This window comes from Argopecten irradians, chromosome 11 (assembly GCF_041381155.1).
Source record: "Argopecten irradians isolate NY chromosome 11, Ai_NY, whole genome shotgun sequence".
NCBI lineage: Eukaryota > Metazoa > Mollusca > Bivalvia > Pectinida > Pectinidae > Argopecten > Argopecten irradians.
Window position 1 is genome coordinate 27667706 of NC_091144.1, and position 288358 is coordinate 27956063.

General features: G+C 35.1%; 7 protein-coding genes across 12 annotated transcripts; 4 read left to right on the forward strand and 3 right to left on the reverse strand.

Annotated features, from left to right (window-relative positions):
* Positions 1-588: 588 nt before the first annotated feature.
* LOC138335180 (RRP12-like protein) lies at positions 589-38912 on the forward strand. The gene is made up of 32 exons (XM_069284153.1): positions 589-605; positions 1054-1130; positions 3809-3914; positions 4722-4838; positions 5423-5561; positions 6114-6241; positions 15647-15745; positions 16162-16253; positions 18977-19088; positions 19490-19669; positions 20030-20065; positions 20340-20482; positions 20924-21045; positions 22048-22163; positions 23857-23968; positions 24428-24579; positions 24792-24859; positions 25483-25576; positions 26009-26167; positions 26861-26941; positions 28096-28213; positions 28359-28466; positions 28757-28914; positions 32561-32652; positions 33013-33171; positions 34009-34184; positions 34619-34723; positions 35235-35314; positions 36339-36411; positions 36822-36910; positions 37504-37586; positions 38436-38912. Exons 2-32 carry the CDS (start codon positions 1054-1056, stop codon positions 38536-38538), a joined length of 3477 nt encoding a protein of 1158 aa, XP_069140254.1. The 5' UTR covers positions 589-605; the 3' UTR covers positions 38539-38912.
* A 4692-nt stretch (positions 38913-43604) lies between these two features.
* On the reverse strand, positions 43605-65391 carry LOC138335181 (GPI transamidase component PIG-S-like). Its single transcript, XM_069284154.1, has 16 exons — positions 65249-65391; positions 63417-63556; positions 62293-62389; positions 61450-61548; positions 60719-60862; positions 60081-60190; positions 58379-58499; positions 57420-57481; positions 56655-56769; positions 55264-55353; positions 52226-52401; positions 51602-51655; positions 50945-51073; positions 48903-49005; positions 47206-47263; positions 43605-46312 (listed from the first exon to the last, which is right to left on the reverse strand). Exons 1-16 carry the CDS (start codon positions 65265-65267, stop codon positions 46204-46206), a joined length of 1626 nt encoding a protein of 541 aa, XP_069140255.1. The 5' UTR covers positions 65268-65391; the 3' UTR covers positions 43605-46203.
* A 591-nt stretch (positions 65392-65982) lies between these two features.
* LOC138335182 (stabilizer of axonemal microtubules 2-like) lies at positions 65983-77682 on the forward strand. Of its 2 annotated transcripts, XM_069284155.1 has the most exons (9): positions 65983-66141; positions 68941-69031; positions 73058-73189; positions 73466-73561; positions 73866-74072; positions 74450-74591; positions 75395-75789; positions 76007-76241; positions 77297-77682. In XM_069284155.1, exons 1-9 carry the CDS (start codon positions 66092-66094, stop codon positions 77503-77505), a joined length of 1557 nt encoding a protein of 518 aa, XP_069140256.1. In that variant the 5' UTR covers positions 65983-66091; the 3' UTR covers positions 77506-77682. The 2 variants fall into 2 exon arrangements, with proteins under 2 accessions (XP_069140256.1, XP_069140257.1); XM_069284156.1 differs by lacking the exons at positions 65983-66141; positions 68941-69031 and adding an exon at positions 69730-69771.
* A 9829-nt stretch (positions 77683-87511) lies between these two features.
* Positions 87512-132360, reverse strand: LOC138335183 (protein phosphatase 1 regulatory subunit 3B-like). Of its 5 annotated transcripts, none has more exons than XM_069284157.1 (2): positions 132183-132360; positions 87512-91098 (listed from the first exon to the last, which is right to left on the reverse strand). In XM_069284157.1, the coding sequence occupies exons 1-2, from the start codon at positions 132343-132345 to the stop codon at positions 90059-90061; spliced, it is 1203 nt and encodes a 400-aa protein (XP_069140258.1). In that variant the 5' UTR covers positions 132346-132360; the 3' UTR covers positions 87512-90058. The 5 variants fall into 5 exon arrangements, with proteins under 5 accessions (XP_069140258.1, XP_069140261.1, XP_069140260.1 ...); XM_069284160.1 differs by lacking the exon at positions 132183-132360 and adding an exon at positions 125609-125756; XM_069284159.1 differs by lacking the exon at positions 132183-132360 and adding an exon at positions 99668-99780.
* A 17030-nt stretch (positions 132361-149390) lies between these two features.
* LOC138335185 (DNA replication complex GINS protein SLD5-like) lies at positions 149391-192249 on the reverse strand. Its single transcript, XM_069284162.1, has 7 exons — positions 191603-192249; positions 190218-190364; positions 189459-189512; positions 188909-189006; positions 188402-188490; positions 177783-177873; positions 149391-150039 (listed from the first exon to the last, which is right to left on the reverse strand). Exons 1-7 carry the CDS (start codon positions 191687-191689, stop codon positions 149943-149945), a joined length of 663 nt encoding a protein of 220 aa, XP_069140263.1. The 5' UTR covers positions 191690-192249; the 3' UTR covers positions 149391-149942.
* A 2182-nt stretch (positions 192250-194431) lies between these two features.
* Positions 194432-203439, forward strand: LOC138335186 (uncharacterized). Its single transcript, XM_069284163.1, has 2 exons — positions 194432-195696; positions 198380-203439. Exon 2 carries the CDS (start codon positions 198400-198402, stop codon positions 200065-200067), a length of 1668 nt encoding a protein of 555 aa, XP_069140264.1. The 5' UTR covers positions 194432-195696; positions 198380-198399; the 3' UTR covers positions 200068-203439.
* Positions 203440-279821: 76382 nt separating this feature from the next.
* Positions 279822-283302, forward strand: LOC138334520 (uncharacterized). Its single transcript, XM_069283178.1, has 5 exons — positions 279822-279838; positions 280251-280365; positions 281022-281172; positions 281939-282122; positions 282662-283302. The coding sequence occupies exons 1-5, from the start codon at positions 279822-279824 to the stop codon at positions 282963-282965; spliced, it is 771 nt and encodes a 256-aa protein (XP_069139279.1). The 3' UTR covers positions 282966-283302.
* Positions 283303-288358: the final 5056 nt, after the last annotated feature.

The following is a 288358-nucleotide window of genomic DNA, read 5'->3' on the forward strand; positions in this document are numbered from 1 at the left end:
TACATGGGCAACAAATTGGACAGAATGTACAAACGTAACTTTCAACAAAGTCCATCGGTACTGGGCATCAAACTCAGCCTTACACAGAGAGGTACATTATTGTATGATTAATGTTTCAGTGAATGTTTTAAAAGAATAAGACTCATTAAGTTCTGTAACAGTAAATCTGACGATCTGACAGATTATGATTATAAAACTGCGATGACAATATGGGATTACCCAACTATATCATAATGCAGCCACGGTGGATATGGTGTATTTCAGGAAGGGTCTCAGTGTGTTTGTTGAAGGGTGAAGACAGTGTTTGTAGAAAGAATGGGAGCATGTGCCCACTCGGGATTGGACTGCCTTGGTTCGGGTCCCGGCCTTGGCATCATTACCATGGTGGTAGCGGGCCTGGCATCCTGTAGGGTGCCTTAGAATGCACAGGAAGCACAATGGCTAGTACTGGTTGGGACTAGTGGGGTTCCCATGACGCAGCACCACTATAACGAATCAGCAGGAACGGTATGAGGATGCCAGGTCTGAAATCATTTTGGACATACAAGGAGGAACAGAAACAGTTTATATTATAATCTCAAAAAACCGAATATTTTGCAGCTCTGGTAAGATAATAGTAAAGCATCAAAAGATTTCATCGTGTATGTTTTAGGGCTGCATGGCTCCATCTTGGCAATCTCTATTCCTCTCAATTGTTTTAAAATTTAAACTTTAATTTTGCTGTTCCTTATTACTTTTTTCCAAAGTGCAAAAATGCCTTGAATCAGTTTGGAATGAAATAATTTTTTTTTGAAAAAGTGTCAATTTTATGTTTATTTAAAAAATCAAATAATTAAGACCAATCAAATAAGAAAATGCATTTTATAATCTCTATATCTTTATTCATATCTATTCATGCATCTGTAATATTACAACCATTTACGTTATATCATTCTTAGTCTTTTGCAATATGGAAAATATAGGTAAACATTTAAGTGCTGTCTTCAAATCTAGGGCCAGGTAATACAACAATTTGAATTATGAAAAGTATTATATGATATATTTATTTTGCAGATGACTGCCATGGAGACCACAGAAGCTCTGGACTCACTGACCGCAATAACTTACCTCCTCAGTCTTGTTCTTAAACGGTCAGTTAATCCTCCATGCTTTGTCACATATGTCTTGTTACAAGTACAGATAAATACAAATGTAGCAGACCTACACGGTATTCTCCACTTGACAGGGCCTGGGCCTTTTGCATTGAGAATTTGAAGTCATTAATAGTGAAATTCATATTTAATAGGGAGGCAATCAGATAAGCATACTACAATTCCATTATTTCTCAAAACAAAATCTTAAATGTATATGTATTTAATTCTTTTATCATATTGAATCTATTGAATCTGCACATATATGGTAATTCTTAAGTTTTAATTGGGAAATTCAGCTACCAACTGGGTCATTTTTAGTAGGGCTGAAACGATTAGTAATTTTGTATTCGATTATTCGGTCACATGTAATCGATTACTAATCGATTAATCGTTTGAATTGAAGGCAAACTATATTGTTTTCACTTCTGACTACTGAAAACGTCCGCCATGTTTTGTTATCAACTAATAATAACACCTACTGTATAATAACAAAATATTGTCATTTATTGACAAAAACAAACGTATTTTTATCCCAAATTAAGCTCTGAATTCCGTTCCTGTATCGTTTTCCGTAACATCGTTTAAATCAAGTCTGCTAACCCGCTATTTTGACGTGACCTTCACACGTACGACTAATCAACCAAATCTGGATCGCCACGGAGCGACATGACCAAATTTTCGTCAATGAATTTTTTTATTTCCGTGATCAAAAAAATAAAATAAAGTCAACAACTCGTATCTTCTTCAATTAGATTATGAACAAAAACATTCTTTTTATATGATAAACACATGCATTAGTAAAATTTAAATGTTTAAGATTACTGCTCCTTCCGCTCCCTAGCGTCCCGGCGGCGATTAGGCCTCCGTGACGTAACAACATGGAGTCGATCGCTAGTGAAAATTGGCGCGAACAGCGTGTTGCAAGCTTTCTCATGACATCCACTTTTTAATTGATTAATGACTTTAACTTCCACAGAGACGTAATTTAACAAGTATTTCTCACATCATATATGCTTTGTTGAGTTCAAAACATGTACATAAAGAGATGAAACTCCAGTCGGAATGGCTTACTCAGAAATCCATGATCTGTCAACGTCTTTAGTCAGCTTACAATGCACTTGCTATGCATGTTACGATTAACGATTAATAAAATCTTTAATCGATTATCAGCGATTAGCTTCATTAATCTAATCGCCTCCGATTATTCGACTAATCGTTTCAGCCCTAAATTTTTAGCTCACCTGGCCCGAAGGGCCGGTGAGCTTATGTCATGGCGCGGCGTCCGTCGTCCGTCGTCCCGTCCCCGTCAACATTTCCTTTAAATCGCTACTTGTCATAGAGTTCTGGATGGATTGTAACCAAATTTGGCCAGAAACATCCTTGGGGGAAGAGGAACAGAACCTGTATAAATTTTGGCTCTGACCCCCTGGGGGCATTTGAGGGGCGGGGCCCAATAGGGGAAATAGAGGTAAATTCTATAAATCGCTACTTGTCCTAGAGTTCTGCATGGATTGTCAAACCAAATTTGGCCAGACACATCCTTGGGGGAAGGGGAACAGAAACTTGTATAAATTTTGGCTTTTGACCCCAAGGGGGCAGGAGGGGCAGGGCCCAATAGGGAAAAATAGAGGTAAATTCTATAAATCGCTACTTGTCCTAGAGTTGCATTGCATGGATTGTAACCCAAATTTGGCCAGACACAATCCTTGGGGAAGGGAACAGAACTTGTATAAATTTTGGCTCTTTGACCCCCCTTGGGGCAGGAGGGGGCGGGGCCCTATAGGGGAAATAGAGGTAAATCCTATAAATCGCTACTTGTACCTAAAGTTCTGCATGGATTATAACCAAATTTCCGCCAGAAAAAATCCTTGGGGGAAGGGGAAACAGAACTTGTATAAATTTTGTCTTTGCCCCCCCGGGGGCAGGAGGGGCGGGGCCCTATAGGGGAAAATAGAGGTAAATCCTATAAATCGCTACTAGTCCTTGAGTTCTGCATGGATTGTAACCAAATTTGGCCAGAAAACATCCTTGGGGGAAGGGGAACAGAACTTGTTTGAATTTAAGCTCTGACTCCCCCTGGGGCAGGAGGGGTGGGGCCCAATATGGGAAATAGAGGTCAATCTGATAAATCGCTACTTGTCCTAGAGTTCTGCATGGATTGAAAACCAAATGTATCCATGGGGAAAGGGGAATAGAGTTTGTATAAATTTTGTCTCTGACACCCGGGGGGAGGAGGGGGCAAGGCCCATTATGGGGAAATAGCGGTAAATCCTAAATCGCTACTAGTCATAAGTTCTGCTTTTGGATTTTAACCAAATTTGAAACATCCTTGAGTGTTAACAGAATTTTGTGTAAATTTGGCTTTGACCCCCTGGAGCAAGAGTGGGGCCAACATGGCAATTAGAGGTAAATATTCAAATTCCTTCAGAAAAGAAACAATGAACCTGTATTCAGAAACATTACTAGGCATTACACCAACCAGGGTGAGCGATACAGGCCCTCTGGGCCTCTTCTGTCTTTTGGAAATGGGCCTGAATGATTGACCCCAAGATGCACAACAGGAAAGGAATTACTGTGTAATTGTGTGACTTGTCTAATGCACACATCAGTGGGACTATTATAGTTCATAGTTTAAAAAAAAGTAAGCTCTATTTTCTTGTTCTTTTTGGTTTCAGAGTACCACCAACTGTATTAAGAAGCAGATTTTCTGAAGTTGCACGTCAGCTTCTGGATTTGATGGCTACTCATACTGACGGAGACTCAACTTCACTTCTAAAATCTGTATGTTTATAACAAACATCTGGGAATCAAAGAATTCGCTTCGTTACAAGCATAGTCTGTTATTCATACATTATAGACATCTTACAGTATATGAATCTTGATTGGTAATTAAAGAATGTTCGTCATAAACATGTTTTACTGTATCATGATATATTGTCTCTGATCATGATGCATGTATATTTCACCTCTAAATCTATCCACTTAGTGTTTCTTCTCTTGTCACAAAGGGAACATAAGTGAAATGTTAAGAAATATTTTAGATATCTCAATTAACAAACATCCTGTTATGAAAGATAAATATTTATATTAAAAAATAAATACATTATTGTAGCTTCAAATGCCACACGATCCTAGCATACCCTGGCATTCAAATGAAGTGGGCAAATACAAATATCGCTACCCATGTTTGTCCAGTCACGTCATAAAATATCCCAACTCATTTAATACCAATTTATATTTCACAAGGAGACATGTTTAACAAACATTTCTATTTCCTGTCAAGCACGTGAAAAGGTCAGGGGTCACCTGCCCAACTGTAGACAGTCTGATTACCTCCCATTATAAGATCCCTTGCATGTATATGTTATGGCTATCAAAAGTGATTTATATCGCTTGTGTCACAATGTTTGTAAAATGAATTAAGAAATATTATTTACTAGATTATCTCCCCTTGATTAAAACTTTGAATCTAACTAAGAGACTAAAATTAACTCGATTTTAAAACACTCATTCTACAGAGAATTAGGTAAACATTTAGCAGTAGACAGTGTGAATACTAAGTAAACTCAATGTTGTGTGTTTTTGCAGCTGATCATGTCACTAGCCGCCCTCCTGCGTGTCCAGGAGCCAGCCGTGTGGTCAAACTCATCCACTCACAGGATTTATTCTGGACTCCTAACATTCACCACCCACAAAAAACCTAAAGTAAGTTCATCATGTATCTGTAGGCTACCATATTCTGGTAATTCTGAAATAATGAAAATTAATAAGTGAGAGGATTCCTGAGTCAAAATCATCACTAAAGACAGAGCAAATTTGGGGAAATTCAACTTGATGAATTATTGCATGTAGTTGCCCAATTATCATTTAATTATAATTTGCAGAGGTTTTAATTTTACTAAATTTGCATCATCATCGAAATTCTTGAAATTTTTGTCTCACAATATGTATCAAAATCATAGTTTAATATAATTGTACAGCCTGTCATATGAATGACACTTTCAGTGGATACTTAAATAATTTTGGAAAATAAACCTATGAATAAGTTATAAACATTAAATCTAAAAGTCAGAACTATACAGTACTGTAAGATTTACTTATGCATTCTCTTATTGCTTTTTATGTAGAATAATCTATTTATGGAAACTTCATTAAACAGTGGTCGGATAACAATTGAAATATAAAATATTCTTCAGTTCCTTTACTATTGGACAGTTGTATCTTCAATTCAAGAAATAATGTATCAGTAAAAGAATTCTTTCTGAGCCTGAGACTGTACTATTGAACAGGTTCGGAAGGCTGCTCACAAGGCTGTCTGTATTGTTTTGAGAGGAAGTGTGTTTATGACACAAGGCGACCCTCCCCCACACCATCCAGCGGCCTCAATCACCGCCAAATTCTGTATCCAGAAAATCGAAGAGTGCGGAGGTAAAATATAACTTTTAAACACTAACATAGATCTAATTGACACACAAAATCCTTTTGTGAATTTTGTCAATTTTCTTTGGGAGCGTCAAGACCTCCAGTTGGCAATACTAGGTAACTGTTGTTAGCTTGCCCCTTGAACAAAGAGAAAGGGAAGATGAAAGCGCTCACTTTGTCGTTGTTGGTAAATGATTTAACACATGTGTTGAAATGTGTTTTTCTGAACAAATGCCATTGTTGTTTTCTGCATTGATGTTGTATTAAAAATGTTTGCTTTGATATATATATGGACAACCATTTATAGAGAGAAAACGCTGGGTTTTGAGAATGTCGCGTGGCCCTATGGGAAACTGTTCTTGGTTCTGTAATTAATTATGTTCTATCGAGTTTTTTTGTTTTTTTAATGGACAATCTGAAAGGTCACTAAAACATGTGTGATATATTGAAACGATGATGTGGATATTCTTAAAGTTAATGTTAAAGTTTGATGTGACATGGTTTCTTGTTAAGAACATGGTGTGAGTTCGTCTAAATCCCAGATTTTGTTCTTGACAGGGACTGGAAATGCTACAGATACACTTCACACACTGGCCCTCCTGAAGGACGTGGTGGGACTCCTCCATCAGCACAGCACCAAGTCTGTGTGTGAGACCATTCTCAGGCTCATGACATTAAGTAATCCTGTAAGTATGTAGTAGGTCCACAGATATTTTCTCCCTTTTTACCTAAATGCGAGGCAGCCTGCCATCATGTAATCACTCTGGTTTTCAATTATCACCGGAACACTATACCTTGGTAATCCTATCGACAGTTTCCGGAACTACGGGAGATAACTTTACACTGTGTATTGCAACGTACGTTGTGTATTATACAGCAGTCAGAGGTTCTCCGTTTATTACATGTTTCAGTCACATTATAATTTCCCACTTAATTACTTAGACTTATTTTCAATGTTACAATTAGTTATTAGTTATTCTCACCGAAAGTGTGTCTCAATATCGGTACTTATACTAGTGAGTGCGCTGCATCTAGATCTGTTAGCCTTACTAACCTACGGCAGACTAACTTGCAAACCGCGAATCTAACAGTAATTGCATATTAACTTGTTTGTAAGTAAAAATAATTCAACTGACAATAAATGCCTTTTCAACTACGTGTATTTAATCGAATATTGATAGGCCTATCCACTAATATTTTATAAAAAATGAACTAGAATTCCCCAAACTAACGAACATGTCAACAAGAACAGTCCATACAAAGGGAGACAACTGTTACAAACTCTGCTGACGCACTCCAATGCAGAGTGTAAAATCACACATGTGTTCACTGCTTCACTCATGTTACCGGGGACGCCATCATGGCTTCAGCTGTTGATATTACGGTATATATTTGTAATTATAAGTACGATGTCATGATATTTAAATATCACAGGCCTAAAAGGATATAATCTGACAATGATTTTGACGATTTTTTTATTCAATTTGACCGAACGAAAATCTGACGTACATGAAAAACGGCGAGGTCCCGTACTATCGCCATTACCTGACGCCGTGTTGGTCCTGGAATGGCTGGCGAGTTTTACAGCCGTGAGCACTGTAGTGCAACTAGTACGGCAACGATGCTTTGATCCGTTTCCGGTATCGCTTCGGCGACATGAAGACCACGGTACTGTGCTTTGTATCACTAATTTGCTGGTGTTACGGATGATACCATGATTCATGGTATGTAGTGATTGCTGAAGAGTATGATAAGTTTCAACCAAACCAAAACAATGTATTATTATCTGTTTTCTTATATTTCAAAAATGCATTTGAATATCACACATGACAGAAAACACAGCAAAATTTTTCGTTCAGCTTCGATTTGCCGACTTATATTGAGGTATAGTTTTTACTGTGATTCAATATTGGAAATCTGTAGACTTTCCCGTTTCCATTGGTATATAATTTGTTTACAATAATGTTGAATATACTATGAAATTCAACAATTTGTGTTCGATATCAGACTAGTGTCGCAACGGGTTTTGAATTTCAATAGTGTACGGTTGAGACACAAGTTAAAAACAAAAGTAAGTGTACGGTTTGGATTTCTTTCTTTCAGATAATGACATGAAAATAGACCAATTTGTGTACTATTATTAGATTTAAATTCATCAGACATGATATTTAACGTGTACGCGGTTAGACGACTTAGGAAAGCTTCAAGTAAAGTAAGTAATGTTTTCTTAATTTTTGTAGTAGACTAGAAATGGGTATGCTAGTTTATCCCGTAATGCGCTTGATATACAGTAACCTTGTTCATGTCATATTTTTGCATACATTGGCTATTGTAATTAAAAAAACCCATATCAAATAGCACGCACAAGGACTCAAATATACTTATTAATACTTGGTGCGATAATAGAAATATATATATCATATGACTGTTTTAACATATATCCGCACCATGATAGATATGCAAAAACAACCAGTTTATGTCACACACCAATGCATGTCAAAATATGACAACGAATGCTTAATTATACTAATGATACATGCAAAAATATTACACGGGCAAAATCACTAGCCGTTCCAGTAATATAGAAAAAAAAGCTAAAGTTAAATTATAAAACGCGTTCGTATACGTCTGCATAGAATAAGAATATCATTTGATAAACAGTTGATGATTTTTGGGGGTAACTTGGTTCGATTTCTTCTGGTGTGTTGTCATGAACAACCGATTAAACAATGACAGTATCTGACTACCGATAAACCAAATATACAAAGATATATATACTTCAATTTTAAGAATACTTTAACGTTATTCAACGAATTGTCACATTGACTTGAACTCAGTGTTTTTGTGACCTCTTGAACTCTGAAGAAATTATTAGCACACCAAAATCTACATGTAACTGCCAATGTTGAAATAGCCATTAGCCAGACATAGGTACTGTACATGTGTACAGTGACAATATAAATATTAGTTATTAACGGGCACGAAATTAAATCTGACGTAATTTCAATAACGATGAAGGGACATCAAGAAACCAAGATGTTACGCCCACAAGAGTCTGATTATTAGATAAAGTTGTATCAATGTACACCCAACACATTGCCCATGGACCATTTTATACGATTTTAAAAGGAAAAGGTATCGCTATTTCCAACGTTAGTAATCTGTTTCTTGGCCGCTAAAGCGCAGGTGTGGTAGATTTTTTTTTTTTTTTTTTTTTTTTTTTTTTTTTTTGTGTGTGTGTCGGGGAGCTTTCCACCTTTCGCAATATATACGTATATACTTAGTAGAATGTGATTTAACCGATTTTTTATCTAGACCCCTTAAACGTGTAAACATGGTCTATGGGTTCTTTGGTTGGTCCATATTGAAATGAATTGTATCTTTTTCAATTATCCTTGTGGTTACGCTAGGAATTGAGGACGGCGGTACAAGATGTCCGACTCTATGGCATATTTACAGCAAATTTTGCCGTTAAAATTCTCCCAAAATAGTTTTTGTTGGTATGCAATAAAAAATTCATAAATTCAAAAGTTTTCAAGAGTAAAAACTCTTTAATTCCACATCAAAGGATTGGAGAGACCTATAGGCATTGTAATTATGGGCATAAAAACATTATACGAAATCATGTACATATCAGATGCAGGTACACACATCTCATTCGTAATAATAAAAATGTACCTAATTAGTATAATAGTATATATGCATTGGTCAGTGTGACCGAGTGGACAGCGGCAAACTATTGTTTTAAAGGTGAACTGGACAAATGTAATTAATGCCACAGCTAGGGATCTGATAATTATTTACTGTTTATAGATTTATGCACATTAATTATGATGTAATCGTGGACCCACAAGAGTACCCAAAGACCATTTTAGACGTTTTAGGGGTCTATATCCTATTCTACATTGTACTCTGTGTGTTCAATGTAGAATAGGATTTTTTACTGATTTTTTTTATTTACGTCCCTAAAACATCTAAAAATAGTCTATGGGCATTCTGGTGGGGCCATAATTATAGAAACTGTAACTAATACTCAGATCCCTGTGCTTAATACGTTACGGTTGGATTCTATTACGCATGGAGATGCCATCATATAAATACCAAACCGTTGCAATCTCAAACTCCAAACCGTACACTTTTTCGCAATTTCATCGATCAAAACCGTTGCGCAAAGACTGACACAACGATGTAAACAATGGGTCAATCACTCTTTATTCTTCATCAAATATAGCAAAGCGCATATCAGATTGATACATATGAACCTAATAATTTGTTTCTCAGTCAAATCTTGTGAATATCTTGAATAATAAGCAAGATATAGATGAAAACTTGAAGTTTTTGCTAGGAACTCGCACCAAGCTGTATGTAAGTGTCACAATTGTATGATAAATAGGAGTACTTTGCGTGAAATCACGATCTTAATACAAGGTAGGATATCTAATTAACACTTGAGCTAAATATCGGTCTGCAACACCATGCGCAATGTATTTAAACTCTTCAAGTTGGAACCTACCTGCTCGGTACTCGTATATCGAAGCGATACCGGAAACGGATCAAAACATCGTTGCCGTACTAGTTGCACTACAGTGGTGAGTGTTGATAATTTTGTTTAAAAACTTGCTGTCAAAACTTCAATAATCCTATTATATGTTTCATTTACAGTTGATCAGATCATTTTCGTGCATTTTTCAAAGGCAAATAATGTACTAACATCCTACAATAAAAACACATTACTCGGAACGATAGAAAGTGAAAGAAGCGGTGAACGGACGGTGAATCGGCACGGACAAAGCAGCAATAACAGTGTTTTACAGAGCAAATATATTGATGGAGCCACGATACAAATATTGATTAGTTTGTTTACGATATTTCAGGTAATTTGCGCATATATTGTTTTATAAGTTATAAAAAATCGGCAATATTTTGAGTATTTCCGACAGAGAAAATCGACCATTTTCTGACATGTATACGTTTTAATTAATTTTTGAAGTCCTCATGTCGAATAATATTTGGAAATGATAGCATCACTGTGTAATTTGATTCATTCTGAAGCAACATTATTAACAAAACATTTCTCAAAAATAAACATAAAAGTACAGCGGCACAGAAGTGACACGAAAAATATTTTTTTTAATGTAGGACCCCCCCAAAAAAAAAAATTTATATAGGGTGAAAAATATTTTTTCTTTTACGTGCTCACGTAAAACTTATTACGTGAGCACGTAAAACGTTTACGTGCTCAAGTAAAACAGTTTGTGTAAGACAAGAAATATTTTTTATGTATGGTGAAAAATATTTTTTTTTTATGTGGGACGAAAAATGTTTTTTTTTTATGTAAGACAAAAATATTTTTTTATGTAAGGTGAAATATATTTTTTTCTTGTTTTAACAATATCTTGTTTATTTGCAGATGTTGTATATTCTTTACAAAGGGATATTCCGTTAAGATATTAAAGGATTTGTGCAGCCAAAATATTGTTTTGATAATACGTCAGGATATTGCTTTGGATGAATGAAAAATTAAGTCCCACCCAACGAATCGCCTAGCTTTTAGCGCTATCGGTTGGTTTTGGTCGTGATTTACGGGTAGTGTCGACTACGGTTCAGAGATAATGAGATACTGATGTAGATATTTTCAGTTTCAAAACATTCCATTTACACCATTTCAAACATTCAAACAAGCATATATCTAACTTTAGATTAGATAATCTGTCCAATTTGATAGCGATATCAAAATGATGTTCGGATCAGTCTGGACTGAGATTTAGATAGCATATTATATAAATTTCTGTGTAATAAAAAAACCCAGTATAATGTAACACTATCTTATTACTTATTATTGTTTTTTATTTCAAATTTCTACCATAACGATACAAATACGTCACAGTTTTTGAGTAAAAGTAAAATGTGGACGGTTATTAGTTATGTGATATTGGAGTGACAATACCGAACTTATACCGAAAATAATATGTATATCTATATTGTTGCCTTTGAAACTTTATCCATAACGTTTACTAAAAAGTAGAAATACATCAATGATATTTCTGATATGTGTTTCTAAATTACAGTATAAGTGTAGATTTAAATTCATAATTTCAAAATTATACTAAATCCTTAAAATAGTATATCTATTGTCGATCCTTTTGTATATCATACCGAGATTTAATAGTATGATATATGAACATTTATCGTATAATCCAAAAAGTAACCACACATTGTGTTCAAATGAAAAAATAAAATTACTTGTATACAGGCATCATAAATAGATATGAAATGTTGTACCTTTTCAAAATTATACTTGGTGATATTTATATAAGTATATTTAGTGTGGTAATGCTGTAACCCTTCTTGTATGACTATACATGTAGATTCGAAACAGTGAAAATACTAGAACGAATATACGTACCCGGCCTACTATACCTTTCTAAAGACGACACCATTTTCTGTCAAAAAGTCTTTTGAGCTACAATATTGCAGCTATGAAAATACATGCTTAGAATTTTTCCTAAAACCTTAGAAATTACGGGTGATTGCTATATTCCACGATTCCGTAATTACAGTACTAGACTGGAATAATTTTTAAGGTTAAATCTTTAGTTGAAATAGTTCTTAGAACCATTTTTGTTTCTGAATAAGTCAACTTCCATTATTGTTTTACCTGTGTACGACATATATATATGTAATATATATTCCTAGGTACATGTATGACCAGGGATATTTTATTTCCATTTGCTTTTACATCTTCATTTTAAAAATGGAGGTGACAATAAAAAAACCTAGAGCATAGATGTACGGGATTTCCATAATTCAAGTCACAATCCAATTAACGGATGTCCTAACCTGATTGACAGTAAGACAATAGCAAATACCCGACATAGTCCACCGAATAGCAAATTGCCCGCGGCCAGGTACTTACAGGTGAGTTCGATGAATGGCGTTTGGTACAGGTAAACAACATCCTGGCCCAGGTATTACATAACCATCAAACCAAAGACATGGCTAATTATATATCTATATAGGGGTATCTACTCGTATATCGATTAAAAATTGAAAGCGACCGCACAGTCTGAAAAAATAGTTTGTTTTGCTAATATCTCAATATTTAGATCTTTTATAATATCAAAAATAAATTCTTTCTACCACATGTTGAAACGTTTTACGGTATTGTAATAAATGTATCTCAATTTATTCGGTTAGCAACACACAACACAATGTTGGTAATGATCAATCATCGGTGTGTATGTACAGAAACATATACACCGTTATACATATATGTATATATGTTTCTGGTATGTACGTCAATACTTTAATAAAGGATTTCTGAAATTGTTTCATAAAATTTCATTTTACAGTCACAAACTTTGTAATTCACAAATGTATCAAAGCAAGGACGTATATGAGAAGGATAAGTCACACTGGGTTTTGGGGGAGTACAAGGCAGGAGCTTTTGTGTTTGTGCACTGACCGTGACGTTGGGCGACGGCTGATTTCCCTTTGATATCCGCCGGTGCAGCCTTTGATGTAGCTTGCGGGTGCGAGGGTTACCGTCTTACTTTCTGAAGCGGGCCGTCATTTCATGAGCTGTCATATTTTTTTAACGAAAATTTAAGACATATCCTCTAAATCTTCTGTCCTTAAATCAAGTTATAAACGTTGTGATATTTAATAAACTTTACATTGGTGTTTCGTTTGACTCGATAAGACAAGTATTTGTTGAGAAAAAACGGTTTTCATTCCCGGTTCATCGGCGTCTCGCGTGGTGTTTAGTAATGTAAAGAGACAGTCACGAATCCTTCTCACTTATAAATCCTTGATCAAAGATACAGACTACAGGAAAATATTATGTAATTAAAGCTTATTCGTTGTTGAACTCCTCGACAAAAAAAAATCGAAACTTTTATTTCTGTGTGGATTTTCTTTCATAATTACACGAAGATACCTGTTATTAGAGCATAAATTAGAGTATTTGAAACATCGAATTTCACTCTTTTAGTTATTTACATTCGAGCCAAAGTTATTGTATGATTAACTTCACTCAAAAGTAATCATAAAAAAATCGTTGATCGGCTTTTCCTGTGACCGTCGATGTAAGTGATAGCACATCAGTTATAGTACAGCTATAAGCCACGGACTATTATGATGTCACACGGTTTAGAGCTAGAACATATGCATAATCGGGCGGTCAGGAGTTTGGACCTCGATATCGACGGTTTACAGGTTATTCCGGTCGCGCGCGCGGCACGGAGAGGTTTCTACACGTGCTAATAAAGCCATTTTCAGCATAAACTGAAATTATAATTTTTGACTGCACAATTCCTTTAACTAGTACTTTCATTGCAAACAAAATGTAATATTCCAATCCAGTATTAACTTCTGAAATTGAAATCAGGGGTATCAATGTTTATAATATCCTGAGTTGGGTTAGATGTTTTAATGGAATATCCCTTGAGAGGAAATTGGACATTGATTTCAACTTCACCTTACACTGTTGCTAACATTGACAGATTGACACTGGATTTGGCAATATTTGATTGTTGGGTTCATTAATGGCATGGACGGCCTCCAATGTATGTTGTGTGTAGCATGCACAGACTGCGCTGTATTTGTTGGGTCTTCTTGTATAGTGGAACTCTTGTCCTTTCATTGTGCTACATGTATTATGATATCACTGGAACATGCCGCTGAAGACACCCAAGCATCCCAACACACCTGGTCACATTAAACTGACAATGGGTCAGCCAGTCGTTCTACTGCCAGTATATGCTGAGCTCAGCAGGAGCATAACTACCACTTTCATACACTTTGCCCAGATGGTAGAAAGTTCAAACCATGATTGAAATTTCAAAACATGTAAAAACCAACACAAACTTTCAAAAGGAATATATATTAGTCTTGCATCATTTTTATTCTATATATCATTATTCATTGTTCATATTTATTTCGCATACAATATTTTCAAGATCTTTGGAGCATTTGTTTTTAACAACTTTATAAGATTTAACATTTCCATGATTTAACCAATTTGCAAATATTTGATCCACATTATTCTATAATAAACAACAGTCATTCTGCGAAAGCACAGAATTTTCAATCTGTTATTCCAATCCATATTGATTGAAAATAACCTGAACATGTACTATTACCTCTTTTATGATATATCTTTAATATTTCAATATATCATTACCCTGTCTAGAATCTGAGCTACGCCTCCTTCAGTACTTTCAGTACTTTGATTACCTAAATGCGCCTACAATTTACCTGGCCTGCCACCTCTTACGGCTTTGTAACACTTTACACAGATAATGTCTCCTTCATGTTCTGACATTCCACTGCCAATTTTACTCTCTGCTGAAAATTCCCAAGGGAAATAATCAGCTAGCCAGTTTTTCCCCGGGAAAAGAAAAGGCTAGCTGATTCTTTCCTTGGAGAAAAAAATAATTTTGGGGAGCGGGAGGAAGAATCAGCTATCCTAATTATTTCCCAGAGTGGGTGGGGGATCAGCTTGCAAGTTTTCTCCCTTGGGAAACTATCAGAGGGAGAACGAAATGGCTTCAATGTTGGTTTTAATTTTTTTCTACCACTTTTCATGGTCTTATAAAGCTTTTTCAAGCAATATGAGTTTGCCAAGCCCTTTGGTATAACCATTCAACAAATCAAAAGGTTCTTACAACACATTAAAAACACCTTGTCTTGAGAATTCAGTTTGTGATATCAACAGTTCAATCACACTAACATTACACTTCTATCATTCAATATGTCTAATTTTCTTTCTTTTGTTGGACTCCATATTATGAAGTGAATCATGATTTTAGATACTGGAAATACCTAAGAACATTCATGTACAGTCCACCTATTCCGTCTTTGCATATTACAGAGTTAGCTCCCTTGCGGGTAGGTATTGATTGTTACGTCATTATTTTGTGAGCGCAATTCATGTCGTTTTCACCGAAACGTATGACGTTACGCTCGCAAACACATGACGTCACAATCTATACCTACCCGTAAGTGCAGATAACTCTGTAATATTCAAATTCGGAATACAGAAATTTCTAATATTGTGATTGACATATCATCTTTGACTTAATTTTCAGATGGTAACAGCTAGCAGTATGCAGACTCTACATAGCCTGTTTGCTTCCAACCCTAAAACCACAAGCTTTTCCTCTGAGCTGAATGGACAGATAATTACAGTGAGTAGTCATTTTTCTGGGATATCAACCATTTATACATATCTCATACAATTTCACACTCTTACTTGAAAATCATTCAGAAATTTTGTGTGAACTTCGATGGTTAAGGCTTTTGAAATTATTCGTGTGTGTTTGCTTCAGAAAAAACTACTTAACTACAACATAATTATTCCTTATTCATTATGCTTTATTTGACATTTAATTTAAAATATTTTCCTCAAATGCTCGGGGTGGTCTCACAAATTGAAATCCGTGGGACACATTTCCAAAGAATTGAAAAAAGCTCTGCTAACACAAATTAGAAAAAATGGACAGGTACTGGCTATACTTTGTATATCGTATTAACTAGTAGAATTTAATAAAGATTCAAACGAGCAGAAGTCAGGATGAATAAGTGATATGTTTTGGCCATATAGGCGCTGTATGATTACCAGCCGTCAGAGAATGATGTACAGCCGATGCAAGCCTGGATGACTGTCATGGAGAAAGCACACAACAATCTTGTCAGGTAAGTTCTATAAAATAATAAAATACAGGAGAATTATTTATCAGCTATTTTCAGGGATGATGAAATAATCTGATTGAAAACAACACCTTGTTACAGGGTGCAGGATTTACAATAAATTTTAATACCTGCCTCTGCTAGGGATCAAACTGGGGACTTCTGGATTACTAGTGTGACGCTCAACCAGTGGAGCTAAAGCAAAGTTCTCTCTAGCCGAGCGATATATTGCGGCTAGTATTGACCAGGGTTACATGATTAATATATCATAATCAGTTGATAGGTATTCTGTTTTATTCATGTGACTACATTGATGTCTGGTATTTCACACATTACATTGTTTAATAATGGTTACTACGGAAACAGAACAAGGGCTTCTGAGGTACTGTAAACCAACTTTCTTTCGCATCTGCTAATTTTTAGCTCACCTGGTCCGAAGGACCAAGGTGAGCTTATGCCATACCGTGGCGTCCGGCGTCCGGCGTCCGTCGTCTGTCGTCCGTCGTCCGTCGTCCGTCCGTCCGTCCGTCCGTCAACAATTGACTTCTTCTCCATAACCGCTGGTCGGATTTCAACAAAATTTGACTGGTAGCATCCTTATGGGCTACTAACTGAAAATTGTACAAATGATGGGGCTGACCCCTCAGGGGCCTGAGGGGCTGGGCCAAAAGGGGTCAATTTGGCTATTTCCATATAAACGACTTCTTCTCTGAAACCAAGCATGGGATAGCACCCATAATGCAATGGTAGCATCCTTATAGGGTGGGGATTCAAAATTGTACAAATGATGGGGCTGACCCCCCGGGGGCCTGAGGGGCGGGGTCAAATGGGGTCAATTTGGCTATTTCCATATAAACGACTTCTTCTCTGAAACTAAGCATGAGATAGCACTCATAATGCAATGGTAGCATCTTTATAGGGTGGGGATTCAAAATTGTACAAATGATGTGGCTGACCCCCGGGGGGCCTGAGGGGCGGGGTCAAAAGGGGTCAATTTGGCTATTTTCATATAAACGGCTTCTTCTCTGAAACCAAGCATGGTATAGCACCCATAATGCAATGGTAGCATCCTTATAGGGTGGGGATTCAAAATTGTACAAATGATGGGGCTGACCCCCCGGGGGCCTGAGGGGCGGGGTCAAATGGGGTCAATTTGGCTATTTCCATATAAACGACTTCTTCTCTGAAACTAAGCATGAGATAGCACTCATAATGCAATGGTAGTATCTTTATAGGGTGGGGATTCAAAATTGTACAAATGATGTGGCTGACCCCCGGGGGGCCTGAGGGGAGGGGTCAAAAGGGGTCAATTTGGCTATTTCCATATAAACGACTTCTTCTCTGAAACCAAGCATGGGATAGCACCCATAATGCAATGGTAGCATCCTTACAGGGTGGGGATTCAAAATTGTACAAATGATGGGGCTGACCCCCCGGGGGCCTGAGGGGCGGGGTCAAAAGGGGCCAATTTGGCTATTTCCATATAAACGACTTCTTCTCTGAAACTAAGCATGGTATAGCACCCATAATGCAATGGTAGCATCTTTATAGGGTGGGGATTCAAAATTGTGCAAATGATGGGGCTGACCCCCAGGGGGCCTGAGGGGCGGGGTCAAAAGTGGCCAATTTGGCTATTTCCATATAAACGACTTCTTCTCTGAAACTAAGCACGGTATAGCACCCATAATACAATGGTAGTATCCTTACAGGGTGGGGATTCAAAATTGTGCAAATGATAGGGCTGACCCCCCGGGGGCCTGAGGGGCGGGGTCAAAAGTGGTCAATTTCCATATAAATGACTTTTTCTCGCTCATAATGCAATGGTTACATCCTTATAGGGTTTGGATTCAAAATTTTGCAAATGATGGGGCTGACTCCCTGGGGGCCTGAAGGGTGGGGTCAAAAGGGGTCAATTTAGCTATTTCCATATAAACGACTTCTTCTCTGCAACTAAGAATGGAAGAGCACTTATAATGCAATGGTAGCATCCTTATAGGGTTGGGATTTGAAATTGTACAAATGATAGGGCTGACCCCCGGGGCCTTAGACGGCAATAGATGCGAGGTCAAAAGGTCAATTAGGCTACTATTTTCATATAAATTACTTTGTCTCTGAACCTATGTATTGGATAGCATATTTGTATGGTATCAATAGCATCATTGTATGGTTGTGATTCAAAATTAAACTTTGGGAGTCAATTTTGCTTATTTTTCTAATTGTCAGAGTCTTGTGATAATTACTAACAAAAAACCAGGTGAGCGATACAGGCCCTCTGGGCCTCTTGTTGTGGTTTCTGTTCCAAAACAAGTTAGCAAATATAAATATTCACAGAATTAAAATTGAATGGAGATTCTTATTCACATAAAGGAGGTAAACTTTCGCAAAAATATTTGGATTGTGAAATTTATGAAAGTTTATCGCATACAAAAAAACAGTTAACATTATTGTCAGATTAAGCTGAAAATTACTTTATGGGAGTTTTAAGGATGACAAATACAATGGTTATAGTTTTGAAGACATTGGATGCCATCTGATTGTCATGGTTAGTTACTGAAACGTCAAAATGAACATGAAGGAAATTTGTGTATGGATAATTATTTGGTCCTTATAATTAAAAAAAATACGCTGTCATTTGGTTGCCACGTCTTGAATATTAAAAGGGGTAGCAAGGGTATTAGTTAGCCATTTCTTTACAGTCCTCGTAATTTATTTGGGAAAACTGTTTGTAGACTTGACGAGAAGCTTGGTATCAGTCATCTCCCTCGTCTGTTCTCCACGGCGATGGCCAGTTTGTTGTCAGATAAAGAGGAAGTGCAAGCGTCTGCTGCTAAAACAATGAAGGTAGGAATCCAAATGTAATGTATTGTCTGATATTTTTAGTTCTGAAGAATAAATATTGATTAGACCAAGAGTTTGAAGATATGATGTTATAAAAGAGAAATATGTACAGAAAAAAAGATGTCATATCAACCTTTTCTGTATCATTAAATACCACCTTTTTAATAAGGTCTCTTTCTTTGGGTGCAAAAGGTTAATTTCAACACAATTTGACCTCTGTGTGTAAAGATCACTTGGTTATTGGACCATTTTTCTTTGTCACTTATGTAGAGTGTTTAAGACAGGCTTGGCTGAATTTTCAAAACTGAATCCTATTATAATAACAGGTTTGGCCATATATATATATATACATTGAAAACTTAATAAAAAATGTCTTGTTATCAAAAATGTCTTGTATTAAACAGAATCTTTTGAAGACATGCCTGGGTACAGTATCTGAAGGACTGGTTGGGGTTGTGAGATCAGCTCCCGAGGGATCCCCTACCCCTGTCCATAAGCTGGTGCGAGCTGTTGATAGTGGTCTCAGTTACCAGTTCCACGCATCATGGGGACATGTTCTGAATATCTTCTCCATATTTTTTGAGGTTCGAAGAAATCTTTTCCGAAAAATTCGGTGAATCATTCCAGGTTTTGGGATTTTATTGAACTCATTCACCCCTGAAATGTCATAATGGACTGATCCAATGTTTGAATAAGAAGAGTCCAAATGTGCCTTTAGGGATTTGATCATTATATGATTTAATATCAAGCAGAAAGCTGATGTTATTTGATTGCAACCTGGTATTTAAACTATGTAAATTACCTCAGGATAGAATTAAAGTTATTTAATTGTTTAAATATTTTTCATAGACATTTATTTAAACTTAATAAGAAAATTCATCTTTTTAATTATTGTTTCAAAAATTATACATCTTGTATAGATTTTACTAAATTTTGTGTTTAAGGTTTTTGGAAAGCAGTGTCCCCAACTTTTTAAAAAGGTAAGCTACCTTAGAACAAAAACAAATCTACATTTATAAGCTTGCAAATATTGTCTTTAATCAGTCCCATGAACTTCATACAGCTATTCTTTATTATATTAAATTTCTAATTACAGTTTTAAAGATGATGGCATTTGTAATTGTCATGTTATCAATTTAATAATTTATAGCAGGCAAAGCTTTTAATAGTTTTGAAAGTTTGAATGACATATTATTTAAGATTATTATTTATGTTTTAAAAATCAATTAATTTTTTAATAAAATATTTTTGTAGAGTATGTCGTCCATAGCTAGTCTACGAGACAGTCCACGATTTGCCTACAAGGCTGAGCTGGACCACGCTTTTGGTTGTGCTGTTAAATACATGGGCCCTCGACAGGTACTGCAGGCAGTGCCCCTCAACATTACTGGGGAAAAGTTAGTATTTAATCTGATAACAATGTCTGTAAACTTCAAATTGATATTAGAATTTAGAGTTGTAGTCAAGTTATAGTTGAGAGGGTGAAGGAGAGGGCGTGTATGGGCATATTGCCTGTTGCCCAATTCCCATTGTCATTATCATCTGACAATAAAATATTCTGGAAAAAATAGTTATAATTGAAAACGTTCCTGGAAAAATACTTATTTATTTGTATAAACCAAAAACTAAACATTATATTTTATTAAAAAATTATTTTTAAGAATGATTTAATTTTATATTACAGACTTATGTTTTTTTTTCATGTTCTCATGAATTGATGACTAATGTTTATCTGTACTCGTATAGTGATGACTAATGTTTTTCTGTACCTGTATAGTGATGACTAATGTTTTTTGTTCTCGTATAGTGATGACTAATGGTTTTTTGTACCCGTATAGTGATGACTACAGTTTCCCCACCAGTTGGATGATCCCAGTGATCAGAGATAACATATATAATACAGAGTTAGGATTTTTTACGTCCTACTTTCTCCCGCTGGCTGCTAAATTTAGACAGAGAGGTAAGATTTTTCCATATCTTTAATACTTAAAGATTTTTGATACTGTCTGTGCATATTACCGAGTTAGCTCCCTTGCGGGTAGATATCCATTGTGACGTCATTATTTCGTTGCACAATTCACTTTGTTTTCTCTGAAAAGTAAGACGCTATGCTTGCAAATACTTGACATCAAAATCAATACCTATCCACAAGGGCAGATAAATCTGTAATATGAAATACAGAATTTTCACCTGTCAAAATTTCTGGGATTTTGACCTAACATGAGATTGTTATATAAATCAATCATTTCTTAATATTTCACAGCTCACCAGTGAACCACAAAATTGCAAAAAATAACAACTAGTATTGACTTTATAGCCAAAACTATTTATGTAACTTCTCTCCCATAATGGTACGATCATGATATACCAGGCCTGAGTATCTTCAGATGAAACAGCTGTATGGGTGCAGCCTTCAATTTGATGTATTGTTGTGTAATGTGCTTTTTGTACTTTATTTAAGTCACTTGAGACGTAGTCTTACTCTTCATTGATTAAAATGTCAAATTGATAAAATCACTGACTGATAAAAGAGCCTGATAGGTGCAATAGGCCATTGAATAGTATTTATAAATGTTTGTTTCATTTGTATTAGAACTCATGATCAGGTAACTGTTAAGGCCCATTGGCCTCTTGGATGACCGTGAAGGCTCATTGGTCTCTTGGATGACCGTGAAGGCTCATTGGTCTCTTGGATGACCGTGAAGGCCCATTGGTCTCTTGGATGACCGTGAAGGCCCATTGGCCTCTTGGATGACCGTGAAGGCCCATTGGCCTCTTGGATGACCGTGAAGGCTCATTGGTCTCTTGTTCATATTAAAGGATATATCTTAGTTTTCATTGCAAAAGAAAACAAATTCTTAAATGGTTAAATTAAGAAAATTACGTTAATATACCTTTAATAAAGACTGATACCTATATAAGAATTGTAGATTTTCACCGTTTTATAACTTGATTTGAACAGCTCTAGAAGACAATGCTGGAGACAGTGTGGTGGTGAAGAAATCGTACGAGGCTCTACACCGACAGATCTGGTCCATGTTACCGGGTTTCTGTACCAAACCTACAGATCTGTCACAGGTAAACATCACCCATTTTATATGGTAATCATTGATTGACTGAATGGGGCCGAGTGGTTAAGATGTACCGACATATTACCATATGCCCTCCACCTCTGGGTCGCGAGTTCGAATCCCATGTGGGGCAGTTGCCAGGTACTGACCGCTGGTCGGTGGTTTTTCTCCGGGTACTCCGACTTCCCTCCACCAACAAACCTGGCGCATCCTTAAATGACCCTGGCTGTTAAAAGGACATTAAACTAATCAAACCAAAAAGATTGACTGAATCCTCTTGTGTTCTGTATAGCATATAAAGAGTTGTCTGGTTGTACGGGTAGGTTTGTGAGCTTTAAGTCATACTTCTCAGAAAGATTGACACTAGTTTTGCTGATCTGGAGTTTTCTGCCCTTGCAATTGTGACTTATAGCAGTAATACTCATTAGTTAAACAATAGCAGATTCCTTTGTAATATGCCACTATAGAATAGATAAGCTTTCAGACATTATTCTGTATGACATGAAATATTTCTGTCAACTTTCTTTTCTTGTTTGGCACTTTCAGAGTACTCCGTGGGTAGAAAATTTCTGGTTGGCCTATGAGACAGTAGTTCCAATAATGTAGGAAGCAAATCATTGTTTTATGTTTTTGATTCAACAGAAACCATGAAAACAACAACAAAATTTACCCTACAAATATTTTGTATTATACAATATTTTGGAAATCCATCTGTTTTTATAGATACAACAAAACCTTATTTGATATCTTTAGGGCTGTTCCAGCAAAACATATATGGCACCCAGGGAAGGCACTTTAAAAAATAGTATGTGCCATGGTGGGTTCAAAATAAAATCCCTTCTGTGCCAGGGTGGCGTTTCAATAAAATTACTTCTGAGGGTGGGTCTATCTGAAGCATTTTTGAAATAAAATGCAAAATTTGTGTTTTATAATGCTGTCAGTCATCCTGACTACAAAAATAACTGTTGAGAAAAATGTTTATTTCTGACAATATTTAATGTGTTGTTCATCTTCAATAAAAAACAATTATTTTATTTTCTAAGTGTTTTGATATAATAATGACAGAATATTTATCTAAAACATATTGTATTCATTCAAACTTGACAATGATACAGAGAAACAATGGATTAGTTTTGGCAAAATAACAGATCTTTATTTAAATTCACTGGTATTAAGTTGAGGAAAAAGTGACAGTTCATAAGCTGAAGTGTGAATGTCCAGATGACTATTCTTGCAGTGCGTTTGAGAAATACTTTTGTATCTTTAGTAACTAGATTTTCCGCTGGTTCTACGAGGATTATACCTTATACAAATTTAGTAATAGATGTAGCACATTCAACAATTGCACCATATACTTCAGTGATGCTAGAAATCAAAGTATGTAAATCCAAAAAGATGACGCAGCAAAATAAAAAATTAAATGGCTTCTATGCCATGGTCTTGTTCACAAAAAATTAGATATGTGTGGGGGTCAACAAAATTGAAAATCCCTTCTATTGGTGGGTCTCCCAATTTCAAAGTGCCTTCCCCCCCCCTACCATATATGTTTTGCTGGAACAGCCCTTAATGGAAAGTCCTGGAATGGGTTGAATATTAATTTTGAAATAAGCATTGTCTAACTCAGCAGAATCTAATTAAAGTAAAAAATGGCAATGTATATCTGCATGTTCATGTCTTGTGATGTTTTTGTTCTTTTCCAGTCATTTAAAACCATCGCCAAGGTCCTAGGTACAGCCATTAGTGATTGGCCTGAACTGAGAATGGAGGTGATGTCATCGCTACGTAAACTTATAAATCAGAGTAAAGAGGATGGTAAGCTTTCCTGTTTTCATTGCCTTTAAATACATTTTAATCACAGTCATCCATGAATATTCATATTGAACTGGAATTAGAAAAATATTTACTGGTGTGATTTATATATTTAAGGACTGCTATGGCTATTTCATCTCATGAGAGTAAGTTCAAGGTCATTGGGTAGCAATTTGCCAGATACTGACAGTAGGTCAATGATTTTATCTCTGGGAACTCCATGCTTTATCTACCACAACCATTTGCACATTCTGTAATGGCAGTATATATAGATGTCGCTAAGATGCATGGCATAACCAAATTTCACCCTTCTCTATAAAAACATCTTTGTGTGATATTGGGCATGGTATTGAATATTTAAGTTTTGCCAAGCATGCTTATAAAAGTTAGCTTGGAGACTTTAAAAATTCATCATTAGATCTTTGAAAAACTAAAAGATAAGAATGCCATTTTGTCTTTCAGAGCTGTGTAAAGCTGCTGTGTCAAAATTTGCCAAGAACTTCCTTCCTATCTTATTTAACCTGTTTACTGTCGATCCGGAGAAAGAAAAAGATCCGACGAGATTGGCGGTCTTAGAAACTACAAAGTGTTACCTACAAATAGCTGATTCTCAGGTAAGGAATGTTACTATAAATAGCTAATTCTCTGGTAAGAAATGTTGCTATCAATAGTTGATTACCAGGTAAGGAATATTTCTTCAAAAAGCTGATACACCTTTTGTTATGAAAGGAGTGTTATTAAAGTTAGATGATTAGAACCCTGCTTCTTTGCCATAAGTTATAATTTAGAGACCAGGTGTAATATTTTAAAATCATGTTTTTTTCAGCTTGTGCATTCTTTCTGTGATAAATGTCTGGAAAAGCTCATTGAAGAAAACATCACCTCCTTTAGAAGGTATTGTTACTGTTGGTATATTGTTAGCTTAGTCATATAAAGTATTGGATATATAATTAGTGGAAAATCTGTACGTTGAGCTAGAGGACAACCTCCTCAAGTATGTTGATCATAGAACTAGCTATCAGCTATTACATCAGCAATTTTTCAGGGTATTTTGGGGAAAAAGGTTTTTGACACAAATTGGGAATTTTTAATAGCAAAAAGAGAAGTTTTAGGAAAGTTACCCATCACTAAAAATGGTATTATATAAGGAGAAAAATCACTGTACATATACCAGATGTTCCATCTCCAAATGACCCTGTCAATCCATAGATGATACATCAGGTATACCAACATTAATGATCTTTAAATGTTACAAGTATGAATACAGTCAAGTCTGTCTAGGTGCAATGAAAAAATTGTTTTTATAGCCAAGTACCATTTTTACCATTGAGAAATTGGCCATTTTGGACCTCTAGAAAGTGCTCCTCTTAACACTTAGACAGTTGTTATACATGTTATGCAGAGGTGGCTGCTAAGACAGTCTTCAGTGGTACAGTAATTGTATAATTCTGGTACCTTGGACTCTAACCTTAACACATTAGGCCCTAAACATGCTCCTTTGCCTCCTTACATTACAGACAAGCCTTGCTGGACCTGATGATAGGGATGGTGTCTTACCTGGACCAGACCAGACTACGGTTGTTACTGGACTACTGTAAACCAAACCTACAGGTAGGTTTGAGGATATAGTTTGTTGACCTCTGACGATCGACATCTGTTAAGTTTGTTTGACCCCTGTCATTATTTGACCTCTGTCATTGTTTGACCCTTGCTATCATTTGTTGACCTTTATTGACCTCTGATTATGTTTTTAACTTTTGTAAACATTTATACTGTAAACATTTATAGTGCTTTTTCTGTTAGGATGTAATTATGGTAATTAAAAAGATTATCAAATTTACTACTAATATCAGATCCAAAGTTTGTGTATCAAAGTGAGAAAGTAGTCTACCAACGTTTAGAATCAACCCAAATTGTTTTTGATTAATTTGGCTTCAGTCATTTATTAGCTTCAAAACACATTGCATCAGGACAGCTTGATCGGTCAGAAATTAAGAGTTATCTCCCATGCGACATTTTTATAAAAAAATTTCTGTACTTTAGAACACAGACCGGTCCCTCCAGAAGAAGTGTTATCGGTACTTGGAGGAACTGTGTGCCTGTCGATGTGACACGAGTCGACAGTTTATCCAGGAGAACCTGTCCGAGATACAGGAGGTGTTATTGTCCTCCCTGTCAACATCTAGTCCTTCATCTAAAGCGGTAAGTCCTATATACAGGGATTTTATGGCAGAGGAAATCAACAAGAAATTTACAGAAAAATTTGTCTTTGAAAGTAGTTCTGGTACATTTCAAATGCAGCACTCATAATACCAAAAGCTTAAACAAAGAAACCTGCATGTAAAATTTACATACATGTACATTAAAAAAAATGTCTAAGAATTTATTTCTCAAGCACTTTTGTGGTATTTTGCATAGTATACATGTGGAGAAAATGGAAAAAAAGAAAGAAGAAAAAAAAAATCTGCTTGCATAGATTATACATGTAGCTTATATAGTAATTCAGGAAATTTGCAAACTGAAATTTACATGAAACAATGGTTATAATAGTCTTTAGGGAAATTTTGTTGTTGTTTCAATGTTAAATCCTAGCTACAGAAATCATTTAAATAATAATGAATAGTGGGCGAGAGTAGTGTGCCATCAGCTGGGCTGAACCCGCGACCCCAGACTTACTGGTCCATTATCTCTTGACTGAGTTAAAGGGAAGTTCCCCTTACTGGAAGGCGAGTGTATCACTATGTACAATTGAAACGTGCTGCAATAGAAAGATTTTGTATTTGGATATTTTATCATTTTTAATGGTTTAATTGATTTACTCTTGCCAATATTCCCAGTACTTATAATATCGTCATTTCAAATTAAGATAACAATCTGTCTGGTGTTATTTTTCAGCCTCGATTACGCTGCCTCATCAACATATTCCAACAGTTAAGAGATTCTGAACAGGACTTTGTGCTGGCTGTGGTACCAGAGGTAAAACTATTTTGATATACCATTTCTGTAATTTTAGTAAAGAATGGTCTTTAGCCTAGAGCAGAACTGTTTTGTGTGAATGTGTGTTTGATTTCTGGAACTTGTAATCATGGCTACATGATTGCTGTTACTTATGTCAGATATCAGTACCTATTTTTATGTTGTTGGTCAAAACTTTATTATGGTAATAAATGGCTGATCAGCAAGGAAACTTTTTGATATTAAAACTAAAATAATTGTCTCCGAATTTTAGCGATGAAAAAAAATAAAAATATGACCAAGCTGAAAAACAAAAAGAAAAAAAATAAAGTTTTGTGAATGGCTTACTGACATAATTCTAGCTTGCACCATATGTACAGTCTAAAATCGTTATCTCAAAATCACTTGACTCAAAATTCCAGTTGAGTCGAATAAATTTTGAAGTCCTGTTTTTTCCCTTCTTTGTATATGTATTTTAATATCGGATGACTCGAATTTCGATGACTCGAAACTCCGGTTGACTCAAAGTAAATTCCTGGTCCCTAGAACGGATATTCAGCGAAAAAAGTAGTCACTAACTCAAATTTAATTTCAGTCAAAAATTTCAAATTAAAAATTTCATTTTCGTACATATAAAATGTATACAAACAACTGAAATTCACCTGTGGTTTGTCGTGAGGCATAATTGGTTTACCTGTACATATCACGATCGGTATATGCAGGCCTTTAACATACAAGTTTTTTGTAATAAGATAATATGCTGATCACGGTAATAGGCATGTACCCGACTGTAATAGTCATAAGCTATTGACCGTTAAAAACTACGTTCTGATCAAACCTAATGACATTACGTTTGAGTCGAACTCCGGATAAGTCGAATTATTTTTGTGGGTCTGTTGAATTTCAAGATAACGAGTTTCGACTGTATAAATATATCAAGCTTAAAGATGCTCCATCGCCGACAAATGGCATATGGAATGAAGTATTGCTTGTGCATGCATCAAAATAGATTATTTCATAACAGTTTTTCTGTTAATTAGACATATATATATATACATTTAAACACCAATTATTGTTTAATTGATGAGTATTGTTTATGCTCTGTTGGCAGTGGAGTATCTTTAATATGTTTTTGATAAAGAGGTAAGTATTGACGTTTTCCATGAATTTTTCAGGCAATATTGTGTACAAAGGAGCTAGCTGAGCGAGCAAGGATAGCGGCCTATGGTTTATTGGTAGAGATGGGGAAGGCACAGATCAGATGGGCAGATAACTCTAACACAACTACTCAAGGTCAGAATTAAAGTCTTTGTATGGTTCTATATATCATATAAAATTTCAAAATGCCTTTATCCATGAATGAATTTACTGTTTATCAGAGTTAATGTGTTAATTTTACTGAAATAATTAAAATTTGTCTTTGTATGTCTCCATCCAGTGGCTGTCCATAACTACTTTAGGACCTTGATGGCCGGACTGGCTGGATCCCCACAGATGGTTAGTGCTACCCTACTAGCCTTGACACGTGTCCTGTATGAGTTTAAAGGTGAGAGTACAGTCTTACAATTGTAGTGGCTTAAAATCAGGTCTATAGACAGATGAGTTTAATTCCTCCCCCCCCCCCAAAAAAAAAAAAAAAAAAAAAATCTAGTTTCATTTTTAGAATAAGTGGAGGTAGTGTAAAAATTGATGTAAATACACTGAGTTGAAACACAAAAGTAAAGAAAGAAAAAAAATGGGTCCGCAAAATTTCATGCTAATAACTCAATTATTTGAATGATCATTATGAGAATAGCTGGCGTCCTTTGTACCAATATTAACCTCTTTCTTTTTCAGACCATATTGACGGGCTACTACTGGAGTCTATAATAGACAATGCGTGTCTGCTGTTGATGTCTCGGGCTCGTGAAGTTGTTAAATCCACCCTCAGCTTTATCAAAGTACTACTATCAGCCTACAAAGACACAACCCTGGCTCCACATCTAAAAAAACTTGTAAGTACAACCCTGGCTCCATATCTAAAAAAAACTCGTAAGTACAACCCTGGCTCCACATCTAAACAAACTCGTAAGTACAACCCTGGCTCCACATCTAAAAAAACTTGTAAGTACAACCCTGGCTCCACATCTAAAAAAACTTGTAAGTACAACCCTGGCTCCACATCTAAAAAAAACTTGTAAGTACAACCCTGGCTCCACATCTAAACAAACTCGTAAGTACAACCCTGGCTCCACATCTAAAAAAACTTGTAAGTACAACCCTGGCTCCACATCTAAAAAAAACTTGTAAGTACAACCCTGGCTCCACATCTAAACAAACTCGTAAGTACAACCCTGGCTCCACATCTAAAAAAACTTGTAAGTACAACCCTGGCTCCACATCTAAAAAAAACTTGTAAGTACAACCCTGGCTCCACATCTAAACAAACTCGTAAGTACAACCCTGGCTCCACATCTAAAAAAACTTGTAAGTACAACCCTGGCTCCACATCTAAAAAAACTTGTAAGTACAACCCTGGCTCCACATCTAAAAAAAACTTGTAAGTACAACCCTGGCTCCACATCTAAACAAACTCGTAAGTACAACCCTGGCTCCACATCTAAACAAACTCGCAAGTACAACCCTGGCTCCACATCTAAAAAAACTCATAAGTACAACCCTGGCTCCACATCTAAAAAAACTCGTAAGTACAACCCTGGCTCCACATCTAAACAAACTCGTAAGTACAACCCTGGCTCCACATCTAAACAAACTCGTAAGTACAACCCTGGCTCCACATCTAAAAAAATTGGCATATTAAAGGTCTTTTTATAGAGCAGAAAATACTGAATAGTGGGTGATATTTGCAGGATTTTTGATTCCACCAAATTCGCTAAATTTAGTATGACACAAATTTTCTGAAATCATGGATCTATATAACACACAAGCTGTCACAACACTTGAATAACACTTTCAAAGGCTACAGAGAGATTCGTGAAGATTATTTCCAAACAGTAAATTTGCGAAAGGAGTAGATATGATAGGACCAGTATTTGGCCTTAATTTTTCAGGCCGAAAAATATTAACTCTGATCCACATCAATTTCACATCAATAAATAATCTCGTACTTGCCATTCATCAAAACATAACTTTTTATAATCATGGACAAGATGTGCTCCACCTATGACGTCATCAAATTGATGGTTTTCCTCTTCTCGCCAAATTTTCCTAGAAATTCATCATCTTTAGGTTAAAAAAGGCTTGAAATGGATTTGGCTGCCACCTTGGAGCAACTTTATATTTTGCATGGACATGCGTAAATACACGATACACAACGTGTGAAAATCTCTTTCTGCTCCACGAAGGCAGCCACATTCATTTTTAGAGAAAACCACTCAAAAAGTATGATTTTTCAAGGATTTTTGTGAAAAATGGGTGAAACTGCATGTTGATGACGTCATAGTGAACATAATTGGCACATGCAGGATGTTTTCGGGATGTTAAGTGTTAGCAAATGTATTCAACTGTTATATGGCAAAATATGTTGTTCTTTACTGGAGAATTAATTTTGGGGCCATATTCGAGTCTTAACGTACCTTCTCCTTTTACACTCGCAAAATTGAAAAACTATAAACTACTTTATATCCTTCAACTTCCAAGTTTACCTCAAATTTTTCTTCAAAGTTAACCTCAAATTTTTCCATAAAGTTTACCTCAAAATTTTCTTCAAAGTTTATCTCAAAATATTTCTTGAAATCTGTATCTGTAAATTTTTACCTCTCCGCAAAGCTGTGAGGCTGCTATCATCTATTTACTGTCTGAAATCTGCATATGTACAGGGTAATTGATGAAATCCGACATTGTATAAAAGAGGTTAGATAATATACATGTATAGGTTTGCTGTGTTATGTGAGTTCATTATGCTGATGGCCGTTTAAAGACGCTCCACCGCTGACAGATGGTATTTGTTCTCTATCAAAAACAAAGACAGACAAATTAATATATTTTTTTCAGTCAAAAAAGTTACTTTTGCTTTAAAGCATTGTTGCATTCCGAAAAAATTCCGTGGCACTATGCAGGGTTGCCACCTCTCACGTCCTCAGTGGGAAACTCACGATATTGAACAATTTCTCCCAGGAAGACTTATCTCATGCGACGTGTGACGAAAACTCACGTTCTACGATAATTCCTCCCACCAACCAAAAATATCAGCAAATCCAGATTTTTCAAGCACTGGCTTGATAGATAAGTAAACAAAAGAGGTGTGAACACTCCTTGGCTACATGTAACACCCCAACGGCCCTAATTAGCAGCCTGCTTGGCTTGGTGTCGCATTCACTCGTGACAGTCGTGTTACGTAGGAAGCCGACCAGTGGCTTGGAAAACAATCATCTGGCCTTTCAAGGAATGTTGTGTATTGTAGATAATTAGTATTACAAAAACAAACACTGCTATAACTGTAAATGATTTACTCACATTTTGAATGTTTAATAGGCCTAGGCTAACTATCCAATGCAAACAAACTTTGCAATCGTGATGGTCGCCACTTTGGGTAATTGTAAAAGCTGGATCCGGATATTGGTATAAATTTCCAGAATTTTAATAATAAACACGTTTAAAAAAAAATAGGAAGGAGATTATTTTTCCAGGAATTTGGTATAAATTTTAGACAAAATATTGATAATAGTAAATTTTAAATTCAAATAAGTCAAATTTCAATGAAATTTTACTTTTTTAGCTCACCTGGTCCGAAGGACCAAGGTGAGCTTATGCCATACCGTGGCGTCCGGCGTCGTCGTCGTCGTCCGTCGTCCGTCGTCGTCGTCCGTCGTCCGTCCGTCCGTCCGTCCGTTCCGTCAACAATCGACTTCTTCTCCATAACCGCTGGTCGGATTTCAACAAAATTTGACTGGTAGCATCCTTATGGGCTACTAACTGAAAATTGTACAAATGATGGGGCTGACCCCCCAGGGGCCTGAGAGGCGGGGCCAAAAGGGGTCAAATTTCAATGAAATTTTACTTTTTTTTCCCTCTCACTCTCAGATTAGATTTTTATGTTACATCTATTATTGTAACAGGTCTGAAACTATTTTTTGAAATTAGTATTTATGTTGTTATGAAAATTGCTTCATTATCCATAATTGTAAAACATGTTTACTTGATTTAATTAAGCGGAGATTTTTTTAAAGAATTTGTTCAATACGCTGAAATACTTACAAAACCAGCTTGGAAGATAAATAAACAGAAGACAACTAGTGATGTTTTGTTATATTTTAATTGTTGTGCAAACATGTAAATGTCGATAAAATGACGCCACGCAAAATCTCCCACTTTGGACAATGCTTTGGTGGGGGATCTCCCACTTTGACATCTCTGGAGGGTGGCAACCCTGACTATGCCATATATTGAATGAAGTACTGATTGCAAATGCACCAAAAATAAAAAAAATTATTTTATATTATTTTTTGTTAATTAGACATATATATATATATACATGTACATGAGTAAACACCAATTATTGTTCAAAGGATGAGTATCGTTTATGATCTGTTGGTCATGGAGCATCTTTAAAAGGTGATTAATTAGGGCAAACATTATAGAGAAAATGTTAAGATACTAAGTACTCCTTTAAACCACTAACCAGTATTTGTATACTTACAGATGTCTAACCTTGTGAGTATGAAGGAGGACGCTCGCCACCATTTTAGATTTAAAGCCAAAGAAATCTACTCCAAGCTCATCAGAAAGTTCGGGTAAGATCTATAGTTAAAATATTCATTAAACCTTGTGATTGAGAAATATATTTGTGGAGACTAGTTTTGTTGACCATGCTGCTGATTTAAAGTGATGTCCATGTCTAAACTAGCCCATTAGACGATCTCTGTGCATGGCCAAGTGGTTACGGTGTTGGACATTTGGCCACTTTGTCCATCTCTAGATCATGTGTTGGGGTCAGTGGGAATGAAGGCAAGCATTAGCTAGGTCAATGATACTTTGGTTGGTGTGTCTAGCACACGTACATGTCTAGTCTCTAATCTATTATCCTGTGTGTACAGGTACGAGACTATATAACACACATGTGTTGTTTCTAATCTATTATCATGTGTGTACAGGTACGAGACTATATATGGAATGGCACCACCAAGCATCCACAAAATTTTGGTGAACATCCGGAAAACTCAGGAAAGAGCAAAGAAATCTAAGAAGGCTGACAAGGGTCATGAGGATTCTGACAGTGATATGGAGGAGCACTTGAGGACACAACCGGAGACGTAAGTAACGTTAAGATAGAAATATACGCGAGAGGGCTGCTTGAGTGTAAAGATTTCTCCAGCGTGTAATATTTTGTATTTGTATAAATTTTGCTGTTACAAGTATGAATTTTTATCTATCGCGAAAATAACAACACAGTGAAAGTTTTCTGTGTGAAATTCGCGAAATTAAGTACATGTACTCGCAAAAATGCACTATATATATCGTCTGGTATCAGTAAAACTACAACAGAAGACACATGTTCTGTGAAGTATTAATGTAAAACTAAAGCATCAGACGTGATTACTATCCGGTAATGTTAGTGATTTAGAGATTCACTCAGAAGGGATCATCCAGTATATTGTGTGATTGCCATCTAGTATTGGTAGAGATTTAGAGATTCAGCCAGAGACGCGTTTACCATTCCGTATTGGTATAGATATTTAGAGAATCTGTAAAAACAAATGTGATTACCATTTGCTATTGGGAGAGATTTAGAGATTCAGTCAGAGACAAGATTACCATCGAGTATTGGGAAATAGAGATTCAGTCAGAGGTGTGATATAATATCCACAATTGATAGATATTTAGAGATTTGGTCAGAAATTCAATTATTGTTCGCTATTGTTAGAGATTTAAGGATTTGGTCAAAGATGCGAGTACTATCTAGTATTGGTAGAGGGTAATTTAGCATATAGAATCGTAGAGATTAAGAGATTCAGCCAAAGGCATGATTACTATCTTGTATATGTAGAGATTTAGAGAATCAGTCAGAAAGTATTATCCAGTATTGGTGTAACTTTTCAGTATCTTACTGGTACCAACCAGTTCAGGTTACAAATGAATTTCCATTTCAGAGTTGAGGAGATGTTACAGGATACTGACTCAGAGATGGAGGAAGACAGAGAAAATAAGAAGAAAAAGAAGGGAGAGAAGAAGCCATCCAAGGGAGATAAGGGGGCATGGTTACAGGAAGGCAATGAGGATGAGATCATGGACTTCCTGGATACCGCTGCCTCCAAGAAAGTCATGGGTATGTATAACATACTGTTCTTACATAGGTCTTCTTTTTAACTGGCTTGAACCAAGGGCACCGGGTCCAGTGCCGCTATGGTCAAGTGGTTAATTAATATGTTTCAACACTTTCCCATTTGCCCTTCGCCTAAGGGTTTTAATTTTGAATCCCACATGGGGTAGTTTTCAGGTACTGCCCATAGGTCAAGAGTTTTTCTAAATGCACTGTTTAACTCAACCACCTAAACCTGACCATGGTGAATCCATAAATGACCATGGCTGTTACAGTAACAGGTAGTTAAACAAAATACACCCAAATCCACAAAGGGCATTTGTATTTTACTGAAACATCCCCGGTATCTATGATTAAATCTCTGAACTGCATGTGACTAGGTTATCATGTTAGATGCCTTATTATTTGTAAATGACAAAGAAAAAATTTTGACCTTGCAGCAACCAAGCCACTTGCAAAGAAGCAGACGACAAAACCCAAAGATGGTGGATTTAAGAAGGCAGCAGACGGTCGACTCATTATTACACAGGAGAGTGATGACGAAGGTAAAATCAGAATGCTGGGTTTCACTCATTAACAACTTTTATATAACAAATACAATTCTGAGTACACGCATTTAGCAAAGCATCGTGAGTATTAAAATCTACACTTCTGCAAGGATCCATTCTTTGACATGTGGGTTCAGTTTGGTGACAGTAAATTCAAAGCAGTTTTCAAAGCATAAAAGTCTTAATTTCTGTAAAGTTAATGTTTTTTTTATGGAAAATTAAAGTTAAGGAGTTTCTTAAAGTTTATGTATGTTGATAAAATTGGTGCCTGGTTTACGAGGCCGAAAAGCATAGAGGATAAGTTTGGAAGCAATTTATTGATTTGGCTACAGGGTTTGAAGTACATAGAACTATTTATTGTCAAGAACAGCAATAATGTTATAGATATCCACAATAAATTTATTTAACCAGAAAACTTTGGCAGGTGAAATTTTCACACCAACACCCACCCACCACATGTTAAATTGTTGACACATTGAAATGGTTAACAATTAATTTTGATCTGTAGGAGCTGGAGGTAAAATTTCTGATGAAGATGACCTTGACGAGTTGTTGGAGGCAATGGAGAAAGGTTCTGGTGCTACTAAGGTAACAGTGTTCCGGTGTTACCAAGGTAACAATGTTCTGGTGCTACTAAGGTGGCAGTGTTCTGATGTGACAAAGGTAACAGTGTTCTGGTGTTACCAAGGTAACAATATTCTCTTGCTACTAAGGTAATAGTGTTCTGATGTTACCAAGGTAAAAATGTTCTCTTGCTACTAAGGTAAAAGTGATCTGATGTTACAAAGGTAACAGTGTTCTGATGTTACAAAGGTAACAGTGTTCTGGTGTTACCAAGGTACGATGTTCTCTTGCTACTAAGGTAATAGTGTTCTGATGTTACCAAGGTAACAATGTTCTCTTGCTACTAAGGTAATAGTGTTCTGATGTTACCAAGGTAACAATGTTCTCCTGCTACTAAGGTAACAGTTATCTGATGTTACAAAGGTAACAGTGTTCTGATGTTACAAAGGTAACAGTGTTCTGGTGTTACCAAGGTAACAATGTTCTCTTGCTACTAAGGTAATAGTGTTCTGATGTTACCAAGGTAAAAATGTTCTCTTGCTACTAAGGTAAAAGTGATCTGATGTTACAAAGGTAACAGTGATCTGAGGTTACAAAGGTAACAGTGTTCTGGTGTTACCAAGGTAACAATGTTTTGGTGTTACAAAGGTAACAATGTTCTGTTGCTACTAACGTAACAGTGATCTGATGTTACCAAGGTAATATTGTTCTGTTGCTAATAATGTAACAGTGTTCTGATGTTACCAATGTAACAATGTTAGTTACTTACATCACTAATTTTGTTATTGCTATCAACCAAGTGAAATATGTATTTCTATTTTTATTTTTCTGTTGAAATATTGTCCTTCAAGGTACAAAAAATTTGTGATTAACCCATTTACCCCTGAAGACACATTTGAACTCTTCTTAATTAAAATACTGGAAGAGTTCATTTGTGGATTTTCAGGGGTAGATGTCAACAACATAAATTTTAATATTGCAATATTTATGATATGTCACTGTAGTCGTAATTTTAAATGTTCACCTTTAAATTTATGTGTGTTAACAGCGTGCGAAGAAAAGGAAAATCGAGGATATTGGATCAGAGGCCGGCGGTAGTGTGATGTCCTCTCGATACAAAGGTAAGACCAGTGGAGACTCCCCTCACAATAATAATAGTATTTCCATAAATTATAGACATTCCATTACATGAGAGGTTATAATATGGTGCAATTCTCAAAGAGGATGGCCCTGTCTCAAAGATTGTTAGGGGGCAAATTTTCCTCCTATTATCCAGTGAAAAGCTTGAGTGTACTGCACTCAAAGCCCTCACAGAAAAAAAGATTAATGAGTATTTTGATGTAGGTCTGAGGATACTTTGTTAAGGACCAATCTTTCAGTACACAACAAAAGGGAGATGGCATCAATTATCAGACAGAATTAACATGAAAAAAAATAGAGATTATACATGGAGCCTTTCCTGTTTGTTTTTACATTAGATTCATGTATAGTGTAAGTTGTGGGGTTTTTGATTTGTGTATTTTCATTGTAGCTGGCGGTCGTGGTATCCATCGAAATCTGACGGATGAAGACAAAAAAATGAAGACAGATAAGCCAATAGGAGGAGAATATAAATCAAAGGTAGGTGTTTCTTAGAACTCTAAGTGTATGTATTATACTACAATGTCATCTTACAAACTGACAATCATCTCTCATAGACTAATATGGAGGAAATTTAAACTTAATGAACATTTTGAGAAGATATTTTACATGTTAATTTTGGTCACTTGAGAACAACTACTTTGAATGATGTGTCAGGTGAAATTTGGTGGTTATCAACTCAGTAGTTATTGATAAGAAGAATTTAAATTTAAAACAAAATTTACTTTCTTTGAATTACATGTACCTGTAAGTACCGGTATGTGCAACACATGGACAACTTTTGCAATACAACAGTTTTGAGATCCAAAAATAATGTGGGTAAAGTACAATTTACTTTTTATTTGTCCCACCTTCGTTGATTGTGACGTCACAAAATTCACATGAAAAGATGAAGTCACAATCATGGGAAGGTGAGACTAATCGATGGTAAATTGTACATTAACCATGTCGTTTTTTAGGTTCTCAAAACATTTTTATTCTTACGAAAACATTTCTATCATATTATGCTAAATGTTTATGTATCACCATGGTATTAAGTTCAAAACATCCATAAACTCTATTTATGATAACAGAAAGCCGGAGGAGATATGAAGAAGAAGGGGAAACCAGATCCTTACGCTTACGTGCCATTGGACTTCCAGTCACTCAACAAAAGGTACAGCTTCTTCCTCTCTTCAAGCTTCTTATAGGCATACTGTCAAATGTACTTTTTGGTATGATTAGGAAATGTTTTAGCTCGGGTAATGCTACATGATATCAGGCCATCTTTGATCAAGTTTTCACTTTTAAACCTTCTTAAAACAAAAAGCCAACAGACCTGATATCTCACCTATAGCGAACTAAAGTTGTTCTAAAGTTTGTTCAAATGAATGACCTTGACCTTCTTTATCCATCACAACAAAATCTTTTAATATATTGATAAGTAAAAGGCTTAGAAATTTATATCATACTCAGGTGATTTTGTATCAAACCAACTACCTTGCAATCTTTTCAAGGTCACTCGGATCAAATACATGTAGGCCCAAAAGCCTGTGGTAGGCCTATACCTATTTGATCCGCACTTTACTTATCACTTTAAATCAATGGATGACAGACAGCTTAAAGTGAATAGTCGGGCAAAGAAAACCAGTCTAAATGCTTTCATTGGCCTTCCAAAAGTTCTCACATATTAATACGACGGTCAAGTTCTGCTTAGTTTCCCAGTTCTGACCATTAAAGTAAAGAAAAGTTGAAAGCATTGAAAGCGAGGCTGCGTGGAAATGTAACCACGGACATAGTGAGCCGGAAGGACGTTGTAGAATTCCCAAACTTTAAATCAATTTCTTCGTACGCAGACAGATTTTGACGAGAGATTTTATTTTTCCATTTCATAAGAAATTATACTGGATACATTCACACCATTTTTACCGACTTTAGCCATCCTTGCCCGACTGTTCACTTTAAACCTTGCTATTTTCAAGATTTTTATTAGATAATTGAAATTAATTATTTGTCTTTTTTTTAGGAAAAAGGCAAAGATGCAAGGAAGATTTAATAACTTGGTGAAAGGAGCTAGAAAAGGGGCAATGAAGGGGTCAAAGGGCAAAGGTTCAAAGGGCAAGAAATGAGGATATTGGAACAAAGAAAAAATGGAAGAAATCAAATTAAAGTATTGAAAACATTAAAGTTTTGTAAACATAGAAGCTAAAAGAAGTAATAATGATGTGATGATTGTGGTGATGATGATGATGAAAATTTCTTTACTATTTCTTCTTTCAAAATTAGACATAAAAAGATGTTTCTTTCAAATTAACCATTATTCAAAGACCTGAGAAGGGAAGTAACTAAGCACAATTTGCTTAATGATATATTTTGTAAGGAGAAAAACCTTCCTTAAATGTTTATATTGTTATGTACAGCTGTTAATAGACAATTAATGAATTTAAAAAAATGTGTTCAAAATTTTAATTGTACAGAATGATTGCAAATAAATATTTAAGTCCATGGATTTTGTAAATGGTTATAATTTTTGTTACTAACTTGTGCATTAAGTTAGTTCACATGTATTAACACTTACAACGAGGCCAACTACCTGTGAATTAGCTGCAATATTGTAGCTCAAAAGACTTTTAGACAGAAAATGGTGTCGTCTTTAGTTCTACAATTGGTGCCTATTACTGCTAATGGAGCAAAGTAATGATTATGCAAACCATTATAAAATGTTTGTTGGCATGTTATCGTACTTGTTTGATATCGCCAACCTACTAGGCAATAAAACTGAACCACATAAAATATCAAATTCTCATCGAGGCATTATTTTTTTTACATAATACATATGGAGGTCTTTCTGAAGGGTATTTATGCGGCAAGTCCACAAATTGTGAATTTGATGTCTTGTGAGCGGTACGGTAGATATTAAGAATGGTAGTTATGTTTGTTTTGGACAAAAGTAATATGTAAAGGCATGTATATGCATAAAATAATTGGAAACCTACAAAAAAAGTATAGAAAACTATGCCCGAGTGATTTTCGGAAGCAGTGCTCCACTACGACACATAGGGACCAATTCGTACCCGGCCGGTTACGTATATTCGTTCTACCTGTTAATTACCTGTGAATGTATGCATGAAATTTCAAACATAATCTTGTTTGCTCTTAGTAATTTGAACATCATTACTAGCCCAAAGAAGGTTCACTGAAATGACACATTTATTGCCAATAGGTCACTACACATTGGTCTTTGATATTAAACACTCATCAATAGAACTTCATATTGAGCTCATTCATAGTTTCGGCCAGACAAACCATACATCATGTATATATCACAGTCTCATCAAAGCTTGTATGGTCTCTTTCTTCATTTCTCCTTGGAACTTTCAAAAGTTCACCAAGGCAAGTCATTTACAATACTACATTTTCACTGCAGTCCCACTATGTAACCTTACCAAGTGCAGTTGGCTGTCATGTAGACTGTGAACTTCAATCGCTTATTATGACATCATTATCATTGTGACATCACAATATGCATCAGAAAGTACTGAAGAGATCATTCTCAAATTACATATGTAGGTTCCCTTTGGGCCCTAGTTGTGCATATTACATTTTGGGACAGATTTGTCAACAAGATGGCCACCAGGCAGCCATCTTGGATTTTGATGGTTAAAGTTTGTTATCGCAATATCTCAGAAATTACTGAAGGAACCATTCTCAAATTACATTAGTAGGGTCACATTGGGCCCTAGTTGTGCATACTACATTTTGGGACCAATCAGTCAACAAGATGGCCACCAGGCAGCCATCTTGGATTTTGAATTTTAAAGTTTGAAAAGTAGAGAAAAGATCCATCTGTCAATTGTCAGACATAGATTAGTCTTTGGTGGGCGCCAAGATCCCTCTGGGTCTCTAGTTAGAGGATTTCTCTTTATGAGAAACAAATCATGTGAGTTGTGATCAGAAAGTCGTATAATGATCCTTTAACACAAGGGGGAGGGTTTCCTCTTATTGGTTGAGAGATTCCTTCCTTTTGCTGATAGGATCAGTCACATGATGTGACATCCATAGTTTAATTGGTCATAAAGAAAAAAGAAAAGGAAAAAAAATCTCATAAGTGGAGTTTTTGTGCTAAATTTAGAGCTTGTGAACCAAGCATGATGAATTTGGAGTTTCAGAGCCTCACTAAATATAGTGCAACACCAACCTTTCCATTTCAACAGTATTTGAACCACAATGCACTATCTTTCCAGACTTTCTGTGACCTGAAATGAAGCATAATCCAACGATTTTGAGGCTTGTTTGTTGACCGCAGGTCAATAAATATATCCAATCCATTAACGATGTACATGTATAACAATATTCCAAAAACTATTTGAAGGCAGTATGACGAATGGCTCACAAGACCAATATTAAATAAGCTGATATAACATCCGAATAGTTCAGACTAATTTCCATGGAACAGCATCTGTTTCAACTGGAATAAGTATACAGGAATGTATCAGAGTTATCTCCCCTGTTAAAAACCTTGACTTCAGGTAACTTTAAATAATTTCTCTCAATATGCAAATGAGTTATTACCAATACTTGACGTGGAAATGTTCTGATAAGTACTTTACTCCAGCATTAAGTCACAGCAGTCAGAATATGCAGGTATCTCAACATACCTGGTACAATGGACGTTGTCATCAACAAGACAGTCCTACCATTGCACACAGGTGGGTTCAAGGGTAGCTTGTAAAATGTGGCAATTAATTGATAATTGAAAGGAAGATTGGACTATCCATGGGATCTGAGTCACAAGGGTGCTATATATGTAACATTTCAAATATTTCACACATATGTGTTGAAATATCTAATTCACATTGGTAATGTTTTGACTAAGTAAGGAAATATTTCTTGGTATTTTCCTTGAGTGAGGTCATGCATGAGGTATCCCACCCTACCACTAACCCTGCAAAGTTCAGATTTGATTTATAATATTTTGTCAATATCAATAAGTGGTAAAACGTAATTTGCATATGAAGTCATGTTTGAAAAAGGGGAGGTAACTTCAAATATTTACTCTGGTATAGATTATACATGATGTAAAGTGAAGAATGATAATGCCTATTTATATTTTTGCCATGTTTAGGTAATGGGTATCGGATATAAATCTACATAAATACTTATTTCTAAAATGGTATTGAATTTATTAACATTACAATTTACTAAAAGTGTACTTTTGAAAGATGATAATAATAAAAACACCACTAAACATCAAATTTACAAAGGGGAGATAACTAAGATTCAATTTCCATATGCAAGTCAAAAATATGGTGTTGTCTGGTCTGTCATGTAGTTTTGCTTACGAGATTTAAACTTTCACACTTCATAACAACAACATAAAGATTGTTTTCCTGATATGCTGTTTTATTCGACTTTACCCATATTAACATCTAGGCACCATGGTCCCTAACAATAAATTACCGTAAATGTGCTTAACCTTGACAACCTTTCTATCATGTCTTGTTATGAATACCAGGTACTTTTGAATTTCATCATTTCACTTTTCATCCTTACTAATGACCACAAACAGGTGTAGACTACAGAGCCCAAAGCGCTTTATAACCTTTTCTGCGCCTAAAACTTTGTCACTTGAATGATAGCTTTTTTCATTTACGAGCTGGAAGATCTTCTGGACAGACTCTTTCTGAAAAGAGCACAAATTGAGATGGCCTCCAAAGTCTGTAAACCATCTATTAAACCATTACAAATTATTCAATTGGGCTGGCGTTGAATATGGAAACCTGTATCATTAGTGGATTCTTCCATTTTCCTATCAACAGAATTCAAGAGGCCCAAAGGGTATGTATCGCTCACCTGGTTTATTTAGTAATCATTATAAAAAAACTTTTACAATTTAAAATAGCAAAATTGAAAAATGGCCGCACTATTTGTACAATTTTGATTCTGCACTCCGTAAGGATGCTTACCAATGCAAAATGAGTGCTAAAAACACTTAGGTTTTGAGAAGAAGACAATTTTATGGAATTAGCCAAATTGACACTTTTGGCCCACCCCCTCAGGCTCCTGGGTGTCAGCCCCACACTTTGTACAATTTTAAATCCCTGCCCCATCAGGATGTTAACAATGCATTACAGGTGCAATCTAATGTTTACTTAAAGAGGAGAGGTAATTTATTATAATATAGAAATAGCCAAATTGACACTTTTGGCCACGCTCCCCGGGGGGTCTGCCCCTCAATATGCAAAATGCTGAATCCCTACCCAATAAAGATGCTACCATTGCAATATGAGTGCTATCACATGCTTAGATTCAGAGAAGTCATTTATATGGAAATATCCTAATTGACGCTTTTGGCCCCACCCCTCAGGCCCCCATGGGGTTAGCCCCACAATTCATACAATGGTTAATATTCACCCCATAAGGATGCTACCATTGAATGCGAGTGCTATTGAATGCTTAGATTCAGAGAAGTCGTTTATATGGAAATATCCTACCACTAATTGACACTTTTAGCCCAGCCCCTCAGGCTCCCAGGGGGACAGTCCCACAATTTGTACAATGGTGAATCCACAATCCATAAGGATGTTACCAATGCAATATGAGTGCTATCCAATGTCTAATTTCAGAGAAGAAGTCATTTATATGGAAATAGCCAAATTGACTCTTTGGCCCTGCCTCTCAGGTCCTCGTGGGATCAGCCCCACCATTTGTACAATTTTTAGTAAGTGCCCCAGAAGGATACTTCAAGTCAAATTAAGTTAAATTCCCACCAGTGGTTATGAAGAAGAAGTCGATTGTTGGCGGACAAGACGCTGGGGTATGGTATAAGCTCACCTTGGACCAGGTAAGCTAAAAATGGTCAGTACAACCTACTTTTTGAGTTCCGACCTACATCATAGAATGTTAACATCTGTCAAAAATAATCTTGTCAAGTTTCATCTTGAAGGGACAATGTGCTCTTAGTATTTGTATATTAGAGTTATCTACTCTTGTAGATATGCGCTGATTGTGACGTCATTTGTTTGCAAGCATAATGTCATACCTTTTCATAGAAAATGACGTAAGTTACACTCACAAGAAAATGACGTCACCATGGATACCTACCGGTAAGGGAGATAACTCCGATATATGCAAAGATAGAATTAAAGAACTAAACATACCAGCCCGTACAAAATGGACGATCTTGTTGTAAATGAAGAAGTACCAGGTAACAATAGTTAGTTTTTGTTCACATTTTAATACAAATATTTAATAAAACATAAAAAACACACATTAACTTATTGTTTCTTCTGATATGGAAATAAACCATTTAAAGAAATGCTGCAATACTCACAACAAAATAGTACTATCAAAGTGTGTGTGTTCTAATCCAAATACTTACTCAGTGATATCTAAACTAACTAAATATACATACTTATCCATACTTATTCAACAAAGTTAATCTCCGGTTCATATTTCTAAATAAAAAGATTCTTAATGAAGGACATGAAGTCTTTATTTTTGCCATGAATAAATTGTATACAGATATATCATAAAATTAAAAAAGTCCACGTGAAAAACAATCTCTCCAACAACATTACAAACCTCAGGCACACTGAAAGTAAGCAGTATATCAAACAAAATATAAGTGAAATTTATCCCATAACTATGTATGTTTCACAATTGAAAACACATGTGATAAATTCCTTAGCAGTTGGTTACCTAAAGCGGCTCTGATTGGTCAAATCTAAGATCACTTGATTCTGATTGGCTCTCAACTTCAGGCTACTGCATAGCGCATTTTCTTTTAAGTAGCATTGTATTTACTGTTATAACAGGTAGTTGCTTATTCAAAGTATTAAACAATAAAATATTGGCCCTCTATTTAGGCACTATATTTTGTGGCGGAAAGATATCACTACATAATGTATTGTGGTAAGTTTCCCTGAATGAAGACGAGAAAATGGTTATCGTGGTATAAAAATAGAGTTAAAGTTATGGGATAAATAAGTTCCCAAACTCCTGACAGTTGTTTATCAAGTTTATCTAAACTCTCGTTCGTTAATTTTCAAATTTTTAAAAGACACTCGCTAAAGCTGCTGTCTTTTCAAATTTGAAAAATAACTTATTTGAGTTTGATAAACATGATAAACAACAGTCACTTGTTGGGGAGCCTCTATTTGTATTATGGGATAGGAATGTGTTAAAAGATACACGGTCACACTCAATATTTTCAAAGCAATTCCTCTTCAAATTACTTTTCACTTCACCTCACACTTTGTCTAAATGCAAATTTAATCTACTGTTTTCTATAAAACATTTACTCTGTCGATTTAAAAAGTACCATTACTGTATCATTTCTCCTTTCTACAATACATACATCCTAGATACTCTAGGGATACAATAGTGCACACGGTGACCGAGTGGTTAAATGTCCTGATATATTACCATAAGCCCTTTACATATGTACCTCTGGGTCGCGAGGTTGAACCCCATGATGTGGGGCAGTTGCTAACAACTGACCGCTGGCTGGTGGTTTTCTCTGGGTACTCCGGCTTTCCTTCATCATCAAACTTGGCACGTCCTTATAAATGACCCTAGTTGTTGATAGAATGTAAAACCACAACAAACAATAGTGCACATGGTCACCACAGGGACCTGGCACGAATACTATAATATATATTTATATTCTGTTGGATGGAAATTTGTGCCAGGTCCCTGTGGTCAACACACACTCAGATGGTAGTATCTATAGGCAACAAAAATGTAGATTTACAAGACCTTTGTATTTACAATTTTCGTGTATATAAAATATGATTAAACAATTAATATTACAACATTATTCATGGTTAAATACCCAATATAGTCTTGGATATACATGTATTTGTAATTTAAAATACTGTATACTGTAGTTGTTAAATTTCGGGGTTGGAAAATTTCTGGTTTGATCTGATTTGCAGGGGTTTATTGTTGCAAATCGCCTTTGAAGTATATGAAAGTGTCATTTATGTGAAAGAGAATGATATATAAAATCATGCCTTTTGAAAAAAAAAATATATATATTGTGAGGCATCATTTCACAATTAACTAACTCCTATTTCTAGACAAAATGATAAGCCTGCTTCTCACATCACAAACACACACAAAATCTGTTGCACCAAATTTGAACTATAGATTCTATCATTTTAATGCACATATCCCTGGTACAGGAAATTGTTTGATCAAAGTGCACAGCACATATATTGTCAATTAGTACAATATCATAATATAACATCTCTGACTAGGTTTACAGCACTAGCTTTTGTAGCATTAAATGTACTTTTAATCAGTTATCTATATATAGTCACTTTATTGAATTTGCACTACTTATATGTGACCAAAATGCTGATTATGTGTACTTCAGTAATAAATTTTGTAATTCAATTCACAAGCAGGTAAATAAAGGTTACCCCAGTATATTTAGCTTTAAAATTGTTTTTAATAATGGATATTTTCGTAATTGTAAATTAAATTTGCTTTAAAATTGTATCATTTGCAATCAAAATATATAATATCTAAATTTTTATCAATATTTTCAGATCCTTATGACGTGTATATATTACATACATATTCTGCTTATTTAAGGTATTTATTTGCCTGACTGTGTTTTCGTTGTTTTCCATTTATTAAGTATATGTAATTCTAATTCACTGTTCTTTAAATACTTGTATCTTCCAGTCATGGATTTCATTTGCATTTGTGAAATTTCCACAAAATAAGGAAAATGGCATCCCTACTTAAATTAAATGTGACAGTGTAGAAAATGGTGAATATTTTCAGTCTGACTTCTGTTTTGTGCTCTCTCTCATCCATTTAAAGGCTTTCCATAGTGAGGCTAAAACTGGTAGGCTTATGGGTAAGAATAATGGAATGTAGATTGCAAATCTGAAATTCAAAAACAAAATTCTGTATATACCACATACATCATAAGAATACAATTATATATTAAAAACAGTTAAACTTCGTGTGTTTATCCAAATTTTATTATACCATGAGTTGTCACAATTCCCTGATGTGAAGAGATAAAAACACAGCATCAAAACTTTATATTATCATTATTTGCTGAAAATTCCTAATTCTGAAAAGAGCACATTTATCATAAGAATATAACTATTCAAAACATTTAATCTACATGTGTAGGTCCAAACTTTAATATAGGCAATCATGTGATGTCATGTCCTTATACCAAAAAGATAAAACACAACAATGAAATATAATATAATTATTAATATTTGCTGAATATTCCTTCTTCTTAAAGGCTTTTCCGGAGCAAAACATGAAGGTTTCTTAAAAACATTAATAACATCAGAAACTATATACCGATGACCTAAGATGAGGTTACAATACCAAACATACGCAAGATTTCCTGCGTAATATATGATAACAGAGGAGAGTCATTTAGCTGTTTTGCCGTCTGACGCAATGATAGTCAAATATCACGCAGTATTTAGGAAACATAGGACGACCCGCCTTATGAAAATTAACATTTTATTTATTTAATCAAACTGATCAGAAGGTGGAGATACATGTAGTATTAACAGTAAGTTAATAACTTTTATGAACTTTAAGACTACACAAATATTTGAGAGATATTACAACAGTAAATATGGAAATCTATTGTCTTTCAAGAAGGAGGATAAGACCACAACATACCGTAATATGACATGGAAAATATTTTACTATGATTTCAAAGGTGAAAAAAAATTTCAGTCTGTTTATTACATGTAAATAGAATGTGAAACTGAAAAGCTGATTGAAAATCCTGTTGTTACACTTACTTTTGGTCTTCTGGAAAGTACAGCAATGCCAGTAATGATGGATCAAAAAAGGCTTTTTCTATAAGGATAAAAATACAGAATTTTTTTTTTATAATAAGCAACATGCAATGTGATGAATGCAATAGAGTCAACAATATAAAATTATATTGGAGCTTCTTTCTCGCTGTTACCCTCAATATTCCAGGGGTTACTATCACTATCTTAAATATCCCCTGTGCTATATCATTACAAAAGTGAAGGTTCTGTCTGCAACAATGGGAAAGCAGATAATTTGGTCTTTGATGTACATGAACATCAACAGAATGGAATAACGAGGTCATCGTTTTTTACTTAGTGAATTTGGAATAGTGGGCTTCTGTCTCTCTAATCCGCAATGGAAGTATTTGTAGGCCTGTGATTGGTCAGTTTTTCTCCTGATTGCCTTCAGTTTTATTATGATCAAGCCCAGAGTGGATATATAACGACAGTGAAATTAACTCCTGGAATATTGAAGATGTCTCTCTGTATGAAATCTGATGAATGTAACATGTAGTTGGTGATAGGAATTAAAATTAGATAGCAATAGATCATGACTTTGACCTAGATTTATGTCAAACAATGTCACAAGAAGAAAGTGTTTGTTGTGTCTTTTGACCCAGATTAATATAAAACTATGGCACAAGAAGAAAATGATTATTGTGTCTCCTTGTGATAGCAGACTTTTCTCTTTATGGTACAACTTCAGTTCCACACTTTACAGTGTCATGTTGATCTAACAACAGGCGTAGTGGTTGTTCCACATTTGCTGAACACTGATTTGATTACAGAGACTCGTGTTCTGATGGTTTAAACCATTGGACAAAACCATGATGGTCTAAACCATGATGGTCAAAATCATAAAGGACAAAACCATGATGGACAAAACCATGATATTCAAAACCATGATGGTCTAAACCATGATGGACAAAATCATGATGGTCAAAACCATGATGGACAAAATCATGATGGTCAAAACCATGATGGACAAAATCATGATGGTCAAAATCATGATGGACAAAATCATGATGGACAAAACCATTATAGTTAAGACAATGATGGACAAAATCATGATGGTCAAAACCATGATGGACAAAATCATGATGGACAAAACCATTATAGTTAAGACAATGATGGACAAAATCATGATGGTCAAAACCATGATGGACAAAATCATGATGGACAAAACCATTATAGTTAAAACAATGATGGACAAAATCATGATGGCCAAAACCATGATGGACAAAATCATGATGGACAGAACCATGATGGTCAAAACCATGACGGACAAAATCATGATGGTCAAAATCATAATGGACAAAACCATAATGGTCAAAACCATGATGGACAAAATCATGATGGTCAAAACCATGATGGACATAATCATGATGGTCAAAACCAGAGACTTTTTCAGTGAGAATATGCTAAGCTTAAGGTCAAGTGTATGACTAGTGTCAATAGAGATGTATAGAAAAGTCAGTCTGACAGAACGTAGAGACATGATAAGATATAAAACATTGTTGCCTTTTTTCAAGGATGCAGTGATAATTCTTATGTTTAGTTACAGGACAAATATTGGTACAAACATTGGTCATCTATAAAAATAATTGGTATCAAATATTTGAGGTACTGTTAGTTTCAAGGGAATTAATTCTATTCTTAAATACCGACTTCTTTCTTACCTGAACACACGATAGCATTTCGAGATTCAAGGAATGCTTTTTCCAGCCTGCCTTCCACTAAGTGGCGCTGACTCTCACGGATACTGTTGACAGCATCTTGTACCTGATTGAATGGCAGTAAGGTTGAAAGAAACATTATGAGTTACAATTTTTACATCCAGTATAATTGATTCTTTGTACGTGTACAAAGAAACAAGAAACGTCCACCAGGTACCATCAACTGCTACTAAGAACTTTACAAAGAAAATTCACAAGAATCATTATATCGGTATCCTCCATAACAATACAATGTGATTGGTAGAATCAAATCATATCACAATTAATTTATAGTAAATGTATGAGTTGATTTTAAAACCTACAATAAGTCAGGGGAACACACTGATGGATGTATCAACTTGGTTCATTTTGTAACAAGAGGCCCAATGGGCCTTAACGATCATCTGACTATTAATTAGACAAAACATCATATAGAAGAACTGAAGAACACAGAAAATCATTTAAAGATGCTAGCCTATTTGATCCCTGTGACCTTGAATGAAGGTCAAGATAATTCATACTGATGAAGGCAGCCTTTCATCCCAGCATGTTACAGTCCAATTATCAGGTCCCTAGGCCTCCTAACTATTCACAAGAAGTTGTTTTAAATTTGTAACATATTTGACCCCTGTGACCTGGAATGGAGGTCAAGGTAATTCATTTGAACAAATTTGATAGCTCTTCATGCCAGCATGTCATAAGCTCAATATCAGGTCTCTAGGCCTCTTAGTTTTTCACAAGAAGTTGTTTAAAGATTTTAGCCTATTTGACCCTGTGACCTTGAATGAAGGTCAAGGTTATTCATTTGAACAAACTGGGTAGCCATTTACCCCAACATGTCACAGGCTCAATACCAGGTCTATAGACCTCTTAGTTATACACAAGAAGTTGTTTATAGATTTGAGCCTATTTGACCCCTGTGATCTTGAGTAAAGATCAATGTCATTCATTTTAACAAACTTGGTAGCCCTTCATCCCAGCATGCTACAGGCCCAATATGATTACCCTGGGCTTTTTGGTTCTTGAGAAGAAATCGATTAAATATTTTAGCCTATTTGACCCCTGTGACCTTGAATGAAAGTCAGGGTCATTCACTTGAACAATCTAAGTAGCCAATCATCCCAGCATATCACAGGCCCAATATCAGGTCTCTAGGCCTCTTAGTTATTCGAAAGAAGTTGTTTAAAGATTTTAGCCTATTTGACCCCTGTGACCTTCAATGAAGGTAAAGGTCATTTATTTGAACAAATTTGGTAGCCCTTCATCCAAACATGCTGCAGGCCCAATATGAGTGCCCTGGGCTTTCGGTTTTTGAGAAGAAGGCATTAAAAGATTTTAGCCTTTTTGACAACTGTGACCTTGAATTTAGGCCAAGGTCATTCATTTGAACAGAAATGGTAGCCAATCATCATAGCATGCTACATGCCAAATATCAGTACCCTGAGCCTTTCGGTTAATGAGAAGAAATCATATGAATGAAAAGTTTATGCACAGCGGATGGCACACAGCGCACTGCGCACAACGACAGGCATTGCATGATGACAATAGGTCACCCTGACCCTTCGGGTCAGATGACCTAATGATAAATTAGACAGTAAGTGTAACATTTCATACATTATGCCATATCACATACACAAATTCACGGCCAAATTTACCTTTCTAAAGCCTTAATATCTATTTCTTTATAAGTTTTTTTTCCCTGCAAGTGGAATTCCACCAGAAAATTCAACTTTGTTATTCCGGTTCTATAAACATTAAGTTTCTTCTGCAGCCACTAAGTATTACGATCTATATTTAAAAACAGGTTCAAGAAGATAAACGTTTGCAAATTTAAAAATTAAATTGGAATTCCTATCAATATTAATGATGAAGATATTAATTCCCGGAGATATATATTTCCTGATATTAATTGAATTGCGAAATTCACAAAAGTAAATCCAGTGTAAAAAAAAATTGGTTTGCATTATAGTACAAATGTTGTACATTTACACCACAAAGCACTCTACCTGTTGGCCGATGTCATCCTGTATGACGATGTTACTAATCTCTTCCAATAGCTGAGACAGGGACTGTAGAGTTGCTATGGATGTCCCCACGTTTTCTAGACAGCGACTTCTCATCCAGCCATCTAGTTCCTGTTAATACAATACAACAGAATAATTACACTGGGTGACAACAGAATAATCAATCTCAGTAATTTTCAAAAGGTAATTTTCAAAAGGATGTCTCCTTAGGTTTGTGATTTATCAATTATTTATTCTTCCACTTTTTCTTTGAGTCATGACATATTCAAGGAGTGGATATCACAACAGTTATAGAAAACGCCTACAATATTGTATTGAGGATGTTTGCAGTTTCATGTAATGCAAGTATACTGCATGTTTTGAATGATCCTGAGAAATATCAAGATTAAAATCAGAATCTGTAGAATCGAAAGAATTTAAATTAAAAGAACAGATACATAAGTTCAAAAGTTTCATTAATTCTGGTGTACCGTATTCTATGGGTAAAAAGCGCTTCCTCATTTTGATCGACTGTTAATATACTTGTTACATTGCGTAATACCAATCCTAAGATGGGGAGCTTATTGCTGGGAGAAAATTGTAATCATTCTAGAATCATAAACTGATAACTTTACATAATGTGACAGTATTTTGACTTACCCACTTTGAAATCACTTGGCTTCTTACTTCTGCAACATCAATGTCTCCATGTTTCTGAAATATCGTGCCACACACATGAAAAGACAGCTAAAATTTTATCAGTTTTACTAGAAATACCAACACACCAGTCATTGTCATCTTTAACAACAAGTTGATAAATTGAATAGATTGTAGAAAAAAGTTGTTTTCTAAGCAATTTTCTTGGCAAAGTCATCTCTTATTCAATGAAAAAGTGTATCACATATTTTGATAAGATATTAAGGATACAAAGCATTTTAGGCCTTCTACAGTTGGTTGATAAGACCTTATTGCTTATACATCCCCAATGGGAATCAATCAATTTATTGGTAGGGCTATATTGGCTTGATAAACAGGCAGAGTCACTTATTAAAGAAATATATGAATGTGTCAGGTTAAGTTATAGGTGAAGAAAAGCCGACCCCCCCCCCCCAAAAAAAAAAAAACAACCCACAGACCAGCAGTCAGTGCCTGGCAACTGTCCTACAGATTATTCGAACACGGGACCCAGAAGTGGAGAGTATTTTATAACATGTGTCTAAATAACCACTTAGATACTGTGGTTGAGATGTCTCTGTCCACAAAACAGGTAATTCGGTCACTTACAAGTGAATGAAAATTGAGTAGAAGACGAAGTTGAGAGACAAAGACTTCCATGACTCGCCTCATGTCTAGCTCCACAGGGACAGGCAGCGTGTCATTTTCTGAGGGACCTGGGACATTCTGAATGTAGATACCTCCCCATTGGGGACTCAGGAACGAGTTGGACTCAATCTCTACACCTGCCACCAGAGGAAAAAGGAATTATTTTCAATACACCTGCTACCAAAGAAAAAGGAATTACATATCATTACCACTTTCTGTATATAGTTGACAAGATTTTACCCTCCCTCTTCCTCATTGTCGAATATAGTTGACATTCGACATTGACATTCTTCACAATAAATCTAATATCTATCAATATACATTGTATATCGATTTTCAATGCAGTGATATATGAAAAGTAGTTGAAGTTAAAAACAAACTTTCTGGATGCTAAATGAATATTTAGTATATATATATTTTTTTTTTTTTATTTTCATTTGGATGTACCAGCTTTTGAAGTTAAGGAAAGTTTGAAAACCAGCAACTGGCAGTGTTAGAAGAGATAATGGATTATAACAAGTGTTAGAATGTTTGTCATCCTAATTACCCACAAACAGAAGTATAATTGTGACCGCAATATTGGTATTTGGTTCTAAAAATAATTAACTTCATTTCCTTCTTTGTACATTACAGAGTTACTTCCCTTGCAGTTAAGTATTTCATGTGACATCATTGTTTTGTGAGCAAAACTCACATAATTTTCTCAGAAAGTCGTACATATTACTCTTGAAAACGCACAATGATATGTCATTATCGTATCATTTCAAAACACTTATCTACAAGGGCAAATAACTCTGTATACCGTATTTTCCGGAGTATAAGCTGTGACTTTTTCCCCTGAAAATCGGTAGTGCAGCTTAAACACCAGTGCGGCTTATCCGTGGACGAAAACCAAAATCTGACGATGTTTTTGCATTATCATGTCGTGATTCACATGTGAAAATCGTAAGTTTTACCCGCCAGTTTTGTAAAGTTTTAGACAGAAAAATCGCTGTAAAGGTGTTTAAAAGGTATAATATGTCATGAAAATATAATCAAGATGAGAATAATTACGTACCGAATGCATGTTTAATCATAAAATTGTTTGATTGTTAACAATCACAACACGAATGGCAGACTGAATGAGCAACGAACTTGTAATCAAATTTATTGAATGAAACGATCTGTTTTGGCGATTGATTATTACTTGGAATATGTCAACTTAAAATAAATCGTACCTTCATTCATTGTTAACGTATTATTCTGATCTCCTTCATAACTGAACTTTCATGAACTGTTCTGTAACAACACCACGCGGCCATATCCGGAAGTTTATAAAATAATGCTTCGGTAATGCATCTTGGAAAGTCTAGGTTCTTAAGGGGTTCCCCACGGGGTAAATATTAAACAACAAAGTAAAATAAGCGATACTACTGAGAACGATATTTGAATAGATAATTAGATGAATAGATGCATATATTTTCGAGAGTACAGAGGATACTTTTTGTGAGGTATGAGTGGTCCTGAAAAGGACCGTTTTGATTAAATAGCGTATATTTTCGAGGGTGCATAGGAGGCTGGGAATGGCCCTAAAAAGGGCCGTTTTAATAGCGTATATTTTCACTACTATACTTCAGTAGAGATCAATCTATCGATACGTAGACGATGATATAAACGTATATAAACGTAAGATCATTGTTGATGATTTTCATGTACGGTAGCTTTTGGGTGCGGCTTATATAACATTGCGGCTTATACGTGTACAAAACCTGGAAAAAAAACGTAAAAAAGGCCTATGCGGCTTATACACAGGTGCGGTTTATTGTCCGGAAAATATGGTAATTAATACTTACCCACAAGGGCAGATAACTCTGTAATATAACAAGAGGCCCAGAGGGCCTGTATCGCTCACCTGGTTTGTAATGCCAAGTAATATTCTGGATACAAGTTCATTGTTTATTTTCTAAAGAAATTTGAATATTTACCTTTATTTCCCCTATTGGGCCCCGCCCCTCCTGCCCCCGGGGGGTCAGAGCCAAAATTTATACAAGTTCTGTTCCCCTTCTCCAAAGAATGTTTGTGGCCAAATTTGGTCACAATCCATGCAGAACTCTAGGACAAGTAGCGATTTATAGGATTTACCTTTATTTCCCCTATTGGGCCCCACCCCTCCTGCCCCCGGGGGGTCAGAGTCAAAATTTATACAGGTTCTGTTCCCCTTCCCCAAAGAATGTTTGTGGCTAAATTTGGTTACAATCCATGCAGAACTCTATGACTAGTAGCGATTTATAGGATTTACCTTTATTTCCCCTATTGGGCCCCGCCCCTCCTGCCCCCGGGGGGTCAGAGCCAAAATTTATACAAGTTCTGTTCCCCTTCTCCAAAGAATGTTTGTGGCCAAATTTGGTCACAATCCATGCAGAACTCTAGGACAAGTAGCGATTTATAGGATTTACCTTTATTTCCCCTATTGGGCCCCGCCCCTCCTGCCCCCGGGGGCTCAGAGCCAAAATTTATACAAGTTCTGTTTCCCTTCCCCAAGGATGCTTGTGGCCAAATTTGGTTACAATCCATGCAGAACTCTAGGACAAGTAGCGATTTATATTTATTTCCCCTATTGGGCCCCGCCCCTCCTGCCCCCGGGGGCTCAGAGCCAAAATTTATACAAGTTCTGTTCCCCTTCCCCCAAGGATTCTTGTGGCCAAATTTGGTTACAATCCATGCAGAACTCTAGGACAAGTAGCGATTTATATTTATTTCCCCTATTGGGCCCCGCCCCTCCTGCCCCCGGGGGCTCAGAGCCAAAATTTATACAAGTTCTGTTCCCCTTCCCCCAAGGATTCTTGTGGCCAAATTTGGTTACAATCCATGCAGAACTCTATGACTAGTAGCGATTTAAAGGAAATGTTGACGGACAGACAGACGGAGACGGACGGACGGACGACGGACGACGGACGCCGCGCCATGGCATCCGGTGAGCTAAAAATACAGAATACCAATAGGACAACATCAGAACCTACCTTTACTGTCGACTATATAGATAGGATGCTGGTCCCGACTCGGAACATAAACCAGGAAATTTAGGGCTGGGTTGTTGGAGGTGTGTGATCCTAAAAAGTACCAACAATAATGATATGATTTGATAGATAAGATATAGACATTATAGTTTGAAGTAAACATGTTCACACTTCAAATGACATTAACTACATCAAAACTTTTACAAACTACAGTTGGTTGGTTGACATTCAATTAACAGCCAGGGACATTTAAAGATGTGGCAGGTTAAGGAGGTGGAGAGAATCCAGAGTACATGCAAAAAAACACAGACTGACAGACTTAATTTGTTGATAAATCATGATTTACATTTTTCTGTAATTGTATTGAAATTTGACTGCATTTGAATAAGCACATTGTCAGAAACCAATGAGTCACAGCTCTACGTTTGTGGTCACACAAACGTAGAGCGGTTAGTTGTGGATTTCCACCGACGGTTAACAGCAATCTTTTCAGATCATTGTCGGTGTATTAACACCAAACATCCCTTACCGAGTTTAGATATAATCTACTACCGGTAAGATAATTGGCTAAGACATCAAAGCTGCCTGACCTAGTTTAGATATTAATCTACTACCGGTAAGATAATTGTCTATGACATCAAAGCTGCCTGACCTAGTTTAGATATTAATCTACTACCGGTAAGATAATTGTCTATGACATCAAAGCTGCCTGACCTAGTTTAGATATTAATCTACGACCGATAAGATAATTGTTCAAGACATCAAAGCTGCCTGACCTAGTTTAGATATTAATCTACGACCGGTAAGATAATTGTTCAAGACATCAAAGCTGCCTGACCTAGTTCAGATATTAATCTACTACCAGTAAGATAATTGTCTCAGACATCAAAGCTGCCTGACCTAGTTTAGATATTAATCTACGACCGGTAAGATAATTGTCTAAGACATCAAAGCTGCCTGACCTAGTTTAGATATTAATCTACTACCGGTAAGATAATTGTCTATGACATCAAAGCTGCCTGACCTAGTTAAGATAATAATCTACTACCGGTAAGACATCAAAGCTGTCTGGCCTAGTTAAGATATTAATCTACGACCGGTAAGATAATTGTCTAAGACATCAAAGCTGCCTGACCTAGTTAAGATAATAATCTACTACCGGTAAGACATCAAAGCTGTCTGACCTAGTTTAGATATTAATCTACTACCAGTAAGATAATTGTTCAAGACATCAAAGCTGCCTGACCTAGTTTAGATATTAATCTACTACCAGTAAGATAATTGTCTATGACATCAAAGCTGCCTGACCTAGTTTAGATATTAATCTACTACCAGTAAGACATCAAAGCTGTCTGACCTAGTTAAGATATTGATCTACATCAAAGCTGCCTGACCTAGTTTGGCCTCCAGGGGGTTGATGACATGGGGTAGGTCCTGGTCTGTGTAGAGAAATGCTTCTTTCTTATTGTCCCTCTTCATCCGTTTTAGAAACCCCGTGAAATATAAAACCTGTAAAGGCGAGATTTCTATAGTAATGTATAGATCTAGGAAACTATAAAATAATGCAAATGAAAATGTAGATACTTAGTCTTCAACCTACAGTCAATCCTGCCTAAGTGAACACCTCTGTATAAAGACAACCTGCTTAACAAGACTAATGTTTTAAAGTCCTAAATGCTCAATTTCAATACAATTTGACCTGTGTATAAAGAACTCTGATCTATAAAGACCATTTTTTCAGTGTCCCTTGGGTTGTTATCGTAAACAATTTAATTGAATTTGATCTATTTTGCGACTTTGAATTATGGCAAGTATTTGAACAAATCATTGTAGCCCTTTAAACATGCACACTACAAAGGCATAGAGTTCATATGAACTGTACTTCTGTAGTATGATTTGTTCAAATACTTGCCATCATTCAAAGTCGTAAAATTATTCAAAGAAAAAAAATACATGCAATGCCAAATACATATATATGTAGAAGCAAAACGCCACTACGTGGCATAAGCACATTTGACCTATCAACTGTTATAGCAAAATAATTCTCAGTAATATTTTTCAGAAATCATTTGTATGAAGTCTATCAATCATTTCAACAAAGGTGAAAATAAAATTGTAAAACATCACAAAGATAAAACAAAAGAATGTCAATGTCATACCTGTGATTTGACATTAACTTTGGCGTACTTCTCCAACTGTTGTAGAAATGGATCTAGGTAGACTGTAATATATAGACAATGAATTACAACCTGATAGTATAATAATGAAGATAGCATGGGAATGGATGATACAATAATAACACATTTGCCTTACACCTAAAGAACCGGAGTTAGATACCCTTCAATGCAACACAATTGGTCATTTTCTACTTCTAGAACATAACTTCTGGACACTCGATTAGTAGCTTTACTGCTTCTGGAAAGTCTTTTACCTACTACATGTACATCTATAAATGAGCTGGAAGATCTGCCAGGAAGAATTCCTTCTGAGAAGATCACAAATCTAGTCGGCCTGTGAAGTGTTCAAAGCAAAAAATAAGTTGCTTTTGATGCCATAAAACATATACTTTTGATGCCTTAAGACACAAACTTTTGATGGTATAAGACACATACTTTTGATGGTATAAGACACATACTTTTAATGCCATAAGATACATACTTTTGATGTCATAGGACACATACCTTTGATGGCATAAGACACATAACTTTGGTGACAAAAGACACATACTTTTGATGACATAAGACACATACTTTTGATGACATAAGACACATACTTTTGAAGGTATAGGACACATACCTTTGATGACATAAGACACATACTTCTGATGTTATAAGACACACACCTTTTATGACATAAGACACATACTTTTGATGGTATAAGACACATACCATTGACGGTATATGACACATACCTTTGATGACATAAGACATATACCTTTGATGACATAAGACACATACCTTTGATGACATAAGACACATACCTTTAATGACATAAGACATATACCTTTGATGACATAAGACACATACCTTTGATGACATAAGACACATACCTTTGATGACATAAGACACATACCTTTGGTGACATAAGACACATACTTTTGATGGCATAAGACACATACTTTTGACAGCCTGTTCTATGTCCCACTGGACATCAAGTATATCTGGCTGTGGATTGACCAGTGTAAATGTGACATCATATCCCGGGTTTGACCGCACTGACCTCATACTGGACTTTTCAGGCTAAAAAACAAAACATGAGATGTTTACAGAATAACTGTTTTTTTAATGTAAACAAATCTACTTTTACTGATATATCATATAATGGGTGTTAAAAATGTAAGTCACAAAATAAATTGCAAGTGTACTGAAACTGTACACTCCAGACCTATAAACTAGTTTATTTTGAAGAGTACATACTTGCCTCTAGTAGTTCCATAAACTTGCTTTAGCATTTACCCCTAGAGTCATTTACCCTTTTTGATATATTTCGCATGTTAATTATACTATTGTGTAAAGGATTACTGTATTATCAAGGCTTGTATCATAAACCTAAATTTGACTTCATTTAGAGTATTCTTTGTCAGCTAGCCATCCCATGATGCAATTTACCCAAGCCTTATTTTTTGTAAACCTCTGGATTATGACCTGGTGATGTTTGACGCTGCAGAGATTGAATCAATTATGTTTTATATGACTGTTTGATGCTTATAACATCGCTATAGTGTTCTATATTACATGTAATTTACGTGTATAAACTTGATTGCTGATTATTTCATTGAGATCACTGCGACAAGAATCAGGATTCCGGGAAATACATATGTTGACAGTGTGTAACTGTGTAACACGTGTGCAAGTTAGCATTGGCATTCAGAAGATCATTTTTTTGCTGACATTTCTTGCACTCACATAAAATTTAAATAATAGAATTAACTTATTGTTTGATATTTGATGATTTTTGACGTTTTAGTTATTATTTTCTTGGTAACTATCCTGCAGTTAATTGATAGCAAAATCTGTCAGCCATTGTGTTGTGACTGTAAACAACCACGCTTCAGGCAGTCAATTTTTCCAGTAATTAAACAATTCAACGATTGAACGTGTATCTGGTACGTAATTATTTTTATCTTTAGCATATTTTCATCACATATAATATTGTTTAAACACTTTTACAATGATTATTTTCGATGTATAATTTTACTAAACCGCCATTGTGTTGTGATTGTAAACAAACTCTTTTCAGTTGGCCGATTTTCCTTGAATTAAACAATTTTACGATTGAAAATGCATCTGATGCGTAATAATTTTCATCTTTTATATATTTTTATTGCATATTTTATCTTTTCAACACTTTTACAGTGATTTTTTAGATGTATAACTTTACAAAACTGGCAAGTAAAACTTTCGATTTTCACATGCGAATCACAACCTTATATTGCAAAATCATCGTCAGATTTTGGATTTCGTCCACGGATAAGTTGCACTGGTGTTTAGGTCGCACACCCAATTTTCAGGGAAAAAAGTCGTGACTTATACTCCGGAAAATATGGTACATAACTAGTGTTCTGCCCCCTTTATTCACCCTAGATTTACTTCCCCTTGTCCTTACCTTAGGTTTCAGAACCTTTTTAATTGCCCCTAGAGTTATTTCCACTTTTACTTACCTAATGGACTCTGTTTCCTTTTAATTACCCCTAGCTATTTCCCATGTGCCTGCATTGAGAATTTTGTCTACTGTAAATACCTTTAAAGTTATGTCCCTTTGCCAACCTTAGAAACCTGTTACCTGTAAAAACCCCTGGATTTGTTTCGCCTTGAACCTACCTTAAGGGACCTGTCCCCTTTACTGGCGTGGAAAACTTTATTCAGAGATTCCTCCTTTATCAAGCTATCCTTAAATACTGTTGATACTGTGTTTGCCAGACTGGACACATCTGTTCAGACAGACACAAAGGAAACAATTTAAAATGATGGGAGCAAGAAGAATAAATGGAAACAGTTAACATACCACATAATAGCCAATAGCGTTTGTGTGGGACTATTGTTTCTATTGGTGATGGAATGATGTCTTAAGATGATACCACCACTAACATAATTTCTACGGAAAGATTACAAATAGTTATGTTATATCACCACTAGAGATACTAGTCCCGCACAAATGTCATTGGATATCACGTGGTATATGAATAAGTCCCGTTAATGCAAAACATATCAGAACAAAAGTCACATGCTTAAAAACAAAAAATATTCAAAAGCCAAATTTTCAAAAAAACATTAATAATGGTTTTCCCTTTTTTTCCTACTATCAAATCCTGACTATCATAATTTTTTGCATTACCACAGATCTAGGTGTACACACCAAAAGAGACTGATGTATATATTTAAATGTGCACTACTGCCAATGAAGTTTCAACATCCAGTTGGAAACAACGTGAAATGGTATACGTATATACTGTAATTACCTGTGGAGCCGGCCGATTGTACGAGTATTGTTCTACCGAGACTAAGGAACGGTTTCCGTAGAGACAAGGGAGATAACTTTGGTATGATCACTACCTGGTACCTATTGATGTCCTCCTCCCCAGACAATAACAGCCCATCAATATCTGTAACAAAGGCACATCAAAAATAATTTAATATTATTAAATTTGACACTTTTTGATATGACATTACATCAATTTCGAGATCCCAAAATATTGTGGCTAAAGTACAATTTACGGTTGTCTAGTCCCACCTTTTGGTGATTGTGACTTCATCATTTGATGTGAATTTTGAGACAAAATATTCACTGAAAGGTGACATAATTCAACAGCTTTCATATTTTACTCACATCAATTTGCAATCACAATGACACTGATGATGTTTTATCATAAGGAAAGATTTTTTCCGTCATAAAAAACTTTTTACAGTTTCTTTTCTTCTTTATTGATGCAATGATATTTCAATAAATATTAACAATTAACAAATTGATTTTAATATCTTTCATGACTACTGTAATGAAAAACAAAGATGGAATAAAATACTTAAAAGACCACTGAAATATTTTATTTTTCATTAATTGCATTTTTAATGTGTTATGAGTGACAATCAAGATGTTATTTTCACCATCAAAGATTTAAGAACTCTGAACATTTAAACACTATTTATTTGCTTAAATGTACCACACAGTGGTAATGTTACATTTCTATCTTACCTGATTTAGAACTCATAGACTTGACCTTTGCCCTTTCTTTCTCTGTAGCATCTCTGACATTTAGACGATAATAGGGAATTACATCTGCTTCACCTGACTCTGTAATAAATTCATATGATAGTGTACAGGTAACGTCAAAAGGAGCTGTAAAGTGGCCAAGTGTTAACTCAGTACCCCTAAAACACATTTGAACTCTTCTAATTCAAAGCCTAGAAGAATCCATTATGAATTTTCAGGGGCAATGATCGAGTTAATATTGTCTAGCATTCTACCACTGTAGTCATTTATATGGATCAATTGCCAGCTAATGTTTGATGTTTTTTTCTCCAGGAACTTTGGCTTTTCTTTATCACAAAAATGAGGCACATCCTAAGAGACATCAGCTTTAACTATAAACAAGCTTTCTTTCACATGCAATTTACGTTCGCAATTTTTTGCAATCCAAATGTTTTCGGGCAAATCTATCTCTGCGAATAAATAATTACAAAATATATTTCAAACGTAAATTCTAATATATTTTCATTCTGCCAAAAAACTGTCTTGGCGAATCTGTTTTGAAACTGACATTGCAAAATTTAATGCCAGTAGCCGTGAAAGAAATTAAGTTGGTTTACAGTTTATTACAGTATATAATGTTTCAAAAAAAACCTCATTTTCTGGTCATAAGTACATTGTATAGAAACATACAAATGTATGATTTTCACAAAAGTAGATATGTGGCCTATACATATTTGTTTTAAAATTCTAATAACAATGACTTTTAAGTCCTGAATCACCGATTTATTATAATAAAAGTTATTATGGTTGATAAGTGAAACGTTCATTCCTTTTTTTGTGACTTACCTAGTTTATCAGACACCAGACGAGAGAGTTGTGTGATGTGATTCTCTGTCAGGGATTCATCTGCATTGATGATGTCAACATCTACTGTATACTTAAACTGTAATGATTGAATCAGACAAAAATAAAATTACTGCAAAGGGCACTAATTACAGTGAATATGATAACAGATATATCAATTACTATAAATATACAGTCAAATCTGTCTATAAAGACCACCTAAGAAACCAAGAGAAAATGGCCTTTATAGACAAGTGATCTTTATACACAAGGCAAATGATGTTAAAATTGGCCATTTGGGACATTGAAAAGTGACCTTATTAATTATATAAGATTTCAACCGGACTGGATAGATACTACATGTATTTGGTTGTTGGAGTTTCATCTGACGTTGTTACCAGACTTTGACATTATATATTCTGACAAGGCAGAATATAATGTTAAAACAATGCAAAGCGGAATCAAGATATCTGCTACTAGTATTTGTCAACAGTTAAAGGCAGTAGACAATTTAATATATGAAGACTATGGACTAATTTAAATGTGTTCAGGGATGTTCTGTGGTCTATTTAATCTTGTTCTCTCCTGACTCAAATATATCCAATTTGCAGAAGTCAAATTGAAGAAAATCTTATAATTGTAAAACTTACTGTAAGAAAAGTAGAAATAGAGGATGTTACATGTGTGACTATGTGATATGAAATTTATCAAAGGAGTTCAATAATTTGATATGCCACGAGCCTTTAAGCGAGTGGCTATATCTAATTATTGAACTCGTTAGAATTCCATATCACATAGTCACCAGTGTAAGATTCTATTTATCACATAACTTTAATTAATAGAAATATTAGCAAAACTTTTAATTTTGTCTCTATATCAAACATAAGAAATCTGGCGTGGATGTTACGTTTCCCTCTACTGATCGAGACAATCATGCGACGTCATATATAGATTATGACGTCAAAACTACTTGTGACGTCACAATAGTGTTATAACACATGTGTCTTAATTACGACACTTATGACATGGCCATATGACATGCCTGGGCGGGTCAGTTATGTGATAAATTGATATCTAACAGAAACTTTGGAGACTTGCACTTAAGAGAATTTGTATAGTTATCTCACCTTTGTAACAGAAAGATCTGAGATTTCTGCATAAGGCAGACTGACACGATAGACTTCTGTTGTTTTCCACCACAGCGGTATTCCAATCACAATACACACAAACCCTATACCGAGGGCTGCATACATCTGGGTCGCTCGCTCTGTACCAACAAAATAAATCTATTGTTCATGTGCTTTACAAGAATAAGAAATAACACTATATTCAAGTGTCTTTTATGAAATAAGAAAGAATATTTAACTGTTCACAAAAGAAATCAGAATGATATGCAAAGAAATAATGAAATTAATTTAAGTTTAAATTTTATTTTACATTATTAATTTACAACAATTATGACATATTTTTATCACATTTTCTTTGTTTGTTTGTTTAAATGTTAAAAATTTTGTTTAATCAAATACATATATATTGTATGCATCAGTACTTAGTAATATGTTTTTAAAACAGTCATAAATTAACAAACAAGAGATCCCATAGGGATCTTGGCGCCCACCAAAGAAGGATCTATGTCTGACAATGGAAAGAGGGATCTTTTCTCTTCTTTTCAAACTTTTTAAAACATACCAAATATAAAATTTGAGACAGATCGCTTCAGTACTTTCTGAGAAATAGCAGTAACAAACTTCAATTATCAAAATCCAAGATTTTTTTAGGGCTATTTTTGTGATTTAACAATTTAGGGTGATATTAAAGATGCTATACCACTGACGGTTGGTATTTTTTCTCAATCACAAGAGATCTCAGAGGGATCTTTGCGCCCACTAAAGAATGATCTATGTCTAACAATGGAAAGAGAGATCTTTTTTCTGCTTTTTAAACTTTTTCAAACACACTACATAAATTTGAGACACTGATCACTTCAGTACTTTCTAAGACATCGTGGTAACAACTTCAATAACGAAATCAAAGATGGCTGCCTGGCGGCCATCTTGTTGATCGATCAGTCCCAAATCGCAATATGCACAACAAGGGCCGTAGGGGAACCTACATATGAAATTTGAGAAAGATCCCTTCAGTACTATCTGAGAAATAGCGATAACAAATTTTAGCTATCAAAATCCAAGATGGCTGTCTGGTGGCCATCTTGTTAATGGATTGGTCCAAAAAAACGCAATTTGCACAACTAGAGCGCTAGGATCCTACATATGAAATTTGAGACAGAACCCTTCAGTACTTTCTGAGAAATAGCAATAACAAACTTAAACTATCAAAATCCAAGGTGGCTGCCTGGCGGCCATCTTGTTGACCATTTGGTCCCAAAATGCATATATGCACAACTACATTGTAGGGCCCTAGGGGAACCTTCATATGAAATTTAAGACAGATCGATTCCTTCGGTACTTTCTTAGAAATAGCAGTAACAAATTGTTAACGGACAGATGGAAGGACGGACCACAGACGAAAGGCGATGTGAATAGCCCACCATCTGATGATGGTGTGCTAAAAAATACCATGAGTCAATCAAGAATAGCAAACCAGTTTAAATGCATGAATATCACTCCAAATATCCATTAGCTATTTATAAATTAACTTACTCCAAATTTATAAGTGTTTGACATGTTTATTAACAAACCAGTTATTTTCAATGTAAAATATTTACTCTGTACTGCATCCGTACGTCTGCAGAATCAATATATGTCACTAACTGTCTAACTTGTATTTAGCTAATTTCTGCATGCTGAGTGTCAGTGACATGTAGATATACTGTTATGGCTGAAGGAATTCGAGCCGAAGAAAAACTTCTATAGATTTAATGGTCATTAAAGTTATTAATTTTGACATTAATCGTGCCTAATGAATACGTTAGCATGTCTTTGTAATAAAAACTTGTTACCTTCCTGTTTGTTCGGCATATTTCAGCGGCACCGGTCAAAAGTAAACAGTGATTGTTTTCTAACTCAGAACACTGAAGAACTCCTATGTCGTGGAGCGGTAGTTACCTCCCTTAGACCATACAATGATCTAATGATTGCTTGGAGTGCACTGGAACGAAAATACAAATCATATGCTTAAAAATTTGGCTATGCATTGTTCATACCTGCAAGCGTTTATAGAAGTAATATTATCTATATAATATAAAGACATTGAATTTATTGTGATCTGAACACATATAGTATAATTTTCTTGTATTCATAAATTAAATTATATGTATCAGCTGCAGGTTGATGAAAATTTGTTAAAGCTGTGTAGCGCCTTTAAAAGCAAATGATACATACTAAGATTATTTTTTGTTCTATGTGGTTTTATTTTAATCAAAATTATACATATGTATGACAGATGACCATAATAAAAAAATACATATTTCAACGTTACTTTTGTTTTAATGCTATTTTAATGTTTCGTCGTTTGCCATGTTTTAATCCTTAAATGTTTTTAATGTAAGGAACTTCTTCTTCTCATTTTTGTTATAGACGATTTATCATAAGATGTCTGGTCATAATTAAGAGGAGGGTCAAGGTTACTTAAAGGCACCAGCTTATAACGTTGTAAACATTGTACATGTGCTTTCTGTTTCTGATATCAAAAACCACGTGTTATGATCTCTTACGTTATCACATGACATTATTATGACGTCATGGTGCTATGACGTCGTCATATAACATCGCTAATAGTTACAAAGTCAACAATGGCCGCTGGATAAGCCGGGTTTTTACATTTCCATTATTGATTAAGTGATATGTCCGTCGCTGCGGCTGTAACATCGGCTAAGAAGCCGCACAAAGCAAGGTATGTATATCATAGAACTTAATAAAGATTATTTCGGAGCCTCTGGTAATCGAATGTCTGGTATCCGTCGGAATTAATATCGCAACATTTGCTACGTACAATTTTCAGTAATTACGTCGATGCGTTTCGGCAGCTACCCTAAATACATGAATATGGAAAGCAGAAACAACTTAGACACGTGTAAAATTTATAACATTCTGATGATGATATTATGTAATATTATCATCAGAACGTTATAGATTTTACACACGCCGATAACATTTATAATCAAATAAATATGTGTTTAAACTATTGTTGTTGATGATGATTTTTTTTAATTTCGTTTTAACCACAGGAGCTTGACGACATCAAGCACTTATAAATATTTTAACCCAGACACGACGCAAAGTAAAATATAAAGCATTGAACGTGAAAGGCTAACATAGCAATACAGGGACAGGATCTAGTTTCAGCAACATTCACTGACTTAATTTCAAGATTATATATCGGAACATACAGACAAGCCAAGCTACTTTTTATTCAGAATTTCCGATATCGGAAATTTTGTTTACAATTTCAGAATTAGAATTTCTGAGCCCAGTTTCATAAACATTCCTTCACTTTAAGGAATCCCTTCACTTAAATGTCTCCATATAAAAGTATTACAAAAGTTAAGGAAAAAAACTTAAGGTAAGGAGTCTCCCTTAAATTCTGTAATGCTTTCCTATGGAGAATTTTAGGTAAGGGATTCCTTCAAATTAAGGAATGTTCATGAAACTGGACCCAAATGTGGAAATGTATTATCACAATTGAAATTTCCGTTATCGAAATAGAGCCCCGTTATGGTAATCGTCATTTCCGATATCAGAAAATTATAACTCGCGATATTGGAATTATAATTTCCAATATCAGATTTATAATAATTTCCTATATTACAATTTTAGAATCCCCGATATCATTACACAAAATCCCGATATTGGAATAAAAAATTCCGATGTTAGAATTAGAATTCCAGAATCCAGATTTCAGAATGTAAAATTCCCTTTAACAGAAATATAATTTCCGATATTAGAACATTACAATTTCCGATATTGGAAACAAAATTTCCCGATATCAAAAGTAGAATTACCGATATCAGATTAAAGAAATATAATTTACTATATCAGACTTATAATTCCCGATTTTAGAATTTTAGAATCCCCGATATCAGTCTTATAATTCCCGATATTAGAATTTTCGCATCCCCGACATCAGAAATAGAATTTACGATATTAGAATTTTAAAATCACGATTTCAGAGTTATAAATTCCCGATTTCAGAATTTTAGAATCCCGATATCAGTCATATAATTCCCGATATTAGGATTTTCGAATCCCCGATATCGGAAATAAAATTCACAATATTAGAATTTTAGAATACCGATATCAGACTTATAAATTCCCGATTTTAGAATTTTCGAATCCCCGTTATCAGAATTAGAATTCACGATATAGGAATACGAATTCCTGATATAAAAAATAGAATTTCCGATGTCACACTTAAATATCAGATAACAGAATTGTAATTCCCGATATTGGGAAAAAATCCGATATAGTAATAACGATTCTCGATATCAAAATTAGAATTTCCGTAAATAACGTGGTTTACAGTTTTAGAGAAATTGAAAGTTTATAAATGAATATTACGATTTAAATAATGAATATTGAATATCATATGTAAATACTTTTTGTACCCATTTAAAATCTCTTCAAAAATAAAAATAAAACAATTAAAAAAAAAAGAATAAGAATTTCCGATATTGGAAAAAGAAATATTCAGTATCGATATCAGACATTTTAATTCCGATATCTGAATAAATAGAATAAAACAAATAACTTGACTTGCCATAGATAAGTATCTGACACCGTTCGAAACTCGTGAAAAATTGTTGATATCAGAATAGCTAGAATTTCCGATATCAGAAATTAACAACTATTCCCGTTAACGGAACTACAATTCCAATATAGGAAATTCGAAATAAAATCAATATTTCTATCTTTGAAGATGGGAGTATTGTTAAATGAGTAATTTAAAAGGCTGTGAATTATATTATAAGATTACGCGATAACTTAGTATATCTTTGCTCGAATCCCTTATGGAGAAATTGGGGTTTTGACATAGGTCGGCGGTTTTTCTCAAAGCAAGCTTTCTCTGGCTTTCCTTAACATCCAGAACATGGCACGCACTTAAAGGGACAATTCAGTGAGGCTAACTTTGTTACATAACCACGAAGCAAAATATGACATGAATGTATTGATCTATCCTTATGAAACATTTAACAAGAAATATTGACAAATTTCACGACCTTGTTTAGTGTTTTGATTGATACCGTTGTAATTACAAATCGTTGATCAATACGATGAAGCAGATACGAAGTACCTATATACCCGAGCAAAAGTCAGGCACGTTAAACAAATGCAATAAATAACCACTGAGGAATTGGTGAAATTATTTTAAGAAAGAAGGCTTGACTACACTGGCAAGGGCCAGGGTTCGGCATGCATTATAACACATATGTGTAATGGCAGACAGTAAGTGAGCTTAAACATTATACATACGGTACATTTCGTTACAGTGGGCTTTTCTGGCATATCACAGTAAAACCAACTAATCTAATTTCTGGTTTTGTTTTCCGAAATATGTGCCAATTTTAATGTACCCTTAGACTGAATTGTCCCTTTAACAGTCCATGGTTGAATGAGGTAAATAATAGCAAACAGATAAAAAAAATCTAATATATCATCTGAATTGGTAATTCCCAAACCATTTCATGTTTTCCAGAAATCGAAACCAAATCCCCGCCTGGGATGCCCGGCGTTTAGGTTTGAGATTAACGCAAACCCAGAGTGATGGGAGGTCCGAGTACCAAACTGTGAGTATGGATTTATCTTAGGTCCGAGTACCAAACAGTGAGTATGGATTTATCTTAGGTCCGAGTACCAGACTGTGAGTATGGATTTATCTTAGGTCCGAGTACCAGACTGTGAGTATGGATTTATCTTAGGTCCGAGTACCAAACTGTGAGTATGGATTTATCTTAGGTCCGAGTACCAGACTGTGAGTATGGATTTATCTTAGGTCCCAGTACCAAACTGTGAGTATGGATTTATCTTAGGTCCGAGTACCAAACAGTGAGTATGGATTTATCTTAGATCCGAGTACCAAACAGTGAGTATGGATTTATCTTAGGTCCGAGTACCAAACTGTGAGTATGGATTTATCTTAGGTCCGAGTACCAGACTGTGAGTATGGATTTATCTTAGGTCCGAGTACCAAACTGTGAGTATGGATTTATCTTAGGTCCGAGTACCAAACAGTGAGTTTGGATTTATCTTAGATCCGAGTACCAAACAGTGAGTATGGATTTATCTTAGGTCCGAGTACCAAACAGTGAGTATGGATTTATCTTAGGTCCGAGTACCAAACAGTGAGTATGGATTTATCTTAGGTCCGAGTACCAAACTGTGAGTATGGATTTATCTTAGGTCCGAGTACCAAACTGTGAGTATGGATTTATCTTAGATCCGAGTACCAAACTGTGAGTATGGATTAATCTTAGGTCCGAGTACCAAACTGTAAATATGAATGTATCTTAGGTCCGAGTACCAAACTGTAAGTATGGATTTATCTTAGGTCATGTTTACATATACACTGACCACGCCCATATTTGTATCGGTCACGGCTACATTGCTGCTGATACCGTTATATATGCATTGACCACGCCCATATTTGTATCGGTCACGGCTACATTGCTGCTGATACCGTTTATATATGCATTGACCACGCCCATATGTCTGTCGGTCACGCCTACATTGCTGCTGATACCGTTTACATAGGCATTGACCACGCCCATATTTGTATCGGTCATACCTACATTGCTGCTGATACCGTTTACATATGCATTGACCACGCCCATATTTGTATCAGTCATACCTACATTGCTGCTGGTACCGTTTACATATGCATTGACCACGTCTATATTTGTATCGGTCACGGCTACATTGTTGCTGGTACCGTTTATATATACATTGACCACGCCCATATTTGTATCGGTCATACCTACATTGCTGCTGATACCGTTTACATATGCATTGACCACGCCCATATTTGTATCGGTCATACCTACATTGCTGCTGATACCGTTTATATATGCATTGACCACGCCCATATTTGTATCGGTCACGCCTACGTTGCTGCTGATACCGTTTAAATATGCATTGACCACGCCCATATATCTGTCGGTCACGCCTACATTGCTGCTGATACCGTTTATATATGCATTGACCACGCCCATATTTGTTGCCTGTTACCTGTTACCTCTTCTTAGACACCGTTGTTAGCTGGTTCCAGCTAGTTGTGGCGCGTTTTGTTCATTTACTAAATGGTTGTCCGGTCGTGCCATATAAAAACTGGGGTAAAACTTGCATGGTACTGAATTCCAGTGAGTGTTCAGTCGGTTTTTAAACGAGTTCAGAGTAGGGGCTTCTACTACGAAGTTGGGAAGGGAGTTCCACGAATCTACCACTCGCCGACTAAATATACTTTGTGTGACTTTAGTCCTGCTCTGTTTCTTAAAGAGTAACTATTACCTCTAGTATTAGCTGAAGACATTGTAAATAGCTTATCTTGATCTAGTTTATCTATACCATTCAGAATTTTATAGACTTCGATCACATCGTTCCTTTTACGTCTATATTCTAAGGTGGGAAGTCCCAACTTTTTAAGTCTTGAATGGTATGGTAAATTTTCAATAGAGTGAACTCTTTTATTGGCTCTACGTTGGACGTTTTCAAGAGCGATATGATCTTTTTTAGCAGTGGAGACCATACCTGGGTTGCATAGTCTAAGTTAGGTCTAATTAGGCTTTTGTACAGGGTTAAGAACATAGTTATATCTATATAGACAAATGTCCTGAATATACGACCCAGTATGCGATTTCCTTTGTTAACTGCTTGACTAACATGCTGACTAAATTTAAGTTTGTTGTCGAAAAGTACACCTAAATCTTTCTCACACTGTACCTTCTCTATTTGTTCACTTTGTGGGAAGGAATAATGCGTGTCTTGTTCTAGATTGCCTATATTGAGGTGTTTGCATTTTTTAGTGTTCAAGGCCATTTTCCAGTCTCTAGTCCAAGTGACTACACTGTCTATGTCTGCTTGAAGTTCTTGAGACTCGGTGGGGTTGTTATTGTTTCTAAAAATTTTAGAGTCGTCAGCAAATAATTTTATGGTGCTATGTTGGACTACTTCGGGCAGGTCATTGATATATATCAGAAATAGAACAGGACCTAAGACACTACCTTGTGGTACACCACTAGTCACATCTACTAGTCCAGAAGTTTCACCATGAATAACAACTTGTTGCTGTAGAATGGATAAGAAGTCTTCTATCCACTTCAGTACTTTTCCAGTGATACCGTAACCCTATAGTTTTTTAAGTAGATGTTTGTGAGGGACTTTATCGACTTGTATCGGCCATACCTACATTGCTGCTGATACCGTTTATATATGCATTGACCACGCCCATATTTGTATCAGTCATACCTACATTGCTGCTGGTACCGTTTACATATGCATTGACCACGTCTATATTTGTATCGGTCACGGCTACATTGTTGCTGGTACCGTTTATATATACATTGACCACGCCCATATTTGTATCAGTCATACCTACATTGCTGCTAATACAGTTTAAATATGCATTGACCACGCCCATATTTGTATCGGTCATACCTACATTGCTGCTGATACCGTTTACATATGCATTGACCACGCCCATATTTGTATCAGTCATACCTACATTGCTGCTAATACCGTTTACATATGCATTGACCACGTCTATATTTGTATCGGCCATACCTACATTGCTGCTGATACCGTTTATATATGCATTGACCACGCCCATATTTGTATCAGTCATACCTACATTGCTGCTAATACAGTTTAAATATGCATTGACCACGCCCATATTTGTATCAGTCATACCTACATTGCTGCTAATACAGTTTATATATGCATTGACCACGCCCATATTTGTATCGGTCATACCTACATTGCTGCTGATACCGTTTACATATGCATTGACCACGCCCATATTTGTATCAGTCATACCTACATTGCTGCTGATACCGTTTATATATACATTGACCACGCCCATATTTGTATCGGTCACGGCTACATTGCTGCTGATACCGTTTATATATGCATTGACCACGCCCATATTTGTATCGGTTACGCCTACATCGCTGCTGATACCGTTTATATATGCATTGACCACGCCCATATTTGTATCAGTCATACCTACATTGTTGCTGGTACCGTTTATATATACATTGACCACGCCCATATTTGTATCGGTCTTACCTACATTGCTGCTGATACCGTTTATATATGCATTGACCACGCCCATATTTGTATCGGTCACGCCTACGTTGCTGCTGATACCGTTTATATATGCATTGACCACGCCCATATTTGTATTGGTCATACCTACATTGCTGCTGATACCGTTTACATATGCATTGACCACGCCCATATTTGTATCGGTCACGGCTACATTGCTGCTGATACCGTTTATATATGCATTGACCACGCCCATATTTGTATTGGTCATACCTACATTGCTGCTGATACCGTTTACATATGCATTGACCACGCCCATATTTGTATCGGTCACGGCTACATTGCTGCTGATACCGTTTATATATACATTGACCACGCCCATATTTGTATCGGTCATACCCACATTGCTGCTGATACCGTTTACATATGCATTGACCACGCCCATATATCTGTCGGTCACGCCTACGTTGCTGCTGATAGCGTTCACATATCCATTGGCCACGCTCATATTCCAATGTTTCTGTTGACCACGCCATTCTTTCTGTTGATTACAGTCGTACACGAAATGGCCATTCCAGCGGCCACGGACCAACATCAAACCCGAGAGCAACCACCTCGAGATTCCAGCCTCTATTTGCGATATGCAAATGGATACCACATACAGAACGGATTATGTAGCACACGAGGTTTGTCGTGAGAACCAGTGTTTCAGCTTTAAACCTTTAAACATACAAGTTTAATATAAAAATCATAATTTTGCGGAGTTTTGATAATAATCAAACCGTTTTGGAATAGTTTACATCATGCGCTAACTGCATATTGTTTTGAATTATGGGAACAAAATCATAGATTTAATTCTTCTGGTTTTTTTTTGATAAATTTAATCTTAAAACATTTTTTAACCGAGAAATAAAATATATATCAATAACTGTTATTTTGTCAAATCATACTTGTAATTGAAGGCAACGAAGAGAGAGAAGAAGAAAGACTTTATGTACCGGACGGCAGGAGGTGAATTCGTGAAAGATACTACCTACAAAGTGGATTTCGCCCCAAAGGTAAGGGAGGTAACAACTTTGGTATTGCAATCAAGGCCCCTAGTTTTTACAGCTGTGAGTAGAGCCATTTTCGTTAAGGAACTATGATTGTGTCCGTTGTCTAGGTTAGATGTTAGACATGTTACCACCATCTCCAACTCAATTTACTAAGTATGTGCTGCGAGTTCGATGCCTAAACAAAAACAAAAATCAAAAACAAAAAACTACACACACACGCACACGCAAACCAATAACCGAAAACAAGTATTGCCTTTAGGGAAATATTTTTGCAGTAATTTTTTAACCCAAATGGTTTGTGCTATAGATGGCGCTTCGAACGGAGCCGTTTAAGACGTATAAAGAGTACAGCGCCCCTGTGACTAAGTTCAAGGGGAAGTCGATTTATCAGATGTCATACCAACACTTTGAACCAGACCTTGCCAAACAATGCCGTCCTTCACCCATTCGTCCAGCAGAGGCCATCAAGAGCGCCAGGGAGCATAAATCGTCGACACCAGATTCAACATTCAGGGTATGGTACTTAGTACTGAGTTTAGGTATAACCCAAACGTGCTATTATTTGATTTTTTTTTGTAGGAAATGGCGGAATCAAGAGCGATAAACTTTTCATAAGTAAAACAATTGTTCTTATTGCTATACAATTTGAAATGACATTTTTCAATCGGCTGACACATTAGAAGGCTTCAATGCAGGAAAACATATTAATCACATGATAAATCTACACTGTCCTATTCAATGGCACATAGATTCACATTTTTATCGATGTATCCAATTAGAAAAAACCCAAACGTTGTAAGTATAAGCGTTTATGGTATTTGAAATGAAAGCATGCAAACTTTTTGGTACAAATGATTGCTGGAAGCAATACGTTGATGTTTCCCTTGTCAGAACGACTACCAGAAGCACGAGAACACAGAGAAGAGGAAGCCTATCAAACCGGAGGAGAGCAGCCAGTTATCCTCGGATCCCATGGATACAACCACAAGTTATAAGGAGTTCTACACCAAGAAGGAGCTACCAACCTACGCAAGTAAGTTATCGAATCCATCTTCAGAAATCTCTTCAAATCCCATGTTCATACTCTCGTAGTTGTTCATCAGTATAAAACGTAACAAAGCTTCTAGTCTTCCTAAAATCATCCTGTGCTTTCGTGCTTCTACAACAACCTCCGCAGATAATCAGGTCCAGTTCAGCATTCAGTCACAAAATCAGAAAAGAACGATTGTGATGAACAGCGGAACTACGAAGTCGACCTGATTAAAATCATCTGTACATAGTTCTGCTTCGAAGAAACGGATCCATAAACATATGATCTGAAACATTTTTTTAAACATTTTTAAGTATATAGGCCTACCGTCACACATACGAAATAATCGCATTCACATCTACCGCAAACAAGAGTATATCTTACGACAGTCCACTTTATCCTACTTCTTTCTGTGCATCATAAAGCTATTTACGACCAGTAATTTCTTTTACGTTGCATACAATTCTTGTATAACTATAATCAATTTTTAATTTATGAAGTCGGCCCTTCCTTTCGTTCTTGCATAATGGCAACCCTTCCTGACACGATCATTATTATTAATAACTTTGTGTGCTGGACTTTTCTTGATGACTCTTGAAGTTGAATGTTAAGTCAATGTTAAGCATTTTCCATTAATGTGCACTACAGTGTTTCCATATCGAAAGCGTTTTGATGCAACGATGACAGTAATGCTAAATGGTTTTCCATGGTATGCTTTTAAAACTAAGATATCATCTTGTCACGTTCCCAAAATGTGTATTTATACACAAGATTCCATTGATATGCCACTCGTCTTATATCTATAGAGAAAGTGCTAAACACAAATTGTGTAGTTACCAAGATGATGCTCCCAGAAGCGCTGCAGCCATCTAAAGAATCCAAGGGCGACGGTGGAGACCAAACGCCCGAGCCGGCCTCAGAGGAACCGAATCCAAAAGAACCAAGCCCGACGCCGTCCCAAAAAGGATTGATGACAACTTTCACTGCCGACTTCCGTCCTCATTATAACGTGCGCAGGCGCACACTTTGCAAGCCTCCTGAGTCCGCGTATCACTTTATAGATGCCCCGTTCGACGGCAATACAACTGCCGGGATGGCGTACAAGATGTGGCCTGTGGCCTTTCCCGAGAAGCCACTGTGGGCAGTGAAGCCAGCCTACCAACGGCCACAGACGTGGATGCAAACGGATAGCACATACGCGGTAAGAATTGCTTTTCTGTATGTTAATGAATAACATTAGGGTTCTAGTCTCTGTGTTGTTTTATCTTACTTTCATTGCATAGGAGTGAATTGCCAAAACATCTTTTGGGGAAAAAAGAAGATATTTTGTACCTAGTTCTATTTAGAAAGTATCTTATTGCAAACTGTATGAAAGCATGGTATGATGAATTCAAGGAGGAATTTCTTTAATTTTCTAGGTCGATTTCAAACATCCTGGCAATAGTATGCCGCCATCTTTGATCAAGAAAAAACATAACCAGGATATAATTCGCCACGTGGCGTCCGGAGATGCAGGTGCGGAAACTACTTATCAGAATAACTTCAAAGGCATGCCACTGGACGAGGCCACCAAGTCCTTCCTGATGAAACAGGAGTATGAACCTCCTAAGGAGAGGATGATCTGTCAGTCAACACAGCGCGCTCACTATACAGGTGGGGTAAAAGTCACGTGAAAACGGACATGGCCCAGTTTCACGAACATTCCGTAACTTCAATGAATTTCTGAACTTAAAACCTCTCTATAGGAAAACATTACATATTTTAAGGGAGGCTCTTAAACTGCATTCTTCTTGCTTACAATCTGTAATGCTTTCCTAAGGGCAATTTTAAGTTCAGGGATACTTTAAAGTTAAGGAACGTTCGTGAAGTCCCCAGGTCCAGACATTAAAGTAACAGGTTCGAAGAACAGTTGAAAAAAAGATTTGTCAGCTTGAATGGGGATGCATCCAATTACACATGGACATTAGAAGTTAGTAAGGACACGTGGTAATGTCATGTCAATGTCAAGCTGTGATTATAAGGGAGCGTTTGGTATCTAAGAGGTGACCTCTTTTCAAATAATTTTACACGTTCTTTTGATGTAATTCAAGTTTCCTTCTTCACGCGCTTGGTACCTCCTACTAAAGAGAATTAGAATCTACTGAATTGAACTCTTCTTTCTTTCGGTTTGCCGTCATCATAACATTTCAAAGGAATCCGATTGTGCAGGGATTAAAGTGGCATGATTCAGTGTGAATATTGTAACTAAGATTCATAATCAACATGTTTACAAGAACACTTATGTTGCAGTGATGTTTTCAGCATGTATTGTTTGTAATCTGTAATATGTATTTTCGGTCATACGGGTCTGTTAACACAATACACGTTCTCATTGATGTTGGAGTTGTTTATAAGTCAATTATAGACAACATTAAGCACCATACATGCGTTTTGTCTTTTAGAGACTTGTCAACTTTGCTAAGAGCAATGTTGTTGGTACCATCTGATCGCAAATCAGTGTGTCGACTCAAGTTTCAATTTGGTTGCCTCCAGCGAACAGCATTTTAAACGTAGACCATCAATTTATGATGTTGTCTAAATAGACGAACTCCACGGCTATCAACTGTTTAAGTATTTTCCTCAAACTTGGTTTACTTTTACCAAAGCAACTGTGGTATTTTTATGATAATTTCCGTGTATTTAAAACGTACACATTTGTTATTATTCAGGTCATCACACGGAGCGATCCAAGCTTTGCCGACAAATCTCCGAGCATCGCGATCTGTTCAAAAACCAGACGATGCAGTTCGCCACAACATACCGAGATACATATAAGGATGAAAGGCCCAAAAGCTGTCCTGCTAACACGAAACTTCAGCGAGGAATCGTGGAGTCGGAAGGCGAAGAGACCAAGGAGGAAACCAAACGGGAAGAATGAAAGGAGAAAGATTATAAAATTTCCAATCTATTATGATATTTGATAAAATTTTACTTTTGGCAAATATTTGTACTACACATTTTTAAAAGCTTTTTGGTAGGTGAAATGAATTTTTTTACCCATTTTATAACTTATCTATATATTTTACACTGGAAAATAAAATAAAGCTGAGCTTAATTTTGTGTTTTATTTCGTTATTAGAACCAGAATTCATGATGAAATGTAAACGTTTCCATGTGTCGTAAAGCAGACGCGTCCATAAAAAGAACACAAGCAATGAGGTAAAAGAGGCAGTAATGACATGAGACGAAAAAACATACATATATGTGTTCAAGATGGAAAACAATACAAAAAGGGGGCAAATAATAGAAGCAAAAAGCATAGCAGAGCAATTAATAAAAATGACAAAAACAATAAAATATATAAGAGGATAATCTATCAAAGGCAACAAAACAATGAATAAGAGTGAAAACGATTAATTTTGCGAATAGGCTGAGCTTTTGTTCCAAGGCAGTCAACGTCATGTAAATATACTATATACTTTAATATGTAACTACTGTTCAGCATGTTTTGGGTTTTCTTTACGTGATCCTGATCAAGGTGCCTTTAAATGAAAAACCAATGAAATATGCATTATCACAGTTAATACACGACGAATTTTAAATGACATGAAACAAACAAAACTTGACATATCTACTACAGCCTCTCAAAAACATACAGACATTTACACGTACAACACATAACATACAGGAGTGGCCTCCCAAAACATACATACATTTATACGCACAACGCATAACATACAGCATTTACACGCACAACACATTACATACAGGAGTGGCCTCCCAAAACATACAAACATTTACACGCACAACACATTACATACAGGAGTGGCCTCCCAAAACATACAGACATTTACACGCACAACACATAACATACAGGAGTGGCCTCCCGAACCATACAGATATTTACACGCACAACACATAACATACAGGAGTGGCCTCCCAAAACATACAAACATTTACACGTACAACACATAACATACAGGAGTGGCCTCCCAAAACATACATACATTTATACGCACAACACATAACATACAGCATTTACACGCACAACACATTACATACAGGAGTGGCCTCCCAAAACATACAAACATTTACACGCACAACACATTACATACAGGAGTGGCCTCCCAAAACATACAGACATTTACACGCACAACACATAATATACAGGAGTGGCCTCCCGAACCATACAGATATTTACACGCACAACACATAACATACAGGAGTGGCCTCCCGAACCATACAGATATTTACACGCACAACACATAACATACAGGAGTGGCCTCCCAAAACATACAAACATTTACACGTACAACACATAACATACAGGAGTGGCCTCCCAAAACATACAAACATTTACACGTACAACACATAACATACAGGAGTGGCCTCCCAAAACATACATACATTAATACGCACAACACATAACATACAGCATTTACACGCACAACACATTACATACAGGAGTGGCCTCCCAAAACATACAAACATTTACACGCACAACACATTACATACAGGAGTGGCCTCCCAAAACATACAGACATTTACACGCACAACACATAACATACAGGAGTGGCCTCCCGAACCATACAGATATTTACACGCACAACACATAACATACAGGAGTGGCCTCCCGAACCATACAGACATTTACACGCACAACACATAACATACAGGAGTGGCCTCCCAAAACATACAAACATTTACACGTACAACACATAACATACAGGAGTGGCCTCCCAAAACATACAAACATTTACACGTACAACACATAACATACAGGAGTGGCCTCCCAAAACATACATACATTTATACGCACAACACATAACATACAGCATTTACACGCACAACACATTACATACAGGAGTGGCCTCCCAAAACATACAAACATTTACACGCACAACACATTACATACAGGAGTGGCCTCCCAAAACATACAGACATTTACACGCACAACACATAACATACAGGAGTGGCCTCCCGAACCATACAGATATTTACACGCACAACACATAACATACAGGAGTGGCCTCCCGAACCATACAGATATTTACACGCACAACACATAACATACAGGAGTGGCCTCCCAAAACATACAAACATTTACACGTACAACACATAACATACAGGAGTGGCCTCCCAAAACATACAAACATTTACACGTACAACACATAACATACAGGAGTGGCCTCCCGAACCATACAGATATTTACACGTACAACACATAACATACTGGAGTGGCCTCCCAAAACATACATACATTTATACGCACAACACATAACATACAGGAGTGGCCTCCCAAAACATACAGACATTTACACGTACAACACATAACATACAGGAGTGGCCTCCCAAAACATACAGACATTTACACGCACAACACATAACATACAGAGGTGGCCTCCCAAAACATACAGACATTTACACGCACAACACATAACATACAGGAGTGGCCTCCCGAACCATACAGATATTTACACGTACAACACATAACATACAGGAGTGGCCTCCCGAACCATACAGATATTTACACGCACAACACATTACATACAGGAGTGGCCTCCCAAAACATACAGACATTTACACGCACAACACATAACATACAGGAGTGGCCTCCCAAAACATACATACATTTATACGCACAACACATAACATACAGCATTTACACGCACAACACATTACATACAGGAGTGGCCTCCCAAAACATACAAACATTTACACGCACAACACATTACATACAGGAGTGGCCTCCCAAAACATACAGACATTTACACGCACAACACATAATATACAGGAGTGGCCTCCCGAACCATACAGATATTTACACGCACAACACATAACATACAGGAGTGGCCTCCCAAAACATACAGACATTTACACGCACAACACATAATATACAGGAGTGGCCTCCCGAACCATACAGATATTTACACGCACAACACATAACATACAGGAGTGGCCTCCCAAAACATACAGACATTTACACGCACAACACATAATATACAGGAGTGGCCTCCCGAACCATACAGATATTTACACGCACAACACATAACATACAGGAGTGGCCTCCCAAAACATACAGACATTTACACGCACAACACATAACATACAGGAGTGGCCTCCCGAACCATACAGATATTTACACGCACAACACATAATATACAGGAGTGGCCTCCCGAACCATACAGATATTTACACGCACAACAGTAGCTAAGAGGACAAACAACGAAATAAAAAGTAGCGCAAGAGAAACGGTACGCACATAAGCAACATACGAGACAATACAAGATGACAGGTAGTGCATAAAATAGAAAGTTAAGATTAACTTTCTATCTTATAATTTTCTGTGCATATTTGATCTTGCAAGAACGATGACCATGGTGATCACGACTCGACTGAAAGCTATAAAATAAAAGGACAAGCGATATAACAATCGGTATGAAGGAACACGAAACTAATGAACGTATCGTGTAAATGAAACAAGAGAACGAGCAATTAAGGCGGGGCACAAGTGATTTAGAGTACGCTTTACATGTAATGTGATGAAAAACGAGGCTATGCAATAGATAGAAGGTACTGCGCTACACTTTTATCACAATATCATAAGGAAAATGACAAACCAATGGTTGATGAAAAGTGTATTAAGGTTGAATATGAGTATGCTATTTGATTATTACATGTACATATTATTAAGGTAATCGATGGGTTTATTTTTACTCTAAATTTCACAAAGATGCATTGCTACAATACAGAAAACTTTTAAGTCATTCTGACAAATCCAAACTCGTAAAATCAGCCCACTATATTTGTTTTTATTTTATCGCGTAACAGATACAATAGGACTACATTGTATCGTGCAATACTGTCTAAAAATGGTAAATCACAATCCTATCGTGGTGCGTTAACTTGTGCATTTCTTTCCTGTCGACGCGGAATCATATCAACGTATCCTATACAAATCAACAGCGTATTATGTCAGCATTATGCATGCAGAACGATCAGCTTTCCTCTCATTGTCAATGAATAACGCTTCGATATATGTCTAATAGAAGTCTAGCATAATCTACTCAATAAATCGAAAGACTGTAGTATGCCATAAAATGCTAAAATGTTCCCTTGTATTTTTGTGTTGAATATACAACTGAGAAGGTCACAGTTGTGTTGTTGAGTATAAAATTGAGAAGATCATAGTTGTGTTTTCGCATCCTTTTGATTTTTCTGAAATCATCCAGCCAGCAAGAAAGAAAATATACACAAGAAAAATAAACGTAAACTTTGCAAGAAGAACTTCAGAATTTTAGGACTTTCAAATTGGTACAGAAATACTTATTCTCCAAAAATGAATTATTTTATTGCAGATAATGTTTTAAAAGAAAAGTTTTTACAGGTCTTACATCTTTGAAGATAGTAGGAAGCATCGTCCCTCTGTTTTCATTGCTCAATGTCTAAAATAAAAATGTTTGTGTTTGTTTGCATTGATGGGGCATGAAACATATACCAGCATGTGGACGCAAAATCAGAAAAAAAAACCACCATAATTATGGCCTTAGTACATGTAACACAAAAAGTAATTTTACAATTTTGTAGCTGGCTTTGTTGATATCTTTGACTTGTTGTACCATTTTGAGATCCTTGGGAGTCTATTGTTTTTTTCTCTCTCAAAAAAATCCAATCTAAATTCAATTAACAAGATAAGGAAATTGAGAGAATTGAATTAAGACAAAACTACGTTTTTCGTTACATACAATGTGTATCATCCTCCGCCTCACCGATTTTTACAAGAGTTATTCCTCCTGGTCCCCTGTACACTTAGAACTGTTCCAGACGACGGGATCTATAACGCCGTGCTACACATGTGTCAGCGCTGTTATTTTCCTTATTTAAACAATATTTTATTCAATAACGATACAGTACAACATACATATCATAAAAAGGTTGAATTCAGAAACGAGTACAATGCACTTATCTTAATCCGTCTCCATACATGTAACACATAATTAGTTTTACACAAATATCTTCCCGAGATTAACATATTTTTAATGTCGACCCGACTAATAATCTGTAAAAATGTTCGTGAGAATGATCAGGATAATTCGCGATCCGATTACAGTTCAATAGAGACATCTCTGGCAAGTCATCTCCATCTATAGTTCCCAAGGATTTCTCCTCGCGGGCAAAACCAAACATCCCATCGACACGACAAGACGGCAAGCAAGTAATAAAGTTAAGGTAGGGCTTCTTGAGAAGGTGATGGATGTTTTATTCTTTCACGGCTCTTGTTCTCGTGGTATAAGTATTTCCGCGCTGTCATCAACTGCGAATTCGCTAGCCAAGGGTACTCGGTATGATACTCTCTCTTAAACAGTATCGTACTGAATATCATTTGCTAGCGAAGTTTCACTGTCATATAAATTCAAAGACATTTTTCATTGAACTTTCCTGACCCCCCCCCCCCTCTATAATAATTAAATACGGGAACAATCTTTCAGCTCATAATTTTAATTTAATTTTCGTTGTGTTATTTTTTATAAACCCGTTTCTTATTAGAAGGCAACATTTTTTTTATTAACTTATTGGTTAGAACACAGAACGGAAGTTTCATAAAAGTTAAACGGTCACATAATAAACAACGATGTTTTGGAAATGAAACGGAAATATTTTATGAGCTGGAACAGCAGACAATTTTCTAACTTTGTGTCAAATGTAGTTCAAATCCGTCAATAAAACTAGTCGGGTAAATTCAATGAATTGATCGCTATGATAATTTTTTTTTTTTCAAAATAAACTGAAATTAATTGCGTCATAATTACTACGTCAAAAGTACCACATTATGGAACGCCATAGCTGTCTCGAATCACAGGGACCTGGCACGAAAATTTTTAACCATTAGTATACATAATATACTATAATATATATGTATGTATACTGTTAGTTAAAAAAAATCGTGCCAGGTCCCTGTGTCTCGAATGGTTCAAATATACTATATGAATTTGTGTTTTCGTGATATAAGGTTTTATCATTTTTTTTATTTGATCTTATCAATATATGGTATCATCTTATCATCAATTCATCAAGATACAACAGTCGAGTGACATAATTGAGATTATATAATATTTGAATGCATATGGTCAACATTTTGTTGAATTATCCCTTTTCACTCACGGGGAGATTTCAAACTACTTTTGTACATTGAAAAAGTAATATTCAAAGTTTTTTTTCAAACAATATACTGTCACTTAATTATAAAAATATTGCATCTTCTAGATACACTGTAAATTAATTTATATGTGATGAACAGCAACCAAAAATATTACACTGTAAATTAATTTATAAGTGATGAACAGCAACCAAAAATATTGCGACGTTTTGAAATTCTTACGCGTAGCATTATGGCGTCGGCAAAAATATATTTTGTTATTTTGGTTTATTTATTTACAAATTCAGGAAGAGCTATTGGAAAAAATGAAAATGGCAATATTATTATATATATCATTATCATATTGTAAAATTAACTTTTGTAAGCTCAATTATGTCACAACTGTACATTTTTCGGGAGAACTCCAGTGCACAACTGTATTTTTTTCGGGATAACTCCGGCGCTCGATATCCACTGACTTGCTGATCATCTTACTTTTAAAATGTCTTCAGATAGTCCAGTAAGAAAAAATAAAACACAATATTTTTAAAGTTATATTTTTAATGAACACTCTCTGATAATACACACGTGTAACAATGATGAGATATGATCTAGATCTCTACTCATTAAATCATTCTCACACCATTAAAAATTCAAAATTTCTATATGTTATCTAACTCACTGGTAGTAACTATGTCCATTGATTGTAATTTTTACCATACATATAAACCGCCACAATATATAGATAACGTTATTAAATTTACCAAAAAATGCCACATGGACCCACTTACTTACTGCAGTCGGACACTTTCCTGAGATAGACAGATTCGAAATATACCGCATGCACATTTGTGTCTTGTGTTTAGTTACCAAACATTGGCTGGTCAAAGTAAATATAAATCGCCAAAGCCGAGAAAAACACGGGGCCCAGTGTTAAAGTTATTCGGAACATAAGATACTCTATAATGTCTTTCCGTAGTGTTCAGTTAAAGGTCGGACTTCCTATATTACGACTTGATTTGTTACATTTTTATAGTGGGCAAATGCAGAACTTTGAATGGAATATTATAGATTGATACCACCGACAAGGATATTGTATTCCACCACGCCAAACTGAGCATATATGATATTCATCATTTGAACAATAATTGGTGTTTAATCGTGTATATATATGCCTAATTAACACAAAAAATAACATAAAATAATTTATTTTACCTTTGGTGCATGCGCAATCATTACTTCATTCTATATAAGATATAGTGCAACGGAATTTTTTCGGGATGCAATAAATTATTTTTCATATTTTTAACTTGAAGTAAAATTAGAAGCTCAAACTTTTCAATGGTGGTAATTGTGTAAAGAAAGTAACTTTTTTAAACTGAAGAAAAATACAAAATCGTCTGCTTCTGTTTTTGATAGTGAAAAAATACCATTTGTCAGCGGTGGAGCATCTTTAACCTAATAATGAATAGCGGGTTTACATTTTTGAGAAATCTATGATATTATAATTAAAAAAACCCAAGGATATATAATTTATGTATATATATATTATATATATATATATATATATATATATTAGAGATTAAGATCGTGTATTGATAAGAAACTACATCTGTTCTCGCGATATCATGTGCATGTACACCGTCTATTATAGCATACTGATATAACTGTTATGGCAGCACTAAAGCTTATCCTAGTGCAATATCTTCATGTAGCAAGCATCCTTTCAACTTGACTTTTTTAATGAACTTTACCACTTGTCTTCATATTACACAATATTATGGCGATTCTTTCATTTGTTTCAATCAGAGGTGTAACCGTAGCCCAGAAAGAAAACTAACACACAAAAATATCAAATGTACGAATGTTTTATGTAAGAAACCATTTCATAGCATATTTTGATTTCAATCTTCAGATGTTTGATATTCTTTCATCCTGTAAAAAACTGTTGTCCAAGTAAAAAAGTTTTTTTTTGAATTGGCAACATTAATTACAGACAAGATATCATATTTTGCTCCGTTTTGATAATTAGTGTACCCTATAATCATACACTACTCATTTCTTTTGCTTGTTTTGCAAGTTTCTCTTTCTTAATTTTCTCGATCTTTCAGATTTTCTTTTCCTCCTTCAGTTCCACGTTTTCTTGATAGCTTCTCTTTTCTCGTTCAATTATTGCCTGTGCCCGTAAAGCAGATCGTTGGACAGTTTTAGATTTTTGGTTACTCCTGTGTATAATTTCATTCTTTGTTACTGGCAAAAATATGCTATCGATTTCAGTGTTCCAGATTGAGGTTTCCGTTGTGCTTGTCGAGACCGTATCAGGAATGGCGAAATTTGCAACACCATAACTATCGGCACATGCAACCTGTATATCGTTGCTTGCGATCAATGACAAAATAGTCTCGGGCTCCTCGATGGACAGAGGGTTCACACTTAACATTGAAATACCATTGGATGGAGACGGAATAGGTACTGATGCATCTGGAGATGCGCTTAAATGAGAAGATGGACCTTCAAGACCCGTAAATGATGAGACAGACGAAACAGTGGAGGCGGAGGAGGCAAACGGACCAATAAGACTAACCGGGGCTGAAGGAAACGGCGCAGTCGTGGTAGAAACTCGAGTGTTTGAATCAGATGTGTGGATACCACATGGTCCAGTAGGAGGCTAACATAAATATGACGTAGCTGTGGTCAGCTATAGGAATACGAACCAAGGCCGCCTTGGTACGCCGTCCTGTGGATGCAACTGGCACACAATTAGTCCAGCAAGCCTTATAGCCACTACATGTGTGTTTGGCGAGACTCCAACTGTGTGTCCCATGCTTTTTTGAAAAAAGCCTTGATTTGTATAAGCACACTGTTAAAAGGGGCCGTACGAAGACCCACTATATAGTTTCTTCTGTCCAATGGCTGAAATCAAAAATTGAGTGAAATATTTTGGGGGGCCTATTCTGTATATGTTGAGATTATGTGAATTATTTCTGATTAAGGTCATTGAAATTTCTTTCTACCACAAACGGGATAAATTTCTGTGTGCTCGCTCGAGATCCCTTAGTTCTTATACTGGTTTTTCTTATCGGTGTAATGTCAGAGGTGACGCCCGTTTTTACAGACCTTCCTCACCAGTCACTGCTGATTGGGAGGCGCAATTCTTGAAACGGTGTTGGCTTTTCATTTTTCGGCCAGAGAATGGCGGGTTAGCAGGGCAAATAACTGACGGGCGCTCGCGGTAATACCCATGCACCCGTTTTGCACGCCTTCAAGAACGTTCTCCACAATGTCTTGTTCCCTCTACAGAATCAGGGATAGGTGGCCTTCCATCTTTGACTATACAATTTTGCACAAATGATTCTAGCGGCGTGTGTCGCCGCGACTTGGACCCTATTTTTCTTCACTGGCGGTTACAGCTGTTTGACGAGATCATTTTCGATCCACGGACCTCTTTTTTTGTCAGCCCATATTTTATCTGAGAAGAAAATTTTTATATTGTCTATAAATTATTTAACTTGTTATTAAGTTATATAATTTATTAAATGAGGTGGTTTAAATCCAATTTCAAGGTTTAATTTAACTACATACCAAATTCAACCATAAACAAATGAGTCAAAAAACTCACCATTTATAGTATAATTGTTAGGAAAAACTATATCACAGAAACTGTGAAAATAAATTGTAACCAAGAAATGAAATGAATCCAATTTCAAGGTTTAATTTAACTACATACCATTCAACATTAGTATGCATTTAGCATATTCCTCCCCAGTATATATATATCACAATATCTTTAATACACTCTAAGAAGATCTAAAGGAGAAGTTCAAGCCGAGTGTCTTGAACAGCTTTAATATATATATTATATCACATACGGAAATATAGATAAGGTATATTTAATACTATTTATATAAGGTTTTTTTTAAAGTGTACAATCCAGTATATAAAATTCAACAAGCACGATACAGGAAAAAATATTTTTGCTTGTCATCATCTTTTAAAATATGATTTATACATTACAATAAACTGATAAAGAAATTAAAGCCAAATTTTTACCAAAGAAATAAATCATTATGATCAAAAAGGTGCAATGAACATGCGTATACAGATATAATATTCATATTTATTTTTTACAAAATACAATTTTCTATGTACATGTATAAAGAACACATGCAAATTTAAAGCATTTAAACACATCACTTTAATCAGATTGGAACGAGATTCCAGAATCATGTAATTAATGATTAAAATAACCAATTATATATTACTTGTTAAGATCAGAGCGCTTTTGGATTTAAGACTCAATAGTTGGTTGTTGGGTGCCATAGACGGTAAACCCAGTAATCCCTTGTGGAGTGTATCTGACTTCGTTGTACAACACAAGCTAGCAGAAAAACCACATATATATCACATTTATATACTTTGAAATATCATTTTTACTGCTTAGAATATAAAAAAAAAAAAATAAATAAAGTTATGAGCATCAAAATAAAAGGAGACAAAAGATGTTGCACAAAGGCGACTAATAAAAAACATTCCAAATGTTTTAATCAAGCTGTATGTATACTATTAACACCAAGCACACATCATTATAACAGACAGGATTAATTTGTGCGTCTTTTCCAGTAATAAAATACTATTATCACTTATTGTTTCTATAATGAAATTTTCTTACCTTTCAAGCAAAATCAACTGGCCAATTGCTTTGGATGTGTGTGTTATAGTTCAAATAATTTGTTTCTGTTTAATACTGAAAATTATGATTATTTATATACACATGTACATATGTATGTAAGTAGATATTTACATGTATATATGAATATAGAGTATTTTGACAGGAAAATAACATATTACCATTATCAAAGTAAACAGAGGATATAAGATGCATCATTTCAAACTTATGCATGTAATTGGATGCATACAAGTTAAAGTTAAATTAGTTAATATAGGGTTTTTCTTCAGAAATAATCATGTTTTTATTTAAAGAGCTCATTAATTACTTCATATACATTTTGTATGTGATCATTTGAGAATCTTTGCAGCTTTATTTCTTTCCTTGAAAATTGGACAAAATCTGTACCATTTAATTATTAGCTATAGACCAGACCCACAAAATTTATACCCAAATAAATATTTTCATTTTTGCATGCATGTACAGAAATAATATATAGCTATAGTTAATTAATATACTTGATAGTTAATATTAATTATTAATTAATGGCACAAAATCAATTATTTGGTGTAGTACAATACCTACACATATCACAACCTTATGTACAGACCTTGTAAAAATGTCAAAGCTAGCAACAGAAAAAACTATATATACCCAATGCAAGGATAACAAACTTTCAATTAACCTTTTGCTAGTATTAATTGATCTTGCTTATAGTATGAAATTGTATTTGCAAATTACAAGAACATTTCATAATTACACAACACAATTTTACTGACCTGAGTAAAAGACTGTGGTAATGTTATATTTTACCTTAAACATATGACAGGTATATTCAATGTTATTTGAAATACAATTTTTCTGGTTATGAAATTGGATATATATTGTACACATTTATTTTCCAAGAGTTATCTCCCTTCAACAAGGCCTGTGCCATACTGTCAATTAATCATAAAAAATACAGCTGTCTACCAGTTCGAATTCCCAAAGGGAAAATAACAAGGTATATATTGCAATTATTTGTATCAGTTAATATTTACACATTTGGCACTTTACAATTCCACATTTATACAACATCTATGCTATATAACATGTTATACAAACTCACAATTTCAAGCCACCAATTTTCAACAGGAAACAAATTCTGTGTATAGTAGTATAGGTGCACGATGTACAGGGAATACTCATTACTGTACGATCATTTGGTAGAGATTAAAGTATGCAGTGTTGCACATGTTCTGATGGGAATACGTAGATATATTATCTGAAGTTCTGAACAGTACATATTTACCACTCAATTAAAATTATGTTAATTTATAATTAATACAATTAAACAACATTGTTCAAAGGATGCTACAAACTAGCAACAACCATTATGCATGGGCTTTCCCTATTCAGATGGCTATATTGTTCATGTACATCACACAATTTTTTTTCCAAATTTAAGACGAATACTTAATATGGCATACCGTACATGAGTGAAATCAAAGTTCTTTTGACCATTTCATGTATATATTGTTCATGACTTTAACCATCACCTCTCCGTTCACCTATATATCATGCTTTAAAACAAACAACCATGTACAGCATGTGAAAATGAATGTTTCCTTCAATATATCTGCTCTATTCTTATCACTGAAAAAAGCTTTACACTTTGCAGTTAAACCATTCAGATGCATTTGATACCTTTCACCAATAGGGCACATTTGTGTCCACTCTGTTCCAACAGGCAAACTTTGTCCAAGAGTCCACATTTTGTAAGATATCACCATTTTTGCCGTGCAGATGTCCTTGAGGATGAGTGTGAGAGCTATCTATGGAGTCTAAACTCTCAAAGGTCGCAGATACAATTCCGTAATTCTTTCCATTGTTACTATCCCAATATTGCTGATTTTTGGCATCATAGCAAACAGCAAACTGAATGCTTTTGCTCTTATCGAAATTTGTAGGTACTTCAATTTCAAAAGAGAAAGTATCGAAAAGATTTCCACTCTGTTTAGAAGAATTTGCCACATAAGTTGCCACAATATCTTCGGAGGTCTCCCAGGAGTCAAATGTGCACCTCACAAACACATTCTTTTCAAACGAAATGTTTTTCACTTTCACTGTCCCAAGAACATTGTAATCACGGAGGATCACATTTTCAAGGGACAAATTGTTGTGTTCCAAGCGATCTCTGAATGCAAGGTAGTCAGAAGCTGGCTGCTGAAACTGTAAGACAAGAGGAGGTTGTTCTGTGACACCTGCTGTAGCCCCTTGTGTGAGGGACGAGATAATATCTGGTCGCAAACGTGGCGGCATGTGAGATGGCTCGGTCATAATTTTCACTGTTGCTAAAGCTAGTCCTCTGTGGTCTGCAAACGAGACCTTTTTCTTAGTCTTTGGAGATGGAGACTCCGACCTTGAAGAACTGCAAGAGTCACAAATGTCTAATTCATCTTCCTTGTCACTAGAGCCATTACATTGGTTTATGATGGGTTTCAGAGGCTCATTACTTTCATTTGGATCATCATTCTGAGGATCCTCAAGTTTTGTCAAGTCCTGAGTTTTAGATTCAAAACCACATCCTCGATTCCAAGAATCTCCTCTCAGAGCAAACGCTGAGTTAAAGAACTCAAAGCTCGAGGCTGGTGGACTAGAAGACAGGAGATATGCTGATAAATCAACCGGCATGGTTTTCAGCAGGTAGTTAGTACCAGCAGGGAGTACTGACTTCAGCATTAGTGTATCTGAAAAAGATAAAAGTTAACACAAGCGTCAATTCCAGTTCGTTACAACACAACAGATCAAGCTTGCAGATAACATATATTAAATCTCCACTTAAGTTTCATCAACCAAAATAGTATAGACAAAGTATGATTGTCTTTGATGTAATTTAATGTTAAAATTCTATGTTTATGTCTTTTTCGAGATACGAATCGAGGTGGGTAAAGTATATTTACATAAAAATATGACATCACAATTAAATTAAAATCCTCGAAACGTAGGAATAATCAACAGTGAATTGTATTTTTCTCACATGGATTTGGTACCTTGAAATGACCTAATTAATTTGTATCCTATTGACTTTCTCAATCTGAATCATATAAAAGCATAATCTGATAATTTAGAAAAGTTTTTTCCACACTCTTTACTCTAATATACATGATGATGCAGTCATGTGTTATACTTTAAAAATTATATTTGATATTTATCATCAATAATAACAAGTAATATTCCGAAGTCATTACTTTCTTATTGTTCTAGATATGATCAGAAGTACTGCTGAATATTGAGACATACGATTAGGCCTATATATGAAATTCAAATAAAATAGAAATCTACATACAAAATACAACTCTTGTGTAATGCAGCTCTACTGTAAATCTCTGCTATCATATAACTAATTAGATATATATGAGGAGTGAGGACATTTGGAGAACTTTATGCCTAGGCCCTAAAAAAGGGGTGATGCAATATATAAGCCTAGGCAGAAACCTTACGATTCAGGCCACCGGTATTGTACTGATCAGCTGGTAACTGGTATGCCTACTTCACCTGTTGATGTCGGTAGATTAAACTCATCCGCAATACCATGCAATCCACGAATATAGGTAACTCAAAATTAAATATAAACTCAATGATTCCTTTTGTTATATCACATATCGACACACAGTGGAGTTATAGTCATAAAATAGATAGAGTTATCTCACGACAACAACTCACTACAGATATCGACAGGTCTAGCAAGGAGTGTACTGAATCGTGTAACTGTCAACTGAAAAATCAAATTAAAACAGCAATCCGGAATAACTTTAAAACTCACCGTGGTGTAATCCTTTAGAACAAGACAAAATCTGACCACCTTCCATTCACATATATCTTGGAAAACAACTTCTCTCAGCATTACTCCCCACTATAAGAGACCTCTCCTGATATGTACGAGTACAAAAACACACCGGTCCATACCCGTGTCAAGGTCGTTCATAATTTTCAGGCCAGCCAAGGGTTACCCAATCAGAGAAGGGCTTCCACAAGTTTTAGACCAATCAAAACGGATCGTTCTTGTGATCATGTGATCGACTGCTCGACAAGTGGAAATCCCCTCGTGAAGGTCGAGCCATCACACATGTGTACAAATAGGCTTTGTGCAACTGACAGAGGCATGTCGGGCGGAACATGTCCATCTAGGCCTATTGTTTGTTGTGCCATGGACGTTGTGGCTTTGTCAATCAATTCTTATAGAAAGAGAATATAGTTCATGACTTGTATTGAAGTAAATATGACTATAACGCGTACGGGCTTCGGCTGCTTGGAAAATATATATTTAACAGTAGGTCTATTTGACAAACTTGAAAATTTCCAATTAACATGGAGTTATAAATATAATGGGCCTATTTAATTTTTTTTATCAAATCTATGATTACATAAATGTAGATGACAGCAGTAATTATCTAATAATACTAGAAAAATGCATGATATTTGTTATATTTACGGGTCGGGTCGAAATGTCAATATTTGAGATAACTAGGACCCAGGTTCATCAACAGTAATTAACTTTAGGAAATCCGATTTATAGTCTTAACTTAATAATATAAGAAAGCATTCGAAAAATTAACATCTTTATTTGTTTTTAAATCTCCTTAATTTCTCTGATACTTTCTTATGAAAAATATTTCCCCTAAATTGAGGAATGCTGATGAAACTGGGCCCAGAAACGCGAAACATACATTTTATTTGTGTTAATTCAAGTAAAGGGCATATTAATTAGCATATATAAATAATTCGTATATATAACTGAATTTTTAATTACCATTTAAAGAGCAAATTATACAATTTAAATGACTAAGGTTGTCGAAATAATACTACATGTGAAAAACATATTTTCCCCGATAACAGTACATAAATTGTAAATATTACATATATGCACTAATGCATCAAAAGTTGTTTTTCAGTCTAAATGTCCTCAACATGAATTCATATATCGTACCTGGGAAAACATCGCGAAAAATCAAGAGTTTCTTGTAATGCCCATTTCCGCTACACATTTCGGTGTAATGATTCTTGAAATATCTGGCATTAAATACAGTGTACAATTAACACATAGGTAATTTAGATTTAGAAGTCGCTTATACATCATTGTTTCTAGTATTTTCCAAAGAATTATATATCTGAATCAGGGATATTTATATATCTCCGATTACTGTTTATTGGATAGTAATTAATTAAAGCATTTTGTTTATCAAGTAATTTTAGAGAAAATTAAGAGAATAATGATATAAAGGTCACATGCATTTTGTTTTAACAGAAATATATGTAATGTGTTATTTTTTCTGGTTTTTTAAAAAAAAATCATGGCAGATCCCTGGTCACATATAGTATATACATGTATATAGTATTATCAAGATGGCTGTCAGATTTTCTTTTTATCCTGCAAGTGGCCGTTCATGTACAATTAGCTAGACATATAAATTATATTACAGTATATAAGTACATGTATATAAAATTATATATATTATATACATACATTTATGATGTGATAATAATCAAGGACGTAGATGACTTGTAATAATTATACAAAGTGTATTCCCCGCTCGTGTATCACCTTTGTAACTGTACATGTTTAGTAAGTAATGTTTTGTAAGAACATCAATTTTAGCACTGGTGACAAGTCTAAATGACACGGTGTTATTTTGTCTCGAAATTAACATAATCAGCAGAACTGAAGTAACTGAGGACGCTCGATTAACCAGGACACGTGAAACCAGAACATGTGTTCACCGATCATAAGCGTTTCGTCACTATTTCATGTGTATATATACCACTGCGCACCTATTTGTATAACATACACATACACCAATCGTACTAGTCAGCTGTTATATATAGGTCTCAGCTGACATATTTTTAAAAAAAAAGACGCTGCTGATGGAAATCTTACATTATATTTAGAGAAATTTTAAAATAGGAGGAAGAATTTTCCATGTTTGTCTATAGTTTGTTAATTAATGACAACTTCTTTAAATTTTCGCATATATTTGATCTAGTAATCTTGTGTTAAGTGTGCAAGAGAATAAAAAATATGCTGCTATTTTCAGGACAATTAAAAATAAAAGTTAAGATGGAAACATAAAACTCAACCCCAACAACGCGCGAAGCACATACTTAGTATGATTAGATAATATTCCTTTAGCTCTCAAACGTCAGTATTTTTCGATATTTGACATGTTACATTTATGTACATGTATGAATTCATACTTTGTGGCCAAGGTCGAGTTCAAGTGTAACCCGTAGCCATCGATTGTTAAATTGGATTGGTAATATGAAAAAAGACGCTAAATCGCGCCGACGAATTGAAATTTTCATCAATTAAACAGTCGCAAATGAATTCGTATCTTTCTTCAGTAACAAAGTTACTTACTTTACACATTTGAAAAGTTTAAACTTCTTATTTTAGTTCAATATAATGCAAAAAGGAAATATTTAAGGATATATTTATTATGTTATAGTAAATACAACACAAAAATCTAAGTGTACTCTTAATAAATCGAGATACAAGTATAACACAAAAATCTGAATTCACTCTAGTCTAAATAAATGAAGCGGTTTATGATGAAAGTACACTATATCTCCATAGCATGAAATATAATTTTCAAATTAATCCTTATAATTACAGCTTATCTTTTCCAATTTTGAATTTAATTTGGAACACCATTAGATTCGCCCAAGATTCGCTCAAATCACATCGTTGAAAATGAAGTGTCACTTGTTGGGATGTATTGATTATTCATTCGTCTTTGCTAATGTATAATGTACAACTCTTGTTATATTATCTCAGTCTATTGGAAGCGAAGAATTACAAACGGCGACTCATATATCGACTGAAAAAAGTAAAATTTTCAGCCATTGATACATGCAAAATTAAATATATTTTAACATGCAAAAACAATAAAAGACGTTGTCAGTCGAAACGATGAAATACTAAAGCCGACGATAACGTCAATGACGTCATTAAGAAAGGGAAACATCTCCACCTTGCCAACCTCCACCAACAACGATTTAATTATTATTAGTCATTCCTGCCATACTATTTTGTAGGTTTCGTACATTTACAATTTAAATTTGGCATGACTGTTTTTAACAGTTTGACTGACTTTATTTTTTTATAATGATATGAAATACGATATACAGAAACAATAAAGATGTAAATGTATTTCGTTTATTTCAGAAAAAAACATGAATGATAATAAAGTTTTATGACATAATCAGCCCTCGTGTCCTGATATCAGCCCTGGGTTATTTCTGGCTGATCTTGACCTTCTGTCTGATAAGGGGTGTGATATCAAAATGGTCATGTACTAATTTCTATAAATCGAATTGATAGGATAAAACATTATACCATAGTGATAAAGATCCAACAGATACACACAGAAAAGATAGTAACGAATAAAGAAATCAACAGAATCCAGACTCCACTGGGCACTGGTCATCTCCTCGGACCACGCGCAAATGATTCCAAGATATTTCCTTCATCCCGTGGAAATCTGATAAACGTTTCCCGGGCGATGTTCTTATATTGTGATATTTGTATTTATATTGAATCTGTAAATCCAGCTACAAAAGCCAACAGAGGACCTTATCAGGAGGCAACATGGCGGAGAATAAGGCGGATACTAAATATATTAGCTCTGCTATCGATCCCTAACGGAGTCATTGTGTTGGAAGAGAAATCATATTGAAACTCCTAAAGGTTTGGAGAACGTTGCGGAAAACTGGATGGCGAGTTCATTTTTTTTCCACTTTACGGGAACATTTGGGATACAATTTTTTATGGAATTACCTTCCTTGCAGATAGGTTTTCCTTGTGACGTAATTATTTTTTGAGTTTTGAGTAAAAATCACGTCGTTTTCTCTGAAAAGTATGACGTTACACTCGTTAACAGATGACGTCACAATCAATACCTACCCGCAAGGCAGATAACTCTGTAATGTGCAAATATAGATGCGTTTACGTGTGTTTCACCCCCAAATAACGCCTCATGTCCTTTTTTACAGAAGCAACGGAATTTGATACCTATAAATTTATTTCTAGTAAAAGTGAACTTTCATATTTTCAAAGATGAGGGTTCTGGTGATTTTCAACAGATTTACCTTATTTTTACGGATAAACGAATAGGCTGACTATGTACTGACATAACGGGTATTTGCAATAAACGTTGTGATCATAAAATTATATTTGATAAATTTATTGTCCCAAAATTATCTGTTTACATATTACAAACTACTGAACAATCCTTAAGGAGTGTCAAGACACCTTATATAGGCGGAAACCGTCACTTCCGCATCACCCACTTCCGGTATCACCACTTCGAAACCGCATCCGATTTGAGCGGCGGGATCAACGCTAGCGTCATTGTGATTGATATATTTAACAAATTTTATCCAACATCATGCTACCCAGCTGATATAATGTTATTCATGATGACTGAAGATATACTTGGGGGATATTCTATGACTAACATCCTGTTAGCAAAGTGTAATAGATCAATATAGATTTACAATAGCTGCGTGGAACGTTCAGAAAATAATAATGATAAAAAAACAACACATGTAGTAAAATAAATATACCAAAGAATGACTTTTTTCATCGGTAGGATTTGGTTGAATTATGGCGATACAAGTTACAATAACCTCGACCCCAACATAGTAAATATACTTAAAAGGTGAAGTATCGGTATAGTACGCTTTAATATCAATTTGAAGTCCTTACAAGCTATATACCATGTAAGTTATTCACTGCAAGTTTCTCCCGAGCATTGGAAACAAAAACTTTGATGGACTGCGTTTTCTCCCTATTTAGGAGACTTTTGCATTGAGCATACATTAGAGGCAAGAGAATTGTACAAAAACATGTTGCATAATACATTTATTAAATGAGTTTTAAAGCAAGAACTACACTGAACATAAATAAGAATTCTTTCCATCATTTCTGAATGCCAGTGCGCTCAAAGGTATGGTTGAGTCCCAAGGTTAGAAATTGACATGCTTTGATTCATTTCACGAATACCAAAATTGCTCAGCAGCAAGCTGGAACATCATTTCAATAACGATAAAGGTAGCCAGATGCAATATTGTATCTCTAAAGACTTTTAAACAGAATATGATGTCGTTTTTAGACCGACAAACAAAGTAGGCTGGGTACCTATATTTATCATGGATGATTACTATAAACTCAAAAATAAAAGAATTTTATTTAAAGATGCTTAAATGATATTCATCATTTGAACAATAATTGGTGTTTAATTGTGTATATATATGTTTAATCAACACAAAAAACATTATAAGATAATTTATTTTGCCTTTGTTGCATACGTAATCAGTACTTTAATCCATATAGGATATAGTGCCACGGATTTTTTTCGGGATGCAATTAATTATTTTTCATATCTTTAACTTTAGATAAAAGCAGAAGCTTAAACTTTTCAATGGTGGTAATGGTGTAAATTAAGTAACTTTTGTAACTGAAGAAAAACGCTAAATCGTCCATTCCTGTTTTTGAAAGTGAAAAAATACCATTTGTCAGCGGTGAAGCATCTTTAATAAATCAGCCCATCAATTAAAACATTTAAGTAGTCCTTTGTGTGCTAGAAGGCTACCTTATTTGAGTCTTTGGCTGAACAACTAACGTCCATGTATAAACCTTACAAGGACAGTTTTAGGTCCAAAAATTGATAACCTCTCAAAATGTTTTTCGTTTTTTACTTGTTCGCATATTTAGCATACATTACTTAACACTTTACATGTATTGACTGAAGGCCAGTTACAAGTAAATCGGTAAGTCAAAGGCTTAATTTCGCTTAATTTGCCTATATGCTGCATGTACATATAACATCAATGGTTACAGTCAAGGTCAACGGAGAAATGAATTCAAAGTCATAATATCTGTGATTTACTATAACTCATTGATTGCTTTGGACAATACCCTCTGATGACAACAACAACGGCAATGGCACAAGAAGAGACGATTAATTGGGAGAATTAAACATTTTGATATCTGCTGCATTTTCTTTTAACTTTATCTAATATTATTTGTGTTAAGTTAAAGTAATTGTGATATATGTATTGATGCACCGATGATCGGCTTAGTGACATTCCGCTGTATATACATATTTCTACCGGTACGTGATAAAACTTTACCAATACATACCATGCCAAAATTGTATTGTCCATCAGCACAAGATCGTTCATGTGGATAAAGAATTTCATCAGTTCTAAATATCTGATTTAAATTTAAGTCAACTTGCACATGTCCAAAGATGCTTTGAATGATTCTCAAAAGTAACATAAAATCACAAAAGTTTTATCCGTCATTACTTCCAAATCGAACAATTCTTGCTTATCCAATGTCTTCTATCACTTCTATCACTGTTTGTAGTACCCGCTTCCGGTTTAAGGAAAACTACGAAGAGTGTAGTTGTACAATAAATTGGGCGAAGCAGCCATTTTGAATGTCTCCAATGGCTCAAGTCAACGACGGTTCTCACAGAAACATGACAGGAATTGTGCACCGGAATCTCTTGCACTCTGTGAGATTTTGATTTGTGCGGCGAGAAATTGGCCCAGTGCCATTTTACCTGCATAGCATCACACTACTGAGACAGAATTACGTCATTTGTTTGATCACACGAAACACGATATTGCGCCAAAGTACATGTATTGATGTAGGAGAAGCGGAAGTGGATGATGTGCACGAAGTGTCGCCGAGGACAGATAAAAAGTCATTAATTCTAAAAGTTTTACTGCTCAAAATGTCAAGACAAACGTATTCAAGGTACACCGAACCAGGTATCTTTTCGCAATTCCAAGACCTTTTACCACTTCCGGTTAACGAAACACCTTAGTACTGATGCTAAGTACCTTACCATCCAATTCTATCTAAGCGCAGTTATTAATACGCGTTTCCGAAGTAAAAGTTAAACGCATTCTAGATCTATTGTTTTTCACACTTTTGAAAACAAATATTGAGATTTCTGAAAAATTAAGACCTGTGATTACTAAATAAAGGGTATCTATAGACATGTCATCCTCGACATACCAGTGGTTGCTATCACTGTTGTTATATCCACTATAGCAACCCATGGAATAAAGAGGATGTAGACATGTGTACAAATACAGTACCCTAAAAGGAAATACACAAGACATTCATTTGTCATTAAGTCAGACTAAACAAATGACAGAACGTTGTAATTCTTTTAAATCCACAGGTTTTCCCCCTAACAGTTTTACATGATCAATTCTCCAATCAAGTTATCGCAGACGTACCTGTTACTAGGTGCATCTCCCAACAAAACCAGCTGGGTTTGCGAATTCGTTTCACTCAATAACAGTCACGTAATCATACGAGGTTTTGCATATTGACAAAAGGCCTTCCAATACACAGTGAACGCTCATTTGGAGCGGACACAGTAGGGAGAGATGAGTCAGCGCATTTCCCTATATACATCATTAGCTGCTGACAAAATAAAATCGAACACGTATATATATATATATATATAAGTTGTGCGACGGAATACATCACCCGACCACATATCGATATTCATAAAAGCATGTACTCGGTTACGTCTCTATCGATTGACCGTCACCTAACGTGGACCAGAGAACCAACATGAGCTGAAGGGTCGTATGCAGGACACGACCTCCTGGGAGTATTGCGTGATACCAAAGCAGTTATTTTGATAAAGACCTACACGAACACATCAACTGTAAGATGTAATAGACCCGTTCTGTTACCAGTACAATAAAGAAAGTGCCCGGTCCCACAGGTGCATACAGAAGGAGAATGTTGATTATCGTTCAAAGTGTGTCATAAAGGTGATGAAATACAAGCATGCCTAGGGGAACATGTGCCTAATTACGATTCGTCAAACTCGAAGGGTTGGGCACTTCGTTGAAACAAGGGATTATAATTATCATTATTAAACTCATCGCTGACATTTCTCTTCCTGTTGAAAATTCCGTACGGTTGCATGAGTTGAGAGTATCTAATTTAAGCTAGAAGCTAATTACCGAACGCAGATTTTTGGTTTTTTGATTATGGAGTAGTGGTTTTTTTCATGCAATGGAACAATAAAAACGATTCAGATTGAAATAAGTCAATGGAAAAATTGTCATTTACACACACACAAAGAAATAAGATTGTAAACGATAATACGAATTGGAGTAAAATAATTGAATTGATGTAGCTTTATAATCAAATTATAACAAACCTTTTTGCACAAGAAAATGAAGTCTAAGCATTGAAAATAGCAACGGTATTCAATGGAATGCAATAGAGAAATATGCAGGTTCATTGGTAGATCATGATAACAGAACAAAAAACGTTTTAATGTTAAACTAATCAAGAAAGGTAGTGTGGTATTCTTCGGAAGCTCATATCAATGCAATAGTTACAAATAAAAATGGGGAAGGCCAGACCGGAATGTTTGGTGTCATCGTTTATTTTGAATATTTAAAATGTAATAGGTCTTTTCGCCAATGAGTTTTTATTAAGTTAGTTTATTACCCGACAAACTAATACTGAAGCCAATCGTCGACAAAGTCCGTCCTGCGGGTCGTGTCGAAGTTATAATCCACATATTGATAGTTTGGGGACCTTTCAAAGGCCGTTTTCATCGCTTTTGAGGAGCAATTCAAACAAAAACACAAACATCTTTCACAACAATTAGTTCTGTTGAAGATTAACACAACATTCGTTGTTGATGCTGTACATAAATTGCGCATGGTCCTACCAGTGTCCTAACTTGGTTGTTATAGTGAAAGTGATGGGCAGTAAATCGCCCATTGTGTTGCTGTCATTCTCGCGTCATTGATGTTCGCATTATTCGTCTTTTATTTCAAGGTTGCACTGAACGTGGGTCAATATTGACATCTCAATTCTCTCTTTATTTATTCCCTAAAATTGTAGCCTTATGATTTTACTAGTGTTGTAAAATAAAGAAATTTTTGGTACGACTTACTGTAATAATTATATATGTGAAACGTTTTCCTGGATATATTTCGCTTTATATTTTGGTTGTTTGGGTTTACAGTAACGTGCTGTCAACAGCCAGGGTCATGTAAGGATGGACCTCCCATGTTTGTCGGTGTGGCATGCGATGTGAGATATTTGGTTAATTCAGAACAACATTTTGTAAAATCATAAACGGAAACGCATAATGGAAATAATAATTCTTACTTCGACGCGCTTCTTTTGCGTGTCCACGTTCAGAATAAGTCCCTAAATACCATATAAACCTTAAATTCCTATTACATATTAAGTAAAACGGTGCTAAACAAAGGTTTTTATAAATAATAATAAAATGACATTATATCATTGCTTCTTGGGCAGTAATTATGGCATAAAATTTCGTTGATTATGTTGTATTTATCACAATCTGAATTTAAAATTGATCATTTGTGGAACCTGCAAAGGAAATCAATCGGCTGTGCACATCCTACAAAGTTCAAATCAGAAGTGAATCGTTGTGTTAAACCCTAACTATAGTTGGGAGTAGGGTTAATCATATTTCAGTATAGTACTTAACAAATATTTTTTTATCGCTTTTTTCACAACTTCTCAAACATGTTCCAAAGCCGTTACTGATGGTGTATCTCGATAATAGTCTCGTTACGTATATAAATCGTTTGTTTTGAACTGACAGGGAGACTGTGTGTATGTGTCTAACAATTAGGAGTAAACATCGCCAACCTTTTTTTAATATCACAGAACTTAGAGGGACCGGAACAAACAAGTTGGATGATATTTTATGATCTTGTTCACAGTAGTGTTGCATTTTTATTTTTAATTACTATTTTTTAAAATTTTGTTTAATACTTAAATCAGTTTAGCTTCAATCATGCATGAGTAAGAATTCATTTATTTTATGTTGTCATTCATGTCATCAAAACCTTATTTATTGTTTCTCTGCATGTGCTTCAGTAACAAAGATTAACTATAATAAGACACTTTTTCTAAATGAACAATGTATACCTAGACATGATTGAAAAGCCTACGGTACCGACTGCAGCGAGCTCTTCGAATTTGTTTATATAATTTTAACAACTCAACGATAAGACTGGTGCATTTCAGAGAAATGAATAGCACTTTATCCCATATCCATTCAGTAAAAGAAATCTAGATTAATAGATGCTGAATTCTTCTCGCACTAAAAGACGATTTATTTAACCTCACATTTGTAAAAAGTCCCCAAGCTGGGTATCTATTACGATCATAGCTTTAACTGAAGAAACAGAAAGTAAAAATTAAACGCACATACAGATTGCTTCATGAAATAAACTAGCGAAATTTTTTGCTCTTCAAGAAAAGGTATTTTCTTCGACTATTTTGTACTGTGAAATGCCCTTTAGAAGGAGGCGTAATTTAAATTCCGAGCTCATAAAACAATGAATAATTTCTCGCTCATTAAAGTACAGAAGTTAGGGATAATGTTGTTAGTGGCGATAAAAGGGTATATATGAAATGGTTGTTGATAGGTGTCTAATGCTGGCGGCATGTACTCCAAGCCACTGTTCTGGGTTAAACTTAACGGATTATTAAAATTCAGCTATGGCAATATAAAACCCCCAATTAACGTATCATCGTTAAACCGTCGTAAAGTATTTGATCGCTTAAAGGCCAAACAGCTATGTTATTTATTCTTAATTTTCGTTAGAATAATTGGTTATTTTTTTCTACAGATGAAAAAACCTTTGAAAATGGCAATTTTTTTTATTTGTACATGAATTGAACTACAAGAAAAAAAAAAATGTAAAGTTATTGGTTTTGTTTTTCCCAATTTTAAAATTGAAGTTTGCAAACGTTTAAGCAAGATGTAACTGAGCAGTATAGCTTTTTATAGGTCTTAGATTCACATTTTTTTCAATTATTAAGTCCCTTGTAAAAGTGTGGCTTCACGTTTTTGTAAGTTCGATGTAAATCATGGTCTGGATTCTAGATGACATTAAAAACCTTAGCTAACAGACAACAATCTGGTCTAACCATTTATATGTCGTTGCTGCCATGAGATCGAAGCAGTGAGTATCATTCATAAGTCTCTAAAAATATTAGTACCCTATGCTGCTTTGCACACAAAGCACAAAGGGGTGGGGTCGAACTGGTTTGCCCTTGACCATTGTCCAGTGTAATAGTGGACCCGGTGGGGTATCCATTTTGTTATACTTTAAATTGCGTCAGTGAGATAGCACTATGAAAAGAGGTAGGAGCCGCCAATGCAAACTTTTTTTCGCTGACCAAGTCATTTTTCTGCTTGTAGTCCCATTTTGCTGGTAAGACATAACCCTCCCGTGTGAATATAATTTCCACTCACATTTTTTTTTTTAACTATTTATGGTGTGCCCGTTAGTAAACATTAAAGACATAAAAAAAAATTCATCAGTTGGGCATTATTGCACGCATAGCTTTGCAGGGTACATAATCCTTTTGGAAATTCATAAACCAGATGGCACTGGCCGTACACTTAAATGGACCGTAATTTTATTGGTTGAATATTGTCAACTATTTTCTTTATTGCCGAAACGTGATATTGAATGCGTAATAGATGTAGTACTTTTCCGTTTTTTATCCGAATTCCTCCCAGAATCCAACGGTTCACAGAAAAATGGTCTGGAATTCCGGATTCAGGGTAACGTAAACTTGAAATACATGGAAAGGGAATGCCCAGTGCTGTCGTCAATACAATAGTGGCAAAGTGTAGTGAGTAGGTACTTAAAGTAATAAAACTTCGGACACTCCACCTCGACCATTTACCACACTTAAAGGGTCATACTTCTTCTATTCATGTCTAACGCGAGGTTATACATAATACCATACCTGTATATGTCCATCTGTGCAGGTTTACAATACAAACAAATAGTATTTCTACCGTAAGTTGGTAAATGTCGTCCCTACTTCGTAATATTGTTTCTAGGGTCTTTTATCTTGCAATTGGTAATTTACGAATTGTGTGAAGATGGCTGAATGTTTATGAATTTCTTACTTTGGTATTATTTATACAATAACTGCCTCTAACAATAAGCTGTTATTAGTCAGTTAAAATTGGGACTATATACAGATGATTTCAGGCGCCGACATAGCATACAACACTATTTATCATCAGTACTTCACCCTATATATGGCAGAGTGATCATGATTGTTTCCAAATGCCCATTAATTATTAGAAGTACTTTTTATATTTATCGGCAGCGTATTGGTGACACCTATATATTTTTATTTATCTTTTACGTACATGTTATTATCATTGATTTATGGCACAAAGGGTGGTATTACCGATACATTTGAAGTGGTAGATAGTTTTAATTTCTATTTTCCTTATTCTTCATATCCGACATCATATCTTAAAGAAATGCATCCGATTATCTTGAGATATGCTCTTATTTTCACGCATTGTTCTCATTTTTTTTTTACGGAATCACGATCCAGTTTACGTGTTTGATACACAAAAAGGAGGATTTATTCTCATATTCACATACAATTGTTGGACGTAATAATTTTTAAAGCTTTCTCTGTTATAATCTTGATAGGTAGCATATAACAAATGGAATAATTAATCGAGTTTTTAAAGCGATTAAGCATGTACCCCTTTCTTTTCTTTGGGTTCGATTTTTCGCAGGAGGAAGATACCAATCAAAGGGGGCGGATCTCGTTACCATACAGCGAATACAACTGTACCCGTATCTATTGAAGTAAAATAAGGAATTAAAAACTTATTCAATGGTTGACATAAGTGTAAAGACAGCTAACTTTTGTTTACAGATAAAAATATACTTTTACATCTGCTCCTTATTTTAAATGTAAACTTTAACCAAATCTTTGACGGTGTTAGTTAACAGTTAAGGTTTCATCTTTTCTCCTATTCCTAACGTTATCCCTTAAGCTTGATACGCCTTTCGATTGGGGCGAGGAGTTGAGCATATGCTTTGAGGAAAGATGTTTGGTTATGTTACCTGCTTGGTTCAATGGCAATAGTTAAATAATTCTTCCTAGCATCCACGTTGTCAGTTTTTAAATATGGGCCGTGTAGCGTATGCTCGTGTTACTTTTATGCTGTCAATGGACATCTTTCCAGTGAGTATTAGCACATTAAAATCGTATAACTGTTCCACTATTACAAGGGCGAATATTCCCAAAGCCTCCCAATTTATACAGATATTCCTCACACCTTAACACATACTTTCGAATGGCTTTTATTTTATTGACACAGTCTGTCTATAGAGGACATTTAAACTTAATAAAAAATCAATTAAAAGCTCCAGAGACACAAAATAAAAGAAAGTTGAATAGTACATTTTCCTGGGGGGAGACAAGGTGAAGAATTTAATGTCTTCACAACCTTATTACAAATTCTGATTAAAACTTCTAAGATTGTATTTTTAATTCATGTTTGAAAATTGGATACTATTTTTCTAGTATAAGAAGTGCATTTCACTAATATATGAAGACTGTTAGAAGTTGAATTTTCATCAAAAGAGCATGACCTTAAAATTGCTTTTTGCCGTTAACAGTATGCACGGGGATTTCATTATAATACGTTCTGCTAGCTAAAATAGGGTCCAATCGAATGTACAAAATGCAGGACCCATGTTCATCCTTGATAATTGAATGTATTTGTAAACATTGATATTATTATTAAAATTGTCTTAAAAACATAGACGGCCCTGTAAAATTCAGTCCTAGAAAATGAAGAATACCCTATACATTTTAACATTAAACGCTAGTAATTGGTCGTCTCATGTATGTAACATTAGCCCTTAAAAACATCGGCACTAGGAGTATCTGTTCTGTTTGCCTTAAGACCAGAAGTGTTGTTATAACAAAAATACACTCCGATTGGACAGTCGTGGATTGGTACAACAACATTTGGCTTAACATGTATGTATATAATATTCCTCGAAAAAAGCGTTTTGATAAACCGTATGGAATGCTTTTTTCGAGGTAACCAAAATTTTCGCATATTTGATCTTAAAAAGAGAAAATCCCTTTATAGCGATTTTAGGATGAACTCTATACAATTCATTCATTTATTTATTCCTCCAATGTTGAAGAGTTAACTTATAATATATTATGTGAACATAAAATAGTGAGGAGTATATAGAAGAAACAAAACACATAGTAAATGCGAAGGTTTAATTTACAAGAAAAAAAGAAAGAAATTAAGACTAAGAAATATATATACAATGTGTAAGCATTATGTTCACAGTCAGAGAAAAGTGGAATTGTCAATATAACTGCTGTAACGTAACAATATGTAGAATTAGTTATGGCACAAAATAAAACCCCCCCCCCCCCTTCCCCACAACTCCTAAGTGATAAAATATAACGTAATCCTTACAGAAAATTGACACCAAGGTTCGAAAAGAGAAGGGGTGGGAAGAGGACTGCAAACGCTAGAAAACTATTGCATTAAATTTCACTAATAATAGTCAAGCTTCAGTTGTATTAAAACAAAAGAATCTATGAAATGTTAAATGAGGCCTTGTCAGCAAAAAACAGACAGCATATAACGCGAGAGCAATGTTGTTGAAGGACACCTAGTAGGTTAAATTAGATATGATACACTCTAGACAAAAACTGTACTCTAAGTGATAAAAAATAACGTAAACCTTACAGACTGCTTTAGTAAAAAATTGACCCAAGGTTCGTTTGGCAACTGAACTGAGAGCCCTGCTACTCTGGTAGAATTTTGAGACAATAACATTAGCCGATATAAAGCCTAGTTTGATGCCGTACAGGTGTGCTGATTCGAAAAGACCTTTGAAACCACGATATACGACACAAGACAAACAGATATAACATGATTCTTATTGATAGGTTAAAGCTGAGGCCTGAGTCAGCAAAACACAGACAGTCAAGTATATAAGACAGAATTAATGTTGGTTATCACAAAGAGCGAGAGCTAATGTCGTGTCTGAAGGGACGACCAAGTATGGTGGTAATTTTTGGATCTTCTGCTTTTCTGCTTAGTCTCTATAAACAGGATGAGATGATATATCCAATGATACACTCTGAAAGACACGTCGTGAATAAGAAAAAACAAGATAGTTTTACACTTGTATGTATATATATCTTAGCGAAATAGACGCTTTGACTATACCCCGTATTTGAAGGCTATTTTCTCGGACCAAAATTTCCGCAATTTGATCTAGAAAACGAAAAAAAAATCCTATAATACCGTTTTTTAAATGCTACTCATAATTGTATTAAGTGTAGATTTCATTACAATATTTTTTTTCAATATTTCGCAGTGAGTCAATTTTTTGTGATTCCTAACAATTTTACCACGCGAAAATCGCGAAAATACGGATATACTATACGGTATATGTCAAAACTATCTATAAGGACTACTTAGGATACAGAGTAAAATGGTCTTTATTGCCAGGTGGTTTTTACACACAGGTGGGATAGTGTTAAAAGTGGTATTTTCTGCTCTAGGAAGTGGTCTTATTTGTTACCATTGGTTTTCAGTGGTGGCCGCTAATACATAATATGTAATCACTAAATTTGGTCAGTGAAATGATACAACTATTAGGTAATAAAATTACATTTACTTTTTTAACAAAAATGTGTTATTATCAATTCGTGATTCTTAATCAAAACACACAAACTATTTGATAGGCAAAAATAATCAAATATACTGCAAATGATTTTCAGATTAACCTTGAACCTAGTCTATTACCGCATGTGTTGCCAATTTTGAAAACTATAATATGATTGTTATAAAAAGTAGGTTGTTCTACAATATTTCAATAAAATCCTCACGATTTGTTTTACTTGACTCTCATTTAACTTTTGATTTATATTTTGACTAGTATCGTTCATTAATTGAATAACGCTTGGTTTTCTGGTGTTTCAAGGCTCCATCATCCTTTTTGTATTGTGTTCATAATTGTCACTTTACAAATCTTCTTTAAATTTGATGAATCGCAGTATGTTTTATTGGTGAATGCTGTATTTGTGATGTTTTGCAACAAACATGTTGCCGTTAATTTAGCTATAGCAAATGATATAGATATGAAAAGAGGGAGTTAATTAAGAATAATCACCACAATAATCTGAAACATCATTGCCACGTTAAACCACTAAAGCCTACATTACTGTAGATTTGAAAACATAAGACTCAATCTTCTATTGTTTCATGGCAATTTTCTTAACACATTAAATAGATAAACCCATATGTCATTTTCTAAATACCGTTCTTCGTCCTGCAGAATTAATAGTTGATGATATCTGTTTCTTATCCATTACATTGCATAGGATGCAGTAGAATGTTAATGGACTTTGATCGGTTAAGCTTTAACAAGAAAACAAATTTATTTATTTCCAATGGTCTGGACAGATGGCTCCACATTACGCCAATATTTACATTTTTATCGTGAAAAATTATAGAGCATTTTACACACAAAGAGGATAATATAAAGTTTGCACAATTTGATCATTTGTTACAGTTATTAGATTTGTTCATATTGGACGGTTTTAAACTTTTGGCATTAAGATTTAGAAAGATTTGTAGGATGTTGACCATGAATAACAAAAAACTCAATTACGGTGTTTGCTTCAGCAATTTTGTCAATGATAATTTCGCCATTCTTTCAATTTCCACAGCAGATAAAGGCAGTAATCGTTTTTTTACTAGACCATCCATAAATCTATTTTGTCAATGTGAACAGTAATCCCCGAAGGAAACAAGACATAAATGGACTTTCTTAAACAAAACTCAGTGAAAAACTTCATTTGTGTGACCTATATATTAAAAATATTGACAAAATTGATTTTTTTCTCTTCTAAAAATTCTTAAGACATGGTGGCACCAGATTTATTTCAAGATGTAACATGTTTTGTCTTGCTATGTGAATAGGAGTCTTAGTAATATGGAGAAAAATACTTGCTTTTTCATCAATGATCTAGCGCTTCTTCGCTATCGTAGTAAAACTGTTCACACGAGCAAGTCGAGTTTGTGAAATTTTCAGAATTGAGTTTGTGATTTTTGATGTTTTGTAATCTTTTACATGTATTTTAATGGGCAATTACACAGTTGGCCATCGCCTTAAAGAGATTTGTATTTTTTTTAAATGTGGCTTTTCGCAAATAATTTAAAAATGTGCAATCATCCGATGGACATTGAACAAGATTGTTGGTTGAATGGATTGTACGGCGAGGATTCAAAAGAAAAAAAAATCGATAAAAATTGCGGATATACAATTAATAATTGCCCCTATTCCTTCCTTGTTACACATAAATGCACTTTGTTTTTAGATCTAATAGGCTTTTGTGAACCAGTAGTATATTTTTGGGCTTATACTACGAATATAAGGATTTTCACTTGTACCTAACATTAGAACACAGCAAGGACAAAGATATATTTGTGACTCAGGCCGGAATCAAACTTATAAACCTTATCAATTATAAATTTCCCCGCGGTGGCCGAAGTGGTTAAGATGTACCGACAATATTACCACATGCCCACACCTCTGAGTTCGAATCCCATGTGGGGCAGTTGCCAGGGTACTGACCGCTGGTCTGTGTTTTTTCTCCGGTACTCCGGCATTTCCTCAACCAACAAACCTGGCACGTACACTTAAATGACCATGGCTGTTAATAGGACGTTAAACTAATTAAACCAAAGATTAAACAACATTATATTCTATCTGGTCTGAATGGACAGGTGGCTAGTACACGGATATCAAAAACACGAATAACTTGCAACGACTCGACGGTCAAAAGGGTGTATTGTTTTATAACATATTATTGGGCCGAATTGGTGGTTAAGGTTTGAAGGTCAATAAACTTTACTACCATTAATAATATCTAGTATTAAATTGGATTTAACACAGCTCGTTATGCATTATTTATCTGTTTGTTGTCATACTATTCTGTACGTTTTTGTGTTATAATTGTGTGTGTTGTTACAGCTGCCTGCCGATCTTAGGTAATTATATTCCTTTCTGTAGAAGAAAACAGCTATGATTAAAATGATTCATTCTTGGAAGTTTTTTGACTTGCAGGTGCATCCGGTTGGTGTTTTGGTAGAAGTTATCCATAATACTTATGGTTCACATAACAAACATTATCACAGATGCTCTGCTGGATTCATAACAATTATATTTCAGTATAAGCACTGATTTTCGAAAAAATGTTGTATTCCATTTAACAAAATCGTTATTGTAACTTGATTTTATTATTATTAGTGTTATAACTTTACTTATTGTCTAATTACAAGTACATTTTATTAATATGTTTCTCATTTTAGTCGTCCAACGTGTTACCTAAAATTTTAATGAGTACTTATTATTTGTTTCTCTCAAAGAGAGAGGGGCTTATGCTGTAACTCCGGCGTCAGAGTCGTCGTAGGCGTGAGGAATCCCAGGTTAAGGTTTTGGTGCATGTGTTGAAAAACTGTTATCTGTAAAACTGATATTGATTTCTACAATCAATTTTGGATTATGATTGTTTGTAATTTGATGTGGATAATTTCCATTTAAAGGAGCCAAATGCTGGATGTTGAGAATTTTAAAGAGGCCTAAATGGGCCGAAATAACCAGGCTAAGGTTTTGGTTTAAGCGTTGAAAAAATAATTGTTTGCTTTGGGCATGGCTGTGGCCAATAATTTAAAAGGTAGCCAAATCACTGTTATCCGTCACAAGCGGCATTGATTTCTACAATTATTTAGGACTATATCTCACAGCCATATATTCCCTAACCTGAATTATAGGTCAAGAAATTTTGACCTGAAATTCCACCTGAAATTGTCCAGAATTTCAACATGAATTTTACCAGAAATTGACCTGAATTTGACCTCAGCGAATTTTAATGTGAAATTCAGGGTTCAATTTCTGGGGAAAAATTCAGGTTAGATTGTTAACCTGAAATGGACTTTTCTGCTCCTTACAGGTCATTTTCAGGTCAGGAATTTTAACCTAGAAATTCAGGACATTTTGCAGGTCAATTTTCAGGTTAGGAAATATTGGCTGTGTAAATTGGGTATTGACGAATTTATTGGAAGGGGTAAACTGCTTAATTTTTGAGAATTTTTATGAGGCCCAATGGACTGAAACAGTTTATGTAAGGACATTATTATTTCATAATACTGGTGAATTACGATGAATCGGATTTAAATTAACAAAATTCCAGAGACGGAGTTTGCTGTTCTCAAACAGCCTCTTGTAGTGAATTTTGATCAACAGATGATATGGATCACGTGACAAATGTTCAACATTGCATGAAACAAAAAAAAAAATTACGCTTTACTTTTATACAAGGATGAAAACTTTACAAGCAAATGTGTCCTGATGATTCTCAGGGAAGACGAACATGGTTTTCAGGCAAACCGATCCTTCATCGTCTAGTGGGGTAAAAAGGTTCGTATGACTATCACACCATGTCTGCGAGATAAATCAGTGGTCAATAGACTGAACAGATGGCCATTACGATCGACTGACCAATACAGATGTGGACGTTTGTCGGTGAATAACCTATACAGAGAGTTTGACAGATGACAGGTTGTAATTACAAGCGTTAGGAAATCAGCCTATCATGACTTTTTAACAGTCTATAATTCCGTACTTTAGTGCTCTCCTTGTCTGTATATGTGAGACGTCATCGTCTGGTTTATCGCGAGAGATTAATGGCACAATACCGTACATTAGTCGTTGCCGTGTTGATTTCAATCCTGTCGTCTGAGTGTTTGAGCGTGAAAGTGACCCAAAATGGTACCTTAATTTGCAGACTAATTGTTAAAGCCACTGTACGGGGGATTCGGATTAGTTTTTATTGTTGCTATAAAAGAGGTATAAAGATTAAAAAACAACAAACAACGCTATAAAACTTCTAATTAATACCTTATACGGATAAGGAAATCTAGACTGTGTAGATAAATACAGACCGCAAACCCAGACGTACCAAAGTACAAGATATTGTACTCAAGATTACAGGCATATTCCTATATATCAGGTTTGGAGTATAAAATTTTACTCAAGTACTAAAAATGATCTACTGGGGGAATTTGTTATTAGTATTCCTATGTCAATTTATTCTTCTTTAATTGCACATCGCATAGCTGAATATGCGATACAAAACGTGTTTAATATGTAGTAAATAACGTAAAACACAATAAATTACTTCGGTATCCAGTGCACTTTTGGCTTTCCTTGTTTTGAGGGCACTGAATAACATCCTGTATTAAAAATTGAAGCAGATATTTTTAACATGGTTTGTTGGATTATTATCTCCTTTAAATGTCCGTGATATTTGACCTTATAATTACACATACATAACAAGTGACCTGTTGATTTGGTATTTCCCATTAATGTCCAATCATTTACGGACGAATTCCCGTGTAATGTTTATCTGTGTGTGTGACTTGGGAGACTGCAGAATGCCGAGCCTACTATTTGAAAACTAATACTTTTTGAATAGTGTTATTTTCACTGAAGAATTCGCCAGAGCCACAGAAAAAACACATTCCACACTGTCAAATTTCTGACCATGGGACAAACCAGCCGTCCCACTTCATTTTATACTGAGTGCTTAGCTGACACTACCAATTTTTGATGGTATTGCTCCATCAATGGACAACAATCAGTGCCTTCCCCACATGGACAAGAGATCAATAGCTGGATATTTTATTTTTGTGGAATTAAAAAAGAATGGGAGAGTGATAAAATTAAAAAGGCCGGCTATAAAACCGGCAACCGTCGTTGTGAAGACAATAATTTAATGACCGAAACGTAGAAGGGAATTTAGATTTTTTTTTTTTTTCACTTAATTTGGTTCAAGTTTGCAGGTCTCCTGGTATGCCGTAATATCCTTACCATGGATGTTAATATTTTATAGACGATTTAATATTATTAATCTAATACACAAAACAAAACCATTAATTCTTTCATTTTGTTTGGAAACATACAGATATTTTATAAGATTCATCACGTTAATGAGCATATGTTATTCTTACACTCAGCCTGTCTGGCCCGCATATCGATATATTAAAAAACAAAACCCTAAACATTCATGTCGCAGGACTTGATATTTGAACCTATATTATGATACAAGGTCGTAAGGGTGATAGATTTTATGTAGCTTATTTCAAAGTTTGATGCATCACACTTTAATATGTGCATGCCATGACCTTCACGAAAATATACGATCGTTATGATTTCGCATGTAAATTCATATTTGTCTATGTCATAAGGTGGATTTGATTTTCCTTGTCTGGTTGGAATATTTTATCATACCTCTTTCTTGCAACGACGTTCGGGGCAACTGGATCAGATTGTCTGACCTGTCTGTCTGGGCCTTTTGCTATAATTGTAACTTCAATCTCTATTTGCGCACCTGCTGTCCCTATTGCATGATCGTAAAAGGCGGAGCTAAATTTTAAGATATTATTTATTCTCTTCTTCCTCACTAACTTTCTTTTTCCTTGTTCTTTTCTCCTATGGCCGAGACACATCATGAGTCTATAATAATGCTTAGCGTTCACCTAGGGAGTGGGGTGGGACGACTGGTTCGCCCGTTGTCAGTATTATGTGACTGTGTGGGGTGTGCTTATGTTATAGTGTCTGGCTTGGGTGAGATAGATTTATGGAAAATGGCAAGAAATTCCAGTGAAGTGGCACCATTATTACTTGCAGTCCCTTCCTAAAACACGCACGCACGTACCTTCATACACGCATCACATCGCACACGTGGAAGGTCGTCCTTAAATTACCCTGTCTTCTATTGATAGTGGCGTTAATCTTACAACTAACCAAATTGTCTGTCGTAAAAACACTTTGTCCGGACAAATTTCAATGGACCATGTGCAGATGTTACCCGAAATATATTGGTTGGCGTGTAACTTGATTACTATATACAGGTTTTGTAAAATTAACTAATTACGTTTTGATAATTTGTGGTCCATTGTAATAATATACATATCAATATTTTGACACACTAAATCGACGGCGCGGTAGTCAAGTGGTTAAAATGTCACTGCATGTGACCACAAGCCCTCCACTTCTTGATCGAATTCCCAAGTGAATCAGTTTTCCATGTACTGACTTCCAGTTGCCTCGGCTCCACCATCTAGACCTGGCACTTCCCTAAAATGACCGATGTGATAGGACGATTAACATAATAGTCCAAACCAAAGCCATGCCACATCCGGCAATAACTGTTACATGAAAACGTAAAACGGAACATTTGATTGCCATGTCCTCTTATAATGCGATCAGGTGTATTAGCTATTTGTGTATTTATTATAGTATTCCTGTAGCTAGAAAAAAAAAAAAAAAAATAAAAAAAATAAATAAATAAAACACAAAAAAAGAAGAATACACCCCCTTTAGTCCGCCCCCCCTGCCAAAAAAAGGCAAATATATAGATGTTTATTCCCCAATTTATTTCGTTCCGAAAGTTTTAATCACATTTCATATTTTTGCCCAAACCCCTTACTGAGGTATGATTGCTTAATATTGAAATTTTATCACCAAATTGTGAAATAATATATTCTGATAAATCCGATAACAGCTCCACCTGGTGGATAAGTGTCATGTTGTAATACAGATCATGCCTTTTGGTACTTAAACCCAAACATATCCGATCCGAGTCATGATTTCTATCTGTTCTCTGTTTGCCAATTAAAGTCCATTCGTGTTTGCGTGTTTTGTTACCATTCGGATAAAATTAAGGAACATTCTGCCTAAAGCTTTTCGTGAACTCGTTCTTTCTTTGTTGATATACCTGAATATTGAAATCTAATGTATTCAAAGTGTGAATTATGACAGAAATCAGCGAGAAATTATGTCGAAAGACTGCCGTTTTCAAAAATAGGTTATATGAAAGCTGGTAAAAGCTCACAAATAGTTTTATAAAGTATTTTGTTATAGGTAAAAATCAAGACAAAAATGTTTGAGTTGCTGAATGGTTTTTTCCACATCTTTTAAGTGTTGTATATCAACAGTGACTACTACAACAATATAGGATACGATTCGGTATACACACAGTTTTTGTAAATATTTTAAGAAAAGGTAACGTTATTCAAAGATGGACAAAATAGTAATATATTACGTAGGTTAAAACGTCCAATTAACTACCAGGGTCATTGGAAGATGGATCCCGATAGTGGTGCAATATTTGAATGTCTGTATCATTTTAGATGGGGCTGCAGTTGTATTATGTCGGTGTGCAGTATTAATACCAAAACTGTTGTTACTTTGGTAAAGTACATGCTGCCAAAGACAACATCCAAGCACACCACACCTTCGATCTCAACATAAAACACTCCATGAGTTTTGATCTTGAAGTATTTTATATAGAAAAATAACAACATCGTCCCGAATACTAGTTCAGTCACGACCCTCAAGTACTTGTATTTTTACTGTTTGGCGTTTGGTATCTAAAATTTCATTTCATCAAAAAATTGTTATATATCTTGATAATTCTCATTGATTACAGGTCTTATTTCGCTGTTGAATCACTGCTAGTTTGGAATACGAGAATGCGCTGTAATATAATATTTCTCTCTATTACTTATGCGATTCCTACATCTTACCTTTCTCAGTTTTACCCATCAAACAATCACTGCGTGTTTTGTTTACCGTGTTAGGATAAAGCCGGGGGACAATCTGCCTGAACTTACCCTGAACTTCTTTTTCCCCGTAATTGCTCATCAGCATTTTATTTTTTTTAAATCGAAAAATATAAACTTCCATAAAAGTTTTGTTGCGGAGAGGTCGATTTTATAATATTATTGCAAAAACATTTTTCAGAGAAAGCCGAAACGAGTGCATGTAATACTTCCTATAATTATTTTGCCACTCACCTTTTAATGATTAACCGATAAAGACTATTTAAACTGTTTTGGATATCTGGTGAAAACGCCTCGGGGTTTGATTTAATTTAGCATCCTTCCGTGCTGTTTGGTAAATAGTTGTATTCGTGTTACAATCTATTTTCCCCAACGTAGTTCGTTCCGAATTTACATTTGATTAAACTATTCCTTTAAATAAAAAAGGCGGCATGCAATGGGAAAAACGATTGGATAATAATTCCTCAATATTTTCCAGTGTGGTTTTCGAAAGCAATGAAGCATATCTCTCTGAGACACGAATGAAGTATCCTTACTCTCGGTTCACTATATAAAATGACAGTCGGTATCTGCTCCCCCCCCAAACAAAAACTGTTTGTCAAAGTTTATCAAACGTATGCAACGCCTAGATTTTAATGCACGGAATATTGTCATCCAATGGCTATAAAAGCTTGATCAGGATATCGAGGACCAAAATAAAACCAAACTACATTTTTATACTCGTAATAAAAATTATGGTTATATTATGAGGTCGAACACATCAATACTGCTCGGTATCGAGTACAAACATTGTTGTTTGTATACCAATCGACTATCGAGTACAAAGAATTGGGCAAGTATCAATTGTTGTTTTTAGTCCATACGCTGTCGAGTACAAAGAATGGGGTTGTAATAATTGTTTGTTTTTTTTTTTTTGACAATCCAACGCTATCGTGGTCTTAGGACTTAGGTTTGTATTCAATTTGTTGTATTTTAGTCCTACGCAATCGAGTACAAATAATTGGGTTGAATTAATTGTTGTTTTAGGTCCTACGCTAATCGAGTACAAAGGAATTGGGTGTTGTATTAATTGTTGTATTTTATGTCCAACGCTATCGAGGTGTACAAAGAATTGGGTTGTATTTTATTGTTGTTTTAGTCCAACGCTATCGAGTACAAAAGAATTTGGGTAGTAATCAATTGTTTAATTTTTAGTCCATCGCTGTCGTGTACAATTTATAGGAAGTAACAATTGTTTATTTTTAGTCCAACGCTAGTCGAGTACAACAGAGTAATGGGTAAGTATCAATTGTTTTATTTTAGTCCCATCGCTGTCGAGTACAAAGAAATTGGGTAGTATCATTGTTTATTTCAGTCATCGCTTGTCGAGTTACAAAGAATTGGGTTGTATTAATTGTTGTTTTAGTCAACGCTATCGAGTACTAAGATTGAGTAGTATCAGTTTTTTTTTTTTAAAAACAACGGGGTATCTAGTACGATGATATGGGTTAGTATCAATTGGATTGTTTTTAGGTCCAACTTCATATTTTGTAACTAAGAATTGGGTATATTCATTCTGTCTGTTTTTGTCCATCGTTACCTTAGAACAAAAGAATTGGATGGTATTCCAATGTTGTTTTGTCCCATAGCTTATCGATTACAAAGAATCTAGGTAGTATCAATTGTTTGTTATTTTATGTTTTCCGTTATGCTTCTATATTAACTGTAGTCATCTTTATTAGCTAAAACAGGTCTAAATATTTTGACCTTTTTATGTGGACACATACGGGTTTTTTTATTATGTTTTTCATTTAATACTAATGTCATGCAAATTTTATATTTCTTTTATTTGAGCGGGCAACACTACCATGTCGACACAGTTCATTATGTTATACATACATTGTCAATTAAATCTCACCCTGGAATAGCCATTAAGATCCGGGAAAGTCACTTTGTGGTGTTCGGAGCTTTAATGAAATACTTTCCCTAAAGCTTGTCCCATTCGCATTTTTCATACGCGGTGAGCAGACATCTATATATTTGGTGTTAGCCGTAGGCAATTTCGTTTCAACAGTACGCGACTTGTTTCCAAAATGTCAAGGTTATAAGAGTGACGTGGGGGTTTTCCTCTTTTATTTTGAACACTAGATAGCGATGCGGTTTTTCAGCTTTATGTTGAAAATTATGGAGTTTGCGTTGGTGGTTTTTTAGGGCGAATGTATTGGCCATTCTTGCAATATTAAGATTTAGCAGAAGATATTGTGTGATATCTACATATTTGATATTGTGAGAATTTATTGCCCAAATATGGTTGGAAAATGTGTTAGTCCTCATTGAAATATCGATGAATGATTATTAACAGTAAAATTTTATGATTGCTATCCTGATGATCTGGCTTCCATCAGTCAATTCACAGATCACAATCAAGGGTCACAATGCAATTTCAATTTATACCTTGCGTAATTCATTAATACTCAGTACCGCCTTACATGTTCGAGTATTTTTTGCAGGAATATATTCATACAATGTCAGAATCTTCACCCATATGTGGCTTTCAGTGAGTGACACATCGACTTAATTGCTTACGAATTCTAAAATGAATAGCAGAAAAAGTGGTTGTCGGGATTTTGTCATTATTTGCATCACTGCGTGGACATCCAAGTATTTTTACCGCGTGGATCCGCCATATATCCTTCGCACGATATCACATATTTTCGCTTTTGTCACTAGTGTATTGTGCCATTGGGAGCGATTTTTAATGGCTGTAAAATCATTGTGATCGTCACTGACAGAAAAACAATTAAAACGACGTCAGGAATAAATGGATCGTGACGTAGAATTTCGAGGACTGCAAAACAAAATGGCTGTTATTCGAGAATTTTTGCAAAACTATTTGACGTAAATTTTTTTATTCAATATGTTGGTTAAATGGTAGTTGCAGGTTGTATTATAAAAAGTATTCTTTAATATCCTGGTGTTCATTACAGGTGACAAATCTACAAGTGTCAATATATATAGTTTGTTTTAACATACTCGTCAAGTGTAACCCATTAACGCAAATTATAACGATAGACCTCAGGAGTATGAGTTTTAAATCTGTATTTTTCATACCTGTTTAAAATGTAACACTTAGCCGATTTACCATACAATGTGGTGTATGTAACATGGAGACTGGTAAAACCAACGTCCTCACATGCCGAGAGTCTGGCTATTGTAATTCTTTTAATATTCGATTGGAAAATAAGAAAAAATCTTTTTCCTAACAAATTTAAGCAATTAATACAGTCATAACGTAATAACTACCAACATACAAAGATGATAAACTGCAAAAAAAGTAATACGTTAAATGGTTCATTCGGAACTCACAAAAACACACATTTTTATATTTATCTTTTTAGATAATGAACAGATTGTGTGGTATATTAAAGTCGACGATGTGTGACAGTCGTGGTACAGAATCACAGATATGTGTTTTTCCGACGTTCGTCGTGATTTTACGGTTATTTCTAGTTGATAGTCTTACATACTCGATCTCTTTTGTTGGCACGATTAGAGCGTTAATACTCTTATTTGCAAGATTTAGTATGTTACCATTTACCATCGACAGTTATATAATCTGAAACAAATAGGAACATCTCGGGGAGAGATTTTGTCAGGGGATGTAGGGATTTGGGATTAAATCAAAGAATGGTTTATTCCGTGAGCCGTGGCCTAGTTTCTCTCCTTACTTGTCATTTCGAATGCTGTACCAACTCCCTCGTTAGCAATATATATTTTCCTGGGGTTGCGACCATAACCTAGTGTTTGAATCACATGAGAATTAATAGATATGTCTCATATTTGCTATGTACAAAATGTATGTTGACTTATACTTTTATACGCTATTTGGGAAAAATGAAAATATAGACTTCAGTAATAAGAAGCAGTATTGATTTTTTAATCGTCCGAAGGCTGGCACATTTTCTTTTTAAATATATGGGTAAATAATATCTAAGTTTTGTTGCATTAAAACTACAAATGTGGCCAAGTTTCACTATTAAAATGTGGCCCCAAGGACTAACCTTCCGCCGCCTCCCAGACAACCACAGGCAATCATACAACCGCGGCGCCTTGCACATCATGCGAGGCGGTTCATTCCAGGATCCTGACTGTTTATGGGGACGCTAATGCAAATTAAACAAAACAAAAAGACCTCTTTTAAATATCGAGAAAAATTTATTTTCATAAAATTTCTAAAAATAGGATTGGCTAAATATAAATATGGAAATTCATGTTGCTTTTGTAAACTAGGTCATATACCTTCCATTATATTTTCCGAATAATACATGGATTTTCATTATTCTGTCTTCAAGTGAAAATTATACAATGTCATCATGTATTGGATTTAGGACAAAGCGATCAAATAAAGCATTTTTGTATTGGATGCTAACACAATCTACATGACAATTTGTCAATTCATTCTCACGAAAATGCTATCCGCGTCATGATAGTAAACAATGAAAATACATTGATTGTAAATTATGCACTAAATAGATAATAATTGTATTTCTGCATAGATTCCAACATGCAATAATTAATATTTTCTGTATTGGCGGAATTGATTAGTGTGGTAAATTACCTTCATTACCAAAGCTGTCTTAGAGTCATTGTGTCTTTGGGTGCTATCATCTAATTTTCCTGTTGTAATGTTACAAATGTATACATACGACTTCAATTTAGCGGGTGGGTGGGAGGTAGGGGGGCTTGAGCGGGAAAGTAATATGTATGAACCTCATCAAAAATATGAAAGGTTTTAGTTTTTTAATATTTTTTTTTCTGCATTTAGTATGCTATTCGCCTGTATACTAGGTTTACTAACTTTCTCATTTCTAATTCGTTTGACATTGTATATTTGCGTTAAATCGATAGGGACAAAAATTATAACTAAAACATCTAACATTTATTGACTAACCCCTTTAACTAGTTTGGTGGTATACATGACACGAAACTTATAGAAGTCATGCAACTTTCGTGACCGCCGGAATTTTGTTTGCCATAGCAATGTACAATTCCGTTTTGGTTTTAGCATTATTTTCCATGCCGATGATATTTCCATTGACGCTCTTAAGTATCCATTTAATAATTCATCTAATTCTTTTTTAACATTACTTGGATAGTTGTATATGTTTAATTGTTAATTCTAATTTATTACTGTGTTCCACAGATTTAAACATATAATGTTGTATAGTAACGTACAACTTAGTTTTTTTTCATTTCAGCAAAAAGGCTTATCAAACATCTATTTACACCACGTGTGACAGCCAGTCTATTATTAAGGCGAATGCTTATGAAATTGATAGTGTACAATTGAAGTGGCTAGCGATTATCAAGGTTAATACAGAATCATGGTCAGTTTTCAGCTGTGATAAAATGACGAATGTTACGTTGCATTAACATCAGTCGTTCCGGTTAGGTTTTTTGAACTGTATTTACAAGTACATTAATAACTGTTCTAGACTGTTGGCATCATTTACGTGTACTTAAAGACCATCGCTAGGTAATTCATAGATTAAAAATACCATTCGTGCATAATCCGTTATAACCTGCATAGGCAACGTACTCAAAGTCCGAAGCATGCTAATGCTTCGATAAAATATAATAAGTTAAAACTGAAGACAGACTTGTTAAATTGAAATAAGCAGATAAACAACTAAATTTTGGTTGCATTTTCGTAATTAATGATATCATGACATCACAAAAAATTTATAATCTTGGTAACGTTGTCACTGTGAATCTTATTTCTGAAACAACGGTTTTTTAATATTAAGAAATATGATAGTACAGAAGCCATAATGCCTAAGGATAGTCTACTTAGTGTATACCGAAAAAAGATTCCTCTGTCGGCACGAAACAAATTACACAATTGCCGAGCAAAGTAGAAACGTAAAAGCGAAAAGCGAACAATCGAAATAATTATATGAATTATATATAGCATAATAAAAATTATTAAACTTTTCTACGAGCTTTTCGTACGGACAGCTCTATTAACAATCTCAGATATCGTTTTTGAGGGTTAGAGAGAAGTTCCAGTGGCAAATTGATAACAAGCACGTAATTATCTTAATCAATGATCGGTTTTAATTGGTATCTATAGATGACTGTTCTTTGAAAAGGAAACAGCGCGCGTGTGCATGTCACGTTATCGTACAATACAGTCAAGGTCAAGGTGACGCTGAATCTCAACCATACGACCAAGTGTCCCTTGAGTTGTAGTGCACAGACAAATCTTATCGTGAACAAGATTCACGTTCACAAATCCAAGACGCTTTATGAATATATGTCTTGCTATTTTATTTAATGTTCATGTGGATATAAAGAATTTCATCAGTTCTAAATATCTGATTTAAATTTAAGTCAACTTGCACATGTCCAAAGATGCTTTGAATGATCCTCAAAAGTAACATAAAATCACAAAGGTTTTATCCGTCATTACTTCCAAATCGAACAGTTCTTGCTATAACCCAATGTCTTCTATCACTGTTTGTAGTACCCCGCTTCCGGTTTAAGGAAAAAACTACGAAGAGTGTAGTTGTACAATGAACTGGGCGAAGCAGCCATTTTTGAATGTCTCCCAATGGCTCAAGTCAACGACGGTTCTCACAGAAACATGACAGGAATTGTGCACCGGAATCTCTTGCACTCTGTGAGATTTTGATTTTGTGGCGGCGAGAAATTGGCCCAGTGCCATTTTACCTGCATAGCATCACACTACTGAGACAGAATTACGTCATTTGTTTGATCACACGAAACACACGATATTGCGCCAAAGTACATGTATTGATGTAGGAGAAGCGGAAGTGGATGATGTGCACGAAGTGTCGCCGAGGACAGATAAAAAGTCATTAATTTCTAAAAGTTTTACTGCTCAAAATGTCAAGACAAACGTATTCAAGGTACACCGAAACCAGGTATCTTTTCGCAATTCCAAGACCTTTTACCACTTCCGGTTAACGAAACACCTTAGTACTGATGCTAAGAGTACCTTACCATCCAATTCTATCTAAGCGCAGTTATTAATTACGCGTTTCCGAAGTAAAAGTTAAACGCATTCTAGATCTATTGTTTTTCGCTCTTTTGAAAACAAATATTGAGATTTCTGAAAAATTAAGACCTGTGATTACTAAATAAAGGGTATCTATAGACATGTCATCCTCGACATACCAGTGGTTGCTATCACTGTTGTTATATCCACTATAGCAACCCATGGAATAAAGAGGATGTAGACATGTGTACAAATACAGTACCCTAAAAGGAAATACACAAGACATTCATTTGTCATTAAGTCAGACTAAACAAATGACAGAACGCTGTAATTCTTTTAAATCCACAGGTTTTCCCCCTAACAGTTTTACATGATCAATTCTCCAATGAAGTTATCGCAGACGTACCTGTTACTAGGTGCATCTCCCAACAAAACCAAGCTGGGTTTGCGAATTCGTTTTCACTCAATAACAGTCACGTAATCATACGAGGTTTTGCATATTGACAAAAGGCCTCCCAATACACAGCGAACGCTCATTTGGAGCGGACACAGTAGGGAGAGATGAGTCAGCGCATTTCCCTATATACATCATTAGCTGCTGACAAAATAAAATCGAACACGTATATATATATATATAAGTTGTGCGACGGAATACATCACCCGACCACATATCGATATTCATAAAAGCATGTACTCGGTTACGTCTCTATCGATTGACCGTCACCTAACGTGGGACCAGAGAACCAACATGAGCTGAAGGGTCGTATGCAGGACACGACCTCCTGTGAGTATTGCGTGATACCAAAGCAGTTATTTTGATAAAGACCTACACGAACACATCAACTGTAAGATGTAATAGACCCGTTCTGTGTTAGTTGTCAATCACAGCAACTCAGCATCATTCATGAAGAGACCAAGTATCAAAGAGTGCACAATGGAACCGGATCGTTGGTTTACTTGTGTATCGCCTACGTGAGTCTACCTACTGCCAGGCTTTGTCTCTGGTCGGCGATGGCTTAGTTGTTAAGGTGTGCGATATCATCAACTCAATCTCAAGATTAAGAACTCGGGCTTTGAGGGACCTCAGAGGAACACTTTTATCTAAAGACCCTGAACAGAAATATCCGCAATTTTGCCGATGTGAGATTTTCTATATCATGTACATATCTATTATGTAAAGACATACTACAAGAGATATTTGTAAGTGAAACATATATAAAGTGGTTCACATGGTAAGACAGAAAAACAAGAGTCATTCATCCTCTCAAAGGCAAAGCCTCGTGTTTGCCAAATGAAGAACCTTGGCCTTCTTGCTGATATTCTCCTGTCTCGCCTCAAAAAAGAGGAAATATTATATTATTCATTCTTCTACGACCAAGACAGGGTACAACCCTTATTTATCCAGACAGGTGATTTGAGATTGAATGCATAAACCCACAAACTGACCAGAATACGGAACAAGAAATATCAGTGTTTATTGCAAAAAACAAAAACAAATAGAACACCAATTTTACGGAGGAAATGACTTGGAAGTTATAACTGAAGGTATCGATTGCCTTGCATAGAACGCCGTGAATAACTTTTTAACCGTTTGTTATATAAAATGATATCTTGTGCATTATCATGTTTTCATTTAAATAGTTTGATATCAAACATTCACTGTTAAATGTATCAGACGGAAACTTTATATTTTACTCTATTATGTGATGTAAGTTAATAAAAAATCTATATATTCAATGCAACGTATTGCAAAAAGACAATGCTGGTTACAATCGAAACTGAACCAATTTTAAATATCCGATGAGACAATGATAAATAACTACACGGAGTACAGACGACGAAACTAAACATACATGCCATATCAATTAAATCTAATATGGACATTTCCCAGGGTGTTGATGACAAATACTGGATTGGTTTCCCAGGGTGTTGATGACAAATACTGGATTGGTTTCAGGGAGCAATTCAAAACTTTGTGATGCTTGCTGGCAACAACTAAATGTTTGAACAATAATCGAATTAGAATAACAACAGCGCAATTCTGGTTGTGTATCGCGTTTGTCAATATGTAACAAACACTTAATTCAACGGTTCTACCGAGATTTATACAATACTGAGCAGATGCTTGGCGACATAATACCAAATAACCATGGTAACAGAATATCACGTCATACTGTCTAAATACATGTATGTTGCAATCAACATCGCAATCCCATAAGACTCACCTCTTACATAATACGGGATCAAAACATGCAATGTAAAAGCTATTAATTCGGTTCATTCTACATGAAGAGACCTATTTTATGTACCTATTGATTTTATTAAGTTTTAAGTGCGTTTAAACAGAAAATACGGATGAGACCGATCTACGCTCGGGCATACACACGTACAAGACAACTTTCCTTTCGCTTTAAAGGAGTACTATTTCCGGTGTACGGTGATGCCCTATAGGATGGACCAGAGTAAATTGTTATATGGTAACCCGATGGCTTAAAATTTCCCTGAAAGTTAAAATCTGACAAATTCTATAAAATCATCAAACATTGACTAAAATTTATAAAGGGTCTGCTAAGTGAGGCGTCATATCGCCATAATAAATCTTTACATGTTATTTTTTCTAGATTTTTTTGTGAAATATAAACTCACCTATGCCGAGCAGTTTAAATCCAGTTCTTTATAGTGTCAATGTCGATGATATAATTGTCTGTGTTAGTTAGATATCCCATGTAAATAGCATAAATGAACAATCGTTGGTTCGCCACACTTGAACACCTGCCATGAAGAGTTCGTCGAACTTCACAGTATACGGCCAATGGTGAACAGTTCTCGGACGGGAATATGATCAGAAACAATCGGGTCGCGCGCCTCATTGGTCTCTCGATTGATTGACAGGTTTTCAGTCGATGGTTGTAATAATCGTAATAAGATAACGCATATTAAATCATATGTAATGATACACATGCCATGTCGATCGAAAAAATCTTGATCAACTATCAGCATATTACACTGTCCAGACTAAAAGACTAAGTATTTTAAGTGATAGAAGCAGACGACACATTGCATTATACACAATACTTCCTTATCCCAAATTCGCGTACCTTTGAACATGTCTCATGTGTATGTAGTATTGAAAAGACATAAATACATACAATTACGAAATATGAACATATAATTTCAACCTGCTATTTAAGTCTCTATTTCAACAAAGGCCCGGAAATCAGTACATTGTAGTTCAGTAATCAACAAGATCCAGTCGAACGACAGTGCAAAATAACCCCTGGATAATTGAGGATGGTGGTATAACGACAGCGAAAGTAACCCATGGAGTATCGAGGATGTCTTCAACCCTGTTTTCTATATGATATTTTCGAAGTTTATGATAGCTAGTAGTCTGTTAAAGGTAAAGGGTATATTATAACGGCTATTCTGCATTGAGATGCAATTATAACTAGGAATTGTTGTCTACGTCATGAGTTTGCAAGCGTAAAACGCCGTGCACACATGAACTGATGGCGTAACAATAACTGCTAAGCACATGTTTTAGTTGTAAGATATTATAAGTATAATATTGGTGCCTGGAGTCCCGACCCATCCTATTCACAACGCCTCTCTCAGTTTTTTTTCAATAACCAAGCATACAATCGATATATCCATTAAAACTTCATAAAATTCTATCCCCCCCCCCCAGCATTTTCAATGGAAAGCAAGCAAACTTGGCTATACATAGAATCTATATGTAAATATGTTTGCACAAATAAATAATTAAAAAAAAAAAAAAAAACAACAACAACATTTTTGGACAAAAAACGTTTGTCTTGTCATGGATGTTTTTGTGACACAACGACATGTATACACGTAGTTCGACAAGTTCCACTGATTATAAACCAATATCAATGACGTCAGCCATCCGGACAGTTCAAGGTCATACCCCTGTGACGTACAACACCCCGACTGCAAAAAACACTGCCAAAAAACAAAGAGATATGCACATGTTGAAGTCTTATAACACAAAAAAAGAGTCAGGGTCGAGGTTAGATTGTAAACAGATATGGTTTCACAGCAGACGACTGGAGATCTCCATGAAGAGATGGTACCATCTAGTACTAGTCTAGTCGACCAGTCAAAGCATTGCCGGGGTACGGGGTACTCCGACTTGAGGACATGATTATAATGTAATGACATAAACTATTTATCAAAGATATATCAATATCTGGAAGTTTGTCAAATGTTATGACAAAACATGATTCAACAATACCATGCACTATAGATTGTTTTTCGTCCCTCGTTTCGAACCCTTATTCGATCTTTAAGACTTTGCCATTCCAATTACATTGAGCCTGTGATAATCCCGCTCATGCGATTAGGATAGCATGCGGTAGGAACTCATATCTTGGGATAAGAGCTGGAGTTCAAATTGGCCCCTAACCTTAAGGCTTACACATACTGATATTATATCGACGGCACCCTCCCTTAACCATCCAATCTTGATTTTGTTTGCGTATTTCGAGGGTACTATAGTACTATATGCCTGTAAGTAGATGTTTGAGATATAATCATAAGCGCTTGCCTTTATTCCTTATAATAATCAGTCACTGGCAAATGGGGCAAACGAACCAGTACTAACTAGGTCTATTAGCCAATTTTTGTAGCAGGATGTTAATTTACGTACGTTTTATTTTTGACTGAACAAGTGAATGTGATCAGGAAAATCACAAAAGTTAAGGAAATTGTTAAGTTGAGGAGGTAGTTAAGTTGGGAAATGGTTTGACAAGTCATTTTGAGGAATATCAAGCAATTTGAGGAAATTTTCAGATTTGAGAATATCTCAGGACATGAGGTGGTTTATACAAGTAAGGCTAGAAACCCTGATAACGATATGTAACCATAGTAGGGATGACATAGCTATGATGAAATATTACCAAATGGCATTCTCTAGATCTCCTGTCGTGTCGGTAGTCGAAAGCTGCTCAAATTCTTCCATCCAATATTTAAAGACAAAGACCCTATCTCAGCTATAACTGCAATGTAATACGCCAATGTCTTGCTATTACGATAGCCCACGAAAATTAGACCTCTTCTCTCAACTTATATGTATCGACAACAAATACAGGAAAGATGTTTTCTATTTTGTCTTAAGGCCTGCTATACCCGAAGTCATCTCCCTTTCCGAGTCACAGGGACCTGGCACGAAATTTTTTTACCAATAGTATACATATATATATATATGTTATAGTATCAAGGGTATGAACTCGGCAGGTACGCAGGAGCAAACGGAACGCACTATTTTTTTAAAACCGTGTGATTATTTTTTAAATGACATTGGGATATCTTATATCATTTCTCTTTCCATTGAGTGCTTCATGAACAAAATTGGCCAAGTTATTGACGCAGTTATCGGAAATCTTACCTCCGGTCGAAAAAGATGGGCACCTACAAAAACCAACATCACAAAAACTACTTGTGTTTACCCATCGTTTCCTGCCGTGTCGGGTAGTCGTAAAGCTGCCCTGTTCCTCCAATTCCTCACACAGAGACCCTATGGCTCAATGTAATACGCCCAATGTCCTTGCAATACGAAAACTAGACATCTTCTAGTCAACGTAGTATGGCTTGGTTTGAGGTGCCCATTAGAGCCCGAGTATCGACTACAAATACAGGAAAGCAATATGTTTTCTATTTTGTCTTAAGGCCTGCTATACCCAAAGTTATCTCCCTTTCCTAGTTTCTATTGTTGAATGTCTCCTTGTGTCGCATTATCGTGTGCTTTCATGGGCATTAATGTATCCTAGTTATTTCCAGAACGGAGAAGACATGTACCAAATAATAAGGGAAAACACCCGGAAGTATTTCTAAACCACAATACAAACACACATACTGAATATAAAGTTATCCGTATATTTATAGAACCGAAACCCTGTGTTATGCACAAGCACATGTTTTCGTTTAATATAACAATGGGTCAGTATACGAAACAGAATCCAATACAGAGCTATGTACCCCGGAGTCCTATCCGGTCACTACCACTACCAGGGCGACTGATGTATATACCAGACAGGCCTCTGACAAAAGGCGGACATTTAATTTATGATAAAATTATGGCTAAGCCGACAAGAAACAAATGTGTTTTGACATGAGAGCGTGATGGCGAGACTTATGGGTATTAAACCGGCTACAGGGAATGTCGGATGACATGAGACGAACACGTGTTTTACGGCCAGTGTACCACGCAACGGACACTGGTCAGATGTGTATTAAAGTCACTGTGATACAGCAGACTGATCCTGACCTGACCAGTCGACATCGTCCCTACTGACCATTCATTTCAAGCCTCTTCACTGGACATCTCACAGCGTCCTTGACCATTCGCTGTTAATAGCACGAGTCCAGTATCATATGAACTCTGAGATGTGTAATTGTGTAATACCGTGTCCGTATATTTATAGAGCCAAAATCCTGTGATATAGAGCTAAAAGCCTGTGGTATAGAGGTGCCGTTACGTATACCTATAGAGCCAAAAGCCTCTGGTCCTAGCACCTTAGGTTACATGAATATAAGCACAGGGAACTGACACGAAAATGTTTAACCAACAGTATACATATATATATTATAGTATCAAGGATACTATAATATCTTTTGTTTGTTTGTTTGTTTGATTTATTAACGTCCTATTAACAGCTATGGTCATGTAAGGACGGTCTCCCATGTATGCGGTGTGTTGCGTGTATGTTGTGCGAGGTGAGTGACTATAATATATATATATGTATACTGTTGGTTAAAATTTCGTGCCAGGTTCCTGTGATTATAAGTATAACTTTGTCTTCAAAATTTGATCAATAATTTCGTACATTGCTATAAAGTGTTGACGATTAGCGATTACAGAAAACATCTTAGGCAAAGGCAATGTTGTTTTCTTCAGAAGACCACGAATCGGACACATGAACCACTGATTATTTAACAAGAGAGACGGTCACGTATACAGGGGTCAAAAGGGCACGGAAAGTTAGACATATTATACGAACTATGACGTTATGTATGTTACCTTGTCAAAGAAAAAAGGGCACGATGTTTCAGTTATACTCTGGGCCCAATCTATCTAATATGCATTAGGTTCAAGGAGAACACAGCCCCGCAGGTAATACCATTGTATGATGATATAAGGCGACTGAAATTGGGATGTCATCTTTTCTTCCGTTTCTTCTTCCCCATCTCACTGCACACATCCACTTTTGGCATGGCGTTGTGTGATCGCCACTATCGGTCGAGATTCATCGTAATCTTTACAAAATATATCGTTTCTACTACTGCTTAAAGGAGGCGGAGACAATTGGTGTGCTATCCTCGATATTGCAGGGGTTACTACCACTATCGACTCGTTATATCCACAATGCACATGAATATTAATGTTTGTGATATGAACTCTTGTGAAGATATAGGATGGTAGTTTGCCCGTTGTCAGTACAATGTGATGGAGGTGTGCTGCTCTATGTCTTCGGTCTACATGTAAGCTTCAATGAAATAACGCTAGAAAATAAACAACAACTGCACTATTACATGGACACACAGCACTAACATATCACAGCCTTCAAAAAGAAACACATTCGTCACACGATACACTTCGTATGCAGAAGGAGTTGTTCTTATCAATAATGTACTGATCACTGATCTGGTCTTTGATTTGTCTCCGGGAACTCCGGCTTTCCTCTAACAAAAAATCTGGCACGTCCTTAAATGACTGGATGTAATAGGACATTAAACTTATAAAACCAACCCAAACCTTATTGATAAAAGACTTTAAGAACATTCAACCCGTTGCACTTTCATTATAGCGTAAGAACATTCAACCCCCGTTGCACTTTCATTATAGCGTAAGCGTATTGAAGAGCTGGTTTTAATCAGATTGGCACAAAACAAACCCCAATTGGAAAGAAGTTACTGCCATTAACGAGATTTACAAGCAATAAACAAAGAAATCTTAAATTAGGAAACAACGTAATATGATGAGGATAGTTCTGTTCAGAATCACGAAAACGAAATAGTCTAGATTGCTCAATCTAAGAAACTGGCAATATCCATAGTAAAACTGCTCTGGGAAAGATAACCAATTGTAAATTTCCCGCGAAACACAAGTAGGACAAATAGACTTACAATGGTTTGACAACAAGGTTAGCGACTCGACGTAGATAACATACTTTAATACTACCATGTTTAGGGACAGCAACAACAGTTTTCAAACCTATACTGTATATCAATCAGTACCTCCTACATATTTCCATACATCATCCCTATTGTGATCCACAGTTCCCTTGCAATAGAATGTGAGCACCCCAATAAAGAATAGCAGAAGCACAGGTGTTTTACTCTATATTTTTATCTCTCTATATATGTAAAGCTGTGTCAGTATTACATATATCCAGAAAAAAATTATAGAGCTAGTTAAGCTAAACGTCTGTGGCCGAAGTTTCCCCCAGCCCTGACACCACATTCTGGCTAATGCATATGCTTTTGTCAAACTGCCAAACACTGGTGTTATGGTTAGAGGATACTCGGACGGAATGATTGAATGTAGCTTTAGCAGGCTTTAGCAGGATACACGTGCACGTAAGATTTGTAATTGAAATCAAGTTCATAAAGAGAGGTTTTGGGTGAAATAAAAAAAGAAAAGTTTCGAAAATAAATCTCTTAATTAGAAACAAATTGTAATGGCCGATTAATCTGTTACTCGGTTTGCGATAACCTTTATGTATTACCCATATCATACAACGAATGGTGACAGTTGGTGAGACCACAGGAGTTTGACGTTCTGTCAATATTTTTTTGCATAAACATTCTTAAAGAAACCAAACAAAAACCAAGAATGAAACATAGCTTGCCAAATTCTTTTCCGGCTTCGTTAAAGATCTGTAAATGTCCTGAGCGATGCCTGCGCACAATAAATCATCGCCTGTACATAGACATAATACGTATATAAAATACCCCGTATACTGTAACATGTTTTTTACAGAGTATTATAGATATCTGATATTAAGTGATATGATACTGACAGACGTCAAGCTCATGTGGTGAAATGAAAGCTATATATGTAGCTATTGAAAACTTTGCATATAACAATGAAATTCAATGATCAAATCTAAAACAGAAGGTTGATAACAATGCATATCAACCTTGTCAATATCATGTGCGTTGTCTGCTGTAAAAAACGATGGAAATTACATAACTGTACCTTGTGTTTCAGCAAACCGCCCCTTTAAGATCCAATGCAGACGAATAACAGAAGATGCTGGAGCTAGGACGGAATCAAATGGTCTTGTATAGCCAGGAAATGAACACTTATTGATTGTTGCGCACGCGCCACAAAATTGATATATATCGACGTTAAGTGGCATATGCGACTGTATATCGAATGGCGAAGAAATTGTGCTGTATATCTTTATATATGTGTGTGATTGCAATAAAAACTGGGGACAATTGATACTCTGCGAATATAATGATGGTATAAATAATTCGCTGGATTAGTAATCACGTATTCAGCTATTTATGATATACAGCACGCACGACCAATTGTCTTGTACATCTATAGCGGAGCGGTCGTGAACAATTTGTGTTAAATAATTTATTGTGACTTGTCTTGAGGACATCTGGAATACTAAAAATAAACGATAAGTTTCTTTTTCGGTAAACAAAATACTAATAATAAAATGCATTTTAATATATAGATTAATCGATGTACGATTAACGGTTGTGACGTAATGATAAAAATAATTTGGATATTTATTTCGATTTATGTGCAGACACTGAGACTTCAAATACATTCAAGTTTTTATAACTGCTGACATAATCAAAGGTGAACCAAGTGGGGGCCGTTCGGACAACTGGCAAATCAACAATTAAATCCATTAATAAGAAATATGATATTATCTTATTTACATACATGAGTACTCGTCCTTTACTGTAAAACCTGCATTAGCGACCACCTTTTCGCAAGATCGATCCTAAACAGCCAATTTCAACACATTTTGAGCTTCCCATTAATATGCAAAGACGACGTTCTTAAAAGTTTTAATTCGCTATCAAAAGAGCAAACCTTTGATGAGACCATTCCTCTAGAAGGAATCGTTGGCCAGCGGACATTGAAGTTACCAGCATGAAGTCTTTTGGTAGCAATTGCAAAGCCACGACTTTTAAAAGTTGGTGTTTTTTGCTTCCACATATGAACGAAACCTGATATGTCATTTAATGACATGGTTCTTGCTAGAGCAAGCAATCCAACCTCGCCAGCTTCAAGTCACAATGAACAGTTTAAAAGTCACTCAAACATCGGGAATATGAGTAATTATGCTTAAGTTGTGATTGAATGAAGTATATTTATGATTTCCGAAATATGTTGTTCTTAATTATGAATATCCACGGAGGAGGCAAACATGCATTGTATTGACATTGCAAACGGTGTGAGGCAACTATCTAACGGAGCTCCCAAATGTTAAATAGGGGTTTCTTTCAGTGTACAAATTACTTTAAACTAAAATGATCATGGTGGAAAAGTGGTGCAGAAGTCCTGAAGTCACAAAACGTTTGGTTCAACCACTAATATTCAGCAAAATCACTCATAACAAATGGGTAGAAAATCATATTGCTATTGACAACGGTATATGCGCAATAGAAGATTCTGGATTATGAAGTAATTTTCAAATCGATGCAATGGTGGATGTTCATGGGAAAAAAACCCCGATGACCTCGACACAAATCATCGGTACACACTGTTACCTACTAGGCCCAACATAATCGTGATATTTCGGAATACTACTTCATGCATATATATATATCACGTTTTAGGTATAATTTAATGATACGTAAGATAAACGTATGCACTGGTATGCATCAGGACTAACATTTAGGTATTACTGTTGAGTTGTAGATTTTAGGTTGCCTGTAAATTTTGGTAAAATTAGCAAAAAATTGTACATTTGAGTTCCGTATGCCCACAGGATTCGGTATGCCCACAGGATTCGGTACATACATCCAAATAACTGTGCTATTATGTTTACTCAAGTCTGTAGCATGTACAAGGAGCGCCTGTTTGACCGAAAAAGTCTTCACAAAAGTATACACATCGAGTCCTATTTGACCTTGTCATGCAAATGGCGGTTGTATAGATTACATATATAGTTACAAGATTCTTTAGTGGTTGCTGTTTTCCCTCCCAGATCTACTGTCCTGAAATGATCCTGACGTAACAAACAACCCCACGTGCCATTCCGTATATATTGCATGTACTTTTCATATTCAGGGGATACTATATATATAGACGAAAATAAGTTTACCACTTCAGAAAATGTACTAGCGTACCAGTCAAGGCCAGTGCGAGAAATAATATACATCGAGATTGTATATATAATAAAGATGCAAAAGATGCAAAGTGTCAATGGCATTGTGCAAATAAAATCTTTGATGACAGACCACAACAATTACCTATATATGTGATGTATTTTTCTATTCATTGTATAAAATTTCAATTTAAATAAAAATGGGTCAAAATTATGTTTTAATTGTCCTGAAATGTACCGTAGCTTAATTCTATGTCCATTTAGTATGCTTGTCAGTTTCAAGTCACGGAAGGTCAACGCAACAAATGGGTAAGTGATTCGATTGAAGTTTACAATGTACTCTTTATGATTCAAATGTGACAGAATACACAAAAGGTTAGATCTTCCATTTAATGCACGGAAGTTCCTATCTAAAGTTAGAATTCTCCCTAGGCATGGGAGTAGTTTTGTATAACAGCTTGGCTTGTTTTTCTCCGCAACAGCACATAACCCATTATAGATTTGAGTTAGCCTTGGCCTACGAGGTCGTTTACCCGGGGAAGGGTCACGTAAAGTTCACAACCGCTGGCGCAGTGTACTGGTAGTCGGCGACCAGACATTTTTTTATATTTAGTAAATGGATTATACCAATGTTGTTTTTGTTTATATAAAACCATCAATCACACCGAAAAGAAAATCACGCGGCGAAGTGATGTGAAGTTAAAAGTTACAGACCAGAAATAACTTATGCGAGCAAAGTATATGCCTTAAAATACACCCCAAATATGAAGAAAAAAAACTAGTTTTGTACAAAATAGTGTTCAATATTATGGTAAGATTAATGATAACGTTTACCTTTGATATTGACAAAACTTTAATCAATTCATTATGCAAATTACTTTTACATGTGATTGCAATCTACCTGCTGTTCAAGCTGCCAGACGTTGATTAGTAGGCACTGAAGCGGAACATGGCAATATATAGATTATTTACATAACAATAGGTAAATAACGATATATACCTCACACACAGAGGGACATTATGTACACATTCATTGGGTACAGAGGCTGAGGACGCCGGTCAATAGTACAGTACTGATACCGATAAAAGTGCATGCTCCATTTCTCGGATGTCGTTTATAATTGAAGTTACGTCTGTATGAACTCTAAAAGCAAACCCAAGTTGGCTATCGACCAATCTCCATCATTGCAGCAATATCAATAAAATGGAAAAGCTATGCAATATTAATCTATCTGATATAGTCTCAAACAATACGAATAATCAGGCGTATTTTAAATGTTTGGTTTGATAATTAAGTCTAACGTCCTATTAACAGGAATGGCCAGTGAAGGACGTAGCAGGTTAAAATGGTGAAAGAAAGCCCGAGTACCCGGAGAAAAATCATTGACCAGCAGTGAGTACCCAGCAACTGCCCAACACGGGATTCGAACCCACGGCCCCTGTATTGATAATTCGAGAAATTCTCAAAACTAACAAACAACATTGTATAAGGGGTAATTTGTAGAATGCGTTGTTTCATGGAATATACGGGTTTTTCTTACAAGCGCATCTCGCATCTTGGTCCCGATCCGATTTCGTGAAACTCAAAAAAATAAAGATTAAAGATTTTAATAAGTCACTTCATTAATATATGTTAATTGATTATATTTTTTCTAGAAATTCGTATCTGGTTACCAATCTACATTAACCAACTCTTTTTTGCAAATAATGTTGAACAATCCTGAAAATTGCATTTTGGTAATTGTTTATAATTTGAATATTGGATCTTTATTTACTTACTAGTACATGTACACTGTAGTTGTACACAGTATTAGTGTTAAGATAGTATGTAAAGTGTATATGTGAAACGAGCAAAACAGATATAAAGGTTACACGGTCAAAGCTCTCGCTTCCGAAGAGTCAATATCCGGCTGGGTTATCCATAGCTTCAGTATAGAGACAACTTGTCCGCTATCACCATCATTAGCATCCCCATGTATCAAATACACCGCGTACGACTATCAAACGGGATGCTTTGCATGTTTCACTCTCCGGAGATCACGTTCAGCACCAGGGCGGTACGTACTATAGAGGAGTTTGAAGGGCAGGCTGAGGATAACTTAAAATAGGCACAAGGTGGTATCAGCTATCGAATATAAAAATAGTGAATAAAGAATTTTCGCGATTTTGATCAAAAATAAGGAAAATTCGAGTTTATCGATTTTAAAATTTCGAGATCAGACCCGATTTCTCCATCTCGAAAAAAAATATGCTAAAAATGGATTTATATCAAAATTTTTCATATAAGTTACATAAGGGAAAACTTTCTTTTTTGATATTTAAGTGTGAAGGGTTTTTGCGTGCACTGATGTCAGCTATTGTTGTAGATTTGAACACCGAATCGGCCGCTGTATTGGATTTCAATAACGGAACAATCTTTTCCGGGGTTCATTTCGTTCCCTCAGAGATTGAACAAATCATTGCTTCTATATGGCATAGTGCAGCGATTTTTGCCATATCATGCTATTTTCAAATTCTTGGTACATTTATTTGAAACAACTGACAAATCTTATGGTCGGCATGAGTAAACATAGTCTATGAATGTGTCAAAGGCGCCTAAAATTGGGGAAACAACATCTGGCTGAGACAAAGGTACCTTAAATTAAGAAAACGACGGCAACTAGTTATGGAAAAAGAAAGCCAGAGCGAGTTGAAGGCGTCTAAAATTGAGAAAACAAACTTAGACCGAAGGAAGGCGCCTAATATTGGGAAAACAAAATCTGGCTCAAACAAAGGCAACTAAAATTGAGAAAACAAAATCAAAGCGAGTCAAAGGAGTCTTAAATTGGGCAAACAAAATCTGGCTGACGCGAAGGCGCTTAATGACAATAACAAAATCTGGCTGAAACAAAGGCGCCTAAAATTGAGAAAACAAAATTAGACCGAAGCAAAGGCGCCTAATATTGAGAAAACAATTTTGGCTGAGACAAAGGCAACTAAAATTGAGAAAACAAAATCAAACGAATTAAAGGCGTCTAAAATTGAGAAAACAAAATTAGACCGAAGCAAAGGCGCCTAACATTTGGAAAACACAATCTAGCTGAGGCAATGGCGTCTGAAATTGAGAAAACAAAATCAGACAGAGCCAAATTTGTATTAGATTGATTAACTTACGTCCTATTAACAGCCAAGTGTAACTTGTGTGAAGTGCGTGGTGTGTGGTTTGGAGAGACTGGTGTATTCGTGTTATGTCTTCTTGTATAGTGGAACTCTTGCCCTTTTTATAGTGTTATATCACTGAAGCATGCCACCGAAGACACCAAGCAACATACCCCACCCGGTCACATTATACTGGCAACGGACGAACAATTCGTCCTACTCCCTGTATGCTGAACGCTAAGCAGGAACAGAAACTACCACTTTTATAGACTTTGGTGTGTCTTGACCAGGGGAAAGATCCCAGAGCCTATCTCACAGGTGCTAGCGCTCAACAGAAGCTCAAAAGTGAGGCGGCGTCAAGAGAGATGTTAGGAAGAAAAAAGTTTGTTCGGAAGAAAGAAAAATAGAAGATCCTAAATATAGTCGCCTTTAACGCTCATGCAATAGGGGCAGCAGGTACAATTCAAACGCCCTACCTGCAGGGCAAAAAAGTATTGTGAAATATAGAGTAAATACCTTAGAAATACTGTTATTGGTCTTTGGAACTCACTGCAAATCAAACCAGTTCCCCAATTAGTGAGTTGCTTAATTTTCATCAAAACATCACTAAAGCTCGTGTCTTTTCAAAATTAATGAAGTAGAGTTTAAATTACTACGGTAAGTATCAAACCCTCGTCGAGGTACTAGTTTATTACATCACTCTATCTCTATCATGAACCTTGATGATCAGTTGTTTCTCGTCTACATCAAGTAAGCTAACCGTCACACATTTCGTACGTCATACATATCTTTTCACTATAAAATATAGTACATAGAGTCTACATTCTGTTCTTTATACTTTAGATAAACAACTTCCTTTTACATGGGAAATTTAAAAGAAAATGCGCCATGAAAAGAAATCCAACGTCAAAAACCATATGCAACTTATCAGGATCAAGAGATGTTGGAGATGGCCAATACGAGGCTCTGTAGATACTTGCACACGGCATATTGGAACATCACATGATTTTGCCATTGTAAACCATGCATCTCTGTGGGATAAATTATGTTAATCGTCATATTAACTGCTAGGATTATTTGAGGACGGCCTTCCAAGTGTGCATTGTGTTGGATGCTGCGTGTGAATGTCTATGATTTTGGGACTGTGTTGCCTTGTAATGGTGGAGCCCTTTTTGTAGCGTTATCTCACTGTAGCATGCCACAAAATGCAATAAACATGAATATTCCACCCGGTCACATTATACTCAAGACAACGGGCATACAAGATATCTGACTTATTTTATGCTGAGCAGAAACCACCACTATGGTGTGTCTAACCAGAGCCTGCCTCACAGAGACAAGCGCTCAAATAAAGGCCAAAAATGAGGCGGTGTCGAGGAGGATGGTAGGAAGAAGAAAGTCAATTAGGAAGAAGAGAAATAATAATATCCTAAATTTAGCCGCCTTTTATGGTCATGCAATATGGGCAAAATTCAAACACACAGGGCCACAAATCAAATAACATTCTGTAAATTATAAACTGCTGAATAAAAATGCATCCACTGCTTCATATATCTACTTATATTACAGTAGTATTGTTCTGTTATTTAATGCAATGTGTATGACGCTGTTACTACAGTCTCCCATAACACTGAAGCACTCACAGCATTGCTTCCTGTCGCATGAAAGGGAGGCGTTCTAAGACGTATTTAACGATAAGTTGAATGACAACAGTTAATGAGATTTTACCGTAACGGAAAACATTTTTAAAGTAATCACCTAGGTAATTTCTTCACACATACTGTAAACCAACTAATGTTCGAGTACAATTAAATTTTGAGGTCGATCAGAAATCGCGAAATTCAATCGCCGCGAGGAAGTCTTCTTACTTTAAAACGCGAAATTAGGTCGCCACGGGAATACGTTGGTTTAAAGTATTCTAAGTACATACGGAATCTTCAGAGTACCTTGTCAGTTAAGTATTAAACTGTCTTCTTGTGGGATTTATGGTCTTAAAATACTCTCAGGATTGCAGAGTTTATTAATCATGTTTTTAAAGCCAACCTGTAATGTACACTGCAAGCGCTACTCCCCGCTGCCACTACCCCTCCCATGGAGCCTCTTATTGTGTCGTCGTAATAACTCTCGACGTCATTGAAGGTAAAAAAAAGGTCCATGGAAATAAACATAAAATCATCAGTATCCTTCCATTTTAAAGTTTAAAACTGGACAGAGGCAAATTCCATAAAGCGCGCCAGCGCTTCATGTTGGGTTTGCCTCTGTACAGTCGGCATTCATATTGGCTATGAATGCCAACTGAAAGACGTTCAAAGCTTATATTTACATTTGGAAACAATTTTATGATGAAATTACAAGGGATTTTGCATCTACGATGAGTTAATCATTCGTTATCGTCAAAGATGGCACAGCCATTTGAACAGCCGTTTTTCGTGATCGCTGGCGCGACAATTGTGACGTCCGTCACAATGATAACATTTGACGTCATAAGAAGCGATTAATGTTCATAGTCTCTATGACTGCCAACTGCGCTTAGTAAGGTTACATAGTGGAGCTGCAGTGCAAATTTAAATATTACGTCATGTCGTCGTTCAGAAAGACGTCAAAATACATGTTATACATATCACTACACCAACAGGAAGTATATGTGAATTATCACTCAAATATTCCCTATTTGGTTGGTAAGGTTATATAGTGTCAGTCCGGAGCAAATGGAAATATTGCTAATTAAATGTGTACGGACAAATCATTGCCCAAATATCAACGGGGCATGTCATAACCCTGTGAAGCGTGGCGTCAGGAGGATTTTTTTCTTCATTAAAGTACTCTGTCTGCAAAAGTATTTATACGCATGATATGGTCGAATCGTATCTGTATGCTCGCTTGGAGGCCAATGCCACAACAATACTTGCATATGCAAATTAAACTCAAGGTCAAGGTCACAGAGCATAACATCTTATACAACATCGTAAAAAAAGTTTGCTCTGTATATTGGACAACGCCATAGTTGTAATATGTAGGCAGACATTCGGAGAGCCAGATTGGTATAGCCTACGTGCTATTCCTAGGTTTATTTTGGGGAGATACACGTTTCAAAACATGTTTTATATAGGTTGCTTCTGTACTGAAAAGCTTGCCATTTAATCGATATCAGAGTTTTAATTGTTGTCGCCTATTAGAATACCAAGCCGTTACGTCGGGGATGTTATGTTTTGTGTTTAGGACTTGGGGCGAAAGCAAACTTTAAGTGTGAGTTAAGTCCACTTTGTCTTCTCTTACTGATGAAGTAGTCATATCTTTAATGTGATTTTAACTGTTTCCAATTACTCTTGTACCGTTACTTTTAAATGTTAAATTAACGTTATTTGATCACATGTTTATGAACGTGTTCCCGTTGGAGGACAAGTCACATGCTACTAAACGTGTCATAATACACAAATTAAGGTGCCTGACCTCGGGACTGTCAAAGCCAAGATCGATCTACGCAGCCACAACCGGCAACTCTTCACCGTAATTTGGCTAATTCTGCAGATTCCGTTCCATTGCACAGATCATAAATTGTTATTTTTTGTTTTGGATCTGAAGGAAATTATTCATTTGGTAATGGGTATTGGAGTGCGATCATTACGAGTATTGTGACATCTAATGAGTGTTATATGAATAATGATGGTAAACATTATGCGGAAGGCGATAACTTATGAATATTAAATAAAAATCAGGTATTTCTTGCCTCCCAAGAAAATACCATTTGAATGAACAACTTATCAACTTATCCTGAACAAAAATCCTACCATTTAGGACTAAGTTTCTTTAAAGTGCTATATTCATTATTTCCACGACTGATTTGCATGGTGCAAATGATACACTAACTACTAGTAAATAACTATTTTGTATAATATAATTTCATTATAAACAAAGAAAGTACTGTTCATTGTTTCATTAATTAAAATTTCACTTGAATTTTTTTTTAAAATTTCTCACTAATGCCAAAATGCTTGTAAGTGTTTGGACTTTGAATACTAGGCGATTTAGTTTTGTGTAAATATTACTATATATCATTACAAGCCAATTGAGGGGGCTTCGTAATAGCTGATTTTTTTTATTGATGTTGGAATGACGTCATGAGACACATGTTTGCTCGAAGAGGGACTTCAATACGCTGTTTCCCCCTTTATATTCTATGTGTTTCTACTTTTTATCTTTGAATTTTCCTGATCTCATTTGATGATGGTTTTGGACCAAATTTGTCGTGCTTATAGAAAATTTCACTCTTAGAGTTTCTATAATATTTGTATAATTTTCCGATGTTTCATATTATTTTTTGTGCACCGCTTAAACGTTATGACGTAGTTTCTGTATTTATTCTTTCCAAAATGGGGTTGAAAAATTTTGCTTGCTAAAAGTAAACAACGGAAAATCATGGGAATATTATGAGATGAAAGTGCAGACAATTTTCAACAATTATGCAAAATTTTGTTGAAACTCATCTGTAGATGAAATCATGAAAATTCAAAGAAATAAAAAGAGTTTTAAAGAATGTTTAGGGGAAAAATTGGTTGAAATCCTTTAATATATGAAATCATATATATGTGCCATATCTTTTGACATGCTATTTTTTCTTTAGTAAGCCACTTATATCAATATTTGTATTAAATGTACTGGAAACCATATGTTTTGATGTATTAAGCTTTGAAATCATTCAAAGCAAGGACAAACATTGACAGTACTACCAAAAAATTATTTCCAACTCTTAACCGATTTATAGAATTGAAATATGTATGCCTTGTAAAAAAGTCAAAATGTTGGTAATTTGTGGTGGTAAATGAGTTCAAATAACATATTAAAAGCTCTTCCTTATTCGTGAGTATGAAAATTACGGCACATATAATTAAAAAGTCAAAATACATAGAATGTATAGGAAACTGACACATCAATAAATGAAATCAGGAATATTGAAGAAAAAATGTGTAAAATATACATAATTAATAAGGGTAGAGATACGGCTGGTGACTACAGCTCGTAACAGCATGGTCTATTATAACTTCAATTATTATTTCTTTATTTCCACCAATATGAAGATGGCATAGAATAATTACATCAGAATACACAAATAATAAAGCAGCCATATAACGTACATGTAAGAAAATTATGATAGAAAAAGTAGAAAAATAGGACATCAACATACGTATAAATCTTGAGTTATGAGAAATTAAATGGTGAATAAATTAATATAGCAATGTTGATCAATGAATTGGAATACCAAACTAATCTTTCTGATCATTTCCAATAATATAATAATACGACCTGTTGTATAGATGAAGCATTTGTTCCATAAAACATGCAGAGTGACTACAACAAATCCATAGGTGCATATATCTTATTTGTAGTGAAAATTTCCTCCAAATAAAACAATAAAAATCTGAAAGTGAATAAATATACATATGTATGAACTCTTTATCAAACATGAGAATACAAATACAAATCATTTATTGTATTAATTTTTTTAAACTTATTTGCATAAACATTAAAATATCATACAAATATAAATGACATACATACAGGACACTGTAATTAGGCAGTAATGTATGGACAACACATTAATGATTTTCTCGGATTAGTTGCATTATACACACAATTACTCATCAACTTCAACTTCTTATCATTTCTAGTAATGAAAATTTTAAAAAATACGAATTTTTCTCCCAAAAAATCTCTTTCAGATGAACAGACAACCATGCTTTGTTCATTGGTACCATTGCTGGACTCCTATAAATCTTTGCATCTTGATCGACATTCTAAGTCGTATCCTCCAAAATTGATCAATCAGTCCCCCCTTAACTTGTTTCACTCCGTTGATATATGATAAAAGCGATAGCTTAACAGATAATGGAGACCGAGATTGTGATATTGAGGTCGGCGTCGGTGACTGAATTGTCCGACAGATCAAACATTGTATTACCCAAGTTTGTGTCTCTTAGAACTACTAGACAACAAAAAGAAAGGCAGACATTACCTTCTTCACGTAGGCATACGGGAGGTGTATAGTGTCACCTGTGTAACGTCAAAATGCATTTAAACTGCACGGGGGTGAGCACGAAATGATGTTGTTTGCTCGAACAGAATGTAGATTTCAAGGTAATACATGGAACAACGCCAGGTACACTAAGTTATTACACAATGAACACATTAAAATATCCAGTTCCCCATGGTCTTCAACGGGAACAAATATCTATCCAGGAGAGTTTGTATCTGAATTTCTGCCAGACCGTTTACGCTAAATATGCTAATTTTTATTTTCCATGGCGGTGGTAAGCAATAAAGAATAGAATAAAAACAGAATTGCAGGTGTTAAAAATGAATAACATATCCCTTTATGCGAATTTTTGCGGTTGATCGATTTACAACTTAATTTCTTTAAAGTATATTTAAGTACATTTAATCATTACTTGCACGACTAGAAGATGTTTTTTTTTAATAATATCAGTTCCGTACATTTGTGTAGCGGTAATGATATCTATCTTGACGTGGAAACTAATATACGGGATATTGACCGCATCCAAGAAATCTGACCATCAGGTCGGCGGCCATCTTGAATTCCAATATCGTTAGTTTTTAAAGACATGATGCGATGATATTTGACAAATAAGTTTAGGATGATTTATGCGATAAAGATAAAAGGTGTTGATTTCTAATATCTGACAAATCTCATAATCGCCATTAGGATTTCCAACGTGGCCGCAATGGCTAAACAGCGAAAGTCTGTATTGTGGCACTGAGTTCTAAATGACGGATGGTGCCAAATTTGGTGTGCAATGGGACTTAAAGATGCTGGGCTGAAAAATAAATAAATTTGGAACAATTTTCATCAAGTGAAATGGCCTACATTATACAGAACGTCTTCTGCTCATCTCGATAACATTATCCTGATAATAGTTCTACATTTTGTACAGATGCTGCGCACCACTTGCTATTTCCAATCCAACACAGAAGGTTTTGATATCCGTTGCATGAATGATAATACTTCAGTACCCCTGCTGATATGGATGTAGTACCACTCACGAATCAGATTCTTCTTGTGTGCATATTTGACATATTTGGGAAATATCAACAGGATAATTATATCTAACCTATTCCTCATTAGTTGTAAGAGGTATTCTCCCCCTTTGATAACACCATGGCTTTCAACACAATTCTCTATGGATTTTTCTAATTTTAGCTGCATTTTTATCTCGCTCTGAATTTGTTTAACCGCTGCCTCTATTGCATGATCAGAAAAGGCGACTAAATTTAGGATTATATTTTCTCTTCTTCCGAACTAACTTTCTTCGTCCTAACGTCTCCCTTGACACCGCCTCACTTTTGGCCTTCTGTTGAGCGCTCGCCCTTGTGAGGTAGACTCTAGATTCTGTCACCTGGGGACACACTTAGAAAGTCTATAAAATGATGGTTTCTACTCCTGCTTAGCGCCTTAAAGGAGTGGGACGACTGGTTCGCAAGTAATTATTATAATGTGACCAGATGGGGTGTGTTGATGGAGTCTTCGGCGGCATGCTTCAGTGATATAGCACAATAAAAAAGGGCAACTGTTCCACAATACAAGAAGACACAACATGAATATACCGCAGTCTCCCAAAACACACACCACACACTTCATATATACACACTACACAGCGTATATATGGGAGGCCGTCATTCCATAACCCTGGCTGTTAATAGGACGTAAATACAATACACCAGACCAAATCAAACCAAACATACATTTTGATAATTTAAAGTCAATTTGCATGGTTTTTTCTTTCTATCCGAATTATCCTTAAAGTTTGTGTGTTCATGTTATATTTTATAAATTTCATAAATGGAGTTTTGAACAAAAGCATGAATAAAATAAATGAAATGACGTCAAAATCGTCTATTTCGCAAAAACGAAACACAAGAGATTTATGTAAAATGTATCCGAAAAAAGAACAACTAATTTATAATTATCTACATGCTATTGTAATTTCAAGAAAACTTTCTACAAGCAAAATTATGATAGTAAATTGAAAAATTCGTCAAAATGTTATACACGTAATATATATCGTAAAACATGAATTGACCGAATACTTTAGCCACGGTGTTGTTTACATGTATGAAGGGGCATTTTAGTGTTATGGAACATTGTCAGAGATTCATGGTTAATGGCGCTATACACTACGCTTATCACGTGCTTTAGCGAAGCGTGTAATGCATTCACTAAATAAATTCACGTATATCATAGCGTATACGTAGGGCAATGGAAAGAAAAAAAAAACCCGAAAATTGTATAGATACTTGTTCGATGTTCCTACAACGAGCGAAACTCCTACAATAAGAATAGTATAATACACTATCCATGATACTATAAATAGAATGGTAATATTCCTGCATCTATCGTATACAGGAATGTCAATTGGTCTGAAGTGTTACCACATAGCATCAATACCATCCTATTTACAATGCTATGAACCTGTACGTGTAATGTACGTGTACTGCTAGAGTTCAATGTCCTCATGACCGTCTACGTGCACGTGAGCAAGGTCACTGATTCCGGATCATCAGACAGACGGAAGACTCACAATAAAGAGGTTCTCGGCATTGCTAATAACTACCATGTGCCATAGTTTTTTTCAAAGTAGATTTAACAAAGGAAACTCTTCCAGTGGTTTATCATGCAACATTTTACACCTCTTTCGATCAGCTTAAAAGTGTAGATGAAAGAGCATTCCTTGAAACAAATTATGTAACTCCTATGCTATCAGTATCTGTTACAAAGTACTTCTCTGTCACCAACATCTAACTTAAACGCCAAGGGTTTGGCTATAGCACAGTAGAAATAGTCAAACGGCATTGCGTATTTCCTTTTTGTCCCATTAGAACTAACAGCCATACTTATTTAATTGTATTCCAGGTTTAGGAGACGAAGGAGAGCTGGAGTACCAAAGATCTAGAAGACAAGCTGTAAAATTTCAGAAATTTTAACAATTGGCGGAAACGGCAATGACTTGGTGGACATCAGGCGACTTAAGTAACTATGAAATTTTACACGTGTGTATATAGTGCCAACAACACACCATATAACATTCATTATGAACTACATGTATACACATGTAATTAGCAAGGACTTAATTTAGTATCATATATATATTGATACGTTATGTAGTTTCACCTACTTCATATGTAAATATTGTTTTAATGCAAAAATAAACGGGAAGATGACATTAGCATAGTTACTAAATACATTTTGTAAATTTTACTTTAAGAGGAGTCAAATGTTTTCCGCATGATAAACAAATGGAAATACATCACTGATACTATACTTAAACTTGTATGTTTTCTTTCCTAAACTATATCTTTAAAATAAGTGATGTAAAACTATATAAAGAAATTAATATTAAGAATTAAGACTGATATTACATAATAAATAGTTTTAGTAGGCCTACTAATCGTTTATCTTAATAAAATTCTCTGGTAACTCCTTTAAGAGTTAGAACACACTAGGATGATGTCTCAGGATTTATAAATAGTCACTCTGAATATAGTTTATAGTGTATTTCTAAGTCCTCAGTCTGCAGTTCAAGGCACAGAACATTTTTGCCAATTTCTGGCCATTAATCTGTGTTTTTCCCCCACCAGTAATTTCATATTTCTTGACTTTGTCAAAACATTGAAGTCATACATCACCATAGAACTGTTAATATTATAAGACCTGAATTTTTTGAAGTAAGGTCAACGTTCAGATGAGGGTATTTCCCAAATATTCTGTTTTTAAACCATGGAAATTGTTTATCTCAAGCCATCAAAGTTGATGAAATTCTCAAATAAGATTGTTTTGATATCTAATGGAGGTCAAAGGTGAAATGACTGTAAGTTTGGGTCACAAGTTTCAAAATTTTGAGACAAATTATGCATTCATCATGTTTAATTAAATGTTGTTAATTGTCATTGACTTGATGTGACCTTGACCTTAAAAATTCAATTGATGTGACCTTGACCTTAAAAAGCCACAGTTCAGTTCAATGCCCTTTGTTATCAAAATAAAGTATTTATTCTTTTTATCTGGATATCATGTACATGAAGATCAATGCCTTAAATATGGATCCATGCTACCATTTAAAAAGAATGTCTTTGCACTTTGCCTAATATCAACAATTCATTATTTACATGAAGTTGTTTTAAGATCAAACCATATTCCAGACATCGACCAGACTTATATTTGAACAACGTTGACAACAAACAAGATATGAGATTTCCAATTTTCTCTTTACTCAACCTTTTACCAATAAAGGTACAACTAATAAGGTCAAGATAAGTTCAGGTACAAGTGTGCTAATTGAGCATTTTAGTACATACATTAACAGAACACATAGGAATCAAAATTTTGCTTCAAAACAATTGTCACCTAAACAATGGCCACTTTTGACTATTTCAAGCTTACTGACCTTGCAAAATGTTCCTATAATAACCATTTGTAATGTGTTAGCATGGAGCTACGCAGAGAGAACGCTGACCTTAGTTGGTGAGACAAAACGTAGGTAATCAACCAGTAATTAACATCTTGAAACCCCTATTGGGCTGTAGCCAGGTATTGACTACAAAAATTATAGTATTGTTTTTAGGGACGCTGGCTTATTAACTGAACGTTTATCATTCAACCCAATCAATGGGATAGACTATCCGATAGGTGTCAAATAAAGCTCCACGTCAGTCTCACATTGCAGCAGGACGAAAGGATAGGTCAATAGTCAAATAACACATACATGGATATGCAATTCAGTTTGTTTTTGCATTATTCTTACCGGTTTTTTTTTATCAATAGTCCATACAAGCCGCAATATTCCTTGGCTTTAAAGAAAAGGACAAAAGGGCAGCTCAAAAGTAAAAAAGTACAGTGACTATGTATGTACATGTATTATATGTGCAATATGTAAAAGTGTTTAGTTTGCATCACTTTTGGACCTCTTCTTGAACAATGGTTACTGATTTTTTATATCAATGTAACAATGAAGGAATACTACTTGAAATATACCGCTTAGCTAAAGAAAGCATAAGACTAGTAAACCAAAGATCTGAGCTTAGTCCCTAGTTAAAACACCAAGGTCCGTACATATACCGGTATGCACACTAAACTACATTTTACCTGTGTCCTCACCACACAGATATAGCTTATAATCACACATTTGTTGATAAAAGGTCCAAGGTCATTAATTACATGCATGGCTAACTGGTTTGTAATTGAAACTGAACAGAACTCCTAATAAGAAATATGTTTGACCTTATACGAACTTCCCATACCACAACTATGATGTGATAATGAATGGAGGACAATATAAGGTCAAGATAAAGTTACATGTGAAAACGGAAATGATATTGATGAATAAGGACAATTTTTTCATTTTAACATGAGGTCCATGGGTCATAATTGTCATCTTTGGTACAATACAAAAGAAACAAATGGACTGAAAATGTTCATAGTTTTTCTTTTCATGGATATAATCAAGATATTGTACACTAAGAACAATAACCATTTGACCACTGAGACCTTGAAAGAAATTAACCAGTATCATGTATCTAGGACCCTTAGTTATTGACAATTAGCCATTTAGATTTCAGCCTTTTTGACTCATGACTTTGGATGAAGGTCAAGGTCATTCATATGAACAAACTTGGTTATCCTCGATCCCAGTATGCTACAGGATCAATATAAGATTATAAGTGTCATGAGCCTTTCAATTATTGAAAAGTCATTTGAATGAAAAAAAAAATGTATGGTGAATGGCAACGAATGAAGCATAATGGCTATAGATTATCCTGACCTTTGTTGTGTCATATGACCTAAAAAGACATGCATTTAAAGCTGAATAAATATAGTACTCCATCTTGAATATATCTACAGATACATGTCAATTTATACCTAAGATAGGACCTAAGATGTCCAGTCCTTGATCCTATCTTTAATATGTCCTTGATCCTATCTTATAGCCAAGTCCTCGGACCCACTGTTACTATCCTTGGCCCCTCCATTAGATCAATGGCCATGGTTTTAGACCAGTCCTTGGCCTTTTCTTTAAGCTACAGATCAATGTTCATTGTTTAGACCAGTCCTTGGCCTTTTCTTTAAGCTACAGATCTATGTTCAATGTTTAGACCAGTCCTTGGCCTTTTCTTTAAGCTACAGATCAATGTTCATTGTTTAGACCAGTCCTTGGCCTTTTCTTTAAGCTACAGATCAATGTTCATTGTTTAGACCAGTCCTTGGCCTTTTCTTTAAGCTACAGATCAATGTTCAATGTTTAGACCAGTCCTTGGCCTTTTCTTTAAGCTACAGATCAATGTTCAATGTTTAGACCAGTCCTTGGCCTTTTCTTTAAGCTACAGATCTATGTTCATTGTTTTAGACCAGTCCTTGGCCTTTTCTTTAAGCTACAGATCAGTTTTCATTGCTTAGACCAGTCTTTGGTCCTATCTTTAGATCAATGTTTCTCATTTGAACAGCCCACATCCAGTCGTCAGATGAGCGTCACAGCCCCAGAAGCCACCAGTGGTGCGATAGGTTTATATTGCATTATATGTTGGTCGCCCTTCTGTAGGTCCACTATCTCCTCCCTGTAACAATGAAACATTGATCAATAAATGACCATCCCTGACCAATGGGAACAATATAAAATAACAATAAGGTCTAGTCTGAAGTTTCAAGCAAAAACTGTTATATTGGTAATCTTACTTTAGCGGTTTTTGCGGGAGAAATAATGAACAAGTGTGTTCAAAGTACCTGCTTCTTTCTCAATGAATCTGGCTGTTAAAAACAAAATAATGGTAACTGCTTGAGATGAAAACTGTGCCAATCTATGGTATATAGAAATGATAGCAAAATCAAAATGTGTTCATGATTCCCTAAAAAGAAGATAAAAGCTCTGTACATGATGAAATGCTATCAAAACTGAAATCTTCAATTATCACATCAGAGAGGATTAGTGATCGGAACGTAAAATCGGCTTTAACATCATCACACTGTCGACAATCAATAACGTCAGGTAATACATACATAGAATGGCCGACTAATTAATGGCCACTGATAAGGATGGCATTAAATCAATACACATGGCAAAGTGATAATGTTTCTACAGGTAAAACATGACAAAGGTGGCTGATATTGTCTATCTATTATGTAACAGCACAGACAAGACAAAGCATTTGAAGTATAAGAGGTCTAAGTGGCCTCTATCTATTTTGTAATACTTGCCGAATGGTAAATTGCACTTTATTGTGCTGTATAGTTTTATATTTGTCTACTTCGTCCCGCATTACTGTTCGTATCCTATCATGTAATTGTATTCCTTTTGTATGTCTTGATAAAGGGGCAGATCGCCTCGAAAATTTGACAATTTTGTTTTGTCCACACAGTTGGAATTACTTCCTTGTCCCATATTTACCATTTGAAGTAATTCGTATCCAACAGACTTACATTTGATTGGATCTCATGTCATCTGGAAAATCCTCTTGATTTTACTTCTTTGACCCATAATAGTGTAGACAAACATTTCAGGTAAAAACAGGCCCACATGACCTGTATTGACTTTTATTGTCTATCTATTATGTAATATACACAGACCAGACAAAACATTTCATGTATAACAGGTCCAAATGGCCTGTATTGTCAATCCAAATAATTTTAGGTATAACAGGCACAAATGGCCTGTATTGTCAATCAATTATGTAATAGTGTGGACAAATGTTTCAGGTAAAAACAGGCCCACATGACCTGTATTGACCTTTATTGTCTATCTATTATGCAATATACACAGACCAGACAAAACATTTCATTACAACAGGTCCAAATGACCTGTATTGTCAATCCGAATGATTTCAAGTATAACAGGCACAAATGGCCTGTATTGTCAATCAATTATGTAATAGTGTATGTAAACAAACATTCCAGAAATAAACAGGCCCACATGACCTGTATTTGCCTGTATTGTCTATCAATTATGTAATATGCACAGGCCATTTCATGTAAAACAGGTCCAAATGGCCTGTATTGTCCATCTGCAATGTAGTAGGTAGTTTTGGCTAGACCAATCATAACATAGCAGCTTTATATACAACAGGCCCAAGTGGCCTGTTTGTTTATATATTACAGTAGAGATAAAACAATGAAGTAATGTCAGATTACAACAGGCCCAAGAGGCCTGTATTGTCTTATTACAGTGTTTACCATACACAAGAAAGTGACAATTATATCGCTAGTACAAAAAGCCCAGATGTACAGTTTTTACTCCAAATTGATAGTACAACAGGTTGGAGTGGCCTGTATAATGCTGACAAGATGTAACAGGGTCATGACGCTATTCTAGGCATAAGATGCCCAAAAGGCCTGTATTGACTTCTACTATATGTAGCAGCGATGACTACGCATAACAAAGTGATGACATTACATAACAAACTGATGATGCTATTCCTGCATGGTGTGTATTGTCTGACTGTGATACAACAATACAGACAATACCTACACTGTAGTGTTACAATTATGATTTTCCAGGCCGAAGAGGCCAACAGAGCATGAATTATCAACCTACCTGCTATATCTACCTACCCAAGCCAACATTTATACAATACAATATACAATCCTATGGCTATATTGTGACTATAGGAAAGCAGTGAATACTGTGAATCACTAGTATCTATCTCAGTGTTTCTATCTACAGTGATTAATGCCTTTTCATGTACATTTGGGGCCAAATTAATGCCTGTTCCCCTAGAGAAATTTTGTTATATTACCCAAATATCATGTAAATATTTTCCAAATATCATGTAAATATTTTCCCAAATAAAGAAAAGCTCTCTAAAATACACATTTCTTGAAAAATATGAAATTTAGTGTTTTTCCAATTTAAAATGTACAAGCCCCTGAAATTATCTAGTAAGAAAATTACTGTATCTGAAAGCATTTTAAAAGTAAAATAGCATAGTCACCTTATCATGGAGGAATTTTTTTATGAGTTCTCTACACATGTACTAAGCCAACAGAGTCAGACAATCATTTGCTACGGATGGGATCACTTGTATTCAGTGATATATTCAGAAGTACCCTATACTATAACACAGGTTTGACATGATTGATCACCCCATTAGTCTAGGTCTGTTAATGCTCCTCACAAATACCCGTCCTTTTGGGGCCAGATACAGCTAAATTATTGATGTTGTTGACATCCTGTGCAAGAATGTGTCATTATACCTAAAGTCAACCTGAAGTGCCAGTCATGCAAACTATAAAGAAATATTAATATATTACACAAAATTACAATCATAACCTTTGGAAGTTGACATTGCAAACTGACCTTGACTTTGGATTACATTGAATATTTAACTAGCTATCGTCATTATCATTATTGTTATAATTTTATTCAACTAAATCTAGCACTGTAATGGATCATGTAACACTCTTTTACTCTCATGGCTACCATGTTGCAACATGTTTTTTTTTGAAAAATAGGACAAAATATGAGCACAAAGGATCCCTACACAAATTTCAGTTATGTTCATTCTGACCTTTTCATTTCGTAACCATGGCATCCAAATGACGCTTGGGTACCTTAAGTTTTGAGCTTAACTAGTTTAACGTCTTAATAACAGGTAGGGTCATGTAAGGACAAGCTAGGTTTAATGGTGGGGGAATTTAGCTGGAGTACCCGGATAAAAAACACAAACCAGCAGTCAGTACCTGCCTCACATGGAATTTGAACTCATATGTGGAGGGCTTGTGGTAATATTTCCAGACATCTTAACCACTTGGCCACAAAAACATATACCTATCTAAAATGTCTTAATAGGACAACTGTTTGAAAAGCGATGGCATGAGTCATTCGTATCAAGAATTTACACTTGAATAGACTTCTTTTGTTGAAAACAGCTGTCATTCGTAGATGGAATTTTTACTTGACTAAACTTATTTTTGTTGAAAACAGCATTTATCATTCGCCATTCGTATCTAGAATTTACACTTGAATAAATATATTCTTGTTGAGAACAGCTGTCATTCATATCTCTACCTCTGGGTCTCGAGTTTGAATCCCATGTGGGAAAGTTGCCAGGTACTGAACAATAGTCAGTGTTTTTCTCCTTGTACTCTGGCTTTCCTCCTCCAACAAACTTTGCACGTCTTTACATGACCCTGGCTGTTAATTAATAAGATAATAAATTAATGAAACAAATTGTATCTAGAATTTACATTTGACTTAATATTTGTTTTTGTTGCAGTCATTCAATTGTCTACGATAGTGATTGAAACTCAAACTTTCATATTGTATGCATACTGGCAAATGCTCTGAAGTACAATCTAATGACTTGGCATTACACACAAATGAATCTAAAGAGAAATCTTTGTATTTCTTTCAAAGTTATGTTTTGTGATTGAACCTGGTTCAAGCAGCCTACTGTCCTATAACCAGTTAATTTTGATTGGTTCTTTGATTTTGTCGGAATCAATGTCTTTGGATAAAACTGGTATTCCAGTCATTTTACATACTATAAGTTTTTCTAATTTATTTCAGCTGGTATTCAAAATCAATTTGTTTACAATTTGTTACGCCTGTACTAGTACAATAACTGAGGAGTTATTATTCACATAGGTATCTATATGTAATGCCCCTGACCTCAATATCATGCTTATAAAACCTTTATTATACTAAGTAAGACAGCTACAAACAACACGCCTACAAACATGTGGCAAAAGATTATGACACATCACTTTGTATAAGAAAGGAGTCAACTTGTGTAACATGATTATAAGACGCTTTCATAAGTAAAGATCAAAATGGGTAAGAACAATGTTATATAGCTTATTTGACATCTATAAAATTGAATTAAGGTCAAGGTCACCCAAATGAACAAACTCTTCATTAAATTAGCAAACTTGCTACAAACTCAATATCAGGACTCTAAGACTTTTGGTAATGAAGAAAGTCATTTAAAAGAATAGCATATTTAACCCCTTTGACCGTGAAGGTCAAGGTCATTCATATCATTTGAACAAACCATTGCCTTTCATCCCTGAGCATGCTACACTAAGTTTAAGTATCAAGTCCACCTATTGCATGACTGATGAGAAAAATATGACAAGAGATCCCAGAGGGATCTTGGCGCCCACCAAAGAATGATCTATATCTGACAAAGGAAAGATGAATCTTTTCTCTACTTTTTAAACTTTTTCAAACATACTACATATAAAATTTGAGACAGATCGCTTCAGTACCTTTTGAGAAATAGCGGTAACAAACTTCAACTATCAAAATCCAAGATGACTCCTTGGCGGCCATCTTGTTGATCAATCGGTCCCAAATCACAATATGCACAACTAGGGCCCTAGGGGAACCTACATGTGAAATTTGAGAAAGATCCATTCGATACTTTCTGAGAAATAGCGATAACAAACTTTGAATATAAAAATCCAAGATGGCTACCTGGCAGCAATCTTGTGGACCGATCGGTCCCAAATCACAATATGCACAACTAGGGCCCTAGGGGAACCTACATATGAATTTTGAGACAGATCCCTTCAGTACTTTCTGAGAAATAGTGATAACAAACTTTGAATAACAAAATCCAAGATGGCTGTCTGGCGGCCATCTTATTGACCGATCGGTCCCAAAATGCAATATGCACAACTAGGTCCCTAGGGGAACCTACATATGAAATTTGAGACAGATCCCTTCAGTACTATCTGAGAAATAGCCATAACAAACTTTAACTATCAAAATCCAAGATGGCGGCCTTGCGGCCATCTTGTTCATCGATTGGTCCAAAAATGCAATATGCACAACAAGGGCCCTAGGGGAACCTACATATTAAATTTGAGAAAGATCCCTTCAGCACTTTTTGAGAAATAGGGATATCAAACCTTAACTATCAAAATCCAAGATGGCCGCCGTTTTTCCGATCAGCCTCAAAATCTGTATGGCACAAAAAGGGACCAAGGGTAACCTCCATGTGAAGTTTGAACAAAATTACTTCAGTAGTTCTCAAGAAATATCGATAACAAACTTCAGCTGCCAAAATCAAAGATGGCTGCCTGGCGGACCAAGGGTACCCTCCATGTGAAGTTTGAACAAAATCCCTGCAGCAGTTTTTAAGAAATAGTGATAACAAGCATTGTTCAGGATGGACGATGGACGGCGGAGACGGCGGACCACGGACGCAGGGCGATTTGAATAGCCCACCATCTGATGATGGTGGGCTAAAAATCTAGTGTGTTGGTTGGTTGGTTAATACAAGAGGCCCAAGGGCCTTAACGGTCATCTGACTATCTTGGCAATAGCTTTATAGGAAAATAATTAGATATGGTGTCATGGTAGCCATCTTCAATCTGGGATCAACCAGAGATATAACAACACTTTGACAAGATCATATCAGCCACATTTCATGTTTCAAGTTTCAGTTAAATTGCACTGGTAGAACTTGAGAAGAAGTTCAAAATGTGTTTTCAAGCCATCTTGGATCATCTGTGGCAGCCATCTTGGATTTTGGATTGACATAAAATATAACAACACTTGGTCGGGACCATGTCAGGATCATTTCATGCAGGTTTCAGCTTAATCACACTGGTAGAACTTCAGAAGAAGTTCAAAATTCAAGATTTTGGAATATTTGACTCTCGACTTTGAAAGTAGGTCAAGGTCATTCATTTCCACAACTTTGATAGCCCTTTATCTCAGCATGCTACTGACTAAATATGAATACCCTGGACCTTTCGGCTAATTAAAAGGTGTAGTTAAAAGATTTTAGCTTAATTGACCCGTGACGTTGAAAGAAGGTCAAAGTCATTCATTTTAATAACTATGGTAACCCTGCATCCCAGCTTGCCACCAGCAAAATATGAGTATCCTGGATTTTGGGTTAGTTAACAAAAATCGTTCAAAGAATTAAGCCTATTTGACCCCTGTAACCTTGAAAGAACGTCAAGGTCATTAATTTTCACAACTTTGGTAGCCCTTCATCCCAGCATGCTACAGGCCAAATATGAGTACCCTGGACCTTTTGGTTAGTTAGAAGAAGTCGTTCAAAGATTTTAGCCTATTTGACCCCTGTGACATTGTAAGTAGCGCTAGGTCAAGGTAATTTATTTTCACAACTTTGGAAGCCCTTTTTCCCAGCATGCTACAGGCCAAATATGAGTACCCTGGACCTTTTGGTTAGTTAGAAGAAGTCGTTCAAAGATTTTAGCCTATTTGACCCCTGTGACCTTGAAAGTAGATCAAGGTCATTTATTTTCACAACTTTGGTAGCCCTTCATCCCAGCATGCTACAGGCCAAATATGAGTACCCTGGACCTTTCGGTTAGTTAGAAGAAGTCGTTCAAAGATTTTAGCCTATTTGACCCCCGGTGACCTTGACAGTACGTCAAGGTCATTATTTTTCACAATTTTTATAGCCCTTCATCCCAGCATGCTACAGGCCAAATATGAGTACCCTGGACCTTTTGGTTAGAAGAAGTCGTTCAAAGATTTTAGCCTATTTGACCCCTGTGACATTGAAAGTAGCGCTAGGTCATTTATTTTCACAACTTTGATAGCCCTTCATCCAAGTATGCTACAGGCCAAATATAAGTACTTTGGGCCTTACGGTTATTAAGAAGAAGTTGTTTGAATGAAAAGTTTACGCACGGCGGACGACGACGGACGGTGCATGATGACTATAGGTCATTCTGACCCTTTGGGTCAGATGACCTAAAAATAAGGTATATATAATGTCATATTAAGGTGATTTAAGGACGGCCTTGATCCCCTGCATACCATATATTACATGTAAGAATGTTTGTGCTCTGGGAAGCTGCAGTACATTCTCGTTGTTTTGCCTTGCAATAATGGAACTCAGTTGTCCCTTCTATAGTGCTATCTCACTGAAGCATGCTAACAAAGACACTGAAACACTGACATCTAGCAAACCAGTTGTTCCACTTCCTTTACGCTGAGCGTCAAGCATGAGCGGAAACTACCACTTATATATACAACAAAGACTATAATATGTCACGGCCTAGGAACAGCACCCAGAGCATTCATGACAAGTATGAGCCCTCAACTCCAGCTAGGCCAGAAGTGAGATATTGTCAAGACACTGGCCACTTTTTATGATCATGCAATCGGGACAACAGTTTTTATTCTTATGCCCTACCTGTAAGCCTGAATATGGTGTATTTGAGTTAACCAGTCGATCAAAAGGGCGTCACAATAGTTCGAATTTAAGACTCAATCTCAGCTAGCTAGGTGACCTATTTCTATACAAACCTTTCAGAGTTGTAATCAGATAATGTCACTGTACAAATACAATTATGTAATGCCAGTAGAGTTAAATGTCAGAGAAAGCCATATTTTAATGCCCAAGCTGAACTCTGATCAAACCCAGGGTATCAATTAAATTATATTGTTTTGGTGAGAAAAAAATGACATTTCATTCTGAAAATGTAATGTAGAAGGTACGTTCTTTAATTCAGAAAATATATGTCAGGAAATTGCAAAATAAAAAAATGTGTATAATACCATGCCACCAAAACATCTGAAAAACAAGAATACTGAAATCAACCAAAAAAACTGGACTCTATACAGGTTTACGATTGTTTAAGTTTCAATCTTTTATGTACAGCAGTTATTCCAGCTGGAAAAAATATTATCAAAACATTATCACAATCTAATAAATTATTGGAGTACAGTACAAAAATATGAGGAATATTTTGTTTAAGTAAGTAAAGTGAATCCATCATATGAGTTTATAAAGATGTGATAATTTCAAATACGATTTAATAATCCATTGCCCCCTTTAAAATATCTCTTGTGAAAATTACACAATTATCCACTGAAGCAGGTTTATACAATCTTAAACAGCTGATGAACTATTTTTAGCTTGAACTTGATACAGCTAGACTGAACTTGACCTGAATAACCCTGTTGGTACACTTGTGTGTGTATATATAGTTTTAAAAATCTGGAACACATGCCCAGGTACAGTGGGTCAAACTCGTGTTGTCTGCATGGCAGGGAAATTGGCCTTAACATTCATCCCTGAAAATCCATAATGAACTCTTCCAGCTTCTGATTTGGAAGAGTCCACAGGTGTCTTCAGGAGTGGATGAGTTATTAATTTTAGGGGTTCATGCAGTGGCCTACATTTTACTTTATTGGATTGTCTGGACTCTACCAGGACACATGTCCTTGAAAACTAGGAACTTAAACCTTGTAAGCCGAGTTAGGTATCATCAATCACTAACAGTTCTCCAAGTGTCTTATATTAAACGTCTTTCAACCTTTCATGTATTGTACCCATACTACCTGAAGATTTTGCCAGGCTAAGCAAACATTCTCTAGGTGTATTATGTAATTATTTGACAAAAGGGTTATTGTGGAGGCATTGTAGCTGATTTACATTTGAAAGGTATAATCTTTCAAGTTATTCTGTTATCAAATGCCATATGTATGTAAATCAAACTTGTTTCTCCAATCTTTTCACAATCAGGTCCATAATTTCACTTTTTAGAGAAGTAGAAAGATAGACATGACTTCAAATTGTATAAATGCTGGTTATATTTACAATGACTTCAACCTAACATGAACCAAAGCAAAATATTCAAAATAATATGTTAAGGATGCTCCGCCGTTGACAAATGGTATTTTTTCTCTATCAAAAACAGGAGCAGACAAATTAGTATTTATCTTCATTTACAAAAGTAACTTACTTTTACACCATTACGATCATTGAAAAGTTTGAGCTTTTTCTTTTACTTTAAGATTAAAAAATTACAGATTATTATTGTGTCCGATCCCGATAATACATAATCCATTGTACTCTATGCCCTACATGGAATGAAGTATTGATTGTGCATGCGCCAAAAGCAAAACAAATTACTTTCTATGTATTTTTGATGCTGTGAAACAGCATTCTTAGGTATGCTCGGAGAGCCTGTGCACATCAAAACAATGAAACCACTCCGCGATGAAAATTAAAAGTTGTTTTGTTCATTTGACGTAATACTTGATGGTATGAAAAAATAAAACCCCAATATTCAAAACTACAAACATAGAATTTGTACATACGTATACACCATGGATGGAGCGTTTTAAGTGTTCAGTTGGGACTCTATGATATTTGTATTACTCCGAGAACACTGGTCTCCCGAAAATCACAAAAACTGACAGCGACAGACTTTCGGTGGATTTTGGATTGTGTATGTTATTTAAGTTCATAATATTATTGTAATCAAATGTTAGGAAGGTAACTGCAAAAGAAAGTTCTTATAACGCTTATAAAGTTTTTTGTGTTGGTTGTATTGACGAACTATATCTGAGATATTATTGCGCAGTAAAAGTTAATAGTTTTGAGTACGTGCCTCCTCCCTTGATCTGTCACTGGGAGTTCTGTCTTTTGTTTATCGACAACTGCGGTATATTGAAAGGGAAAAAGTACCAAATCTATAAACATAAACTTACAAAATATAATGATAATATAGATCTATTTATGTACGAGCAACTTAAAGTGACAAATGCACTTATATTGCCGTGTAATGTACGGTAGCCTTATGACGACTTGCTAAAGTCCGATGTATTGCAGGAAGTTTTCTTGATGATAGCGTTATTATGAATTCAAAAGAAATTTGACTGTTATAAGTAACCAAATAATGTACCCTTTACTTGACAAACGTATATGGCCATGTTTTATTATAAGTCAAAAGTCAAAGTCGGCAAAGCAAAACTCACGATAAATGTTCTGCACGATAATATCTCGCCAACCAGTTACTGTCAGGCTTACGAAGGCTTGCTAAAGTCCGATACATTACATGAAGTTTTCTTGATGTTAACGGCTAGCGTTCTTGTGAATTTAAAAGAAATCTGAGTGATATACGTAATGAAATAATGTACCTTTTATTTGGCAAAAGAATCTGGCCATGATTTATTTGTCAAAAGTCGTCAAAGCAACCTATCTTAGTTTTCTAAAAAGGAAACCAAAACATATCCGGAAATGGTAATATTTCTAATGTTATATTTTTCCGAAAATATTCTTCAATGTTAAGTGGATATTAAGATAAGAAAATGTTTACTTATTATTTTTTGTCTATGAAGAGACATTGATGAAATTGATAATTTAGCAATTAATAAAGAATTATAAAAAAACGATACTCAGATTCTGAACAGTTTCATTGGTGTTGAAATTGTTTTTTCAAAAATAATTTAGAAATAAAATTTATTACAGTTATTTCATAATAATAAGTTATTCAACTTATTGTTCTTGAAAAACTTCAAATATCATAAAATAAATATGGTATATCGTAAATATTTTTTTATCAATCTCCGAAATTCAACACTGCATACTTATGTATAGTTTACTAAATTCTATATTTAAATGAAAAACCAATTTCTTTATTCCTTTGTTTGAGTCCTTCATTCACAGCATCTATGAGTGGCCTTGGCACTTTGATTATGTTAGTAAGACACATATTTACATGATTGAATTTCAGTTATTGTTCAATTGGTAGGTATTGTTTATGCTCCGTTGGCAGTGGAGCATCTTTAATGCGCTGAATTCCTACAGAATCCTTAGTTTGACATATCTCATACATGTGACAATGCAGGAAGCATCTACGCATTAAGATCTATCAAATTACCAATCAGTTGATTTTGTTAACTGAATCAAATATCAGGTTATTTAAATTGGCACTTTAGTGTTTGAGAAGAATTTGTTTTCAGGGAAATGTCAGATGATGCAATGGACTATTGTTGGCAGACAATATGCAGTCACCCTGCCAGAACAGAATCAGACTATTGCCCTTTGAACAGTATGGGAGCTTAAACAGCATCAGCAGCTATATATCTGCAACAAGGATGCTTCATAGCTGGTAATTTTTTTGCAAAAATTATGCAGGAAGTTATCTGAATTACGCAAAACACACCAACTGAGCATGCCAAAATGCATTCTACTATCAGCTGATGGGTAAACTAATGTCAAGTTCAAGGTCACATATCTCCATAATACACACACACATATGAATCACAGATAAGGTCTGAATGTCAAGGCCATCTATCCAACTATATATACACACTCATTTGTCTGGTTGTGACTGGATTGGCCCCGGGCCAGCCATAACTTCACGAAAATTCTACAGATTATTTATAGTGAAAGTTGTTACAGTTGGATATTAAATATAGATATTAAATATATCAAATCAACTGTTTAGAAAAACAAACATCATTATAATAGCTTATTGTGTAATGCTATATGTGTCTTAATTTAATATATGTAATCCTAAATTGTTTGTTTAATTAAGAATTTTCTTCAATTTTAACTTAAGTTTGCTATATTATTAGAACAATGATTTGTCTGCATAAACAGAATGAAATATCCTTCTTTGGCATTTAAATGGCTATAACTTTGAAGGATTTTTTTAATGTAACAATTCTAAGGGAGCACTTACTGAACTCATAATTACTGGGTTATATATTTAAGGTTGAATCTAATTTTTGGCACACATTTCATCAAGTCAATATGTTTTTTGAATCCATTTATTTCGAAAAGGGATAAAATTATGAATATCACTCAAATGTGTTTTAAATGAAAGAAAGAGATGAAAATATCTGAAAGAAATTTATAAAAGCCATCTACCAGGTAAACCATATAGTCAAATGTATTACACGGACCAATGCAGATTTATACTTCAGCCGGTTAACTGAACAGACTTTTCATTTTAAATGCAGTTATCAATTCTCGATCATGAACATAAGAGTTTTTGATAAAATAATGAGATGACGTTCAGAAAACCAAGATCCTGAGCCACCCAACAGAGATTTATATTTCGTCAATTATATTCTATGATGAAATTAACTTCTAAACATATGATAAGTACAGTCTTTGGACTTTAAAAGTGCGGACAATATAGTACTTTGATAATTTGAATAGATTTGTAAATGATCCAGTATTTACAAAAGTAAATTTATCTATTTAAATCCTAACTTGTATACAAACATTTGTATGAATCTGTTTATCTATCTATTGTGTTGTGTAAATAAAATCACGCTATCTATAAGTTTATCCTTTTATTTAAAGTTCCTGGTTATTTAAATACGTTAAATGTCCCAACATCTACAAAGGTCTACGACCTTGACAGTTATGATCAGCTGATCTTTACCAAACACAATACTTTGGGTTCAACACCTGTGTGAATTCATGGGGTGACTATGTCTACGGACAGGTAGATTTCATGGTCAAAACTTGTTAGCTTAACTAACCAAAAAAAATAATAAATAAAAAATTCTTAAAACTTTTCAAGCTTACAAATTCAATTGACATATACATTTTATTTTTCATTCTGTAGCTTCGAAACTTTTATTATTGTTTTTAATTTTCATAATCAATTATCATAATATTGTAATAAATATTGTAAAAGTGTATGTGTTGTGTTAAGCTACCAAGATGAATAATGATATTTTTGACAGAGTTCTATTACTAACAGCCAAGTTCACGGCGAGGTCAGTATCAAGTTATATATACTGTGTCATTATTAAGAGATGCTGGGCAATAACCATACAGAGACTAATTAATCAAAAACTTTAACGACTGAAAGTTTAAGCATGAGTCAAGAGATATAACAATAGTCTTGTTCCCTGAGAAAAGTCTATTATGTGCTTGATGTATAGGTCATTTAAGGACATGCTACATTTTACAACCTGTTAACCCCTGAAGACACATTTAAACTTTGCTAAATCAAAGAATAGAACTGTTCATTATGAGATTTCAGGGGTGAAATAGTTTAAACACAAAAGATGAGTTCTTGCATATTTGCCTCAATTTTTTTCACTTCATTATTCCAGTTTTGTATAATTGAGACACAAGATTTAAACGTAATCTACAGGTGATACAATTAACAACTACTGCACTATCAAAGCTTGAAACAATTCTGAGAAAGAAATATCAATCTTTATTGATTTAATTTAAGCAACAATCCAGAAAACTGCACAAATTTTATTCAAGGTCATTTAATTAATTTTCTGTCTAGGTACGCTTTCCCTGATTTTTATTTTGTAAATTGGTACATTTTTTGACACATATGTCAAATTTTTAATCATATTTACATGAAATGTTAAAAATTAATTAGATACTTTCAAGTAATATGCTATGAACTGAATAAGTTTGCACTGTAATAGCTACAGATCTTATGAAACTAACACGTGTCATAGATATCTTACATTTTACAGAAATGTCCTGATAATGATACATAGTGCAAACCAATCCGTAACATTGGTATATGACCTTCAGCAAAGGGGGACAACTCTAAAAGAATTAATGTTACAGTTTCACTGCTACATGCAAACTTCAGGTAATGTGTATGTTAACACTATGGTTTATAATTTAGAGTAAAACGACTGAAACAGGACATTAATTTTATCAAAATCTTGTGCAAAATTAAGAAATTATTTAATTACGAGCGTGTTGCACTTCAATTGCAATTGATGCACTCAACATCAAAAATCAATATATATTCACTTTTTACAATTGCTCGATTGTTTTATTCCAAATGAAACCGGGTAAAAGTGAGCTACCAAATTCCCCCGTAATTAGTGCCTCTACGAGCAAAAGTTTTATAAATACCCCTCCTCCCTGTATATGATTAAACAATTTTTTTTCCCAACTGTATAGTGCTTACATGTATAGCATTGGATTTTATCCCATATATTCTGAATGGAATAGATAAACTAGATAAAGATAAGCTATTTACAATGTCTTCAGCTAATACTAGAGGTAATAGTTTAAAACTCTTTAAGAAACAGAGCAGGACTAAAGTCACACAAAGTATATTTAGTCGGCGAGTGGTAGATTCGTGGAACTCCCTTCCAAACTTCGTAGTAGAAGCCCCTACTCTGAACTCGTTTAAAAACCGACTGAACACTCACTGGAATTCAGTACCATGTAAATTTTACCCCAGTTTTTATATGGCACAACCGGACAATAACTTAGTAAATGAACAAAACGCGCCACAACTAGCTGGAACCAGCTTACTACGGTGTCTAAGAAGAGGTAACAGGTAAGGTATTTACATGAAACTCAAGCTATTGCATGTGTATAAACACGAGTCTTTCACATGTAATAATGACATAATAATGCGTCTCAAAGGAAATAAGGCCTATATCATATTGTTTACTCTGACAGATTAATGTACCGTGAGTACAGAAAGGTTAAAATATATTGGCTGATGTTTTTAAGAGTTTTTCGTCCACATCTTAGTTCCCTTATGTAATAAGCTGACCTTCACTGGTTACTTTTTTACACATCCTTGGCCAAGATAGTCGAGAATGGTAGATGACAGAATAGGAGATATTAGAGAAGCAACGCCCAAACATCTGAAATCTTACATGTAGTCAAAATAGATAAGTAAATTAATAAACTCTGTAACATGCATTTTTAGTTTAAATGCATTTTTCAATGCACAATAAAATCAACAAAAACATGTGTATATGAACCACATATAAAAGCTTAAGGCACAATAAACTCTTGAGGTATATCAAAAAACATTTTTCAAGTGCTTCTTAAAGATGCTCCACCGCTGACAAATAGTATTTTTTCACTATCAAAAACTGGAGCAAATGATTTAGTATTTTTCTTCAATAAAAAATGTTGCTGAAGTTACTTTACACCATTACCACTGGTCATTGAAAAGTTTGATCTTCTAATTTTACTTAAAGTTAAAAATATAAAAAAATAATTTATTGTATCACGAATTTTTTTTGTGTCATTATATCCTATATGGAATGAAGTTCTGATTGCGCATGCACCAAAGGCAAAATAAATTATTTTATTACATTTTTTTGTGTTAATCAGACATAGACATACACGATTAAACACCAATTATTGTTCAAATGATGAATATCATTCATGCTCTGTCAGCGGTGGAGCATCTTTAAGAAAACAAGCAAATACTGTTTTATTTTTGGTAGAATAATTAGATATATATAATAAAGTGAAAAAAAACAAACAACAATGAAAATTAATCCGATTTATACATTTGAATCCAATATCCTTCCCCTTGTGACCTTGAAAGTTGGTCAAGGTCATCCATCTGAGAAACATAATGTGTACTTTATTGCTATTGTCAGAATATCAATTAACTCATTCACCCCTGAAATTTCATAATGGACTGGTCTATTCTGTGTTTCAGAAGAACCTAAATGTGTCTTCAGGGGTGAATGAGTTAATGTGACCTTGGAAAAGGTCAATTTCATTTACATGATCAAGTGAAAGAGCAATTTGGTTCCTACCCTGTTTAACTTATTTACCCCCCAAAATATAATAATGAAATGTTTCAGCGTTTGATAGGAAAAGTTCAAATATGCCATTGGGGGTGAATTTTTCACAAGGCAAACTTCAGTTGATAAGCAAGTAAAAGGGAAAGGGAGATTAAGCTCATGAAAGGTGTTAACAGACTGGAAAATAATCAGTATAAATGACTTGATAAGGACCTTTTTGGATAAGGGGAGGTAATCTTTTCTGTGATGGTAAACATGCTATATTTATTTACCGACAGCACTGAGATAAGAATATGACCTTGTAGATAGGTATAATAGGGTGTGTTCAGTCTAGTTGATGTTGTAAATGGCAGATAAGATCTGTCTCTAGAACACAAGAGATGACAGAATCTTTGTCCCAGGTAGACAAGTATGTTTGCTCAAACACCTTTACACACCAGGCTTGATGGATTAATATACTCTACAGCAGGGCCAAACAAAACCCAAGGCTAAGCTGTTATATATCATGAATCAATCTTATAAACTGGTATGACCTTGAACCGGTATTAATAGGTCAGCAATCAATACACTTAGCTAGCTGATTACCAGCTGATTGCTGTAAGGTTGGGCCAGGTAATGTGTACTGTAAATAGGTCTTGAAGTTCATACAGGTAAGGACTACTCACAGTCTGGGAGTCATGTAGGTGTGTAGTATGAAGCCATTTTGTATTAAACTCATTTACCACCCCTCCTCCATCTCAATATGTCCCAGTATAAACCCCAGTTCTAACTCAATAAGTCGTAGCCTCATCTCAATAAGTCCTAGCCTCATCCCAATAAGCCTCAGCTTTATCCCAACAAGTCCCAGTCCATCCCAATAAGTCCAAGTCTCTTCCCAAAAAGTCCTTATAGCCTCATCCCAATAAGCCTCAGCTTTATCCTGACAAGTCCCAGTCCATCCCAATAAGTCCCATCCATATCAGAATAAGTTCCAGCCACGTCCCTATAAGTCCCATTCTCAATAAAGTCCCAGTCCCATGCCAATATATCCAAGTTCCATTCCTGTAAGCCCTAGCCACATCTCAATAAGTTCTGGCTTCATCAAAATAAGTCATAGTCACATCCCAATAAGTCTCAGCCTAATCCCACACAGTCCTAGCCTTATCTCAATAAGTCCTGGCTTCATTCCAATAAGTCCTAGTCACATCCCAATAAGTCCCAGCCTAATCCCAAACAGTACTTGCCTCATCCCAATAAATCCAAACCATATCCCAATAAGTCACAACTCCATCCAAATAAGTCCCAGTCTCATCCCAAACAGTCCTAGCCTCATCTCAATAAGTTCTTAAGACCGATCCCAGTAAATCCCATCCCCATCCCAATAAGTTCTCGTCCCATCCCAACAAGTCCCAGCCATATCCAATAAGTCCAAGTCAAAATATTTGCTATTTATAATTCAAAACGAGAAAATCAAATTAAACAAATTGAAATTTAAAATTTTAAAAAGATCCAGCAAAATCAAAATAACAAATTATAAAACTACAGATGTAATGGGTGATTAGTGGTTAAGCCATTTGATCAATCAGTTTGTTCTCTGGGCACTCCAGTTTCCTCCTTCATTAACAATGTTGAGCCATCCAAAGTGATTCTATAACCCATTTATCATTTATATTGTTTGTTTCATAATCGACATAGAATGAATACAGATTATTAGTTTGTACATACAATAACTCTCCAAGACAATGACTTGATTCATGCACACCTTAATTCACGAGTTGGTGTAACAGGTATCAATGGTTCTTTACACAGGGGGGTTAATATATGCGCTGACCTTGGACACAATTCAGCTAAAGAGAAAAAAGCTTTCTGGTGTAGTAAACAGCTGCCATATGTGTGACCTTGAGAGACATGGTTTTATCAACAAGGTGCTTAAAAATAGTTCCTCTGCTTCCTTGACACTAAAAATAGAACATGTCACATGACCGAATAAATGTTAATGCTGCAGGAATATATAGGGCTGCTGGCAAATTGGCAGGTTTTTTTTTGTGTTTTTTAAAAATTATTTCTTTTCTGAGCTTTATTTGTACAAAATGTGTTTTATGTATTTAACAAGAGGCCCAAGGGCCTTAAAGGCCCTCTGACTACCTTGGCAATAGTCATATAGGAAATTAATTAGAAATGGTGTCATGAAAGCCATCTTCAATTAGGGATCAACCAGAGATGTAACAACACTTTGTCAAGATCATATAAGAATCATTTCAGGCAAATTTCAGCCAAATTGCAGTGTTCGAATTCGAAGTTTTTCAAGATGGCGGCTGTTTCACAGCCCCTGAATCCCACATCCTGAAATGAATCCTGCAACAATTAGGTGTGTTGATGTGATAATGATGGTCTTTAGCTAATTATTCCAAGATTGTTTAGGATTGGACTTATACTTTTGAGAAAAAGAGCTAAGTATAGTTTAGCATCCCTAAGTTTCACAGCCCCTGAATCCCATATACCCTGAAATGAATCCTGCAACAATTAGGTGTGTTGAGGTGATGTCCCTTAGCTATATGTTTAATACTTGTTGATACAAAAATTGTAAAAGTACAAATTAGACTATATAAGGAAACTGAAATTGACACCAATACTGTATAGCTAGCACTTGCTTGTACTTCCTGTTACGGGTACAAAAAGTTTGATTAATGAAAAAGACTGAAAAATACAATACTCTGGTAAAATCTTGTACAGGCAAACTAAAGCTATATTGTCCGATTACCTGTCGGCTTAAACCAAAAAATCTATTTGTATCTGGTATCTCCATCTAGTTCTGTCTGAAAATGGCCATATTTTTTTTTGTTCGACATTCGTAAATGAAGACATACCGGTATGTACTAAAGTATAAGCATATCTTGTATGAAAGAAAGGAAAAAACCAGTTTCTTTCTTAATTGTATTGACTGTCATGTACATTTATATGTATGTATGCACGTACACCATTCAGACAAAGGCAAGCTTCAAAAGAAATGTTTGGCCAATAAAAAGCCAGGAAATATATGTGGGCAAGCTCATTGTTATTATAGTCATGTATAATGTATTTTGTAATATGTATGAGGTTTAAAATAAACGTTGGACCTGAACTATATCTACACGTAATTGTTTACTAGTCTCGATGCCATAAACAAGAAAACTAATACACATGTATTATCAAGCACATGAATCACTTGATGTATGAATCAAGCAGTCTTATCTGCCATTCAGCAAAAACTGAAGTTTTCCCCCCTAAAATATAGTTGGTTTGATTTGATTAATGTCCTATTAACAGCCAGGGTCATTGAAGGATTTGCCCAGGTTAGAAGGTCAAGAAAAGCCAGAGGACCAGAAAAAAGTCACCAGAAGGCAACTGCAGGCCCACATTTTATGGGGTCATGGTGGCCATCTAGGATTTTTAAAAAGAGAGAGAAAAAAACCTCAAACCACAACTTCACATGTACATACTATCAGCTATTGGCATATTTAAAATAAGCTTTTGAGGAAATCTTCGAAAACTGATTGTGGATGGACAGACAGAAGAAATACAGTGATTAGTGTAATTCGACTCCCGGGTTTGGCTTCCCATATGGTACATATAGCCTACAAGCACTTAGCTAAAGTGCTGCCGAGTGACCTTGACTGTTCAGGCTTTAACTCACCTCCAAGCTACCATATTTAATTTGTTTACAGAATATGAAAGCGTTCCATTATCGCTGGCAAGGTAAGGTGACATATAACTGCCATACAGTCTGCCACACAAATCCCATTTACACAGATACTGGATCGAGGGGCCATGCAGTCTCCACGAGGTGATCACAGGAGTGTTCACCGACTTAGGGTAGGACTACTCTTCAAAATCATGATCTTTTTGCTTACTTGCAATTTTATTGAGTCGGCAGAATGATCAATTGTCAGTCTGTCATGAGTCACCGTACAATTCACAGTGGCAATGACAGACGATTTCATTTTATTTCAGGAAGTTTAAAAACTGACAGTTTCACAACTGCACAAAAACAACTTTGAACTGTACCTTTATTGTTTTTTATGGCAAGTAATTTTTTTAAATAGGCAATTACAGAATTTTTTAAAACTTATAAAAGAAATGAATGAACCAATCATGACTATACTGTAAAAATACCTTTAGTGTAGTCTTTGGGCGTAACAGCGGAAACTGTACATTATGATTTAATAAGGCGGTTATAAATTAGCACAATTTTTTCAATTGGTCAATACCGGAAATATCCTTTTACTGATTTTAGCGCTGTACATGAATTAGCGCTTCAATTCAAAGATTGTGCGAAAAGTGCTGAAATAAAACTACCACTAAAATAAGTAGGTCTAAGCTATTCAATTATCATTTTACACAATGAGTTATCTTAATTCCTGTCACCCAAAAAACACCAATGAACAAGTCAGAAATGTCAAAGGATATATGTATATCAAAGTCTGAGATTTACAATGCTTGCACAGAATCTGCAATATTTAGAAAAAGAATTGTACAATTCAAAGGATATCAAAGTTTGAGATTCAGAACACATCTGCATGATTTAGAGATAAAATTGAACAATGTCAGATAATTTAAAGAATAACAAATATTTTGCAGAACACATGGTGTGGCTCCAGTAAAAGTGAAATTCTTTAACTGATATATCCAGAAATAGAACGACCAGATTACAACAGAATTGTGGAATGATAACGGTTGATCTGATGTAATCACTTAATGCTGTTTTAATTATCAGAACGTAGTAATGCCCAGACACGACAACAAAGTGTGAGCTTTAAGAGAGCACTGCATGCAGTGTTATGTGGCAACTAATGTATACATGCATTGTTAACATGTAGGATCAGAATTACGGTTCATTGGCAGCCATAGAGTCAAGATTCGGAAGCAAAATGATTTAGGGAGCTAGAAGACCACATATATGGGCAAGGACTGATTACAGTATATAAAGGTCACAACTGTAATGTACAAGATCAGGCCTCAGGACTAAGAAACAAATTTTAAGTCCAAAACTGTCTTAATTTAAAAGTTAAAACTTATATCTAAGATTCTTTCATGATAATGAGGCCTGATGATTCATAAAATTCCAATGATTGCAAGGTCAGTTGCCATGGCAAATGAAAGGGTCAAATAACAATTCATCAAAGGTCATACAACAACAGTTCAAAAAAGGTCAAAGGTCATTATTTAAGATGATGTGGCTATAGATCCCTCAGGGTCACTTAGCAATGGCTATCATTTCAAGGTCACTGATAATTTATACAGATGTCATACAGTTCATACAAGGTCTAAGGTCATTATACTGGGTCATATATCCTGCAAGCTAGGACAAAAGGTACATACATCCAAGGTCACATAGCAATGGTTAAGTACGAGGTCAATATTATTTTAAGGCATCATCTTTGAATTCTTTGTAAATATCATTTACACAACAGGTTGTATTATAAAATGTCCATTTTAAAAAACATTAATTTCATGAATCCATGATTTTAGTGAAATTATAACTCATATGAATATTAGTTAAAATGTAAAAGCTGTCAAATTTCTATTGAGAAATGAAGTGAAATTCTAAATTAAAATATTAATTTGAATTATTGATTGTGCATAATCAGGTAAGGTCAGATTGATATTACAAAATTTTGATTATATGTTCTGATGAAATACGGATTTCCTCAGATGAAAACTGTTACCCGGTAATCATAAAGGATTTGGCAACTGTATAACACATCTTAACCTTATTTTTCTTTAGAATGTCGCTCCCAATATACTTAGTCTACTTATATGGCCAAGAAAGTGGATTAAATGTACCAAATAACACCTTAATCTTGGATGACTTAGCTAGCCTTTCCATCTTAGAACTGGCTATATATACAATATTTGTGTAATCGACTGCATATAAAAACAGGATTAATCATAGAAGAATGTTCCAATATCAACTATTTATAATTGGTATTATACACCTTGTGCAAAATTATAAGCTCAAAATAAGTAGTTCATATCTTAAGTATTTATGCAAAAACTTGTATAACTTTCATACTAACATGTGTAACATCGATCTGAAACACATCTACATGCACCAGAAACTATGTACCAAAAATTTAAATCTTTTTAAATATACTAATTATTGAAAAAAAATCTGTATAAATGTACTTTGATTTCCAATGAAATTTTCAACTGAGAAATAATAAAGTAAAACTTTTAGAAGTAATATTGGAAGCATTCGTTTATTTCTATAATGCAATATTGTTGCTATTGTTGAAAATTATAGTTATTATTGTGGAGCACGCTATTTCATAAATTCACATTTACAAGAATACAAGTATACATACTTTCTTCATGTAAATATATTGTTTTAATATTTAACCAATTAGCATTAAATGCATAAAAACAAACTTTGAAAATCTCCTTTATGTAATATGAACATCCTCAGATTTAAGAGTAAAAATTTCCATTCGACCTTATTTACATATATAGTGAACACCTGACTTATTTCATTATGGCTCAAAGGAAAACAGGCTTTTTGATGCATCAAAAATTAAAATATACACACTGGTAGAAAATTACAATCAAACCTTCCTAATATTTAAGTATAACTAATTCGAAAAACTTGGATAACTCAACGGGTAATCAAGCTCCCGCAAGTTTTTAAGAATCTTATAAAATTTTACAAAATTTGTATCACCAGAAACTACTTTATCTTTATTTGAAAAATTGTTGTTAAACTGTGATTAGTAGGGCAGTTACCCGGTCGGGTTGGGGATATGTACCGGGTCAAAAAATGTGTACCCGGGTACCCGTCAAAATAGGACAATATTCGTCTGGATGTAGTAAACAAGTCTAGAACTTATATTAAAAGTATTAGTATTACGAAATCCAACTCATTTGTTTTGTTTTCAGTCACCAAGGATGACACCTTATCTTTTCACAACATTTTCACATGCAACATTGTTCCAATTTTTATTTCTTGACGGACATGTTCACTTAAATAGGTCACACTATAGTCATATCCAATAACACTAGAGACCGTCCGAATGAAGACTATGTCACATGACCAGAAAGTTTCCGGTTGTATTGTATTTTGTTTCTATCCAAGTACTTCCTGTTGCGCATGTGCAAAAACATTTCCTCTCGGACCAGTATATGCTACAGACATGCTGGTTAGACTGACATTTTATGGCAGCTCGTTAGCAATTATGAATGTCCAATGGAAATGAATTAACGACCGAAGTCATCTTTACTGAACTCACATATGATTTCATCGAATCTCCGTTGATCAACCGATCTTCCCAATCAGCAACATAATTGTAACCCAATTTGTTACCAAAAACAGTAGATCTGTGTCGAGTATCCAGGTACGGGTCGGATACTAAAATTCGGGTACCCGGGGACAAAATTTAGTACCGTGACAGCTCTAGTGATTAGCTTGGTGATAAAACAAGTTTTGTTCCCCTTCTCACAAGGAAGTTTGTGGCCAAATTTGGTCATAATCCATGCAGACCTCTAGTAGCAATTTATAGGAAATATTGACAGACAGACGGACGGACGATGGACGCCGCCCCATGACATAAGCTCACCGGCCCAGGTGAGCTAAAAATACTTGGTCAAAACTTGGTAACAAAAATATGGCTGAGTTTCAAAGTTATTCATAGAAATGGATAAATAGGTTGTAAACAAATGCAAGGCCACTGATATATATCTGAAATTATCCAAGGTTACTTACATATGTAGGTTTAAGTAGGGGAAATTGTAGACCTGCCAAAGTAGTGAGCATGTGCAGCCACAAGTATTTAACACATAAAAACACAACTAGATTATACCAACAGGGTGGAAGGTCATAAGTAATGATGCTCCACTGCCGGCAGATGGCATAAACAATATTTATCATTTGGATAATAATTGATGTTTAATCATGTATATATATGAATTACTTTTGCAATTATACAAATAATTGTCTGCACAATATAATCAGTAACATCATTCCACATAGGACATATTGCCATGGGTTTTTTGGGAATGCAATTAATTATTTTAAATATGTTTATTCTGAAGTAAAATAAGAAGCTCAAATATTTTTTTCAATGACGGTAATGGTGTAAAAAGTAACTTCTATAACTGGAGAAAAATACTAATTTGTCTGCTCATTTTCAATAGATAATAATTAACATTTGTCATTGCGATTTGTAGTAACACCTTTAGATTTTGGTAATGTACATTTCATTGGTAATTGATTTCAGAATGAAATGCACTTCTGTGAAATATGAAATTGATTCTGTTTAATGATGAAGGTTTCTTATAAGGTTAAATTTTAACAAATGCTACAACATAGAATTTTTTTTTCCTAAATATTTTCTTTAGGTTAGAAATAGAGAGTATGATTTATCATTACAGTAACCTTGGCATCAAAAATAATTTTTAACAACAATAGTTTTGTTTTCCATTGATTATATACCTATTATAAATTATGAAATCTTGTAATCTTTTGCTAACTTGAGTTAAATTTAATGACCTTTTTACAACTTCATTAAAACCAAAATTTTTAAAAATATTTTCTTTGGGTTGGAAAGTGTGAGTTATCATTATAAAGAAATCTTAACATTAAATAAAATAATAAAATTTTGTAATTTTTTGTTTGCTTGATTAGATATACCATATTTTCCCCGAGTATAACCGAAGTCGCAACTTTTTTCCTAGAAAATCGGGAGTGCGACTTATACGCCAGTGCAACTTATCCGTGGACGAAAACCAAAATGCCCTTTTTACAAAAATAATGGCAGACTTTGTTTGGTGTTGGAGGAAAATGGGAGTTACCAGAGAAAATCCACCAACCTTCAGTACAATCAATTAATACTTGAAAATACTAAATGGATATTTGATAATTGTGAACCTGTAAACATATAGCCTATAGAAAAATAAAGAAAAGACACTTTAACTACTATGCCACCAACATTTTGAAAAATATAAGATCTGAATATTGTAACCATTAATGCACCCTACACTTTATATTGCTAACACAAATGAATAAAAGGATAATTAAGTTTTTATCAAAAACAGACCATATCTGTGATGTACGTGTATAGATTGACGTCTGAATGTTTTTATTGTGTTTATATGGATCAGGAATTGTGACAGTTTTATTTTTCGTCCATTTCTGAGGTCAGGGTGACCCTAACATATTCAGATAAAACTGTGCTACATGTGTTTACTGAACCAAATACCAAGACATGTAAGAAGTCACGTAGAGACCTTGTGTGCTTACCAGTTAGTAAAGCTATCTCAGGAACTTGTTAGCTTAACACTGCTAGGAAGAATGCTTCTCCTTCTAAAGTTTCGCTTAATAGTATACATTCAGTTGAGAACTTTCTTCTGTTTTTTTTTTTACAAATGTTGATCAGGTCCATAAGTGTCATACTAATGTGGTTCATGTTAATTTTGATCCTTGAGTGCAGTGAGATCTAGTGCTACATTATCTACATGAAGGTGAAGGTCGAAGGCACGGTGATATTGACATATAAACAAAATACCAGTACATCCCGACTCAATATCGTAAACATGTAAAGATAATTTCAAAACAGTACTAAAGATATCTTTTGATATATGGTATGAAATAACAGTTAACCCTTATAATACCAGATTTCGTAATATGATGATATTTTTCTAATTATCACAAAATGTCTTTCTTGTGCCAAAATATATACATCCAGAACAGACAATAACAGCTACTTGTTGATCTAAAAATAGCTCTGAGTCCCAATTTATTGACAACTAAGGGCATACCAGACTCAAACATTTCTACTGAGGGCAATGACCTCTCTGTTACAGCGGATAAAAAAACATATACTCTGAAAAGTACAATGATTAATTCATAGATAATAAGGCATATATACAGTCTAGGGGTGGACATACGATAGTGATAGTAGGCCCTGGACATTGAGGATGCATTAAGCAACGTAAAGAGCATCATGATAGGTATGAATAAATATTGGATTATTATCATAGGAAGGAAAGAGCACTCATGGGTATATAGATCGTAGGATTTATAAGCGGTTTACAAGATACAAGAAGATTTATTTCCTGTCATATACATGTATATCATGAATAACATTTATGGAAATTCTGTGGAGCAATTCTATTTGTTATTATAGTTTAGTTTAAGAAGGTGTCAGGTTTAAGAGAGGGAGAAAATCCGGAGTACCCAAAGAAAAAAACACCAACCTGTGGTCAGTGCCAGCGGAAATGTACTGCCCCTAATGCGATTCGAACTTTCAACCAAGAAGCGGAGAACTTGTGGTAATAATATATGTCAGGGCAACTTAGCCACTTGGCCACTGCAGCCACAAGTTGATAAGTGCATATTGATTTACTTGGATGGAAATGTGATGGAATTTGCTAAATAAATTTACAAATTGTGAAAACTCTCTATCTCCCTTACTTAACAAACATGAAATTTAAACTAATATTCAGCGTAATTCATATGATTAGTGAAATGTCAAAACTTAATTTCAAGTGCATGCAGTGCAAATGTATATACAAAACATACCAAGGTACATAATAACGTATGAAAAATTCGATAAAATTTTTATCATTTATTTGTTTACTACAGGACAGGTCTCCACCAATCATTCAATTTTCATTATTTACAAATTAAAATGACATTTTTCGTATTGTCCCTATAGGCTGAATAAGTTAACAAATTTGCATTAATGTTATTTTATTCTGTTTTGCGTCTGCGTGCTGGTTATGATTTTGCTTTAGTGTTTTCCCTGCTAGCAACAGTATTGCAATAATAAATATTGTGAATGATATCGTGGTTGCAAGGTCTGAGAGATAACTGAATGCTTTGCCTAAATCATTGGTTTATAGATTACCGTTTGGTCAAATCTGCTTAACATCTTTTTACCAGTCCAAGGTCATTTAAGGACGTTTAAGGTATAGAAGGTGGAGTAAAGCCTGAGTACCTGGCAAAAAACCACCGACCTACAGCCAGTATCTGGCAATTGCTGCAACCCAAAGGTGGAGGGCTTGTGGTGATATGTGGGGACATCCTAACCACATGGCCACCACAACCCACACCACATACACTTTAATGAATATATCGTGAATTAATTAGGCATCAGGAAATATGAGCAAACTAAAATTAAGGTGTTTTCCCTATAGTTAATCATTTCTTCATTAAAACAGAATATTCTGAATTATTAATAACTGACACAAGATTTGAACATAAAATGTTCGCATTAATCTAACATTCTGACGTAAGTTATCAACTTAAGTTTTATTTTAAGAAAACACTATATCTTTTAGTAAAACATATCTTTGGGAGGAAGCAAGTCATTCAAGAATAGATTAGCTTATGATATTTTCATAAGCCGTCCACAAGACTCAAATTAGACTGCAATTACAGTACCAATAAGGTTCCAGGGAACCGATTTTCAATTTTAAAGTATAATTCATTTATATATACCTATAAAGTTGCTGACTAAGTGATGGATACTGACTTATTGATTGAAGTCATGACAATTAATAGAGATTTAAGAGAACCATGAACATTAAAAGTTTACAAAATTGTGAACATTAAAAGTTTCGAGATATTAAAGGCCCACTACCTTTCCGAATCGGTTTTTGATTTTTAAAATGGGAATGTAAAACGAGATTTAATTTTGTAAGTGGCAAAATAACTTAACGTTAATACTACACTTATTATCATCCTAAACAATTTAATTAAAATAAAAAAATGTCTACCTAAATACCGCGGTAGTTGACTATCAAGAAAAAATATTTTGCTCGGAAAGGTAGTGGGCCTTTAAGAGAATCATGACCATTAAAAGTGGAAGCCTTTTACGAGAATCTGATCATTAAAAAATTCACACTTTTACGAAAATTGTGCATGACCATTACAAGCTGAAGAGTTTCAAGAGAATCATGACACTTAAAATTTAAGAGCTTTAAAGAATATCATATCAGAATATCACAGATTGTGAGGGAATCATGACCATTAAATGTTTAAGAATTATTTTTTGCCATGATGAGACAGAAGTCAAAACCAGCATACATTATATGTACTGAGCTGGAATCCGAGAGACTTACCCTGTTTCTAACGTCTCTTCCTCCACTAACACTCCTTCTGTATCTTCATTTACTTGTAAAAACACATACTTGTCCATATTAGGCCGCACAGCTGTGAAAAAACAACAATATAAAGATAAAAAAGATATCATTGGTATCTTATATTACTTAAGGATGTACTTCTCTGAGAAATCAAAATTTTCTTGAATTAAACTTTCTTTCTCATATAGATTTTTGAAAATAGGAGTTCATACCATAAAAGAAAATGGAAGAAAACTTGTATGTCCGTGTGCTCGTTTTTAAGCTATTGTCACTCAAAGATACCTAATTATAAGTTGACAAAATATTGGATTTTATGGGAATTTTGCCGTTTTGACTATATACACAAGAAATTAAAGCCATAATTTCCTAGTGAAGTGTTTGATATGTATGCATGTTTGTAGAATATATTTTCTAGTAGTAGTCTTTTTTACAAATATACTAGTTTTGATTAATAAGACTAATATCTTTTCTCAGAATAACAACATATGCTACCCCTACCCATTAATTTTGAGCTACAATGAACCATTTACAGCCATTTTTGCCAAATTTAACCCTTTATTGGAAAAGTTCTGGTATCAAACTTTTGTTATTACTTTGCATATCAGTAGGGAAAGGGTTGGTCTTTCTAAATCAGGCAAAAAAATCGGGGTCCGTGTGCTTACTTTTATGCTCCATTTGAATATTTGTCATTTTTCAGTATTTATAGTAAAAAAATAAAAGTACTCAGATTACCGTTAACTGTAAAAATAAAGTGACAAAAGCTTATCATTTCAGATATTAGTGCTCAATATTTTAATTACCACGGACCTAGTAAAGATTTATAGCAAAATTTAGCTTGATACATCTAAAATTGCTGGCGCAGTAATGATTTGAGAAAAAAAAATTTCAGTCAAAAATGGACAAACTGTGGCTCTACTTAAAGCGAAAAAAGAAACAATTTCAAAATGGCCGCCAAATGGGCAATATTTCTTACAATCCCTGTATAAAACAAGAGGCCCAAGGGCCTTAACGGTCATCTGACTCATGGCACAAAACATCAGTCACAGTATAATGGAGTGGTTAACAATTAATATAAGCAATACAAGGAACTTTTTTCTGAAAATGTAAGTTTCTGAAATAGGTAAAGGTCATTAGTTGAACAAACTTGGTAGCCCTTCATCCATATATGGTATTAACCCATTCAAGGATGAAGGAGGAGTCGGATTTTCAAAGCCAAATATCAGCAAAGCTCCCATTTTGGACCCCTGACGTTCTATCCCCATGGGTCTTACCTCGTCCTTTATAAAATATGTTCCCCCTTCTGAGCCCCGCCCCTCTGTCACCTAGGGTCTTACCTAACTCGTTTATATTAAAATATGATTGTCCTTCCCCAGTGATGTTTCACACAAAATATGGATGCATTAATCCACTCAAGGGTTAGGAAGGAGTAGGCTTTTAAAGCAAAATTTAATCAAAATTCCCCATTCTGAGCCCCGCCCCTCTGTCCCCAGGGGTCGGACCTAACTTGTTTATATAAAATATGACAGTTCTTCCTCTACGATCTTTTACGCAAAATATGGATGAAATCCACTAAAGGGTTAAGGAGGAGTAGGATTTTAAAGCTAAAACAAGTACTCATTGTAATGGACACTAATACATAATCCCCCAAACGACCCCCTCCCCATCTCCACCTGCGACAAATTAAGAATGCAGTTGCACAGTATATGAACATTTTGAAAGAAATTTTGAGGTACTTTTACATTCAATGAATTGCAGACAAAAAATTTGAAAACAGGAGGTTTGCCCAGCAAAAATCTTTCAAATTTTTTTATCATACTGATAAGCATCCCTTTATAACCCTTTATACTAAATTTCATTGAAATCAGAGACCAAAATATAAAAACAGGAAGTTGGCCCAGTGGCCATCTTGGAATACCAAAATCTTTACCAAAATGTTTGCATGTTGTTCGCCATCCCTTAAAACCTCTACAGACTAATTTTTGTTGAGATCAGAGACTGAAACCTGAAAACAGGACGTGGGCTCGCAGCCATCTTGGAATACTAAAATCTTTATGAAAATATTTGCATCTTGTTTGCCATCCCTTTAAACCTCTAGACTAATTTTTGTTGAGATCAGAGACTGAAACCTGAAAACAGGAAGTGGGCTAGCGGCCATCTTGGAATACCAAAATCTTTATAAAAATGTTTGTATGTTGTTCGCCATGCCTTAAAACCCCTATAGACCAATTTTCATTGAGATCAGATACTGAAGACTGAAAACAGGAAGTGGGCCAGTGGCCATCATGGAATACTAAAATCTTTATATAAAATATGATTGTCCTTCCCTAATGATGTTTTACACCAAATATGGATGAAATCCTCTCAAGAGTTGAGGAGGAGTAAGATTTTAAAGCTAAAATTAAGAAAATTTGCCCTTTTGGGGCCCCACCCCTCAGCCCCTAGGGGTCCGACTAGGCTCATTTATATAAAATATGATTGTCTTTCCCAAATAATATTTCATACCAAATATGGATGAAATCCATCAAAGGATGAAGGAGAAGTAGGATTTTAAAGCTTATATTAAGAAAATTTGCCCTTTTGGGGCCCCACCCCTCAGCCCCTAGGGGTCGGACCAGGCTCATTTATATAAGATATGACTGTCCTTCCCTAATGATGTTTCACACCAAATATGGATGAAATCAACCCAAGGATGAAGGAGGAGTAGGATTTTAAAGCTTAAAATAAGAAAAATTGCCCTTTTGGGGCCCCACCCCTCAGCCCCTAGGGGTTGGACCGAGCTCATTTATATAAAATATGATTGTCCTTCCCTAATAATGCTTCACACCAAATATGGATGAAATCCGCTTAGTGGTTAAGGAGGAGTAGCGTTTTAAAGGAAAAAGTTTACGCACGACGGACGGCGCACGGCGGACGACGACGGACGAATCACGATGACTCCCTAAAAATCTCTACTACAAATAGAAATGTAATTTTGTGACAAAATTTGCATCTGGCAACTTGCTACAGATAGATGTTGATAAATTGTATTTGAAAATCTCATAACTTCATTGATCTTTGTCGAAATGAGACTTCAATGGGACTGAAACCTCAGAAGAATACATTCTTAATCATTTCATGGTTGCTTTTAATGATAGGAATTTGTGTTATCCTAGATTAGATTTGAATGTGTTTCTAAATATGGGTATAGGAACAGAGAAAATAAGTTTCCATGGTGACAGAAACAAAATTGTCAATGGAAGGTCCGCAAGAGCAAAGTGTGCAATCTGGGCAATTATAATAGCCTGATATATACAGAAAGCCTTAAGAAATTCTAAGATTAATAGTTTTGACATTATAGTCTGGAAACAAAATGAAAATGTAATTTGGTGCATTTGACAAAGTTTCCTTTTGACAAAGTTTTCATGGCGACAGAAAAAGTACATGTACTGACAATGGAAAATTCCAATAGCAAAATAAGGCACATGACACCTATAGGGAATAAGCCTGATATATAGAGATTATTTCAAAGAGCTAATTACACTAAGTACACTAGGTACACTAAATTAAGTTATTAACTATACTAAGTACACTAAGTACATTTAGTGCACTATAAGCACAATCAGTAAACTAGGTACACTAAGTACACTTAGCTGCAATATTGTAGCTCAAAAGACTTTTAGACAGAAAATGGTGTCGTCTTTAGAGCTACAATTGGTGCCTATTACCGCTAATGGAGCAAAGAAATGATTATGCAAACCATTATAAAACGTTTCTTTGCATTTTATCGTACTTGTTTGATATCGTTTACCTACTAGGAAAATAAAACTGAACCACATAAAATATAGAATTCTCATCGAGAGATTATTTTTTTTTACATAATACACATGCAGGTCTTTCTGAAACGAATTTATACGGCAAGTCCACAAATTGTGAATTTGACGTCTTGTGAGCGGTACAGTAGATATTAAGAATGTTAGTTATGTTTGTTTTGGACAAAAATAATATGTAAATACATGTATATGCATAAAATAATTGGAAACCTACAAAAAAAGTATAGAAAACTGTGCCCGAGTGATTTTAGGAGGCAGTGCTCCACTACGACACATAGGGACCAATTCGTAACTGGCTGAAAGGTATAAGCTTAGTAGGCTGGGTACATATATTCGTTCAATAAGTACACTTTGTACAATAGGTACACGTAGTAAACTAGGTACATTAAGTACATTAGATACACTAAGTACACTAGGTACACTGAGTACACTAGGTACAGCCCTGCAGGTAGGGTGTTAGAATTGTACCTGCTGCCCCCTAGTGCATGATCGTAAAAGGCGACTAAATTTAGGATCTTATCTTTTCTCTTCTTCCTAACTGACTTTATCTTCCTTAATGCCTCCTTTGGCACCGCCTCACTTTTGGCCTTGAGTTGAGCGTTCGCCCCTGTGAGGAAGGCTCTGGGTTCTGTCCCCTGGCCGAGACACACCGAAGTCTATAAAAGTGGTAGTTTCTGCTCCTGCTTAGCGCTCAGCATACAGGGAGTGGGACGACTGGTTCGCCCGTTGTCAGTATAATGTGACTGGTGGGTGTGTTGCTTGGTGTCTTTGGCGGCATACTTCAGTGATATAGCACTATAAAAAGGGCAACAGTTCCACTATACAAGAAGACACAACATGAATATACCGCAGTCTCCCAAAACACGCACCTCGCACAACATACACGCAACACAACACATACATGGAGGCCGTCCTTACATGACCATAGCTGTTAACAGGACGTAATTTCAACAAACAAATACACTAAACAAACAAGGTACACTAAAACTAGGTACACTAGTACACTAAGTACATTAGTACACTAGGTACACACTAGGTACACTAAGTACACTAGGTACACTGAGTACACTATGTACACTAAGTAAACTAGGTACACTAAGTACATAGTACACTGAGTACACTAAGTACACTAGGTACACTGTACACTAGGTACACTAAGTACACTAGGTACACTAAGTACATTAGGTACACTGAGTACACTAAGTACACTAAGTACACTAGTACACTAGTACCTAGGTACACTGAGTACACTAGGTACACTAAGTACACTAGGTACACTAAGTAACTAGGTACACTAGTAACTAGGTACACTAAGTACACTAAGTACACTAGGTACACTGAGTACACTAAGTACGCTAGGTACACTGAGTACACTAAGTACGCTAGGTACACTGACCTAACACAAGTACACTAGGTACCAGGTACACTAAGTACACTAAGTCACGCTAGGTACACTGAGTACACTAAGTACGCTAGGTACACTAAGTACACTAAGTACACTAGTACACTAGTACATAGTACACTAAGTACACTAAGTACACTAAGTACACTAAGTACACTAGGTACACTAAGTACAAGTACACTAAGTCACACATAGTACACTAAGTACACTAGTACACACATAGGTACACTAAGTACACTAAGTACACTAGGTACACTAAGTACACTAAGTACACTAGGTACACTAAGTACACTAGGTACACTAAGTACACTAGGTACACTAAGTACACTAGGTACACTAAGTACACTAAGTACACTAGGTACACTAAGTACACTAGGTACACTAAGTACACTAGGTACACTAAGTACACTAAGTACACTAAGTACACTAGGTACACTAGGTACACTAAGTACACTAGGTACACTAAGTACACTAGGTACACTAAGTACACTAGGTACACTAAGTACACAAGGTACACTAAGTACACTAGGTACACTAAGTACACTAGGTACACTAAGTACACTAGGTACACTAAGTACACTAGGTACACTAAGTACACTAGGTACACTAAGTACACTAGGTACACTAAGTACACTAGGTACACTAAGTACACTAAGTACACAAGGTACACTAAGTACACAAGGTACACTAAGTACACTAGGTACACTAAGTACACTAGGTACACTAAGTACACTAGTATAACAAGTACACTAGGTACACTAAGTACACAAGGTACACTAGTACACTAAGTACACAATATAGGTACACAAGGTACACAAGGTACACAGGTACACTAGTACACAAGTAAGGTACACTAGTACACTAAGTACACTAGGTACACTAAGTACACTAGGTACACTAAGTACACAAGGTACACTAAGTACACTAGGTTCACTAAGTACACTAAGTACACAAGGTAACTAGTACACTAAGTACACTAAGTACACAGTACACTAAGGTACACTAAGTACACTAAGGTACACTAAGTACACAAGTACATAGGTACACTAAGTACACAAGGTACACTAAGTACACTAGGTACACTAAGTACACTAAGTACACTAAGTACACAGTACACTAGTACACTAAGTACACTAAGTACACAAGGTACACTAGGTACACTAAGTACACTAGGTACACTAAGTAGTACACTAGGTACACTAAGTACACTCAGTACACTAAGTACACTAAGTACACTAAGTAAACTAGGTACACTCAGTACATTAGGTACACTAAGTACATTAGGTACACTAGGTACACTAAGTACATTAAGTACACTAGTACGCTTAATCCTGATTTTTACAGAAAATATATAGAAAGCCAAGTTGAATGGTTTTCTGGAGTTAAAGCCTTCTTGGACGGATGGAAGAATGCACACATGGGGCCCAGTTCAATATTCAAATGTCCTTTGTGGGGGATTAAAAGTACCCTATTGCATTACCTGTTACGTATTATCATATATGGGTATTGTATAATTTTATTTCAGATCAATATCTGATATAAACATAATATTTTATGTAGCAGTTTACATTTCCATGCCTATAGTACATTACTCATATACTATTGTAGAACAACACTAGACCAAATGTTGCATTTGGATTTCAATGAAACTCACATTTCGATACATATGTAGCAAAGGTTATGACGAGGTCAAATGTAGCATGCACTATTGTTACATGTTGGGAAACAGCCTTGACAATTTACAAGAAAAGAAATAAAGCACTTATGACTTGGCCAATGGCTTCGAATATCCTCGTAAAATCAATCTTGTATTAAAATCTGCAGTGAGTCACAGCGAGGATTATTGTCCCAACAGGGACATGTGTTACAGCATGAACATGTTTTATTGTAAATTAAAACTTCAGGTAGATTATACATTGTACATGTGTCTCTTTGTTTTATCTTATTGGATATTGACTGTAAACCAGAGCTAGAAAAAAAAAAAAAAAATAAAAAAGATCAATATAAAGATTTAGCATATACTTATACTAAACCAGAGCCAGATTGATATATAAAGTTTCGTTGAGTTGTAAGCGTGAGTGAATGAATCTCAAGGTCACGACATGCACAAAGAACTTCAAAACTTAACTACCAATTTTTTATATATTGTCTATAAATACATCGTGATTTTTATCTGGTCCAATTACAAGACACCTCACTAAATTACATGCATAGAAAATGTTCTAATGCTGAGCATGCAATGACCCTGCTGTTAGAGTTACTTAAGACTTCCTTGCAGAACGATGTCTGGTGTTGCCTGAGTTTCCTCTTGCGCCAATACCAGACTTAGACATTATATAACTATCTTGCACTCTGAATCTCTTCTGGCCTTGATACCAGATATAGACATTCTGATAAATTGATGCTCTGTGAAGCCTGAGTTTCCCCTTGCCCTGACACCACAATGAGACATACTGACAGAAAAGTGTCTGGTGATGTAGTCCAATTTTCCTCTGACTCCGACACCAGTATAAGACATTCTTATAAATAGATACTTTGTGTCATTTTGGTTTCCTAGATGGCCTCCAAAAACTATCTTGAACATCCCACCAACTCGCTGTCTCCTCTGACCTCAATACCTAACAAAGACATTCTGATTGATGTTTGGTGTACTAGCCCGAATTTCCCCTTGCCCAGACACCGAACTTTGACATTCTAACAGATAGATGTCTGGTGTAGTCTAGGTTTCTTTTTGCCTCGACACCAAACTTTGACATTCTAACAGATAGATGGTGTAGTCTGGGTTTCCTCTAACCTTGCCACCAGACATGGACTGCCTGAGTTTCCCCTGACGCCCTATAACTTCAGACTTAGACATTAATTCAGACAGACAGAATTATATGTTTGCATTCAGGTCATTAAATTTCTGTCTGACATTTTTTATTCACACAAATACAGTTTTGTGACAAAAAATCTTGTCAGCAAAATCAGACCAAGGACCATTCTTAACTTTCAGAAATTCCTTAACTAAAAATTTTCCATACAAGAGCATTACACAAGTTAAGGGAAGCTCCTTAGCTTAAGATTAAGCTAAATTTTGTAATGCTTTTCTATGGAAAATTTTAAGTTAACTTAGGGATTCCTTAAAGTTAAGTGGTGTAAGAGTGCTTTCTTGATGCAGAAAGTGAAAAATACAAAAGTTTTAGTTATCGAACTTAGACAAATATATTCAAGTTATAGAGCTGATTGTTAAAATCAAAGTATGTACAATGGAAAAGGTTGTTCGTCATTGCAAACAAGATGTTCTAATAAAAGACAAAAACGATTTTAAACACTTAAAAGGATATTTTCATGTCAGTGACCCAACTTGGTACATGCACCATATACTCATTCATAAATTTCAGTTTCGGTGAAATAGATTACCTGTTTACAACTGTATGGAGACTGTCACCAAAGGTGAAGGTCATTGAGCTTAACATGAACAAATCACCAAGAAACAGACAATTTGTTATCAACAGAGTTCATCTGAGGTCGGGTCTTACAGGGTCAAAGGTTACTTGTCCAGGGTTCAAAGTTCATCATGTCTGGATAGCCAGGTAACAGGGCTTGACATTATCATTTCATTGATAAATGAAAGTCTAAAGACAAAGGAGGCATGGATATCACATGTAGACTTGGGTGTTTCTAAGTATATAGAGACAGGGATTTTATCTTAATCTGTTATAGACATTATGTAAATAAAGTCTATGTGGTTAGTGTCACTATCAAATATATACACGAGTGTGTACGATATACAAACAGCCGTGAGCTCAAGGATAAAACATGGTAATGACCATGATGTGCAAGCTTGTACCAGCTAACCGGATTTTCATAAAAAAAAGTTTTTTGGCAAAATCATCAATTATGTAACATGCGCTGTCACATACAAATGTTTATCTTCCGTCCAAGATTGTTATCCAAGGCTGTCTCTCAGAGCACTGACAAAATCTTGTAAATTACATTTCTGTTAAAAGGTTTTTCTAATACATGATATTGCTATAAATGAAATCTAGAGAACTTTTGAAAAATAGAATAAAAAAAATAAAATATATATTTCATCTATTTGAAATTATATATAGCACCAGTACCATATTATAAATGCTTCCTTTAAAATTTGTTTTATACAGTGAACATTCTAAATGGTGGCCACGTTATCTAATGTATTACAGTTGATACATTAAACATTACAATCTGGTAATGAAAAACCAAAAAATCTAATTCAGATTAAATTTTCTTTCCAGAGAATTTGCCACTATTAATAATCTTATTGAACTATTATTATTTTATGACGCACACAACACTCCTGATATAGTGATAACTTCTAAAGTTATATTTGGTTTTCACAGGTATATCGTAAAGTGAATTAGATAACTATCTGAATGAAACGTTTCTGTTCTATTTAACAAGGATGATTGGACTTTGTGATAAACCAATTATACACATGATCTATCTCTATAAATATCAGTCCACTATCAGACCTTCGGGCAAAAAATAGTAACATATACCTTTAATGTAATATCTCTATATTAATGTTAGAATGAAATACGTAATTTAATTTATCTATATCTATGATGTTTGAAGTAGATCTACATGTGTATACTTTCAGGTAGTGAATTTAAAAATGCTCCACCACTGACAAATTGTATTTTTTTCACGATCAAAAACAGAAGCTTACTTACTTAGTAACTTACTTCACACCATTACCACCATTGAAAACTTTGAGCTTCTAATTTTACTGGCGAGGTGATCCTCGCCAAAAATAATAATTGCATCCCGAAAAAATTGGCACTATGTCCTATATGGAATAAAGTACTGATTAAGCATGCACCAAAGGCGAAATAAATTATTCATCATTTTTTGTGTTAATTAGACATAAATAGACACTATTAAACACCAATTATCGTTCAAATGAGGACTCTGTCGGTGGTGGAGCATCTTTAAAGTTTACAGTCAATAATTTGTTTTGTACATAAGGCTAGAGGAGTTATTCCCCTTTTATAATACCATTATTATCTTATGATATAAGAGTTACCTCCCTTCACCTAATCTTCACCATCTATGTATACATAAGGCTAGAGGAGTTACCTCCCATTATAGCACTAAAAGTGCATTAAAATGGCACACCTCCCAGTAATTGCGCTAAACCTGCACTACAATTGCATAAATATAATATGAAGTAACCATCTACAAAGTTTGTGAAGTAGTAATCAGATTTGTAGCTCATAATAGTTACAAGTTTTATTCTAATTTTCAGCACATATTTTTGGTTTCAAAATCAGAAATGAAAAACAAAGTATTTTTACAATTTTTTCCATAAATCTGCAAGTTTTTCTCCTGACTAAAAAATTTTATATGACTGCCATTCTCACCTGTTTGTTTTGTGTCCAGTGTCTGGAGGTTTGGAGGCATATGTCTGAGAGCCAGTGATCGGAAATGACTGTCCATTGTTTCTGCATAACTGAAAAAAAAAAAAAAAAGATTATCATGAAACTGTCATATTTTAAACCAAATTGAGATTATCTACAATGTAATTTCAAATGTAATATATATATTATCTCTTTTAGGATTATTTTTTCAAAATTAATTTCCAAACTAATATGTTTCGAAAATAAAATAGAAGAGCTTTTGTTAAATCTACCTTTTGGTTGCAAGTTTGAAATTAAACTTTTTAAAATTTACAAAAATTATGAAGAAACATTATAGTTTTACAAAGTTGTTTATCCTATATCATTATTAAGCAATCTTTTGGCATTGATGGAAGCCTTCTTCTGCAGTGAATGTGATATGACGCTTAATTAATTATTACTTGTAAATAATACTGTCTTTTGATTTAATTAGCAATGGTTTAAATTTTACTCTATGAATGGTTTTCTTACTCTTTAGCAAATACGAATTCTTCTGGTGACATTCTACATGAATCTTCTTCTTTTCTTTGTCTTTCTTGTTCTAGTATATGTACCGTGTATCGTTCAACCTGATATAAAACATATTTATTATATTATATTGTAACATGTACAATTGGAAATATTTTAGTAAGAAATAGAAATATTTCAGCAATGGAAAAATAAATATCAAATATAATATAGACATGTGGATAGTTGTAAATATGTTTCATTTCAAATATAAGTAGCTTTGTAATACATTTACTGGAATTTTATCATTAAAATTATGTGGATAAATAAATCATCTTTATAACACAATGGTATAATTAACAACAAAATCATTATCAATTTTTTTTTATCAAAATTTGTTGCAAAATCATTGAAGTTTATACAAGAGGATGAAGTTAAGACTTTATTTTTGTTTTGAAAGCGTATCTTAAAATTCTCCAGATTTCTATGCAGAGAGAGATAAAGAGGACTCCAAAGGATGAAAAATAGAGAAATAGATCAAGGACATAAAGAGATGGACAAAGAAGATACAGACCTTCTGAAGGCGACACCTGAGGTAGCTGCTGATGATATATCGGATTCTGTCAATCTGGGAAAAAAAGGGCCAAAACTTTGTCAGTAATCTTTTGTTAATCATTGCAACTTATTGGAGTTAAATATCCTCAACTGAAATCTGACAACTAAAATATCAATCAATTTAAAGACCTAAAATTTAACAAAAAAGAAAAAGATAATAATAATAAGCAAACCATGATTATGCTTTAAATACATGAGTGTCTGTTAGGTTCAGATGAAATAATTAGATGCATTGTACAATAAACTGCATAGACATATACATGTATATAGTCAAGAAAATTAAGTGCTTTTCTTTATAAACACGATACATAACACATGTGTTAAATACAGTCAAACTACCATATTCGACCCAATAAGCGCCCATGTCCCCATAAGCGCCCCTCCCCCTTTTTGAGGCCTCAATTTCAATTGTCCATGCATAAATAAAGACCAAAACTACACAAAACAGTTTAGATTTGCAATAATTTCGTTTTATTAGCACCTTTTCATTTTTAAAATTTGTTTTTTTAAACATCCTGGGCGCTTATTGGTTCGAATACGGTAGTCAATAAAGACCACCTTAACATAAGGAAAAGCGTTCTCTCTATAGCCAAGTGGTCTTAATATACAGGTCAAATTTAGTTATAAATTCTCATTTGGAACCCTAAAAATGGACTTAATAAGCAGGTGGTCATTGTACATAGGTGGTCATTATGGCAGGTTTCATTGTACACCATACCTCCATTCTATGGATGCTGACTCGCACGTCAGTGCGTTTGGCACGTTTGATGTTTTCTTCCATCTCCACGAGCTGTTCTAACATACATTCCACCAAGTCCATTTTAGCCTCCAATAGGTCAGGTGAAAACTTCTCATTCCTCCAAGCCTGTATTTCAAAAAGGTAGATTCAGTAAAACCTTAATCACGATTGTAAGCTCACAGGGATCAGTCTAGCTCTGATTTATTACCGTTTATGGGTAAATTTCCCCTCAAGGAATGAATTCCCCTCTGGCCAAAAATTCCCCTGAAGATTTAAAAAACTCCCCATTTGGAGCTAAAAAATTACCGTTTTTGTAACACAATTTCTCCTGTGACTTATTTTTCATGATTTTTTTAGACTTTTGTTTGCAAATTTCTTCATATTTATCATACAGCTACTGCATATTTTATGATAAACTCAAATTTTTCATTATTGAGCTTAAAATCTTGCTTTACTAAATCTAAAAATAAAATTTGTTGTTTAACAGTACTTTTTCGTAAAAATGAATATAATTTTGGATCAAAATAAAAAGATTCAAATTCCCCTATATTTTGCCAAATTTTTCCCCTACTTTGAAAAATGGGTAGTTTCCCCCAAAACCTGGATTTATCCCTGGCTCATTTGGTCAAGACAAATGTACGTACTTAAATATTTTCAAGCTTTCGATAGACAACATTGAACAACACAAATACTAAGTTATATTAGTATAAAAATGAAATACAGAAAGAAAAATCAGGAACAGCTCTTATTTTTTTACTGGCAACATGGCAAGCGGCGATCAATTTTAACTCGCCTTTTGTGAAATTTACTCGCATATAGAGTGATTGGCCAAGAGGTCTTTATCACTTTATGCACAGGTCGAAACCCCACATGCCACAGACTGTCAGTACAATGCACATTAGAATTGTAAATTACAGAATTATGTAATATTTAACAACAGTCCCCTGTGGTGAAAACAATGTACTGCATCCTCGATACTCCAGGGGTTACAATCACTGTCGTTCTATCCACCCCTGGACTTTCTCAAAGTAAACTGATGGCAGTTCAGAAGAAAAACATTGACCAATCATAGGCTTGCAGGGTTTGAGATAATGACAGACAGTGAAATTAACCCCTGGATTATTGCGGATGCCTGCAAATAAACTATATATCGTAATATATATATATATGTGTGTGTGTGTGTGTGTGTGGAATAATTTATCAATTATCTATAAGGATATGCAAAGTTTAAGCTTAATACAAATATGTATAATTTGCATTGCACACAGTTTTACATTCATACTCACAGTACAAAAACTACATATATACATGTTAAAAATTATGTAGAAGAACGTGTACAACACATATGAAAGCTATATCCTGACCTCCTCTAGTTTATGTAAAACTTCATCTGCTGTCATCTCTTCTCCCTCCTCGTCACTGCCATCCTGAAACTCGTCCAGCTCCGACATTGTGTCTGGGATGTCAAAAAACTACACAGCGATATGTCTGCAGGGTCAACGTGAAAGTGAAACTAAGATTCCCGCCATATCAACCAACTTCCGGTATATTCTATTATGTTAGAGTTACTTCCCTTCAAGCACGATGCGTTAATAAAGAATTTTTGACCGTTTGTACGGATATTTCCTTAAAGATGATTAAATATTATCAAATAAAATAATACATATTAAATTAACGTAAGAGAGGCAACTTGAAGCTTTCAAAACAGCTCTCACGAACCTACCATATTTTTTCATGATGTTTTTTTTTTTTTTTTTTTTTTTAAATCCGTTTGTAATTTTAAATCCGTTTATACTCAATCCTTGGTATTTAGCACACCACCATATGGTCCGTTGAAGGTGATCATTATGAAGTAGAAGCAGAGAGTATAATTTCATTTACTTTTATTGTAATTTTATTACTGACATGTATACTTCAATTTATTGTCACACATGTACATTGTACGTGCAACCCCTTATATGGACATGTAAATTTTTAAAATATGCACACACTGTGTAACTAAGTTGAGGCTACTGAAATATATGGGCCCGAACATTCTTATAATTATTCATTTAATCACTTCCCTGAATGATAGTGTGTATATTTTAAGATTGCTCCAGAAAGAGTATCTCGCCCTGTCTGACACCTCTTGAAAATAAAAGATGGTTATAATTTTGGCGACTTTACTCTCCTGATGCAATAATGTAAATTGGCACTTTTGTTGTGCAAAATCTAAATGAACAAATTAAGTTATTTAGGTAAATTATCTTAGAACTAAAACGTAAAACTCAAAATTTAGGCAAATAACCAAAGGTATTAATTATTTTGTTTCCAATTAATTTTATTACAGAAGTATATCATATTAAAGGGATGCCAGGGTTGGAACCCTGCGTTCACCCATCTTACAACTTGTGTACTCACACACAAGTTCTCTTTCGCTTGTTTTAATTTGCACTCGGTGGCTTTCATGTCATCTCATTAATTTTGACCCATTCATTCTCAAAACTCATTAATACGTTGTACAAATTCAAGCATTTTAATATTCTTTATAGTATATTTTCTAGGCTGCACTCTTATGGAAGGCCGTTTCAGGATAAAATACCAAAACTACTTTTAAAAGTACATAACTTTAACAACTTAAGTAACTTTTATGTCCACTTAAGTGTCTCTTTTTCACACTTAAGTACATAATTTTCGTACTTAAGTGCTAAAATACGTACATAATGTCAATTATGTATATAATGGTCATGTTTTCTCGCACTTAAGTGTTGAATCTAAGCACTTAAGTAAAAAGTTTACATAATGACATAATTGTTGAACTTCATTATGTGTTTGCCTTTGTCCATTATGTTCCCTGTCAACATAATGAAAAATATTGTACATCACATAATTGCAAATATTCTCTGCCATTCCGTCCCAAGTTTAACACATCTACTTAAGTACTTCATTGTTTTAACCAACTTCTACTTAAGTAGTTTAACGTATCTACTTAAGTACTTCATTGTTTTAACAAACTTCTACTTAAGTTGTTTAACATATCTACATAAGTGTTTTTAACCAACGTCTACTTAAGTAGTTTAAAATTTCTACTGAAGTGTTTAAACAAAAAAAAATATGTCTGTTAATGGTTACCCGACCGACCCTTATTTGTTTTACCCCCGACCCTAATTTTTTCACACTTTTCTGCGAAAAAAAAACCAGTCGGGATTTCGATCTCAGATACTAAAAGAAGAATCCTCCCCGACCGATCGACTATATTTTTTTTTGCAAATGTAACCCTAAACAGACATATGTTTTTTGGTCTAAGAAGTTAAACATATCTACCTTCGTGTTTTAACCAACTTCTACTTAAGTAGTTTAGCATACAATGTATCTACTTAAGTACTTCATTGTTTTAACCAACTTCACGCGTGCCCAGAAACGATTCAATTCAATTCAACCAACTTCTGCTTCTCATTACTTTTGCACGGGGCGAGTTGGTTCGTGGGTGTTTTCTAGATGATTATGTAAAATGTAACTTAAGTAACAAGAACCAAAGTTACACTTAAGTAAAACTAAACAATACTTAAGTAAATACAACACATAATGACCTAAAAGTCATTAAGTACTTAAGTGGTAAAAAAGGCACTTAAGTAGTTTTGGTATTTTATCCTGAAACGGCCTTCCATACACTCTTCATTTTGGAGTAAAATAACAACATGAAAATTCGAAGTAAGAGCTGGTCCACACACATATACATGTATAAACGTGTATATGTACTGCACATTTACATTATAAATATACCAAGTTGATGATGATGTTATCAATTTGGAAAGAAGCAATTGCATCATTATTATTTAGACAGTTAGATATCCATATATATATTTATTACATAATTTGTTTACACCAATCTATATATGAGGCCTCGTGCAATATAACATTTGTTGATTACCGCCACCTCGGGTTAAATATTATGAACTAGAGCACAGTAGCACATGGAATATTTGTATAATATTGAATTCACAATACAATGTACAAATTACAAATATGTTCAATGACATGAGGAGTAATTGCAATTAGAAAGAAACGTGTACACTGTATATGGTATGTATATTGTAATATTTCATCAGTATAATTCTGTTTGTGTTACAGCAGTAATTATTTAGACATTCAAACATCTCCATCAGCATATATACCATGTACGTGCTCCTGTCCAAGATTTAATTGTATGTACAGCAAAATTACACAATTTATCTATATATTGCACATTTGAACATGCATACCTGTATACATCGTACGATGAGTTGTTGTAAGTATTTGGGATTGCATTGCTCCGCGGAGAATATTTGTCAGATCTTTTAGGGAACTGATTAGAAATCAATAAAAATATCCCACTCTGTGTGATAAAATTAATACAGGGCCATGTTTATTATATGAAGTAGCTAGTTCGTGTCAGGAAGTGTAGTATCAGGAAGAAAATAAACAAGTTCGTGTACGTTGTACACGTTTTTATTTTTCTGCTGATAATTATCAATACTCCTTATAGTTTACAGACTAGAGGAATGGCATCCATACAATGGGGTCCCTACAGTTGGTCAGGACTGTTTTGTTTAACGTCGTATTAAGCAGACATGGTCATTAAAAGGCTTGCTAGTTCTGATGGTGGAGAAAAACCGGAGTACCCGTAGAAAAAAATAATAATAAAAAAACACTGAACGCAGTACCTGGCAACTGCTCCACATGGGATTCGAAATCACGACCCAGAGGTTGAGGGTTTTGTGGTAATATGTCGAGGACATCTTAATTACTCGGCAACAGTCTCAAATTGGCCGTTAGAATAATTTAATGACATATATGTTCCCACGTATTGCACAGACTTTTGTTGTCGCAAAAATAAGCCTGGGATTTCCAACCAAAAACGAACATAAGTCGCATATTATCATCAAGATTAAGGTATTTATAAGGAATGAACGTTGTGTCGATACCAAACTTGTACCGTAATTAACCTTATAATAACTAATTAAACATTACGTCATTATTTTGTACATGTATTTGTAATGGATATTGTGTATATAAAGCTAACAATAAAAGCTATCTATTGAAACACTTTTGATCTATAACATGTACATTGTGTAATTTGTTGAAAACTATTTGTAGTTACGTTAAACATTACAGCGATTATTACGAACGCACAGGCGTCTGGCTCGTACCTCATGTAAAAGGTGTCTTGACTGACGAGTCAAGCGCCTGTGATCAGTAACATTAATCAATATAAAGGAAATCTAACACTAAATCGAAGCACTGGCACCCGGAAGAATATCACACATGTGCTCTACACAAAAAATATTTTTATTCAAGGTCGGGTAACAATCAAATTTCGCCTTATCAACAGAAAAATGCCTTAAGGAAGTTTTAAATGTTTAAACAGGCGAGAATATAGTTCCTTATCATAAGACTGGAAAACACTGGATTGGTGACATTGTATACAGGACAGGCAGAGGTATGTTAACCCGCACTGGCTATTTAATGTCGATGTTATTTGTGAGGTTAAGTGCACAATGTCATGTACATGTAGAATGAATTTTTAAGTACAAACTACAGATATCAGTATCTCGTAAGCCTTTATGTTATAGGCTTGGTGTTAATTTTAAATTTGATTACATGTGTAGAGTTACTTTGTTGTTTTATGTAAATTGACATGTGACACTTTAATTAAATAAATTGTATTGTATTGTATTGCATTGTATTGTATTGTATTGTATAGTAACATGGTTTGTATTGTATTGTATTGTATTGTATAGTAACATGGTTTGTATTGTATTGTATTGTATTGTATGGTAACATGGTTTGTATTGTATTGTAACATGGTTTGTATTGTATTGTATTGTAACATGGTTTGTATTGTATTGTATTGTATTGTATTGTATAGTAACATGGTTTGTATTGTATTGTATTGTAACATGGTTTGTATTGTATTGTATTGTAACATGGTTTGTATTGTATTGTATTGTATAGTAACATGGTTTGTATTGTATTGTATTGTATTGTAACATGGTTTGTATTGTATTGTAACATGGTTTGTATTGTATTGTATTGTAACATGGTTTGTATTGTATTGTATTGTAACATGGTTTGTATTGTATTGTATTGTAACATGGTTTGTATTGTATTGTATTATATTGTAACATGGTTTGTATTGTATTGTATTGTAACATGGTTTGTATTGTATTGTATTGTAACATGGTTTGTATTGTATTGTATTGTAACATGGTTTGTATTGTATTGTATTGTAACATGGTTTGTATTGTATTGTATTGTATTGTAACATGGTTTGTATTGTATTGTATTGTATTGTATTGTATTGTATTGTATTGTAACATGGTTTGTATGGTCCAATTTTACGAACAAAGTAAATTTGGTGTTATTATATAATTTTGTCGCTAAAATATACCACAGGGGCTTGACGTTATTAATATATAAATATACCTCTATATTGACAGAACGTCAAGCTAGTATATGGGGGCATTTTTTATTATATTTATGTTATATATTGTTGACAGAACGTCAAGCTCTGTGAATATACATGTACTGTAAACCAACTGATTTCCGAGGTGATTTATAATTATACGGTTCTACCGTACCCGGTAATTATAACAATTGTAATATACATTATATTGTTAGGGATCTGGTTGTTGATGTTCTGTCAAAGGTATTTCTAGAACGGCTTTCCCTACGTTCAATATGTAAAATGTCAGGTGGATGTCTGTAAGGTTTGTAAGGCCTTGTCACCTTACTAATGCATGTCAACAAAAACACTAAACAACACATTCCACCCAGTCACATTATGCTGATAACGGGTAAATGAGTCGTCCCACTCCCTTTACATAAACACCGAGCACTAAGCAGGTACATAATTATAAACTATATGTACCACGTTTATAGTTATGAACTATGACGTGTTTTGGCCAGGGAACAGAGCCAAGGTCCTTCCCAAAGGGATAAACGACGAAATGCGATACGGCACGTGCGTTAATACTGTTTGACATAGCATAGCTTTTGTGCTCTTGTCTTCTTCACAGTGGTACCTCCATCCCATCACATTATACTGACAACGAAGCAATCATGCTGTGATTTCACTCTCAAGTTGCTGAGAGCTAAGCAGGAGCAACAACTGTCTCTTTCATCGACGGTTTTGTGTGATTTGACTATTGATCAATAAAAAAAAAAAAAACTCGTAAAAAGCGAATCTGGTTATTTTTATTATTTCTCTTTTCCCTGCCTCGATTTCTTCTGAGCTACAACTTTCTACTCAACCCTTGACCTTGAGTTGATATTTCGTCCTAGTGAAGAAGACTTTTGATATTGTTGCCTGGCCGAAAATATATTGTCCCAAATTTAGTCGCCTTTACCATTACGTAACGGGAACGGAATATTTAATTCTAGTATATCATACTTGTAGAACGTTCGTTCAACGTGTCTCGGGGAGAAGAAAGCTGATGGGAGACAATTTACATAACATCGTTTCAGCAATAGTCCTGAAAAATGGCGAAATAACATCCGTAAGACTAATAATGATGCGTAATCTACAAGAGAGAATATATGAAGAAAGTTGTCCCTAATGGTCCTCTGTGTAGCGTACGAAGGGGAGATAACTTGGAATGGAACCATTCCTGAATTAAGATTAGCAGTTCATTCCATTTGCGGATTTATATCGGTTCGTACGGCACCGCCTAATGGAATGCGTTTGGATTTTTCCACGATGACAGCACCCATGAAAGCCAAGTATTTTCTGTGTTAACATACATTATATAAAATTGATATGAAAGTAATACCTCAATCGTTTGTGCATACTTTCTGTCTTGTTTTCAACAAAGAAATTTGGAAACATTTTGACGACAAAATCCTTGAAAAACCTTGAGTCCGCATTGGATCCAAGTAGTACGCTTCTGAATACGAATAACTTGTATCGGTCCAGTTCTGCTTCAATCTGATTAAAATCAGCTGTTTGATACTTACTTCGTGCTCCAAACAGCTGATTTTAATCAGATTGGTACAGCGTGATCCATTTGAGATCCTGCAGATTCGTATCGAACGCACGGATAATATTACTAATGGTCGCTAATAATTAATTTTATCTTTTTCCTTTTCTTTCAATGTTCTAATATATTTTTATTTACTTGCAGAATATAAGCATACCACGAGCATGCCCTGTTCAGAGGTACTCGCACTTCCGTTTACGGCCGGAAATGTGTATACGTCATCGAACGGACGAATACACCACGACGGTTCCATCTCTACTGTTGTCTTCGTCACTTCCGCTCTGGCCTTCATTACCGTACTGATTTCTCTGCAGGCGAATTCCACTTCCCTTGATCCAGTCGTCATGAGGTTATCTCTCACGGTTGTCGTTGCTGCTGGAATATGCTCGATTGTTTATCTTCTGCGAATTGCCAAAAGACAAGAACGAACAACAGTGCACCCCGAACCAACGGCATGCTTTCATCGTCTGCAGTTAGCAATCTTATGGTTGCTTGGCTTGGGAGTAATGCTAATTTGTATATTAAGTGTTTGCCGTCTCATTTTTTGCGTTTCTGAAATAATCGACGTTATGAGGAGAGTAGAAATCAGTGTGGATATATGTTACCATATTGCAAGATTATTGTTGGTCGCCACCGAAGTCTTGTTCATCTCATTCTTTTGTAGAGTAAAGTTTGAGCATCGCCTGTCGACCTATCACGCCTTGCTGTTTATCGTACTAGCGAATTCCTCTGTCTGGATATACTTCTATCTAGCGTTGAACAGCGATACATCGTCTGATATTCCCGGCGTTGACAATGCAACTGCCGTTGAGATGAATAATATTTCAGCATGCTATACAAATTCTACTCTCGGTCATCTAGCACAACAGGTGTATTATATTCTCTTCCCAATTAACACAGAGTTTTCACTTCTTGTCTTGAAGTTTGTTTTGGAAATGTGGAGTTTGGATGTCAATCAGTCGCAAGGCGCTACCCATAGAGCTAGTGTGATGGGGATCACATTAACCACAGAGATTGAGGATGATGGACCGACATCAGATTTAGATGAAGCACGTCCATCACAACAATCCATAAATGAAAGGTCAAACTTGTTGGACACCCGTTGGGAGTATAGACTACATAACAGCAATGAATACCCAACGCATAACAAAAGTTCTTCTCTTCCGTTCCTCATTGCCCTTATTATATCCGTCTGTCTGTTCCTTCCTCTTGCGGTCATGTACCTTCTGCTGGAGTTTCGCTTTCCTGGTGAAGGAACGTTCTACATGACAACCATGATATACGAGGCCGTATATAAGTTTGTATTATTCTCCATTTTAATAGTCACATGGTTTTACCTATATCACGACTGTGAGCCAATCAGAAAGCAAGCCAGCCTAAGCGGCAAGGATTATATTATACTGCTAGCTACATTTGGTGCAGCAACTTATTACTTCCATGTTATTATCGCTGGTTCACTGATCAGAGGTCACATCGGGGCAATGGACATTATGTCAAATACAATAAGTATGGCGTCTCTTTACTTACAAACTACTTTGTTGTTACAAACCAAAAGATATATTCCAAAACGAAACACCAAAAGACAATTTCCAAGTTTTCGTTCGCTCTGCACAATTCTTTCCGTTCTGAACTTTGGATACTGGATAACGGATAGCTTTGCCGGCATGAAATTCAAGGCTGCTTTTGTACCCAACGTCGAGGTATTCGGAAGTGAATATTGGGTTTTTATTATGCGTTATTTGTTTCCGCTAGTGATATATTATAGACTCGAGTCAGGGTTCACTTTTTTGAAAATCTACGGCGACTTTTCTCGTAAAAATATTGCAGAATAATGCTAAGCGATTCTTAGCAAGGAAGAATAAAATTTGAAGAAGCGTTCAATTGCACACATTTGTATGTTGGCTTGACACGATTGTTCCTCACCTCGTAGTAAACATTGTCAAGTTTATCTTTACAGGAACCGTCTTGTCTAAAGAGATTTATTTTCCAATGTCTGTTCCTTTCTTTCAGCGATTGTGCTGATTTTCCTTTTTATTAATACGCAACGCCCATGGACTTTCAGTGTCTTGACCTTCTAGTTTCTAGCTAGATTGCTTCCAAAGTTATAGTCATCCAGTAAAGTTAGAGTTGATTCTACACTGGATATTCATCACTCAAAGAGTTTCACAACTTTAAGTAAAACGAAAGTTTAGAGTTACCTCCCGTGATTGGTTATACATTCTAATTGTTTATGAAGACAGGACTTTTCTTAGTAATACTAGTATTTCGTGCTTTGAATAACCCTTTTATCGCAAACATGATAATTGAACTCGACATTTTTTTACGTTAATGGCAGACATTTTTGGATTTAGAGGTGGCCTATATGTATCATTAAAAATACCCTTTCTACAAAATAATGAATACTTTTCTGGATCATAACGTCTAGATACAAAACCTGATGTCTAAACAGTAACTTAATCATATTTCATTGGATATTCCCATATTCCCAATACGATTGTATGTGTTACTGCGGCGCCATATTGGATTTGCATGTATTTTCAACTAAAGAGAAAATTTAAATATAAAAATTCAACTTCAAAATGTAAATTCTACATTTGTGTATTTTATAATATTGAACTTACCGTTTTCTTGATATCATCATCTTTATTTAAATATTTTAATACGTGATGGCGACAGACATCTGTAAATGGCTTGTTTTCATCAACAAAATACCCCAAAAACATTTGCTTATTTTTTCAAGAAAATCCCAAAGGATGTTTCAACTTGATTAAAGCCTAAATGCTATTTGTGTTTTTTGAACATGGGTAATGAACATGCAATGCTTTTTCAGATACTATTTTTCCCCATTTTCAATCTCAGTGATTATCTTATATCCCGACATGGGATGTTTGTCGATGAAGCTTTAGACTGGTAGATTGATAATGCTTTTTATCCAATTAAAAGCTAAGATGATTTAAAAATGCTCCATCGCCGACGAATAATAATTTTCCTTTATCAAAAACAGGCACAAACGAATTAATATTTTTCTTCAGTTACAATGTTACTTACTTTACACTATTACCACAATTGAGAAAATGAGTTTCTTATTTTCATTCAAGATAAAATTATTAACAATCATGAATTTCGTCCTGAAAAATTCTATGCTATATATGGAACTAAGTACTAATTGTGCACACACCAAAATCAAGATAAATGATTACACATGCATTTATGCTTTGTCGGTGGTGGAACATCTTTAAGGACACTTTGCGCTATGTTCCTGTTTTGGAAGGCTGTGGCATGTTTATGATGTGTTTATCTTGCAGTGGCACAAATAAGTTGATAGTGCAAGCTGGAGTGTTCAACAATAACATATTAATGGTATATGTTAATAATGGATGAAAATATACTATGAATGTTAGAAAATAAATGTGACGAATGTAAAAATATCGTAATATGAGATGTCTCTCTACACTACATACGTGTACGCTGCGAGTGTGTTGTGTGTCTATACATATTGTATTGTTTTTCCTGTTTTCACTGTATAAATATGCACTGTAATGATAAACCAATCGGTTTAAAGTAATAAATAACTGAACTGAACTGAACATGCATCAGTGAGATAGCACTATAAATAGACAAACGTTTCACTATTACCCGGAGACGACACGAACGTACTGCAGCCTCCAAAACATTCACAACACATCGCATACATCGTTGTAAATGAGGCATTTAGCTTGATCAACCAACCAACTAATTTCACTGAGGCATACTGTCAATTAAATACACAGTCCACATCACACAAACACCCGGTTGTATTCTTTTGACTTGTTAAGAGGTCGCCATACATTTTTTAAAAATAGAGTTACACAAAATCAATCGGCTTGTATCATAAACTTTGAATCTTATTACAACGTGACATTTATCCCTCTTTATAGAATTTGCATTTTTCATATGATTCGCTATTTGTTTTAACAGAAGATCTATCTTACCATTCGCAACATTTTCAACACCCATAGAAACGCCGATTTTAGAAGGCACTTGCCTACGGTTTACCTTTAATGTATGTTTCAAAAGTTGTTGCTTTTTATTTTAAAGTTTGTCTCTAAATGGCCCTGGCAGTCAATGGGTCACTAAACGTTAACAAACAAACAAACAAACAAACAAACAAACAAACAAAACACAAACAAATCGAATTTTAACATTGTTGCTATGAAAACATAAGGTAGAATTATTTCTGTTCGCATAAAATTATTTCAAGTTACTTCTCCTTATACAGATTCGAAAATTAGTTTAAAAAACTGATTTTAAAATTAATGTCATTGTTGCAAACATTTCCATAATAGTTACTCCATAATATTACATGCAATGCAAAGGTTGTGCAGGCACATTGAGCCTCTTCTCTTGATGCAACACCACAGCTCATAAAGATTGTTTCTCTGGTATCTTACGAAGAGTTTATTTGATCAGCTAATAGGAAATTGCATTTCCAACGAGTTTTAATCTTTTTAACTACAGGGATGTGATCGTCATGACAAGATGATGTATTATCCTGGGATGAAAATGCTTTTATCTCTGTGATTGACCTTCGAGATGCACCGGTAGTAGGCTAAACTATGACATTTATTAACGGCCTTGTTTACCGGCAAGCACTGCTAATCAGCGATAATTATTTCTTAGGCGATTCGTTATCTTCTAAATCTGAATCTCGTTTGTCAGTGGCATGTGTAAAGGACTAGTTGCTTCCAGTGATTTCTAATTTTTATAGTTTTTAGTTTGTATGTTTATGTGAATGTTGACGGAATAGCATAGTTACGTTATTGTAGGAGATTACAAATGCGCAGATTACGGGACAACTTTACAACCAATCTGTTTTATTATTCAAAAATAGTTCGAGCCGTGTATGATTATGAACGTGTGATACTATAATCTAAAAGTATTTGGGGCCGTTTATGATATAAACGTGTGATACGTCTTGAGTGTTTAACGTTAATTACAATGTAGTTAACATTAGTAATATTTTTAAGTTAACTTTAGTCCTTAAAGTCTTCAGGTTTACATAGAAATGTATAAATATTCCACTGTATGTTATACGGGCAAAACCTTAGGAAAATAGGGACTTGGCAACCTAAAAATGTTTGGTTCATAAAACAGAAATATACAGTAAACAATTTGTATTTTGATCGATTGTTTCTTTGTTTGGTTTGATAAACGTCTTATTAACAGCCAGGGTCGTGTAAGGACAACCTCCCATGTATGCGGTGTGCAGCGTATATGTAGTAGTTTGCGGTACGTGTTTTGGGAGACTGCGGTATATTTATGTTGTGTTTTATTGTACAGTAGAAATGTTGCCTTTTATACGATATTTCGCGTCATTGTTAGTTTTAGTTTATTCGTGATTAACTTACAACCGTGCAATTAAACTGAAAATAAACAAGATCTATAATTATTCAGAAACAATTGGAAGGATTCTAACTTATGGAAAAACCAACACTTGTTACATAAACAAACATTTATCAGACGCTCGTATATCGATACCAGAATATAGGAACTATTTTCAAAAGGATGACATTTTCGCGGGATGATATTTTCGCGATTTCGCGGGATATTGCTATGATTGCGGAAATTTGAAATGTAAAGTATATTAATGAATGGTTGATTCATGTAATGTATAGCCAAAGCAAGAAAATTTCATTTCCTCGTTGATAAAACACAACGCGAAAATTTTGACACGCGAAAAAACCCCACAGCTATCCGATAATATAACAAGGACGTACTTCGCTGATGACACAAATTCCCGTTGGACTGCGAGATTAGAATTTCAGCGGGAGCCTGTTTCTCGCCAGTGACAGTGTCATGTCAGCACAAACTGACGCTTTCTACGGGAGAACTCTCCGATGATTAGAGGACATGGCCATGATGGCTGAATCAATGCTATCCAATTGATCTAATTTCAAATACGATTTCTTTAATCAAAAGAGAAACCCGATACAAATTGGCTAACTAGATGATGATTTTTTGCTATAAATTGAATTTTCCGAGAAGAAAGTGCATGTCCAATTATGTGTAAAGAGCCATGGCATGGCGCCGTGAAGCCGAAATGATCTGAGCGGTTCTCTTGCATGTGTATTTTTTCTCTCTATCTCTAGCTCTTTCTCTCTATTGAGATAATAAAGATATTGTCTGTTAGACAATGGAGATCATCAAGATATTTGTACAGTGTACTAGCAATCATTGATTCGATAACAAACACATTTACAGTTAAAATTCAGTTCTGAAATATTATATTAATAATTTTACCGTTTTTTTCATGATATTTACGTTATGTTCGCTAACGGAACATCGCGTTGAACTATTTAACCTTGATTTTACTGTAAAACATTCTCCACAATTACAATATCTACAGTTAAAACTTAATAACAATGACTTCATTTGAGCATATTGTTTATCACTCTAATATAATGACGTATTTTAAGTAATGAAATGTGAAATTGAATACTATAGCCGGGAATAACCACAACCACTTCTAACAAGAGGGGTTTCATTAGACATTCTCAGCTATTGTTTGATGTCGAATAACGCTACCATTACGTCACGGTAACGAAACATTGGTAAGTCGATGATGGAAATATAGTTTTGTATTTTGTAAACGTCAAAAGGAATTACAGAGTGAGAAATTAAAAGCCTCCATTTTGAAAGTGTGGCAAGGAGATGTTCAACATCAGGGTTGGTAATCTCATGTATTCTCATGTTTGCCAACTTTTAAGGCTTCATGTCGCTCACATTTCTGAGGAGCGACTCAAAGGTTTGCTTCTGAATCATTAAACAATCCATACAACTAAAAAACATGTTTACGTTCCTATGCATTTTTCACTTGAATTATTACGCGACGAAAAACATCTGCATACCACGGATTAATGTTGACAATTGTTTACCGACTTTTTGTAGAACAAACAGAGAAAACTGATGTTAGAAATAACTTGAAAGTCGTAAAATCGTAAACAGATTAGAAAAACCCGAGGACAAATTGGAAAACGCATAAAAAATGAAATTCCACTTAAGAAAGAGTTATCCTTAAAGGATTCAATGAAATAGGACGATATAACTCCCGAAGCAAACACGATTACGTAACCCCAAAATGCTTGATATTGTCATATAAATATCTTCCTAAAATCTCAATTACAAATGCATTAACTTCCAGTCCAGGCCTCATGGGATTTCTACAAAGTTGTAAAATTGGAAAATTTATTTTGATTCTTCAATTAGAAATATTTTTAAAATTCATTAATGATAAATTTGTCTATTTTCGTTTGTCTTACTTCCAGAATTATTGTTCGTTTGTTTGATTAAATTAACATCCTATTAACAGTCAGAATCATGTAAGGACGGCATTCCATGTATGCGGTGTACTGCGAGTATGAAGAGCAAGGTGCGTGTTTTGGGAGACTGTGGTGTGTTCGTGTTGTGTCCTCTTGCATAATGGAACTCTTTTTATAGTGCTATATCAATGAAGCATATTGCTTTAACACCAAAATAACACACCATCCGGTTACATTATACTGACATGGGGCGAGCAAGTCGTTTCACTCCCGTAATGCTGGGTTCTAAACAGGTGCAGAAAGTGCCACTTTTATAGACTATGTTGTGTTTATGCTAGGTGATAGAACCCAGACCCTACCTCACAGACAGTGTATTAATGTTCAGAGGCGTTCGGTGTCTTCGCCCAAACACGAGAAATACAAGATAACAAAATATTACTTCATCCAATGTTCTCTTGTTTGTCTTCATTGCACTTTAAACTTATAACATCTGATATGGCGACAAATGTTATAAAATGATTCGTATGTGTAACATATGATATGACCTGACCAAAAGTGCCATAAAATGATTCTTATTCATAACCATTAGACATCTCCGTATCCCACATTTTATTTGTTCCGTCATTCCAATTACCAATTCCTGTGTTAAAATCCGATAAACTAGTAAGAGTTAGACTCCGGAGACATTAGACCATCCGCTACCATAACTTATTATGACCACTTGATGTCCTGGAAAGGTAGGCTACGTATACTGAAACCAATAACAGAGAGTTATCAGGTCGTATTATGATGAATCAATATTTAGACGACATAAAAAAACCAACTGCAGTATAAATGTTTAAGCATTATCCACGGATCATTGTAATTGTTGGCTGTCAATCATATTGAAATAATTATGATATCTCGCTTATAAGCTGGTTACGAGATACCACGTTCGCCGTTTGCATGGTGCACGCGTTTGTGGCAGATACTACTGATCATGGAGTCACCTGACATCGTACCATTGGCTGAGCACCGCACGTTTTATCTTTTCTTACTCCCTATAGACCGGTTAGCTGTTTAATTTACTTTATCGATAAAGGCCATCACTACTGACTAGTATTCTCTGATTTATGGACTGTCGAGTATAATAAATCTTATATAATCTAACCCGTATAGACTTCACATTGTTACAAGCATCGCGACCGCTTCAATTGCGACTGAATAAGATTATATAACGTACAAAGACACTACGAAATAACACACACATGCGGGCTGCATCAGAGTGTCCTATAACGTTTTTATTCGATACCGAAAGCGAAGAATATGTTGTCATAGCAATGGGAACTGGATCTAGTGTAGATAACCTTCATTCCGCGACAACATTTTGTCAATTTCAATATTTTGCAAATACAAGATTGTAAAGCGTATCTGAACGATTTTTAAATGTATATTAATCCTTTTCAAAATAGTTTCTGTTATTGTAATATATGTAATTGGTCCATGATTTAAAGTTCTGGTAAATTGATAGAAGTTCTTCTCGTGAATAGGAAGTAATTTCAACCACGAATAATTCGAAGTCTCGATGTTTCGAAGTTTTTCTGACGGTCCCTTGAACTTCGATACATCGAGGTTTGACTGTATCTAAGAAATAAACGCATCAGGCGTCCCTACTTTTGATTTTTTTGTATTGTTAGTCTACCTAACAATTCCCTTGACACAGACTCTATTGAACATGAACGACACTTTCATACGAAGGAGAGAAGACCTTAAGTCAAAAAAGCAGCTCAAAACGCCTCCAGAAACTACCCAAATATTCTGCTGCTTATGAGTTCGTTGTGTCCTGTAGGTTGATGGTAAATTATACATTCTGTCTCCATTTCTTTAGTTTAAAATCTTTCTTCTAAATACGTCTCCGTCATGCCTCACTTCTAAAGTTGAGTATTTGTTTGTGAGAGGATGGTTCTTAGTTCTGTCCTCTGGCCGGGGTACAACCGCCTCATTTTTGGCCTTCATTCAACCGAGCGCTCGCCCTTGTGAGGAAGGCTCTGGTTTGTTTCCCCTGGTCGAGACACTTAACAGTCTGTAAAAGTGGTAGTTTCTGTTCCTACTTAACGCTCAGCATTAAGGAAGTGGGACGACTGGTTCGCCCATTTATATTATAATATGACCGGATGGGGCGAAATGCTTCAGTGATATAGTACTATAGAAACGGTTAAGTTACAATAGCATAAAGAGAGTGGGACGACTGGTTTGATTGTTGTCTGTTTCTGCTCCTGCTCAGTTTAAAATGCCTGGAACGATTGGTTGGCCCGTTGTAAGTATATGGTAATAGTAAAAAAAATCCTATAAGATGGACAAGAGTTTCATTATTACAAGGAGGTACAACAAGAACATTTACCTCGATCTCTCACAATACATTGGAACTCGCGGTACACACCATTTAAAATATATATGGTGTAAAGAGGCATCAAAACAAACATTGGCTCCTGGTTTCTCTAGTTGCACTCTTTAACCGTTGAATACTGGTTCATTAGGTTAATTGATCAATTACCTACACAAACTGTGAATATTCAGCATTTGTCGCCGAAACACCCACACCAGGTGCCCGGAAGGCAGACGAACCTTCGAGAGTGGTAAGTAACAGGATGGTTACAATCTACATAGAGTCACCTGTCGTTCAAATTTACTAAGTAACCTTAAACACGTTATACTGTAAGATATACGTTAAATTCGCCAATTCGTCGGCTAGACGGATGTTCATTATTGAGATGTCGACTTGGCCAGTAGTGTTCTCACAATGTTAACCAGCCTGCCAATAAGTGTGAGAACATGCCACATGTTTCTTCACATTTTTAAAGATCGAAGGTCATTGGTATTAGTTAGAAAATGTGAAAATATTGGGTCTATATAGTTGCGACATTGGAATGAACAGAAATATGTGTAAATCCAGGAGATTTTATCATCATGTCGACCCCACTACAAAAACACGAAAAATCCGAGTCACACAGGGTAGCATGGTAGATAGTTTATAAAAAAATGTATATTAAAAACATGTGGCATGTCTTACGATCAAAAACAGATATTTTAGATGTTTTTGTCCAAACATAGGCCGCACATATGTCACAATTAAACGAATTGTAATTTTTATTTTATAGCAATGCTATATATATGCACCCTTTAAAAAGTCATGAACAGCCAGACAAAAACAGGTTTGTCCTGGCAATGACGTCAATTCCATCCTAGACGACCCAATTTAGGAGTAAATTCGTATATTGGATTACAACATCGTTATCACTCAATAAACCCCATTTAAGTTATGTTATTGCGACATCAGCAAGGAATATCGATGCTATTAAATCCGGATATCGTCAACCTATTTCGAGACCGACATGACAATTACCTGACTGTGGTTCGTGACCTGCTGTGCATTTGGGTACGTGCACGAAATATGTTTATCATTTACGATTTCTCTGGAGCGCAACAAGCGTCTGAGTGATTTGGTGCCAAAATGGCTACCAATTGCCCAGACATCTTGACCTGGTCTTTGTACTACTTCACTCAAACTACTTACGAACGTTGGGATGGTACATGTAAATAGTTGAAACGTGCAAAACAAATAATTTCCGTTTTATTTCTTTAGCTGAGAATACGTGCTACCAAAATATCATTGTTATTGTATCCGTTCGATAAGAATATATTTAAACTACTTTAAACCAACTTTCTTTGGCGGTTACTAAATTTCTGACTCAAAGTTTTGTCGTGGAGATTAAATTACGCGGATTTAAAATAAAAATGAATGGAAACACATTTCACTTTAACAGTGAACGATTTTGATTTCGGGGAGATGAACTGTGGCGCGTTTGCCTGGATTGCGATCAACAAAAATATTTGTTTTAAAAAGTTGCTTCACAGTAGTAATGGATAGATTTGTATTTCTTATGTATGGCGTTGTCGAATGCACCGCGCAGGTATCTCATGTCTTTATATCTCTTACATTTCTGTGCAGTTCTTTACAAAACTGTAGTTAATCTCTTACATTGTACAGGGTTGCAAGTGAAAATTCGTAAAGATATTCCTATAGATGCAACAGAACAATGTAATAAATAATCATAAACATACAAAACAAAACAATATATGTAGATATAAGGCGGAACAAGGATTGATAAAAACCTATATGCTAATATGTACAAAAAGTTTTAAATTCTAGAATGGTTTTCTCACTGGGATTTACTTGCCCGTTTGCTTTCAGTGAGCTGATAAAACTTTTTAAATGAAACAGTAGACAGGTCTCAGTTATAGAAAATGATTTATCGTGCTAATTACCAAAACATATCAATTTCATTAATTGAAAACGATTTATCAATGAATATATTGTCTACAGTTTATTTCTTATCAAATAATACCCAAATGATTAATCTGGGTGATACTGGAAAACAGAGTTTAATCTAATAGGAGATCAGCGATAATCATAACGAATGGGGCAAGTTTTACGTAATGTATAAACGTATCAATTATTTATCGTGTAATTTCACCGAGAGAATTAATCATACACCGAGCTACGCAGCCAAGCTGTATGAGAAACCAAGTTCGAGATTTTGATGATATAGCACAATGTCATAAACTGTATTCTTGAGGTTTTTGGGTTTTTTTTTCTTATCAAGCCCCGGAATGACTATGAAGGCATTATAGTAGTTTGACTGAGAAAGCAGGATTTGTGAAATTTTATGCTACGTGGTATATTACATACAGTAGCTCAGTGGTGTAATAATTTCGGTTGATAAAAGAAGCAAAGTAAACTCAGAGTACTGGTAAAGCATGGGAAAGCATGGGAATATTACAAACGAGAGAAAATGTAGCCAGAATCATTTCAGAAAAAATCTGCAGCGTAAACACGAATACCAGTAGATTGGATTGATGCAGAAAAAATTCAAATAATATTTCACAAACACGTACTGATTCAGCATTGTAAACACAACATACATGTATGAAGACGTCAAGCTTTCACAATCAACTAAACAAAATATTTATCCATCTTTGATTGTTTTCAGACTGCGCGAAAAAAAACCCCAAAAAACCCAACAAACTAAAGCGATCACTGTACATACAATATATGTAAACTGTTTCCCGCCTCTTGACTAAACCATCTTCCTCCCACCATTAAAAAGGCCAAGCAATCCTCGACGACGAAAGAAAAAAAAAGAAGACGATTTCATATTGCATCATTGTGACAAGCTGTGATAAATAAAAATATATAGCTGTCACAGTAGGATGGTTTTAGTGACGTCTTATTTACATCTAAGATTATCTAAACTGAAGGATATCCTTCATGTGATGTTGTATGTGATGATGTGTGTGTTATGGGAGGCTGTGGTATATTCATGATTTCACTTGGTAATGGTAAAATATTCTGCCCATTTGATAACGCTATCCCATCAAAGTATACCACCAAAGACATTAAATAAACTGCAATCACCACAGATAAAATCAATTGATATTATTATATAAGTACACGATAAATAAGTTTGATACGACGTGAAAGTAATTTAAGAAAAAAAATCTTCAATTGTCTTCTGATATCATGCAAGGAAATACCTCAGGTCTTATTAAAAGGCGGTGCCAAGGGAGACTTTAGGAAGACAAAGTTAGTTAGGAAGAGAAGAAACGTTAATATCCTAAATTTAGTCGTCTTTTACAATATCATGCAATAGGGGCAGCAGGTACAATTCGAACGTCTTACATGTATGCATCAAATCTGACAGCATTCATAGATACGAATCTGACACAACCCGATAACCGACAGGTTCGAAACCTTTATAAAGAGGATTGCCTAGCAACTGTTAGACCGGATGTTTACATGCACATCCGTTGCTATTTTGATAAAACACCCGGTCATATTGCATCTTTGTGTATTCGCCAGCCAGTACAGCTTATCATCGCAGAAATTATTATTTTCTTATTCTGAAATTTAGATATGAAAGATATAAGAATGCAAACACGCATTTCAATCAAAACATCATTACAACAGAGTACTTCATTTTCGTTCTTGACTTTATACGTATGAAACTTTTCTTAATTGGTTGATTCATTCGCGAGGGACATAAAAATAATGTAAAACATACTTGTATAATATATCTTTTTTATGTAAGTTTCCAACAAGAATGTTTGTTTTTCTAAGTTTTATTCAATTTCACCTTCTTCAACGTTACCCAAATTTCCCAAAGTTTTTTTTTCACATTCGTTTTCAATTTCACCTCTCATAATGATGAACACATGACCTTAACCCAAGACGAGGACGCGATTTTTCTCCATACTTTTGGCAATGATGGATTTTTGGAACCACTTCTCGTTTTAATTTGTCAATGTTATCAACAGTAAAATAACGCCGATGAGTTGTACTTAAAAGAGAATTGTATGGCGTAAATATGTGGTAATAGTGTTTACCCGTCCTTGTGCCTGTCAGTAATCAAGGTATTAAGCCTCTCCATGGATCAGGAGAGGCCATGGGCTTTTCTGCTCTCCAGACACACAGCCTAATTTAATTACTACGCACAATCAGGTTTGCCATATCAGCCTGGTTTGTATTTTTTATAACACGGCCTTGACCTTGCTGCATGACCCGCCATTGATTTTGAGTGTTGAAGGTCGACGACACAGACAGGTCGTGTGATCGCTATGTATACGTTAAAAGAAACATGTTTGTTTGTAAAAGTATTTCGAGAGACATGGTGCTCCAGACTAAACAGTTATTCTGAATTCATAATTAACAAACTGCCGTATAATATGACCGGGTGTGGTGTGCAGTTCTCTGTCGGCATGCTTCAGCGAATCCAATATTATTAGAAAGACACACAACACAAATGTGCTTCAACCTGTCAAAATATACAGAAATTCGAACATGCAACGCATTGCACATATTTGAGGTCGCCATAGAGTGGTATATCACCGAAACATACCGCCAAAGACACCAAGCAACCCACCTCACCCGGTCATATTATACTGACAATGGAATAAGTCGAAATAACACACCGTCATATTATACTGACAATGGAATAAGTCGAAATAACACACCGTCAGGTCACGTTTTACTGCCACTGGGATAAAGGTCATTCCTTTTATACTTTAGATTAATCGGAAACAAAACTATATAAACATTTGAAATATATGGTATAGACTATGTTTATCAAATGGAGAATACAAGCACAAGCCTTCCTCAAACGGGCGATCTCCTAACTCGAGGTAAAAATGAGATTAAGACAAGGGAGATGTTAGGAAGAACAAAGTCAGTTAGGTAGGAAACAAAACATTTATGAGACTCTTTATTGGATCATGGACTGTCATTTATTAGGTGCTATCATATTTGATGTCTTTTAAAATGATGGAGAAGAGAGTATTTGAGAAAGTAATTTTGGAATTATTGCTGTATATAATATCATTTAATATACAGTTTAGACCGTGCGAAGTGCTCATATTAATACTTGTTTCCGTCATAAGCTACTGGCTATATGTAACTACTTACATCCCTTCGACTGTTGTCAGATTCACCGCATGAAGTTTTCTTTTTGACCAGAAGTATACGATGTTCTGCGTGTATGAAGTGTCTGTGTGTTTTTGGTGGCTGTTGTTTGATGGTATTCTGTCCCTTTGAAATGATAAAAAAAACTATTGACGGTCTTATTTGGCTGTATCACTGTAGCATTCCACCAAAGATACCGAATAATTCAGTCCACCTTGCCGTATTATACTGGCAATATACGAACCAATCGCCCCACTCCATTTTTTTACTTACACGATAAGTAGGAGCAATTTTGCTTGTTTGTTTGATTAATTAACGTCCTATTGACAGCTATGGCCATGTAAGGACGGCCTCCCATGTATGCGGTGTGTTGCGTATATGTTGTGCGAGGTGCGTGTTTTGGGAGACTGCGGTATATTCATGTAGTGTCTTCTTTTCTAGTGGAAATGTTTTCCTTTTTATAGTGCTATATCACTGAAGCATGCCACTGAAGACACCAAGCACCAAACAGGTCTTTCTATTAGCTAGGAATACAAACAGAAACAAAATAAGATAAAAAATTTAGTCGCCTTCTATGATTTTATCTGAGAGTTGGAGAACAGGTACAACAGCTAAATTCTACATGCCGGGAAGTATTGCACGAGTTGATTACATGTGATTTAATTTAAGACTAATTGCTTTTCGGGCTTCGGCCTATTAGTCATACAAGATTGGTAATAAATTTCAGGATGACGTATAAATGGTTATATCCTATAGAGAATGGATTATATGGCGTATATCATGTTAACAATATATACTAGTAAATGAAATACAATATCTACACATCAATGAATACTTTGATTATTTCTATCGAAACGTTTTTGGAATATTATTCGTGACAAAATACAGAGACATATGGCCTACAACATGTTTATATTTTTTTTTTGGAAATGTCTCCAATACTATAAAGGTTACAAGTATTGTTGGGTTTGACAAAAAGATAAGACATTCTCTGTTGGTAGCTCGCTAAAATATTTGAAACCAATCCAAACGAAACACGTGCTTTTATGGCGAACATTGGCTTCAACCATTACGGCTATCATTTATAACCATTAAAACTCAATTTGTAATTAAAACAAGTATGTAAGAGTATCCAGTAGATTATACATTAGTAGATTTTGTTAAAGTATCAGGTCACGAGGTCATGATAACAAATCATTTTTTCAAGTCAACTGTACCAATCGATATCTAGTGGAGGTAAAGAGAGACATGCGTGCAAAGAAATAGTTTAATTACTGTGAAAATACAAACGGACCATTCCAATGCGGCGACTCCAGTGTAACATCATGCAAAAATGTAATATCTGGAAAAATAAAATATGAAACCTCGGAATTTGATAATAAATACGTCGTTATAAAAAACATGAGCTATATCTAGAGCACAGAATGTGGTCACGTGATACCTGTATTTGTGAAATAAGACGAAAATTACTTGGAAGTAAGGGGAAGGTAATTTTATCACCGGATATCGTGTTTCGAGGGGAAATATGTAAACAGGGCGGAAATATCGGTGTCACTAACGACTGATAATTTACACCAATTACATATTATTATCGGAATTATTTTGGAACGGTTCCGTCCTAATATTCATAAACTTATCAAATTATCTCAAAAAATGACGATAACAGTGTAGAGTTCTTAGTTAAAAGTCATAAGTGTTTAGTAATAAGTATAAACTGTAGAACTATATTCTTATATCATTAGTGTCTAGAAGGGAGGGAATGGGTGTTAGGGGACAGATACAAATTAGGTACGCGGCAGATAAAGGTTGCTGGGCTAGCAGTGCTCTCTGGGGCTGGGAGTGATTAATGATTTTAAGGTCTGAAACCCAAACTGTATCTAAGTACCCCGTGCTCTCTGTATCTAAATGTCCCCTTCCCCCTGGTCAAGTATAGATTTTATGGGATTTAGGTCTACTCTCTCAGATACAGGCATTCGGTATCAAAAATGTACCCCTCCCTACTTAGATACAAAACTTTAGGTCTAGTTTAGATACATTTCTGGGTATAGGGGTATATAAGGAGCAAATAGGATAGTTTGAGGGGAGTTTTTTGGTTGTTAGTTTTGAGTTGGACGGATAGTTTAGAGTTGGAGAGTTTAGAGTTTGAGGAGGAATTACTGTTTTAGGACTAGCTATGTGGATTGTGCCTAATGTGTATATTGCAAATAAACTTGTAACTAGAACTTATTCATATTGTTGTATTAACTGCCCCCGGAACGCTACAATATTCTTGTTTTGATTTCGACTGAAGGTTATCATAAACAAAACAACTAGAATAGCATTAGTGCGGACGGATTTGTAATGTATTCAAAATTTGCGTTTTACAATTCTGCAAATGCAAAGCAAAAATGAAAACATTCATATCTTATATCTACTTCATTTATACATATGTTTTACGAGGTATGAAGGTGTATTATAAATTAAATAAAATTTCAGCTCTGATTATGGACTCGCAATGGCCTAAGTGATTACGGTTACCCAACACATTACCACTAGTCATTCATTTGCTGGAAACGGTAGCACTAGAGCTAATGGAAACCGCAAGTGTCGGTTAGTTTTTCTCCGGATACTCAGGATCTATCCCTCCAACCTCTTAAACTTGACATGTACGTATGTACGTGGTCATGGACGCGGACTATGGATAAATCCAATCTCGTCTCAGATGTATCCGATTTAAAATAAGCAAAATGCGCTTCTTGTTCAGGCAAAGCTATTATGCAAAATTTGATAAAGTATTTTACAGCTGTGTTCCGGGCGACTAAAATGTAATATTTATCACAGGCATAATCCAGTATAATAGTCACTTCTATATCTAAACATACTGATTGAAGATGAAGGATGCCCGAATCAGCCGATGTTAGCAATAAACGGTGACGTAAGCAATAAACACTAACCCTGTTGATGATCCCCATAGAGCAGAACTACAATTTGTATTTTTGCAGTGCTAGCCATAAAAGCATTAAAGAGATGCATACTTTTTCAATTTGTCATGTACGTACATGTATGTATCTTGAAATGAAAATAAAATCGTCGAGAAAAAAAGCACACATTTTTACACGATGAAACTAGCTTTTCTATTCTGCGTTCCATGGAATAACCTTTTCTGGACGTCTGTGCCTTGGTGTAGATCCATCTGCAGCTGGTCAATGGCCCTGGTAGGGAGTGGCTGATATAGGAGGGAGATCTGTAGTGTATACGACCTTATTTATATGTCAGATGGGACACTGACTCTCCATAAACAAGTCTACCTAATGGTTACATTGAAGGGTTGCCCAGTGGAGTATTCGATGAGACGCAATATTTAACTGGTTTGTGGAAGGAGTCCAGAATAGCCAATAACAAGAGATCAGGAGTACTTCTCGACATGTTCTCCAAAGGTCACTGTGTCGGTCAACTATTTTATCACTCTCATTTATCAAGACAAAAAAAACACAAAGGAAGGTCAACCAAGAGGTTGGAAGAGTTCATGAATATACCTCTAGTCGGTGACCTATCCGCCCAAACAGTAGTAACTGATGAATAAAAACCGTCTGCAAATGCAGACCCATCTGAACAAATTAAAATATATGTTTTCACACATTTGCCGTCTCCCAGCACAATTGATCTTTGTCAATAGTAATGTAAGCGATGTGAGAGGAACTGCCGATTTGTTTAAAATGTTGATAGTTAAAGATGCTCCACTGCTGACAGAGCATAAATGATACTCATCGTTTGTATTTATTTTATATTTATATATATGTCTAGTTAACACAAAAAATAACAAACAAAAAAATTGCTTTTCGTGTATGCGCAATCAGTATTTCAATCCATATAGGACTTAGTGTCACTGTTTTTACTGTTTTCTTTTTCCTCCGGGAAGCAATTAATTATTTATTTTCATATTTTTATCTTGAGCAAAATTAGAAGCTCAAACTTTTCAATGGTTATAATAGTGTAAAGTAGCTAACTTTTATATCTGAAGAAAAATAATTATTTGTCCGCACCTATTTTAGATAGAGAAAAAAATATCATTTGTCAGCGGTGTATTATTTTGAACTCAAATGTAACTTGGGTGCAAAATGAAAGCAAATAGAAAACACTAACTATCCAGTAGGTGAGTAATGATGCTATTTGGTTGACTTATAGTAAATAAAGCCATTCAAGGACGATCTTGCTTGTTAGTATGCGATACAAAATGATACAACTAATATCACCTGGTTTCTTCATCATTGAACCAAACAGAAAATTAAACTTATTTCTTATTCTTTTATAACTGGACTGATCTCAGACCTAACCATATTTATTGCCATAATGAGACCACCTGACACTCAGGTCGTTTTGTATCAAAAAAGAAAAATTCTGGTATGTAATGACCACAGGAGGGTCCATTCTGTCACACTCCCTTTAAAAAACTAAACTAAAAAGTAAAAAAATGTCGACACACCTGCGTGTATCTTAAAGATTAAGAAGCGATGTTAGAAGATTATTCCATTTTGTGTTCGAATAATTTTTATTTTGCATTTTAATCAGCGAAAATATATCTTCATATAATACTACATATACACGTCCCTTGTTATCGAGAAAGGACATATCTTTCGTGAATCTCAAGATTATAAAGATCTGTCTCCTTTATCAGATTGCCCCAAGTAGATAATTATTACTTATCCGAAAAACCAATTCCAACCCTATTAAACCGCTATCTGATACCTATTTCCAATTTGGCTATGATAACGCTTTACGTTAGCAGTGATCTATTTTCAATTTAGATCTTACGACATATCGAATGGAAACGCAGACCAAAATAGCTTGCCTTCATAAGACAGGAAGAGCCTCACAGACACTTTCGAGGGTCTAACGTCGGAAGAGGGAGGTGCGTTTATATATCCTTTGTTCGGCGATTGTCATTTGTAATGCTTAAGGGAACCCTATTTATGTAAAAGGTCAGTTTGTTGTAAGCTTAGGGTCGTAGGTACTTATATCGGGGGTATATGTACCACAACCTAACGAAGTTGTTATATACCTTTCATGAGTAGGATAAAAGATAACAGCTGAAACCATAAAAAATAACACAAAAAAAACCCCACCTGGAAATGTTTTTCTGCAAATGTTATTTTTCTGGGTTATTTGTAATAAATTCATGTTAAAACTGCTTTCATTTAATATTTCCAAATAAAATACTTGCAGCCTAGCTGAGTGCGGATGTAACTTCATTTCAATCCGTGGGGTTTATTAAATGTGGTTTTGTTGAAGACGAAACATCGTTTTTTATTTGAAATCTGACACTGTTTTAATTGCACATTTCAAACATTTCAAAATTAACACAAGTGTTGTGTTAGAACAAAGAAGCATCAGGGCAACCACTCAAGACCTTTATCTTTAAAACGTTGGTTCACATTGGTAAGAGTCAAGTTAAACTAAAAATCTGACAGGCGTCTGATCTGTGAATAACCTTCGTGCACCTTGTCAAAACGAGGGGAGGAGGCAAGAACTTGCGAGGGGTGAGATAATCACACGCTTTTCAAATGAACAAAACTGTGTGACCGGACGGAAGTTATGAATAATTAATGGCGCGGTCTACTTTTTTACGGAATATTTATCGAAACTGATGCGACGTGGTTACATAATAGCATTGGTTAGACTTATTAGTTTACACGTCTTAATATCAGCCAGGGTCATTTAAGGACGGTGTGCAATGTTTTATCATGTGTAAATGTCTTTTTTGGAGATTGGTATATCCGGGAAGTGTCTCATTGTGCTAGTGGAACTATTGTCTGTTCTTTTTATAGTGCAACCTAAATGGAACATGCCACAAAGGTATTACGTACATGTGCGTATAGAAAATTTTTCCAACTGGCGCCTCCTTGCACTTTAATGTATCCTTCCATAACAACCAAGATACAAGTATGTTAACTAGCTACATAGTATCGTTCATCAAAACAGAGTCTGGTCTAAAGAAATATAAAGCCGGTTATTTTCGTGATTTCCAGGGTTATGACTTTGGTTGCAAAAATGCTGATCCGTGAAATATAAAGAATCGACTAAATTATACATACACTATAGCCAAATCACGGAATTCAAATTGGCTAAAATTTAATTTCCTATTTTTTGGTCTAAATCGGGAACATTAGGTCCACGAAAATAATTATGCTGCCACTGAATGGTTTACTAACAGCGTAGATGTTAACAAGTTAGTGCCTTGATCACCAAGACATTATGGGCGTTCGATTGTTTGGTCTACGTCATCTGAACAGACACGCACCGACATAATCAGATTCATACAAAAGACATCGAGTACAGGGAGTGGGACGACCGGTTCGGCCGTTGTCGGTGTAATGTGACCGGGTGGGGTGTGTTGCATGGTGTCTTCGGCGGCATGTTTCAGTGATATAGCACTATTAAAAGGGCAATAGTTCCACTATACAAGAAGACACAGCACGAACATACCGCAGTCTCCCAAAACACGCAATTCGCACTTCACACACGCTTCACACTGCATGCGTGGGAGGCCGTCCTTATATGTCTCTGGCTGTAAATGGGACGTTAAAATAATCAAACAAACAAACAAACAAACCAAGTGATAACTCGAATTATCACTTACGTGAAAAATGACATATGTTTTTAACCTTGTATAAATGTAAAAAAACATTAAAGATCCATGTCGAGTGCCCCGACCAGGAAACGAACCAACGTCACCGATGTGACATCTACTACTCTACTAACTGAGATAAGAAGCATGCTCCGTCAGCTAAATAAAACAAACCGTTTTTAACACTGCACAAACCACACCGATCCTTTGACACCCTACTAGTATAAGCTTCGTGTCGGCAAAACCAGAACAGACTTTGATTGACCAGACTCTCGCTGACAGCAAGAGCAGTAAACTATGGTTTATAAAGTCATAAAGTATTACAATACTCTGAACTCTTATCATCACTCCGTTTTCTGTGCATTTATTTCACGTGAAATTACAGACCGAAGTCCTTGTTACATGTTCAATAACATGAAAGAAAAGAGTATTGGAAGTAGTGTTGCCATACACAGACTAAACGAGGCGGTCTATCTATCAACAATGGCCAGAAACTAGAGTCATAGATAAATTACTCTCCATTCCGCTTGACAGAAGATATATCCGAGCAAATAAATGTGACCCTACCCATGCCTTGACAAACTGTGCCGTGCCTAGTGTCAGGACTCCGTTCTCTGACCATCGGTCAGCGGACCAACGGTCGCAATGTCTCGTAGATCTATAATAGACAATCAGATCGGACACCGAAACACGTCACTTGTCATTTGAACCTAATTGGTACAATTTCTCAGAAAATCAGCCCAATTTGGAAGCCGTCCCTTCGAGGGTTCAGAACGGACGTTGTACAAAATATCTGATGATATTTGACATATCTATTTTATACACAACGAGGTAAATAACAAATTCACGTCTCGGGAGTTCGTTTCTTAATCAAAAACTAAAATCAGATGCCAAGAAACCCATTTTGAATGCTATATATTTGTTCTATGGCGGTTCCAATGATCTGCTACAGGATCACTAATGCCAGTAAGTAGAAATTGATGTCAGTATAAAAACTGGCACAGTTCTGTACACAGGCGAACTAACCATTGTCATTCCCAGTCAAGGTTCATGCGACATTAAAATATGGGACCATGCTCCATCTGTCAATAATATAGCGAAAATATTTACTTCTGTGATATCAAATCACCTCTGTGATTAAAAAAAGCCATATATGATGCTGAGAATTACGAAATATCTTTTTATTTGTTTTTGCAATGTATCTATGCATACTGGACATATGATTAGATTGCGTAACATGTAACGTAAGAAAATTAGGTCATTTTATAATCTGTGACATTCATTTTTTCTGTAATGGGTTATTCTTTTTGTAGGGGTCTATAACCAATATAACTTTACATAAAGGACATGTGGTCAGGTTGCTTAACCAACTCTCTGAATAAACACTTTAATAAGTAAACATTTATTCATCTCTGAAAACTTGCCTTAAAAGAGTCGGCAATAGTTTCTGTTACCATTAAAGCCCTTACTCTAAATAAAGGTTTTCTTCTCTGAAAGCATTGGAATATTATATCTGTTTGTTTGTATGTTTGATTTAATTAACGTCCTATTAACAACCAAGGTCATGTAAGGACGGTTTCCCATGTATGAGGTGTGTAGCATATGTGAAGTTTTGCGAGATTGCACTGTTTGTCTTGTGTCTTCTTGTATAATGGAACTCTTGCCCTTTTTATAGTGCTATGTCACCGAAGCATCCTAGCCGGTAACATTATACTGACAAAGTGTGGACTAGTCATCCCACTCTCTTGATAAATGCTGAGCTCTAAGCAGGAGCAGAGATTACCAATGTTGAAGTTTATGATGTGGCTTAGCCAAGGGACAGATGCTTCACCAGGTATTCCAGGTAAAACTGGTAATGAATATTGAACAGAGAATTAATTCCAAATATGTGGACACACCAGCAACCAACAAGTCGACAGATATGCTCTTCAAAATATTTCGGGCTGTCATTTATGATTGTTTTATCGTGAACAAAAAGACTACATGTCAAATTAGTTTGGTATCTACAGTATATGTGTGTAAAATGTAATTTTTCTTATTGTGGATATTGGATTATTAAATACAATAACAGATGTGCTTTTTGGAAACCTAAAGTACAACGTCTAATGAAATTGTCATTCGAAATTGATATCAAATAGACGTCATAACAGATAATGATGAAACTTCCGGAATTGATCCAGGTACATTAAAATAACTCCAAAATCATGTTAAAGCGGTGTTATTGAGTGTACAATTATATTGAAATTTAAGTTGTTGTTCATTTCATACGAGATTTTATGAAATTTTGAAGAATTTAATCTTCTCAGAAATAGAAAAAAACTATACTTAAAAATGAAAGCTCATGTGAAATGAACACTCATTAAATATCGTATATTATATGGCATTAAACGTGATTCACTTATTCGAAACCGATTTGACGATTCGCAATGAATACGGTGAATGACGATGATTATCCGCATGCCATCACAGAAGTCCTTGGGATTATGAAATATGTTTTTAAAAATGAGATTAGCGTGAATCGCGGGGAAAGTGATATTAGGCAGAAGAATTTAATGAGATTGAGATCTCGTTAAGACGTTTTACGAACACATTATCAATCTAGTATTACCGGGGAATGTAGAAAACCGACTCGTTGTCTTTTAATCCGATGTATATTTCATTCTCTCTTGACTTATTTGTCATTTGTTTGCCATATCAGTATATAACATATATTTTCAATAATTTTGATAATGGTTATCTTTACTCATCATTTGTTCGCTATTGAAGTACCTAACGTAAGGGAAATTCTAAAGGTTTCGCAATCTGTTATCACAGTCGGTCGTTAAAAAAAGACATATGAGTATTGTATCGAAATGAATAGAGCATTGATGGTCATATTTGGTTTTGACATGCATTGGCAATGGTGCACGTTGCTTGAACCCAATGTATGTTACACACCAATGCATGTCAAAGATATGACAACCAATGCTTAAATTTACTTATACTTCCAGTTATAAAAAGAATACAGATAAAAAAATATAGTATGAAAATTAACATTATACATTTGCCTAGAGAGAAACATCAGTTGATGGAACAACTTATGATATGGCGGAACATAATGGATTCCAGCTTCTTCCGATATGTTGCCATGGCCAACCGACTTAACAATAACATTAGATGAATTAGGTTCATTGATATACTAGACAACTACAGCCCTTCAATCGATTTCAGACAAATTCATTAGAAATAGATTTTAATATTTCTATATTTTAAGAATATAATAATATTTTAAAATACTATTTTTTCTTTGTTTTCATACTAAATCTGGCTTGCTGATTGGCCAATAGTTATTGACGTTGCGTATTGATACGGAAAATAATCCCTTAAAATCACTAGAATGGTACATTAAAACATACTTTATTTTATCAAATTAATTACAGGGTTGGGGTCAATTACATTGCAATGTAATTAATTACAATTACAATTACTTGGTCAAAACTCAATTACAATTACAATTACAATTACTCAGTTTTGTAAATGTAATTAATTACAATTACAATTACATTCAAAAAGTAATTAATTACAATTACACATTACATTTTCTTACTATGTTTTTTATATGTTTATACCAAGGATTTAAAAGTGAGATATACGTCATTGCATATACACATTTGTATAATCATACACTGTAGCAGTTATACAGATATAATAAGTCGATATTAGTAAATTCTGATAGAACACATGTTCACTTCACATAAACCGCAAGGTACAATTGAGTATTGGTAGGGTGTATTTGTTTTACATGTACATTTTTATTGGACCTAGCAGTAATATTGTCAAATGCGTCAGCTTTATGTACAAGGTATTCATATTTTTTATTGCATTTTATCATCATTAGCATCTCAAAATCATCATCAGACAGTCTGTATCTGTCTGGTCGGAATACTTTGCCAGAAATTAACACTAAACAATCTCTCTACTGGAGCTGAAGTGGCTGGTATAGCTAAGTACTTGCTAGCTAAAAAAGACGAATTTAGAAATCTGCAAGAATAATCTTTCCAGAACTTTAATGGGTCACAATATTTCTCTGTGAAACTTCACTAATGTAGATGCCTACAATTCATTGGATTTAAGACCTCAGTTGTGTCTCTTTCGTAACAGTGTTATTTATATAGTGGGAAGAAAACTGAAAAAAAAGTCTTCTGTTAATTATAATTTTCTTGGCGGGGGCAGTGAAGACAAATCTGAACTATCATCTATATTTTTGCCTTCATTAGATTTGCTAATTAGGTGATCAACAGGGTGTTATATAAGCAAGACCTTTGTGAGTTGTAATCACAGGCTTTTGTGTTCACAACTTCAAACTTGTATATTGCTTGAGGGGTAAACTACAGGTACCTATACTATACTGTATACTATGGTTACTGTCTCACATATGTTACCTGTTTAAATTTCTACATAGCCAAATAAATGTCATGCATTCATTAATCTTGGTAATTATTTAGACATTAGTAAATATATAAATGTAATTGAAAAGTAATTGAAATGTAATTGTTAATTACACATTTTTATAATGTAATTAATTACAATTACAATTACATGTAATTGAAATATTTCTTAATTACAAATTACTTTCAATTACTTGAAAAAATGTAATTAATTGCAATTAATTACAATTACATTTTTTATTTTATCAAATTAATTATGAGCAATGATGTCACTATTTGTGACATCACTGCTTATGTGAATTCCCACAATAACGTAAACACAGTCATTTCCTGACCTCTTGAACTCTGATGAAGGTATTTGAACGCCAGAGCCTAATCATAAATTGGATGCAGTGGCAATAGTAATATTATCTTTTATTTTGTGTGTGTTTCAGTTGGATGGTTGGATGACTTTAAAGAATTCATGGCCACCCCTTTATGCAATGTGTTGTGTTTGTAAATGTCTGTATGCTTTAAGAGAATGCGGTATCTATGTCTATAAAGTTTGTTTGTTTTATTTCATTTACAGTTCATTGTGTGTTTGCATTGTTTTGTACTTTTCAAAAGACATCTTTCAGAAATTCTGCTTAAACTTCGATCTAAGATGTTACGTTTTAGGATGAAATACATTACCGTTAACCCATCACTCATGTTTTAATCACGTAGTCTAGTGACAGAACGAGAATGGTTAATGTGGCCTTTTAAATGATAGAAAAATCATCGAGGAATGGAGTTCCAGTACAATAAAGAATTCCAAAAGTGCATGGTCCCACAGGTGCATACAGAAGGAGAATGTTGATTATCGTTCAAAGTGTGTCATAAAGGTGATGAAATACAAGCATGCCTAGGGGAACATGTGCCTAATTACGATTCGTCAAACTCGAAGGGTTGGGCACTTCGTTGAAACAAGGGATTATAATTATCATTATTAAACTCATCGCTGACATTTCTCTTCCTGTTGAAAATTCAGTACGGTTGCATGAGTTGAGAGTATCTAATTTAAGCTAGAAGCTAATTACCGAACGCAGATTTTTGGTTTTTTGATTATGGAGTAGTGGTTTTTTTCATGCAATGGAACAATAAAAACGATTCAGATTGAAATAAGTCAATGGAAAAATTGTCATTTACACACACACAAAGAAATAAGATTGTAAACGATAATACGAATTGGAGTAAAATAATTGAATTGATGTAGTTTTATAATCAAATTATAACAAACCTTTTTGCACAAGAAAATGATGTCTAAGCACTGAAAATAGCAACGGTATTCAATGGGATGCAATAGAGAAATATGCAGGTTCATTGGTAGATCATGATAACAGAACAAAAAACGTAATATTGTTAAACTAATCAAGAAAGGTAGTGTGTTATTCTTCGGAAGCTCATATCAATGCAATAGTTACAAATAAAAATGGGGAAGGCCAGACCGGAATGTTTGGTGTCATCGTTTATTTTGAATATTTAAAATGTAATAGGTCTTTTCGCCAATGAGTTTTTATTAAGTTAGTTTATTACCCGACAATCTAATACTGAAGCCATGTCGACAAAGTCGCCTGCGGGTCGTGTCGAAGTTTATACTCACAATTGATAGTTTGGGACATTTCAAGGCCGTTTCCATCGCTTTTGAGGAGCAATTCTAACAAAAACTCAATATCTTTCACAACAATACGTTCTGTTGAAGATAAACACAACGTTCGTAGTTGATGCTGTACATAAATTGCGCATGGTCGACCAGTGTCCTAACTCGTTGTAATAGTGAAATGGTGGGCAGTAAATCGCCCATTGTGTTGCTGTCATTCTCGCGTCATTGATGTTCGCATTAATCGTCTTTATATCAAGGTTGCACTGAAACGAGGTCAATATTGACAACTCATTTCTCTCTTGTTATTCTAAAATTGGAAGCCTTTTGATTTTACTAGTGTGTAAATAAAGATATTTTGAACGACTACTGTAAACTTATATATGTGAACAGTATTCTGGTTATATTTCGCTTTATATTTTGGTTGGTTGGTTACATTAACGTGCTGTCAACAGCCAGGGTCATGTAAGGATGGCCTCCCAAGTTTGCGGTGTGCAGCGTGTGAGATATTTGGTTAATACAGAACAAAAATAAAATCTTAAACGGAACGCATAATGAATAATAAGTCTTACTTCGTCGCGCTTCTTTTGCGTGTCACGTTCAGATAAGTCCTAATTTCATAAAAACCTTAAAATTCCTTTTCAAATTAAGTATAGCGGTCTAAACAAGGTTTTAATAAATGCAATAATCATAGCTTCTTTGGCAGATTTATGGCATAAAAATTGTTAATACTTAATATTTATCACATCTGAATTAAAATTGATCAAATGTGGCCCAGCAAAAGAAATCAATGGCCGTGCACAACCTACATGTTTCAAAAGTCACTCGTTTTGTCAAACCGTAACATAGTTGGAGTAGGGTTAATCATATTTCTGTGTAGTACAAACCAAGATATTATTTGCTATATTAACAACTTCTCCAACATGTTCCAAACCGATACTGATGGTGATGAAATAGACACGTTACGTATATAAATCGGTTGAACTACAGGAGACTGTTTGTTTTCGTCTTTGATGCGTCTTACAATACGGAGTAACATCGCCAACCTTTTTAATAACACAGAACTTGAGGACTGGAACAAACATGTTGATGTTATTTTATGATCTGATCCCAGCAGTGTTGTGTGTTGCATTTTTATTTTTATTACTATTTTTTTTTAATTTTTATTTAAATTTTTAAATCAGTTTTGTTCAAGCATGCATGAGTAGAATTCATTTATTTTTTGTTGTCTGCATGTCATCAGAACATTTTTTGTTCTCTGCATGTCATCAGAACAAAGATTAACAAAATAAACACTTTTCAAATGACAATTTAACCTAGACATGATTGAAAAGCCCTACGTACCGACAGCAATGCGTCTTCGAATTCGTTTATATAATTTTACAACTCAACGATAAGACTTTTGCATGTCAGTGAAATGAATAAAATCTAGACACTTTCCCATATCCATTCCAGTATAAAATCTAGAACAGATGCTGATTCATCTCGCATAAAAGACGAATAATATAACCTCACATTTGTAAAAGTCCCAAACTGGGTACTATTCCATCTATCTTTAACGAAGAACTGAAAGTAAAAATAAACGCATTCAGATTGCTTCTAGATAACTAGCGAAATTTGTTGCTCTTAGAAAAGTATTTCTTCACAATTTAGTACTGTGAAATGCTTTAGAAGGAGGCGTAATTAAAATTCTGAGCACATAACCCAATGAATTATTTCGCACATTAAAGTACAGAAGTTAGGGGAATGTGATAGTGCCGATAAAAGGTATATATAAAATGGTTTTGATAGTGCTATGCTGGCGGCAATTACTCCCAATCATGTTCTGGGTAAACTTAACGGATATTAAATTCAGCTATGCAATATAACCCACCAATTCACGGTATCATCGTAAAGCTTCGTAAAGTATTTGATCGCTTAAAGGCCAAACAGCTATGTTTTTTCTTCTTAATTTTCGTAGAATCATTGGTTATTTTTCCTACAGATGAAAAACCATAGAAACTGGCAATTTGTACATGATTGAACTACATAATGTAAGATATTGTTTTGTTTTCCAATTTTAAAAGTGAAGTTTGCATTCGTTATCAAGATGTACTGAGCAGTATAGCAATTTATGGACTTGATTCACATTATTTCAATTAATAAGTCCCTTGTAAAAGTGAGCTACACGTTTTTGTGAGTTCATCTAAGAATGGGCTGAATTCCAGATGACATTGAAAACCATAGCTACTACCAACAACTGTCTACCATATAGTTGTCGTGCTGCATGTGATCGAAGCAGTGAGTATAATACCTAAGTCTTTAAAAATGGTAGTCCCCACTGCTGCTTAGCACTCAGCACAAAGGGAGTGGGACGACTGGTTTGCCCATTGTCAGTGTAATGTGACCGGGTGGGGTATCCTGTTTGATATCTTTGAATGCTTCAGTGAGATAGCACTATAAAAAGGGTAGGAGCCGCAATTGCAAATTTTTTCTCCTGACCAAGTCATATTTCTGCTTGTAGTCACATTTAGCTGTTAAGACATATCCCTCCCATGTGAAATAAATACCACATCCACCTATTTATGGAGTGCCCGTTTGTAAACATTAAAGATTCATCAGTTGGGCATTTTTGTCCGCATGTTGCAGGTACATAATCCGTATGGAAATCATAAACAGATGGCTGGGCAGTCACTTAAATGGACCGTAATTAATTATGTTTATTGACAATATTTTCTTTATTGCCGAACTGATATTGAATGCGGTATAGATGTAGTACTTTTCCGTTTTTATCCGAATTCCTCCCAGAATCCAACGGTCACTGTAAAATGTCAGTAATGCCGATCAGGGTATCGTAAACTTGAAATACATGAAAGGAATGCCCAGAGATGTCGTAAAACAATAGTGGCAAGTTAGTGAGTGGTAATTAAAGTAAAACATCGGACACCACTGACCTTTACCACACTTAAGGGCATACTTCTCTATTCATGTCTCACGCGAGGATACATAAAACATACCGTATATGTCCATCTGTCAGGATACAATACAAACTAATAGTATTCCACCGTAAGTTGGTAAATGTTTCCCTACTTCGTATATTGTTTCAGGACTTTAATATTGCAATTGGTATTTTACGATTGTGTGAAGATGGCTGAAAGATTATGATTTCTTACTTTGGTATTAATTGTACAATACTGCCTCTACTAAATTATCGTACAATGTGACTATATACAGATGATTCTCCGCCGACAGAGCATAAACACTATTTATCATTCAGTACCTCATTTTATATAGGGCAGTATCATGATTATTTTTCAATGCAATTAATTATTTTAAGTACTTTTTATATTTACGGCAGCGTATTGGGGCCACTATATAATTTTATTTATCTTGTACGTACAAGTTATTATCATAGATTATGGCACAAAGGGTGTATTTACGATACATTTGAAGAAACAGATAGTTTAATTTCTATCCTTATTCTTCATTCAACATCTTATCTTAAAGAAATGCATCCGATATCTTGAGATATGCTAATATTTTCACGCATTTTTCTCCAGGTTACGTGTTTGAATACAAAAAGGAGGCTTTATTCTCATTTTCACATACAATTGTTGGACATATTAAAATTTTAAGCTTTCTCTGTTCTAATCTTGATATGTTGCAATAAACAAATGGAATAATATCGAGTTTTAAAAGCGATTAAGCACCGTACCCCTTTCATTTTTTTGGGTACGATTTTTCCAGAAGTAGATACCAAACAACCGGGACAGGATCCCGTTACCATACAGTGAACACACTACCATATATATTGAAGTAAAATAAGGAGTTAAAACTTTTCAATTATGACAAAAGTGTAAAGTAAGTAACTTATGTTACTGAAGAAAAATACTTATTCATCAGCTCCTATTTTTTTGTAACATTACCATTCGTTGACGGTATAGTAACTTTAAGATATCATCTTTTCTCTTATTCCTAACGTATCCCTTAAGCTTGATACGCCTTACGATTGGGCGAGAGTTGAGCATTTGCTTTGAGAAAGAATTTGGCTTATGTTTTCTTTTTGGTCAAGGTACTAATTTAAGATTCCACCTAGCTCCCGTTGTCAGTTTAATATGGCCGTGTAGCGTATGCTTGTACTTTATCTTCAATGGCATGCTTCAGTGAGATAGCACTATAAATTCGACAATAGTTCCACTATTACAAGGCGAATATACCAAAGCCTCCCCAAATATACAGATATTCACACAACGTAACACATATGTACGAAGCTGTATTTTAATGACACTGTCTGTCAATAAGACATTAAACCTTATAAAAAACAATTAAAGCTCCAGAGACACAAAAAAATGTTGAATATTACATTTTACTGGAAAGGTGAAAATAAATGTCTTCACAAACATATTACAACAGATTAAAACTTCAACGATTGTATTTTAATTATGTTTAAAATGGGAACTATTTCTAGGATAAGAAGAGCATTCCCTAAAATATGAGTCTGTTAATGTTGAATTTTACAAAAGAGCATGACCTTAAATGCAATATGCAGATAACAGATGCACGTGGAATCATTAAAAAACGTTCAAACTGCTAGTACAATAGGTTCAATCGAATTACAACATGCAGGACCCATATCATCCTAGAATATTGAATTTATTATTAAACATTGATATTATTATCAAAATGTCTTAAAAACATAGAGGCCCGTACAATCAGTCAAGAAACTGAAAAATACCCTTTCATTTTAACTTAACGCAGAATTTGTGTCTCATGTATTTACAATAGCCCATAAAAACATCGGCACTAGGAGTATCTGTACTGTTTGCCTTAAGACAGGAAGAGATGTATAACATAAATACACTCCGATAGACCGTCGTGAATATGAACAACATATGGTTAACTTGTATGTATATATATTCGCGAAAAGCATTTTGATAAACCGTATGGAAGGCTTTTTTCGCGGACCAAAATTTTCGCAATTTGATCTTAAAACGAGAAAATCCTTTATAGCGATTTTAAATGTACTCAATCATTCATTCATTTCTTTATTCCTCCAAGTTGAAGAGTTACATAAATAATTATGAACAGGATAAAGAAGAACAAAACAAAAGTAAATGCGAAAGGTTAATATACAAGAAAAAAAGAAAGAAAAAAGATAAGAAATATATATACATGTGTAAGCATTAGTTCACATTCAGAAAAAGTGGAATGCATATAACGCTGTAACGTAACAATAGGTTAAATTAGATATAGACAAAAACTCAACTCTAAGTGATAAAATATAACGTAAACCTTACAGAAAATTGACCCAAGGTTTGAAGAGAGACTGCTACGCTAGAATACTATAACATAATATCAAACATAGACAGCTACAGATTAAAACAAAAGATTCTTATTGAAATGTTAAAGCTGAGGCCTTGTCAGCAAAAAACAGACAGTCACGTATAAGACAGAATTATATTGTCATCACCAAGAGCGAGAGCAATGTCGTCTGAAGGACGACCTAGTATGGTGGTAATTTGATCTTCTCTTTCTGCTTAGTCTTAAACAGGAAGAGATGTATATCAATGATACACTCTGATAGACCGTCGTGAATATGAACAACATATAGTTAACTTGTATGTATATATCTTAGCGAAAAGCGCTTTGATATACCGTATAGAAGGCTATTTTCGCGGACCAAAATTTCCGCAATTTGATCTAAAAACGAAAAAAAATCCTATAATACCGATTTTAAATGTACTCAATATTGTATTAAGTGTAGATTTCATTCAATATTTTTTTTTCAATATTTCGCAGGTCAATTTTTCGTGATACTAACAATTTCCCGCGAAATCGCGAAAATAACCAACTATACGGTATAGTCAAAACTATCTATAAGGACTACTTAGGATACAGAGTAAAATGGTCTTTATTGCCAGGTGGTTTTTACACACAGGTGGGATTGTGTTAAAAGTGGTCTTTTCTGCTCTAGGAAGTGGTCTTATTTGTTACATTGGTTTTCAGTGGTGGCCGCTAATACATAAATGTAATCACTAAATTTGGTCAGTGAAATGACAACTATTAGGTAATAAAATTACATTTACTTTTTTAACAAAAATGTATATTATCAATTCGTGGTTCTTAGTCAGACACAAATTATTTGATAGGCAAAAATAATCAAATATACTGCGATTGATTTTCAGATTAACCTTGAACCTATTCTATTACCGCATTTGTTGCCAATTTTGAAAAATAATATGAATGTATAAAAAGTGGGTTGATCTACAATATCAATAAAATCCTCATGATTTTGTTTTACTTGACTCTCATTTAACTTTTATTTATATTTGACTAGTATCGTTCACTAATTGAATGACGCTTGGTTTTCTGGTGTTCAAGGCTCCATCATCCTTTTTGTTTTGTTCATAATTGTCATTTACAAATCTTCTTTAAATTTGATGAACGAGTATGTTTTATTGGTGAATGCTATATTTGTGATGTTTTGCAACAAACATGTTGCAGTTATTTAGCTATAACAAATGATATAGATATGAAAAGATGGAGTTAATTAAGAAAAATCACCACAATAATCTGAAACATCATTGCCACGTTAAACACTAAAGCTACATTACTGTAGTTTAAAAACAAAGACTCAATCTTCTATTGTTTCATGGAATTTACTTAACACATTAAATAGATAAACCCATATGTCATTTTCTAAAACCGTTTTCGCCTGCAAATAATAGTTGATGATATCAGTTATCCATTATATTGCATAGGAGCAGTAGATGTTAATGGACTATGATCGGTTAAGCTTTAACAGAAAAGAAATTATTTATTTCCAATGGTCTGGACAGATGGTTCCATATTACGCCAATATTACATTTTTATCGTGAAATATAGAGCAATTTACACACAAAGAGGATAATATAACGTTTGTAATTTGATCATTTGTTACAGTTATTAGATTTGTCATATTGGACGGTTTTAACTTTTGGCATTAAGATTTAGGAAAGATTTATAGGATGTTGACCTGAATAACAAAAAACTCAATAACGTGTTTGATCAGCAATTTGTCAATGATAATTTCGCCATTCTTTCAATTTCCATAGCATATAAAGGCAGTCATCGGTTTTTTACTAGACCATCCATAAATATATTTTGTCAATGTGAACAGTAATCCCCGAAGGAAACAAGACATAAATGGACTTTCTTAAACAAAACTCAGTGAAAAACTTCATTTGTGTGACCTATATATTAAAAATATTGACAAAATTGAATTTTTTCTCTTCTTAAAATTCTTAAGACATGGTGGCACCAGATTTATTTCAAGATGAAACATGTTTTGTCTTGCTATGGAGTAGGAGTCTTAGTAATATGGAGAAAAATACTTGTTTTCATCAATGATCTAGCTTTTTCTATCGTAGTAAAACTATTCACGAGCAAGTCGAGTTGAAATTTTCAGAATGAGTTGTGATTTAAAAGTTTTGTATTTTTTTTACATATATTTAATGGTCAATTACAGTGGTCATCGCCTTAAAGTGATCTGTATTTTTTTTTAAATGTGGCTTTTCGCGAATTTAAAATGTGCAGTCAGCCGATGGACATTGGAAAAGATTGTCGGTTGAAATGATTGTCCGGCGACGATTCAAAAGAAAAAAAAATCGATAAAAAATGCGGGTACAATTAATAATTGCCCCCTATTCCTTCTTGTTACACATAAAGCACTTTGTTTTTAGATCTAATAGGCTTTTGTGAACCAGTAGTATATTTTTGGGCTTATACTACGAATATAAGGATTAGACTTGTACCTAACATTAGAACACAGCAGGACAAAGATATATTTGTGACTCAGGCCGGAATCAAACTTAAAACCTTATCATTATAAATTTCCCCGCGGTGGCCGAGTGGTTAAGATGTACCGACATATTACCACATGTCCTCCACCTCTGGGTCGCGAGTTCGAATCCCATGTGGGGCAGTTGCCAGGTACTGACCGCTGGTCTGTGTTTTTTCTCCGGGTACTCCGGCTTTCCTCAACCAACAAACCTGGCACGTCCTTAAATGACCCTGGCTGTTAATAGGACGGTAAACTAATAAAACCAAAGATTAAACAACATCATATTCTGTCTGTTGAAAGACAGGTACGTACACGGATACAAAACACGAATAACTCGAATGACTCGACGGTCAAAGTGAATAGTTATATAACATATTATTGGGCCGAATAGTGGTGGTAAAGGTTTGAAGGTCAATAAATTTTACTACCATTAATCTATCTAGTATTAAATTGGATTTACACAGCTCGTTATGCATTATTTATCTGTTTATCATACATTCTGTACGTTTTTGTGTAAATTCGTGTGTGTTACAGCTGCCTGCCGATCTTATGTAATATCTTCCTCTCTGTAGAAGAAACCAGCTATGACTGATATTCCTACGTGGAAGTTTTTTGACTTGCAGGTGCATACGTTCGGTGTTTGGTAGAAGTTATCATAATACTTATGGTTCACTTAACAAACATTATCATAGATGCTCTGCTGGATTCATAACAACATATTTCTGTATAAGCACTGATTTTCGAAAAAATGTTGTATATTCCATTTAACAAAATCGTTATTGTAACTTGATTTTAATTATATTAGTGTTATACTTTACTTATTGTCTAATTACAAGTACATTTATTAATATGTTTCTCATTTTAGTCGTCCAACGTGTTACCTAAAACTTTAATGAGTACTTTTTATTTTTCCTCTCGAAGAGAGAGGGGCTTATGCTGTAACTCCGGCGTCAGAGTCGTCGTAGGCGTGAGGAATCCCAGGTTTAGGTTTTGGTGCAAGTGTTGAAAAACTGTTATCTGTAAAAACTGATATTGATTTCTACAATCATTTTGGATTATGATTGTTGTAATTGATGTGGATAATTCCATTTAAAGGAGCCAAATGCTGGATGTTGAGAATTTAAAGAGGCCTAATGGGCCGAAATAACCAGGCTAAGGTTTTGGTTAAGCGTTGAAAAAATAATTGTTGCTATGGCTGTGGTCAATAATTTAAAGGAGCCAAACACTGTTATCCGTCACAAGCGGCATTGATTTCTACAATTATTTAGGACTATATCTCACAGCCAATATTTCCTAACCTGAATTACAGGTCAAGAAATTTTGACCTGAAATTCACCTGAAATTGACCAGAATTTCACATGAATTTGACCAGAAATTGACCTGAATTTGACCTCAGCGAATTTTAATTTGAAATTCAGGTCAATTTCGGGGAAAATTCAGGTTAGATTGTTAACCTGAAATGGACTTTTCTGCTCCTTACAGGTCATTTTCAGGTCAGAATTTTAACTAGAAATTCAGGTCAATTGCAGGTCAATTTCAGGTTAGGAAATATTGGCTGTGTAATTGGGTATTGACAATTTACTGGAAGGGGTAAACTGCTTAATTTTGAGAATTTTATGAGGCCCAATGGACTGAACAGTTATGTAAGGACATTACTATTTCATAATACTGGTGAATTACGAGGAACCTGATTTAAATTAACAAAATTCCAGAGACGAGTTTTGCTGTTCTCAAACAGCTCTTGTAGTGAATTTTGATCAATAGATGATATGGATCACGTGACAAATGTTCAACATTGCATGCGCTATACTTTTAACAAGGATGAAACTTTACAAGCAAATGTGTCCTGATGATTCTCAGGGAAGACGAACTGGTTTTCCAGGAAACCGATCCTTCATCGTCTAGTGGGGTAAAAGGTTCGTATGACTATCACACCATGTCTGGCGAGATAAATCAGTGGTCAATAGACTGACCAGATGGCCATTACAGCGACTTACCAATACAGATGTGGACGTTGTCGGTGAATAACCTATACAGAGAGTTGACAGATGACAGGTTGTAATTACAAGCGTTAGGAATCAGCCTATCATGATTTAACAGTCTATAAATCCGTACTTTAGTGCTTTCCCTGTCTGTATATGTAGACGTCATCGTCTGGTTTATCCGCGATAGATTAATGGCACAATGCCGTACATTAGTCGTGCCGTGTTGATTTCAACTGTCGTCTTGAGTGTTTGGCGTGAAGTGTCCCAAAATGGTACCTTAGGCTAATTTTTAAAGCACTGTACGGGGATTTCGGATTAGTTTTTATCGTTGTTTAAAGAGGAATTAAGATTAAAAACAACAAACAACGCTATAAAACTTCTAATTAATACCTTATACGGATAAGAAATCTAGACTTGTAGATAAATACAGACCGTAAACCCAGACGTACCAAAGTACAAGATATGTACTCAAGATTACGGCATATTCCTATATATCGGTTTGGAGTATAAAATTTTACTCAAGTACTAAAAATGATCTACTGATTGTTATTAGTATTCTTAAGTCAATTTATTCTTCTTTAATTGCACATCGCATAGCTGAATATCATCAGAAGGTGCGATACAAACGTGTTTTATATGTAGTAAATAACGTAAAACACAATAAATTACTTCGGTATCAGTGCACTTTCCTTGTTTTGAGGGCACTGAATACATCCTGTATTAAAAATGAAGCAGACATTTTTAACATGGTTTGTTGGATTATTATCTCCTTTTAAATGTCCGTGATATTTGACCTTATAATTACACATACATAACAAGTGACCTGTTGATTTGATATTTCCATTAATGTCCAATCATTTACGGACGAATTCCCGTGTATGTTATCTGTGTGTGTGACTTGGGAGACTGCAGAATGCCGAGCCTAATATTGAAACTAATACTTTTTGAATAGTGTTATTTCACTGAAGAATTCCGCCAGAGCCACAGAACAAACACATTCCACACTGTCACATTTCTGACCATGGACAAACCAGTCGTCCCACTTCATTTATACTGAGTGCTTAGCAGACACTACCAATTTTATGGTATTGCTCCACCAATGGACAACAATCAGTGCCTTCCCCACATGGACAAGAGATCAATAGCTGGATATTTTATTTTTGTGGAATTAAAAAAGAATGGAGAGTGATAAAATAAAAAGGCCGGCTATAAAACCGGCAACCGTCTTGTGAAGACAATAATTTAATGACCGAAACGTAGAAGGGAATTTAGATTGGTTCACTCTTTGGTTAGCAGGTCTCCTGGTATGCCGTTAATATCTTACCATGGATGTTAATAGTTAAACGTTAATATTATTTATCTAATACACAAAACAAAACCATTAATTCTTTCATTTTGTTTGAAAATACAGATATTTTTTAAGATTCATCACGTTAATAAGCATATGTCATTCCTTACACTCAGCCTGTCTGGCCCGCATATCGATATATTAAAAACAAAACCCTAAACATCATGTCGCAGACTTGACATTTGATCCTATATTATGTTACAAGGTCGTAAGAGTGATAGATTTTATGTAGCTTATTTCAAAGTTTGATGCATCACACTTTAATATGTGCATGCCATGACCTTCACGAAATATACGATCGTTATGATTTCGCATGTAAATTCATATTTGTCTATGTCATAAGGTGGATTGATTTTTCCTTGTCTGGTTGGAATATTTTATCATACATCTTTCTTGCAACGACGTTCGGGGCAACTGGGATCAGATTGTCTGCCTGTCTGTCTGCCTTTTGCTATAATTGTACCTGCAATCTCTAATGCGCACCTGCTGTCCCTATTGCATGATCGTAAAAGGCGGCTAAATTTAAGATATTATTTATTCTCTTCTTCCTCACTAACTTTCTTTTCCTTGTTCTTTCTCCTATGGCCGAGACACATCAGAGTCTATAATAATGCTTAGCGTTCACCTAGGGAGTGGGACGACTGGTTCGCCCGTTGTCAGTATTATGCGACTGTGTGGGGTGTGCTTATTTATAGTGTCTGGCTTGGATGAGATAGATTTATGAAAATGGCAAGAATTCCAGTGAAGTGGCACCATTTTACTGCAGTCTCCTAAAACACGCACGGACTTCATACACGCATCACATCGCACACGTGGAAGGTCGTCCTTAAATTACCCTGTCTATTGATAGGGCGTTAATCTTACAACTAACAAATTGTCTGTCGGTAAAAACACTTTGTCCGGACAAATTTCAATGGACCATGTGCAGATGTTACCCGAAATATATTGGATGGCGTTGTAACTTGATTACTATATACAGGTTTTGTAAAATTAACTAATTACGTTTTTGATAATTTGTGGTCCATTGTAATAATATACATATCAATATTTTGACACACTAAATCGACGGCGCGGTAGTCAAGTGGTTAAAATGTCACTGCATGTGACCACAAGCCCCCCACCTCTTGATCGAATCCCAAGTGAATCAGTTTCCATGTACTGACTCCAGTTGCCTCGGCTCCACCATCTAGACCTGGCACGTCCTAAAATGACCGATGATAGGACGATTAACATAATAGACCAAACCAAAGCCATGCCACATCCGGCAATAAATGTTACATGAAAACGCCAAACGGAACATTTGATTGCCATGTCCTCTTATAAAGCGATCGGGTGTATTAGCTATTTGTGTATTTAATTATAGTATTCCAGTAGCTATAAAAAATAAAAAAATAATAAAACAATAAAAAAATAAAAAAACACAAAAAAAAGAGAAGAATACACCCCTTTATCCGCCCCCCTCCAAAAAAAGGCAAATATATAGATGTTTATTCCCCAAATTATTTCGTTCCGAAAGTTTTAATCAAATTCATATTTTTGCCCAACCCTTACTGACGTTTTATTGCTATATTGATATTTTATCACATTGTGAAATAATATATTCTGATAAATCCGATAACAGCTCCACCTGGTGGATAAATGTCATGTTGTAATACAGATCATGCCCTTGGGTACTTAAACCAAACATATCCGATCCGAGTGATGTTTCAATCTGTTCTCAGTTTGCCAATTAAAGTCCAGTCGTGTTGCGTGTTTTGTTACCATTCGGATAAAATTAAGGAACATTCTGCCTAAACTTTTCGTGAACTCGTTCTTTCTTTGTTGATATCCTGAATTTGAAATCTATGTATTCAAAGTGTGAATTATGACAGAAATCAGCGAGAAATTATGTCGAAAGACTGCCGTTTTCAAAAATAGGTTATATGAAAGCTCTAAAGCTCACAAATAGTTCAAAAGTATTTGTTATAGGTAAAAATCAAGACAAAAATGTTTGGTTGCTGAATGGTTTTTTCCTCATCTTTTAAGTGTTGTATATCAACAGTGACTACTACAACAATATAGGATACGATTCGGTATACACACAGTTTTTGTAAATATTTAAGAAAAGGTAACGTTATTCAAAAGATGGACAAAATATAATATATAGTAGGTCCAATTAACAACCAGGGTCATTGAAAGATGGATCCCGATATGTGCAATATTTGAATGTCTGTATCATTTTAGAGGCCGCAGTGTATTATGTCGGTGTGCAGTATTAATACAAACTGTTGTCTTTGGTAAAGTACATGCCGCCAAAGACAACATCCATGCACACCACACCTCGATCTCACTTTATTACAGATATATTCAACATTAACACTCAATGAGTTTTGATCTTGAAGTATTTTATATAGAAATAACAACATCGTCCCGAATACTAGTTCAGTCACCTTAAGTACTGTATTTTACTGTTGGCGTTTGGTATCTAAAATTTCATTTCATCAAAAAATTGTTAGATATCTTGTTAATTCTCATTGATTACAGGTCTTATTTCGCTGTGAATCACTGCTAGTTTGGAATACGAGAATGCGCTGTAATATAATATTTCTCTCTTTTACTTATGCGATTCCTACATCTTACCTTTCTCAGTTTACCCATTAAACAATCACTGCGTGTTTTGTTACCGTTAGGATAAAGCCGGGGGACAATCTGCCTGAACTTACCCTGAACTCTTTTTCCCCGTAATGCTATCAGCATTTTATTTTTTTAAATCGAAAAAATATAAACTGCCATAAAAGTTGTGTTGCGGAGAGGTCGATTTTATAATTATTGCAAAATATTTTTCAGAGAAAGCCGAAACGACTGCATGTATCTTCCTATAATTATTTTGCCACTCACCTTTAATCATTAACCGATAAAGACTATTTAAACTGTTTTGATATCAATAAACCTCTCTGGTGAAAACGCCTCGGGGTTGATTTAATTTAGCATCCTTCCGTGCTGTTTGGTAAAAGTTGTTTCGTGTACAATCTATTTTCCCAACGTAGTTCGTTCCGAATTTACATTGATTAAACTATTCCTTTAAATAAAAAAGGCGGCATGCAATGGGAACGGATTGGATAAATTCCTCAATATTTCCAGTGTGTTTTCGAAAGCAATGAAGCATATCTCCAGAGACACGAATGAAGTACCTTACACTCGGTCACAATATAATGACAGCGGGCAAACAAACCAGTTGTCAAAGTTTATCAAACGTATGCACGCTAGATTAATGCACGAATATTGTCATCCAATGGCTATAAAAGCTGATAGGATATCGAGACAAAATAAAAACCAACTAATTTTTATCTCGTAATAAAAATAAAGTTTTAATATGAGGTCGAAACACATTAATACTGCCTCGTATCGAGTACAAACATTGTTGTTTTATACCATCGCTATCGAGTACAAAGAATCGGGTTGTATTAATTGTTGTATTAGTCCATCGTTATCTAGTACAAATAAATGGGCAGTATCAATTGTTGTTTTAGTCCATCGCTGTCGAGTACAAAGAATTGGGTAGTATTAATTGTTGTTTTAGTCCAACGCTATCGAGTACAAAGAATTAGGTAGTATTAATTGTTATTTTAGTCCAACGCTATCGAGTACAAAGAATTGGGTAGTATTAATTGTTGTTTTAGTCCAACGCTATCGAGTACAAAGAATTAGGTTGTAGTATCAATTGTTGTTTTAGTCCAACGCTATCGAGTACAAAGAATTGGGTTGTATTAATTGTTGTTTTAGTCCAACGCTATCGAGTACAAAGAATTGGGTAGTATCAATTGTTATTTTAGTCCATCGCTGTCGTGTACAAAGAATTAGGTAGTATCAACTGTTATTTTAGTCCATCGCTGTCGAGTACAAAGAATTGGGTGTAGTATCAATTGTTATTTTAGTCCATCGCTGTCGAGTACAAAGAATTGGGTAGTATCAATTGTTATTTTAGTCCATCGCTGTCGAGTACAAAGAATTGGGTTGTATTAATTGTTGTTTTAGTCCAACGCTATCGAGTACAAAGAATGAGTAGTATCAGTTTTTTTTTATTAAACCAACGGTATCTAGTACGAAGAATTGGGTAGTATCAATTGTTGTTTTATTCCAATGCTATTTAGTACAAAGAATTGGGTATCATCAATTGTTGTTTTTGTCCATCGTTACCTAGTACAAAGAATTGGATGGTATCAATGTTGTTTAGTCCATAGCTATCGATTACAAAGAATTAGGTAGTATCAATTGTTGCTTTTTATGTTTCCGTATCTTCTAATTTAACTGTAGTATCTTTAATAGCTAAAAAAAGGTCTAAATATTTGACCTTTTATGGTGACACATACGGGTTTAATATGTTATTTTTACTACAAATGTCAGCAAATTTTATATTTCTTTTATTTGAGCGGGCAACACTAGCATGTCGACACAGTTCATTATTTATACATACATGTCAATAAATCACCCTGGAATAGCCATTAAGATCCGGGAAATTCCCTTTGTGTGTACGAGCTTTAATGAAAATATTTCCCTAAAGCTAGTCCCCTTCGCAATTTTCAGACACGGAGCAGACATCTATATATTGGGGTTAGCGTAGGCAATTTCGTTTCATCAGACGCGACTTGTTTCCAAAATGTCAAGGTTATAAATGAAGTGGTTTTTTTCTTCTTTTATTTTTAACACTAGATAGCGATGCGGTTTTCAGTTAATGTTGAAAATAATGTAGTTTGCGTTGGTGGATTTTTAGGCGATGTATTGGCCATTCTTGCATATTAAGATTAGCAGAAGATATTTGTGATATCACAATTTTGAATTGTGAGAATTCATTGCCCAAATATGTTGGAAAATGTGTTAGTCTCATTGAAATATCGATGAATGATATTAACAGAAAAATTACTGATTGCTATCAGATGATCTGGCTTCCATCAGACATTCACGATCACAATCAAGGTCACATGCAATTTCAATATATCCTTGCGTAATACATTAATACACAGAACGCCTTACATGTTCGAGTATTTTTTGCAGACTATATCATACAATGTCAAATCTTCACCATATGTGGCTTTCAGTGAGTGACACATCGACATATTTTACGAATTCAAAAATGTAATAGAAAGTGGTGTCGGATTTGCATAATTGTATTACTCGTGACTTCTAGGTATTTTATCACGTGATCCGCCAGATATCCTTCGCCCGAACAATATTTTCGCATTTGTCACTAGTGTAATGTGACATGGAGCGATTTTTATTGGCTGGAAATTCATTGTGACGTCATGACAGAAAAAAATTAAACGACGTCAGTAAAAATGACGTGACGTAGAATTTCGAGGACTGCGAAACAAAATGGCGGTCTTCGATGATTTTTGCAATACAATTTGACGTAAAATTTTTATCGAAATGTAGGTTTAATGTAGTTGCAGTTGTATGATAAAAAGTATCTTAAATTTGTGTTCATTTCATGTGACAAATCTCAAGTGTCAATATATTTGTTATAACGGACTCGTCAAGTGTACCCATTAACGCAAAATATAACGATAACTCAGGCGTATGAGTTTAAAATCTGTATTTACAAACCTGTTTAAAATGTAACACATAGCCGATATACCATACAATGTGGTGTAACATGGAGACTGGTAAAACCACGTCCGCACATGCCGAGAGTCAGGCTAAGTATTCTTTTTATATTCGATTGGATAATAAGATAACATCTTTTCCTACAAATTAGCATTAATACTGTCATAACTAATACTACACATACAAAGATGAAAACTGCAAAAAAGTAATACGGTTAATTGTCAATACGGAACCACAAACACACACTATTATATTATCTTTTATGATAATAGACAGATTGTGTGGATATTTATGTCGACGATGGTGACAGTCGGGGGACAAAATCACGATATCTTGTTTCCGAGTTCGTCTGATTTACGGTAATTCTAGTTGATAGTCTTACATACTCGATCCTTTTGTGGCACGATAAAGCGTTAATACTCTTATTTGCTAGATTTAGTATGTTACCATTTACATCGACTGTTATAAATCTGAACAAATAGGACATCTCGGGAGAGATTTGTAGGGGAAGATTAGGATTATAAAGAATGGTTATTCCGTGGCCGTGCCTCGTTTCTCTCCTACTCGTCTTTCGAATACTGTACCAACTCCCTCGATAGCAATATATATATTCCAGGGGTTGCGACAAAACCTATGTTAGAAACACATGAGAATTACTAGATATGTCATCTTTGTATGTACAAATGTATGTTGACTTATACTTTAATACGCTTTGAAAAAATGAAATAAAGACTACAGTATTAAGAAGAAGTATTGATTTTTAATCGTCCGAAGCGGGCACATTTTCTTTTAAATTTTGGGTAAATAATAACAATGATTAGTTCATTAACACTACAAAAGGGGCAAGTTTCACTATTACAATGAGGCACAAGCCTAACATACCGCAGCCTCCCAGACAACACAGGCATCATACACCGCGGCGCATTGCACACATGCGAGGCGGTCATTCAAGGATCCTGACTGTTAATGGGACGCTAATGCAATTAACCCAACAAAAGACCTCATTTAATATCGAGAAAAATATTTTCATAAAATTTCTAAAAATAGGATTGTCTAAATATGAATATGGCAAATCATGTTGCTTTGTACATAGGACATAAACCTGCCATTATATTTTCCGAATAAAACATGGAATTCATATTCTGACATCAAGTGATAATTATACAATGTATCTTGTTTGGATATTAGGAAAGGCGATCAAATAAAGCATTTTGTATTGGAAGCTTACACAATCTACAGACAATATGTCAATTCATTCTCCCGAAATGCTATCCGCGTCATGATAGTAAACAATGGTAATACGATGATTGTAAAATATGCATTATTAGAAATAATTGTATTCTGCATAGATTCCTACATGCAATAATTAATATTTTTGTATTGGCGGAATTGATAAGTGTGGTAAATTACTTCATTACCAAAGCTGTCTTAGCGTCATTGTGTCTTTGGGTGCTATCATCTAATTTTACTGTTGAATGTACAAATGTATACATTCGACTTCAATTTAGGAAAGAAAAATGTATGAACCTCATCAAAATATAAAAGGTTTTAGTTTTTTATTATTTTTTCTGCATATAGTATGCTATCCGCTGTACTAGGTTTTCTAACTTCTCATTTCTAATTCGTTCCATTGTATAATTGCGTAAAATCGATAGGACAAAATTATAACCATCTAACATTTATTGACTAACCCTTTAACTAGTTTGGTGTTAAAATGCACGAACTATAGAAGCATGCAACTTCGTGACGCCGGCATTTGTTTTCCATAGCATGTAAATTCCGTTATGGTTAGCATTATTTCCAGCCTATGATATTTCATTTGACCTCTTTAGTATCCAATTATCATTCATCTAATTCTTTTTAACTTTACTTGGAAAGTTCGATATGATATAGTAAATTCTAATTTATTACTTGTCCCCGATTTAACCATATATGTAATAGTAACGTACAACTTAATTTTTTTACCTATCAGCAAAAAGGCTTATCAAACATCGATATACACACGTGTGACAGCCAGTCATTATTATGCGAATGCTTATGAAATTGACATGTACAATTGAAATGCAAGCGATTATCAAGGTTAAATCAAATCAGGTCAGTATCAGCTGTGATAAATGACGAATGTACGTTGCATTAACATCAGTCGTTCCGGTTAGTTTGAACAGTATTTACAGTACATTAATATCTGATCTAGACTGTTTGCATCATTTACGTGTACTTAAAGACCAACCGAGGTAATTCATAGATTAAAATACCATGTGCATCATCCGCATAACCTGCATGGCAACGACTCAAATCCGAGCATGCTATGCTTCGATAAATAAATTAGTAATAACGGAAGAAAGACTTGTTAAAATGAAAAAGCTGAAAAACAACTAAATTTTGATTGCATTTTCGTAATAATGATATCATGAAATCACAAGAATATTATATCTTGGTAACGTTGTCACTGTGAATCTTATTTCTGAAACAAACGGTTTTTAATGTTAAGAAATATGATAGTACAGAAGCCATAATGCCTAAGGATAGTCTACTTAGTGTATACTGAAAAGTTCATGATTCCTCTGTCGGCACGAAACAAATTACACAATTGCCGAGCAAAGTAGAACGTAAAAGCGAAAAGCGAACAATCGAAATAATTATATGAATTATATACATATTATTAAACTTTTCTACGAGCTTTTCGTTTCATCATTCAGGAAGTAATTGGCTTTTGATTGGATCACTAATTGGTTTTTAGTTCCCACATCGCGACCTCTATAACAATCTCAGATATCGTTTTCCTGGGTTAGAGATGTTCCCAGCTGGCAAATCGGATAACAAGCAAGTAATTATCTCAATCAATGATCGGTTTAATTGGATATAGATGCCTGTTATTGAAAAGAAACAGCGCGCGTGCGCTGTCAGTTCGTCACAAACCAGGTCAAGGTCAAGGTGACGCTGAATCAACCAATTACGAACAAGTGTCACTTGAGTTGGAATTGCCACAGACAAATCTTATCGCTGAACAAGTCACGTTCACAACTCAAACGCAGTTCATGAGTATATGTTTTCTATTTTATTTAATGTTTTTTGGTTAATCATTTAACAATCTGCATTATTACTTATGGAAATAAAAAAACCCGGTTCTTTTACGTTAACGCGTCTTTGAATGACTACGAAATGAATGCACTAATAGAGATACATAGACATCCCAAAGGTCAGCATGGTGATTGCGATATTGGTATACCAATACGACTCGTATTAAATCATTTAAGTGATTATGTAAAAACTGATATATAAAAATGTTTAATGACGAGCTAACGATACCAAATATTAGCAAATGTTCAAAGCTTCTTAAATTATAAATGCCATATAGACATCAGACCAGGTGTTATTAAGTTACTCATGTTTTCGTCCAAATTAACGTATTTTGTCTGTGTGTAATGCGTTGTGGTGAGTGGATGTTTGCTTGTCTTGGGAGGCTGTGGTATACTCGTGTTGTGTCTTCTTGCAATAGTGGAACTCTAGCCCTTTTTATATTGATATCGCACTGTTTCATGCCGTCGATGATACCAGAAATACACATACAACCCGGTCAAATTATACTGACAATGTATAAACTAGTCATCCCATTCCCTTTATGTTCTGACCTGAGTAGAAGTAAAAACTAGTATTTTGACCAGGGGACATAACCCAGACTTCCTCATAGAGGCGAACACCCAACTAAACGCCACAAGTGAGGCTTTTCATAGCAAACACGAACTGATTGTCTTCAAACCCCGATACATTGTATATTCCATATCATTTACGACTCTAAATTTCCCGTACTCCATGACATCACGTTCACAACTGGCTAGGTGTTTCATTTTTCATTTCTACCCAATCCGATAAGAAATTATCGTTTTAAAATAATTGCATTTTTATCTCAGCTTGTAGATTCTAGGTAAGAAAAAACTCAATTGAATTTGATGATAATCATTTTTGGAATTGTTTAATTAAAATCCGAAGGTGCGAAAGGGACAACGTTGCGCAGTCTCCCAGTACACTCACCTCGCACAACATACACGCAACACACCGCATACATGGGAGGCCGTCTACATGACCATAGCTGTTAATAGGACGTTAATAAATCAAACAAACAAACAAACAAACAAACAAACAAACCGGGAGACTGCGGTATATTCATGTTGTGTCTTTCTTGTATAGTGGAACTGTTGCCCTTTTTATAGTGCTATATCACTGAAGCATGCCGCCGAAGACACCAAGCAACACACCCCACCTGGTCACATAATACTGACAACGGGCGAACCAGTCGTCCCACTCCCTGTATGCTGAGCGCTAAGCAGGAGCAGAAACTACCACTGTTAAAGACTTTGGTGTGTCACAGCCTCGGCCAGGGGACAGAGGTATTAGGAAACATAAAGTCAGTTATGAAGAAGAGAAAAGATAGATTCCTAAATTTAGTCGCCTTTTATGAGCATGCAATAGGGGCAGCAGGTACAATTCTAACGCCCTACCTGCACGGCAATCATTTGAACAAAAATTGGTATTTAACCATGTATATATATATATATGTCTAATTAACTCAAAAAATATAATAGATAATTTATTTTGCCCTGGTGCATGCGCAATCAGTATTTCATTCTAAATAGGATATAGTGGTATGGATTTTTTCGGTATGCAATTTTTTTTTATATTTTTAACTGAAAGTACAATATGAAGCTCAAACTTTTCAATGGTGGTCATTATGTAAAGTAAGTAACTTTTACATATGCAGAAAAAAACAAGTCGTCTGCTCCTGTTTTTGATAGTAAAAAAATCCCATTTATCAGCAGTGGAGCATCTTTAGGGCGTTAAAATTGATAACTGCTAGTTGTTACAGTATACTATCACAGGGATAGACTCTCAGCGCAAGGCAAAAGTAAGGCAGTGTAAGGAAGAAGTCCTTTTTGGTAAATCAGAAAACGTCGCATATCCAGTCACCTTTTACGGCCATATGGAGACATCTATTATAATGCGAACATGCTCTCGGCAGTGCAGCAAGCCAACATGATGGGTCTATCGTAAGTCTTTTTAAAAAGAAAAGTGGCATGCTGAAAACATTTTGGGAGCTTGTTTTGAAAAGATTGATAAAATAAATAGTGATAAACATGCTAGCATATGATATAGCTGTTGTATTTCTGTCAAGTTTTCTCTTGGTTCTAATCGAAGATATGTGGTACCACTAATACTAAAATAACATCAACAATATAAAAATAACTTCAGAACACAGAGGTAATTCTTAAAAACTTGTAGAATCTGAAGGATTTTCACCACTTGATTTAAATTCCGGAGGCTTCATAAGAAATTTTCAATTTCTGATTGTTTTATGTGATGCTGTGGTTATGGATATGCGACAAGTGTTTATGAAATTGAGTGTGTCATGTTCAGGGATAATTTTTAACAACAGGTCTCACTTATCTTTATAACGATTAGCATATGTAAAATAATGATTTATTTTTTCCCTTAATTCTATGTATGGAAACTCAATCCTACTTTTGTTAATTAAAACAAAAGAAGCGTTTGCATTAAAACAAATTACTCCGTCCAGAAAAATCCAACATGTCACACGTGGTTACAGACATTTGAATCACAACCAATTAACGTACAACGTTAACAATACAAATGTCTCTTCTTTTCCCTTTACGTTTTCATTTTCAGAAACAAAACATTATCATATGGCATATTGCCAAAGTTATCACAGTTCGAAGATATGTAATTAAAGCTTAATCTAGAAACAAAGTATCTCGGAATCCATTGAAGATGTTCCTAGAGAGCATAAAAAGAAAACATACATGTTTCCAATTAAGAGTGACAATCTGAACCAGACAATCTAATTAACGCCTCCGTTATCTGACCACAAGTACGGAATTGGGCATACCGAACAGCTAGCGGCAACTCATTAAGATTGCGTCGAAGATTTGTCAATACATATTACCTCTCTCGGTGCAGCCTGTATGTCTTCTCCTTACATAGATTACATTTGGGAATATCTACATGGAGGAAATGACATGCATGCAGTCATGCGATGGTATTTTATTACAGAAGTGAACGGCAGTATCGAAAATTATTAACGACGGAGACGTTATATACTTTAAAGGTATCCTTAACGCCTATTTTAGAATCAACATGGATGCAACACGCATATATTGCTATAGACAATATTTCCTATTAAATATAAATTTTAAACTCTGCACATATCAGGACAAAAAAAAAATCAAATAAGAAGCCAGAATGAAAAATGATGGAATATGTAATTCAAATTTGTAAAAGAAAAACAAAGAGATAACAACTAGAAAATTGTTTTAATTTTAAAACTCTGAACATGTCAGCCAATACTCAATTTTTTAAAAACGAATAAAATCACAGCAGAAGAAATTCAAATAAAAAAGAATACTAATATGTAATTTGAATTTGTAAACGAAAAGAATACAAAGAAAATTGTTTTCACGGGATTTCTTTTATCGCGTGCCTTCTCCTGTTTTGTTTTCAGACAAGTAATCCGCGTTATGTTCTTATTAATATAATCTATCGAATAGCAAGCAAAATACATTTTATCTTTAGTCATTACTACACGGCAGGACGAATCAAATAACCTATACACAATCACAATTTCCTGGAATGTTGTTTATGGATTGCTCTGGTTTTATATTGCTTAAAGATGACAATGTAAGCAAATTTGAAATTAAAATAAAAGTTATTGACAATTGAAGTACATTATATCATATTTCAAAATTAGTTTTTAAGGCACCAAGTAGAGTATTGGTATCAAGGCAGAACAAATAAAATTAGCCACAAGTAACCTTTGATAGAAATTGTAACTAGGATAATTTTAAAATGTCACTAGAATATTATTACAAATCCCAAATGCGTTTTTTATAACTTGCGTTGCCAACTTTGACGTCCTAGGACGTAGGAGTATCGCGGGTTTTTCTAGCTTTCTGTGTCCTTGTCAAGAATTGTACCAGATGTCCATATCGCTTCGTAAAAAAGCTACTAAATTTGAGAACTTTTAATTGTTTTCCATCCACTAACATCTCATTTAACACCAACTCATTTTTATGCTTCCTTATTTTATTTATTCGGTCTGAAACCACGCTAACGCTCTAAAATACGGAGTTCCTGCAGTAAGGACCGCAGAAACAAAACAAAAATAGAATTCGGAAAATCCATTTCGGAGAGAAGTTTATAAAGAGATTGGAATAACCTTCAAAAGCAGCCAAGGACCAGAACTGAGGACTCCATTTAATCTGGACTGTGGCAAACGTTATAAATTTTGCCATCAGAGAAATAATTTGTGTTCGTTTTAATGAAACGTTGAGGACAAACTCACGATTTTGTGCCCAGCATTCGAATTTTGTTCTCACAGTTTACAAAACGGTCTCTACACAATATATCGGTCGGTTAACCAATATTCGTACAAATCATTCGAATTAAGGCTACCATGGATCCATTCCTTCTGACAAAGGCTTCACTATATCTAAATAGGTCAAATGCAGCTCGATGAAATGACCTTTACACATAAAAAGCTCCAAGAATACACTTCACTTCCAAGGTTGCGTTTTTATTAGGCACCGACTGAAAAATCGGATTGATATATCACATCGGATAATTTATCAAATACCGCACAAATTACGATAGAAGGTTTCAGCGCGGACAAAAAAGCCAAAGTAAGGCTGTTGATGATGTAAGAGGCAGTAATTCATAGTACGGAGCAAAGGAATCTTGTACAATTTACGGCATATTACTGATCCCTAAGGCATCAGTTATTCAAATTTATAATTGCTATATAAGTAATAAATCTTATCCTGAATAACTAGTATGTTCTTGGTGTAAAATTGGTTACCATATATGCTCACCAATACGGATCAAAATGTTTTTAACTAAAATGAGAAAATCAAAATTTATCTGGTTTAAATGTTTGTGATCTGGCATTAAGATTTATCTGAGTTAACTATTTCTCAATTCGCCCTGTATGTGTTCTTCTCTTCAACTTCAGCCTGGAGAACGTATCCAGATTTTAATTTCATCAACTATGAAAACCTAAAAAAACATCTTATTGAAACAGCAATATTATGTCGCTCATGAACAAGGATACTTTTATAATACTGACTATTCCAAAACTAATTTTTAAACAATAGCGAAGTCAATGTGGGTGATTATTTCATTTTAGTAACATTTTATTTCTGTTTCATTATCGTAGATCCTTTAAAAAAACAATTTCGGCATTGCAAAGGAGGCTGATTAAATCAATTGATTATTGTCTTTACACATTTGTGGCTGTTGCACTCTTACCTTATACTGTGTGTATGAATCAGACTTTGCTTTGATTTAAAGTAAGACTTTTGGAATTGTTTAATTAAAATCCGAAGGTGCGAAAGGGACAACGTTGCGATTCAATTAATGTAATTAATGCAGTATTCGCATACACATGAGTTCGTCCTTCAATGACTTAGCTAGTAATAGGACGTTACATTATGTAATAACACTAAGCCAACGAACCAAGAAATTTATAACCCAGGACATATAAGAGAAATTTCGATCATATCTTTGTGCTCAACTCAAAGGTAAAATTGACGATACGAAATTAGTCGCCTTTTACGATCATGCTATTTGGGTAGCAGGTACAATTCTAAAACATTCTACCTTCAGGATAGTGTCCGGTCACGGTAAACGCCAGTTCTCTGGACAGTTTCATTTCGTCATGGATTGCCAAAATCAATAGAGCCAGTTAGAATTATTGGGCTATTTCACATTTGCTATTTTTTAAATAAAAGTCTTTGTCCGCACTCACTTGGCTGTTAAGTCTTCAATATTTAAAAAAAGAAAATTGAATCGACTTTAACGGTTTTCAAGTCAAGGTTCCTGTTTCTTTTTTTTTTGACAAATTGCTGCATCTTAAGAAGTTTTGGGGAATGGCAGGGGACACGCATTTCTCCAGCAATATTAAGTATTCCTCCCAATCCAATCTTTAATGCAACACTTACTTCGCAAACTCTCAGGTCGGTCTTAATACCCCATCTAACCTTCCTACCATTGCACAAATGATGAATACGGTGGCTGTATCTAGGTGTAATGTGACAGAACGAGGAGACATGTTTTATTGCAGAACATCTTAATGTGTCTGGATAGGTGAAACACTGGATTACTTTAATGCCCAGTAACCTGCTGCAGACTCGACGCAGGATGACAATAGTATGTAAATGACTGTTATCGGTCATGTCCAATTTCACGGAAAACATTCAGCCCAAGTCCGAGGTCTAAGATAAGGACCGGCGGTTATGTAATCCAAGTCCTTGACATGTCAGCCGTGGGGAATGCTGGTAAATTATGTTTTATCCGATCCGCCAGGATTGGTATAGAGCATTCAATATTGTGAAAGGTCGTAAGTAAGTGAAACATGGCACTAGGATGTGATTTCGCTGAATTTGTTATGGATGACGTGGTCACAATAGCATCCCTATCAGCCAGATAGTAGATGTGTTATAGATACACAAAGCCTGTGGAGCTAATGCTATCAAATCTAGATGCCTCTTGTAGCCGTAACATCAAAGCAAACAAAGAGAAGTGTTGTTATCTTACTGCAAGGGTGGAAAAGTAGCATGCTCAATTACTCTTAGCTTGTAAATCATTTTCATTTTTTATTTGTCCAGTTATTCAGTCTATGCCGCCATGTAATACTTTGTGAAGTGGCCTTGGCGTATATCTTGATGCAACATTAAAGACAATTTTGTGACGTGACAGATCGATAATATCGACATCACTCGGGTTTTTTGATGTGTTTTGTTACGACTTAATGTTTTAGTTTTGATATTTTTAAAAGTCGCAAAATGGTGAACGTTGTATTTTGAATGTGAACCTTGCACGTTGGCCGTTAGAATTGTACCTGCTACTATTGTATAATCGTAAAAGGCGACGAAAGATGTCCCGACATAATACCACAAGCCCTCCACCTCTGGAATGCGGGTTCGAATCCCTTGTGGGGCAGTTGCCAGGTATTGACCGTTGTTCGATGGTTTTTTTTCTCCGGATACTCCAGCTTTTCTCCACCAACAAATCTTCCTAATGCCTCCCTTGGCACCGCCTCACTTTTGGCCTTGAGTTGAGCGTTCGCCCCTGTGGAAGGCTCTGGGTTCTGTCCCCTGGCCGAGACACACCAAAGTCTATAAAAGTGGTAGTTTCTGCTCCTGCTTAGCGCTCAGCAAAAAGGGAGTGGGACGACTGGTTCGCCCGTTGTCAGTATAATGTGACCGGGTGGGGTGTGTTGCTTGGTGTCTTCGGCGGCATGCTTCAGTGATATAGCACTATAAAAAGGGCAAAAGTTCCACTTTCCACTATACAAGAAGACACAACATGAATATACCGCAGTCTCCCGAAACACGCACCTCTCACAACGTACACGCAACACACCGCATACATGGGAGGCCGTCCTTACATGACCATGGCGGTTAATTAATCAAACAAACAAACAAATCTGTCATACCCTTACGGTTTAGTCCCGTTGAAGTCTCGTTTCGACAAAGATCAAACGAGTTATGAGATTTTCAAATAAAATTTATCAATATCTGTAGCAAGTTGCCAGGTGCAAATTTTGTCGAAAAATTACATTTCTAATATTAGTAGATTTTTTTTTATACGGGGATTTTAAGAAATGGCCTATTTGGCGGCCATTGTGAAATTGTGTCTTTTTTCGCTATGAGTAGAGCCACAGTTTTATCATTTTTTACTGAAATTGGTTTTACTTAAATCATCACTGCGCCAGCATTTTGAGCTGTATTGAGCTATTTTTTGTTGTAAATCTGTACTAGATTTGTGGTAATTAAAATATTGAGCATTAATGTGTGAAATAATACACTTTTGTCACTCTATTTTTACATTTAATGGTAAATTGAGCACTTTTATTTTGTACTCTAAAATATGAAAAAAAATAATAAATATTCAAATGGCCAGGGGCAAGAAGTAAAATCCAATATTTTGTCAACTTTGTATTTTTGAGTGACAATAGCTCAAAAACGAGCACACGGACATATGATTTTTCATCCATTTTCTTTTATGGTATGAACTATTATTTCCAAGAATCTATACGAGCAAAAAGTTTAATACAAGAACATTTTGACTTCTCAGAGGAGTACATCCTTAATAGTAACACCGCCTAACTCTTGGCCTTCTGTTAAGCGCTCGCCCCTGTGAGGTAGACTCTGGGTTCTGTCCCCTGGTGGAGACACTCGGGTCTATGAACGTGATAGTTTGTGCCCCTGGTTAGCGCTCAGCATTATAAGAGGACTTAACACGAATATACCGCAACCTCCATAAACACATACCAAGCACTAAGCAGGAACAGAAATGACCACTTTAATAAACTATGGTGTTTGTTGGCCAAGCTTCTATCTCACGCTCAACTGTAGGGGCCAAAAATTACATATGGTAAAGACGTTAGGAAGAAGATAATAGATAATTAAATCATAATTAAGATCCCAAATTTAGTCGCCTTTTAGGATTATGCAATGGAACTATCATCCTAACGAACTAAATATTAGGTTTGAAGGTCAAAGGGACAACAGTATTAATGGCACGGCGGATGAATAACACACAGTCCACGGCGAAAACCAGCGACCTGTACATTGACGTTAGTTTTGTTAATGATTTTCCTCGGCATAATTGATCTTAGTATGAGACCTCTGTTGACTGTGGTGAGAGGGTGTTTTGGAAGACTGTGCTATCCAAGTGTAACTAACTCTTGACAATTGTATATAGTGTTATATCATTGGAGGATGCCGCGAAAGACACCAAGCAACACAAACCGACTGGTCACACTATTCTATAGAAAGATGTAATGTTGCTGATATTTTACATATTTTATTGTTGCTAATTCCTAATTGGTGCATTTTATTACGTACAAGTGCGTTATCATGTAATTTTCTACATAACATAATAAAGACCTCATCAAAATCAAATACAAAGCGAAGCAACATTAATTCATTTTGCACATTCTCGATAATGTAACGATTTAAAAAGAAATATCATTTTAGAGATAATGACCAGTCTCTGCAGTGTGTCGTCATTGACCGACTTTAGCTCCTGTGATTGATGCACCAAGAAAGTCTTAACTAAGTGTAATTAAAGCCGTGGCGCTCATCTGACACGTATCACCTGGTGATAATGTCACACCGGCGATTCTCCTGTGTCATGAATTTAATCACCGCTCTGCTCAATTTTCATTGGATGTATGTTACATCCTTTCACATAACCTAGACTGTAGATGGCCGAGTAAGGGATTGGAAATTACGTGCCAAGCTGAGATAATTATGTCGTCAGGTTTTTACATGCTGCACACCGCATACATGGGAGGCCGTCCTTATGGCTATTCATAGGACGTTAATCAATCAAACGAACTAACAAAAATCGTATCACTAAATACAACATTATATCTAATTTATCGCGTTTATGCTAGCATTTTAAGTTACACTTATTCCTTATTCGCTAAAATAATTCGATAATATATATACGTGTATGTTTAAAGTGGCATACAAACAGGATAAAAATGTTTCCATTGAGGTAAACGATTAGTGCAATATCATCAGATCAATTTCATCATTCGCAACCCATGGCGAGACGGTCTTGGAGAGAAAGCCAAAACCAAAAACGATCCACAACGCGCAGTTTTAGACTTACGGATACCGGGTATTTCAAACACTATTATGTTAACTTTTATACTTCAGTAGACCATATAAGGCTAGTTATTGACTGGCAGTTGTTGAACATCTAATCAATCATCCGTTCCGAAGGGCCGCAACGGATGAGTGGTTCATAAATGTCCGCGACTAATCCTCCAGCTCCGGCTCTGTAGAGCAGTTATCATATTCTGTCTGTATGACTATGTTTTGTTGCACTTCCCATCCCATCACGCAATAACCGACATGTTATGGCATGACTACGGTTGTAAAAGAGGAATGAAAAACAAAAACATCCAAAACCAAACTCCTACATCTTAAGCACTGGACACATTAATCCGTTGATTGCAGACGATATGTCATGCTTAACCACAGCCAAAACAATAGGCTTTACAACAAACAATACATTATACTTTGCGATTTCTGTCCCCAGTTAACAATGGATGGCATATCTTGTAGAGCTCTGTACATATAATATCTTCCAGGACCAACATGTCGGAAAACGTGATTTTATGGAATGTTTTTTGTGTGTGTTTTTATGTGTCTGGTATGTTTTGGGGCATATATATAACAAGTTGTATATTCAAAACTTCGCATACACATCATTCAAAGTTATATGTGCTATAATTTTCATACCCATTGATTTAAAAGAGTTTTTAATATTTTGTTCACCACCAAATACCAACAATCACTTACAATGAATAGGTTTTAATTTTACAAGTACAATAAGAGCAAGAGTTCCAATATACAAGAAGACACAACATGAACATACAGTACCACAGTCTCCCAAAACACATGCCCGCACTTCACACACGCAACAGGCTGCATACAAGGGAGGCTGTCCTAACATGAACCTGGCTGTTAATAGGACGCTAATTTAATGAAACAAACAAACAAATGCATATGATAGAGTAATCTGCCCTTACGGTATGTACTGGTTTTACGTCATTTTTTATGACGGACATGTTATATTTTTCAATGAAAACGACGTAATTATCGCTCATTAAATAATGACGTCATAATCAATACCTACTCGCAAGGACAGATAACTCTGTAATATTCAAAGACAGACAATCCATGGACAATACACTTGGCAATATTAAACCACACGAACTCATGCATTTGTCGGTCATTATCGGGAAATTACCTTAAATCGCCTGTCGAAATGACCCAATTTTGAGAAAATTATAGATGTCTACCAACCTCGCAAATTACGTTTCTGGTAATAGTCGTAACCGACTATGGGCGATTCCTCGTTCATTCCACGCAAGATTAAATTATCACCTGAACTCTGTATAAAATTTCATAGGCTTTCGGGAAATGTTTATCTTTAGATAAATGGAATATTTTGATTACATCTTGTGGATATCCTATTTTTTTAACTTGTTTATTTTTTTAACTGACATCGATTGCAAAACAGATTATACATAGAATATCTTATATGAGTGGCTATGTGATGTGAAATTTATTGAACGCGTTCAATCATTTGATGTGCCACGAGCCTTTAGGCGAGTGACATTTCAAACTGTTTAACGAGTTTAATAAATTTCATATTACGTTGTCACGAGTTTAAGATTCTATATATCACAAAGATAGTTTTTTTATGAAAATATAGACAAGACTTTCAATTTCGTTTCAATATAACGTATTTGCAAATTACAGTGTTATCTGCCATTGCGGGTAGGTATTGATTGTGACGTCATTTGTTTGTGACCGTAACGTAATAGTTTTCGAAGAAAACAACGTGAACTGTGCTCACAAAATAATGACGTAACAATCGAAACCTCTCCACAAGAGAGCTAACTGTGTAATATGTAAAGTCGAAATCAGGCTGGGATTTGACGTTTTCGTCTACCGAGACAATCGTGCGACGTCATATTTTGACATGACGTCATTATTACCTGTGACATCACAATAGTGTTATTACACGTGTGTCTAACGATATCTATAGCATGATTAAACGGGTCAGTTATGTGATAAATACACAATCATTTTCGTTGGTCCGGATATAAGTGCTGAGATGTATTAGGGTGGAAGGAAATCCGAGAAAACTCGAGACCCTTACCTTTTTAGGTCAGTGTCGGGGAACGATCCCCGGCTGGCTCAGTAAAAGTCGAGTGGCTTAATCACTAGAACACCGGATTAACAAGAAAAATATAAAATATATCGTTATTCCAACGTATTTATTTTCAAACGTTGCAAAGGGTGCAAAAATCATGAATTATACACTGTATTTTGAAACCTTTCGACACAAGATAGCGACATAACTGTTTCGTTATTAGATGTTGGACAGAAAACGTCCTCGCCAAATGATTTGTTTTTAACATGATTATTAGACATGTCTGTATACCACTTCTCATTTACCAAATATATTCGTGTGAAGAGACAAAATGACATATATAGTCGCAATAAGTGTAGTTAGCGTGTTCTGGTCTTATCGACACTCCGTGAAAGAATGCATGTTTGGAAAAGTAAGCTCAAAAATGAGAATAAAAGAGAAATCAATAAAAGAAGTTACGACCGATTATATATTTTGTTGTTGAAATATCATTTGTCAAATAAAATACTTATGGCAAGCTACGTCATTTTGTTATTTACGAACCATATTTTTGAATTAACAAAGCGAAAAACAGTGTTCAAAAACCTAACGTAATTCTTTTAAAGTTTTTGAATTAAATATGGTTGTGTTAAATCTTCTCCTGAATGGGTTAACGTATATAATATATATTTTATGAATTATCAATACCATTTCTTTCTTTATTGTATCACTTGGTATCATACATGTAGATAAGTAATTTGTAAATGAATATATGTCAAAAATAGATTGAAGAATTCGTTATATTATTTTTGTAGACAAAAAGTACACCTTACATGTGACCTACATAGGTTTCACCTATACAGTTTATTTGAGCTCATACATCTTATGAAGATTTAAGGACCTTTGTCACAACACACCTAAAGTACTTGCACTTTTATGTAATTATATTTACGCAATATTATCACGGCATTTCATCCCTCTGGAGATTTTGATTTAATATGTCTGTACATTTGTAGGTATATGCATCCGCCTCAGCCATATCGATCCATTTTCTTCATCGTATAAATCTACAAATGAAACAAGAGGCCCATGGGCCTTAGCGGTCACCTGAGTTCGGATACAGAATGAAACAAAGACACAAAACTCTATTTATTGGCCCATCAGGCCCTTGAAACCAGTCAGTGATTTTATAACTGACTTTTCAATCTATGAAGAGTATCTGGTTCCATCAAATCTGTGAATTCATAAGATTTTGTTTTCTTATTTTAGTCATTTTGACCCCTTTTGGCCCCGCCCATCTACCCCTGGAGGTTGGCCAGGACCTACAATGTATATGGATATGATGCTAAAATGCTATCACAGGATAATAATTCTAACCAAGTTTGACCTATTGAAAATTAAGCAAATAATGCTCATACAGGTGTTTTTCCAATATCAATTAAAATAGATTTGACCCCTAATCAGGGGAAAGTCTGAGATGCCAGGGCCATGAAATTCACAATTCTTGTAAAGGGCCTTAAAAAGACCTTCCAATCTATGAAGAGTATTTAGTTCCATCAAATTTGTAAATTCAGAAGGAGAATTTTGAAATTTTAGCCATTTTGACCAATTTTGGCCCTACCCTCTGGCCCCTGGGGGTCGGCCAGTACCAATATGGATATGGTGTTAAAATACTATTTCAGGCTAATAATTCTAACAAGGTTTGACTCATTTCCTATTACACATGACCAAATAATGCTCAAAAATGTCTTTTCCCTGTATAAACTATAGTAAACTTGACCCCCTCCCCAGGGGGGAACGTGAGACCCCAGGGTCATATAATTCCTAATTTTTGTAAAGGACCTCAAGACCTTTTAATCTATGAAGAGTATTTGATTCTACCATTTCTGGAATTTAAGAAGAAGATTTTTGAAGTTTTAGCCTATTTGACCCCTTTTGGCCCCACCCCTCAGGCCCCTTGGGGTCAGTCGTGGAAAAATTGTTAATAGGATTCAATGGCCTTCTCATACTGATAATTCTGACAACATTTGACTTATTTCCTATTACAAATGACCAAATAATGCTCAAAAATGTCTTTTCCCTGTATAAACTATAGTAAACTTGACCCCCTCCCCAGGGGGGAACGTGAGACCCCAGGGTCATATAATTCCCAATTTTTGTAAAGGACCTCAAGACCTTTTAATCTATGAAGAGTATTTGATTCTACTATTTCTGGAATTTCAGAAGAAGATTTTTGAAGTTTTAGCCTATTTGACCCCTTTTGGCCCCACCCCTCAGGCCCCTGGGGGTCAGTCGTGGAAAAATTGTTAATAGGATTCAATGGCCTCCTCATACTGACTTCGTCTCAGGTGACCTAAAAAAAGTGGGGGGGGGAACCCTCTTCATATATATTGTTTGGTTTTATTTCCCTCCTCTGACTGTGAACATAGTTGATCCTTTTGAAGCTAGTTAAATATTCTGAATATCTTTTGGTTTATGAAGTAAGTTATAGACAAAAAAACAAAAAACAGACAAAAAAAATAACCAAACAAAAACGGACATTCTTGTTTAAGATTTCATAAACCCAAATATATTGAGAAAAATGCGTTTAATTTCAATAACTTATTAGGCATTGGTTTTCTTGCTTTCATTTTAAATAAAACAAATTTCACGTAGCGCATTGATATCTTAACCCATATTTGAGTTTGTCCCATGATTGCGCAGCTTTTTAAATTTACTGCGAAAAAAGATCTTCGTGTCTGACGTCAGAATACTCATTGTGCATTTTTTTCAGTCTATGCAAAAATAATTTCAAACTTCTGACCAATAGAAATGAGTGTAACATATAAAATTAAGTTATTATAAAATAAACAAAGCATTCCACTATCTCAATGAGACACAACACGAATTTACATTAGCGTTAATAGCTTCAAAATCAATGTATTGATCGTATGCATTACTTCGTATATATTAAGTCTGTAAGCATAATCAAAACGAAGTGAAATCTGGATATTAGTACCATACAACACATAAGAGCAGAAGAAAACAGTGGTGGAAATATTTGTTTGGTTATAATATAAAGAACAAAGGGCATGGGGATACTTCTATGTCTTCGACTCATGATTAAAACATCGTAAAGTAAAGTCTATCCAGTAGAAATTGTAGAATTGACTACTGTGAATAAGCAAGTAAATACAGGTCAAGGTCATCCGTTCATTTGAACAAACTTTTTAAGGCCTTTATCACAGCATGCTACTGTACAACTTTGATATCAGTTACCAATGTATTTTGTTACCGAATATTAGTCCTTTGGATGGTTTAGCCTAAGCGATCCATGTGGCCTTGAAAAAACCAAAGTCAAAGGTCACATCATTTGAACAAAATTGATACCTGGTCATCCAATCTGCAGGTTTAATATATAAACCTTAAAGATGCTCCACCGCTGACAAATGGTATTTTTTCACTATCAAAAACAGGAGCAGACGATTAAGTATTTTGTTCAGTTACAAAAGTTACTTACTTTACACCATTACCACCATTGAAAAATTTGAGCTTCTTATTTTACTCAAAGTTAAAAATATGAAAAATGATTAATTGCATCCCAAACAAAATCCGTGTCACTGTATCCTATATAGAAGGAAGTACTGATTGCGCATGCACCAAAGGCGAAACAAATTATTTTATATTATTTTTTGTGTTAATTAGACATATATATATACATGATCAAACACCAATTATTGTTCAACTGATGAATATCATTTATGCTTTGTCGGCGGTGGAGCATCTTTAAGTTATTGACTAGATGTCGTTCAACATGTTTAGTCTATTTTGCTAAACATGTTTAGTCTATTTTGCTGCCCTGCAGGTAGGGCGTTAGAATTGTACCTGCTGCCCCTATTGCATGATCGTAAAAGGCGACTAAATTTAGGATCTTATCTTTTCTTTTCTTCCTAAATGACATTATCTTTCCTAATGCCTTCCTTGGCACCGCCTCACTTTTGGCCTTGCGTTGAGCGTTCGCCCATGTGAGGAAGGCTCTGGGTTCTGTCCCCTGGCACACCAAAGTCTATAAAAGTGGTAGTTTCTGCTCCTGCTTAGCGCGCAGCATATGAGGAGTGGGACGACTGGTTCGCCCGTTGTCAGTATAATGTGACTGGGTGGGGTGTTGCTTGGTGTCTTCACGGCATGCTTCAGTGATATAGCACTATAAAAAGGACAACAGTCCCACTATACAAGAAGACACAACACGAATATACCGCAGTCTCCCAAAACACGCACCTCGCACAACATACACGCAACGCACCGCATACATGGGAGGCCGTTCTTACATGACCATAGCTGTTAATAGGACGTTAATTAATCAGACAAACAAACAGCATCATTTTAACAGTGAAGATGTTCTGAAAGGAGTTATAAAAAATAAAGCCACAAACTTTCTATTCTTAAAGCCGATTGATTATGTCTTGAATAATGTTGATTCGTTTCAGTAGGGCATACATGCTTGAACCAAAACATGAGAATAAAATGTAATGACGTTTCAAACAAAAAGGAAATTAAATTAGACACAACAAGGAAGTTACGATACCCTTTATCTCGCTGTGATATGTGTTGGCATTATTGTTTATAAGTGAACATAAAGTACAAAATGGATGCGTGATTGTGAACCTCTGCTGAATCGATACAATTAAATGAGAAGCTGTCGGGAATATGGCCGTAATTATACATAATGAAATATTGATCCGATACGAGTACAAAACAAGATGATACGAGCTACAATTAAATTTGCACTTTCTAGGTATTGCAATAACGTAGGGGCGATGTTGGTAAATATTTGAGTATCCTCAGCATTACACTCGTGGTAACGGAAACGATAGGATGTAGGTAATTACAAAGATGTACTCTTATCTTACGTCACGAACCCCATCTGTTAGTAAAGAAACAATAAGTATATCAGGTAAATAAGATTTGGTTATGAATTTCCAATGCATGAATCTGAAATTAGCTGCTCTGCAGGTTTGGCACAAGACATTTTTTTAAATATTTTTTTTTGCACAAGACATATTGTTGTAGCATTCTTGGGAGATCGTCATCAAATTACCTTAGATGTTAATATGACGCTAAGCAAGCTAATTACCCAATAAATCAAATTCCGTACGTCCGCCAGTAACTGATCGCGCAAAGCAACTGAGATTGATATACGGATTTTCTGTCAAAAATGTTGTCATGGTTAGGACGATATCAAACGTCGGCTTGTCGAACCTTTGCTTCTTGTGAATATTCCCTGTCCGCCATTTGGACGCATGCTACTTGTTTTCCCGTTGTTGTAATAATGTAACTGGCAGAATGAACTGAAGAATATTTTTGTAATATGTTTGATTAAAATAGCAATATAAAGTCAGTATGTCGCTATCGTCTGAAGTATCAACAAGAAATAGGTTGATCTGCAAGTCTGCAAGGTTTTGTTTATTAATTACAACGTCTCCAGTGCATTTATACCCTTTCGACGGCCGGCAGGATTCGAACTTGACTCAATTTTGATAGTAGGTTATAACAAATGCCATCTATGAAAGCAGTTTGCATCTAGATTTCGATTTGATGCCATTTCACGATGATAACAAACAGTACACACTTAAAACAAGCAAAAACAGTCACCGGAAGTCCCCTAAAGGTCACCACGCACGGGTCATGGGAGGCAGAAACCTGCGCGCGGGACTTGTTTTTTTTTTTTTTTTTTTTTTTTTTTTTTTGAAATCGGTGCTATTTTCCCCTTCCTTTTCCCTTTCTCTCTATTTTCTCTTACTTTGATATCTCTTCTATCGTTTAAGACCATCTGCATGTCTGTATCTTGATAATTAAGCTCACAACGACAGGTTTCCGGGCACACACTAAAATCCGGATTTCAGACCTCAATTTTTGACTTATTTGGGCATGTTCAAAGGTGATTTGTGACGTCACTAATGCAATGACCGAATCGATATTGACATGCTATATAGGGATGAATATCTCCTTTTCAAAAAAGTAGTATTTAGTTTTCAACGGTCTCAGTGGGGCTCCAGAAGGGTGCATGAAATGGGGCAAATGAATAATTACGCATAAATACGTTACGGCCGTCCAAAGGATATAGTGATGTCCGGAATATGGAAAATCTCCCGGTTTTCGAGTCGAAATCATAATAAACCAATGTGTAGACACATTTTATGAAGTAAAAATAGGTTTTTAGCCGATTTTGTTTTTCTGAGTTTTTCTGTATATGTTGTATTGGTTGTCTGCGATATCTCTAGCACTTTGGAGAACCTGTGGTTTATCAGTCTAACCCATAACTGAACAGTATGGAGAGGTCCTTCATGTCGTGTGATATATCCTAATTAGTACTTTTAGTTTTATCCAATACATCGTAAAATAACAGCAGAGATACGATTCCGAAATTGCACCAAAACAGGTTAGTTATTTTGGTAAACGACCAGAATCATTTATGAGTAGCAGTTTGTATGGTAGGTGAATGTGTGTCTCTAGGTTCCACTTCAGTTTTATAACCAGTAATTATAGAAAATGAATACATTTATAACCTGCTTAACCCGTAATGAATACAGAAAATGGCATCTCACAGGGACAATTGAAAGAGAATTTATGAAAGAAGGTTGTTTGTAATTCTGTCATTATTTTTTTTTCTTCTATATTCCGTAGGGCATTGGTGATCTTTTATGGGGAAGTTCTATATCACATTACAATAGGTAACTTCGATATTGTGATCCTATTTCAGTTTAAAGCACTACTTATATGTATACCTCTGGTAAATAGTTTGTTCGATACTGATGACCATTACAATATTTAATGACAAACGAAATAATCTAATCTCAGTTGGCGATAGATGTGTCTTATATTCGATTTGGTTTGGCTCATTATATTTACGTGCTAATATTTACAATTTGCACTGACATGGTCTCAATAACCATGCTTTCTATGATTATCATTATCAGTGTATAATGATAGTGCAACACGTGCGTCGATTCTATTGTTACGGGAATAGTCGCTGGCGTAGCAACGTGGGGTCATGACCCCACTTTTGGTGGGAACATATGAATGACTCTATTCCGATCAGCTGTTCAATCGAATTAGTTGACGATGACGGGAGAGAAAAAAATGTGGACAAATGCTGAATTTTCTGCCAATATGAAATTACAGATGCTTGACATGCTTTTTTTTTTCTATATTTTGTATATCCACATACTTCATATTCAATAACAAAAATTCCACGGAAGTGGATATGTCGCCTGCATAGCATCACAAAAAAGTTATTAACAGTTGAAAATATTATTAATAATTACGTGAAGTGATCAAGTCCCGTAACTCTTGCAAATATTGATGAATTTTGACCAGTATCAGAACCAATCTAAGACCTCATTGATATAATGCAATAGATCTACACCAAACTTGGTTGAAATCGGACAATAAATACTAATGTTATCGAGCAGAAACCATGTTTTGACGATTATAAAGTCCCGTAACGCTTGCAAATATTGAGGGATTTTGACCAGTGTCAAACCATCTAGATCTCATTGATATAAAGCAATACACCAAATTTGGTTGAAATCGGACAATAAATACTTAAATAGTTATAGAGCGGAAACCATGGATTTATCTGATTTGACGACTTTAAAGTTCCGTAGCTCTTTCAAATATTAACGGATTTTGACCATTATCGAACTCATCCGAGATCTCATTGATTAAGCATTATACAAAATTTGGTTGAAATAGGACAATTAAATAATAAAGTTATCGGACGGAAACCGTTTCCCGGACGCCGACGTCGACATAGTGATACCTAAGTGTCGTCCATTGCGTTGCAGGCGACACAAGAGTGGCATCAATCAAACAAACTTACATCCCAACACATTTCAAGTTAATAATTCCAAAGGAATACTTTCAAAAAACACACTTTTGCAACATGATTTCACTATTTTGTGTATATATCCAAAACATTGGGTAATTTTTTTTCTTCTAAACTTCGCTCTAAGGCCTTTGCTGCATGTGAAAAGATTTTTACCCAAATCACTTCAAATTCATATCCAAAAAGCATCACTACTGCATATACAGAGCTACATATTTATGGTCCTCCATGTTGAACAGTGAAAACTAAACTGAATAAACGTTTCAGAGCGACTACCATATGCCTGTGCATGGATCTTTAAAAAAAATGCAAATCATGATTCTTGTTCTCCTAGTGAGGTAAATAATGAATAATAAATAGGTCTCAATGTTTAAATAGGTAGAAAGGGTTTACCTGGAGCTGTTGAATAGTTAAACAATACCCAGTGTAATGGTGGAGAGTACCAGCGACATTCAGTGCCATGTTTTAAGTATGAGAAACACCTCAAACTGTGGAATAGTCAAGATAATAAATAGTTCTCGAACAATTCATTATCTTGACTATTCCACTGTTTTCGATGTTTCTCCTATACATAATCTCAACAAAATTAAAATCTATCTTAACAATTCATTATCTTGACTATTCCACTGTTTTCGATGTTTCTCCTATACATAATCTCAACAAAATTAAAATCTATTTCTTAATAAACAGCCATGGTATTAGGTTTCTTATGATCGAAGGTAATAACGTGAATAATATGATGACACAAATTCCTGTATGTTAATTGGAAATGTCCTCATACAGCATTGTTTAAATAGTTCAAGTTTTGACCTCACCACTACGCAGACGTAGATATTCCAATACTGTACTGTTTATTGCTTGTTTGTGTGTTTGTTTGATTATCTTAACGTCATAATAACAGCCAGGGTCATGTAAGGACGGCCTCCCATGTTTGCAGTGTGTAACGTGTGTGCAGTGCATGTTTTGGGAGACTGCGGTATGTTCGTGTTGTGTCATCTTGTATATTGGATCTGTTGCCCTTTTTATAGTGCTATATCACTTAAACATGCCGCCGAAGACACCAAGCAACACGTCCCACCCGGTCACATTATACTAACAACGTGCGAACCAGTCGTCCCACTCCTGTGCTGTTTAACCATCAAAGTAAAAATGGGGCACATTCCTACACAGTTAACCTTGGCCTACATTTTTCCTTTTGAATTATTTGTGAACAAATAATGTCCATCCCATTCTAACGAGACATAGACTAGAAAAACTACTAAAAGTCGCATCCTAAAATTTTGCATTTGGTTTCATAAATTTTCTACGGCTCTGTTCCGTGTCATTTCTGAAGGGTTCAGAAGAAGTAAGACAACATATTGAAGTAAATAAATCTTGATTATGGATTTTTGTGGTAAATTTTACCTGCGTGAAATCGTAAATATCGGTATTTTTTCATTCCTTATATTGATGTTGGTGATAACTCCTGACGCTATTTTTTATCAAAATCAACAAGGATCCAAAAACATGTTACTGGAAGTTTGTCTTCATTAGTAACTATACTCAATCCAAAGATGTATGGTATTGCGTTTCCAAGCAGAACACTGTTCTGTCAATGCAGAATGCTCAAAAATGTACTTAATTTAAACAGCGTCCTCAAGATCTGTTTGCAGTAAACCAAGTTTCTTTCGCATACGATTTACTTTCACAAATGTATAAAAATATTTCTTATATTGATAGACATTTCCATTTATTTATTTTAATCCGCGAGAGTTATTATTCGCAAACTTGCTTTCAAAATAAAATTGTGAAATTTACAAGTCACGAATGAATTTTTTTACAGTATGCTGTAACCTTTTTTTTAACGTTTTATGTGGTCCGATACTAACAGTGAACTTAATGTACAGCTCAGTACTAAAACAGATTAGGCCAAAGGTTTTGTTATCTGTTTTGTGTCTCCGTGCTGAGAAAAAATTAAAAAGAAAGACATTTTAAGCAATAAAGGACACGTGTCATGGATAGTTACGATTCCTGTCATCGTTAAAGATGTAAAATATATAAAACAAAGCCCTTCTCTCAGTGTGATTAGCTGTAATGAAATTATCTATTCTTTCAAAACTTTAGTTTTCTATGAAACTTTGAGTTTATTCCCTTAAAGATGCTCCACCGCTGACAAATGGTAATTTTTTCACTATCAAAAACAGGAGCAGACGATTTAGTATTCTTCTTCAGCTACAAAAGTTACTTACTTTACACCATTACCACCATTGAAAAGTTTGAACTTCTAATTTCTTCAAGTTAAAGATACGAAAAATAATTAATTGCATCCCGAAAAAATTCCGTGTCACTATATCCTATATGAAATGAAGTACTGATTGCGCATGCACAAAAGGCGAAATAAATTATTTTATATTATTTTTTGTGTTAATTAGACATATATATACACGATTAAGTACCAGTTATTGTTCAAATGAGGAACATCATTTATCCTCTGTCGGCGGTGGAGCATCTTTAAGTGTTTTGCGAAAAAAAAACCCCAAAGAACTATGACCTTATACTATGGCATTTTTGCTCCAATATATGTCAATGCGTTTTCTCTATCCCGCATTTTTACATTGTATTTGTGTCATAGCCTTAGTCAATGTTAATATGCATCTACTTTATTAGCATTATATAAAAGTTATTTTGTTACATTAACTAGTTCCAAATTTTTTTTTCAAAAACCTCGCTCAGCTGTGTGTTAGTCTTTCGAACAAACACACCCATGGAAGCTAGCACACACCCGCATTCTGATATTTCCGTCGTACCAATACGATTCAAGGCTAAATGGTTAACGTCTCGAAATAATTTCAGCAGTACATAATTTCATGATTATACCTATTGGTAGACAATGTTGAAGTATTGAAAACTTATAGTAGGTCAAACTTGAACACACGGTTTGATCATAACAAAACGGACATGGAATCAAAATTGTCATCTCGGAATAATTTGAAATGTAGAATCTATAATGACAATGATATTAGCAGGACGTACGCGACACGGATATAACGTATGAGGCAAATAAAACCTTTTATTCTAATCATTGCTTTTGTATGTATCCGTATATTAAAACAGTTAAAGTATGGGGTTGAATGATAAAGCAAATTTCTGGTTTCCCTCGAACTTGCCTATTTCTCTCGGCTCTGCCTCGGGAAACCAGAAACTTGCTATATTCCTCAACCCCATACTTTTAACTGTATACTAAGCTATAACTCATTTAGGTTTGCTTTAAGATGCTTCACGCTCTGCCTCGGGAAACCAGAAACTTGCTATATTCCTCAACCCCATACTTTTAACTGTATACTAAGCTATAACTCATTTAGGTTTGCTTTAAGATACTTCACGACTGACGAATGGTGTTTTCTCTATCAAAAACAAGGGCAGATGATTTAGTATTTTATTCAGTTACAAAAGTTAATTACCTTACACCAATACCACCAGTCTATTATTTCATTTCAAGATACAATAATTTAAAATAATTACAAGTAATTGCGTCCCTATATGGAATGGAGTACCGATTGCACGTCTACCAAAATTAAAATATGTATTATTTTACATAATATGTTTGTGTTAATTAGACATATATGTAAAATGTACAAATCATGAGTATCGGTTCTGCTCTGTCGGCGGACGAAAATCTTGGTAGTAATCTTGTCGAGGTAAGGACATGGGGAGCGTTTTTCACGGGATTGATATTGCCTTATATTCGATTATCAATGCCTAACCTATTTAAGGACGTGTTTAATGGTATTTTTTGGGGAGTCTGCTGCACTATCGAGTAATGTTGCATTGAGATATTCTATACCCCGGGGTCCAAATGTTACTGTAGTAGACTACATGACAATAATGTATCTCGACCCGGCAGAACATGTAAACTCAGAGCCAAACGTCAAGTGGCACCAAAGGAGACATCATGACTAGTGTAATGGTCTTTTGGGAAGAATAAAAAGGATAAGAACCGATAATAACTCGCCTTTTACAATCATCAAGAAAAAGATACTGAAGATACACCGAGACCAGAATTGTTTCTGTACTTTGCAAGTGCGACATAGGACAAGCCATCTGGTGTAATAACGTTATACGTACGGCATACTCAATAACTGAACTTTCATGCAAGGAGGATGGACTCCGTAAGAAAAAATAAAGTAACAAAAGCTGCGAAACGAGATTTTAATAAAAAAAGTTTAAGCTCGCTGTAAAGAGGGGTTCCTCTTGGTGTAATTGTTTTGCAAGGGATATTGAAAAATACATGTAATTTGTCTGCATTACCTATATCACGGCATGGACCATCGTCTGTTACTGCACTTTTGTTCATGGTAATGTATTTACTAGAAACATATATTTTTGTATAGTTCTAAGAAATGATTACCGAGATCTTCTTTATTTCCCAGCTGAGCTACTGCACTCAAACATTAGGTTGGTTGATTGATTTTGCTTAGAATATCGTTAACAGCAAGAGTAATTTAAACAAGTCTAATGAGCATGCGATATGTTATGTGAAATGCATATGTGTTTAAGTATGTTTATGTGGTGTCTCTTAACTCGTTTAATACATACAGCAGAATCAAAATGATTTTCCATAGACGACAATGTTAACGTTTGCCACTGTCCATTTTAAATGAAATTATCAAGCCCGGCCTTTCATCACTAATTTTGAAGATGATAATCTCACATAACTGTGAATAACAAATGTTAAAAAGAATCATCTTACTAAAAAATCTAAAAAAATTCATAAAATTCCTATCTTGATTATTTCCTCTGTCAGAAAGGCGGACAAAGAAAGACAAACTTTACGTCTACATGTATTGCCGAAACAACACATTACTGATGCACCCTTGATACCCAGTCGGCTGTCTCCGAAACATCCACCTCTGATTGGGCATTGTTGGGCATTTCCAGAAATATATTCCGCTAGGGATACCGAATAGCACACTCCATATTGTATCAATGCAGTGATAGCGTTCCGTAATTTTAAAGCTAGTACGATATGTTGATTGTTTGAAAATAAAAAAAATAAAAAATGTTTGTGTCTATATGTCATTAAATAGTGAGACAGTACAACTTCGTGATACCATTTCCCTATTCAGAGACCAAATCACGTTTGCCTTCTGTACATTATTGTTTCGTGCATTAACAAATCAACAAAGTTGTTCCTTTCCAAGATTCCACATCGACCTTCACGCGCATACGATGATTATCACGAAACGGGTTTGATAAAAAATATCTATAAACGTGTTTTTTCTCGTCGACATGTATGCAGTGATAACAGTGGGAATGTATATCATACGGTCATGCATCTTTACAGCTCTGAAACAAACAACATACGTTTCTTTCAAATCAATGTACTGACTGCTTTTGATGCATGTTGATTACACAATTGATTACGTACGCGACAACTATCATGCGAATGACATTTTATTTATCGAAGATCTGGTTTGTCGCCATTTTGGTACACTAGTAAAACATGCTAATTGGTTGATTGATTATATTACCGTGCAGTGAACCGTGAAGGTCAATAAGGACGGCCTGTGGTTTGTGCAATGTGTTGCATGTGTGAGGTACCGGGGAGACTTCGTGTTGTAAACCGTGATGGGTATTTTTGTCTAAAATTTGGTACTGATCATATGATAGAGCAGCTACAATAAAAAAAAAAAACTGGAAAGGAATAAAAATAGTGACATCATCAACACAAAAACGGTTCAATGCTATGTTTTGTTATCTATGTGATATGCGTTTGCATGCGACAAGTACAGATGTATGTTGCTTCTCGACGTGCTATTTTCAACTATGGCTATGCTATGGTATATTCATGTTGTCTTCTTGCAATAGTGGAGTTCTTGCCCTTTCATAATACCGTCCAATGGCAGCGTTGTGTTGCATTATGTTAGTATACAAAGATGAATATCTTTAATATCATTTTAATGTTCACTTTTCAGGCTAAGTGTAACTAAGTGTAGAATTTTAGCAATATGTGCAAGGCAAGGCGAAATTCTAAAGACACATAGATTACAGAAACCTAACTACTCTCGTCCTTTTAATATACGGATGCATACAATGATTGATTTTTACTCTTTCTAATGTATTAGGATTATATAAAGAAATATCGCAATATTGGAGTAATGAAATGAACATTTTATGCTATTTCGGTCGAGAAATAAACTGCAACACGCACGAGGTGATGTCGATGTCGACAACACATTGACACATCTTGATCACACAGATGGTTGCACAAACTCGACCTAGGCACGATCCCTTCATCTTTGCAGATACAAGCACTAGAGCACGTAGCGATGTCACGTGACTTTACTCTATCCATCAGATGACCTGATTAATATATATCAGAAGGATTCATCCACTCAGACGTCCTAATAACTCTAATGGCAGGGGGACGTTCCTGCCGAACGCACCCCGAGACTGTGGCTATCGTAACAATTTAACAGCACGAGATGTCATAAATGGACACACCAAATATCATCGAACTCACAAATTTACAGTACTAATGGTCAAGATATCAGCATAATATTTGATGCTTTGGTTTAGTTTTGTACTGTAGCTTGTTTGTTTGACATGTAATGTCATATAAAGTTCAGATTTGGTAATATCAAGCTGGGCGAGTTCGCCTGGAACGCCGTTTGAAAAGTTCGAAAAAGCCACGCTCGGGCACTGCCCACAACATTGCAAGGTCGTTATTCATATAATAACTCGCCATGTTTTTGTCGCTGAATGGTGCAAACAGCGGCATATCTACAATGCGATGTGATTTGTTTCGTCATTTCTCTACATCCATTTGTTTAGTTTATTATTATTGTCCATTATTATTTTGTTATCAAAGTCTCCCAGAATATTTACGTAATGTAATGGAATGTGAATAGAAATAAATTGCATATCTGAAATAAATAAAATAAGGGAAACGGAATTTTCTAAATGAAATCCAATATTTACACCTGTTCAATGCTGATTGAGCTAATGACAATTGAACGGTAAATAAGAAACGAACAACAGTTTCAAATCAAGATAAAATGATTTCTTGTAAAGCTAACTTGATAACCTCTTCAATAAACATTGATGAATTGTTTTCGTTTGTTAAGTAGTATTAACGTTTTATTAATACCCAGCCTGGTTCATTTAAAAACTATCTCGAATGTGTCTGTATGTTTTGGGAGGCTGTGGTATTTTCATGTTTTGTCCCCTTGTAATAGTGGAACTCTTGCCCTTTTCATAGTACTGAAGTATACACCACTCGGTCACATTTCACTGACAACGGGCAAACCAGTCGTCCCACTACCTTTCTGTTGATCACTTAGCAGGATCAGAGAATACCTTTGGTATAGACTATGGTGTGTCTTGGTTAAGGGGAAAAAACCAGAACCTACCTTATAGGGGCGAGTGCTCAACTGAAGGCCAAACGTAAGGTTCTGTAAAGGGAGACGTGAGGAAGGAGGAAACGAGTATATCCTAAAATGCGTCGTCTTTCACGATCATGCAATAAGGTAAGCAATAGTACATCAAGATATAAAAGGAATTGTCGTCATTATCATTAGTTGAATTAAATTGACTTTTGTTAAAAGTATAAAATCAACAATATCTGTTAATATTTCAATTTTCACTGAAGTTGGACTCAATGAAACTACTTAAAAAAAGATTTTTTTTGAAACAAATTCAACATGAACTGCTTCGCAGTTCATTCAATTTGTTTCAAGAGCAACTCAATTCATCACCCCATGAAATCGACCAAAGCAAGATTTAATCCTTAAATGAATAACGAATAATGAATTAATAAAAATGATATTCCAAGCCTTCTTAAAGAGCTTTAAAATCATTCAGTATTCTTAGTTCAACTATTTACAAAAAAAAGCAATATATAAGGAAATATGCTTTTTTCTATTGGACTTCTGGCCGTTTAGTATCAGTAAGTTTAAGTGAAATAGCACTTTACAAAATAAAGAATGGGAGAACGTGCCACTTTAACAATGAAACACTGGGGCTGATGTATCATATATGTTAATGTGAACAATGAACCATTGTGAATTTCATTTTTTTTCATATTGTCTTGTTTTAAATAAATTCTAAAAATCAACCAAACAGCTAAGCAGATATTATATGAGAGTCGATTGTCCAGACGTGTCAATAAGATCTAATTCAAATACGAGTTTGTGTAATGACATGCAACCACATGAATGCAAATATGACAATATATCTTTAAAGGTGGATGTCTTTTTCCATCCCCATATTGTGAAATCTATTATATCATTAATACGAACTGATGAAGATATATAATCATAGTGCTGTTATGTTGAATCAGATTTGATATATTGTTCTTGTCATGGAGCTGATTTGTATTTCGGTACCCGTATAGCTACAGTCCTTCTTGCTTTTTGTCATTGTAAGTGGAGAAACATTTCACCAGAGACGAGGAATTATACCTAATCAAGTTTCGTTGATTGATTACGACACATGATAGTGTAATTCATTGTGATAAGAAACGCACTGCTTTATGTCTAGTTGAGCCCTGGGATTATTTAATCTTATTTATCCCCTCCTTATTGGAATTTGATCTAAATTGTCGGACTGACCAGAGACAGAATGGCTAGTTTTGTGCCCTAACCTTAATTATCCGGTGATTGAACCAAGCCTTTAGTACATTGTAATTGATAATCATCTAAACTGATGCGGACATACGCTTGATCTCCCCGAGGTTAGACGTTGTTATTTACATTTGTCATGATCTTATAGACGCTTTATCGTTACAATATAGCCGGACTTATTTAACTTATAATCAAATTAGATCTTTTTATAGATTTGTGGAATACCGTTACAGTCTTATTACGTTTTACGTAATCATTACACTAGCATTTTCTGGATAAAAACCGGAATTACCATATCTCTATTACCAATCACCTTGGCAATTTGTTTTCCAAAGAAAATACAACAAGTAATTCCTGAAACATTGCCCTTGGTTAAAGCAGGATATTGTGAGAAGTAACAATTAGCTTTATTGGTGAAAGCAGACATCAATAAATCCAGAAACTATTTTTTTCTAGGAAGCCGGAAGTAAATTATTTTAAAACTGAAAGATTTGTCATTAACGTTGTAATGCCTGGTGATTGACGATAAAATGCTATTAAAAATATCATTTACAGCATAATTGATTCACCCAAGATTTTTCTCGTAGATTTATTGAGGATTTCTTTTTGGTTTTTGGGCATTTTGACAATTACAATATTAGTTTTAAGAGAGTAAATGTAAGTATTTCAAGCATTAAACATAGTTGTGTTTGTACCTCGAGGGGCCACAGTGGTCGAGTGTTTTTAAGATGTTCCGACATATTACCTTAAGTCCGCTACATATGGGTCACGAGTTCGAACCCCTTGTGGGACAGTTGCCATGTACTGACCGCTGGTCGATAATTTTTCTCGAGTAGTTCGAATGATCTTCACAAATAAACCTGGCTCGTCCTTAAATGATCCTGGTTGTTAATAAGGCGTTAGACTAAATAAACTATTTTTGTATCTACCTATATGTTCTTATCTTAAATCCTTGACGTGAAATGAAATTGACTTGACAGATATGAGTTTATGCTGACCTATGTGGATCACCTCTTCATTTGTCTGTTTGAATTAATTCTCAAGAGAGAGTTTCATTCCATACAACGGCACCTGCAATATCCATAAATTATTACTCTAAATACTTTATTATTAATTCCTCCGGAATCTGATTATTTTAAGTATAATTATGAACCATTGATTAATATGTAACTAATTAAGACATTAGCAGATCCCTTTTATTATCATCTCGGTGACAATCCAGCCTATCTGTGTGGTGTTTTCTGTAAAAGAAGTGGGACGACTGATTTGCCCGTTTTCAGTATATTGTAACCGGACAAAATGGGATTGTGAGGTGTATTTGGAGGCATGTTTCTTATAAAATGAGCAAGAGTTCTACTACAACACGCATGTACCACAGCCTCTGACACATAACAGACACCCACACACATCATTACATTACACTCATGGGAGACCGTCTTTAACTGACTCTGGCTGTTAACAGGGCGTTAAATCTAAGAAACCAAACATTACCTAAATTATATCGTTTTAAAAAGGAATGTCAATCGGCTCTTAATGATATACCATTTTGAAAACAAACATTTTAATTTGCACGTCTCTCAAGCCCATAATACCAGTATAAATAGTCTAGAATTGTTAAGATTGAGCGCTATGTTAAAGAGTACCATTTGATTGTCATTGCATTTCTGTGAATGTCTTGATACAGATAAATGATTTGGATCTATAATGTTATAAAATAGGAGACTTACTGTTTGGTATGATGGCTTATCATTGTATAGCCAGATTGTATTACGATCTCGTCATCAATTAATATTTTTATCGATAATTGATAATATATATATTAGTTTAATGATTTCATTTTTACTATTAATATCATAGAGAGTTGGCGTGTTGCCTGCTGTCCAATATCCTACATAATAAAATAATCGTAAATTAAAAACATCTATTTCGGTAGTACCTAAGTAGTGTTTTTGATTAAATGAAGCTACATGTATCGCAAACCTTCTTTCTTTCGTGTGCGATTTACTTTTTGGATTTTCACGATTTATTTAAATTCACGAATCAATATTTACTTCGATACTATTAAAAGATATTTGAACTCTGTTTTCGAATTCGCGAATAATAATCCCTGCTAATATGATTGATACTAAAATCGTGAAAATGTTTAGCCGCGTAAAAAATTAGTTTACAGTGTATTCAATATATATATCACGTGACATTAAATATCTCATTCACTACTGAAGTAATGTATCGGGTTAGATGTACATGAAATCATAAAATAAATACTGCAATAACACGGTGCCCTTTCAAACCTCCAGATGTAATTACGTATGTTATGATTCAATTTCCATAAGGATATTTTCCCATCTATTTCTGTACCAGGTAGCATGTGTTACCACTCAGATTCATGAAGTATGATATTGCAGCGTTTACACAATAAAAAAGCTAAGGAAAAGTACACCTTTTCATCTTGTCTTCATTACTTATTACTTATTCATTACTTCAACTTAACAATTTACACAAACTATTCAGCCGATTACCTCTATTAAGCATTAAACGAAAGATAAATAACTTACTTGTCAGTTAATTTTCTACCTTTATTAGATGAAATATTCCACTACATCAAGCGTCTTCGTGATAGTTTTATTAAATCAATCAAGACTAATACGATTTACATCTTAGATAATGTTCATGTAAAACATTTTCTTCATAAAGAAAATGCCACACAAAATGAATGTGGCATTGCAAGGATAACACGTAGACGTTGAAATGAAAGCTGGTATAGTAACTTGAAAACTGTTCAAAATATTCAAAATCTAAGATCTTTACATATGATTATCAGCAATAATGGCGTAGACTTAAACGTTGCAAGTTTGGGCGACGAAGGAACTAAATTTGTTGAGAATCTTGCAAATTATCAGGAAGACCAGTGAAGGTACATATTAATGCTGTGTTCCTACGTCCAATCTCATACATCAGTCTTCTGCATCCGGTCACCGAACATCAACGTCGTTCATCATCAACTCCTTATCCCATTAACTATATAACGGACCTTCTCCGTAAACTGTTTCCGTAAATCAACCACAATGAGGACACGGTGTTTCTTAAGGAGATTGCCAGTCGCTCGTCTTACAAGGATTATAAAGAAAAAGAATGGGTGGTTTGCCGCCTCGTTATCCGGTGGAATGGTTTATATATAAAGGTCGATTTATTCATATGTTTTATGACGTATATATGTGGATGTTTCAGGTTAATGGTCAACACTACCGAACCCTACACAGTTATGTTATAAATGTACTGATCGAACTTTATGCGGCAGCCTTTTCTAATGTTTTTTTTCTATTAAATTAATATTTTCATAAGTTTTGTACAAAGCATTTATTTCATTCTTTATAAGTGCTACTCTGCCGATGGATGGTAGTTTGTTTTTATCTTTAAGATAGGAACAGACGTAATAATTGTTTTCTTCGGTGGAAAAAATCTTATTTTGCACCACTATCATCATTTTACTTTAGAGGAAAATATCTAAAATAATCAATTATACCTTGCAAAAAACAAATTGTTGTCCAGAATAACGACAGTAATAGTAACCCATTCAGTATCGAGGATGTGGCAATGGTAAAAGCCGAAACACCTAGCAAATGCTCGACAACACAAATGCCTTAAACATTCTTCCAAAGGTTCTACCACATGTTTTCCCAAAATGCATTCTTATTGATAGCCCTTTTAAACTCTAGATAACGTGGTTTCAAATTACTATTAGGATGTACTTTCTAATTCAATACTGAATAAATCAGTCTAATTTTCCGTTATCTCCAGACAGCACACACGTATTTAACATAAACACTGATTACTCTTTGATATTTTTTTGTGCTGAAAATAAATCATTATTCTTTACATTACCAGACAAGTTAACCATTTTTTTAATCTAGTAACTACCTAATTCTTTATAGTATATGCCGTAAACTCTGGCACAAAACTGTTGATATCACAGGTGTTAGCATGAAATGATATCCTTTTGATGTAAGAGATTACAACGGTAATAATGTTCCATTTTCAAACATCTTATTTCATTTTAACGCAGCAATGATCAAAGAAGGCCAAATAGCAACTGAAAAATAAAATCATAATTTGATCAAGTTGCTGATGTAACGGCGAAATACTTAAACAGGAGAAAAATAATAAATGCAACCTTAGTTACAAAAGTACAAGGATAATCCGAGTTTCATACATAATGTTTTTGAATCCCTCCAAGAGTTCATCTTAGTCTCCTGATTTTACTGAGATGAGGGGTTTCAAGTTACTTCGGGAGAAATGGCAGGTTTTTATGGTTTCCTTCATTCCTGAACCATACCGCTGATAACTTTAAAGAAAATGTGATAAAAAATCTTATCATAATATTGACATGAAATAAAAAATCTAAAGTGATAAGTGTATATGTTAAGGTTATTCCCAGCGTTCCCACTTTCCGTTCTTTTCTCGAACCTTCGGCCGTAGTGCGACGAAACCCAATAAGAGTAGTTCGCTTTGCCTGTATCCTATAACAAAATATGTCTGGTGCCCTCCACAGGCTTTTCTTGATTACGTGCTTTTTAACAAACTCAAATGAAGGTGGTTTTGAACATTTCAGACACATATACCACTTTCTTAGATACTATTCGCAAGATTGAAAATAAAATAATAAAAGAAAAGAAAAAAAATACACAAAAATTTAAATATACAAAAAAAGAAATGTTGGTAACTAAAAATATTTGACTTTAACTTAATAAGTCGTTAATACATTAGCTACAAAAACAGGAAGACATGTCAAAATATGACAATTAAAAATTGTCTTCAAAATAAGATATTTTACAGTATATTACAGTATATTTAATATCGTGACCTTGAATTTTACAACTGTAATTATGTATTATGATCCTATCACATGCATGATTGTATCCTAATCCATCTCCTATTGGGAGTAAGGTATGTTGTAGTTTTACGTTCACAAATAGCCTCCTGTTTGTACTGAGAAACCCTTCCGCTTCCTTACGTTTCGTAGATCTCACATAAAAATACACCGAATCCATTTTTATGGTTTGATAGCTTTCCCCGAGCACTATTTTGTATTGTATATAACGGACATACACCCCTTAAAACATTCCAGGGAACAATTAAAATGACTTATGTCCTTATTTGATATGCAAAATTGCCATTGTAACAGCGAACAGTTTTAGATTGGTTGTTTTTTAAAAGCTTTATTTTTCCCGTAAAAGTCGAAAGGTACACATAGGGGATAATATGGGTGTATTAACTTTTGTTTGTACATTTAATAATAACACTAAGATTAGTTTCAACGTAATGGTACTGTATAAAATGAAATATTTTTGTTTTTAATATCGAGACTTCGAGCTTTTAAACTTTAAAACCTTTTATTAATACTTATAGAAAACTTATAGTTTTATAGTTATTTCATTTGCATAATCTCTAAAGGATTGTCGTCAACTTATTGTTTGCAATGATACCCACAACACAGGTTATTCTGGTGTCCGTGTTTGAGGTATCACAACAGCTAAGAAACAAACAAATATTCAAAACTACACGGCGAATGTGTTCCTAGTTGTTAAGTCGTAAAACAAATAAAATATTTATCGTAAACATATTGTATATGAGTAACACGCGACCGAAAAATAATAACCGATGAAGTTATTAATTGATAAAGGATTGGTTGTCGTTGTATTGACATGTATTGCTATGCACCATAGATTGGATTACCTATATAATGATGATATATCACAATGTTGAATATGAAGTAAGTACATGTATGTATGCTTCACACTAATGCACGTAAAATATGATAACCTTTATTAATAGTTGCAATTTTGCCTCAACTCAAATACGTTATTATGTGAATTCCTGTGAAATAATAGAAATACATTTCTTCTCTCTGCTGTTGTCAGTATCTTTCACTGTCGTCTAAGCAAAACGCTTCATGGACAACATATTGTTTCTGATGACGTTTGGAAAAAAGAGCGATAACTCTATTATCCAAACCTACAAGGAGATTGTAATAAACCAACAACTATATCCTGTATATCACGTCATGTCATTTCAACCAGTAGGAATACAATATCAATGCATGTGACGGGACAATTGAAAGAAGTGCGATGTCCAACGTTACAGTTATCCCTGCTGCGAATGCTCCGATAGCTCTGCGCTATTCTTAGTCAGGTGAACACCGCCGCCATATTGTGACGTAATGCAAATCCAATATGGCGGATACCGGCAGGTATGCATTTAACACTTGACCTAAACAATCCACTTATTCGCGTAATTGACGAATGATCGGCACGTCTCGTGCTGTTATTTATAATCAGAAAGTAATACTGATTTAAATTATTTTCAATTTGGTAGTTGTCACGTCGGCATTATCATGTGTGCGGTAGTTTTCATTCTGACAAGACCGACAACAAAATCTACCTAGCTTCGAAAAAACGACGAAATTTCCATTTTCCAGCTGCGACATCTTTTTTTCTTGTCTTTCATTCGATTCTACAGACAATTTCGCATTAAAAACGATACCTGTCATTGAGATGTTGCCTTTTTCTGTATGGAAAATTACCCCCTATTTCAAACTCTATGTAATTTCATATTGACATTGGATCTGAGTGGAATGTAATTTTTTGTGAATTCTTGTAAAGGGTTCCCTCATTCCGGATTTTTCCTTCTGAGTCAGCATCGACTACCCGCAAAAGATTAAGATCTACACCAACCGGTAAAACTCCATCTCAAGCAGAGAAAAGAGGAAACTATGAGGTACATATTGTAATGTCAATTCATGTCCCTTTTAAATGTAGTGTACAGATGCACAGATGCTAATAATATCATTGATAGCAAATGGGAAATCAAGGATTATAATGATCCTAATTACACATAATCAATCATATATTTGGTGCTTAAATTGATATACCATGGTGTCATTAAGATGTCCACAACTTGTCAAAATCTTTCGCTTGGTTTGTACAGAAACATATATGTATATAAAATATTTCTGGTTTGAATCCCATGTGAGGCAGTTGCAAGGTGTTGACCGCTGGTCATTGGGTTTCTTCGGGGTGTACTTCAGCTTTCATCCAATTAGCATTTCAAGTCCTTAATTAGCATATGCTACTTATCCAATTGAAAGTACCAAAAATTTACAGGATTAAATGAAATGAAATGATTTAATGAAATAGTTTGGAATAACAGCAAATATATAACAATAACGTGAATCCTGCAGCTGACTGGACTGAAAGATGTTAAAAATCCAGAGTTCCATGTCAGAAAGGTGATCCCCATTAAGGTTTACCATAATTGGCGAGTCCTGCCGTCATGGTTAACTTCAAGAATTATATTACCACTGTACGACCAGAATACCTATTGAATAGGTAATATACATTGTATGTGTATATAATATGTATTCCTGTTTTCAGTTGATTGAGATTAATAAAAAGAAATGGACTGACAGTGAGAAAGCAGCACTCAAATGTTTTGTTGGAGAAAATCCCATACCAAGTGATGGTGTCAATAAATACTGGAACAGATGTGCAAGCTATATCAATGATAATGGAGGATTCAAATCAGGTAATTTCATAATAAAAAATGACTCTAAAGTCTAAATACATTTGAAAAGCATCAGTATGCAAGGTACCTCAAAATAGTAATTTTACTGCAAGTACTAACCATATGCATGCTTTTCAGGAAAAAAATATTAATGTATTCCAAAAGTTTTTTTCTAAACATGTACATGTATATCATAAAAATATTGACTCGCACAAAAACTCACATTATCTAGATGCTTTTCTTTACATGGAAAAGTACCGTTCTAATTTAACTATAACAAACAAAAAGTATAGAGTCAATATAACCAAGTTCATGTACTTTACTTGCCGTCAGCTATATCATTAATTCAACATCATTCTCATACATATGTTAAGACATACACACACACACAACTCATCCTATGTAATGACAATTAAGACATTACAGACACATACATACACAAAGCTTGACAATACTTTGTGATCCTGAGGGTAGAATATCCCTATCATTCTTATCCTTGTAGTATTATTCTCTCAAACCTTGACATATTTAGAACAATTTAACAATTATATAATATCCCACCATTTAGAATAACTCGTAGGTTGACAATTTTGTGTTGTTTGATACAAAGCCATTGATATAGATGTAGTTTTCTTTATTTGTTTTAATATCTGTTCTATACACAGGGACCTGACACAAAATGTTTAAGCAATGGTATATGTATATGTAGTTAAAAAAATTGCCAGGTCCCTGTGTTTCCACATGTTAGTTTTGATTAATATTTGTTTCTTCATATTCAATATTTCAGGAGATGCATGCAGAATATTATACAAGCGGACGAAGTCGCTAAACTTTGAAACATCTCAACCTCAACCTCCATTCATCAGACGTCCAGTCATGTGTGATGTTGCAGTACAGACAACACCACAACATACTTTTACAACAACACAACAAACTCAGACAACTCCATCTCTGCCAATAATCAATGTCAGGTACAGAAATGAAACCCAAGGGAGAAACTTGTGATATGACAGATTGTTTCCAATAATTTATTTCCTTTTAAACTCATTAACAGGATACTTATTCACATGTAAACATTGACAGATTGTTTATATACCAAATGCAAAGTTATGTTTACAACCAATCAATTTCAATCATTGTAAATTATGAGTTTTATGAATATACAGTTAGTGGGCATGGTCTTAGTCTTTCCAATGTGTATTTTGTAATATTATTTTCTAATTATATGTATGTATTGTGTAGTCTGCGTGTTTGAACATACAGGGTCTTTCTTTTTTCTTTCTTTCATTATTTCTCTCTCAACATCCTGATTTTTGTCATTATGAAGATGAGCAATGGCTTACACAGTCCAGGCCATGACTTCTCGAAACTGAAGTTCAGACTTCAGTAAATAACTAAGTTTTTCTCCTTATATAACACATGTGAAAAATGGACTAAGGTTTGGTTTGCGAAATCGGGGCCTTATTCATTAAGCGGATTTTCATTAACAGTTGTATGATTTTTCTTTCAGGAATGTGGAACGAGAATGGTCATACTTTTCGAAAGCGTATGATCCACATAATGATCCCATGGTAACAACCGCTCTAAATTTGTCGTGTACAGACTCATTTGCCAACATCAAATGTGAGGAGAAATCCTCTTTGGTACATTCCCTATTGTATTGCGACACGGAGACTGTGGCAAACACTATCATGAAAGTGAATTCTTTGAAAAAGGCTGTGAGGTTACATTTCATATGGGACATTGAACAAAGTGCGTGTGCAAAGGCGGTTAAAGGTGGAAGTCTCTATCCGCGACACATAGACTTGAGATAGTTTTCATGGAATCCAATTTGCCATGAACTTCTACAAGATTGTCCTCTGCTTGCTGAGACTCTACTTGCAGTGGCGATACCAACATCCAAACTCGGAATTCCTGATGTCATTAAGAAAGTATTGCCAAAATTAGGTCTCATTTATGGCATTCTCATGAACAATAGATATAATGAACTCTCAGTAAAACAGAAAGTCTTGGGCATTACAATGAAAGATGAACAAACACATGAAAAGGTACATTTTGAAAACAAGTACATTTCATCATTTCGTTTTAGTGATTTGTTCAGGTTTGTTTTGCTTTTTTCGATACATGTTTTTGCTTTCAGTGTTACTGTTATTCTCCATAAAGATGATATTTAATGATTTCGTTTCCATTATATATCTATCAATTATGGACCTTTGCTGAGGTACATATGGTGTTATATCACCTGAGTAGATTCTACAAGGGCATATGAACCAAAACAAAGGTCCTTAATATGTATATTAGATATGATTATTATTTTAAATGTTGGCTTCGTGCTAAGTTATATAGAAATGGATTAACTACACTACATCTTCCTGTTGAACTCCATGTCAGGGTATTGCGACTTCATAATCACAATATCGACTTGGTTGGACGTCACAATAGGGAATATTGACTTGGTGTTTCTAAAAATGGAAGCATCCAGTCAATATGCTAAATGTCGCCCTCCACGTGACAGTGTAATAGCAAATGAAAAAAGGGGAACATCGGAGCATATCTAATATACATAAATATACTTGTAGCTATTGTATACACTACATTATTGATTTTTGAAGTAGGAAAGCTTTGTATTTGAAAATAATACCATGTACCTCATTGGTGAATTCAAATACGACGAGATCAATATCATGGAATGTCATTTAGTGTACATGTATTTATTAGAATTTTTACATTTCTTTTTGAACAGAAAATTATAAAAGAATACAAAAGATTCAAAATGATTTCATTGGTTTTTATGTTAAAAATACCTCTAGCTTTTTGGAAAGCATGTGAAAAAGATAGGTGTTTAAATCCTTTAAATAATTACATTCTTTCATCAACAGCATATTATTATGCATGTTGGCTGCAGGAATGTTGTTTTATATTTAAAATATCAGTTGGTAACAATACAGTGTTATCCTGACAATGTCAACAAAATTAGAAACTCTTCATTATCATATTCATGTAATTCAAGTTCATTATCATATTAATATAATTCAAATTCATTATATTGCACTGGCTTTTCAAAGCTTAAATTTTTTTTAAATGGATTTAAGCATCAATCAAAACATCAGTGTGATACATGTGAAAAATTTATCACTTTTATTACACTGATAACAGCTTGTTTATTTTTATTTAAACATTATTAAGCATGTTGTTATGAAATGTTTGTGTTAATTATGACGAAGCCATAGTTACTATAAATTTTGACATTGACATAAAACTTGACAAACTTGATATTTGACATTGAAGAAGATTTCTTGAATTATGCATTTGATCTGCCCAATGAAACTCTGCAGTTATCACACAGAAATCTACAGCTGGATGATGTTGGTGCCATGTGACCATTTGACGTGATTATCTGGAGGCTGAGCAATACTAATCATGTACTTGGTTTCAATAATATTTCCATTGTTGAACCATGTTTTATGATTAATTCCTGAAAGGGTAAGGAACTTATAAAGGTTAACAAATTAAGATACCTGGTATTGTGAACTGGATGCATTTTCATTGATTTAGTTTCTTGGTTTCTTTGTTTGTTCTAACAATTGTTTATACTAACTGTTACTTCACAATTGTTGTAGTCACTGTAATTGTAATAGGATAATTGACTGTTCAAATAATTTTGGAAATGAGACCTGTTGTTTGGCTTTCATGAACAGTGTTACTGTTATTTATAAGATGTTAATGGAGGCCTCAAATTGTAATAAGTCCCGTAGTCACTTACTTTTTATTACTTAAGAAGATTGTTTATAATCATTTTGATTGATGAATCATGGATTCTGACAAATGAAGTTGTGCAAGATATTACTAAGATTATAAACATGTTTCTCATTTTAAACATGGAATTCATGCACAAAGCCTAAATCTTTGAATGTTATTACTAAATAAATATTTGTAATTATAACTTATTGTTAGGACCAGTACTATATGTATCTGCTTAGATATGTTTACTCAATATCATGTTTAGGATATTTCTATTTGTAACCTACATCTATACAATTATTTAACTGTAAATCTTAAACTTGTAGGTATTTGACAGGCTTCAAGCACTTGGAATCACAATGGGGTATGAAGGAGTGATGAAGGAGATTGCAAAACTTGGGTCATCATGCTTTCAAGAACTACAGGCAGCAGTAGCTGGTGGTAAAAGTTTCCGTCTTGTTGGAGATAATGTCAATTTCAAGGAGGGAGTTCGACATGAGAGGGAAGGGCACCATGGTGGCACAAGGCATTGGTTTGGATCAGCAGCTATTGTACAACACTTGGCATTTGATGATTTCTGCGACCAACCTCAAGGAATTGTTAAAAATCTAACTATGGACAAAATTTTGCCTAACCCTTTGGATGAAGAGAAGCTGAAGCTTGATTACATCACTCTTATACTAAGAAATGCGAAGGATCACATTCCATTTCTGAAGATCTTTGATGGCTTATGGAAAGAGGTCTTGGAAGGTCAATTTTCCAATGAAATGGCAGGAAAATCACTCGTTGTGCCCCTGGAGATACTTCCTTATAATGAGGCCCAGTACAGTGATGTGTGCAAAATCTTATTGTCCTATGTAGATGTTGTAGATACAATCTACGGATCACGTGACCATAGACAGGTACATATTGGAGGAGACCAGTTAACAAGAGAGCGCTTCAGTGGAGCAAAGTCGCTGCGGTTTGGGTCATTTGATGAAAGATCAAAAATCGGGGATCTCACCCCAATAACTTTCGAGTTATGGCATATGGCAATGAATTTTCTCACGCTTATATTCAGTAAACTGTTCAGTACTAACAGTCTCGAGACAGGAACTCTAAATGGAGAGAAGATACGCATCAGACGCAATGATGTCCACCAAGATGTGAAAAACAATTATGACGTGGACAAGGACTATTTTTTATCTTTTACTAGAGCTTACATTGTGGATGCATTATGCGATTTCTTTGGCCTTGACGATACAGACAAAGAACCAACCAAACATATTCCACCGGACCCTGTTACACCAGCCATGGTTCCATGAAACCATGAATACCTTCATCGATACCTACATCCTTGCAAAGGTCAACACTTACCTAACCGATGTTACAACGGTCGAAGAAACAAGGACACCAATCCAAGTTCTAATCGGCAATAACAAATATATTACTTTGCATGTGTTGAACAGACAGAAGAAGACTAAAAAGGTACCTGTTGATGTTGATCACGTACAACAATACGGTAAAGTTACCTTGCAGCTTGGACTGCTCTACATGGAATTTTTGGACTGCATCCATAATCCGGACAGAGACAGGATGTTACGGTGTATGAAATATATGATGGTGATGTTCAAAGCTCATAACAGCAGAAGTAAATATGCCCTGGAAATCCTACGTTTCCTATGCCACCAACAGGCTAGCTACAGTTTGAAAACAGCATATGAAAGTTTTTATGGACTATTTGTAAACACGAGGGGTGGAAAGGATACTCATATTCCAGCTGACCTTCAAATGGAACATATAGTACACAGAACAAAAACAATCCTGAAGGGACTTGGTCCCAATTTGCGACGACAGACTTCGGTTTGTTTCAAGTAATTCTTCATTTCTGCTGAGACTATTTGTGAGGACACATCCATGGCATTCACATATATTACAGACTCTGCTTCCCCACCGGTTCTACCTGCTCTTCCTATTTCCTGTATGTACTCTGCAAAAAGAACATCAAATGCTACCAGGTAACAACAGTAATGTTTTGGAGTGTATTTTGTTAAAATCTTAACAAACCTACTTATGTAAACATGTGTCCAAAGTTTGAAATGGGTGAAATGAAGAGAGTACCCGAAGAAAAACCACTGACCTACAGTCAGTACTTATTCACTGACTGATATCAGCTTTGAACAAAAATATCATCATGAAAATATGTATAAATTTACATATTTCATACCTAGTTTCATATATTAACTTACATTTCCTATCAATTTTAGTCAATAATCTTTTTCGACATCCATTTCCATTTACAGAAATGACAAACAAAAATAATATTCAAGAAACTTTAACAGGTTTATCTTAATTTCATTTTTTTTTAATGCATTTTTTCTAAATTTATTACCCTGAATATTCCATACAATAATTACCTTCTGCAGATGATGGTGCTCCAGCATGGATTACTCGTTTTTAATTTTTTTTAAATCAGCTCCCATACCTAAAGCTATGGTGGCAAATATCACCCGTATATGATTGTCATCACGAACCTAATGTTTCTAATATATATTGGTTCACCTCCGCATCCTGGGGGTGAATGGTACTGGACAATCACACTGTTTTTTGAACTTGGATCTCCAATGTACATATGGTCTCCTAAGAGAATTTTAGCTAGATCAATGGCTCTACTGCACCAAATTAGTTTTGTGTATACAATTGTGACAGGGTAATCATGTTTATTTTCAACACTTAGTAAATATTCTTCATATAACTGTTTAAAAATATAGTCATAAGGTGCAGTTTGAGTTTCGTCTTTCTTATAACCTGGCCTGGGTTTTACAGCAAGTGAAATGTTTTTACGCAAAAGAGGCGTGCAATTTATTAGTGTTCCTTTCATTTGCAAGTCTTTGCGGATTTGTTTCACAGATTTTGAATTCACAGTAGCAGTCATAGCAACCATGGTGAACTTTGGAAATATAGCTTTTAGATTCTTTATATTTTTGTATGCTGGCCTAAAGTCATCCTGCCATTGTAAAATACAATGGGCTTCATCGACAACAATTACAATGTTTTCCTTTACCCATGATTTATCTACAAGTTGTTCAAGAAAATCACTATTCAGGATGTTCTCGGGGTGGCCAGTGATGTAACAGACATTGTCACCATACAAAGAATCAACATTGGCATAGTTTTCAGTGATGTTCACAATTCTTTCCCCATGTTTTTCACAAAGTTGAGTAATAATTGAGTTTAGTGGTTCCAAAATTATCACTTTACAATTGATGTAGAATGGGATCAACTCGAAGATCAAACTCTTTCCGTAGCCTGTAGGAAGAACAATAAATGTGTCTTTCTTATCTTTGATACTATATAATGCATCAATTTGCCTTGGTTTCAGTGATGTAATTGGTGGTGACTGCACATGTGCATTATTATATTTGTATACGGCTGTCTTTAAATCACATACACGCTGTATGCTGGCCATGTCCAGTAATGCGTCTTC

Bases quoted from the DNA above. Each gene is read 5' to 3' on its own strand.
- LOC138335180 (XM_069284153.1), top strand. From the start codon at position 1,054: ATGACTGCCATGGAGACCACAGAAGCTCTGGACTCACTGACCGCAATA. The intron at 1,131-3,808 runs GTCAGTTAATCC...TTTTGGTTTCAG, and splicing joins CTCAGTCTTGTTCTTAAACG to AGTACCACCAACTGTATTAA. The intron at 28,214-28,358 runs GTCAGAATTAAA...GTCTCCATCCAG, and splicing joins CTCTAACACAACTACTCAAG to TGGCTGTCCATAACTACTTT.
- LOC138335181 (XM_069284154.1), bottom strand. The intron at 60,191-60,718 runs GTAATTACAGTA...CTGTCTGAACAG, and splicing joins ACAATCGGCCGGCTCCACAG to ATGTGTCCAGTCTGGCAAAC. The intron at 55,354-56,654 runs GTCAGGCAGCTT...GGTACTTTTTAG, and splicing joins CCCCCTGGAGGCCAAACTAG to GATCACACACCTCCAACAAC.
- LOC138335182 (XM_069284155.1), top strand. From the start codon at position 66,092: ATGTCCGTCGCTGCGGCTGTAACATCGGCTAAGAAGCCGCACAAAGCA. The intron at 74,592-75,394 runs GTAAGTTATCGA...TTATATCTATAG, and splicing joins GGAGCTACCAACCTACGCAA to AGAAAGTGCTAAACACAAAT. The intron at 76,242-77,296 runs GTGGGGTAAAAG...GTTATTATTCAG, and splicing joins ACAGCGCGCTCACTATACAG to GTCATCACACGGAGCGATCC.
- LOC138335183 (XM_069284157.1), bottom strand. From the start codon at position 132,345: ATGCCACTTAACGTCGATATATATCAATTTTGTGGCGCGTGCGCAACA. The intron at 91,099-132,182 runs GTACAGTTATGT...TATCTTTTTCAG, and splicing joins GCGGTTTGCTGAAACACAAG to ATACACTAATGCTGAAGTCA.
- LOC138335185 (XM_069284162.1), bottom strand. From the start codon at position 191,689: ATGTCGGAGCTGGACGAGTTTCAGGATGGCAGTGACGAGGAGGGAGAA. The intron at 189,007-189,458 runs GTCTGTATCTTC...GTTTTATATCAG, and splicing joins TCAGGTGTCGCCTTCAGAAG to GTTGAACGATACACGGTACA. The intron at 188,491-188,908 runs GTAAGAAAACCA...TTTTTTTTTCAG, and splicing joins GAATTCGTATTTGCTAAAGA to TTATGCAGAAACAATGGACA.
- LOC138335186 (XM_069284163.1), top strand. From the start codon at position 198,400: ATGCCCTGTTCAGAGGTACTCGCACTTCCGTTTACGGCCGGAAATGTG.
- LOC138334520 (XM_069283178.1), top strand. The intron at 280,366-281,021 runs GTACATATTGTA...TCCTGTTTTCAG, and splicing joins AGAAAAGAGGAAACTATGAG to TTGATTGAGATTAATAAAAA. The intron at 282,123-282,661 runs GTACAGAAATGA...TTTTTCTTTCAG, and splicing joins CTGCCAATAATCAATGTCAG to GAATGTGGAACGAGAATGGT.